We start from the raw sequence: 282,230 nt of genomic DNA, 5'->3' as shown, positions 1-282,230 counted from the left end.
GGCAGGACAGTGTACTCTATGGTTTAACTCCTTCGTGCACTAACTAGATTCAAACATGCTAGAGTTATACGAGGCTAGAAACCTACATGCAGAAGGTCTCAGGTTCAATCCTTGGTCTCTCCAAGGAGGGCTGGTGGGACCCCCTGCCAGAAACTTCAGAGAGCTGTTGTCAGTCAGTGTAGACAATACTACACTAGATGGATAAATGTTCCAACTTGGTATATGGGGACTTCCTATATACTTTACTCCAGTCTCCTTGTAAACGTTTCCTATCTGAGTTTCAAACAAAAGCAAAATAAATTTCTAGTTGCCCTAGAAATCTGAGAAGCAACTTTAACCAATTTCTGCAATAACACACCTTCCTACCTCCAGATTTGAGCTTGCCGCTTTCACCACCTTTAAATGTCATTAAAACCACATAATGCTGCTGCTCTGCGTATGGAATAGCTTCCCTAGGATTGATTTTATTATATTTTCATACAGGGGAAAATAACAACAGTAAAGCTGGAAAGAAAATGAACAAGCAGACTCAGCCTAAGGCCTGACTGTGCCTGGAACAAAGGACCAACAGCAGGCAGCGAGCAGAAGCAAAGCACTGCAACTGCAAAGAGAAAAGGAAGGATTCCTTCACTAGCAGCAACCTAAGAATGCAATCACTTCTTGGCTAACTGCTACCCCCTGCCTGGTACTGCAGAAACCTGCACTCGGATATGATTTCTAGGAAGCAGAGCCAGGCAGGATGTATTACACTTTGGGTCCAGGCAGGATTCAAACCAGGACATCGGTGAGGAAGGAGGGCAACGCCACCAAGCCTGTTATGATTCTAACAGCTATCAAGGCAGCTGTCTGGGGCAAGATCCACATAGCAGGAGTTGGCTTGCCAGCCTGAGTGTTGTTGTCATCAACTCTGCTAGATCTGGTCTGGGTTGGATGGGTGCTTGCAAGCAATCGGGGTCCATTCTCGCATTAAGGGTGCTTGAGAATAGGATAATGGCCAAGGCTGTTGCTTGAATAAGAAAGCATTTTGTCGTGGCTTCAGTAGCTCGTGGGTGGTGTTATTTAGCAAAAATTGGGGTGATGGCTAAGGTGCTTAGTTCTAGTCCAATTCAGACTAGAAGCCAGTGGCCAGCAATATCAAAAGCAACACGATGGCCAGAAACACTAACAATGTGAACAACTTTATGGAATAATTCAAAACATCAAAACTAACAAACTGAAGTCTCTGAAAGTCCTTAAATGAATACAGTGACTACATAATCGCATGAGCACCGTTCCAGAGTATTTTTCATTATATCTATTCAAAAAAAGATTGGTTAATGAAGAAATTACATATCTTTCTACTTCCAAGTGTTGAACTAATTGGCTGATGAAGAATTCAACGAAACAGTAGTTGTTATCTGGAAACACTGTTCAGCAGAGGTTAGAGCTGGACATCAGAACTGGACATTTGCTGATTATACAAAGCTTCACAGCTTGCTCTCCGCTGGGTAAAGTCCAGCACCGTGATTCATTTAAAGACTCCAGTGATTTAAAGACATTTAAAGATCCTCCAGTGATGGCCATACTTGGCCCTCCAGCTTCTTTGGGACTACAACTCCCATCATCCCTAGCTAACAGGACCAGTGGTCAGGGATGATGGGAATTGTAGTCCCAAGACAGCTGGAGGGCTAAGTTTGGCCATCACTGCGCTTACATCCTGGAGCGAGTCAAGTTGGTCTTAATCCCTGCTCCTATTTGCCCTGCCACACCTTCAAGGCAAGGAGGGAGTTGTTCCTGGTTCCTATCCCCTCCAAGCCACATAACTCCGAGTGAGTGGCTCAAGTTCACCAGCAAGGTTATCCAAACCCTTTCCCATGGATCACAGAGCCCTGTGTGCAATCGCTGGACTCACTAATCACCTGAAATGTGCCACACCATTTCCTGTTCCCCATTTCCCTTTCCTGCACACACCTGTAGTACAGTGTGGAGTTGGCAAAAAAAAACTTCCCCAGCTGCAAGCCATTTGCAGCTGAAGAAAAAAAATCCCTACTGGACTTTTATGCCAACCAGCCAATTTCACACTGTATACTAGGTGGGTTGTCTAGGTGCTGTGACAACCTTTGAAGAAGGAGGTGGAAAGGACGGGAGGCCCTTTTATAGCTTCTGCCTTCCTCCACCCCACTGCTGGCAAATGACAGCATCAGGAACCAGAAGTGGCTTCCTGCCCCACTTCCTCTCTCGCCACAAATGGGTTCCTGCTCAGACTCTTTCATAAGCAAGGTAGTAGTGAGTGATAAAAGCAGAGCCTCTCCTGGGAAATAAAGGGGAAGTGCCGTGCTTCCCTGTGATAGGTTATCAGTGGGTTATATTTAGCAGGTGAGGCACACGAACGTGTGAAATTGCCCTGATTTGTGCAGTTTCTCAAAGCGAGAAATCCTAAGGGGAGAAATTTCTTAAGCAGGTAAAACCACGGCTCCTCCAGATATATTTGTTATGACCCAAGGGGATGCAATTTCACTTTCTGAAAACCCAGGAAATGAAAAATGCATATTCCTTACTAATATGTGTCTAGCTATGAGTGATGTCAGCTGAAGGAAGGCTGTAAGAACAGAAGGCAAAGATTAATGGCTGCTCTTATAAATCTGTTGCTTACATTATTGAAAAGATCAAGCCATACCAGGCAAGGAAAAAAGGGTGTGAAATCGTAGAGTCAAAGTTCAGGGCAAGAAATAAAAATGAGCCACGTGAGAGCAGCTGGGGAACTGAACACACATATTGAATGGGGAGGATTTGCACAGTGGAAACTCTTTGAATTCTCAAATATTGCCCTGCTTTGCAAGTGGCTTTTTTAAAAAAATATATGCTTTGGGGGAAGGTTTTAAACACAGTTCTTTAAAGTACATGGCACAGATTGTACTATCAGAGCCTGTACACACAGTGGTGTGTACTTGAGTGGTGAGAGGCTTCATCAGAAACGAACGTGCAGTAGTCAAAATATTGGCTAAAAAGATATTCATACAGAATATCCATCCTGCTTATAAGCCATATAAATATACAGTGGTGCCCCGCAAGACGAATACCTCGCAAGACGAAAAACCTGCTAGACGAAAGGGTTTTCCGTTTTTCGATGCGCTTCGCAAGACGAATTTCCCTATGGGCTTGCTTCGCAAGACGAAAACATCTTGCGAGTCTTGCGATTTTTTTTTCGCTCCCCCCCCCTTTTCTAAGCCGCTAAGCCGCTAATAGCCTTTTAGCCGCTAAGCCGCTAAGCCTTTAATAGCCTCTAAGTCGCTAAACCGCTAATAGCGCTAATCCGCTAAGCCGCTAATAGGGTTGCTTCGCAAGACGAAAAAACCGCTAGACGAAGAACGGATTATTTTCGTCTTGCGAGGCACCACTGTACACAACTTCCACTTCGCTGCATTGAGGAAGAGACTGTACTGAAGATTCAAGTCTAGCAGTTCTGTGAGACTAGTTGCAGATCTACACTCATGGTTTATAACGTTAAGGAATCATTTTCATAACGTAGATGGGCACATTACGTTTTGTTTGTAACGTTAATAATGCGTTATTAAAATGTGGCAACATAGTGTTGCAGAGCGACCAGAAACTGGAAATAGGGAAGCTGCATAATTATGGACAAAACAAAGCAAGGAATGTTTTTAATTTACCTTTCAACTATTATCTTGTACGTGCTTTTAGCTTTCTGTGTTTTATTCCTGCTCCTTTTAATTTTGGAGAGCCGCCTTGATTCCCAGTTCTGGGAGGAAGACGGTATATAAATAAAAATAAAAATAATAGTGATGATGATATTTGATGTCCAGCCAGGGGCTTACAAAGTAATGAAATGCCTGTTCTGGATCTGTGATGACACTGGACAGCACTGAGCACACAGCAACTGGAGGTTGTAAATTCATTAGTGCTCTTTCTAATTATATAATGGGCCTCTTGTCAGAGAAACAATCTTTATTAATGAGGCATCTGTATGGCTTTGCCTCAGGGGGTGTTAAAATGTGACAAGTTGGCTACATGCAGCATGCCAGCTTGTTAGGACTAAAAACTTTTTTTACAAAGCTCATAAGAAGAAGTCGCAAAAAACATGTTTATGATCCAACCTTGATTACACTGGCATTTATGGGGGGTACAATAGGATCCCTATGACCTGTCACAAACTGCTGCTGCTGTTGTATGAATACTAATATCACAACAAATGCTCATTCTAGAGGTATTGGTTCAGGGAGGAGGAAATAGGCATCCTTCACCTTTCCCAACCTTAGGTGTCCACATGTTGTTGGACTACAACTCCCATCATCCCTAGCTGGCAGCACCAATAGTCAGGGATGTTGGGAGTTGTAGTCCGACAACATCTGGGAACCCAAGTTTGAGAAAGGCTGCACTAGCACATCACCTGAGGGCTGACAAATGTGCGCACCTGCTCTTCTCTGTCTTCTAATGTTTAATAATGCAAAATACACAATGTTTTGCCATTGTGTTCTGAATCTTACCACCCCTGAAACCAGAAGTGGCTCATCTAATAATTTCGTTATCAAGAAACGCATATGGAGCAATTTTAAAAGAATTGTTTTAGAATTTGATTTTAAAGATTATAATGTCAGATTATATCGCTCAAGATGACAGGAGCTTTACCAATGAAGATTTCTAACTCCTTAATGGAGAATGCTACTTAAAAAAACACACACACACAAAAAAACCCACCCTCTACCGAAGACTGTTAGGCACAGTCTCCATCAATCTCTACTGATTAAAATGATAGACTTTGTAAGCAATAGTCCATTAAATGAGTTCAGTGTGGGGAAAGTTGGAAATCAATGCATTTTAAAAGATTAGGGAGATCACAAGTTGGAAAAAAGAGCCATCCTTTGCTTTCTATGTCCCAACAAGAAATCAAGAAAAGCAGCTACTGTTTAGTCCAAGAGGGCAATCAATGACATTTCCGATGCAGCAACAATCAACTTGCAAAATGACAACACTAAAAGAGAAGAGAAAACAACTTTCTTGGTGCTTTTAATGGTCAAACTGGTTGGAAGATGGAGCAAGCAAACACAAAACTCTTTGAAAGCGTTCCATGTTCCCTGGTGCTAAGTTAATTGCATACAGAGCCATTCTAAATATAAGAAATCAGCAGGAGGTATGTTGGCTTAAATTAAGATGGCTTAAATTCAGCAGGGATAAATTCACATTAAATAGTGAATAGTTTTCATGAGAATTTAAGAAAAAAAAGGAAACCAGCAGAAATGCTGCCAAAATATAGAGAACTGAATTTAAGATTGGAAAAGCAAGAAACTGAGAGAACCAAAATTGACAGATTCTTTCATCCCCACCCAGGACATAACTTTTCCAAGTATGTGTTCCACCACTGAGCTTGTGGCCTCCTTGTGGCCATGAACAACTCAGAACATTTTATTGTGTGAAAACAAGATGGCGCCCATCTCCCCTATGTTTTGCAGGGAAGAACTCGAATCATTTTTTCGCCCATCGGAGCTGAGCAGAAGAGAGACTGCCCATCTCTGCTTAGCAACCATTTGTTGTTGTTTAGTCGTTTAGTCGTGTCCGACTCTTCGTGACCCCATGGACCAGAGCACGCCAGGCACTCCTGTCTTCCACTGCCTCCCACAGTTTGGTCAAACTCATGCTGGTAGCTTCAAGAACACTGTCCAACCATCTCGTCCTCTGTCGTCCCCTTCTCCTTGTGCCCTCCATCTTTCCCAACATCAGGGTCTTTTCCAGGGAGTCTTCTCTTCTCATGAGGTGGCCAAAGTATTGGAGCCTCAGCTTCAGGATCTGTCCTTCCAGTGGGCACTCAGGGCTGATTTCCTTCAGAAGATAGGTTTGATCTTCTTGCAGTCCATGGGACTCTCAAGAGACTCCTCCACCACCATAATTCAAAAGCATCAATTTTTCGGCGATCAGCCTTCTTTATGGTCCAGCTCTCACTTCCATACATCACTACTGGGAAAACCATGGCTTTAACTATATGGACCTTTGTTGGCAAGGTGATGTCTCTGCTTTTTTAGCAACCATTAGCATGTCTTAAAGAAGCCCTGGCAGCCTTGAAGAGCGCCTTCTTATGTTCTGTTTTCTTGGCAAATCAAGTTTGGCAGCTCCGTGGCTTTGAGAAGGTATTACATTTCATGCCTGCAGCTATGGAATGAAAGCGCAAATTTACTGAGGGGTTATGCCATCGCACCATGCTGAATGGCACCCCTCCTAGTTCATCACGGCTCTCGTAGGTCTGTTCTGCGCAGATGAGCCTAGAACTGGCTTTGAAGTGTGAGATTGAAAATGCATGCCCTGACACCAGTAATTAATGATGGGTTTATAATATTTGCAAACGACAGGATATTACGGAGGGGAAACGCCGAGATGGTGGTGGAGAATGATATTGCTGAACAGCTACGGTAATTAATGGAATACTTTTAGAAAGATATAGCCCCTGGTTCAGCATTGATGAATAACCTGTCAGATCCCAAGTTGTCTTCAAACGAAATGTGACAACGCAAGCTGAGTTTTAGCTCTGAATCCATCGCCGGGATTTCATACTAAAGTTACTCCCTTGTAAAACACAATAGGCAAGTGAAGGTTTTCATGCTTAGATTGCAGTCTTCTTAAGAAAAGAAAAGAAAAGTGTGTGCGTCTAGAAAGAAACAGCTTCAGTTCATGTACAGTTTTAAGCCAAACCATGACTTAGTGTGAACATGTGAGCAAGTGGGGAGCACGGGTGGAGGAGAGAAGGGGAAATCCCATTGCACAAATAGAAGTCATTCTGCTCATACAATTATTTGTTGAATGCCACCCACAGTTTGCAAGATATCCCTTCTGATGTCACAGGTTACGTTGGGGCACAATGCTTGTATCGTGCACAATTGCCAGTGAAGTACGCATTTGTATTGCTTGTCCAATCCAGCTAGACTTGCTCAGAAAATGTGCAATATGGTACATGAACAGCATGATGGGGAGTGGGAAAGTAATGTGGTATCATGTGACATCAGTGCGCGCTCTCTCTCTCTCTCTCACACACACACACACACACACACACCCCAATCATACACTCAGCCAACCAGTGACTTAATAATAATAATAATAATAATAATAATAATAATAATAATAATAATAATTTATTATTTATACCCCACCCATCTGGCTGGGCCTCCCCAGCCACTCTGGGCGGCTTCCAAAAAAATATTAAAATACTGTGATACATCAAACATTAAAAGCTTCCCTAAACAGGGCTGCCTTCAGATGTCTTCTAATGGTCTGGTAGTTGTTGTTCTCTTTGACATCTGTTGGGAGGGCGTTCCACAGGGAGGGCGCCACTACTGAGAAGGCGCTCTGCCTGGTTCCCTGTAACTTGGCTTCTCGCAGTGAGGGAACTGCCAGAAGGCCCTCGGTGCTGGACCTCAGCGTCCGGGTAGAACGATGGGGGTGGAGACGCTCCTTCAGATATACTGGACCTAGGCCATTTGGGGCTTTAAAGGTCAGCACCAACACTTTGAATTGTGCTCAGAAACGTACTGGGAGCCAATGTAGGTCTTTCAAGACCAGTGTTATATGGTCTCGGCGGCCGCTCCCAGTCACCAGTCACATGTTCTCTATTACACTCTTCCATAATTTCCATCATCTACCAAATGGTATCCAAGCAGAACATTGTGATCAGCCTAGAGACCATAGATACACCTTATTTTCTCAGAAACAACCACTGCTTATGGGCTGGTTTTTTTAAAAAAAAAATCCTAGCTCCATGGACTCCTATTTAAAATGTGTCTGAGCAAAGAATTAGCTTCTGTCTGTACCATGAACAGTTGAGCAAAAGAGGAAATTTCAGCAAAGAAATAACCCAGCATTGTTTACATCTGAGGAAGACTAGTTTCATGGACCACACCCTTGGCAGGTTGGCAAAGGCTGGTATAAACCATTTAACATGATTTCCCTCACTGCCGCCTACAGGTATTGATCACCTGACAGTCTGCAGTCTCCAAATGCCTCATCATCGAGTTACATTCCTTAGTGATAACAGCAACAGTGAGCTAGGTGTTAATTTTGTGTCACTGTTCATCTTTAATCTGTCCGAATCGTGCACGCACAAGATTACTCATGCAAACACCTTGTCATAAGGCACACTTGAGCAGCACAAGTGACTTCATTTAATTCTTCAAAATTCGTTCTCCAAATGAGACACTTAATGCCCCACTGTGTGTCTCCTGGTTCTGCTGTGTTCTTGGCGACGGAACATCCCACTCAGACTTTCCCCACATGCTGAGGAAACTCTTAAAGCTTCAGCACACAGGTCTCTTAACTGGCTGCACAGATGAATTGGAGGAGAAAGCTACTAGCCATGATGACTCGACTCCACAGCTGAAGGTTGTAATGCTTGGATCCTTGCTTCCCCATGGATCCTTGCTTCCCCATGGAGCAATAAAGGAACATGCTGGTTATAAAAATCCTTAGATCTTTTATCCCTAGATCTGTCCAGACCTTCTTCTCCCATGAGTACACATACCACCCAAGAGAGGGACTGAAAAGATGTTGCTACCCCTACCCCACCCTCAGTGCCAATTTTCTCACTGGCCATGTTCCCAGCTGGATGTGAATTTGGTGATACGGTGGTGATAGGGGCTTGGGAGATGCAGGCACACAGGACTCTCCCTCTGTGCGCATGCAAGCACATCTTCATGCTAACTGCAAGCACGTCAAACACCGGGGACAGGTGTGCCGACCTGACTAAAATATTGTGGGGGCAGGTAAACCCCATCCTGCACAATCGATCACAAGATACCCCATTTGAATGGCCATGGACATCAACTTTGGGGGGCCTGGCCCCCTCAAATATTACATTGTGGGGGCAGAAGGGATCTCGGCCCCTAGGAGTTGGCTCCTAGGACTGGGGGCATGGCTGGAGAATGTGTGGGGATGGGAATAACAGGGTGATCATGTACCCTCCCTTGTGTGTCTGCAATACACAAGCAAAGGATGGTTTCAGCCAGGGATGGTGAACTTCAGGTTCAAATGCTGTCCTCCAGGTCTCTCGGTCTGGCTCACAGGGCACTGTCCTTCAAAGACCATGTTCCCATTCTGTAGGGCCTACCCCTCGACAAAGTCTATGCTCTGTTAGAGGGATTTTGACTAGCTCGAATGTCTCCTGCCTGCCTGGTTGGAGAGATGTGTCTGTGTTGTGGATGAATACGGATGCCTCTGACATTTGGATAGCTAGAATGTAGCCGGATGTGCAATATTAAGAGTCATACATGTTGCCCACCCACTTTTGCCTCTGTCCCTGCCCATCACTGGCATATGGTCCCTGAAAAGTTTGCCCACAATGCAGGACAGCCCTTCCCATTTTGATGTCTGAGCTGAAATGGAAAGGTCCCACCCCACATGGCTGCCCGCCCCCCTGCTTACTGGGGTTACATGGCTGCAGCAGCAGCTTCTGGGTTCTGATGATAACCCCACCATCACTACCACCACCACAGGAGAAGTGGTAATGGCTTCTCCTCACTTCTTTGGCAGCAGTGGGCACAGGAAGTGCCCGTGGCGGCACCAGAGCACTGAGGAGAAGCAGTGACAGTGGTAAGATTTCGCAGGGCTCTCGCCAGAACTTGCCACTACTGCTTTTCTTTGATTCTCTGGTGGTGGCATGTGGGGGTCTGCTGCCCCTTCGGGATTCCACTGCCCAAGGCAGATGCTTCAGTCAGCATAAAGTGTAAAGCTCTTGTGCTTTCCTTAGCTTAGTATTTCCCAAACTTCGGTCTCCAGCTGGTTTTGGACTACAGTTCCCATCACCCCTGACAGCTGACCCTGCTAACTAGGGATGATGGAAGTTGTAGACCATAGAGAGATTCCAAGGCAAGAAGGGGAACACTCTGACAAAACATCCACCACCACCTCATCCCTCTGTGTAGAAAGAGTCTTTAGTTCCCATTTGTCAGTAACTACCTGAATGAGTACTAGCTTCCAGCAGTGAGCTCTATAGCCCTTCCAACAAGGCTGAACTGAAACAGATCTAGAATAAGTTCTGAAAACTAAGCTTGGGGACAAGTCATCAGACAATTTTGCTTCCCTGATTAATTCCCATGCGGGAGCTTGCAACTTGAGCTCTCCCTTCTCCTTCTTTCCACTTTTTTTTTATGCATTCCCAATCTGACTTTTTTCCTCTCAGCACACTGGAACAGAGTTTAAAGTGGGTTAACCATGTTGCACCAATCCTGAGGGTATGCGCAACAGTTAAAGAGTAACCACTTAATTAAAAGTCAATTAAGAGTTCCCATAGCATTGAAGGAAAACAAATGAATATAATGGTGCTCCTAAGTGAGAGGGAAAAAGGTTAAAGTAATTGTTTCTGCTGATAGGGCTCTTTCAAGCTTCAGCTAAGTGCTGTGGGTAACAGGAGACATGGCAAAGTTGGAATTAAAAGGATGGTTCAGTGCTCACTTCCAATCAAACCAGAAGGGTGAGAAGTCTTTGCGCTAGAGGAATAGTCTCATTCATGCTGCTCAGTCATCTAACCAAAAGGGCTGTGTGATAAATTCAATTCTGTTTGCATTTACAGCCAAATCTACCAAATTTGCACTTTCTGAAACACTCTGAGGACTAAAACCCAGCCATCCTTTGAAATTCGCAACTCTCTGAATTTTGTAATGAGTTCTCCAATCAAAGAATGTTCACAAAAATGTATATTTTACAGGGGACATGCATAAAAACGAATGTATTTGGGTAAATATCATACAAAACCACCTTATATTAGATGAAATATTTCCATTCTACTCTCCTATTTCCATGCTCCAAGGATCATTTCACAACTGTTCCTCTTTCTGCTATCTCTGGCCTGAAGAACTATTTAGTCTGATTTTGCAGCTTCAACCAGCTATCCTTCCATTTCACCATCTTTGAACCACTCCCACTATCCCAAAATGTAGATAGCATCACCACCAATGGCCCCATAGTTGCTGAAAGGAATAATCGGTCTGCTCTAGTGCCTAACTACTCATCTCAGGTTGTTGTAAGCTTGTGCTCAACATCCTAGTTGGATTTTGTGCTGGCCATGTTAAGTTACCCCACTGTTTCCCAGCAAAGCATCCGAGGCATTTGAGAGACAGAACAAATTATGGAATGCAGGTTGGTTGTCAAGGTAGCGGAATATGAAGCAGTGGATCTGTCAAGGGGTTTGAAAATGTATTAAGATGCAGATTGGAAAACAAGATTCTATTTATTTCAGCAATAATGAAATCAGATGCAACACGCTGACATGTTGCAATACCAATTCTGAATTTAGCCTTGATCTGTGTACAACTGGAGTTGTTAGAAAGGCTCTGTCTTAAGAACACGAAAATTGCCTTGCTGGACAGATGAAAGGAAAGATGGCGGCCTTCCTCACACAGACATGATGGCACCTGAAAGCTCAGAAAGAGTTTGGTGATGCAGTGCAATGGAATTCCATCAGGGTGCTCACCTGTAGCCTTCTTCTGATTGGTTGTGGGTACCACTAGCCAGAAAGGGATGGAGTCAGCACTTGGGGGGGGGGAGAGAGCTGTTGGAAAGTGAGAGAGAGGAGAGTTGGGGTTCTTGGAGTTCAGCGGGATAGGAGTGCAGCTCCTGAGCTGTGTTTGTAAGATCCACTCTGAGGAAAAGATATGTAGCCAGAAAAGGAAGTCTCTGAGCTTTGTTGGAAAGACAGTGATTCGTGTCTTTTTCAGAGTATTCATATAATAGTTAACTGGCAATGGCAAGCTGAATTTGAGCAAGAAGTTGAGGTCTACTTGGGTCTCAATTCAGTGAGGAGAGAGGTCTTCTGGAAAGAGGAGAACCCCAAACCAGTTAGGAGGGGTGTGGTGATCCCCTGGGTCAGTTATACTCCTAGAGGAGCCTTATAGAAGGCTGGGGAACTGACAGAAAGTCTCACCTTGTTTAAGGACCCAAGTATTAAGACCTAAGCTGTAACCTCTATACAATTAAGTTTAAGGTACTGAAGTGAACTCATTGAAAAGAAGCTGTTTCTATACTTGCATTCACTGAAAATGGTCCCAGAGCAAAATAAGACAATTACAAAATTACTTGTTTTGCAAAAATAATAAATAGTAAAACATAATACATAATAAACAGAACATTACAATAATTATCATAAAATTACACGAAAACATAAAATAGCAGCAACATTAAAAACAACACCTTATTTCCAAACCCTTCGAAAGCGCCTTTTGTGTGCGCACCAAACGAATTGTTCTGAATGGTGAGTGCTTGAAAAGGTGGCTCTCAGGATAGATCCTAGCATTTGGGAAGATTAAATGAGGTGACCTGGATCCAAGCCATTCAGGGCTTTAAAGATTAAAATCAACACTCCAAATTATGGTGGAAAACCTACTGGTAGCCAATGCAAATGGCGCAAAGTTCTGTATTCAGGTTTCTTGCCTTCTTCCAAGAGGCAGTAAGAAAAAAGGACCACCCCTTGTCCACGCACCATTAGTAATTTTCATGTATTGCCATCCAATCCAATGCCATTGGAAATCTTGATGACTTCCAGTCAGCTTACTTCCACGTGCAGTTTATAGCAATGTCTGGGAATAGCAGGTGAGAGAGTGTTGTTAACGATCAGCCTCCTGCTTGTGGGCTTCCTATGAGCATTTGGTTGTCCACAGTGAGATCAGGATACTGCTCTAGATAGGCTCTCTAGATAGAGAGCCAGTGTGGTGTAGTGGTTAAGAGCAGTGGACTCCTAATCTGGTGAACCGGGTTCGCTTCCCCACTCCTCCACATGCAGCTGCTGGGTGACCTTGGGCTAGTCACACTTCTCTGAAGTCTCTCAGCCTCACTCACCTCACAGAGTGTTTGTTGTGGGGGAGGAAGGGAAAGGAGAATGTTAGCCGCTTTGAGACTCCTTTGGGTAGTGATAAAGCAGGATATCAAATCCAAACTCTTCTTCTTCTTCTTTGGCCTGACCCAGCAGGCTCTGCTAATGTTCTTAAAAACCCCTATGCTCTTAAAAACCCCTATGCATAGGACTGCAACCTTCCTGTGAAACCCTGTGCACGCTTACTAAGAAGTAAGTCTCATTGAGCTCAGTGGGTCTTATTTCTGAGTAAACAGCTTTATTCCTCCTTTTCTTCCCCATAATCTGGAAAGATCTAACCGCACATGAAGGCTTCACTTTGCAATTCTGACAAGAACTCACAGACCAGACTGACAGAAAAGTCAGCATTATCTAAGATTCCCGACCTAACACTGTCAGCCTGGGGGAAATTCGGGTCACAAATGGTTGACAGGATGAGCAGTGGCTTCAAATGTCAAAGTTTTATTTATGTATCTGAATGCGGTACGAACTTCAGCTTCACCACACCCAAATGCACTATTTCTCTCAGAGCAGTTGCTCAGGAAAGCACACGAGAGGGCTGGCAGTCCTACAGAAAGCCTGGTTCCAAACTGTTTAGGAACACCTTTGAAGTTTCATTCATGTAAAGAGGAGATTATGGTGATGATTACAGATCCCATTTTTTTCAAACTGTTAATCACTTTGAGCTGTTTTCATGGAAAGTGGATTCTTAAATTTGGCCATAATGATGATGATGACGCTCACAAGGTGACCTTGGGCCAGTCACTCACCCTCATCCTAACCTATCTCACAGGGCTCATGCGAGGATAAAATAGGGAGAACGATATAGGACACCTTAAGCTCCTTGCAGGAAAGGCAGAATATAAATGCAACAAAATATTATGGTTATGATTATCTGAAGCTCTAACCCACCTTTCACCATATGCACTCAGGGTGGGTTACAATGGTATAAAAACAGTTTAAACAATTTACTATGGGGTGGGTGCTAAAGATCTATATCCCGAGAGCCCAATGGGTCCATGCGATTGCGCTTTCCATTGAAATGAATGGAGAGCACCCCACTAACTCGGAGCCCAATGCACTTGTGGGGTCCTCTGGATCTGGGCACCTTAGTGTAAAATTCTTAAATGCTAAATGCTCTGTTAGAGACACATTCTCTCTCTCTCTCTCTCTCTTTCTCTCTCTCTCTCTCTCTCTCTCTCTCTCTCTTTCATTGCCCACCTGAACAAGGTATGCTGGAGTCAATTCTAGTGCTGCTTAGAAAATGGAGCTATCATGGTTTCTATTCGGTAGAATATGCGTCAGAATAATGCCTGTTAGTTCTGTGCTAATGTGGACTGCCTTTGCATAAAGCCCAGGGAGAGCTTAGCTTTAAGAGGCTCAGATCTATAAAGATCAGACAATGGGAGTGATTAAATTTCCTACCACTTCCAAACTCTGTGGACTGGATGTCAAGAAAACACAGAGCTGAGAGGCAACGGGGGACCCCTTTCTCTTGTACATTATCTTGGCGGCCGTATGAAAGGCAGAAATAGCGGAAGCAAAGATGACTGACATGTTTATACAAACCCGGGAAGCTGAGGGATCAAACCCCCCCACCCTCACCCCCACCCCCACAAAAATGGTTTCACAGCTTCAATCTTTTTGAAAAATCTTATTCCATAAAGAGAAAGTGCTGATAAAACAAGTTTCGCTCAGGGCTCTCCTCCGCAGTCTAAAAGGAGCAACACGATGTAACACCCTTCCTTTCTGTGCAGGGGATGTCATTACAAGGCCTGTAGCTTGACAGTCGCAAATGGACATGTATTGAGAATCACATCGAAAAATAGAAAAACTTCAGGTCATCCAAGGGATGGCTGGAACCTTTGGCCAAAGCACCCATTCCGTTATTAAATACTTGTTATTGGATTTTTATATACAGTCACAAAACCACAATATAACATCTCCCCCAACACCCATAACAGTTATCTAGTTGTACATTAACATGGTAAAAAGGGACCCCTGACCATTAGGTCCAGTCGTGGCCAACTCTGGGGTTGCGGCGCTCATCTCGCTTTATTGGCCGAGGGAGCCGGTGTACAGCTTCCAGGTCATGTGGCCAGCATGACTAAGCTGCTTCTGGCAAACCAGAGCAGCGCACGGAAACGCCGTTTACCTTCCCGCCTATTTATCTACTTGCACTTTGATGTGCTTTCGAACTGCTAGGTTGGCAGGAGCAGGGGCCGAGCAATGGGAGCTCACCCCATCACGGGGATTCGAACCGCCAACCTTCTGCTCAGCAAGTCCTAGACTCTGTGGTTTAACCCACAGCGCCACCCGCATCCCTTAACATGGTTGTTGTTGTTGTTGTTGTTGTTGTTGTTGTTGTTGTTTAGTCATTTAATTGTGTCCGACTCTTCGTGACCCCATGGACCAGAGCACGCCATGGTACTAATAGCCAAAGCTGTCAGGCAGTTAATAGATGATAATGTGGAGAAAGCACTTAAGTTTACAAAGTTCAGTGAAAGGCACAGTTACCTGCAGGAACAAGTGAGGAAGCCTTGTAGCAGCCTCAAAAATCTGTTTGCAAGCTTCCTGAGAATAGGGGGCCTTTACCCAGTATGAGAACACCTGTGAAGCAAAGGAGACTGTTCCATTATATAAAAATATATCTATTGCATGTAGGTTTGTTTGGGGATAAAGTGTTCAGTCTGTAAAAATTGATCTGCCCAGGGATCAAGTGGGAAGGTGGTAGAATTTTCAGATCTTGTAGATTAGGAGTCATCTAGCCCCATGGTATATCTGATCACTAATGTGCTTTGGTAGGCAGATCAAGGTGTGATCTTGGACTAAAGATCAAATGCTATTCTAATGGCATCAAGGGTGCTGTTCTAACATGGTAGTGATCTGATAGGGAATGTTTCAGCTGGAGGGAAAGTGGATGGTGTTTAACCCTCTGTTCATTTAACTGTACTTTTTGCTCCAGCCTCAAACCTCATCTCAAGGGCACCATGTTGGCTCCCCCTGCTGTAAATATTTTCCCCCTTTTTAATTGCCTCCTATGGCTGGGGTCTCTTAACCAACAGCTCACCCCTGCTGCTTCCTTGGCTAACAAAGATGTGTGCACCATTTTATTTGTGACTTGTGATTGTTTTACTGATGATTTGTTAAGCATTCTATATGACTTATACTGTATTTGTGATGTTTCATTATGGTGTTTTTATCTTTTATTTGTAAGCTGCTTTGGGATTTATTTGAATAAAGAGCGGCATAGAAATAAAATCAACCAATCAATTGCCTAATAGAAATATTTTTTTTAGTAAAGCAATCTAATAGCTTAGAACAGTTACATCAGTGACACTTAACTCTTTATGGGTCATGGGCCCCTTTGACAATCTGATGTAAGCTATGGACTTCCTCCACAGAAAAATGTACACAAACCATACAAAGAAAATTCTGCATACAATTTGTTTCATTGTATTTCTGGGGGAGGGAGAGGATTTGAGCTGGTTCATGGACCCTTGAAGTCCATCCATGGATCCCCATGGTCAGTGTTCAAGGCTATTGGAAGGGCACCCTTTATCTAGGGGGTGGGAGTTCCATTATTCAAGAGCATTTCTCCATGGACTTTTAGCTATTCATTAATTTATTTTTGCCTATATTGACAGAACAGATGGAACGGAATGCTTCCTGGCAAAACCAAGTCAACAAATGCACGTCTCCAAAACTTTCTAAGTTCCATATTAGATATGGCAGAGAGTCCCGTCTAAAATATATTTATAATAACCATGCTTCTTATTAGCTGCACAGTGTTCAGTGGTGGGAAGAGCCCACTTCATTCCACCAAAATGGAATCCAAAGAAGGTGCCTCATTAAAAAAGAATTATGCCATCATTTTAAATTGACATAATAGGATTTTAAATGAGTTTGCTACCAACCTCCTTCACTGCCAGAGGACGTGAGACTAAATTAACACTTGCAAAGTGCTGTGAGATCCTGGGAGTCTCAATATTATCTCAGTGCAAAGCATTAATATGATAATTCCCTTATCCTACAAAATTCACCCCTGACTTAACTTCAATAGGTCTACATACCGGTAGGTTAGAGAAATCTGCCAACAACAACCCAAAAGAGGAAAAATGCAATAATGAGCATTACCATTAATTTCCCTTGGAACTTTGGCTGCGTACACAATTTATCAGCTTAAAATGCATTGAGGTCTCTTTTGACGTTTGCTATGTTTTACATTGCAACTGCATGTTGCTGTACACATCAGTGTGGTTTAATGAGCTTCTACCTGTAAGTCACCTGCTCTCTGTCCACACCATTGGGTGGAGAGGGGGCAGGGACATCTTCCCGCTCCAAAAAACCCCTCCTATTCATGAAGCTTCCATCTGTGAATGTAAGACCACCCATTCGTAAGAAAGGTACCTTTCAAAAGTATAGACCTTAGCTTAACTGAGAACTGAATGTGGCCTAAGTTTTCAATTCAGATCAAAGCTGATTTCAGGGGAAACAAAGCAAGCCACAGAACAGTGGCTAATGTTGTCTGTACATAGCTTCAAAAACCAGCAAAGGGAGTGCACAGGATGCAGAGTAAACAGTAGTGTGGACACAGCGTTTCCATTTCAAGCAAAGAACCTTTATAAGCACTTGTTGGACTCCAGTTTCATAAGAACACAAGAGTCCTTCCAGATCAGACCACTGGTCCATCCATTCCTGTATCCTTGTTTCATAACATGCCTCTGAGAAACCTACAAGGTGGGAGCCTTCTTGGGTGGCTGCTCCCCAGCAACCAGCACTTCTATTTCCGGAGCCTAGAGGATGCATATAACCAACATCACTAGCAGCCATTTTCTCCATGAAACTATCTAATCATCTTTTAAAGCCAGCCAAGCATGTTCACTGTCTCAACCTGCTCCCCCCAGGGCATTTAAACCAGGGACAAGTCAAACCTGAGGGTCAGCTGCAAGTTTGAAGGGGGCCTGGGCAAGGTGCCCTCTGTGACATCGGTGGCAACGCTTGACCTTGGTTGCTGGAAATGCTTTGCCTGCCATCTCTGCTTGTCCACAGCAGAGGAGGCAGTGACTAGCAGTGCTATTCTGGGCTCCTAGCCTTGCTTCCACCATCACTGCCAGCGGAGTGGGGCAAAAGCAGCATTGCTCCACCAACTGCAGGCTGTTTTGCAAAGCACCAAATTGGAGTCCAAGCCAAATCTGGTGCTTGGTGCATGCTTCTAATATGTGCTGAGCTGTTTAGAAGTGTGTACCAATAAAGATATTTTCCTTGGGCTAAGAAATTCCCACCATCTCTTGCACTTTAAACACAAACAAAAACCAGTCTGGGTAATGCCCTGAGCCAAATATAATTGCATGCAACTTCCATTTGCATGTCAGGTTCCATTGTGCATGTGCTGTATGCCTTTATTTATTTACATTATTGGTCTACGGCTCTTTATACAACTATATCCCAGGGTGGTTCCAATCCCTGATCATTTGCTGGCTGCAATAGCTCCTGTCAAATCAATAAAGATTCACTCCTAAGTTATATGCATCATAATCTCAATATGAAATGCTGAAATACACAAAAATATGTTCAGTATATGGCTTAAATGTTTATTCAGAAGTCCCACAGCTGTAGGATTTACTCCTTAAGAGAGACTTCCTTCCTTTCGATTATACCTTTCCCTAAGCATATATCCACTGCAGAAAGTTCTGTAATTCTCTCATAATAGCCTATGTCACTGCAGGAATTCTGGCGCTCTCTCTCTCTCTCTCTCTCTCTCTCTCTCTCTCTCTGTGTGTGTGTGTGTGTGTGTGTGTGTGTGTGGTCTGCAACAAAGCAACCTCTGAAATTTCTTTAAAGCTACAGCTCTAAATGTAGACTCTAATAAGTAAATCCCACAGAGTTCAATGGGACCTGCTTCTAAATAAACATGAGGCATTATCCAGCCAAGATTAAGCACTTTTAAATACTGTTGCTGTACATGAGGGGGATTTATTTCATTTCGTTTTGTTTATTTTTACATCCATACACCACCTCCCTGCCTTACAAGTGCTCCCAAGGCAGGCTGCAGTATTAAAATAAATAAATTTGATAATAAAGAACACTCCAGCAACAAAAGCAATAAGGGGGCACAAGCAACAAACAATCAAAATGGTGGCATCAAAACAACAATAAAAATCAGCAACATCAAGGAATGCAGAAGAGTTTAGCTTTCTTATTTGAAAGAGAGAGACAGAGGCCCAGTGTAGTGCAGCCATTTCAGAGTGCTGCTGACCCTGGAGACCAAGTTTCAAATCTCCACTCAGCCAAGAAACTCACCAGGTGACCACAGGAAAGCCACTGTCTCTTAGTCTAACCAACCTCACAGGGTTGATGTGAGGACAAAATGGAGGGAGAGGGAGAACCACCTGAAAGGGGAGGGTATAAATGTGCCAGTTAATGAAACAAATAGATAAGTTTCATCTCCCCAAACTTTCAGGAGATCTTCTTACATTGCGTAGCCTGCATGTGAATTCTTCCCTGATGCAACTTTGAGCGCATATTTGTAGGATAAGCGTCACCTTTTCCCTATACCCAAAGAAAAGCAAAATCAAAATGCAAATTGCTTATTAAAAAAAACAGAGAGAGAGAGAGAGAGAGAGAGAGAGAGAGAGAGAGAGAGAGAGAGAACCTCATTAAGATGCCAACAGCAAAACAGAGGCGGAAGGCAAACCACTCCAGAGAAACAGTCGCGGTTCACGTGTTTGCAGAAATCTGACTGAAATGATGCCATGTTGCTTAGAATATAAATTAATGGCAGTTATTACAATCAAGGGCTGTAGCGTTCAAGAGCCAGTTTTATGATCTGATCAGGTACATTGCAATTTAGGTCTTGCGCTCTCGCCATTGCTGTTTGTCATCCTCCTGCCTCTTCGATGCAAATAGCTTGATCCTGGTGTCCCAGCAGACCCTGTCGCCATCTGCATCTCTTTGCCTGAAATAGCTTTGAAGCTGACAGCCTAAAGAGTGGAACAATTAGGGAGAAATCATAATGGGACATGAGTAAGGATGGAGGGAGGGTGCTCGAAGATGCTCCATTAGTTTCTCCATAAGAGCTATGTTCCATAGTCTATCCTGCCATGCCTCTAATGTTAACTTAGTAGTCAGGGTGTCAACTTGAATAAAATATTGAGGGGGCCTTAGTAAGTACCGCCCTGCATAAATGATCACATGATGCAGTGCACACACACCATTTCCCCCCAATTATTTTTATTATTTTTCCCCAAATATCTTAAACACAACACAGCTTAACAATATTATTCTCCTTTCAATCTATATCTTATCTGAATTAACTTCCCTCCACCCCTCTTCTGGCTTCTCTACATTGCTCTTACTTAAGCGTGATTACTATATATACATTCTATAAATGTCTATAATTCCTTAATAAATTTTTGTATTATACTTTAGACATACATTCCTTATTATATTACAGCATTACATCTTGTGGTCTAACCAAATGTTTACAATAAGCATTACGAGTTTTATTTTGGTCCTGTGAGTGTCTTTATTTATGTACAGTTTTCTCTAAGTATACCATAAATTTGGCCCATTCTTTTTGGAATTTCTCATCGTCCTGTTGTCGGATTCTTCCAGTTAACCTTGCTATTTCCGCATACTCCAATACTTTCTGTTGCCATTCTTCAATTGTCGGAATATCCTTGCACGCACACTATTTGAATGGCAATGTCCATCAACTTTGAGGGGGCCCAGCCCCCTCAAATAATTTATTGAGGGGGCTGAAGACACCTCAGCCCCTAGGAGTTGGCTCCTAGCAGTTTTCCAGTATTGCATTCATTTATTTCTAGCTGCAGACATGAAAAGAATCAGTAGGTCCTTAAGCAGGAAATTCTTATGCTCATCTGTAAACAGATTTAATACAGCTTGCCTTGAATCAGGTTGTATCACCTGTCCTGCAATGAGCGCTCACACCTTCCTTTGTGGGCACCCTTTGCGGAACTGCGCGCAGCACCTCAGCCCATGTGGGACCCACCAGCTGGTTGGGCTGGCCTGCCTCCCTATGCTAGTCATTGGAGGTTCCCACCAAACCTCAATTAGCCAATCAGCACTGCAGGGAGGCGGGGCCAGTTCCTTAAATAGGAGCTGGAGCCAGCAGCAGCTATGCAATCGACTCCGGAGCTTCACCCACCCAACCCTCCCTTTGTTTAATGTTTGCAGGTTAACCATTTTCCTTCCTGTTCAACGGGTGCTGCTACGGTCTTTGGATGGTTGTTGTTGAAGAGCCGGGAAGGAATTTCCCTGCATTGGCATGTTTGGCCTTCCCCATAGCAATTTGTCACAATTTTGGCGGTTTTAGGACTTGGGCGGAATCCTTTAGTCTATCTTCCCTATATGGGGGGGTGAAGTGGTGACTCACCCCCCACGGCAGTGATTCCAGGGTCCCCTCTTAAAGGGGTTTGTATATTGGAGTCACTGGCCATACACTGAAAGGTTGTCAGTGAACTCCCCTGCGTTGCGGGGATATGGGGTGGGAGGCCAGCATACACAAGCGTCTTGCTGTGCACCCTCCCATATCCCATTCACCCTGAGGAGCCCCAATTCCCCCGGCTGGGGGGCTGGGAGGGATTCATGCCCAATGCCTAAGCCAAGGTCTTCCTACATCTGAAAGGTTTAATAAAGTTGTGGCCAATTTTTAATTCCATAACACATTGTCACGAGTCATTATTCCTTCTGGTGGTCTCTCAGGCCGGGAGGGGGGTCTCCGCCTGGACACGCAATAGAAGAAACATCTTCAAATACCATTTCTCGAAATAATGGTACAGGTTTTCAGCCCCACCACATCTGAAAATATGTACCTGACCTCTCCAACAAAAGGACTTCACCTGTGGCATTTCACAGATGTGCCGTGCCATCTGTGAACTGTGTCAACGCTATTTTCATTCTTGTCAACGCTGGTTTAAAAAGGTTTAAAAATAGTTCTGGTGCTAAACAGCTTCCAAGATGGTGCCACAAAAACAAGTTTTAAAGTTGTTTTTAAAAAACCTGAAAGGATGCCCAGAGTAGGCATGAACAGTGAGCTTTCCCAGCCACTTAGTCTCTACAGATTTACCTGAGGAGCCTACATTTCAGAATCCATTTCCTGCCAATTCTTTTGGGACAAACATTTTGCTAGCACCATGCTGCTTGCAGCCACAGTTTGCTCTGACATCCTTGCACCAATAAAACCTGAGGGAGCCCAGGATAGGTGTTCTGAAATGCAGGCATGCTTTCCTCCAAACCGTCTACGCAGCACAAGTCAATGCGAAAAGGACAGTCTCCCCCAGCTCTGTTGGCCCTTTGTATCAGGGAGTGTGTTTGCCAGCTGATATTTCTTCTCTTTTTTTATCAGAGGGTGGAAGGAGGATAAGCCAGAGCGCCAGAGGGACTGAAATCCATTTTAGATAAATGTGTCAAATAATGTAAGTCTTCTTTGCCTCAAAATTAAATCACTATGGAATTATATTTTGAACATTACTCCAAAGGCCTACAAGGCTTTGATATGTTAAATTCTGGGGACAAGCGGTAGATGTTGAAGTTCAATGTGGGAAGGGAATTGTGTGGATAAGAAAAGAAACACGGGGGGGGGGGGGTCTTTATATTCAATATGTATGCCCTAGAGTGGTAGACCATGGTTGAGGCCAGTAGTTATTTGCCTAGCAGGGAAGAGCCACAGCAACAACCTTCCAGTGGCACCACTGCTGTCAGATACCAGAAGGATGTGGTGGCAAAGTCAAGGCTGCGCAGGTACACCAGTTGATCCAATCCAGTACTCCTGCAGGTAGACCCACACAGTCCCCACCTTGCTGCTTCCTGTCCTCTACCCCTGCTGTTAAGCAGCAGTGACACCACTGGTGGGAGGCTATTGCTGCGGTCCACACACACTCCTGGTTAACACTGACAAGGGAAATGACACTGGAGTGAATTCACACTGGAAGGCGTGCACTGCACATTACAGTGGTACCTCAGGTTACAGACGCTTCAGGTTACAGACGCTTCAGGTTACAGACTCCTCCATAACATGAGGCAGGATTAAAAGGCAGAGAAAATGGTTAAACTACATAAGAAATAAGAAAAACCAAAAAGGGATCATTTCATGGTCAGAAATTGGGAGCGGTTTCAAGCAAGCAAGCCCTCCGTTGTTTTGCGTATCTTGAAATAAGGATCTTAGTAAAGAACTTAGAGAATTAACTCATTTTGAGAATTGAACTTTAAAAATAAGGAGCATCTGTTGTCAAAGATTTACAACTTATTTTAAAAATTCAGTATCAAACCTGAGCAAGTAAAGGGATTTAATATTAAGTGGCCACAAAAAATAAAGAAGAATGGAGATTATTTATATTTATATTTATATTTATATTTATATTTATATTTATATTTATATTTATATTTATATTTATAATTAAATAGGTCAATCTGCAGGAAAGAGCACATATGTTTATTGAAACATATCAGTTGTAGGGTTTTGTTTTGTTTTCATTTACTCCTACTTTATTTTTGTAGTCATTTCTAAAAACACAACAGTTTTACAACAGTGTTCCATGCTTCCTGTGTTTGTCACACTGGGTTCCTAACTGCAGAAAGCTGAGGTGTTAATTTACTTAATCAGGGAATGCCATTTATTTACTTGAGCTCTAGGCAGGAAACCTTCATGCACAATAAACTAAAGTAAGGGAAGCTGGTGTAAATCAAGCCGGTATAAATTTACGACAGATCCAAACCCCTTTTAGCAGAGTTGCTGCTGTTGCTCTGCCCTATGCCTGGCAGAGGAAGCAGCCTTTAAAACAGTGTTGCATGCTGGGTTAGCAGGTCATGTGACAGAACTGAATGGACTTAGGATCCAGCCAAAGTCCCTACTCTCTGGTCCTGCCCTCACCATGCTCCCAGAATGCTGAGCCAGAGATCCACTGCCAGTGGCATAGCATGGGGGGCTGTGGCCCCGGGCACATTATTGGAAGGGGGAGCGACCAGGCGCCCGCACAACAGGCTCTCACCAGAGCCTGGCTCCAGTGTGTGAGGGAGCTGCCAAGGCAGTTATCTTGCACCCAGCCGCTGCTCCATTCCCGGATCATGTCGGATCTGGGGGCAGAGTGAAGAAGAGTCAGTAGCAGCTTCACAGCCTCTCTCCTCATTTGGGCTGTGTCGCAGGAGTGTGTCCCCCACTCTGCTTTGGGAGGCAAGCTACAGCCGACTCCCTCCGCACCCCTTGAGGGTACACCCTGTGTGTCCACCCCAGGCAGCAGTTGTGGATGCTCTGCCACTGTCCGCTGCATCCTAAGCAGCTCACCTGGTGGATCTTGCCCCAGGATTGCCCCATTAGCTTCCTTTCCAATCCGCTTGATGCGAAGTTCTTTGTAGCTGAACCTAGAGTGGCCCTGTGTCCTACTTCACAGAGGATGGTCCTCTATTTGAAGGACTGCTTGGTCCAAGTCCATTTTAAAGTTGAAGAACCATCAGAAAGAAGAGCAGGAAAGGTCCTGGAAGTTGCTCATCAACAGCTAGGAGCACCTGAGAGAAAGGCCCGCGTGTACAAGTTGAAGAGGAGAAAAAGCCTCTAAGCTTTTGGCAATTGGTTTGGGGGGGGTAGAAAAAGAAGGACCCCTTCCTTTAAAACAAAAAACAAAAAGTAGGATGGAGAATCATGGCCAACAGGAATTGGGACTGGGAAATATGGAACTGGGTATGAATTACCGAAGACATAACAAGTAAATAATTGTGGACTAATACGCTGTTAAGATGGACTGCAAGAAGATCAAACCTATCCATTCTTAAGGAAATCAGCCCTGAGTGCTCACTGGAAGGACAGATCCTGAAGCTGAGACTCCAATACTTTGGCCACCTCATGAGAAGAGAAGACTCCCTGGAAAAGACCCTGATGTTGGGAAAGATGGAGGGCACAAGGAGAAGGGGACGACAGAGAATGAGATGGTTGGACAGTGTTCTCGAAGCTACCAGCATGAGTTTGACCAAACTGCAGGAGGCAGTGGAAGACAGAAGTGCCTGGCGTGCTCTGGTCCTTGGGGTCATGAAGAGTCAGACACAACTAAACGACTAAACAACAACAACAAGGCTGTTAAGAGTTGTTGGAACCCTTGGAGAGAAATTTATCATACAGTGGTACCTCGGGTTAAGTACTTAATTTGTTCCGGAGGTCCATACTTAACCTGAAACTGTTCTTCACCTGAAGCACCACTTTAGCTAATGGGGCCTCCTGCTGCTGCTGCGCCACCGGAGCACGATTTCTGTTCTCATCCTGAAGCAAAGTTCTTAACCTGAAGCGCTATTTCCGGGTTAGCGGAGTCTGTAACCTGAAGCGTATGTAACCTGAAGCGTATGTAACCTGAGGTACCACTGTATTGGATCAGAGAAAGACTATTTTTTACATTTAGCAATGATAATAATGGAAGAGTTCCTTTTGGACTTTTGGGGTTGAAAAAAGAATGAACGAACTTGAGATACCTGACATTGAAAATTGGGAAAACACTGCTGAGCAGGGGACGACAGAGAATGAGATGGTTGGACAGTGTTCTCGAAGCTACCAGCATGAGTTTGACCAAACTGCGGGAGGCAGTGGAAGACAGGAGTGCCTGGCGTGCTCTGGTCCATGGGGTCACGAAGAGTCGGACACGACTAAACGACTAAACAACAACAATGCTGAAAACTTTCAATAATATGTTGTGTGTGTATACACCCACACCCACACACCCAGGAACACCTGAACAGCAGATGGAGCAGACGCAGAGTTCCACCTCTTCACAGCCTTGTTCCTCACTATGGTGAGATGCATTGTGTTTCTATTTAGAGTGATCGTTTCCAAATATGCATCAACCCCTGTAAATTAGCATATGCATATTGTATATAAATCTGCATCCTCTTTTGCCCTGCTTTTTAGGCAATGTGTTTCCTCCTTCTCCCTCCCCCTCTTGGATGCCCAAGCGCGCCACCCTAACATAAACAGATGTCAGCTTGATAAAAAAAATAATCCCTTTTTTATTATCTGCTGGGACCGACACAGCAACAACTGTCGATTCTTATTTTCTCGGCGTTGCTTCAGCTGCGAGGTGCCTGACAGGTATGCACTTTGTCTTCCTCATTTTTCCTTCTTCCCTGACAGCATCCTATTTGCATAGACACTTGTAGCCGGACGTCGAGGGTGTCCTTAGGAAGATATCCTGTTTAACTCATTTGCTTTGTGCGGCACGCAGCGCAAAAGGTGCCAATTAGAAGGCAGCGGGAGGCTAAGAAGATCCTGTCTGTCAGCTTGGCTGGGAGAGAGAATTTGTTATTAATTATTAAGGCTGCTCTGCCATGAAAGGATTCGCTCACAAAACACCTGTGCCTCAATGAACAGAGCGAAAGGAAAAGATCATGGGAAGGGGGCCAGGAGGAATAAAGAACTTCCTCCAGCATTGAAATGCACTCTTATCTCTCTCTCTCAAGGTCCATTCTCATTAGCCACCTTCTCCTTTGTTCAAGCCCAGGAAGAATGTAAATGGAGCCCTGCTGGGTGAGGCCAAAGCCCATCCACTGTCCAGCATGCCACGTCCCGTTTAAGAGATGCCTCACTGAAGCCTGCCTGCAGGACACGAGGGTCAGGATGCTGTCAGCAGCTCCTGGCTGGTTGCCCAGGAAAGTATAAAGGCAAGGAACACTTTCTTACCGTACTTTTTTATTTCAGTCTTTACCGAGAAAGGCTATAGAACCCAGCCTCTTGGATAATGGCATTGTCCTGAGTGAATCTCCACCCTGTCTCTCCCACGTCTTCACTCGTCACTTCTGTGGGTACCACTAAGTGCCCTCTGTCTTTGAGCTCTTTGCTCTCCTACTTTTAAGGCTCGCCGGGTTCTGGGAGATGGTGATTCTGGAATGCTTTGTAATGACAATGTGCCAGCCAGCTGCTCTGACTCTCCCATGATTTCCCAACTTTCCCCCTTATCTGCCTCTGAGCTATGATCTCCCTCAAACCCCTGTTGTAAACCTATACTGTCTTCTACCTCCCCCTCCCTGGAATCGTCAGGATGGGGAGGCGGTCTCCACCATTCCTCCTCTGCCCAGTCCCTGACAATGAGTGCAACAACTTTTTATTTTTCTTGTTCCTCGGCAACTGGTATTCAGGAGCATGCTGCTAATCCTGGAAGTTACACATAGCCATCATGGCCTAGTAGGTAGTGGAGGTGGTCAAGTATCAGGGATTGCAAATAAAGTAAAATCCAAACTGTGCTAAAGTCCACCTTTCAGAGACTGCCCTGCCTTCATTCCCATCCCACTGTGCTTTGGGTCTTCTGCTCCTAATCCACCAACCTTGATGGTGATCTGTATCTGACCCAGAAGATTCCCCCAGACCTACCAAATTCTGCCCTCCTCTGATTTGCTGGAGCTGTTTGGGGTTTGTCAGCTCTACTCAACCATGCTGCTCACTGCTCAACCATATATAACATTTACGCCCCACTTTCCTTTCAAGACAACTTGAAGCAGAGCTACACCATACATTTACAGCGCATCCAAAGCACATTTAAAGCTAATAATAATAATAATAATAATAACAACAGCAACAACAACAACAATAAATAATTTATTATTTATACCCCGCCCATCTGGCTGAGTCTCCAGCCACTCTGGGCGGCTCCCAATCACATGTTAAAAACAATACAGCATTAAATATTAAAAACTTCCCTAAACAGGGCTGCCTTCAGATGTCTTTTAAAGATAGGATAACTGCTTATTTCCTTCACATCTGAAGGGAGGGTGTTCCACAGGGTGGGCGCCACTACCGAGAAGGCCCTCTGTCTGGTTCCCTGTAACCTCACTTCTCGTAATGAGGGAACCGCCAGAAGGCCCTCGGTGCTGGATCTCAGTGTCCGGGCTGAACGATGGGGGTGGAGATGCTTCTTCAGGTATACAGGACCGAGGCCATTTAGGGCTTTAAAGGTCAGCACCAACACTTTGAATTGTGCTCGGAAACGTACTGGGAGCCAATGCAGATCTCTCAGGACTGGTGTTATGTGGTCCCGGCGGCCACTCCCAGTCACCAGTCTAGCTGCCGCATTCTGGATTAGTTGTAGTTTCCAGGTCACTTTCAAAGGTAGCCCCACGTAGAGTGCATTGCATTCCTCCCAAAGCATATGACTTCCCCCAAAGCATATGAGAAACCGTAATTTGTTAAGGGTGTTGGGAATTGTAGCTCTGTGAGAGGGTGGAAATACAGTTCCTAAAATTCTTTGAGGGGAGCCACGTGCTTCAAATGTATGGTTTTAATCTGAGTTTGGAATGCTTGGTTAAAACCACAGTATGCCGTACCTCTCTCCCATCACCATGAAGTGCTAGCATTAAATGTGCCTCTATTCTCACATTTAAACGTTTTGTGCCAGTGTATCGCTTTTCTGCAATTTTGTAGTAAGCCTGTTCCTCACACCTCCTTTAGCACTTTCTGTATTTATATAACAGCTGTTTATCTGTGAACATTTCATTTGACGAAGCTTAGGGATGGTGCCACAGCAGAAACTGAGAGGGCAAGGGAGGAGACTAGTGGAATCTAAATCCTCATGGGCAGAGCCTGTCAAAACATGGAATCCATTCCATTTTACACACACACAAAACGCACACCCTGTGTAAACTTGCCCTGAATGATTCCAGCCTTGAATAATGTCTGGTATCCATTGACGATTTGCATGTATGAATGGGTAACCACAGTTATAATACTATGCACTTTCATATTGTCTTATATCCCCACAAAAACAAATGCATTTCACTGGAGATGGTTCCCCATTGCAGGGCTGAACCTAAATGCTCTCTCCATTTTTGCCACCTCAGCCACAAGTGATGGTAATAGTGGTGGTTGGGACATTTTGGCATTGGCGGCATGCGTGTGTTGACAGCAGTTACTGAATCTGGGACAAAATTTTGGACCAAAACTCAGCTGCAGCAGAGGTTGTCCATGTGTCTGCTGATTGGTTCTCACCATTTCCCTTGAAATGACACTATGGCCAAATTCGCACCATACTTTTAAAGCACTACAATACCAATCAAAACAGTGATAGTTTCCCCCAAAGAGTTATGGGAGCTGTAGCTGTTATTAGGTGCTGAAAGTTATTAAAGGTAAAGGTAAAGGTCGCAGACGACTCAGGGGTTGCAGCGCTCATCTCTCTCTATAGGCCGAGGGAGCCAGCGTTTTTCCACAGAGAGCTTCCGGGTCATGTGACCAGTATGACTAAGCCGCTTCTTGCGAACCAGAGCAGCACACGGAAATGGCGTTTACCTTCCTGCCAGAGTGGTACCTATTTATCTACTTGCACTTTGACATGCTTTCAAACTGCTAGGTTGGCAGGAGCAGGGACTGAGCAACGGGAGCTCATCCCGTCGTGGGGATTTGAACCGCTGACCTTCTGATCAGCAAGCCCTAGGTTCAGTTGTTTAGACCACACGCTTATTCCACTTGGAGAGCTACAATTCCCAGAGTTGTTTAACAGCTAATCCCTCTTCCCAGAGAACTTCGAGAATTTTAGCTGTTAGTCTTTAAGATACCTCAAGTCGATTTTCTGGTACCTTGTTTCTGGTACCTTTTCAGGAGGGCCCTATTTTGGCAACTGCTCCAGCGCCCAGGGCTACCTTAAGCCAGTCTAGTGCAAAGACTAGTATCATTCTATCCTAATCCGGTTATTATCTGGGAAGGAACGGCAAAGGACAAGGAAAAAATGTATTAATCTAGAGGCAGGCATGTCACCAAGTATTATTCTACCTGTCACCTAAAGCCATTTGCACAGGCCAGTAAATATATGGGATCCACATTGCTAAATGCTTTGCTTGTTTCCCTCTGCTGTGAGTCAGACATCTCTAATACAAATGGCTGAGAGGCTGCCTTAAGCTCTGACACAAACTGCTTCTGCAACACTGTCTTGTGACAATGACCAGGAAATGAATTTCTCTGAAACAGTATTCACTTGCTGTTTGGCTTAAATTTAGGACAGCCGTGCTCTCTGGACAGAATTTAGTGTTCTGCAACTACAGAAAATGCGGTAATAGAATTAGATGGTAGAATTTTGGACTCTACTACTTCAGATTTCAGTGAGGGGAGTTCTTCTTAATGCTGCCCTGAAATTTTTTTAAAAATAGAAGCTTCCCCATAGTTGTCACATCAGGGAGAGGGTGATTCTAAAGGAAGGATGGGGAACCTGTGGCTCTCCAGATTATCTTGCTTCTCTCATCACCCCCAGACCATTCGTTGTGTTGGATGAAACTGATGGGAGTTGGAATCCAACAACACAGTAGCTAAGCTGAGGAACTTTTTCCTGCCAGAAGTACTGATGTCCACCAACTTAGATGGCTTCAAAAAAGAATTGGGAAAATTCATGGAGGATAATGTGATTGATAGCTACTAGTCACAATGGCTATGCTCCACTTCCACAGTTGAAGACATTTTATCTCATTTTGCTTTAGTGATAAAGTAAACAGATATTTTGTTTAAGCACCAGTCTACATGAAAGCTTTGCTCAGACCTTCTGCTGAACAGAAAGTGGTTGGGGCTGTTGGGATTTCATTCCCCCGTTGCAGGATGGATGTGTGATTGTTTTCATCACATGTCTGTGTTGACATTCCATGCTGTTGGAGTCATGAGAACGGAAGTTCAGTTGCACTGTTCCGTTATGTTGTACTTTTGCGTTTCTGCTCTCTCAGAGATGAAGGAGAGAGGAGCCATGATTTCCTTTGTTCTGTTTTGTACACAATAAAGTAGCTTAGAAATCCACACCTCCAATACCTAGCTTCTGCTTAGACTCTGCTATTGTATTGTGTGCATATATCTTCAGATATATGTCACAGAAGCGCATCAGGAAAGAAGAGTAATGAATCATCCCAAGGGTTGCTTGTGGGGGACAATGTAGCTGCCTGGTGTTCTCTAGTTGGTGCAAGAAGCCCAGCGAGGTCTATCTCCATGTACTCAGGCACCAACAGGGACTGGGGGCCAGAGTATTCAGTCGCACTTCCTCCCTTCAAATGGTCAATGAATATATAGAGACCATGAGGAGAAGCTCAGCAGATATTCGACTTTCCCAACCACTAAGGAGCTACTGGAAGCCCATGGTGGTCTGAGTTGCTTAGCTTGATCAGGACAGGAAATAAATGTGGTTGGATTGTCCTGTGTTTTGATGGTAGGGTTGGTGGTTCAGAACCCCTAGTCTGCAGGCCTAATTTGGCCCCGTAGGCCTCCACATTTACTCCATGTGGCCATTTTGGCCAAGCCACGCCCATGTGTGTGACATACCTGATGCCAGGTGCAAGCATGGCTGTGCCCCCAAAAGCATTTACACCTCCTTCTGTGGAAACATGTTGAAGAAAAGATGGAGAATAAATAGTTTTCAACCTTTTTTTCAGATCTAGCTTGGAAATGGTGGGGTGGTAGTTGCCTTCACGCCTTCAAGTCCTTTGTGGGTTTATAAAAGCCATTTCTGGATTCCTAAAAGTACACCTTCTTCCAACAGTTCCTTCCTGAAAACTCATAACAAGTAGGTCATAGCTACAAAGGGGAAAGAAGGAGAAAATTTAGCTTGAGTTCCTGCCTGGAAGTTGTATCAGCAGCCAAATCTTACACTGTTCGTTATAGACCCTCGAGAGTCAAGGTATTTGACCTGCCCCATTTCTACCAATCAGTGGGATTTTCAAAATTTCTAGACTTTAAAATAGTTCTTTACTGTGAAAACACAAAGGGCTGCAAAGGATGAAAGGTCTCCCTGTAGTGTGAACTAACATGCCTGCAGAACCTCAGTAAAGGGAAAAATGTGTTTTGGAAGCAAACAGCTGGGAGAGCAACAGAAGACATGTAGAACTACTTCAGCAGAGACTCTGGGCCGGTAGCCAAATTCCAATTTTAAAATGGGAAGAAGAAGAAGAAAGTACAATAAGTGCAGGTTTGTATATGGTGAGAATGGTCTTCCCTTATATCTTGGAGCTTTCTTTTAAAAGGCTTAAGAGGACAAATGCATGCAGGAAGTCCTTTGGAGAGAAAGGGTAACCCAAATGGTCAAGGTGATACAGCAGCTCCCCTGTGAAGAAGGGTCACAACATTTGGGGCGACATCACCTTGCCAACAAAGGTCCGTATAGTTAAAGCTATGGTTTTCCCAGTAGTGATGTACAGAAGTGAGAGCTGGACCATAAAGAAGGCTGATCGCCGAAGAATTGATGCTTTTGAATTACGGTGCTGGAGGAGACTCTTGAGAGTCCCATGGACTTCAAGAAGATCAAACCTTTCCATTCTGAAGGAAATCAGCCCTGAGTGCTCACTGGAAGGACAGATCCTGAAGCTTATGCTCCAATACTTTGGCCACCTCAGAGAAGAGAAGACTCCCTGGAAAAGACCCTGATGTTGGGAAAGACGGAGGGCACAAGGAGAAGGGGACGACAGAGGACGAGATGGTTGGACAGTGTTCTCGAAGCTACCAGCATGAGTTTGACCAAACTGCGGGAGGCAGTGGAAGACAGGAGTGCCTGGCGTGCTCTGATCCATGGGGTCACGAAGAGTCGGACACAACTAAACGACTAAACAACAACAACAAAAGTATAGAGAATAGGTGAGTAAAGGATGGCATGGTAGAAGGGTATAGATTTATGCATGGCATGGAGAAAAGTGGATAGAGAGAAGTGTTTTTTCCCCTCCCCATTTCAGAACACTAGAAATCACAGTCATCCAATGAAGCAGAATGCTGGAAGATTCAGAACAGGCAAAAGAAAGTGCACAGTTGAACTATGCAATTCAGGAAGGGAGGGCCTCCAACTTGAATTAGACAAATTCCCGGAGGATAAGGCTAGCAGTGGCTACTGGCTACAGTGGCTTGGTTCGACCTCCACTGTCAGAGGCAGTAAGTGTCTTCATTTCCAGAGGAAGAACTGTGAGGGGAGGGAGACTTTGTGCTGTCCACCAGGAAATGGCTTTTTCCACCTGCCTTGCCCCACCCTTCAGACCACGACAGCAGAAGCATCTTGGAAGAGAGAAGAATTTAGGGATTTTAAAATTGATTTTAAATATAAGTTGTGTGCCTTTTTTATCCATGTGATCCTTTTACACGGTTTCATGTAATATGGCATTTTATGCATTGTGACTTGCTGTTATTTTTATCGATTGTAGTTTGGTAGTTATTTATTGTAATTGTTAATAGTGAATTTCTGTTTAGTTATTATTTGCTGATATTTAATTTTATTGTGTGCTATTGAATAGTGAATAGTACTTAGTTTATTTGATATAAGTCGTTTATTTTAGTTGTTTATTTTACCACTGTACACCCAGCTCCAAATATGTGTGCAACAATCATAGGTATGCATATATATCAATCCTAAAGCTACAGTGGTACCTTGGGTTACAGACACTTCAGGTTACAGACTCTACTAACCGAGAAATAGTACCTCGGGTTAAGAACTTTGCTTCAGGATGAGAACAGAAATTGCACGGCAGCAGCAGGAGGCCCCATTAGCTAAAGTGGTACCTCAGTTTAAGAACAGTTTCAGGTTAAGAACGGACCTCCAGAACAAATTAAGTTTTTAACCCGAGATACCACTGTATATTTGTCTTCCATAAACATGGTTTTAAAAGTGAGTCCGTAAGTGACTGTGGAAGCCAATTCTGGATCCCCACGTCCTTCCACAGTGGGGATATAGGTTCCCGGGCAGGAGGTGATCACAGTGAGGGTTTGCCAAGCGTGCCTTCCTCTTAGCACGTTTCACCTTTTTGTCCTGAGATTGAGCGTCTTCAAAGCCGCTCAACAGAACACCTTTGGTAAAGGCTGTTCTCCAATTGGCCAGTGTTTTCCAGTTGTCGGTGTTTATACTACATTTTTTTAGATGTGCCTTGAGGGAGTCTTTGAACTTCTGTGGTTGACCACCAGCATTACACTTACCATTTTTAAATTTGGAATAGTGTAGTTGCTTTGGAAGACGATGGCATCCACACAACATGACCAGTCCAACATGGACCACTTATAAACGCCATCTCCAACTCCTTGAAAGATTCCAGCAACAATGTCTCCGAAAAAATTTACACATCACCTGGGAAGACAGGCGGACTAATGCCAGTGTACTGGAAGAACCGTATAGATCAGGGTGGGTATAGGTGGGTATCAGGGCGCAGATCTACACCCACTCTTGTTCTTAACTACGTTTTCCTTGGATATTACCCAATGGAGCTTAATTCATATCAGCGAAACATCATGTTTCCTCCTATCAACATCTTTTTTGACCCAACGTCTAAATTAAGGGATGTTTTTATTGCCATCTTTAAGGCCCCAGCCCAGCCAAAACCAAAAGCCTCTGATATGATCTGCAATCATCCATCAACGATCTCACAAAGAGCCAATCTGGCTGCTTAAGTGGTACAAAAATATGACTATGGGTTTTTGGCATTTCTCTTTTTTTAAAAAAAAACACACACACACAAATAAACACACATATTTGTCAGGTTAGTGCATGGAATAACTCCTCTGTGGCTGAAAACAGAAGTTTTCAACAGAAACTGCAACTCATCCTTAACTATGCGGATGTGAACATTCTGTTCTAATATGTATGGTAAAAAGTTATAAAATTGGCGGGATTGAACATTTAACTGCCGTAACTGGGTATTAACAGACAATAAACCGCACATCATTTATAGAAAACTCAGCTGGTTATAAATTCCAGGATTTATGGCCATTTTATAGCATCTATAATGAATATGAAGCTGTGATTTTGCATTCAAATTAGGCATGTAAGAAGCCATTCAGATAACTGTTTACTGTTTTCATTAACACTGGGCTTGCATCCCCCATTCACTACTGCTTGGAGATTGCGTTGAGGGACAGCCTGCAACCTTCGCAGACTTCCCTACTTCCTTATAATCCCTCCATCAGTTACCAGATGTTAGTGACAACTAAATCATATCTATAGCACCATCTGCTCTGTTTTTCAGTCCATTGTCCAAATTACAAGGCTCAATGAGGTATGGAAGGAAACATGGCGTCTTTAGGGAGCACTTCAAGAAGAGCTTCAGGGGAAGGCATGAGATGTACCCAACCCTTCCATCACCTCCTAAATGTTCTCTAGCCCACCTTGTGTCTGTGGTTAGCCGCTAGGCAGACTGCAAGATGCAGAGCCAACTGAGGTGGGGCAGGAAGGGTATTTGGCCTTGGGTCTGAAGCTGAAAGGGGACTTCCAATTGGACACTTGCCCTTTTGGGGGCATTTGGTATGTTTTACAACTTGGTCATCAGGCCAAATTGTGACACAATTGTTCAGATTACAGCTGCAAACTTAAACAAATAAGTGATGTGCTTTGGTAAAAGACTTCATTTTGTTTTTCAACTGTTGTCATCAGATGTTTAATATCAAATGTGGCATTGCATAAATATGAGGTTTTATTTGCACAGAGAAAGCCTTTAAATGCTCTTGTTACATAATAAAAGAATAAAATTACACACACACACCGTCTTGGGCCTTATTTTGTTTTTGTGTGCTGCCACTTTTTATTTTTATTATGGAGACTTCTCCATTAAGTGAAATACTAAGCAATTTTTAAATAATAATTAAGAAATCCCACCCCCCCAAATCTCAAAGCTGCACCCTTTCCAATTCCACACACTATTCTGAAATCCATTTAGATGTATGTGAGGCTCCTCCTGGAGACATTTATATCTATCCCTCGTTCTCTGGAATGAGGGAAAACACAAGATGGCTGTGCAACAGATTGCACAAGAAGCAGCTGTTTGCTCAGCAACCTTCCACTAACACAACTGCTGTGTTGGATTCCTTTGTTGAGTAACCTGCAAACTCTGTCCTCCGTTTCTGCAAGGGGTCTTGTGCTAGTAGACAGAGAACATTGCCTACAACCCATAGTTCCTGCCACAGGGCAACTGAAATGCCCTTTCTGCCTACTTCCCCCCCCCCCTTGGCCATGAGCTGCACGGAAAATAGGTCAAGCATTTGTGGCAGGTTGTCATATATCTTGCCAGCAGTGCTCAGGAAACAAGCCCCGTGAACACAAATGGAATAGCTTTGTATTTTCAATGCATCCAGCACGTCTTCCTGGGTACCTAATATTTTCTCTCTCGCTTCACTTTCATTAGGTTCATCCTGGGGTGACTGACAAATCCAGCTCTCAATAAATACAGCAAAAGTGACACAGCTAAAGAGATGCAAGGTTTCTGTAATCAGATAGGTATTTATTCACATAAATCTGAAGGGTGTTAAGCTTTATTATTTCTCAAGCAGCCCCCATGAGAAAATGCACAATGCGGGATTTGGATGACCCATGCATGGTACGTCCTGGTAAGGACCAGAAGTTGCTTTCTGCAGTGAAAATGACTTCCCAGACGATTTCCTGCTTCTGCTGTATAGCGAAGGTCACCATGACATGATACTCTCCATCTCTTGACTGCGCGTTGTTTTAAGCTGTCCTTACATGTTTATATTTCGAACATTACCAACTGTTTGGCTCCTTGAATGGGAATTTTGCATGTCACAATAAATTCCTTTTGCTGCTAATTTGGACAAATCATTTATGGCTCCTTTGGCGGAACAGAACATTTTGTGTGTCCATAAAAGCCCACTTCATTACAAAATTGTCCTCTATGATACATTTGTTGATCATATTTCCTTGGTATTTACCTACAGTCACAGCCCTGTTTTCCTGTAGATTTATCCCAGATTTATCCCAGGAATGGGACACGTTTTGCAGCCCAAGGGCCACTTTCCCTTCTGGATAACTTTTTAAAGGCCACATACCAGTAATGGGTGGGGCCAGAGACAAAAGTGGGTGGATCAATGGGTGTAAATTTTGCCTTTGTGTGATAGGCTAGTTTCTACACACGCTTGCACTCCCCTCTCTATCCCCCATGCGGAAAAGCAAGAGGCATTAGCAGAATTCAAGGCTACATTCCACCTAGGCAAAAACACTTTGGATATAAAGCAAGACCATTAAGGGGTGTGGCCTGGGTTTAGGAGGCGTGGTCTAGAGAATGCCCTGAGAGGCCTGGAGGGCCACAATTGGCCCCCGGGCCCAAGCTTCCCCATCCCTGGATAAAGGGCACCTGCAGATGTTCAGTATTTTGTGGGAGGGATTCAAGGGTATTCTAGGAAATTTAGGTTTGCAGCATCAAAGTAGATTAAGGCACTCTGTCATCCCCGCACAACAAATCCACTTTATAAAAGAAACAGACCTTTAGCTTTCAGGGAAATGATGGGGAAATGCATCAGAAAGTGTTGAGTGGATGAATGATTGATGGGAAGATGTGTAAATGAATGCTCAGTACATTGGAGAATCCCTTAGGTATTCCTGATCTCCCAGTCCTCGCTCTCTCTCTCGCTCTCTCTCTGGGCACTGCAGTATACATTCAATGATGCATGTTAGCAGTTCAGAGTTATTGTTGCATTTAATGATAGGAAGGCAATTTAGCATTATACTAGTCATCACCCAACTCATAGGAAACAGACTTAAGCAATTAAAATGCAATTCCAGGGAGCAATTCCAGTATGTGCAAATACAGGTGCATTGGAATCCCTGTGTTTGCCTTGAAAAGCATTGTGGCTTTCGGCATATTCCGGGCAAATGCATACAAAACCACACCTCACCTCCATTTCCCCCCGTTCTGTGGCTAAGAACCTTACCCTGGATCATGTGAAGGCAGAGACGGTATCTGCAGCCCCTAGCTAGCAGTCTTTTCCCATTCAAGATCTGTGACTACCAATCACAGAATCCCCAGTAGAAAAAGATATTGTACTGGGAATTTGGGGTTGTCCCCTCCTTGCCAACTTTTTCCATACACCAAGGTAAGTTTCCTTGTAGTCAACATTGACCTAGACTAGTTCTGTTAGCAGTTTTGAGATACTGCATGATAAGGTTGCCCAAGTTAATTAACCTCAAGGAGAGAGCCGGCGCAAGCTGACAGAGGTCTAAGGAGAGGTGAAGGAACAGAAGGTTAAAAAGGTTGCTCCCTCCGAGTGGAGAGAACAACCTATTAGGAGCAGCAAGTGGAAGGGAATGAAACCTGGCTGCTGCAAAAGATTACTGTTTCCTCCTGAAAAAAAGCAAACGTAGCTGTGCTGGACTCATAAAAAGAAGGAAAATCCCAGCATCCCTGACTCTGTGTAACATTCATGAGGAAAGTTGGAATGGGAAGAAATTATAAGAATAGGTGCCAACACAATGCCTTCCAGATGTTAAGTACTACAACACCCATCAGCCCAATTAACAGGGATGATAGGTGTTGTAGTTCTGGAAGGTTGATCACTGCTGGGGTCTCAAGCAGAGGTCTTTCTTATCAGCTGCTAACCAATCTAACATGCTAGGGATTGAACTTGAGAATTTTTGCATTCAAATCATGCACTCTTCCACCAAGTTATGGTCCCTCACCCAGTTTGTCTTTTAAGATAGAGGCCACTACTAGGAGACTCCACCAACCACAAGATTTGCCTTGTTAGGAAGCAACCCATTCAGTTATGGGACCATTCTGTGCCTTTACAGTTTAACAATATTCAGGTCTGAATCAGAGCTAGAGTGGTACCTCGGGTTGAGAACTTAATTTGTTCTGGAAGTCTGTTCTTAACCTGAAACTGTTCTTAACCTGAAGCACCACTTTAGCTAATGGGGCCTCCTGCTGCCGCAGCGCAATTTCTGTTCTCATCCTGAAGCAAAGTTCTTAACCCGAGGTAATACAGTGGTACCTCGGGTTACAGACGCTTCAGGTTACAGACTCTGCTAACCCAGAAATAGTACCCCGGGTTAAGAACTTTGCTTCACGTTGAGAACAGAAATCGTGCTCCAGCAGCGCGGTGGCAGCAGGAGGCCCCATTAGCTAAAGTGGTGCTTCAGGTTAAGAACAGTTTCAGGTTAAGTATGGACCTCCAGAACGAATTAAGTACTTAAACCGAGGTACCACTGTATTTCTGGGTTAGTGGAGTCTGTAATCTGAAGCGTATGTAACTCGAGGTACCACTGTATTAAACCTGCAGTTCTGTTTCCTCACACTGATTATGATGGGGAACAGCTATAACTTTACATCCTTTTCACAGAAGTGGATGAAATTTGCAGGCAAAGGAGCCCCTCCAGACTGAATTAAGCTCCCAAATTGCAGGCAGATCAGTCAAGGGGTTTTCTTGCAGGCGGCAATGTGTAGCTGTATTTATTTTTTAAAAGAAAAAGCCTATAACCTTTTTATTTACTGTGAAAATTGGACATAATTTGAAGGCACAGATGTTCCTTCCAAATGGATAAAACCTGCAAACTTTCAGGACAATATGTGCAGTGGTTCCCTCCACAAACTGTAGATTTTATTGTATGGGTAGGTGGGTGTGGGTGGGTACGCACATGTATGTGTGTAGATTGATCAATTGATAGATCGATAGATAGTTGAAGGAAGCAAAGGGCTTGGGCCAATGCTTGGGCCAATGCAAAGGGCTTGGACCTGCTCTCCACCCATTGCTTCCTTCACCCACCTGTATGAACTAACTTCATTTAACATTAAATGTTAAATTCTATAGGAATTTAACATGTAATGTTAAATTCTATAGAATTACATGTTAAATTCTACAGAATTACATGTTAAATTCTATAGAATTACATGTTAAATTCTATAAAAATTTCACTTCCCAGTGCAAGAATATTTAGCTCACACACATCCCCTTTTTGTCACCTACAATTAGCATCAATAATTTTTAGGATGTCATTTCTGCTCAACCTTACTTGGTAGAAACATTCCAGTGATTGCAGTGGGACATGTCTGTAAACATGTCTGAGATTGGGCTGCACAGCAATCTTGATATGAGCATTTTATCTAGGAAATACATTTTCTCCCAATGCTTTCTTCTTCTTCTTCTTCTTCCTCTTCTGTCAAGCACAGTCTTTTCACGCTGAGCTGCCATTGTGATCAAACAGATGGAGATTTGCAAATGATCTTGATGGCCGTTGTATTTTTTTTTATCTTACTGAAATATTTTCTGAAGTATTTTAACCAGCATATGGCAAAGTCACTTTCTATCAAATGAAGGGATGGGGGAAGTGTAGGAAATAAAGAGCCGAAGAACAAAGATGCTCTACCTTCTGCCATTAAAATTAGGATGAGTAATGCTGCTACATATTAAATCAGACTCCTTTACAGCAGCAGAATTTGCTTTGGAGTCACTCTAAAAAAATATGCAAACTTATTAAATGAAAGCATGCATTTAGTTCCTTTTGAGGTCTTCTCTATGCAGCAACTGGGAATATGCATCAGCTATGTCTCCCACTGGCTGCTCCTCTGATGTGGAGTTCTCCCACCTGTCCACCCAACGTGTGAGTGGGTGGAAATATTGCTGGTGGAATCCCCACGGGTGGCAAACAATGGAAGGCCTCAAAATGGGGCTTTCCAGGAGTGGAGAGGGAGTGGGGCTGAGGAAGCTGACTTTGAGTGATGGCATCAGACCCAAATGCTTATGAAACATGGACCACTTATAAACCTCTTCTGTGGAGGTTTTTGGCTCAGAGGATGATCTCCAAACCATCCTAAATAGCTTTGCAGAAGCTTATGAAAAGCTTGGCCTATCACTCAACATCCAAAAAACCAAAGTGCTGCAGCAACAAGTACAAAATAACCCCTCTGCAGCGCCACAAATCCAATTCAGTGGTGTAACATTGGAAAATGTCGATCACTTCTCCTACCTAGGAAGTTATCTTTCCACAAGGGCCAACATTGATGCCAAGGTCCAGTGTCACCTGAGCTTTGCAAGTGCAGCTTTCACCCAATTGAAGTGCAGAGTGTTTGAGGACCAGGACATTCATAGGGAAACCAAAATACTTGTTTACAAAGCTATTGTACTGCCAGCCTTACTATATGCTTGTGAAACATGGACCACTTATAAACTCCATCTCCAACTTCTCAAAAGATTCCAACAAGGGTGTCTCCAAAATTTTTTACACATCACTTGGGAAGACAGGCGAACTAATATCAGTGTACTGGAAGAAGCAAAGATCACCAGTGTTGAAGCAATGATTATTCAACATCAACTTCGTTGGACTGGTCATGTTGTGTGGATGCCTGATTATCATCTTCCAAAGCAACTACTCTATTCCAAACTTAAAAATGGAAAGCGAAATGCTGGTGGTCAACAAAAGAGGTTTAAAGACTGTCTCTAGGCAAATCTTTAAAAATGTAGTATAAACCCAGACAACTGGGAAAGACTGGCCTGCGAGCGCTCCAGTTGGAGAACAGCCTTTACCAAAGGTGTCATGGGCTTTGAAGACGCTCAAACTCAGGATGAAAGGGAGAAACGTGCTAGGAGGAAGGCATGCTTGGCAAATCCACACCGTGATCAACTCCCTCCCAGAAACCAATGTCCCCACTGTGGAAGGACGTGTGGATCCAGAACTAGCCTCCACAGTCACTTATGGACCTACTGTTAAAACCGTGTTTATGGAAGACCATCTTACTCGGCTACTGTGATCAAGGAAGAAGAAGAAGGAGAAGAAGAAGAAGAAGAAGAAGAAGAAGAAGAAGAAGAAGAAGAAGAAGAAGACTGCAATCTGCCTACTCCATGCCCCATTTTTTACCCCAGCCATTATGTGACTGTGGATGAGCAGTGGACCCAACGTGCAATAAAAACCCAGCCAGTTGAATAGGGAAAGTGTGAGGATTTCTCCCTAAGCCTTCTGTTTTATCAGGATGAAAAATCTGTGCCCCAGCATAGGACTGTGTGGGCTCAACTATATTCTCCGGAGTCAACAGTACTTGCCTCGGCAGGTGATGGGGTTGTCTCCAATGCTGTGCATCAGCAGAAAAATGATAATTCCTTTTCAGCTTAGCCTCACTTAAAGAGGATCCACTTCAACAAGGAGCAGACAGGGGTGAAAACTTGATTCCTGTTATAAATCGAAGGATTGTTATTTACAGCATAAATAACTAGAGAAAGAACATAATGGATGAAACCCATCTGAGTTGCAGGGAGGTTTTTTATTATTATTTTGAGCTAAGTAAAAGTGAAATGATGCACTGACTCATTATCAGGAAATATTTCAGTTAATTCAGAGAGATCCCCATTCGGAAGCGACAAGGCCATCTCAAAGGCTGCCATCAGAAGAAAGCAATGGCTCTTTCATGCTTCATTCTTTGCTCCCCATCACAATATGTTCATGTCCAATGGCACTCTTCTTGCTAATCATAAATTTAAAAATGAATTGACTTTTTTAGCTGCACTAATAAAACAGACTTCCTTTCTTATCCTTCATGCAAAATTCCAGGACCATAAACCTACCCGGGGTGCACCTTTCACGATGCAACTTACATATAAGTAGACCTACAAGATATTCCTTCTATGATGCTGCAACAAATTGTCACTTGCACACCATCAACACCACACACACACACACACACACACGACATAAAATGCTCTAGAAACATATTGGATTTTGTGATTGGAGTGTGTTTATTACTCCAGTCAATGTTAGCAAGAGAAGGGTAGGAAAATACCCTGTCATTTTTCCATAGACAATTTCATACTAAAAAAACAAGCTTCCTCCTCCTTCTGCCTCCTCCTCATCTTCATAAATAAGATGGTTATTTCCACTGCACCCTCCATCCATGGTATCTGGCAGCATCAACCAAGGATGGTTGAATCAAACTTTTTCTGGACATTACCCATTTAGCATGTGTTCATCATAGGTCCACTCTGTTCCATTTCTGTAATAAGCTAAAAAAAATTAAAACAAAAACTCCATGAAAATTTGCATTTAAGAGGGACTTCCGGTCGGTGCCAGCGCTTAATGGCGGTCCTACCTCCGAGCTCCGGAGAAGGACTGCTCCGCAAGTTCGGGTCTCACCCGCTACGGCGAGCGGGGGACCCCTAAAATCTCAGGCGCGGAAGCCTGAGAGCAAGGAGACTCGGTGGGCACCTTTGCGCCCCCCGGTACTGTGAAAGAGCCTTTTTAAAGGCTCCGGAGCGGCATCGGGAGTGAGCGCGGTGCTGAGAGTCGCTACCCAGCCTGCGGAGTGAAGCCGCGTCGCCATTAGCGGAGAGCGCCGATTCCTTCCTGAAAAGAAAATCTGGACTGGATTCCCGTGAGTAAGAAGGGAAAAAATTAGGAACCTTTAAAAATTGAAAATTTGGCTGAAAACGGGAGGGCAAAAAATAAGGAAGTCTGCCCCCCCCGGACTGCAGGAATTTAAAGCAACGAAAGACCTCGCTGCAGTTATTAGAGACTTAGTTGCGAACTGTCAAACCTGAGCTGTCAAAAGTATCTCTCCCCTCCAGATTGGCAGGAGAAGGGGGAAAAAAGACAGTCTTGCGAAGATACTTTTAATTTAAAGGGAAACAAAGTTTTTCACTGCTCTGATCCCCGGGACGACCTGCCAGGACTTAACACCGGGAAAACTGTTCTTTAAAACAACTTTGAAGTGGATATAGACTATACCTTAAATGGTGGAAAAATTTTAAGACATTTAAGATTTAAATGGGACTTTGTTACTGATATTGGACTAACCAAATTTAAATTGGAGAAAAAGTTTTACAACTTTAATGGCGGACTTGAGATTTTCTACATCCGGCTTTCTGTCTCTTTGTTGTTTCTAACTTGGAAACTTTTAACTGCTCCCTCTTGAGGGCTAAGAGGGAAAAATTGTAAAGTAACTGACTAATACTGGGATTTTCCATTGCAAGTTTTTCCTGTGAGAACGGCCTTGGGATATGAGTGGCACGGCAGAGGAGATAAGAACCAGATCTAAAGTTAAACTAACACAAAAGAAAAGAGGCTCAATCTCTGGCAACACAGTGCCTCCACCAGACACTGGGACAGCAGCATCAATGGAACCTATGACACAGGCACTGCTTAAAATAAATCAATCCCTTGAGGCCTTAACAAAGCAATCAGCAGAAAATTCAAAGAAATTGACAGAACTTACAGCAAGATTGGATTTGAATACCACATCAGTGGCAACAAATACAGAATCTATAAATAGACTGATTCAGGAATCTTCAGAAACAAGGAAAATTGCAGAGAGTGCAAAATCTGTCGCAGGTGAGACACAGGAAAGACTTGTGCCGATTGAGAAAAAGGTGAATGAGCATGAAGCGGCCCTCTCCTTACTGGAATTACAACGGAAAGAACGAAATCTGAAATTTAGACAGGTTCCAGAGAAAGAAGAGGACAATCTGGCGGAATTTCTCACAGAGGCAATTCTGGAAAACTGGCAAGAAGATCTGGAGGAAGATGAAGTGGGGATAACAACTGCTTTCAGACTTGGTAGAAAGCAAAGCAAGAAGTCAAGGGATTGTCTGATCACCTTTAGAACCAAAGAGGAAAGAGACAAGATACTGAACCTTCATTACCAAAAAGCTTTGGTGATTGGAAACATTCAAGTCCAAATCTTTAAGGACATCCCTAAATACATCTTGGAAGTGAGGACCTTTTATAGAGATCTTGCCAATTTGCTGAGGAAGAACTTCATACCTTTCAGGTGGGAATTCCCACAGGGGTTGTCCTTTAACTACAAAGGGAAGAAAGTAAGAATAAGAACAGTACAGGAGAAAGAGCACTTTTTGGAGAGAAACCTAGAGGACCTACAGAAAGGTACGGTGGATCCGGCAAGAGAAGGGCAAGGATTAACACCAGAAGGAGGAGGGCTAACAGACATTGCAAATCTATCATTTGGACTACCACAACTGCCAACTGAAGAGGAAGAAAAACTTGGAGCAGTCGGAGGATCAAACATCTAACAAACAAAATGTCTCTGCAACTTCTAAGCTGGAATTGCAACGGTTTGAACCATCCCAGAAAAAAACGACAGGTTTTCCACATTTTGAAAAGGGAACAACTGGATCTGATATGTCTACAGGAAACTCACATAACTAGAGCACACAGGAAATTGTTGGTGAACAAAAGACTGGGACAAGAATTTATATCTTCCGATAAAGTAAAAAAGAGAGGAGTAGTGATTTATGCAAAGGAAAAATTGGACCCAAAGTTAAAATTTAAGGATGAAGAAGGAAGATACCTGGCAATTGAAGTACAGATCCAGGGGGAAAAATATTTGATAATTGGAGTATATGCACCAAATGATGGGAAGGCAGAATTTTTTAAGAAGTTGCATGAGACCTTACTAGATTATCTCGACTGCAAAATAATAATGATGGGGGACATGAATGGAGTGGTTTCTACAAACATGGACAAGGCACAAAGACAGACAATATCTAAAGAAGGAAGATTACCAAAGACTTTCTTCGAGATGACGGAAAATATGGACTTGATTGATATTTGGAGAACAAAGAATCCTCTCGAGAGAGAGGGAACTTTTTTCTCGGAATCTAAAATGACATGGACGAGAATCGACCAAATCTGGGTATCTAGTGTGATGGCTACAAAGATTAAAAAAGTAGAAATCTGCCCAAAAACCTGCTCCGACCATAATGCCGTAAAGATGGAAATGAAAATGACAACAACTGGATCCTTTAGATGGAGAATGAATGACTCCCTATTTAGAGATGAACAATTCTGTATAAAGGCCCTAAAGACATTGAAAGATTACTTCGAGATAAATTTGAGAACAGATGTGGAAAAAAGAACAATTTGGGACGCAAGTAAAGCCGTGATGAGAGGCTTCCTGATACAACAGAATTCAATCAAGAGGAAAAAGCAAAATGAAAGGAAAGAAAGAATTTTAGAAAAAATGAAGGAAGGAGAAAAGAAACTGAGGTCAAAACCAAAGTCTCAAGAAATTTTGAGAGAAATAAAATATTATCAGACGCAATATATGGAACTGACAAATCAAGAGATAGAATGGAAAATTAAACAAATGAGACAAAGGACTTTTGAGTCTGCAGATAAGTGTGGGAAGCTCCTTGCATGGCAATTGAAAAAGAGACAAAAATTGAACACAGTTACTTGTTTGGAGATAGAGGGAAAGAATGTTCATAAGCCAAATGAGATAAGTAACTGTTTCCAAAGTTTTTTCAGGAAATTATACACACAAGGGCCAGTAAATGAACAAGAAATAGAAGAATTTCTTAAAAATTATGGACTACCGAAAATTCCAGAACAGGGCAAGTTGATTTTGAATGAGAAAATAACAGAACAGGAAATAGAGGAGGCCATACAAAAGGCACAACAGGGAAAGTCTCCAGGACCAGACGGACTGACGGTTACATATTATAAAGCTTTGAGAGAAGGTCTAGTGCAACCACTAAAAGAAGTTTGCAATGAAATATTGGAGGGGAAAAAGGCACCTGAAACGTGGAAAGAGGCTTTTATCTCACTTATACCAAAGACCGAGACTGAAAAGAACCAGGTTAAGAACTACCGCCCGATATCATTATTAAATGTGGATTACAAAATTTTTGCAGACATTTTAGCAAAAAGACTGAAGAAAGTATTGACAGGTGAGATTCATAAGGATCAATCTGGCTTTCTCCCGGGTAGACACATGTCTGACAATGTGAGGAACATAATAGACATTGTGGAACTGTTGGAAATGAACATTAACAGAAAAGCGGTTTTGATTTTTGTGGACGCGGAGAAAGCCTTTGACAATATTTGTTGGAGTTTTATGAAAAAGAATCTCCAAGGGATGGGGGTAGGCCAAGGTTTTGAAAATGGTATAGGTGCAATTTATTCTGAGCAGAAGGCAAAGCTAATTGTGAACAATGTGGTAACGGAAGAGATAGCCATAGAGAAAGGAACACGACAGGGATGTCCTATTTCCCCCCTACTTTTTATACTAGTTCTGGAGGTTTTGTTAAATATGATTAGAAAGGACCAGTTGGTTAAAGGAATTCAGGTCGGAGTGAAAGAGTATAAATTAAGGGCATTTGCAGATGACCTAGTTTTGACTTTGCAACAGCCAATCACTAGTACAAAAAGAGTTTTAGAACTGATCGAGATATTTGGTCAAGTTGCAGGATTTAAGCTGAACAAACAAAAAACTAAAGTATTGGAAAAAAACCTAACAAATGAAGAAAAAGAGACATTCCAGAATGAAACAGGTTTGGAGATAGCAAAAAAAGTGAAGTACCTGGGGGTGAATTTGACATCGAAAAATGTGAATCTTTTTAAAGACAATTATGATAAATGTTGGACAGAAGTTAAGAAAGATTTAGACATATGGTCAAGGCTGAAACTTTCCTTGTTAGGCAGAATTGCTGTTATCAAAATGAATGTATTGCCTAGAATGTTATTTCTGTTTCAGACATTACAAATAATAGACAAGATGGACTGTTTCAAGAGGTGGCAGAAAGACATATCGAAATTTGTTTGGCAGGGCAAAAAGCCAAGAATAAAATTTAAGACATTAACAGATGCGAAAGATAGAGGGGGTTTTGCCCTGCCGGACTTAAGACTCTACTATGAATCAGCAGCGTTTTGCTGGTTGAAAGATTGGCTGCTCCTCGAGAATACAGACATTTTGGACCTTGAAGGATTTGACAACAGATTTGGTTGGCATGCATATATATGGTATGACAAGGTAAAATTGCATAAAGGTTTTAAGAACCATATGGTGAGGAAAGCTCTGTATAATGTTTGGATTAAGTATAAAGACCTGTTTGAAAGTAAAACCCCCAGGTGGTTGTCACCAATGGAAGCAAAAGAGGTGAAAAAATTGAATATGGGTTCTAATTGGCCTAAATATTGTGAAATTATAGAACAAGATGGTGAAAATGTAAAATTGCAGAGTTTTGAGAAACTGAAATTTAAGGTGAGAGATTGGTTACATTATCGACAGATAAATGAAGTATTTAAACAGGACAGAAAGAAAGGCTTCCAGGTGGAGAAGTCAAAATTAGAAACAGAACTGTTAGAACCCAATACTAAAAATTTGTCAAGAATGTACAACTTGCTGTTGAAATGGAATACTCAAGATGAAATGGTGAAATCTAATATGATTAAATGGGCACAGGACATTGGGCATGACATTGAATTTGCAGACTGGGAGCAGTTATGGACCACTGGTGTTAAATTTACGGCATGCAATGCCTTAAAAGAAAACATTATGAAAATGATCTACAGGTGGTACATGACTCCTGCTAAGTTAGCAAAGATCTATCATTTGCCCAATAACAAGTGTTGGAAGTGCAGTGAAACGGAGGGAACCTTCTATCACCTTTGGTGGACCTGCCCGAAGATTAAGGCTTTCTGGGAAATGATCTATAATGAAATAAAAAAAGTTCTGAAGAGAACGTTTGTTAAAAAACCAGAGGCCTTTCTCTTGGGTATGGTGGGCCAAATGGTGCCAAAGAAGGATAGGACTTTTTTTATGTACGCCACCACAGCAGCAAGAATTCTTTTAGCAAAGTATTGGAAGACGCAAGATTTACCCACGTTGGAAGAATGGCAGACGAAGGTGATCGACTATATGGGACTGGCAGAGATGACTGGCAGAATTCGAGACCGGGGGAAAGAGGCGGTGGATGAAGATTGGAACAAATTTAAAGTTTATCTTAAAAACTGTTGTAATTTGGAAAATTAGGGGCTCAGAGTTATAAGAGATAAAGAACTACAGTTGTATTAATAACTAACTGAAGTTAAATACATGAAATATATTTAAGTTATGATCAGAGGGTTGCTGAAAAATCTTGAAACAAGAATGCAGAAAAGGGGTGGTATGGGGAAGTCATGTTTTTGTTTGTTTATGTCTATGTTTTTGTTTTGTTTATTCTTTATTTATGGAAAACTAATAAAAATTTATTATAAAAAAAAAAAGAAAATTTGCATTTAAATGATATTTACATATTTAACCATATATTTAAATATTTAATCATATATTTAAATATTTAAACATATTTTCTCTCAAAATTAACATATGTAACAAGTACAGCCTTGTACTCAGAAGGAAGTCTTATTGAGGTCAAGGGGACTGATTCCCAGTGCAGTCTTCTGCTACCATCTGAACCACACTTACCTGGGAATAAGTCCTCACAGGACTCACTTCTGAGTCTATAAGGTTAGGGTAGCAAATGTATTTTGATACTTCTTTATTTGAAACTGAGAACTGTGTTAGGAAGTGCAAAAACCCATAGATAACTAAGCACATCAGTTTGGGAGATGCAGCGTGTAGGTCCATTCAGTCATACTGAAAGTCAGAAAGTCTGGATTCCTCAAGCTTCCCCAGTGTCAGTGGCTATGACTGTGAGGCATTCTAAATGTGAGCCCCCACACACTATTTGAAATACTGTTGTAATATTGTGGAGTTATATATCTGCATTGTTCTCACTCTGCTCATCCTACGAGGCCTCTGGGAACAATATTTCAAGGTGCAATTGTCCTTAAGATTTTATGGATTATTTTAACGGACTATCAAATACCAGGCACCAAGACTTTTAACGTAGCTTGAGCAACTTTGCTGAGGATGGCTGCTTCTCCCATTAATGATTAGTCCGTCTCAGGAGAAGATTGTTCCAACATGAGACTGGCTGGCTGATCACTTTATAAAGGGTTGTTTCAATAATCATTTCATGTTGAGCGAGAATAGAGAAGTGAATTCATGCCACTCTTTGATTAATGGAATAACGATGAAATGCTTCATTCCAACAGACAGAACAAAAAGTTCCAGTGATGGAGCCATAAATGTTTTCAAACTAAAGAAAATTCTTCAGCTTATTCCTTTAAAAAAACTGCCTCCCATCCTTGGTCCATGGAGCTCAATGTAGGGCTCTCACAGCAACCCTGAGAGGTAGGGTAGGCTTGGTGTGGAGACCTGACTCTCCACACCAAGATGCGGTGGGTCCTCATCTGAGACATGTTGTCTGCAGATGACACAGCCTTGACAGTTCACTCCAATGAAGGTCTCTACGGAGTCTTATCAACTCTTCTGCCCAAGCCTGAAGGGAATTCAGTCTTAGCATCGGTCTGATGAAGACCAGTATCCTGAATTGGGATGTTGCCAGCACTCCATGTATCAGCATACTCAAGGTGGTAGATGATTTTGCCTACCTGGGCTCCACCATAACCAGCAACCACTCCATCAATGCTGAGATGGGCAAGCATGTTGGCAAGGCAGCTGTGCTGGTCCCGGGGGGTTACCATGTGGCGTGGTCCAAGTCCAGTCCATGGTCAAGGGTGTGGCATGGAGACTGTCCATCAAGGCTGAAGCGGGGTCCTAGGCAAGGAGTCAGGTGTGGTCAGGAACTCTGGCAGACAAGCAGGACAGGGTGCCAGCAGGAACAGGTTACCAACAATGTTGCTCCCGCAACCTGGGACTGGGCGGGCTGGCTTTTATCTGCCCTGAGGCATAGGGCGGTCCCGGTCCACAGGTAGCTCACCTCTCCTGGCCTGGAGGTGAGCACTCCTCCTGCGAGAACTTAGTTCCTTCCGCCTCTCTGCCCTGAGCCTCTGCAGCTCAGGAGAGGCTGGAGGGTTACTGGACCCAGAGGCAACTTCACCTTCCCCTGACGGGGCTGAGAATGGAGCACCTGCAGGCAATGGGTCCTTGGTCACCTCTGGAGCCAGAGCAGATCCAGCTGGTGTCTGCTCCTGAGGATCCAGCACAGGTGAGGGCCCTTCAGGTTCAAACCCCAGCCCCGGCTCAACTGGTCCTGGAGGCAGGGACTCCTGTGCAGGCTGGGATTCCTCAGGTTCAGCCTCTGAATCCGATTCCCAGGCCATCACAGCAGCCAATGGCAATGGCTCACTTCTCCAAAAGGGTATGGGAGAATGTGATGCTTATCAGCCAACACCAAGATGAAGGTCTACCAGGCTTACGTGTTCAGCATGGTAGTGAGACATGGGCAACTTACTCCCACCAAGAGTGATGCCTCAATGCCTTCCACATGCACTGTGTCAGGAAGCTTTAGGGCATCACACAACAGGACAGAGTCTCAAACAAAGATGGGCTTTCCCAAGCCAACATTCCCAGCATGTTCACACTTCTGTATCAGCTATGTCTATGCAGATTTGGTTATGTACACAGATCCCCAAGGACATGCTCTATGGGGAGCTGGCTGCAGGCCAGGCTCGTTGGCAGACCAACTCTGCAAATGTGCTATGAAAGCTGGCGACATTAACCCTGCCATGTGGGAATTCCTTGCAGACAACTGCAATGTCTGGAGACAGACAGTCAGGCTGTGCATCCATAGTAGTGACCAGAGGAGGAATGACCGCTGGGAGGAGCGCAGAGAGATGAAACGCATGGTGCATCTGCAGCAGCACAACCGGACAACTTCGTCTGTCCCAACTGCAACAAAACATGTCTCTCTCATAGAAATCATGTTGCAATAATCCAGCCAACATGTAACTAAGGCATGTTTTACGCCTCGCAATCGGATTTATTCTGGGCTAGTTTGAGGGCCCAGTAACCCTTTGTCAGGTGTGCATACAGGAGCCGGGCCCTGTGACCAATAGGACTCTGCAGCACTGGGGCCTTCCTAAGTTTGTTCTGTAGAGGCAAGGCTGATTGGTAACTCACAGCACCTGGTGGCAAGAGCCGGGAAGGGATATAAGGACAGCATTTCCCCTTCGGCTCTTTACCACAGCAACATGTTTCCTGCCTTGCTGCGTTTGACAACTTCACTCCTTGATCCTCAGACCCTTGGCTTTGTGTCTCCTTCCTTCCTGACCCTCAGACCCTTGGCTTCTTGACTCTCAGCTCTCTGACCCTCGGAATATGGCTTTCTGACTCCTGGCTTCTGGACTCCCGTTCCTGCTCCCACCCTGCCATCTTGCCCCTGGTTCCGACGTCCCCAGCCAGGACTTTGATCGCCCGTGAACTGGACCGTGACACGCTTTAGGTTGGAGTTTCATGAGTGGACTGCTCAGTCTAATTTTGTTCTTCAGAAACCAGTGGGAGGGAGCAATTTGAATTGGGGTTACAGCCCGATAGGAAGGGGGTCCAACCTTTTACTACTACATAGTGCAGCCCTGATACAAATCTCTCCCCCCTCCCCAAGCTGCTGTTAACTTGTACCATGGCCCCAATGCAAATACTCCACCCATAACAGCTGCTTTTTGCATGGCAAATCTGTGTTGGGAGTTCCAGTTATACAACTCCAGGTTATTGGCCACAATACTCAGCTGAGGGACAAACCTGACCATCTCTACAAGTTGTGAGATATACCAGGCAGGAAGAAATGTTGCCAGGTGGTACTCTAACAGCATAGTCTAATGAGCACCGTAAGAACACAGCCCTGTATGAGTCTACTGAGAAGTGAGTTCAAGGGGTCTTCATCCCAGGGATATGTGTACTTATAGGACTGCAGCCTAAATGCAATTTCAACAGTGCAGGACTAGACTAAGTCCAGTTAGGGAAACTTTGGCAAAATCCTACTTTGCTTCACTCTCCCACTGATTCTTATTTCTCAGGGGGAAAGCACACCTGGGTTCCTCTCACGTAGATGAGAATACCGACAGCAAATGTAATTAACCGAACATTTTACACTTCTCTAAACATGAAGCTTCACAAAATAATTTATTTTCTCTCTAGTGCTCTTGTTGGCATTCTATTTTTCCCCCTTTCCCACTTAAAATAGATTTGGATTGCTCTCTTCCATATGTAAATCAGATTTGGATGCCAAGATCTGAGCTCCTACACATGATTGCACTTCACTTTTTCAAGGAGGCCCTCAATCGTTGCATCTCGAGTGATGATGAACGGAAGCGCAGGATCCCCTTTCCCAGAGCTGTATCCCTGAGTGACCTGGGGGAAGGGCTGTAGCTCTGCAGTAGAGCATCAGATTAGCATGCAGATGGAAGCTCTTGGGTTCAATTCCTGGCACCTCCAGGTAGGGCTTGGAATGACTCCTGTCTGGAACCCTGGAGAGCTGCTGCCAGTCAGTGCAAAGCGTGCTGAGCTAGGTGGAACAATGGCCAGACTTGGAGAGAGCCAGTGTGGTGTAGTGGTTAAGAGCGGTGGACTCGTAATCTGGTGAACCAGGTTCGCTTCCCCGCTCCTCCATATGCAGCTGCTGGGTGATCTTGGGCCAGTCACACTTCTCTGAAGTCTCTCAGCCCCACTCACCTCACAGAGTGTTTGTTGTGGGGGAGGAAGGGAAAGGAGAATGTTAGCCGCTTTGAGACTCCTTTGGGTAGTGATAAAGCGGGATATCAAATCCAAACTCCTCCTCCTCTTCCTACCTCATTATTTCTTTTCTAAAGTAGTTATCTGTGAGCTGGTTTAGCCTCATGTCTCCAATTTCACCTCGGCCCCCAAAAGTGCAATCGGGGGATAATAAGATCGTCAAAAGAATCCCTGAAATAACATAGAAGAAGTTCCTCGAGCACTTGAAATGCCCTTTATGAGCGCTAAGGCTACCATCTAGCCAAATGTTAGTACTTGTAAATCCCGCTGATTTTCATAGGACAGATTAAAACCTGATCTGAACTTTCTCAGAGCAATCAATTAGACTTGTACTGTGTAATTTTGAGTGGCTCAGAGAAGTATTACAACCCCAGGAAGAGCTTTCTAACAGTAAGAGCTGTTCGACAGGGAAATGGACTTCCTTGGGAGATGGTAGACTCTCCTTCCTTGGAGGCTTTAAGCAGAGGTTGGATGGCCATCTGCCGTGGATGCTCCCAACTCTACAATTCTATGTTTCTAGTATGTACATTACTTATTCTATTACAGCACTCTTCCCTCTGCCAACAAAGGTCCATATAGTGAAAGCTATGGTTTTCCCAGTAGTGATGTATGGAAGTGAGAGCTGGACCATAAAGAAGGCTGATCGCCGAAGAATTGATGCTTTTGAATTACGGTGCTGGAGGAGACTCTTGAGAGTCCCATGGACTGCAAGAAGATCAAACCTCTCCATTCTTAAGGAAATCAGCCCTGAGTGCTCACTGGAAGGACAGATCCTGAAGCTGAGGCTCCAATACTTTGGCCACCTCATGAGAAGAGAAGACTCCCTGGAAAAGACCCTGATGTTGGGAAAGATGGAGGGCACAAGGAGAAGGGGATGACAGAGGACGAGATGGTTGGACAGTGTTCTCGAAGCTACCAAAATGAGTTTGACTAAACTGCGGGAGGCAGTGGAAGACAGAAGTGCCTGGCATGCTCTGGTCCATGGGGTCACGAAGAGTCGGACACAACTAAACGACTAAACAACAACAACTCTTCACATGTGCATCCATGGAGTCCTTGAATGTAGTTGCTGCCTTGTTAAGCTGAATGAAGTGAGTCAACCCAGGCATGCAATGGAATTCATGTAGATTTCTTTCTCCATTGAAATTCTTGGTCTATACAGCACTTCTGGAGGTAGGGATGCAAACAAGCTTCAAAGCCTCCTTTCTTCAATCTTTGTTCAATGCTGGTTGGCTGCCAGTAAGTTCTGTATGGCAAAACTGGGAATGTCAACTTCATTGCCTTTGTTACTAAGAAGTGTTTCCTCTTCCTTCCCTTCCGAGTGTGGGCAATGAAATGACTGAATTTGCACTCAGTTCCCAGGTAGCCAGATCTGATTGGTTATGCGGTGACATCAAGCAGTCAGTCTGAAAGCAAAGTCCTCTTATTTCCCCCATTCAATATCCCTGTTGCCAATGGAAGAGGGGGAGATCCCATCTTCCCTCCAACCAACAGAGAGAGGAAAAACAACGTATGCCACCCTGAACGCCTTGGTGGGAAATAAATGTAAAAGTATAAACAAACAAATCTCAATCCACACCATTCAATTCAAAGTCTCAGAATAATCTTCAAAGGGGGAAGTACTAATGAAAAGATATTTATGATGTTACTAAAAATCACAGCAGCTTTATAATTTGATTAAGAATGTTTAATATCTCTCTTTATTATATTTGCACTGGCCTGTTGTCACACTGTAGTTTGTGTGGCCACCAGCAGATGGTGCTAGCCCTGCAACTTATAGCAGGCAGTGTCTCCAACTGTTTTTGGACTACAATTCCCATCATCCAATGGTCCTGCTAGCTCAGGATGATGGGAGTTGTAGTTCCCACATAGCTGGAGACCCAAGTTTGGGAAACTGTGACAGAGTAAGAGGAAAGAAGGGTGGAGGCTGAAGGAGGAAAGGAGTCTGAGGCAGAGGAAGGGCAGGTGGCTGAAGAGGCAGTGATTGAGGAGAAGACAGAGAAAATGGAAGGAAGACTGTGGGGGCCATTGCCACTGGCATCATCACCTCTGTCACTCTTATCAGGCTTCGTGGGTGTCTTGGGGAGGTGAGGGGACCAAGCAGGGGCTTCGCCCTTCGTTAATATTAATGATTTATAATTCTACAATTACTTGTGCTCACAGCAACCTTGTGTGAGAGAAGTACTGATGCGCCTGTTTTACAGACAGATAAATCAGTCCAGGGAATATAGACTTGCCAAAGGCCACAAAACAAGATCACAAAAAACAGAATTTGAGCTAAGTGTAATGTATTTGCTAAAAATGAAAATGGGATTTGAAGGAGCATTCACTGTGACTCTTAATGAGACAAAAGGAAATACCTAGAGGCAGTATTCTGTTTCCTTGTTCTATATCTATATCTATATCTATATCTATATCTATATCTATATCTATATCTATATCTATATCTATATCTATATCTATATCTATATCTATATGTCTGTTTGTTTGTTTGTCTGTCTGTCTATCTACACACACACACACACACACACACACAACCAGCTCCCTGTATTGTGGTCAAATATTGGTTTTCTGATGAAAGAAATTCAGGCCTTTTTGCCAAGATTTAAATCACGTTGCAGTTGTGGTTAGTGCCCCACTTTACAAATCACAAAAATCTACACAAGCTAACCTGCAATTCATATTTTAACCCCAGAGAGTTTTTTGGTTCCAGCTTCCAAAAAATTAATGATGCACTCCACATCGATTTCAACAAAAACTTATCTCAGGTGCTTACGGTATCAACTGCAAGAAGCTATTCCTTTGGATCTTCTGATAAACAAATAAAGAACCGTAATGGTTTATTACCTCACTCTCGTTCTTCTGCCGGAGTATACCCTGAGCGACTAGACATTCCATGAAATGCATTTACTGTTTTATGGACTACCAGATAATCCTGGGAGCCAAATATACTCCAGGTGCAACTTGAGATAGAATCCATGCAAAAATAACACATTCCTTTCCAGTAATTTCCCACAGCTTTTATAAGTGTAGATCTTTACCCCCACAAATGCTGTTTTGTGAGCTTCGCAATAATGTAGGACTCGCTTGCATCTAAAGGCAGCTTTTCATTTTCATTTTTTAAAAATCAAAATACAGTTCCTCTAGCAAGAATGGTTGTTAACATGCCAGAGCATAAATAATCACCTCAGCGCTTGGAGTATACCACACTTGATTATATGCCTCTCCTGCTCCAATAAGGCCATTTCCCCCTTTTATTTTCTTTCTTTCTCGTAAAGCTTTGTATTGGCTTTCTCTGATTGTGTACCACCACCTCTCATCTCTTTGAGGAGTCCTGGAAGATTGAAGCATGTCCTTATTGTGGAAGGTGCTAGGCAGGAGATTCCCCTCAGGATTAAATAAAATTGGATAACGAGAGAGACGAGGAAATAGGGATGGCAATTATGCAGCAGAGTCGAAGTCGTTTGCATTTCAACCAGCTTTTCAAATACCGTGTGTTTTTTTTGCTGGACCTTTTCCACTTGCCAATATGTGAAATGCAAATGTGTCTCAAAGCTTACCTGACCTGGAGTGAAATCTGTGCCAGCTGCCGTAGGAAGATACAGAATTGGGGCCTTCACACTTGGCTGCTCCCTGCTGTACAGCTTGCCCAGAAAAGCTGAAGTTCCTGTGCCCAGGAAGTCCCTTTCTTCACAGATGCAAATCGTTTGCAGAAGCGTTACTTCACTTGAGTCCCCGGGGAATTCCACAGAAAGTGAAAAGTCAGGCGAATTTGCCGACTCCTTTGATGTAAAAGTGTTTCTTTGTTTTACTCTAGTTTATTCATAGACCTGTCAACACCCCGTTCATCAAGGGCATGTAGCAGAATGCAATATGCTAAGCAAAACGTACCATTCAACCAATTCTACTATTGAAACATCCCTCCGTTATCACGCACCAAGGAAGGGACATAGCTTAACAGTAGGTATCTACTTTGCCTGCAGACGCCCACAGGTTCAACACATGACATCTCCAAGTATGAGCTTACCTGTGTATTTGGACATAAACCAAATATTACAAAAGTGCCGCAAGGAGTTTCCTTTTCTGCCATACTCCCCATCTATTAATGTAGTATCAGCCCGGACACTGAGGTCCAGCACCAAGGGCCTTCTGGCAGTTCCCTCATTACGAGAAGTGAGGTTACAGGGAACCAGACAGAGGGCCTTCTTGGTAGTGGCTCCCGCCCTGTGGAATGCCCTCCCATCAGATGTCAAGGAAATAAGCAGCTATCCTATTTTTAAAAGACATCTGAAGGCAGCCCTGTTTAGGGAAGTTTTTAATACTTAATGCTGTATCGATTGGGAGCCACCCAGAGTGGCTGGGGAAACTCAGCCAGATGGACGGGGTATAAATAATAAATTAATAATAAATTAATATTAATAATATTGTTAAAATATATATATTCTTTAAAATATGATCTCATGTTGAATTTTCATTGAAGCTCTTACCTGGCAGCCAGTTTTACTTCTTGTTGCTTAAGTTTGCACATGACATATATTTTTTGTTCTTTTCAGTCATTTGTTTGTATTTTCTTCGAATATTGTCTGCATGGCTGCTTTCTTTTAAATATTTTTAAATTCAGTAAAAGCCTTTTAAAGGTTTTTCTGACCCCCCCCCCCAAAAAAAAACAACAACAACCTTTCACTTGTCGTTTTAAAATAAATAAATAATTTTTTGCCCATGGCCATATTTTCATTTTGCCTATATCCAGTGCTATTTTTCAAGAAAATGGGGTGCCAGAACTCACCATGAGCATCCCTCTCTTTCCTCTTTCTCTTTGAATGGCAATGGGACTCACCTGAGAGGTGTTGGAACTGGGTTCTGGTGAGTTCCGACTGAAAACAAGCCCTCCTTATAGCAATTTTAATAATTAGGACACACCCACTTTCACATGAGGCGCCCTGAGGTCAATGTGGCCCTCGGCTTGAAAACGTTTGCTATGCCCCAGTTTACCAATTATGCTGTTGTGCTGCATGAGATAAGCAAAACAAAATCACTAGCTCAATCCCTGGCACAACAGGAAGCATCAGAGGTGGGATGGCTTACCTGTGGCACTCCAGATGTTGTTGATTTCAACTCCCATCATCCTTCAGCACCCACTATGCTGGCAGGAGTATAACAATATCAGGAGGGCCACAGTTTAGCCACCCATGTCCTACAGAACCAATGCGCAACTAGCACTAATGGCTACTTTTCCTGCAGCTCACAGTTTTTCGAGTCCAACCCCTAATGACTTTGGAGCTCATCCACTTACATAAAGTCTCTACACAAAAACATAGTGTGGACCATATTAAGCCTTCATTCAAATGGTGTACAATCTTTATGGAGAAAATGGGCGCAGATGAGTGGCCTAATCATTTAAGTAATGAGAATTTTACACTTATCTAAGGAGATTTATGAGGACAATTATCCTAAGCAGGAGTTTCCAGAATGAGAATTATTAGCAGTAATAATTAACCTGCAACGGGAGGGGGAAAGAGAGACTGATTTCTCAGTGTGTTGGCTTAATCATAATTGAATGAATGACTAAATCTACCATTCTGAATATTTAAAACAAATTTGAACTCATGTTGATGATAATTATGACTAATGGAAAGGGAGGAGAAGAGAAAAATCCACACAACTTTGCACATCTAATGGGTTACTGTCAGGGGTTCAGGAGCAGAGGGACAGGAGAGGGAGGAAGTAGAGACCGAGGGAGAGGAATCTGAGGGAGAAGTCAGCGAGGGTAGCCATCCGAGGTCTCTAAGTCTCTCCAGTGAATCAGAGGATTCACAGAAAGGGGCCCCAGTGGTCAGAGCCAGGGGGTTGCCAGAGGGAACACCCCAGGAAGGAGGGGCCAGAGGGGACTCAGAGAGCAGCAGCTGGAAATCGGGACCAACTTTCCCACCGGAGAGCAGTAAGGGGGAGGAGTCCCAAACATCGGCAGCAGGCAGCCTTCCGTCAGCGGAAGGACATGAGTCAGGGTTAGCCACGCCTGCATCAGAGAGCGAGGTAACGGTCAAAAGGAAGGTCAGGGGCAGCGCGCGCGCGCCAAGTTCAAATGTACAGGAGGGGGGCGCAATGGGCAGTCCGGAGAGAGAGCCGGGTCCCAAAGCCCGCCGGAGAGAAGGGGAGGAGTCCGAAGGGTCCGCTTCCGAGGCATCCCGGAAAGAAGGCACCCAGGGGGGTAGTAGGACCCAGAGGAGGAAGGAGAAACGTAGAAGGTGGAGTAAGGCTAGAGTCTTAAGCTGGTGTACAGGGGGCGGAGACTCAGACGAGGCTTCGCTGGTCTAGGGTTTAGACGTAGAGACGCACGCTAGTGTTTGGAAATGGAAACTAAATGCCAATACAGACTTCTGTACAGTTCTAATGGCTAGCGTTGGTCTTCTGTGAGCTGAGACCGGGAGGCAGTCTCTGACAGTAAGCCTCGTCTCAAGTTACCATCGGTTTTCTTCGCCTCAAGCATCGCTAAGGAAGCGAGGCAGAGAGGGTGGAAGACTGGTGCCTTGCGAGCTCACAAGAGTCAGGCAAGATGACTACAGAACAGAAAATAGCTTCCCTGCAAGAAGCGGTGACGCTACTCAACGCTGAAATAATCGCATCCAGGAAGAGAGAGGAAGAAGCGGCAGCTGCATGCAGAGATCTTCAAGCCAGGTTGGAAGGGCTTGTAAAGCAGGGGATCCCAGCACCCAGGTCCGAGGGGATCGGTTTGGGGAAGAGAGGAGGCAGCATTGTATCTCATTTTGATGGGAATTTGCAGCAGTACCCCAATTTCCGAGCAGATGTGCTGTTTGCGCTGCAGCTGCTGGAAAGAGACTTTAGAGATGAGCGGGGAAAAGTGGGGTTTATTTTGTCTCATTTGCATGGGGACGCGAAATCATGGCTGCGCAACCTGTGGAGAGATAAGGATCCAGCGCTCCAAAGCGCAGATGCGTTCATTAAGGCGATGGACTCCTGTTTCTTATCCAAAATAGACCTGGACATTGCCCGGAGGGACATATTTGGGCTAAGACAAGGGAAAGCCAGCGTAAGGCAGTATCATTCCCGGTTTTTTGCATTGGTCAACGCGCTGAATTGGGATAAGGATTCTCCGCCGGTTAGAGACCTTTTTTGGGAGGGTCTGAATGCACAGATCAAGGATGAGATGGCAAGGGGTGAGAGACCCACCACCACTCAGCAAGTGGTTGAAAGAGCGTTGTCTATTGGGGTGAGGCAGGAAGAACGTCCGTGGAGCAAAGAAGAAGGGCGTTGGGGACGTTCACCAGCGAGAGTGCCCTCCCTCTTGCCCAGAGAGGCAGCGCATGCGCAGTCCACGCCTCCACAGGGAGGGGGCGAGGAGCAGATGGAGATTGGCGGTGCTAGGGCTCACTCAGCTACCAGAGCCTTAACGCCGGGAGCAGTAAAATCGAAGCTGCCTAGAAGGAACAGGAAGTGTTATATATGTGAGAGTGCAGAGCACATGGCGAAAGAGTGTCCCCAGAGGAGTTTCAAGCACACTGCAGCTTCAGTGACAGTATTGGAAACAACTCAGCAGAGAGCACCACAGCAGGGAAACGACCAGGTCTGGCTGGAAGAGGAGGCACTGGGGCCCAGCCAGACGAGTCAGTGAGGAAGTCCCCAGAGATTTTGCAGCCCACAGACCCCCTCCCGCCCAAGCCAGTGGTGCAGCTAACCGCATCGCTTCAGCTGCCCAATGGACTCACCTTAGAAGTGCCTATTACAATTGACTCTGGCAGTAACGCAGACTTTATAGGATTGGAGTTCATTCAACAACACAACGTAGCATTACTGCCAGCCACACTGCCCCTGAAGGTTGTCACGGTGGATGGCAGGGAACTGCTAGGGGGGCAGGTGGTGCAGCAGACGCCGCCTATGGTGATGCAAATTGGGAATCACCGGGAAGTCATCAGTTTCAATGTCACCCAGCTGTCCGACACGCCTATAGTATTAGGCATGAGTTGGCTGCACAGGCACAGCCCAGCATTGGCGTGGTACCAGCGCCACCTGACTTTTGGCTCCTCCTACTGTGCAGAACACTGCATTATACCCAGCCCGGAAGGGGAAGAGGAGGACCCGCAGTTGCAGTTGGGCACGCTGCAAGCAGTACCCCACAAGTATGCGGAGTTTTTGGAGGTATTCTGCGAGAAGGAGGCGGACAAGCTACCCCCTCACAGACCCTATGATTGCAAGATTGACCTCCTGCCGGGGGCGACGCTGCCGACTGGGAAACTGTACTCCATGTCTGAGGATGAACTGCAAGAACTCAGGGAGTTCATAGATCACAATTTGAAGCGTGGGTTCATCCGGGAGTCGAAAGCGGTGGGGGGCAGTCCCGTATTCTTTGTGAAGAAGCGGGATACGCCCCAAAAAAGACTGGTGGTGGACTTCAGAATCTTGAATTCGAAAACCAAGCCCTCAGCTTTCCCCATGCCCAAGATAGACGACTTGCTCGCGACGGTGCGGAAGGGACGCGTTTTCACCAAGCTGGATCTACGTGGCGCGTACAACTTGATTCGCATGCGCGACGGAGACGAGTGGAAGACGGCCATGTTCACGCCACTGGGCACCTACGAATACAGAGTTATGCCCTTCGGATTACAAAATGGCTCTCACACTTTCCAAGCCTTTATGCATCACGTGCTGGCGGGGCTCCTTTACAAGAAGTGCGTATGCTTCCTGGACGACATCCTGATTTTTTCAGAATCGCGAGAGGCGCACGAGAGGGATGTCAGGGAAGTTCTGCAGAGACTGAAGGAGCACAGGCTGTACGCCAAACTGGAGAAGTGCCAGTTCGACGTGACGGAGGTGGATTTCCTGGGCTACAAGTTGTCGGACAAGGGGCTCGCCATGGACAGCGCCAAGGTTCGCGCAGTTTTGGACTGGAAGAGCCCACGCAATCGGAAGGAAGTCCAGCGGTTTGTCGGCTTTGCCAACTTTTACCGCAAGTTCATCAAGGGATTTGCCATGCAGACAGCGGCCATCACCGACACGCTCAGCTCCAAGAAGAAGAAATTCATCTGGACGGAGCAAGCGGAGCAGTCCTTTCAGAAACTCAAGCGTCTCTTCGCGTCCGAAGAGCAGCTGCTGCATGTGAATCCCAGCAGACCCATGAGGGTGGAGACGGACGCCTCAGACAGAGCCGTGGGAGCTGTCCTGTTGCAACAAGACCAGCAGGGGGACTGGAGGCCGTGCGCCTTCTACTCGCGGAAGCTCAGCAAGTCGGAGCAGAATTACACTATCTGGGACAGGGAGTTGCTAGCCATACATGCAGCATTCAAGGCATGGAGGCACTTCCTCATCGGAGCCAGACATACAGTGCAGGTCCACACGGACCACAAGAATCTGGAGTACTGGCGCACGGCTAGGTTCCTCAACCAGAGACACATTAGATGGGCAGAGTTCTTCGCGGACTTCGACTTCAAGATAGAGTACATCCCAGGCGACAACAACGTGATGGCGGATGCATTGTCCAGAAAGCCGCAATACCTGGAGGAGGCGGCACCGTCGGCGGCCAAGCACATTTTCGCACCGGAAGCGTGGGCATGCGCGTCGGCAACCGTGGACCTGGACGCCGTACGTCGCGCGCTGCGGGAAGACCCCTTCGCACGGGCCAAGATGGAGGAGGTGCACAGGGGCACAGCGAGGGCCGACGAGTTCCAGATTCGCGATGGGTTGCTCCTCCACAAGGGAGCACTCTACGTGCCGGGAGATGACCTCCGCGCAAGGGTCCTGCAGCAGCTACACGACGCTCCCACCGCAGGGCACTTTGGCAAAGAAAAGACTGTCGAACTCGTAGCCAGAGACTTTTGGTGGCCCAAGATGCGGGGGGAAGTAGCGGATTACGTCTCGAGATGTGACACCTGCCAAAGGGCCAAGTCAGTTCACAGACCGCCGGCGGGATTGCTGGAACCGCTGCAGACACCGTCTGAACCGTGGGAGAGGGTGGCCCTGGACTTCGTCACGGATCTGCCCAGCTCGAGGGGAAAGACAGCAGTGCTAGTGGTGGTGGACATGTTTACTAAGATGGCACACTTCATTCCGTGTGCGAAGGTAGCCACGGCAGAGCAGACCGCCAAACTGTTCATAGACCACGTGTTCAAGGTCCACGGTCTGCCACGGTCTATTCTTTCCGACCGGGGGCGACAGTTCATCTCGAACTTCTGGCAGAAGCTGATGGGCATTCTGAACGTCAAGGTCAATTTGGCGTCGGCGAGACACCCGCAGACCAACGGACAAGCGGAGAGGGTCAACGCCGTCATGCAGCAGTACCTAAGATGCTACGCCAACCAGCAGCCCACGACATGGGTGGACTACCTGCCGCTCGCCGAGTTCGCTTACAACAATACGAAGCACGTGTCGACGGGGGTGACGCCGTTCTTCGCCAACAACGGGAGGCATCCCAGAACCTTCCCGGGTTTAGAGAGAGTGGGGGAGGGGGAGCCACAGGCAGCGGAAGCCTTAGCGTCAGAGTTGCAGGAAGTCCACGAACAGCTCAGGAGGCAGTTAGAACTAGCAAAGCACGCATACAAGGTGCAGGCCGACAGACACAGAAGAGTTGGGGAAGACATACAGGTGGGTGACTGGGTCTGGCTAGCAGCGCAAGCAGTGCCGACCAGATCATTAGCTAAGAAGAAGCTAGGACATAAGCAGCTAGGACCTTACCAAGTCCAGGCGCAGGTCAATCCAGTGGCCTTCCGGTTGGCTCTTCCGGAGGGTTCCAGAATGCATCCGGTGTTCCATAGATCGGTGCTCACGCCCTACAAAGCACCTCATAGGTTTCAGGAGCCAGACACCGCAGCAGTGAAGGGCCCAGAGTGAGGGGGCCGCCTAGGAAGGGACACATCAATGAGGTCACAGAGATTTTGGACTCCAGATGGGGGGAAGAGGGAGTAGAATATTTCCTAGCCAGAGAGGGTACCCCGGCCAGTGCCAACAGCTGGGTACCGGACTATGCCTTGGAGGAACCGCTGCTCAAAGAGGAGTTTCATGCCCTCTTCCCGCACAGGCCCATGCCAGCAGAGTATTTCGATGACTGGCTTTTCACACCCACTCTTTCAGCCAGCACATTCCTGGGGTTCGACTCGGACGAGGAACAGGCACCAGTCCCCAGCTCTCAGGTGGGTTCGCCACCGGGGTCTGCCTCAGACCACTCGTATTGGTGGGACGATCAACCAGAGGAGCAGTGGCACAGGAAGTGGCTGAGGGGTCCTTGGATGGGACCACCCGAAGAGGGGGAGAGGGGCGAGACGGACATGGACGTGTTGGGGGACAACGTGGGGTTCGAGCATGAAGACAGAGAGATGGAAGCAGAGGAGAGCGACGTTGACGAGTACATGGGGGATGAACTGTATCCGGCAAGCACCCCCGCGACGACGGAGCACCCAGTACCCGCACCGGAAGGAGGGGAGGGGGGAAGGGGGGGCTTCGAGGGGGGATGGATGTCATGGGTTCAGGAGCAGAGGGACAGGAGAGGGAGGAAGTAGAGACCGAGGGAGAGGAATCTGAGGGAGAAGTCAGCGAGGGTAGCCATCCGAGGTCTCTAAGTCTCTCCAGTGAATCAGAGGATTCACAGAAAGGGGCCCCAGTGGTCAGAGCCAGGGGGTTGCCAGAGGGAACACCCCAGGAAGGAGGGGCCAGAGGGGACTCAGAGAGCAGCAGCTGGAAATCGGGACCAACTTTCCCACCGGAGAGCAGTAAGGGGGAGGAGTCCCAAACATCGGCAGCAGGCAGCCTTCCGTCAGCGGAAGGACATGAGTCAGGGTTAGCCACGCCTGCATCAGAGAGCGAGGTAACGGTCAAAAGGAAGGTCAGGGGCAGCGCGCGCGCGCCAAGTTCAAATGTACAGGAGGGGGGCGCAATGGGCAGTCCGGAGAGAGAGCCGGGTCCCAAAGCCCGCCGGAGAGAAGGGGAGGAGTCCGAAGGGTCCGCTTCCGAGGCATCCCAGAAAGAAGGCACCCAGGGGGGTAGTAGGACCCAGAGGAGGAAGGAGAAACGTAGAAGGTGGAGTAAGGCTAGAGTCTTAAGCTGGTGTACAGGGGGCGGAGACTCAGACGAGGCTTCGCTGGTCTAGGGTTTAGACGTAGAGACGCACGCTAGTGTTTGGAAATGGAAACTAAATGCCAATACAGACTTCTGTACAGTTCTAATGGCTAGCGTTGGTCTTCTGTGAGCTGAGACCGGGAGGCAGTCTCTGACAGTTACCTTCCTGGGAAATCTGAGAACAGCAAACTTGAGCATTTGTTATGTGGCAAATCAAGTTGGTAGGGAACGAACGACATCTTGGTATTAGACACAGTACATCCAAACTTTCTTCATTGTTTCTGTTGGATCCGCTCATTAATTTAAATTTAACCCATCCCTATTCCAAAAGCTTCAGGTGAGCAATCCACCCACCACCCCAGCAAAAGAGAACAACATTTCATTCCCTACTCTACTCCAGTTGAACCCTGGTCCCCAAAGGTGAGCCTTAGGTCACTTTCAAAAGGTGCTGAAAATTCACCCTTTTCCATGGGATGGAGCTCCAGAATTTGGTTGGGAAAGGGCAATTAGAGAAGCACTACTCTTTATGATGTTTGAGCCTGACCACACAAGTTATGAGGATGTGACAGTAGTTCTTGAAGATTTTTGTAAAATATACATAGACTGAACTATTTGGTATAGCTGATCATCCTCTCCTTCAGAGGACGGGCCATAGCTCAGTGGTAGGACATTCACTAGGCATGAGAAGGTCTCAGGTTCAATCCCTGGTGTCTCAAGACACGGCTGAAAATGACTCCTGCCTGAAACCCTGGAGAGCTGCTTCTGGTCAATGTAGACAATACTGAGCCAGACAGAAAAATGGTCTGACTCAGTTTCAGAATGCAGGATGTGTGCCCTCATTTAGAATGTTTTCTTTGTGTCACTTGTCTTCTTTCCTCATGAAATACTTTTGCACATGGGTTTATACTCTCTTGGCCTTTTGTAAACAAAAACAAAAGCAAACAAACAGTGCGGTAATCCTCAAATTCCATTGGCACCTTCCAGCTCTGGAGAAGACCCAATCCCATTCAGCTCGCGGTGCCCAAAAACTCCCATGCTGAGAAAATGAAGTATCATCCAACCTTTAAGGCGCAGAGAAAATGACCACAGTGATTGTTTGCTCAAACAAATACAGTAACTGCGTCTGGGAATGTAATTTAACAGCCATGTTCGGACATTTCCTGTCATCCATCAATTACCTGGTCAGCAAGCAGAGCTGTTTTCCCACGGAGAAGGCTTGTTATTACCACACTAAATGGTGCTTCTGCTTGCTTAATGCAGGGGAGACACTGCTGGGCTTCAGAAAGAGAACCAAAAGGAAATATTTCCGCCTTTCCAAAGTGGCAAAGTGAGCATGGAATGTCAATTTCCTTCCTCTTTTCTGATTCACATCCAGTTTCTGAAATATAACCTTCCTTGAACTATAACAAATTGCAAATGGAAGAGATGTATTAGTTCTTCATGAGCCACAGATTTTTCCCCCCTTTCCTTTTCTGTAACACATTTCAAAGGCAGGGCATTAGTCAGTTTTAAAATACCAAATGATAGGATTTCTATGAACTCCCCAGAGCCCACATCAGGCCACTATTTAATTCCTTGCCACGACCTTCCCTTCTGTTCTTGTGTTCACACAAGCTCTGCCCTCTGCCCAAGTCTTCCCAATTACCTTCTTCAGCCTACTGAAGAAATGCATTTTTTTCATGTTATTTCCCTCAAAGCGAGGCATGTTTAGCCTGTCCTAAGTTGCTTGTTTGCTGCTATGGGGAACAAATAAGGCAAATTCGATGGGCGAAAATGCTTCACTGCCCAGAGATCAGATGTGAAAGGTTTTCTTTTTAATGGGGTCCAACTGCTTCTATGTACTCCTCTATAAGTGCATGACTGAGCATCAAAGAGTTTAACTGGTTGCTTCTTTGTGTGGGGGTGGGTGGGTTGGGATTGCACAATAAATACACATCTGTCTCCAATTTGTTGCACACAGCCTGCTTGCTGTGTCTTACAGTTACCCCTTTATTGCAAGGTCACACTTTCGCCGCAAGCAAATCACATTTTCTGGACGCTCCAAGGCCACATGTCACACTTCCTCGGGGTGTTCTGTTCATTGCTCTTCTCACTGCTGTGTGGCTATGTACCAACTGTGATTCATTTGATGATGGATAATATAACCCTACCACCTTAGGAACATTGGAAAGTACCTTATACGGAGTCAGACAGACCATTGGTCCATCTGGGCCATTGCTGTCTACTTTGACTGGTGGTGGCGCTTCAGACAGAGGTCTCTCCCTAAGACACCATGCGCTTGACCACTGAGCTACCTCTTCCCTACTTGCAGCCAGTGCTTTTTTCCTGGGGGGACTTTCCTGGGCTTTTGTGAATCTAAGTCTGGCTTCATTGAGGGACAGTATTTCAATATGGGGTGAAGTGGGGTAAAGTGGGGGCTTTGGGTGTTTGCAACTGTATCTTACTTTTGCATTTCTTTGTAAGCATTTGCTGCCATTTGCCTCCCTTGTTTGAAGCAATTTTATCTCCTACTTCACTGCAAGGCTCAAGCAGATCAGGAATCACGTAATGAGTGAGATTACAGGTGAAACTCAAAAAATTAGAATATTGTGAAAAAGTTCATGTATTTCAGTAATTCAACTTAAAAGGTGAAACTAATATATGAGATAGACTCATGACATGCAAAGCGAGATATGCCAAGCCTTTATTTGTTATAATTGTGATGTTTATGGCGTACAGTTGATGAAAACCCCAAATTAACAATCTCAGAAAATTAGAATATTAAATGAAATCAGCAAAACGAGGACTGCAAATAGAGCAATATTGGACCTCTGAGAAATAGAAGCATGCATATGTACTCAGTACTTGGTTTGGGCCCCTTTTGCATCAATTACTGCCTCAATGCGGTGTGGCATGGATGCTATCAGCCTGTGGCACTACTGAGGTGTTATGGAAGACCAGGAAGCTTCAATAGCAGCCTTCAGCTCTTCTGCATTGCTTGGTCTCATGTCTCTCATCTTTCTCTTGGCAATGCCCCATACATTCTCTATGGGGTTCAGGTCAGGCAGGTTTGCGGGCCAATCAAACACAGTAATCCCATGTCCATTGAACCAGGTTTTGGTACTTTGGCAGTGTGGGCAGGTGCCAAAGTCCTACTGGAAAATGAAATCAGCATCCCCATAAAGTCTGTGGAAGGAAGCATGAAGTGCTCCAAAATCTCCTGGTAGACAGCTACGTTGACCCTGGAATTAATGAAGCACAGTGGACCAACACCAGCTGATGACATGGCTCCCCAAATCTCTTTTCTGATGAGAGCAACTTTTGCATCTCATTTGGAAACCAAGGACCCAGAGTCTGGAGGAAAATGGGGAGGCACACAATGCCAGATGCTTAAAGTCCAATGTGAAGTTTCCACAGTCTGTGTTGATTTGGGGAGATTTCTCTGAATCTTGAGACTTCCCCCCCCCATCCCCTCCATGGATCCTATTGCCAACATTTCCAATTGAATATTATTTCATAGTCTATATTTTGTATCTATCCATAGTATTTGTTACATTACAAGTGAGGTTAAAATCCTGCAAATGCTTTCATCTGCTTACAGTGGTCTCCTAAATAAATTATATTTTTTCCCATTCTTTCTGAAAGTTTTTGTCTTCTTGGTTTCTCGGCTTTCCAGTCAGCTTTGCCATTTCAGCATAGTCTAACAGCTTAGTTTGCCATTCTGGTAGGGCAAAACAGCCAAATTTCAATAAGGGGGAGAATTCCCCTCCTTCCCTGATCACCATAAAACAACAGTCTGTGGTTCCTACTAGTGCCAATCATTGTCCCATTGACTTCTGCATGTAGAGCTTGCCCAAATGAACATAGCTTACTGCATTGCTACCCTTCTGATATTATCCACACCGATATGCCTGTGAAGGGGTAAATATTCATTTTCTAATTACATATACACTGTTTGCTGATGAAGGTTACAGGGAACCAGGCAGAGGGCCTTTACGGAATGCCCTCCCAACAGATGTCAAACAGATAAACAGCTATGTGGTTTTTTAAAGACATCTGAAGGTTGCCCTGGTCAAGGAAGTTTTTAGTGTGTGATGTTGTATTGTGTTTTTATTATTTTTTTGTTGGGAACTACCCAGAGTAGATGGGGCATATAAAATTGTTGTTGTTGTTGTTCCTGCTTTAGTCCCCAGAGCCAGATTATAGATAGCAATCTTCTTCCACAAGATATGCAAGTTTCTCAGTTTTTTAGTTTTAATTCTGACATTTCTGTTGGATGTGGGGGTTTTTGCTTTGATTTTTTTTTTTGCAAGTTGGCAATCATATAGGTGAAAACTTGTCCTAATGTGGATAACAAACATCTCATTTTCTCCTGCAGTCATTCGCTTTTCTGAAAAATAAACCAGCAATAACTAAGTATAAGCTTTTTGTGCACTCAGTGGTTTTTGCCTTCCAGGATTTGGAGATCTAAGAACCATTCAAACATCATGTAACACAGGACTTCCTACCACACCATACTTTATATGATGATACAAATAGAAACTGTATTCAGGGCCAGCCCAAGAGACATTGGCACCTGAGGCGAACCACAAAATGGTGCTCCCCCTCCCTGCCAGGGAAGAAGAGGTGAGTGAAGCTCTACATTAGGAACAAGGATGGAATAATGATTGACATGGGATCTGCTGCTCTTGTGGGTTCTGCCGCCTGAAACATTTGTCTCACCTTACCTAATGGGTCAGCCAACCCCGACTGTATTGCCTGCAAGTTCTTAACCTTTTAGCAGAATCTTAAAATAAATAGCACGTTTCTTTACCTTACACATGTGCAGTTGCTTGGAGGCCCATCTAATCCAGGATCCTATTCTGACAGTAGCCAACCAGATGCCCAGGGGAAACCTACAAGCAAGACTTGAGCACAAGAGAATTCTCCCTTCCTGTGGTTTCCAGCCACTGGTCTTCAGAAGCATTCCTGCATTCGAAAGCTAGTAGGCTTTTGTTGAAAGGCATCCCACAAAATAAGCTTCAACCCAAGCAAGTGACTACATTCACTCTGAGATCTCCTTCCTGTGTCAACCAGAGTTCAACCAAGTATTTGCAAATTAATTTAAGGACCATCCAACTGGTAAAAGATAGGAAAAACTCAGGGTGCTTTTCCACCCTCCAGAAAAATTGCCCCTTCTCCTCATCATAAAAGGTAAAGGTAAAGGATCCCTGACAGTTAAGTCCAGTCATGAACGACTCTGGGGTTGCGGCGCTTATCTCCTTTTACTGGCCAAGGGAGCCGACGTTTGTCCACAGACAGTTTTTCTGGGTCATGTGCCCAGCATGACTAAGCCGCTTCTGATGAACCAGAGCAGCACACGGAAACGCCGTTTACCTTCCCGCCGGAGTGGTACCTATTTATCTACTTGCACTTTTGGCATGCTTTTGAACTGCTAGGTTGGCAGGAGCTGGGACTGAGCAACGGGAGCTCACCCCATCGCGGGGGTTCGAACTGCCAACCTTCCAATCAGCAAGCCCGAGGCTCTGTGGTTTAGACCACAGCGCCATCCACATCTCCATTACTTCTCATCATAACAATATGTTATTATTGAACCAGGCTGTGAGTTGCCTTTGCTATCTCTCCATGCATATGCAGCCACATACCGTTGCATCATCAGTTCCCTCGGACTACAAGCCATTACTATGCATCCCACCACCTTGATGACTATTATGCAAATTTGCTGATGGCTCAGCTGCACAGCCTAGACAAATATTTATCATGCTTAAAGCCTCCCCTTGCAAATGGCAAAGCAGAAGGTAGGGGCCATCTAGTCATTTATCATGATCTGTTAGACTAACTCGCTGCCTTGACATAGGGGAACATCTGGGCCTGCTGTGCTTTGTTGCCACCTTCCCTTGTTGTTCTATAATAAGGAGAGGTGAGACTCGTCTGCTGTCGTTGTCTGTTAATAATCTCACAGCTAATGACTGCCACATTAAGAGAGGCTGCTGTTAAGGTTCTGATGACAGCGATTTCTGCACGGGCCACTTCGATGATTGCATGTTTCCAGCACCGTGAAGAAATGTGTCAAAACAAGTTTCGTTTGCCCAGTATTAAAGAGCTGTGATGTCATGGGCTTGAGCAACAGGCCTAAGAAGAGACGCTGATGGACTTCACCATGCTTGGACCCAGAATCGGATTTTAGGGGCCATGTTTGGAGCTAAGAGCCAGTGGCTTTTGCAAACATTAGCCCCATAAATAATGGTCTTAGGAGCAAACCATTGTATGGGGCTTTTCGGTTTAAATCTCCATCTTCCCAGAAAATCTTCACACTGCTTTACATCAATGTTGTTGTTGTTTAGTCGTTTAGTTGTGTCTGACTCTTTGTGACCCCATGGACCAGAGCACGCCAGGCACTCCTGTCTTCCACTGCCTCCCGCAGTTTGGTCAAGCTCATGTTGGTAGCTTCGAGAACACTGTCCAACCATCTCGTCCTCTGTCGTCCCCTTCTCCTTGTGCCCTCCATCTTTCCCAACATCAGGGTCTTTTCCAGGGAGTCTTCTCTTCTCATGAGGTGGCCAACATATTGGAGCCTCAGCTTCACGATCTGTCCTTCCAGTGAGCACTCAGGGCTGATTTCCTTCAGAATGGATGCTTTTGATCTTCTTGCAGTCCATGGGACTCTCAAGAGTCTCCTCCAGCACCATAATTCAAAAGCATCAATTCTTCAGCGATCAGCCTTCTTGATGGTCCATTACGTCAATGAGACTTACCCTTTCAGGAAACAGACGTGGGCAGTGTGGAGTCAATTGTTCTTATTTCCCAAAAGGGTTTACCAAAGGTGAGATGTGGATATCCCTGTTTTTGTACAATTCTGCCTCTTGCCTTTGAGCACATGGAGTTACCATGTGCTTCCTGTTTTCCTAATGCGTTTAGCATTCCTTGAAATTTGGCTGCAATTTCTCATTCCCCGTTGGTTGCGTAAAGGAAAGGGAAGTAATACTGACATTCCAGAGAAGTGTAATCCAGGCATAAGAGGAGAAGAGATGGGAGATATCTTGGTTCCTTGGAATGCTCACCAGGATTGTAAGGTTTGATTTGGGCCGGGCCAGTATATTGAACATTTATTAATGTATTGTTATGTATTTATTTCATAAAATGTGTATACCACTTTATTATAATAGGAGAAAACCCAACAACCTCAATTCAGTTTTCAAAAAGAATAAAAATATCAGTCAAAAACAGTCCAAAACTACTACAGTGGTGCCTCGCAAGACGAAATTAATTCGTTCCGCGAGTTTTGTCGCCTTGCGATTTTTTTCGTCTTGCGAAGCACGGTGTCGGGAAAGTTTCGGAAAAGCTTCAAAAATCACCAAAGTCTTCAAAAACCTCAAAAAAGGCTACCACACCGCGTTCTATGAGTTGCTCCTCGAAGTCAAGTCGCAACTGTATTAACGGTGTTAAGAAAAAGGAAACAAACTTGCAAGACGTTTCCGTCTTGCAAAGCAAGCCCATAGGGAAAATCGTCTTGCGAAGCAACTCAAAAAACCAAAAACCCTTTCGTCTTGCGAGTTTTTTGTCTTGCGAGGCATTCGTCTTGTGAGGTACCACTGTATTTTAAACATTCAAGAAATAATTAAAATCAACGATAAGCCAAAAGCCAGATTAAAACACATGTCAACATTCTACATTTCTGGATAGGTTCGCCCAGTGCTTTTTTTTTCTTCTTCTAAAAAAATGTTTAGGGGTACTCTCTTTTTCACTCAAGAAAGTCACCATTTTATAGTTCAAATCAGGGGAAATAAATACAGTAAATGGACAAAATGTCAAAGATTCACAAAATGTTTAGGTGTATGCGCACCCCCAGAAAAAAAGCACTGGGATTGCCTAAACAAAAATGTTTTTAGCAGATGTCAAGAATAGTATAGTGAAGGTTCTGGCCTGATATCAATAGGCAGAGCATTCCAAATTTTGGGTGCTGCTGATTCCACAGTTGCTTTAGCTTCTTTTTCCTTGTTCAGGAGAGATAATATGAATGTTTGGGCACGGGAAACAGACATGGCGGCATCAGTCTCTGGTTCCCAACCTACACCTATGTACATGTCTGCAGAGAGTCCACACACAAATGTAAACACACCTAGATCACTCACTATTATTACGGCTACATACAGAGACTCTTCACTAAAGATGGGTGTGTTTGTCAATTTCAGTTTCTCATTTTCCCAATCTTAATTTCATTTCTCCCCACCATTTTCACATCAGGTTGCAATTATTATTTTAAAGCCTTCATGAAAAATGTGTATGCATTTTCATGCGCAGCTCACTGCTGAATGCATGCATCTTTTGTAGAAGCATTTTTGCAAGCAATTCCCCCTGATAGAATGCATTTCTGTGCATTATTTTCACAAATATAAGCATTTTTGTACATACATTTCCCTGATATGATTTGGTACTTGTTTGTGAGTTTTGAAGCATAGCTACACAATCAGAGGAGAGAGAGAGAGAGAGAGAGAGAGAGAGAGAGAGAGAGATGAATGATTTTTGAAAGAAAAAGGAAATATTGAATATGCTGTGATTTTTTAAAACTTAAGTAACTTTTCCCTTTCTTCATTGCCACAAGTTCCAGTCTGGGCTAAACATCTCTGTAAAATTGCTTTGGTAAGAATTTAATTTCCCTGTTCACTAGTTTTATACCATTTAATTAAGGAGCAAATTCTCCATCACAACTTGTCTTAAAGAAAAACATCTCAGCCCAAACCTCTTTCAAGAGTGGGAGGGAATCTCTCTGCAGCTCAAAGAGATGTGTTCCCCTAACTCTCTTGCAGTTTAAGAGAGAAAGAAGAGGGGCAGGAGGAGGTTGCTTCTAACAGTAGCAAGCTGTGAATTTTTAATATATTCATTACCAGGGAGAATTGGGGCATTGTTGAAAAAGTATTTCACAAGCATCTATGTATTTTATGACTGCCTAGTACTACAGTTATTGGGACGCGGGTGGCGCTGTGGGTAAAAGCCTCAGCGCCTACGGCTTGCCGATCGAAAGGTCGGCGGTTCGAATCCCCGCGGCGGGGTGCGCTCCCGTTGCTCGGTCCCAGCGCCTGCCAACCTAGCAGTTCGAAAGCACCCCCGGGTGCAAGTAGATAAATAGGGACCGCTTACCAGCGGGAAGGTAAACGGCGTTCCGTGTGCTGTGCTGGCTCGCCAGATGCAGCTTGTCACGCTGGCCACGTGACCAGGAAGTGTCTGCGGACAGTGCTGGCTCCCGGCCTCTTGAGTGAGATGAGCGCACAACCCTAGAGTCTGGCAAGACTGGCCCGTACGGGCAGGGGTACCTTTACCTTTTTTAGTACTACAGTTGGTGTGTTGCAGAGGTTGGAGTCATGGATTAGGGCTGAGGAGACCCAGGTTTATATACCAGTCTGGCCATGAAAGTCAGAGTATGGCCTTGAGCCAGTCACAATCTCTCAACTTAACCTCCTTGCAAGATTGTTGTGAGTATAAAATGGGCGGGCAGCATATAGACTACATTGATCTCCTTGGAGGGAAGATGGGGTCTAAAATGTAATGAATAAAAGCATCAGCCTCAGGCAGTATAGCCAGTGATCAGGGTAGGTGGGATTTGTGACTTCCGGCACCTCTTTTTCTAGAAAAATAGCACTGATTCTCAGCCAGCTGAAGACCACAGAATCATGGTCCATAGTTAGGATGCTAAGACACTTAGAAGTGAGGCCATGCTAGGGAACTTAGCATTTTTTGTTTAACAACTAGATATTCTGGGGGATGTTAGGAGGGGGAACCCAGATTAGATAACCATATTAACCCATATACCCCCTGAAGTCTGGTACGGGCAAGGATAATGACTGCATAGCTTGACTCTTTGTCCACATTTTCTAAAGGTGTGTGACCATGTGAGCTGGTTTAGCCTCTTTTCAAAGAAGGAGATAATCACCCTGTATGTAAATGCTTTGCATGTTCTTTGGCATGGTAAAAATATAGCACTTATCACAGTAGTGGCCTCGCAAACAGCCTTTAAGTGCTGTTTGCTTAGCTGGAAGCAGATGCCACAGGCTTTGACAAAACAACCCTGCCCCATGGTTTGCAACTCTTAAAGGGCACACCTGGGGCTGCATTAGGAAAAACAGATGGACGAGATGTTATAGCGGCAAGAGCTAATTGGACATCCCACTGGTGGATGCTTGAAGTAATTGGGGGCTTATTGTGACATATGTTTACCTTTTCACTCGTGTTAAAGATATTGTTTTGCTACTCACCATGAAATAAGCTACTGGCCCTGCGGTTTCAGCACCTGCAATTCTTCTTTGAATTTTCTGTACAATGTGGACGTAATAAAAAAACATGCCTTTTCTTCTCAGGGGTGTTTTTTTTTTGCATTGACTCCTCTTTGTGTGTAAATATCCTGACCTTCAGAAAATCGCCGCCATCGTGTGAGCAATTAACCTTCAGCTGAAAATGGCCCCGGTGAGAGTCAACTACTGGAAAATTATTCCAAACACTTTGCTGCACCATGATGGCTTCCACATTTGGAAGCCAAAAAGCAGCCGTGGTCCACTGCAAACCATGGGCTGAGATGCATTCAGTTCTGCGTCTCCCCAGACTGAGCAGCATAATACCGTCAAGAAGCACGACGTTTCGTAACTTTAAAAGGAATGGGGTGGGGGGTGGCCTGCAGGTAAGAAATTGCAAATTGTGAATACATTGGAAAGGTATCTTTGCCTGCATCTGTGCAAGCTCTGGAGCAGAAGTTGGCAACATTTTTTAGCCACAGGCTGGTCCACTCTCCCTCAGACATTGTGGCGGGCCGGAGAAGCGGCGCCTGGGGGGGGGGAGCTGGAAGAAGAGGCAAATGAGGCAAGTAGCCCTCCTTCCCACCCCCCAGCCCCAGCCGCTGCGCTTACCTTCCCAGGGGTTGCCGCCACCACCACCATTGCTGCTGCTTCTCGTAAGTAACCAAACCAAACAAACCCCTGTGTTGCCAAGAGAACGTCAGCAATGTCTAAAGTGACTACAGTGGTACCTCGGGTTACATACGCTTCAGGTTACAGACTCCGCTAACCCAGAAATAGTACCTCAGGCTAAGAACTTTGCTTCAGGATGAGAACAGAAATCGTGCTCTGGCGGCGCGGTGGCAGCAGGAGGCCCCATTAGCTAAAGTGGTGCTTCAGGTTAAGAACAGTTTCAGATTAAGAACAGACCTCCGGAACCAATTAAGTACTTAACCTGAGGTACCACTGTACATTATTACATGAGCACTGTTCCACAGCATTTGATATTTTCATTTACATACATTCATTCAAAATAAGATGGGTTTGTGAGGCAATTCTATATCCTCCCACCACGCTGACGAAGAATTCTACGAAACAGTAGTCAATATCCAGAGTCGCTGTTCAGTGTCGGACATCATATTTGCTGAATACACAAAGCTTCACAGCTTGTCTTTCATCATACAAAGTCTGGTGCCTCGCTTCATTTAAAGACTTTCAGAGACTTTGAGACTAAAGATTTCGTTTTGTACTTGTTATGGTTTGAAGGAATTCTATAAAGATTGTCTATAGCGTATTTACGTGGTCATCTTGTTGCCTAGACATTGCTGAGCTTCTCGTGGGTAGGTGAGCGAGCTCATCCGCTCCGCTCCACTCTCTGGCCCACAGGAGCACCAGGGCAGCGGAGGTGGAGGGAAGATGAGTGGCATGAAAGGGCTGCCTCTGGAGAGGGGCTGCTTAAAATGGCTCTCAGCCAGCTCTGCCCAGCCCCCTTCCTCCTCTAGGCAGGGCAGGGAGAAGCCAGGAAGGAGGGAGGGAAGAGGCGCCGCCGTGGTGTGTGTGTGTGGGGGATGGAATGGTGCAGGAGGGGGAATGGCGCAGCCCGAACGAACAGAATCCCTATGCCAATCCACGGACAGTCTGTGGGCCGGATCCTGAAGGCAATTTGGCCTGATCCAGCCCCGGGCCTTAGTTTGCCGACCCTTGTTCTAGGGATGCTGGAGAATTAGGATGAAAACGGAAGAGGAATTGGAAATTGCCGTGGTTCTTGCGTTCACAATATAATTGTTGTTCTTTTCAAGTCTGCAAACAACACATGATTAATGGCTGGGGCTTTTTCCACATTGTTTTGACTTTCACATTACATTGAAATGAATTCGAATTACGTAAGTTAAGTTAAAAGGTGAGACAGATCGTGAGTGTGGTGTTTGCTCAAACCAAACTGCAGCTCAAGGGAAGCACTTGCTCACTGTCGCAAGTGGAGGTTGTATCGGCAACTGCTGTCTTCTTACATCCTCTAGCCAGAGCTCTTGTCACATTTCACTCAGTGTCACTGTCATGCCATCTTGCTGGTGCCAATCAGAGGCGCCATCTTCTCAAGTTGCGAGGAGCCAGGGAGTGGATCCAAACACCCTCTGAACACCCAGCCCCCTCAAAAAAAAAATAGGGGGGACTGAAACTGCCTCAGCCACTGGGGGTTGGTGTGTATGGTCTTATTTAACAAGTCCATGTTTTGTTTATGCTTCACTCTCCCCAAAATATGAGTTGGGTAGAATATCAGCTCACTCTCACCAACCAGACCCCTTGTACAGTAGCTGGAATCTGCCCTGTCTTTCCTTCATCAAGTTCGATACAAACTCTCACTCCAAGCTATAAATGTGGTTTATTCTGGTTATAAAAACAGCCATGACTTTCAGCTCAGAGTTATGATTCCAGCTTGTTAGATTTAGACACCTCTATAATTAATCAAGGCTTTGGCTACAGCTATATGCATCATGTGTGCATTGCTTTCACTTAGGCCTTAGGAAATTTCTGAGAATATGTTTGCCAGTTTCACAATATGACTTATCTGGAATACAGGGCAATAGGGCTTTTTTAAAACACACACACACACACAAAAACACCCTTCCTTCCTTGCCCTACCCGTCATGAGAATTACTCCTCCCTATATTAAGAAGAAGAAGAGTTTGGATTTGATATCCTGCCTCAAAGCAGCTAACATTCTCCTTTCCCTTCCTCCCCCACAACAAACACTCTGTGAGGTGAGTGGGGCTGAGACTGGCCCAAGGTCACCCAGCAGCTGCATGTGGAGGAGCGGAGACGCGAACCCGGTTCCCCAGATTATGAGACTACCGCTCTTAACCACTACACCACACTGGCTCTCAGAGGCAGCTGCCTTCTCAATACCAATAGCAGCTTTGGATGGGGGGTAGCAGGTTTGTTTTGTTTTTTGAGACTGGTAAAGACAGCACAAGGCATTGTATGGCTATTTTGAATGTATCTTTGATGCTTATGTTCTGTTTTTAAAGAGTTCTGCAAGTAAAAGTTTCAATGATATTTTCATGGGTCTGGACAATGATTTCTTCCAAAAGGAGTCAGTTCTTATGCTTCCAGTTACTTCAGACTGGAATGTTAATATCTGCAATATAGCGGCCTTCCTTTTAGTGGATAAACGACTTGCTAACATTTACAGTACTCTAGTGACCTTCTCAGAAGGATTAGTGAAAGCATCCAAAAGCTAAGAGGAGAGTCGTATTTAAAGGTGGATTTCAAATAGCCACATATTACCTAGATAATTTGCCCTTCTAAAAAGTCTACTGATATTCATATGGGGTGAGCTGCTCATAGCACTGACTTAATGCTGTTTGTGTGTGTGGCTCGCTAATTGAATAATTCACTCAAACGCCAGTGCTGCTCTTAAGAGAGGGATATCAGTAGCAGCTGGAAATATTGCAGTAGCTTTAGCAGTAGATACTTCTGGAGGGATTGAATCTGCCGTATATAAAATAGCAATCTTTGGGTATCTCTCTCGCCCTGATCTAGCCACTGTGATCCATGCGACGGTCACCTCCAGACTGGATTATTGTAACTCGCTCTACGTGGGGCTGCCCTTGAAACTGACCCAGAAACTCCAGCGGGTGCAGAATGCCGCGGCGAGACTCCTTATGGGGTCTTCGCTGCGAGATCACATTCATCCGGTACTATACCAGCTGCACTGGCTCCCGGTGGAGTACAGGATCAGGTTTAAGGTGCTGGTTTTAACATTTAAAGCCCTATACGGCCTAGGACCCTCGTACCTACGGGACCGCCTCTCCTGGTATGCCCCACAGAGAAACCTACGGTCTGCAAATAACAACATCCTCAAGGTCCCAGGCCTCAGAGAGGTTAGGCTGGCCTCAACTAGAGCCAGGGCCTTCTCGGCGGCGGCTCCAATCTGGTGGAATGCTCTGTCACAAGAGACTAGGGCCCTGCGGGACCTGACATCTTTCCGCAGGGCCTGCAAGACAGAGTTGTTCCACCAGGCCTTTGGTCAGGGCGCAGCCTGACTCCCTCCTCTGGCAACCTGCACAGAATTTTGCCTAATCGGTTGCCAACAAATTGATTTTAATTAATTTTTATAATGAAATGTTTTTAGAATGTTTTTAGAATTTGACTGTTTGACTATTTGACTGTTGTTAGCCGCCCTGAGCCCGGCTTCGGCTGGGGAGGGCGGGATATAAATAAAATTTATTATTATTATTATTATTATTATTATTCAAGAATCAGCTCGCTCACTCTTTTTTAAAGAGACCTTGCCCTCTTGGCAGGGCTGCAGCAGGATCAGTTGCCAAAAGAGACATAGCAAGTGAGATTACGGACTTGTCTACACTCGTAGTTTTTAACGCTAAAAATGAGTTTTAAAAGGGCTATGGTAACCATATAGCCATATGACTTTTTAAAAAAAAGTCAATAATGTGTTATTGGGACCCAGGTGGCGCTGTGGGTTAAACCACAGAGCCTAGGACTTGCCCATCAGAAGGTCGGCGGTTCGAATCCCCGCAACAGGGTGAACTCCCGTTGCTCGGTCCCTGCTCCTGCCAACCTAGCAGTTTGAAAGCACATCAAAGTGCAAGTAGATAAATAGGTACCACTCTGGGGGAAGGCCACATGACCTGGAAGCTGTATGCCAGCTCTCTCGGCCAATAAAGCGAGATGAGTGCTGCAACTCCAGAGTCTGTCACGACTGGACCTAATGGTCAGGGGTCCCTTTACTCTTTACCTTTAATGTTTTATTAAAATGTGACACCAGAGGGTGCTGCAGAATTCTCCCTGTCAAATAAATGGGTAGACCTTCAAGGAAGTGAAAGAGAAACAAAAGGCCTTTATGCTTTAGAACGATATCAAAAACATCGTTCTAGGAATGTTTAAAGACTAAGCATAGATCCAGCCTGGGTGTTTTGTTGTTTAACCTCCGACCAGGCAACAGGGATGAAATGAGCATTACCATGCATTGGAGCTGTCCTTGACCAGTCTGACCTTTCTGCCTCTCGCTTACCAGTCCAGGAGGTAGAACTGCCAGTTAGGTACCTCCTCTTGAGCCTCAGTGTTGCTAGTGGTGGGGGGGGGGCAGGGACAAAGCTAGATTTGGTTTGTGAGGTTGTGTCAGGGACTGTGTTGAGGAGGGCTGCACTGAGGAGGAAAGGTGGGAGCCACCCCTCCCCCTGATCCCAAATCTTCCCAGGAGCAGGAGGTCAGTATAGATTTGGTAGAGTGGTTTGCAGAGGGGCATAGTTCAGAAGGCAGAAGCTGGGAAATACTGGATGGGGAACACCTAGGAGAAGAAACACTGGGAGAGTGTTAACAGATTAACAGCTTCACAGTCATTGGACAGCATTCCTCCAGCACCCTCCCCAAGGTCGAGAAGAGCTGAGAAAGTCTCAGAACAGAAAGCGCAGGGGGTACAAGCTCAGATTACAAGACATAGGAGTGACATAGATTAATAGGGACAGAGGGGGTGTAAGCCTTAATTGGGAGCACCGCCATTTCTAGGGAGATGTCTTCTTTTGTCTCTCATTGTGATTATTAAATAATCAAACTGGTATGACATTCCTTTCGTCTGATCTTCTTATTTACTTATTTACTACCACCAGGGAGGAAGCCTATTCCCCAAAGCCTGACAGGTTGCTACTTCTTGGGGGGGGGGGGAGCTCAAGCCTTGTGTTCTTCAGTGTGGTTCCAAGATGGATACCAGACCAGAAACTGTGTAACAGAAACCAAGAGTTGTTGCTCGTCTTACTGGTATAGGCTACATACCATTACACTGCCAGTAACTGGTTCTGGATCCACCTGCTGTTGGTCTTTGACGGAACAAGTAGCCTTGACGCCAAACGCTCTTGAATCCGCTTGTCATTTCCATTTGAGATTCGCTTTTAGGGGATGTTTTTCCCTTTTGCCGGACTGCAAAAATCAGCCACAGGCTAATCTGCTTGGAATGTCAAGGAACCCTGGGCTGACGCCTTGATGTATGAATCGTCTATGCTGATAACTCTCCGCTGGGCTTTGATGAATGCATAAAGAGCTGGCGGACGAGCAGAGGTTTTGATTAACTCTGCCAGCCTGGGCATACTTAAACTTCAGCGCAATTGTGTATTGTCAGCCCGCTTGTCTCTTGTGTGCTGAATTCTCATCTAAGCTCTTAAAAAAAAGAAAAAAAGAAATATCAGTTGGAAAATGCCAGTTTCTCTTTCAGGCTGGCTTTTAAAATGAAGTCTGAATCAGGTATAATTTGCCTGGGTAATATTTTTCTTTCTCTCCAAGTAGCTTTGAAATCAAATTACCTTTAATGTTTATCACCTCTTGTATTCACATTTCCATTAATACAGTTTTCCTAACGAAATGAAAACGTTTCTCTGCCAAGCACATCCTCGTAGAAAACAGATACTTCCTGTACGTAGCTCTGTGTTACAGGGACCAACAAAGGCTGGCGGTTAATTTTCATTATGGGGGGGTGGGGGGAGGTGGTTTGAACATTCTGGATGCCAGTAAAACCAGCCTTTTATTTGAGTTGCATCATAATTAATGAAGGCTTTCAGATCATAGCAATCTGTATTGTTTTAGGGTCTCAACCTCCCTTGCTCTCTCAGATGTAACTCTTGGCTTAAGTTTTCCATTCCAACTTGTAATAGAATCAGAATGGGAAGGGACTTCAAAGGACATCTAGCTCAATCCCTTACCGATGCAGGAAATCCGCTGCTACAGCATCTCTGATTGGCGTCCACCCAGCCTCTGCTTAAAAGCAATGGAAGGTCCACCATCTTCCAAAATAGTTTGTTCCACTGTCAAATAGCATGTGCCACCAGGAACTTCTTTGTAATGTCTAGCCTAAATCCTTTGTCTTGTAGTGTGTGTCGGGATCTCCGCTCGGCCAAACTGATAAAGCTCATTTTCCTCTGGCCGAGTACTTCAGAATCGCCTCCCGACGTGATTAGCAACCTGAGCCTTTGATGAGGCCTCAGGCACATTCCCATCCAGCAGAGAATCCAGCAGCATGAGTGATGAGATTTCTGGCTACATGGCTAAAGAGTTTTATTTCTCGCTACGCAGACAGCAAAGAAAAATACATCTTCTCTCTATGAAAGCAGAGAGCAACTGAACAAAGGAACAGGAAACCACTAACGTCACATCCATCTCCCGTCTCCCGTGAGACTTCCAACAGAATGGAATGTGTGGAATGTAAACAGAGTCTTGTGACTCCAAAGCACTGCTCAGTGGCAAACAGAAACTAACAGTGTGAACCCATGGATTTGAGTCCTACCCTCTGGAACAGAGGTGGAGAAACTTTTCTGGCCAGTGGGCCAGATCCTTATGTCTCCACCCCCGGGGCTTGCTCAATTCCCTGACGCCATAGTGATGTCAGGTGGCACTGCACTTTGAAGCCTCCAACCTGTTGGGACGTCAAAGCCCAGTGCCACCCCTCCACTCACTGTTCTGTCCTTTGGCTTCTGTCTTTGTCCACGCCTCCCTCCTTCCAGATGAACATACGATGATGCTCTGCATTGCGTCGTACCATCGATTCATTTAACTCAGAATTGCACAATCTGTGCAGCAACTCTCCAAGTTTTCAAGTAGAGAGATTCTTCCTAGCTCTGTTACACAAGATTCTATTAACAGAAGATGCCAGGGACTGAGTCTGGAACCTTGTGCATGCAAGGCTCTTCCTGTTCTTCTCCAAATCATTCACTTGCCTTGGGGAACCCTGGGAAATGTAGTTCTGTGAGGGAGGCTGTGGATCTCTAATTGTAACTCAGAATTCTCACTACCTTTACCAAACTGCAGTTCTTTAGAGGAAGCTGTGTCAGTTGAACTGATATGAGGATATGCCCTTAGAGAAGGTGCTTGACAAGCTACTTTCGAAGTTATGCAGAACACCTACGTTTCTCCAGGCTAGAAATATGTATGAATTTCTATATGTGCTTTTTAGACATATGGGTGACACATGGGCTCAATTCAGTGTATTTCTGTAGCACACATTCGGCTCTGAAGTCTCTTGTGAACTACTTTCATACTATCAATGTTTAATGCTGTTGACTCTGAGTGACTGCACTGTGCGAACATCTAAATATTGCAGAGGTTTGCTAGGTTGCATCCTTTTTGTTGACTGAGAAGCTCATTAAGGACATCAGACAATGGATCACGGAATCCACCACGGTTCATCCTACCTGTGGCAATGACAACGGCAAACAGAGACGCAAAGTTCGGGGCTGCACGTTGAAGCGTTTGGAAGATGTCAGGTGAAATTTGTTGCACACCATGTTCTTCATGCCTGGGTGGATCATCTGGTAAAAACCACTTGCATTAACAAATTGCTTTATCGTATGCTATGTTGCTTCTGATTTTATGCTCTGTTAACTCAACTGAAGATTAATTAATACCAGTTGAAGCCATAGACACTTCCTGGAGAAAAGCTGTCTTCATAGCAGCCTCCACTAGAGCACGGGCGTTCAGCTGGCAGACCAAGACCCATAGTGGAAAACTGAGGAAGCAGAACTATGGACTACTTGGACTACTCTACGTGGGGCTACCTTTGAAGGTGACCCGGAAACCGCAATTAATCCAGAATGTGGCAGCTAGACTGGTGACTGGGAGTGGCCGCTGGGACCACATAACACCGGTTCTGAGAGATCTGCATTGGCTCCCAGTACGTTTCCGAGCACAATTCAAAGTGTTGATGCTGACCTTTAAAGCCCTAAATGGCCTCGGTCCTGTATACCTGAAGAAGCGTCTCCACCCCCATCGTTCAGCCCAGACACTGAGATCCAGCGCCGAGGGCCTTCTGGCGGTTCCCTCATTGCGAGAAGTAAGGTTACCGGGAAAACCAGGCAGGGGGCCTTCTCGGTAGTGGCACCTGCCCTGTGGAACCCCCTCCCAGCAGATGTCAAGGCAATAAACAACTATTTTTCTTTTAAAAGACAACTGAAGGCAGCCCTCTTTAGGGAAGTTTTTAATGTCTAATGCTGTATTGTTTTTGAGCGGCTCTGAAGCCGCTCAGAGTGGCTGGGGAAACCCAGCCAGATGGGCGGGGTATAAATAATAAATTATTATTATTATTATTATTATTATTATTATTATTATTATTATTATTATTATTATTATTATTATGGATCAGACTCTTTGTCCAGCTCACCCACCAGTTTCTACTTGTGACTTTCTGCTTCCTTCCTAGGTCACAGGCAGAGGTTTCCTCATCTTCTTCCAGATCTTCCAGGGATTAGACCTGTGTTGTACCACTGAGTTACAGTCCTTCTCTCTACTTGAAGAAACAACTATTTCTTGTTTTCTGGATCTGTACTAAGTATCAATACAGACTCTTGATGATTTGGGATAAACAGGGGTCTAAGGTAGAATATCTGTTCTAATTGCTCGTGTATTTTTCTCAGATGCATTTGCCCAACTTTGATATATTTTACATAAAATACATAAATAAATTTTAAACTGAGTTGCCCCATAATTTTCTTCATTTAAATCTGATTAAATGTGAGTGTCCTCTTTTTTTTCCAACAATTGACCATCTTTTGCTTCCAAAGTGTTTTGTTTTTTTAATATCCAAAATCTATTTCATTTCTAGCAGTCCTCTCAGTGCTGTAGTTAGGATTAACCAGGGTAGAGTTAACCGGTACCATCAAACGAAAGTGTCAAGTACTGTTAGAAGTATTAAAACTACTGTGGAATTAATTACCTTTGTAGAGGACCACAGAGTCGGGTCAATTAGATTGGCCCATGGTAATTAAAGTCTCAGATCTCGCCAGACCATCCTCTACGGGCAGTTCTTGAGAAGCAAAAGTGTCCAGCGTTCAACTCAAGGCCTTCTCTGTGAAACAGTAGGAGCTCATCAGGAAAAGCTGTCAAGATCCTACAGTCAATGTTAATTCCTTGAGTGACCTCCATTCTGGCGTAGGCAATTGCAGAATGTACAGGCTGTTCCATTACTTCTGAATGGCAGCGCAGGTGTCAAGATAAAGCAAAGCCCCTCCCTTTTCTTTACCGCTTCTCGTGCTGAACTTCTGTTTCACTCCTTAACTGCTCCATTTCAAAGGCTTGACAACTTGACAGGAGTATTACAGCAAAACCTCAGCATTACAGCTATCTCAGGAAGGAAAGTGGTTCATAATTTCAAAATGCCTGGAACTCTTGAAAGTTCTCCCATTCAAAGGAGTGAGGGATGAGGCACCAGGCATTCAAACAAGGCTGCATTTAGTGCTATTTCCCTTGGAGGGAAATAGAGGCAAAGGAAGGGGAGAGGGGGTTGCTTTGAAAGTGAAACTGTGGCAGATCTTCCAAGTGTTCCTATTTTCCAGGGACAGTCCCAGATTTACAAAAGCCATGCTGGCTTCTGATTTGACCCCAGATTGTCCTGCTTTTCCTCAGGATGTCCCTAATTTCATCAGGGAAATGTTGGAGGGTATGGCAGGACGTCCCTGTTTCCTCGGAGAAATGCTGTAGAGTATGGAGTTATGTGAGATAAGTAACTATACAACCTTTAGAAATCTGAAGCCAGCCGTGTGTGTGTGTATGTGTGTGTGTGTGTGTGTGTGTGTGTGCATATATATATATATCGGAAGCCACCCAGAGTGGTTGGGGCAACCCAGCCAGATGGACAGGGTATAAATAGTAAAATTATTAATATTATTATTATGGAATAGGACATCCTTATTTTCATCGGATAAATGTTGGAGGATATGCTGTGGCAACAGGGAGAGAAATTGTGGTTGTGATGGGGACAGCGGGGCCCCTCAAACCTGCCATTGACCACTTCCTATTTCCACTGTGCCCAGGACTGCCCATTTGAGAATTCTGTGTCCTTCTTGCATGCACTCATAGCTTTGGGTTAGAACCAGTTGAAATTAAAAGAAGGTTTTATCCAGCAGTAGCCCAGGTGGCTACCCTATATTTCATTTGAAGACTCACTAAGAGCAGAGGTGCAGGATCCCAGACTTAGAGCCCAAGGTCCACACTTACCAGTGTCACTGCTTATAGTCTGCAAAAGAAGCCTCGAGATGAGGGTAAATAAGTAAATAAATAAATAACTTTCAACATTTCTACTATAATTTGGTAATATATCGGCAGGCATATATTGCTTACGAGTGTCTGAATATGTTTGCAGAATTCAGGACCAAAACACGCTTTCAGGCTTGAACAGAATTAGATTCTGCTAAAATGGATTGAGCAACTTGTTTCTGCACATTACATGCTGGGAACTAAGTCTATGTTGCAATAGGCAGGTTGAGACGCACAAGCTCCAATGAGCTATTCAGTATATGAATCTGTCAATGTCAGCCTTAAGTCTTATGTTTAATAAACTATGCAGTATAATGCCTCTCTGTATCTCATCAAACAATGTTAGCCAAGATGAGATGGATGGAGTGACAGCCTACGATCAAATATATTTTTAAAAACCCATGTATTGTTTTCTGCATCCTTGTTTCCTTTTGTCAATTCCCAGTTTATTACTGACACCTCAAAAGGACTCACATATCTAGTTGGCATCTTCATTTCAACTACCAAAATGATCAGCAATTGAAACAGAAAGGTGTTGATGCTGAAATGCCACTGCCAGGCTGACACTTCGCTGAGAATAATCAGGGACAGAGGGGTTTGAAATCCGAGTTGCTGCTCCAAGCTCTCTACTGACACTATGACACCAGCTAGCATTCTGTTCACAGTTGCAAAGTCAGAGGACCCTGAATGCTAAAAATTCATTTGCAAGAAGGGAAGGGAAGATTTTCCGCAAACTGTGCCTGTCAGAGAGACAACCTAAGCTATATCATGTTTCAGGCCCTTGACGCACAATACAAAATACTCAATAACCTTTGGGGAATGCTAGAACATGTTTTAGCCAAGTGAACATATTTTGTAGAAGTTCCATCACAAAAGTCCTGATAGCTTTGAAGGCAATGAGGCCTCTAGAGCTGCGCCAACTTATTCCACACAGGCTAATATTATGCCTTGTTTTTGATCCATGTGCTGCTTTTATGAATCAGGTATGGTGGGGGCTGCTCCTAAGATTATATTCGTTGTTGTTGTTATTTCTATACCACATACCACCCTTCATCCGAAGATCACAGGGCTGTTTACAATATAAAAAACACAAAACACATATCATAATAACATACAAAAACAATAACACCCTCACAGTATTGTTATTTATTACTACTTAGAAGCAGTGAGGCACACTGTTGAGATGGTGCAGTTCTGAGTAAGCTCAGTAGCTGTTCTTCTCCATCTCAAAACTCCTTTGCTGATGCAGGTAAAGGTAAAGGACCCCTGGACAGCTGAGTCCAGTCAAATTCGACCATGGGGTGTGGCGCTCACCTCCACTTTCAAGCCAAGGGAGCTGGTGTTTGTCTGCAGACAGTTTTCCTGGTCACATATGTGGCCAGCAAGACTAAACTGCTTCTGGTGCAATGGGTCACCGTGACGGAAACCAGAGCGCATGGAAATGCGGTTTACCTTCCTGCCACAGTGGTACCTATTTATCTACTTGTACTGGTATGCCTTTGAACTGCTAGGTTGGCAGGAGGTGGGACAAAGCAATGGGAGCTCACTCTGTCGTGTGGATTCAAACTGCTGACCTTATGATTGGCCAAGCCCAAGAGGCTTGGTGGTTTAAACCACTGATGATGCAATAGGTCATTGGAAGAAAATCTAGATCTCTCTGAAATGGCAACCCACAGCCGGCTTTGTTGGGTTAGAGTGCATTCATTATTTTTCATTTCCCCCACCCTCTACCCCAAAGTGAGGCATGTGATGTAAGAAGAATATAGATCTATCATTTTAATCTGGAGCTTATTAACATTCTCCTTAATTTGTGGATTTGTGTTCTAAATGTATTCAGATCCTGACTGGAATTCAGTCCAGTCCAGACATAAGTCTTTCTGCTGCAGGAGTCAGATAAAACAATTAATACACAGCACACGGAAGAATCTGGTTACTCACAAAACACACTCAAACAAAATAGCAACTGAAAAGCTACAAACGTTATTTAATGAGAGATTTATAATAAATATAATTCACGTATATATATTATCAGTAAATATATCAGCATGACCTGTTTTTAAAATTTGTACCTAGACAATTCTAAGGTTTTTATCTTTTGCATGTGCACAAACAAATATCCTCTTTAAAAAAGTGACAGCTCATAAAGATGGAAATGTAGAAGATGGAAAAATAAAGAGATCACAGGAATTTCAAAGACTAAATCTGCTAAAATACTGTAATACACAGCTTGAAATAGAGAGTATTACAACCTTGAGAATATGTAGAGTTGTGTGGATGATGTTTCGTAAACCACATGAGTAAAGAGTTAGTAAAGTTAACGGAAAGACTCTGCAAAGTACTAGTGATGCACAACCTTGATTCGTTTTAATGCCAGGATGCACAAAATGAATGGAGGTTGCACAGCGCATGAATTTAATGGATTATGCATAATGGGCACAATCCACAGAGAAATTCAGGCCCCACTGAAATACATGGGAGTTGTGCAATGACACTACTAGGTTTTCATGTTCAGATTCTGCTTATTTGAATTCAGCTTTTGCAGGAGAACTTCCTGGTGGATTGTGCTACAATGAGTGATGTGTCAATTGACTAAAAAAAAGAAGTATTTTTAAAAAATAAAATTTAAAAATGACCAAGTCTTAAGTTATGCTGTCCGCCCATTGGAATGCAATGTGAGAATTTCTTATGTACAGCTATTTATATAATCTTTGGATTTTTCACATTCTGGTTTTAAATTAACTTTGCAAACAGAGACAATTCTTATATAACAGAGCTCTATCTGGTGGCTAGCAGCAAGAACATTTATAGTCTTCCTTCTTCTTACTGATTTTTCAAAAATAAAGCAGCTCCACACTGGATCCACTGATCTTGGCTGCCTCCACATGGAACATCAATGTTTGTCACCACGCAATCCCTCTCAGCACTGGTGTAAACTGGCAAAGAGATGCATTCATCAGGAGAATAGGACCCATAAGCATTCTGTAAAGAAAGAAAAAACAATCCATTTGAATGCGAAGGCATTAGATGAATTAATCTCATGACGCTCAAGGATGTAAAGGCCAAGTGTGACGAATTCATTTATGTTTAGGTATCAGAAGAGAACTTGAGTAAGAGAGAGCAGAGTAGGAATGGATATGTCAACTGCTGGAAAGCCTTGCTAGCCAAATGCATTCAAGGTCACTACCAATTACCAGGACTCATTTCATACAGGGTTGCGAAATTAGGTAAGAATGCCAGGAACTCAATGAGGCTGACACCTGTGAAATTAGTCTCCACAGTTAGCAAGAGGGTCCTCATGTGTGCACAAGTCTTTGATTTAAGGATGTGCAACCTGAATAATGCAGTGAATTGGGGTGATTCAGGTCATGGTTTCACATTACTGATTAATATGGTGTCTTTAGGTTGATCAAGGGCCCCAAAAGCTTCTGAGCCACTCTGTGGCTTGGGTTTTCCAAAAAGTTAAGCACACAGCATTTTTATTCTATTTTATTTTCTGCGATATATGATCAACCAGACTGGTGAAGCACCCAGAGTCTGAGAAGGGAAGAGGTGGAGGTGTGTGCAAGAGAGATGTTTCATTTTGACCAGGTGTGAGGAACCTTTGGCCTCCTCAGATTTTTGCTGAACTACAAGTCCTGTCATCCCTGGCCACTGGCCACACTTGCTATGCCTTATGGGAGTTGTAGTTCACCAACATCTGGAGGGCCAAAGGTTCCCCACAAGCAGTTTTGACAGACAGGTCTAGTTTAATCACAGAGAATTATTTTCTGAGGCCACTAAATCGGTGATTTAGGGGACAGATGTTAAAGTAAATAAACAGAGCAGGGCGTAAGTAACAGAGTGTGATTATGGGAGCAGCTTGCTTCTTTCCCAGTTATGCTTCTTCCTAAAAAACAATGAAAAATAATAACACTATCTTTTAAAAAATAAATAACACAATTCTATAAAAACAAGCCTTGCTGAATTCAACAGGGATTACAACCAGGTCTACAGCAAAAGAAACAGATTTGATAGGTGTGAACTGTGCCCCAATCATTTTATCCACCCTCTGTTTTCTAGTATGTCCCAGAAATCTGTGTTTCCTTTTCTTCAAGGACAAAGCAACATATATTTTTTCTGCAATAAAATTACCAGTTTATACTTTCATAGTGAAAACCCATGTTTAAGGAAATTAGCATGTAGCACAAATTATTTGAGACTTCCAAATCTGAATTAAATAAAGATTATTACTTTAATTGGAAAGTTGTATGGAGCACAATTCTTCATGTTCAAGGTTTTTAAAATCTAATTCTATGCATTTAAATAATATTTGGGATTTGTTTTTCTTTACATATATGTAATACCAAACAACCCTTGTACACTGTTTATAGAACATTCTGTTTAAAATGTTATTTAAGGGCACATTCAAAACTTCTCACTTTGCTCCTGGTAGCAATTAGGAGTGTGCACCAGCATCAGGATTCCTAACTTCCTACCCCTTGTGGACAGAAGTGGATAAACTGTGCAGGTGTGGTAGCCCGTCTAGAGTAGATTAAGTCAGCCAGAAACATTCCACTGGGTGCCTTTAAATTTGATTTTTAATGGAAATGTGTATAGCTCTCTTTTTCCCCCTAGCAGAATTTGGAGAAATTTGCAGGCATGGTTGTCCAGTGCGAGCTGTAGTTGTTCTCCTTCAAGGGCAACATTACAGTTTCCTTATGAGCAACAGTTAAGGGAGTTGATGGTTAAGGGTATATGGAACAGTTAAGGGTATGCTGAGCCTGGAAAAGAGGAGGTATCTTCAAATATATAAAGGGCTGTCAATGGAAGATGGAGCAAGCTTGTTTTCTCCTGCTCCAGAGGGTGGTACCCAAAACAATGGCTTCAAGTTGCAGGAGATCTGACTAAACACCAGGAAGAACTTTCTGGCAGTAACAACTGTTTGACAGTCTCTCTCGGGGGGTTGTGGACTCTCCTTCCTTGGAAGTTTTTCAGTAGAGGTTGGATGGCCATCTGTCATGGATGCTTTTACTCGAGATTCCTGCATTGCAAGGGATTGGACTAGATGACCCTCGTGGTCCCTTCCAACTCTACAATTCTATGATTCTATCATCACAAATAATATAGGACAGATACTGTAGGTGTGTATGAGAGAGAGTGATAATAAATTATGGTAGACTAAGATTAAGCAATTCACTTTGGCAGAGTCAGAGAGAGGCACACACGCAACTAGGGGCTCACTTGAGTATATGAGAGAAGCAGGCTGAGCTAAAAATAAAATGAAATAACTCAGCTTAATTAAAAAAAAAAGACTCATATACAAAGTCTCAAATCTAGAGGGGGCAGAGGAATGAAACTCTACCAAAAATAAAGTACAGCAAGGTAAAAACGGAATGAACTAGAAACACAAATAATTCCAGCATTAAACTGAAGGGAAGAGGGATAATACTGCACTGTGATAAAACTTTGCACCAATTCCAATGAGAAAAGGATATTAAGAACAGACTGAAAAGGAACATTAATGCACCAACCCTACATACAACTAAGGTGTGTGTGTGTGTGTGTGTGTGTGTGTGTGTGTGTGTGTGGAGAATAGAACTGCATTTAATAAAACTGCACAAAAGTACTCAGACCAAAAAAAAAAAAAGAATGGATTTTTAAAAAAAGAAATTGAAAGTGTGGAGATAGGAAGAAAAGCTCAACCTAGTTCACTGAAAGCTTTTGCTTCTCACAATAAAATAAAATAGCAGTTTATTGCTACCAATTTGAAACAAGCCTTTTTGGAGGCTCTCCTTTGACACGAGGGACCTTGCACAGATTCTGCTGTGGGGAAACCCCCAAAGGCTCTGAGACACTCCCGTTTGACCCACAGTTCATATGAAGCACATCTCCAACAGCAATACACTTTACTGAGATCCAGTAGTGAATGTCGTTGTCCATGTCTTTGTATCAAATGTTCTTTTGATCTGCCCTTGCTCAGGTTTCCCCAGTTGATCTCTCAGAATTGCATTTAGGTGAAGTCTTATGGGATCATAGGAAGATTCTACACATCTCAAAACTGTCTTTGAACCAGTCTTGAAATTGCTTCTACATGTGCGCCAACATTGTTAATGGAAAATAAGATACCTGAAAATCATGACTTCGTTTAAAAAAAATCATATAAAGATTCTTATCAAAGTGTTATATTCAGACTATAAACACAGGAAATACAAACAGCAGCCCAAAAATCTGAGGGTCAAATAAATGCAGCTACGTGTCTCCTTTCCCTCAACTTAAACAAAAAGGGATAACAGTTTTGAGAGCAGAAGGAGGTAGGTGTATGGAAGGGCTGCGCAGTCTATTTCTTTCCAGGACTTTGTCAACTCAAAAGCACCCCAAACATGCTTCCCCCCCTGCAGAAAATATACAAGGTCCTTTTTCCCTGAGAATGAGGAAACAGGTTGGGGTGAAAAAGCAAAAGTGAGGTCTTGAGCAAATGAACTGCCAGAGGGGAAAGAGTAAAATACTCCCTCCCTGTTCCTTACTGCAATATTCAATGCTGTTTTTAATTAAGAAAACACTAGAGGGAAAGAGTCATATGACTGCATATCACACCTAATTTGGTTCAGATTTCAGTTTTATGGGGAAATAAACTGCAGACAATCTGGCAATAATTATTCATCTGAGGTTAATTGGGAGAGTGTGATAAATGGCAGACAATGAACAAAAGTTATTCTTCAGGGCAGTTTTCTTCCCTAAGGATTTATCAACCAGTCATATGAAAAAGTCTGGAGTGCTATACTATATTCATCTAAGAGCTCTGTGATATTCAACAACTATTGATTAGCCAAATACAGTGCTTTTTTTCTAAAAAAAAAAAAAAGTTTAGGGGTACTCTCATTTTTCTACTCATATTAAAATACTGCCCCTCAATGAGGCCAAACTTAGACTCAAAAAATATTTAGGGGTATGTGTACCCCTGCATCCCCACAGGAAAAAAGCACTGGCAAGTATGACTTGCACCTTGACAGACCGCTGTGTATACTTCCAGTTGCTCCTTGATTATTCCAAAGGCTGACACCTATTCTTTGGTTTCAGCCTGCTCTTGTCCGCACAATTGTTTCTGCATCAGTACATAGGGAGGTACCTGTATGACTGAATTGTTTCACTATGTAACGCTAATGCAACTGTGACCATCATGGTCTAGAAAAGCCTTAATATATCTGGCTTATTACATGATAGGAAAATTAGTCATTCATTCTATTCTGAGGGACTCTTCCTAGGGTTGCCATATTTCAACCTTTTGGGGGGAAAGTTGTTGAGCTTTTTATTATTATTATTTGTCAAAGCTGTTGAGCTATTTGTAAGAAAAGTTGCCAAAATCTACACTTCTGACATGGGTTGCCTGGACACTGATTCTGACAGCCATATTCCAGCTAAGCCCAGGAAATTCCGGATGTATGGCAGCCTTATCTTCACTCAATAATTATTTGCATGTTGGAATCAACTTTGCAGATTCTTTGCATGAAATTGTTCAAACAAAAGTTTGTATAAAGCTACAAACAGATCGTAAAAAATAATTGGGAAATTTTACTGAATCAAAGTAAGCTGAATGTGATCCAGGCACATATGAAGCCTTGGGACTAGCTCAATAGGTGAATAGCCACTGAAAAGAACTAATTTAAGGTAACATCAGTGACTTAAAAAAATAGTCATGAAAACTGGCTCTGGTTATGCAATATGGCTTTTGTGGTTAGTCTGGTTAAATGTTCCCAGCTAATATTTGAGGAAATGAAAATTATATTAACCTATACCAGGAATAGAACTCTCTATTTACAGGTCCACACTGCAACAACAAAGGGCGAATGAGCACCATGTGTTCTATGAAAACCTATTTCCTCTTCCCGAGAAGTATAGCTTTAGATAAAAAGAAAATCCACTTTTGAAGATATGAAGAATGGAGCTTATTAAACTGCAAGGAATCTGACCTCTTTTTTTTAAAGCAGGTCAGACGTCATACTGAAAACCTATTACAGCAAAGGAAACCAATTACAGAACTTAAAGTTTAGGACCCTTAATAATGAATTACCTGTGGAATCCAGGCCATGTAACAAGGGAGCACAGAGGACACACTGGGAGAATCATGCTGGTTTTCTGAAAGTCGATTTCCATCAAAACTACAGCCTTCCAGTTGAAGGCCACTGATCTGTCATGGAAACACATAAAATATTCAAATGTGTGTTAGGGATTGAAAATGTGAGTAGTGATCGTGTTATATCTTAGCATTGGCTAAAGCAGTTCTCTGAATGGTTCATGTAGATAACAAAAATCAGCTGGAAATAGTACAGAACAGAGTAGGAAGTGTGATTACAAAGTATGTTCTAGAATAAAGGGCACTTCCTATGTTTTGGATACAATTTTTTATTATTGCTAGAGAAAAAATATCAGTCTATGTCAGTACTTGTGTCAGTGGCAAGTGTCAGGGCACTAGAGTAATGGAAATAGAGTAGCAAGAGCCAAATAAACATTAACAATGTCACATAAAGAGGAGAAAACAAATGCTCAAATAGGCATGGCTTTCCATTGAGAGGTTTGACATTCACTTTCAAAGAACGAATTCAGTTACTGCATGTTTTCTGCAAGTCATTGAAATGTTTGCCACTCTACTATGTGTAGAAATAATGCACAAGGGGAATGAATAAAAGAAATCTTAAATGTATGGGGGGGTCTGTACAAGGTCTGCTGCTCACTTTATTTTTTCTATTGCGCTAACAAATCTGGCACTCTAGAATTCTAGGGGTGATGTGTTTTGAAAGCTTCATTTTAGCAATTAATTACTGAAGCAGCACATACAATTTCTGAAGGAAGTTTCTTATTCCTACATTTAGGGGAAGCTAATTTTTGCTGAAATTAATAATAAAGTAGATTTTATTTTTTTGTCATTGGCATTCCCAGCTCCATGTTTTTTTGAATCAATTTCAATATGATTCTCAAAAGCCATGTATATAATAAAAAATTGTTGCCACTTGCCACTGTTACAGAGCTCAGTTCAATGGAAGTGCTGCACATGCCCCTCAAAACTGTGTATCATTTAGCTTCACACTGAAAGGGAGCACATTTAATAAGAGGACCCTCAAACCTACTATGTCATATTCAAGTAGATTCCAAGTTGTTTGTTCCAAGGATGCTCCCCAGACTGATTGCTGAACATGAGATTTTCCCTGTGACAAATGAACCACCTTAATGCATGCCTAATTAATCCTATGGACTCTGTGTCATGTCAAATGCAGGTAAACACCTCAAATTCAGCTATTAATTATCCTGCGCGAATAATGAGCTATCTCCAGCAAACATGCTGCTCTAATTAAAATAAGCAACCTTGTTTGTATTTCCTTAGAAATCCAAGGTCAATCCCTGTAGCGTACATAGTCTTAAAGCATAATCTTGACTGGTGAAGTCACCTTTTGTGACTGTGGTGGGAAATGTAATTGCTATTACAGTGGTACCTCGGGTTACATACGCTTCAGGTTACATACGCTTCAGGTTACACACTCCACTAAGCCAGACATAGTGCTTCAGGTTAAGAACTTTGCTTCAGGATAAGAACAGAAATCGGGCTCCGGCAGCGTGGCGGCAACAGGAGGCCCCATTAGCTAAAGTGGTGCTTCAGGTTAAGAACAGTTTCAGGTTAAGTACGGACCTCCAGAACGAATTAAGTACTTAACCCGAGGTACCACTGTACTCATGACAGATCATTAACTGCACTTTTTGTTCTTCAGTGTCACCTGTGCTTATCCCAGACACGAATTAAGATGACCTTGCAAATTTAGGTTAAATGTCAGCTGATAAATCAATTCTCTCTCTTCCACCCCCAAGTTGTACAGCTTTTTTGAACCTATCCAGAAGGCGGTCCCATGCCTCTCCTTTTCAAGATACTTTGACACCATGACCTACTGGGGGAAAAGCCTTCTCTCCCCTACCTGAGCTTTAGTTAGCATCACTCCCTTTATCTCTCACTCCTGTATCGCCATGAAGTTGGATAAGGCCAGCCCACAGTATGGAAGGTTGTGGTGGAGATAACTGAAGACATAGAATTGTAGAGTTGGAAGGGACCACAAAGGTCATCCAATCCAACCCTGCAATGCAGGGATCTTTCACCCAATGTGGGGCTCGAACCCACAACCTTGCGATTAAGAGTCTCATGCTTTAGTGGCTGAGCTATCCTCAGAATACAGGGGGAGTTAGTTAATTCTCTGTTCTGAAAAGAAACCCCTTCCCACCCAAATCAGCAGTAAATCTCCAAACCCAGCCACAACAAGGCTCCAGCGGTAACAGTGAAATCTCAGGAAACTGCCTCTTAGTATTCATTCTTCTTAATATTCATTTATGAGACAGGGAGCCACTGTGTCCCAACCCTCTCACTTCTTTCTGCCTTTCATATTTCATGAGTCTTACGCACCTACAGCTCCTGGGAGAGCTGAAAACCAGCTATTTGCATGTGAACTTTTCCTCCTCTTGGTTTATTTAGTATCTTTTTGCTTATGTTGGGTTTAAACATCCACCTCATAATCCCTTATACGGCATGTCTTTTCCTATCTCTGTTGGGAGTTGTTTTGGGCAGGTAAGTCTGCATAATTTTAACCACTAATCATTCTATTCTATTTTCAGTATTTGTGCTTCCATCCATAAGAACTATTTTTTACTCTGTCAACCATTTTGAGTAAATAAACACATTTAAATGTAATACAGTGCTATATTCCCCTGACTTATCTCACTGCAAAACCTCATTGCTTTGTTGGGGGGGGGGGGTGTCCTTGTTGGATCCCCAGGCAAATTTTGTGCCACTAGTCCTTGTATGAGGACTGGTGCCATCCAGGACAAATAATGCAGTAGTTTTGCCTTTACTGCTGGGAGTTGGGAACATGGAATGGCAGATAAGAGGCTATGTCTTCCTGCTGCTACCTTGACTGACTGTATGCACAGGCATACAGAGGACAGAAATGAGGGAGAAAGAAAGAGCTCATCCCTTTTCTTTCCTCCTATGATTCAAAGGAAGGAATGATTTGCAGCACTAATTGAAAAATAAAATACTGTTGTGCCTTAAGTAGCAATGCAGCCTTCATTATCATTATTAGATAAATTTGCTCACACACATCAAGCTTCACTTTATTTCAAACAAATGTGTAAGCTGGCAGATTGCAAAGAATCTCTGATTTTCAGGGTTCAAGTTCTCCCCAGTAGGAACTGAATGATCATTAAGTGTGATCACAACTCAACTGGAAAGCACAGCCATGCTTCTCTTTAGTTTATACAGAGCCAAGAGTCTGTATGGTTTTAATATTTGTGTGTATAAGCAGCACATCTGATGTTTGCAAAGCTTGAAGACATAACTTGGGATATATTTTCTCTAAAGTCTTTATATTCTGTTTTCACTAAATTCATACTACTGCTAAAATGCCATTGGGAAAATCTCTTTATTTTTCATTTCCCAGTGATTTAAAATGATCACAAAAGGCATGTATTTGCATATGGGCATGAGATGTATCAGGGTAGAGTCTCTGTCCAAGTAATTCTAAATGTCATTAAAAAGATATAATAATGTATAAATTGACTCTGAATCAAGAATTCCTCATAGCCTTAATAGGAAGGAATTGTTACCTTAATCATGCCTTGAGGTTATCTGGTGAATTAATTATCCATTTCAGGATTGGAAATCCCTCTGGACCAAGCTGTAAATTTGGTTCAGGTACATGACTAAAGAGCACCTGCACTTCAAATTGTCTTTCAGAGAGGATCCCAAAATTGTTAGGTGACCTTTACAGATACACTTGAAAACCGTATCAGAAGTCTGAATGTCTGAAAAATGCATTTGTAATTGTTGACACTCCGCTCTCAGATTTACAATCTGCAAGTCCTAGCCTTCATTAAGCCACAACAAATGCCTTTGCTCCTGTCAACTGGTCTTTTTCTTAATCAGTTCATTTTTAATCTAAACATCCTCTTGTTATGCATGGCGTGCTGTCCCCCACAACCCCTCCCTGAGGACTCTGCCAGTCCTTGAAGTGTTATTTCTGCCTCAAGGTGATGACTTCTGCCAGGCTTCTATTGGCGCCAGGAGTAACAGTTGCTGAAGTGACAAGCTTTGTTTAGTCATTTAGTCGTGTCCGACTCTTTGTGACCCCATGGACCAGAGCACGCCAGGCACTCCTGTCTTCCACTGCCTCCCGCAGCTTGGTCAAACTCATGCTGGTAGCTTTGAGAACACTGTCCAACCACCTTGTCCTCTGTCGTCCCCTTCTCCTTGTGCCCTCCATCTTTCCCAACATCAGGGTCTTTTCCAGGGAGTCTTCTCTTCTCATGAGGTGGCCAAAGTATTGGAGCCTCAGCTTCACGATCTGTCCTTCCAGTCAGCACTCAGGGCTGATTTCCTTAAGAATGGAGAGGTTTGATCTTCTTGCAGTTCTTGGGACTCTCAAGTGTCTCCTCCAGCACCACAATTCAAAAGCATCAATTCTTCGGCGATCAGCCTTCTTTATGGTCCAGCTCTCACTCCCATACATCACTACTGGGAAAACCATAGCTTCAACTATACGGACCTTTGTTGGCAAGGTAGTGACAAGTGACAAGCTTACATTTCTGCAATACTCACATGTTACAGCCAGCAGTGATCAGTGGGGTGGCACAGGCAGGGCAGCATTGCACACCTGGCTTCCCAATATTGAGCACTGCTGCTGCTAACCGAGAAGGGTGCGGTGTGGGAAGCTCAGTGTGGTGCAACCAATCAGATGTTCCTACTATTGCATTCACACCACATTGAGCTCCCTGTGCCCCATCCCTCCCGCTTTTAGTAAGCAGCAGTGATGCTCAGTGTTGGGAAAACAGATGTGCAACACCATCAAGCTGGTTACTGCTGCCTATAGAAAGCACCATTTACCAGAGAACCACTCTAAGAGGAAAGCATCTTAAAGGAACGGAATTTGGTTTGTGTGCTACAGCAGTGGATTCTAGTAACATTTTCTGTGACCCCCATACTCAGCTTTTTGAATAATTTCTTCTGGAGACCTGCATGTTTGTCTTCCAGAAGTGGTGAAAAATGTTATTGGCTTTTGGTTCCCATAGAAAATAAGAGAGTATCTAGGGTAATTAGGTAACCCATCACATTTGGGGACTGGGTAGGCTATAATTTCAATAGAACAAATGAAAGGACATTTCAATTGGCTTTCATAGAATTTCATGGAAGCTTCAGTGAATGAGAAAAACATGAACATGCAGAATACCTGAACTTGGAGCTTTGCTGCTCGTATCTGACCTTTCCAAGATGCTGTAAATTTTAGGCTGTCTACTGAACAGCTCATCACCCTAGAAGAGAGAAATAAGATGAAAACCTAAATAATGTATTTCACAAGACCATAAGAAACTTAAAATAACAGATTCATCTGCTGAGTAAGGGAGTTGGATTTTTTTTATTAAAAAAAAGGAGCAAGAGAAAATACAGCATTCTGTAAAAGAAAATATTTCTGGCAATGAAAAATAAGATAAAAGTATTTTTTTCAAACAATATTGTTTCAATTTGAATAAGAATTTAAGAGCCTAAAAAAACTACATGGTAATTTCTGAAGAAGCAAAATCTCTTATTTCCTGGACTATGAATTCCTAATTTACATACCTACCGGTATGTTTAAGATAACATTTTCTGCACAAAAACATGTTCTGTCTCCACAAAACATTCCCCCGAGAGCTGTCTTCATGTTCTGGCTCAAAAGAATAGAAATGCTGGGACTTGACCAGAAACCGCTAGCAGAAAATGTGGAAACCTGGCCTATGCACTAATGGAGCTACTGCTGCCAGGCAAGGGAATTCCAACCACAGGCACAAAAGTATCCACATGTTTCTGTTTTAACCAATTACTGATCACCATTGCCTTGACTGGTAAGGGAATGCTTTCAGGGCTGCACTGTCTGAACAATCCTACATATTTTTTGTTGGCTGCATCCCAATATATCATATGACCTTTGGCTTCTTTAGTATAGTCTGTCTTTGCTTCTTGTGTTTCAGCTCTTCTTGTGCCAGTGATGCTCTTCCGCAGTGGTTTTCAACCAGTGTGCCGTGGCACCTAGGGTGCCTTGAATGATGGTCAGGGGCAGCACTGGCCTCTGTCCCTCTTTCTTTCCTTCCCTCCCTCCTCTGATGCCCTCTTGTGTCTCTGCCTCCCAAAGGCTTGCATGGCTGTTTGTTGCAGCAGCCCTGGCTACAAGCTCCCCAAGCGAATGGTGCCTCTGGGGCTGGCCAGTGCATTTCTGATTTTTAGCCATTTTGGGCACACATTTGAAGTAAGCCCCACAGGAATGGAAACAAGACAGCATGGTTCTTCTTGAACTCCCCCCCCCCCTTTTAGATAACCATTTTAGTTTGTAGTGGTTTGCAGACAAGCACATTTATTTATATCATTGGTTTTCAGCCAGTATGCCGTGGCACCTCGGGGTGCCTGAATGGTGGCCAGGGGTGCCGCGGTAAACACTGGCCTCTGTCCCTCTTTCCTTCCCTCCCTCCTCTGATGCCCTCTTGTGTCTCTGCCTCCCAAAGGCTTGCATGGCTGTTTGTTGCAGCAGCCCTGGCTACAAGCTCCCCAGGCAAATGGTCCTCTGGGACTGGCCAGGGGCTGCTTCCCAGGCCCCTGTGGGGCAGTGTGATGAGACACCTCTCTTTGGGGTAAGGGGGGCAGCTCAGAGACCGGGGCGGCAGCTGCAGCTGCCCAGAGGACTCCTAAGAAGGGGGGGGGAGGCTGAGAGAACACTCCACAAAGGAGGGTGTTTGAAAAAGGGTGAGGGGCTGCCAGCTCTGCAGGCAAGGGGTGACATAACTGGGCTCCTGAGCCCCACAGGGGTGCCGCAGAAAGAATGTAATTGGTTAAGGGAACTGTGGACTCAGAAAGGTTGAAAACCTCTGCTCTACCAGATCAAACTAAACAACTATTTGGCCCAGCAACCTGTTTTTCACAGTGGTCAACTACTGCGCAAAGTCTTACTCTCCCAGTACTTTCCCTCTTTAAAATATTCTCTCCCAAAGTGCCTTTTTTTTAAGGGCACTTACTGAATGCGGATGAGTGTCCACATATAGCTAGTACTTAAGAACCAAGCATTATTAAAAGGTTCTTAAAAGATGAGTGCAACATATAGTTAGTACTTAAGAACAAAGCGTTCTTAAAAGTTTATTTACACTTACAGATAAATAGATTTCACTGAAATGAATGGAATTTACTTTCAAGTAAGCCTGGCTAGCTTTGCTGTCCCCACTATGCTGTTGGAACACTCATTTTTCAGGGCTTCTGCTTGAGTAACATCCACTTATTTCAGTTCAGCTGGTTGAGCCAGGAAGTCATGCCAGCATACTCTGGCTGTGCTTGGGAACTGGCCAATAGAGCTGGAGATCTGCTGGATCCTAATTTGCTCATCCTGGCGGGTTTTGAATTTGGGTTGCTCCCTAAAATAACACAGAAGCTGCTGCCAGAAAGAAGTCCTTATTATTGGAGAGAAAGTTGTACTGCGGGTCTGCACAACATCAAGCCAAGGATGCCAAATGCAGGCCTCCAGCAATGTACTGTGGTCCAATGGATGCTTGATATCCCTCCTCCATTCCTTCCCCTGCTTTTACAATGCCAGGAGATCAAGGTTTCTCAACTTATCTTACATGTCATGAGGCTTGGTGGCTAACAAGTTATACATGATTGCTATATTGGTTTTTCACCCATTTATTTAATTTAGGAAATTTATATCCTGTTTTGTTTTTTACCTTTTTAGAAACACTACTCAGGGTGGCCCACATTAATTTTTAATGCAAAATGTATAATATCTTTAACATATATCTGAAAGAGTCCATAAAAGAAGATAAAAACCACAGGTTTCTAATGCAATTAACTAAAAGCTTCTCTAAATAGAAAAAGGTCATAACAAGAGGGCAGGAGAGAGAGAAAGGGGACCAACTGGGCTTCATGCAGAAGAGAATGTTTTTGATTGCTACCGTTCAGTATTTTCCTGGAAAGATAGGCAAACAGGAGGCAATAAAAGGAAAGCAAAGGCGTTAAGAGATTCATAAAACGGCAACCAATTCACTTACCTTGCGGTCTCTTGTCGTAAGGCATTCAGAAATGTGTCAGGGTGGAAGAGTTCTGAGAGGTCGAGGGTATCTGAGAGCAAGATCTGCTTTTCTGCTTTACTCACCCAATTCTACAAAGGTAACAATATTGCACATTAATTGGGGAAAAACACCTAGTTTACTGTTGTAAATGGTCTTGAATCTTGAACACATTCGCCCACCAATCCTCTATACGTTATATGCTTATATATCCCACTGACATCAATGCATATAACCAAGCCCAGGACTGTAGTTTTGGATGCAAATGATAAATGCACTTTGAACTTGATTTTAGTGTGATTGAGGGGCAAGAAAGATGAAGTCGATGCACAACATGACTAGGGATTTTTTTTATTCATATGGCATCTTCAAGCTCAGGGAGCAAAAAATTCATGTTCAATGAGAATGGGGGTGACTTGTTATTCTAATAAATAAATAAATAAATAAATAAATAAATAAATAAATAAATAAATAAATAAATATTTCCCATTCTGGAAAATGTCAGGAGGTAAGTGAATGCTATGGGAAGTCACCCCTTTTACATCAGACTGCAAAAGAAAAGAGACTTAACTTGGATTGTGTTTTCCATTCAAGCAAACATAGTCTCCATATAAAATGCTATTAATCCCCTAAATTGGATCGTTCAATTTATTTATTTTGACATTTATACTTAATCTTTCTATGATAAAATCAAATTCAAGGCAGCTTAAAATGAATATATAAATCACACAAAATTAAAGTGATTGTGAGAACTGTGGACTGCATTTGCTAGGAAAAGACTCTTCCATTTTCTGTTCTCAGAAAGAATCTGCCTATCCTGGTATGTAGGTGAACCCTCAAGTGAAAATTTGGTGCTTGAGAGAGGAGCTTACAATGTAACAGAGTGGTCTGGGAAACTAGAAGGTCCTGATATGTGACAGTTGTTCTAAACAAGAGGAAATTGTGAAGTCTCATTTCTACTTAAAGGGGTGTTACTAATGTCCTAGGGGCAGATTTATGAGTGGGAGAGCCCTGAACTAAGAATGTTTGATGTCATTCGTCTTCTTGTGGAGAGAAACACAGGAACATTGAGCCCGCATCCTTCTAATAGCTATCCTGACTTTTAATGAAGTTAAGCTTTTTAGCTCTAAAATGGCTTATTTGTTCCTGATCTTCTTCAGAGAAGACAGACTGTAGGACTTATGGAATGATAGAGTGGGCTCAGTATGTCATATCTATAAGGTAAAATGAAGTATAAAACTCTTCTAGTAGTATCTGGAAATGATTGTTTCCATGTTGAAACAAAAAAGTAGTTTTATGAAAAGAAGAACAGTCTTGTTTGATGAATGGGACTTATGGGATACAAGCTGTGAACTGGCCCACAAATTCAAATTGGCTGCCTAGGCTTGTCTGTTTTCCCTGTATGTATCCCTTCTTAGTACACAATATGTCACAAAGAACATTAATCTCTTCTCAAATGAATACGCCACTGTATATAACAATATTTACTATGATTCTGAGTAAGCCTTATAGTTACCATACATAAATTAGTTCACAAATTACACTGAATTTTATACACAGCTAATCATAATACATATGCGTCACTAAACATTATAGATAGAAACATAGTACCCCACATAAATTTTGCATGTGAAGTGAAATTTGGTGAATTATGGCAACAATGGTCACAATATATTATGAAATAAAATAGCTGAAGTGCCACATAGCTTTCATAAATACGTATCATTATCACACTCACATATCCTGTAACAGACATTTTCCTTCAGCTCAGCACAATGCACTGGACAATAAGAGGCCCATTAGTTATAATTTTTGGATTTTGAAGTGCAATATTTATCATAAAGTGAAATCCACATATGCCGTGCATCAGAATAAAGAGACCATGAAATTCTCAGTCATAAAATGGAATCTCACAACCAACCAAATTGCAACTAATTCATTTTCTGAAATCTATCCTTATCCAAAATACATTGGATGGGTTCAGAAGTTCAGTGAACAACTGATAGAGAACACATGAGTGTCCTCTGACCTTATATTTTTTGTTGCTTTTTCTTCCAGGACAATATGGATGAACTTCACATTCATGAGATGTTCATGCATCCCACTGTTTCACTGAACAGAGCCATCCATGCTATAGTCATATATCACATGCTCTTAAGGGAAGAGGACCTTTATGCTTCCTTTATGCTTCCTTTATGCTTTGTACTCTTTCATAAAAAACAGCCCTCAAGTCCCCAAAAAATAACTTCTTAACCATCTCTGCGGTTTCTATGCTGAGCAATGCATGTTCTGATCAGCAAAGAAGCACAGAATTCCCTGATGCAGGTAGATGTGCTGCCCATGGCATGCAGCCCTTGCATTGAAGTGTCTCCTCTTCTCATCTAATCACAGCTGGAACATCCTAGGCTAGTCCCATTAGGATATCCTTCTCAATGGCTCACTAGTTGGCTCTGGTCACCTCCATCTTTTGTAGGAGCTGCCTGATTCATGTGACAAAGCGTGGGGAGCCAGCTAGCTTTGTATAAAAAATATATCTATTTTTCAAAAAAATATTGCTAGTTTTATAGCACTGAGTCATCGTTGAAAAAGCCACTGAAACAATAATATCACTAAATAAATTGTAATTTGCTTTTCTGTCAGGGTCAAAATATGTTGCTGTGGTCTTTCCCTCAGACACAGCCATTTAATCAGGTGACCTTTAAATGTGTCACAACACAGATTATGAATGTTCATCCCTGACAATTAAGAGTGATTTGATTTTGTTCCCCTTTTCTGTATTCATTAGTTGTACACTGGGCATCTCTGCATGCTCCTTTCAATGATTTAACAACAGTTCCTTTTATAGCATGGCCATAATTGCAATTCCCCATTAGAAAAACAGCATTTTGTAAATTGTTCAGTATCTAAGTGGTCATGGGAATCATTTTGTAATTTGTTTTTAATAAATTCATTTTAGCAGCGCCTTCAAAAACATTTAATTCAGTTCCTCAAGAAAGTTATGGGCAAGCAGTTATATTCAATAAAATTATAAGAGACTGCAATGTTTGACAATCACATGAAGTCTGAAGTAATCACTCCTAATTTGGTGTTTAATAAAATCTGTGAGCTTGGCTGGGAGATTGATATTTAAATACACAAACTTTTTAACATCACTATATTTTAGTTTAGTGCTGGAATTTTTCTTTTTAAAACATATACTTATTAGACAGTTAAATTCAATGCAGAATTCACTGTGAACTTCCCATTTTAGATTGCATTGAAATGACCAAGAGATTATATAAAAAAGCTAGAGCAAAGGTGTTGAAATTTCCAGTTGAATTATTCCACAGTGCTTTTGTAAATGTCAGAAAATCCACACAGATAGTGCCTGGCCAAGAGGGCAACCAATCAGATGGGAACGACACAACACATTGGTCCACCCATGCGATTTAAGTATTCACATGCATAGTGCTGTGGGATATTATTACAGGAAAGAACTCCAGTGTTACTAGAACTAAAGGAAAATGAGGGATTGGAACTGATCTCAAGTGTAAAGGTAAAGGGACCCCTGACCATTAGGTCCAGTCGTGACTGACTCTGGGGTTGCGGCGCTCATCTCACTTTACTGGCCGAGGGAGCCGGCGTACAGCTTCCGGGTCATGTGGCCAGCATGACTAAGCTGCTTCTGGTGAACCAGAGCAGCGCACGGAAATGCCGTTTACCTTCCTGCCAGAGCGGTACCTATTTATCTACTTGCACCTTGACGTGCTTTAGAACGTGCTAGGTTGGCAGGAGCTGGGACCGAGCAACGGGAGCTCATCCCGTCGCGGGGATTCGAACTGCCAACCTTCTGATTGGCAAGTCCTAGGCTCTGTGGTTTAACCCACAGGGCCACCCGCATCCCTGACCTCAAGTGAGGCAGCAGCTTTTGGAATTGGGAATACATATCCTAGTCCTGGTTCTGAACATAATAAACTAGCCTGTCCTCTCCTGCTAGTGTATTGATTTAGCTACGGCTTAAGCACATACAGAACAGACATGGTGTTGTGACAGGAATCTTATCCATCCTCTTCATGACATAGCTGTACTGCACTAGGGTGCTGGAGGCAGGGTGGGAAGGCAAAACATTTGTAGCATTGTCAGAGAGATTGTTTCCATAGAATTGCTGGTGGAAACTAAGATTTAGTTCTAAAATGCAGGAATTTGTAAGGTATATTGTAAGGTCCTCCTTTTCCAGCTTGAGACTGGTGCTTGCCTTCCTGGACTAGGGGAGGGGCCACTGCATGCTATAGATCTTCTTCCCTCGAGGGGAAAATACTTCTTTCCATTCCAGTTTTGGAATTCTGGGGAACTGCCCAAAAATTCTGAGCCAGCTTTTTGTGGCTCCTTCTATTACATCATTGTCTTGGCTGTAGAGCAGAGAAGGGGCAGGGTCGGCATTAGGCTACAGCAGCTGCTGTATTAGAGTCTTGATATTGTTAAGATTCCTGCTCCGTGATTGCAATCATGAGATTGTTGTCTATCACATGACGGTGTATATTCTCATTCCACAGACAGGGAAGTGACGGAGACAGGATGTTTGTGTTACTGTGTTCCGTGAAGTGGGACTATTGTCCTTTGTTTGCTTTTGCTGTCTGATGCTAGAGAGAGAGGGAGCCATGTTGCAGTGCTCCGTGTATGCTTTATATGTAAATAAAAGTAGATTAGCCCAAATGCTGAGTTGCTGAGGTCTGTCACGCGAACCACCAAGACTCTGAAGATCCCTGAGTGTGCCGATGTCTATTGGCATCGGTCGCTGTGATGTTCGGGCAGAAGAAAGCTTTTGAAGCTCTCGAACAATTGACCAGGAGGGAGAGAACATGCCAGTCGGGCATGTGTCTCTGCCAGGGTCCTACTCGAGTGTAGGACAAGCTCCTGACAGATATTAAGTAAGCTACAGTTTCCTATCCCCGTCCCCACCCGAATAAGTGTTTCTAACTAGGAAGAGGGAAGGATGTACTTAAGAAAAAAAAAACTATAGTCAGAATGTAGGAGGGATCACAGAAGCTTTGTGCCCGAGAGGTGGGGATAATCTGGGTACCCAGGAAGCCTCTCCTCTGCCCCCTCTCCCAGTTGCCCTGTGGAATCAGAAGATTAAATCAGTGTTCAACAAGGAAGAGGCGCTATTCCCAGAAGCAGAGACTGCACTCTGAATGCCAGAGACAGAACACTGTAAATAATTCCCTCGGCGATGCAAATTTGGCTAAAATAACTACCAGAAACTAGCACACACAAAACATTATTGTCACAAAGCTTCCTCAAGGTTTAATAAGGTTTCATGCCTGTGGAGTGGCCTAATGTATCTAATAATCCTTAGCAATATGACAGGCTGAGATGTTAATTTGCTAGTGCATTCTTCATCTCATTACGTGTTCCCAAGGGTAAAGTCATTTTATATGAAAGAATGAAATTAAAACACTCTTTATTATAGAACTTCCTAATGCAATATGCATCACCTACAGACAATTCAAGGGAGCCTATTAAGGAAATGAATTTTGGAGCTGGCAATAATAACCTTTTGACTACAATATCTGTCATGGGATGTGCTAAGGTTGGATCTTCATAGAAGTTCCGAGAACCACTGTCAAGGTATTTTGTAGTACCAAAGGGAATGCTTGCATACAAATTCACCTCAGCTTCTGAATAAGTCAGATTCTTCAGTAAGAATGAAAAATGTTATCTGACTTTCAAAAACCATGACTAGAGTTTTGCGCATTTACTCCACTCCACTTTCATTTGTCTAAATAAAAGCTAAAATGTTTATTCATATTTGTTAGTTTTCTTGGGAAACTATCCACTAAGTATTTAGAATACCCTAGACATGAGTTACTTTTACAAATTAAATTACCTTTAAATGATTTTTTCCTGCCTCAAGCAACCAGAAGAACACAACCCCACACACTGGTGTCCTAGTGCCCACTGAAAAATGGACACCTGCCAAATCATATTCTTCTTATCCTTATAACATCATGCCAGCTTTTGAGTAAGCCATATGAACTTAGTGGAGAGCGAGAGCAAAAAGCCACCTCTTTGTGTTCTGCTTGTGCTACCATGGTGAAATATAAGAATTAGAGTAACTCCCAATCCTAGTGACAGAACACCACCAGCAAACCATCAACACCTGAGAGGGAGAGCATAGCTCATAGGACAGGGCATGGGACTATATCATTCTGGCTTTGTGTAGTGTAAATCACAGAACCATTACAGGACTCCAGGCACAAACACCCAACACAACCCCAACACCATTCCTGAAACTATGGATGCAAGGACAATATATCCATGTAAAAGCTTGGAAACCTTTAGTCACAGGGGTTCATACTACTTCAAGACCAGATTACAGTGGTACCTCCGGTTGCGGATGGGATCTGTTCCGGAGGTCCGGTCGAATCCCAGGGTTTCCACAATCTGAGGACCGCTTCTGCGCATGCGGCGGTAGACCACTTCTGCGTATGCACGTGCAGAGAAACCCGGTCAAATACTTCCAGGTTTGCTGCTTTTGAAGTTTACGTAACCAGAGGGTTATGTTACTGGAGGTACTGAAGTACTGCAATGTGTTCTGTGTGAGGCTTCACTTGTGCTTGATCTGGAAGCTGCAATTAGTGTAGAATACTGCAGCCTGGTTGCTGGCAGGAGTGAGACCATGGCAACGCCTGTGTTCAGAGACCTGTACTGGTTACCAATTTGCTACCAGGTATTATTATTAGTATATAAAGCCCTGAACGACTTGCAACCCGTCTACCTCGACTTGATGATTTGTGGAACTGACACTGTTACAGATGCCCAATAATACTTGTTCCACATTTCAAGAAATAGATCTTTTGGTGTGGCATCACCTACAATTTGGAACTTCCTGCCTATGGACATCAGGCAGGGACCTGTTTTCTTGGCACATGCTCAATTTTTTATGTTCTACAGATGTGTAGAACATATATTTTAATCTGGGTGTTTTTTAAAAAATAAACTTATCACTGATTTTAATTATTATTTGGGTGTTTTAAACACCCAACTATTGTTAACAGTTTGTATTGATAATTTTATTGTTCTATTCTTTTTGTAAACCACTTTGAGGTTTTATACAATCAAGTGTTATATGAATTTAATGACATGCTGCTGTTTTTTAAAAAAGTAAAGTGGGAATTTATGCTACAAGGTATAAACTCTACAAGTCTATGATTCTAGTCAGTTCTATGAAATAGGTTCCACATTTTCCGCTCCCCCGCCTTGCTATATGTGAAAGTGTTATGTAGACAAAACTGTATTTGTGGAACACTCCAATACAAGCTACCTAGAGATTGTCTTTAATAAAAGAAAGGTAGGTATGAATATGAAATATAAATAGAACACACGTGAACTTTACTTTTTATTATTAAAATTCTAAATCTTAGAGAAATATTAAATTGTACCTGGATAGCATGTGCTCGTGCTACAACAGCTCTGAGATATTGCAAAGGATCTTCTGGGCCTTCCCATTTACTCTGCCATGTTACGGGGCACTGAAAGAAGAAGATAATAATTGCAGTCGTTGCTGAGCTTTGTGAGTCACACAAGAACCTAACTGAAGATTAAAATTTGCACTTATCTAAATTAGTTGGCTTTGATTCAAGCTTGCCATATTTACAGAATAAAGATGTATTATGTACAACGAGAATTTAAAAGAAGACCTTACCTTTTGGTTTAGCAAAGCACTTGCTAGTTGTTGTACTTCTGAACTCAACAGCGAGGTTCCTCTGATGACTTTACTGAGAGCAGCGAGAGACAGATGAATACTCTGAACCAAGCGAATGGCATTGAACTGTTCAAGAATAATGAATGACAGGATTGGAGATCCTTGACGCTCAGAAGGAGGGGACACCTTCTGATGAATCAGATTTGAATTCTAAAAGGGGAAAAAATGTTATTCAGTGGGGTGCCACAGGGTATTATTTTGTCCCTAATGCTACCCAAAATATATATGAAGCTGTTGGGACTCGTCACTAGGGGGTTTGGAACAGGGTATCATCAGTGATGCTAAATTCTATTTCTCCATTACACTGGAGTCAGGAGAACCTGTACAAGCCTTGGTCTGGTGCCTGGAATGCATTGCTGGACTGGATAATAAACTGAGCTTGAATCCTGGAAAGATGGGAGAATGTGTGGGTGGGTTGTTCCTGTGTCCAGGAGAACACAGGACTGCCGGTTCTGGATGGGGTGGCACTCTCTCTAAAGGAGCAGGTACACATTGTGAGGGTACTCCTTGGCACATCTCTGTGAGCGGTGTCCAATGTGACCCACGTGGCCAAGAGTGTTTTTTGCCAGCTCTGGCTGGTACGCCATCTGTAACCATTCTTGTAATGTGACAGCCTGACCACAGAAGTGCATGTGCTGGTAACCTCAAGCCTTGATTACCATAACCTGTTTTATGTGTCATGCCTTGTATCTCATCCAAAAGCTTCATCTAGTCAGTGCATTAATGGTCACTGAATAATGCTCCTGTGCATTATGAGCAGACGTTGTTTGTTTTCTGAGACAGGTCAATTATGAAATTTGGTTTTATTCCTAGCTAAAAGCCTACACACACACACACACACACACACACACACACACACACACACACATATATATATCAGGAAGTAAACAATGTTTTAAATAGACTCTAACAAGTGAATTATACATGATGAACCTGAAACTCGTATTTTGGGGAAACATCTGATGCTGTAGTTTAAATGCAGCTAATTAGTGCTTCCTCTTCAATAATCAATGTTCTTAAATCCCCAGAACTCTGCAAATTGCTCAGCTAAAGCCATTAGCAGAAGATTACTTCAGATACAATTTTCTGTTTCCTGATTTCCCCCAAAATCAAGCTTTGAAATCATATTATATGTAATGGAAAAAAAGCTACACAGGCTAAAAGTCTTTACATAAATTATACATTTACAGCATTAAATTTTCTTTTTTGATAATTGTACAATAAGATCACTCATTTTTATCAGCTGGTTTTGAGTTGGTTCTGATGATATGCCAACCTGACGTTTGTTTTAAAAAAGCTATTCACATATGCAAGTGAGTGTGCGCCTCTCTTCCAGCATTCTGGCCAATGCTTGTGATGGCACTGAGACAACTGGCAAGCACTCAGCACTTATGTTTAAATTTTATAAAACTACATTTTATTTAATTAATAAACCCATGGGAAAGCATGTTCAGAGATTTCTTCGTTTGACTCACAAACCATGGAGGCCAAAACATTTATGTATATGGCAAAAGGTTACATTAAAGCAAGCTCTTCTCACATTTTCATTAGAAACAGATTACATATATATGATTTTACCTATCTATTGTTTTAATGTAGCCTAATTTGCATATATATATATATATATATATATGCTTTCGTAGATTTTCACGGGTACAGGAATGCAGGTTTTGGTGTCCTCGGGTATCTTCCCGTGTAAAAGTTGGGGTGTCTAGGCGACGTTTCGACGAGGTCTCACTCGTCATCTTCAGGCTGGTGAATGATACAAACATCCAAAATGCTTGTGTCCTGGACTGGCTGGATGCAAAGGAGTGGTGGGGGCACCAGCTGGGTAACCTGACCCTGGCAACTGCCTCTGACACCTGGCTCCCAGTTGCTGAAGAACAAGAGCTTGAAGGAGGATTCTTTTCAAAGAATATTAAAGCCTTTGAAAAGAATCCTCCTTCAAGCTCTTGTTCTTCAGCAACTGGGAGCCAGGTGTCAGAGGCAGTTGCCAGGGTCAGGTTACCCAGCTGGTGCCCCCACCACTCCTTTGCATCCAGCCAGTCCAGGACACAAGCATTTTGGATGTTTGTATCATTCACCAGCCTGAAGATGACGAGTGAGACCTCGTCGAAACGTCGCCTAGACACCCCAACTTTTACACGGGAAGATACCCGAGGACACCAAAACCTGCATATATATATATATATATATATATATATATATATATATATATATAATACTCTGTGGAAAGAAAGTTACAATTGAACATGCCAAACTATTTCCACAATGGACTAATTCTTGCTATATGCGTACAAGTGTGCTGAACTAAATTTCAGAAGAGCACAGTGGCTGACTTATTTAGATTTTAATTCAATATGTAGAAAAAAGTTATCAATCACATTTACTATATGGTACAGCAGTGACAATACTTTCATTGCCTGTCAGTTTTTACCAAGAAGTTGCTTCAGAAAATGGCCTGACGGCTGCAACTGATTTAGGTGGCTTTTCATGGGCTTCATTTACCACTCTCTTTCCAGTCACCATTGTCAAAAGAAAGGAAAATAAATAGGAAAGCTCCGCCAGAATTTATTTTGACAACGTTAGCACACCACATTATTCTTGTTGTCAGCTGCGCTGTTCCCACATTTATATAGTGAGTTTCTTCACCACCAATCCATATCACTGATAACTACTAGTGGGGAAAAAATCACTACACAATGGCTCACACAGTGGGTCCTACTAGATGGGGTCATGGGGTGGGAAATTCATCATGGTGATGCCAATTATTACATATATTTAGGTGCCAGGCAAAAACATTGTTCTGCCAGGCCTTTGGCGAATTCAATGATCTATGGCCTTTTAAACTATGTACGGGTTATTGTTTTTATTTGTTATTGCGGTATGCATTTTTGTGTTTTTATATTGTAAACTGCCTTGTGATCTTAGGATGAAGGTCTGTATAGAAATGTAATTAATTAGAAATTGTATAGAAATTATAATAATAGTAATAACAGGAGTGCCTGGCGTGCTCTGGTCCATGGGGTCGCGAAGAGTCGGAAACACGACTAAACGACTAAACAACAACAACAAAGTTGTGCACAAGGGTTTGCTGGGGAGTTCCTGCAGTTCAGTGGCACTTAGAATGCCCCTATAAGAATTGCAGCATAAAATCAGAGATTTATATTGCCACACCCCAGTGCCTGTGACTCAGTTGAGAGGTAGAGCTTTTTCTCTGACAGCATGATCAGAGGCAAAGAAAGCGACTGTGTGGTTGCTATGGTGACTAAATTTGTGGACCCTTGAAAAATCCTCACAAACTGTTGCAGAGACTCCTAGTAACAGTATCATGCAAATTACTTTTGTGGGGTATCTCCTGCTCAAAACAGGGAAATAATACTTTTAGAGAAACTTTGTAATGATAAGTGGTTCCACTTTAGTGCAGTACAATGAAAGTAATTTAGTTTATTGACTACAAAACTACACCCCAAGCATTACAAACATATGCATCATCATTATTATTATAATGTTTTTTTAAAAATGGCTATGCTTTGCAGAACTGTTCATTATAATATTTAGTAACAAAAATTCTGTAGTTTAGTAAGCTGTGGAGAGATGTCAAGTTTTCATAATTTTCTTAGTGAAATATATTTTAAATATACATTAATGTGTACTAAAGAGAACTATTAAAATTATTTCAAGTCTGCAATGTTTCCTCACTTAAAAATTAAAGTATTTCAAAATTAATTAATTATAATTTTGAGGGGCACAAACGGCACTTAATGCTGATTAGTATTCTTAACTGAGTAATTTTTAATTCAAAATGACCATCAGAAAGAAATGTGTCTATTAGTTAATCATATTGATTTTAATAAAATATAAAATGCAGTGAGTAATTATGTAGATTAAAAATGGAAAGTGATTCATCCAAAGGAATTTGGAAAGAGGCATCTATATTAAAAAATATTCATAGTTTTTCAGGTATGAAAGTATAATTTTTGGTTGGCAGTTTCTACTAACTGAACCAGGAAGATAATAATTATGGTCCTTACTTGAGCAGATCTGCATACATATCCCACAACTAATGGTTTTCAAAGACGGTTTTGACAGTGCCAACAGTCAACCTGGATGATTTCCAAGCAATGATTGAAAATGTCCAAGCCCAGCACATCAACTCACAACTGAGATATTTGGCTACAACAGATAAAAGCTGCAATGCTGGCTTAAGAAAGGGAGCACCACAATATTTTTTTTTAGGTGTTACCTATATGCATTTACTAAATGTGCAAAGGGGAAGGGGGATCATCTACAGAGGTGTGCTAAAAGCTGGATTCAAGTGGAATCCTGTATGTGCTGGTCAATACTCATGACAGCATTTCCACACACTGATGCTACTGGCTTCATCCAGTATATATTTCCCACTCACAGCAATGACTTAAGGTTGATACTGAAAGGGACATAATTCAAATTTTGGCTTTGGAAGTAACTTCATGTCAGCAGTATAAAACTAACATGTTTCCTTTAGGCCTCTGCCATAGTCATTATTGTCTCCTAAATGTACAGATTTCTCATGCATTCTCACTCCAGTTATCTAATTATTGTACCCATTTTTAAAACAATATACAAAGTATACATGTAGTATTCAAACAGATGATGAAAATCAAAACAAATTTACATAAACTAGTATATATTGCAGAATTTATTTTAGTCAAAATGTAACAAGGAACTGCAGATCCTTTGAATATGCCACAATGGTACAGAAAATAGAATCGACCCATACAGAAAATAAACTTTTTTAAAAAATCTAGTCCTTAGCCAATTATATTGAGCAGTGCTAATTCCGGAGATATGCTCACTACCTGTGAGGTGATATTACTTGTCTCTTGAAAAACTTGTACCAAAAATAGGTCTACCTTACTACAACCTGCAGCCACATTATTTTCTCTTATAGAAAAAAAAATGCATCAGTTGAAAGGAGTCTTTGGTTCCAACAAAATATTATCTGAAATCCATGTTGTGCTGGAATTCCCTTTCTGTGGAATGCCCATCTTTCAAATGAATGATATAGACATTTTACCTAGACTGTTCTATTGAAAGTAACACTGAAAACTTTACCAACAAATGACCCTCTTACCTGATTAAGCTTCTTCCATAGATTGAGGACTGGAGAAAGCTCATTAGACCAGATTTCCCTGTCAAATTTGCAGCCAGCAGTTACAGACCTGCTCAAGATCCGAAGCTGTGAAATTACCTGTGAGATAAAAAGATAATATGACAGTGTGTGAACACTTAGACAATTCTCTAGTAAGGTTATGGGTAAGTCAAATAAACAGAGTTGTCTTCTGGAGGTTGGGGTGGAATCAAGCACTTCAAATCTGACTCAAGGCTGCAGTACCCTAACCAGTTATGCATGTATATTCATGATGGCAATGCAACTATAGCAATCATAAATATGTGCAGGATTAAACCACATATTATTGAAATCCTTGTGATATGGTAGGAGAAGGAAGCAAGCATACATTGTCTTGCTCAGGGGTCGGCAAACTATGGTCCGCGGGCTGGATCTGGCCCAAGTGCCCTCTGGATCCAGCCCGCGAATGGTTCTGCAACCACCGCTTGGATCGGTGCGATCGCCATTTTTTCCCCGGGCGCCATTTTTTTTGCAATCCCCCCCCCCGGACTAAATCTCCCAGCATGCTCTGAGGTTGCTCAGACTTCCGCAATACTGGCCAATCTGAAGCCTTAGCAACCTCAGGCCTCCCCTCCACTGGCCGGTTTGACGCGAGCTGGCGGCCAATGGCAACCCTTCCCGAGACTCGCTGCGCCAATCGGGGCGAGGCGCAGGGCAGGGCGCCTTGTTGACATCTAGCTCTGAGAAGGGAGGAGGAGAAGCGAAGGGGCAGGAAGAAGCGGGAGCAGAGGGCCTGCGAGGAGGGAGGAGGAGGAAGAGGAGGGGGACTCTTCTGTGCTGCTTGGCGGTGGAACATCAGCAGCACGGTCATGGACACCCTGGGGTAGGGGCCCTTCCCGGCGGGGACACTGCAGCCGCTCCCCACAAGCTGAGACCCAGCGCCGGCAGGACACCCCCTCCCCAGCCCAGCCTGCTCCATCTGAACATGGTGAGTAGAGGTATCTCAGCCGCTCTGTCTCTGAGGGAGTGTGCGCATGCGTGCACATGTGGTCCAGCCCGCCACAAGTTCTGAGGGACAGTGAACCGGCCCCTCACAGAAAAAGTTTGCTGACCCCTGGTCTTGCTGCTATCACTATTGAGGCAAAGATGCTGGCATTTGTTTGGGCCTATAGAGAGAGGCAGCTGTAAGAATGCTATGCACACCCCTCATGCGCCTGTCTTGCAATAAGCCTCACTAGAGGCTCTGGTGAAGGGGGGGGGGAATCTTTCCAACAAGGAATATTAAAAAAATAAGCTGCATTTATTAGTTTTAATCTTAGCAAGAAATCATGAATTGTTATGCATTTTTTCCCACAGCAATGCAGTAGCATTGCCCATACTGACATTTATTTATCTTATCAATATTTACAGGCTGCCCTGTAACAGAGCTGTCAGGGTAGCTCCCAAGAAGAAATGAAACAATTTTAAATTCAAGATCAATAAAATAGCGGCATGTTTATTTTCTGTTTACATGTTATTTAAAGTGGTTGTTTCTTCTAAGATTTTAAAACTACAGTGTAGTTCCTGTTTTGCTTGGCCACACAGAACTTTTGAAATAAATAAACATTAATCTTTCTCTAGGGCAAACTATTTAGTTGTTAAATAGTCAGAATTATCCACTTAAAGTCCACCAGTGCATTTTTGATTGATTTTCTAATCTTGAAAAATGTGTGATGATGCACTGTTTCATTTTCTTTGTTTGTCTGATAAATTATGTACTGTTGTTTGGTTCAGTGAAAGCAAATTAAAATAATTTATCAGAGTTGCTAGAACATGAAGCCTCACTAGTTGGTAGTCTGTGGAAGTATTATTTTAACTTTTATAATTGTTGCTATTGATTAATTTGCTAAATATTGAAGAAAACAAATTCAAGCTTTAAAAGGAACATAGACACAAATGGGAATTTTTTTTTTAACATTTCCATTCTCAAACTAGATACAAAAATTTTTGAATTTTGATGGAAATGCATCACTTAACTTATTGGGAATGTTTTGTTCCCTTGAAAATCGAAAATGCAACCTTGCTTTTTCTGAGCAGAAGCAATATTTCTGCTACTAGATAAAAGAGATTTATACTAAGCCATATACCGTATTTTTCCGTGTATAAAACACCCCAGTGTATAAGATAACCCCTAATTTTTGAGCCCAAAATTAAGAAATAAATATTTTAAACATTCCATGTATAAGAAGACCCCAAATTTTAAACTTTAAAAAATGGGGGGAAATATATTCTTATACATGGGAAAATACAGTAATTAGATGCCCCCCTCCTATTCCTCCCAACATATATAGGATTACAAAAAAAATCCTGTCAAATGAGTATATTTTATTGCACTCATATTAGCCGAACTAATCTTTATCTGGTCTCTTAAGAGGAGCAAAATGAAGGTGAAGACTAGTAATTATTTCTTTCATAGGCCAAAACAGAAAAAAGTTTCTCACGCCCTTAGCTGAGTGGTTAACATAACACCAATTTTTTTAAAAAGCTCAGGGTGAATCCTGGAAGTTACACACTGGTTACTTTAATGCTTGTTTCTGGAAAACTGAAAGAGGGGAAAACACTCTAAACCACTATGAACCAATAATGCACTCTGTTTCTAAAGAAAAGAACCCTCAAACAAGCAAAGAAACCACCTTTGTATATAAAAAAAATCTTAGCTTGTGACTGAAGTTCTTGCAATCTAAACAACAATCTAAGTACTAGCGGAAAAAGTGCTGTGGAGTTCAAATGAGAATGCAAAGGGCAAGCTGGAAGCCTGGAAAGCAAACTTGGGGTTAGAAAGGCCAGAAATTGAGGAGGTGCTTGCACACTATTTCTTCTTAAGAAAAGTAGAGCCTTTTCCATGGCACAATGCAATGTTAGTGCTGAAAATCCTCTCTCATCCTGAACTTCATAATACTATGTGGCAGTCCTAACCCACCTGAGTTAAATAATTCTACCTTACATTCTAGTTCATGGGCAGGCAAACTAAGGCCAGGGGCCAGATCCGGCCCAATCGGCTTCTGAATCTGGCCCACGGACAGTCCGGGAATCAGCATGTTTTTACATGAGTAGAATGTGTCCTTTTATTTAAAATGCATCTCTGGGTTATTCTGTGGGGCATAGGAATTTGTTCATTCCCCCCCCCCCCCCAAAAAAAAAAAATATAGTCCGGCCCCCCACAAGGTCTGAGGGACAGTGGACCGGCCCCCTGCTGAATAAGTTTTCTGACCCCTGTTCTTTCCCATCCATTAATGAACTAAGCCACTAGATGCAAAGGTTGATAGGAAAGGCTCTCTATACACATGAATACAGAAAGGGTTGATTTTCATAAGAAATGTACAATTTAAATGATAAAATCTGAACTGGAAAATAATATATGAACTAAAAGTTGCTTTAATTTTTAGTAACTACATGCATATGTTTAAGTTAATTTTTATATATATTAAAAAATTGATTCTGTTCTGTCTGCAATGTAGTTTAGCTACAGATTTCCCCTACTCTATATTAAATATGGCTAAACCATTTGTTTATTTAAGCAAATCTACTCAACAGTTTTAACAAGTCACAGAATGTAAACATACATTAAATTCAAAGATAAGTGACAAAGATGAGTTTTGTACAGCTTCTGCAGAATTATCTCTTCAAAACTCTGTGGCAGACTTTTGTACTAAAGTACAAAATCTTTAATGACTTGATTATTTTTTTCTTATAAAATCAGCCAATAAACCTTCTTCTACATTTTCACCTCCCCATCAATAGGAAAATAAAAAGGCAAGTACTCTACTGCCACCTACCATATTTAGTTACTGTATAATATATGTGACAGAAATGTTATTTCCTCAGATTTTATCACCTCGCTTGAAAATATACTATTTTTTACCATGTTAATGGCAACAGACAGTTTTCAAAATAGGTAGCAGCATCTAAAAATTATGTTATGTGCCCTGAATAAACACTAGCAAAGAAACTCATGAAAGATGACCCTGATTCAATCCAAACACAGAAAAGCTATTTTCAGTCACATGGTCCACTTTTGATGAATGTAAAATGGAACCTATTTTCCAATGCAGTGATTTCCTGCCTCTACTTAACTGCAAGAAAGACTCTTTGGGGAGGTACATATAAACAACTTATTCTTCTCCTAGCCTTTTGCTGGAGCAGGCTGAGGTGTCAAATTATATTTTGCTTCATCTGTACTTTACTGGCTTTCATCGTCTGAAAGAATAGCTTTCTGACAGTAAAGACAGTGGAATGGACGCCCTCGGGAGGTGGTGGAGTCTCTGTCATTAAGCAGAGGTTTGATGTTAATCTGTCATGGGTGCTTTAGCTGAGTTTCCTGCATTGAGGGGGATGGGACTAGATACTCTGGGGATCCCTTCCAACTCCACAATTCTATGACTGTAACTGCTGTGCTTACTAATAAGTATAGGTAAAGGACCCCTGGACACTTAAGTCCAGAATTCAACTATGGGGTGGGGCGCTCATCTCTGTTTCCAGGCCAAGGGAGCCTGGAGGTTTGTCCGCAGACAGCTTTTCCGGGTCATGCGGCCAGCATGACTAAACTGCTTCTGGTGCAACGGGACACCATGACGGAAGCCAGAGCGCATGTTTACCTTCCCATTGCAGCGGTACCTATTTATCTTCTTGCACTGGTATGCTTTTGAATGGCTAGGTTGGCAGGAACTGGGAAAGAGCAACGGGAGGTCACTCCGTTGCATGGATTTGAGCTGCCTACTTTTGATCGGCAAACCCAAGAGGTTCAGTGGTTTAGACCACAGCGCCACCCATCTATATCTATCTATCTATCTATGTGGTGCTGTGGTATATGCTAGCACAGTACTTAGTGTTAAGGATACATCTGTACTGGACAAAATTATGGGTAGGTCCATATTGGAAACCTCAACTTATGCAGCGAGAGGAAGGTTAGATAAGAAGCAATAGTGCACTGTTCTATGTCAGGGCTGGCAGGTTGAAAGCACACTCAAGGTGGTCAACCCTGAAGACAGGCAGCACATGGCAAATGAGTGTAGAGAGTGCAGGGTGAGGCAAAGCAGCTGGTGGACAAACAAGGTCAGAGGATCCGTAGAAGAATCTGAGGATTTTAGGCCAAGGTGAAAACAGAAAACCTTCAGCTCTTGTGCCAGCTGACAAATGGCTTAATCATACTGGTCATGTCAGCTAAGAGGCTGCAGTACTTCCTTCTGGCTACCTTCATTGCCAATGGAAAACACGTACAAGACACCAGTTGCTCGCTAGTTTGGCAAGCTGACACTAATTGTTGTTAACCAGTTCTCCTTGTCAGCAGTTCTACCATGAGAGAACCATATCTGAGGGAGTGTGTAAGAAACTGGCTGGATCAGATCCCTAATTTGCAGTACAAATAATGTTACATGGAAAGAAACCTTCAGTCAACATCCTTCCAGAAAAGAATGCTAAAGACTTAAGCCCTAATGTTAAAATCCTTTGTCTCTTGTAATGTGACACTCCTGAAAATGAATTGTTTGTATTTTGGGAAGCTTCCTGGTGCTTAGTTAGATTTAATGTTTGTATTAAGTTAAGTATTTAAATCGAGGGTTACATGAAATCCAACGTTTTACAAATGTTTAAAAAAAGAAAACTGGGATTCTTTCTGTAAGCCTGCCATGAAATGTGTTTTTAAGTATGAAAAATTAAACTGCATAAGCTTCCTCAGTGCTTACACCAAATGTCATTTACATTTTTTATCATTTATTTACTTATATCACTGAGAACTTGACTAAGGATCTGTTAGCATGAGACAGTACTAAAGATTCGTAACTACAATAATGGCACTCTTTGTCAGGATAGTGAATATTATGAGAACATAGATTGTCTCAGTATCCTTCCAATATGCATTCTAGTCTTGTGCATGTCCAAACTATAATTTATGGCAGTGATTTGCAAGATGAGGTTTTTACTAAGTATCAGAAGTAAAATGTGCAGGCTTTATACTATGTCAAGGAACTGCATCAGCATATTTTTCAAGGGAATTAGGTCTTAAAAGCTTGAATACAAATCACAGGAGACATGCTAGCTTATGCAATTTTAACTTAAGCAAACTAAAAGTGAACCTCTCTGTCACAGTGAAAAACCCATTCATTCTGCCAGCTGTGAATATGAATATCATCAAAGTTCAAAACTATGTGCCACTTGTTTCTGTGAAGAGGCCATGTACTGCATTTTATTAGGAATACAGTCAGTTAGTCTTTATCTGTATATAACCGTAAGTCATTATAAATAAGCCAAAAATGAAAAGAAAAAGGAGACCAACAAGCAAACTGATATACTGTGTGTGAATAAACCAAGGGAGTACATTCATTTGTACTGCCCCAGTTACAAAACACAGGGAGACATAGACCCGGTTTGCACCCCTCCTTGCACCTAAGAAACTTGTCAGACATGCAATGCCACTAGATGTTCCATGGCTAGGTAAAATATTTGAATAGGGCATATGCATGTAAAATACAGCATATGAAGGTCTACAGATCACATTGATATTCTAGATAAGATCCATTATTTGGCCATAAAGTCTGGGCCTACATACAATTGATTTTATACATGAACACTGTTATGAAGCATTACACCCATGACTGAAGGAGGAAAGTTCTGCCAGTTGGGAAGGAGGCAAAGCACTTTCTAGCTCCACCACCATACAATAAAGTGAGGATGAGAGAGTTGCTGCTGGGCATGGATGCTGCTGTGAGAAGCAGAGAAAAAACTCTGCTAAAATTCAGGCTTTCTTCTCTCTCTGTGCAGCAGTGGCAGCAGGTGGGGGGGAGACAAAGGAGAGAAAGGAGCTTATTTCGCCCTTGCAGCCCCGCCCACCCCCCATGACTGCCACAAACTGCTCTCTGAAGTGCCCCCACTCCATTGAACATTGCTGCTGAGACAAGTGATGGAAGGGTGAGATGCTTCAGAGAGCAGTTTGGCAAACTTCTCTCTGAAGTGCCTCCCGCACTCCTTTAAAAGGGGGTGGGATAGCCTGTGAGGGGATAGGCAAATGGGTGGCTTAAGGTATAAAGAGAGGATGGGTTGGCCACGTGTTGGGAAAGGGGGGTTGGCAAAGGGAATGGCAAGGGGAGCAAACAGGGGAGGTTGCCCGTAGTAATAAGGTATATCTGTCTAGATCCAGCAGCAGCAGCAGCAGCAGCAGCAGCAGCAAAAACAGCACTTCCTCAGTATCTGTATAACTTGCAGGCAGAAAAAATGTCCTGGTTCTGTTCAGTCATTTGTTATATGGATTTATTCTGCTTTGCATCTCACTTCTCCAATTTAACTAAGAATGTATAGTAACTTTGTTTGCATGTAACACTGTCAACAGGGACGCGGGTGGCGCTGTGGGTTAAACCACAGAGCCTAGGACTTGCTGATCAGAAGGTCGGCGGTTCGAATCCCCGCGACGGGGTGAGCTCCCGTTGCTCGGTCCCAGCTCCTGCCAACCGAGCAGTTCAAAAGCACGTCAAAGTGCAAGTAGATAAATAGGTACCGCTCCGGCGGAGAGGTAAACGGCTTTTCCGTGTGTTGCTCTGGTTCACCATAAGCGGCTTAGTCATGCTGGCCACATGACCCAGAAGCTGTACGCTGGCTCCCTCGGCCAATAAAGCGAGATGAGCGCCACAACCCCAGAGTCGGTCACGACTGGACCTAATGGTCAGGGGTCCCTTTACCTTCACCTCTTTAACCCTAAGTCAAATCATTTTCAAGCTGCCTCTCTAGTACTGGAAGCTAAACCATGGCTTGCCTTAACATCTGTTTAGCCTCAGTTATGCTGTTTTCTCTTCCAAACAAACCACAAGCAGTAAGCCCAGAACAAACCTTGGTTAATGCTCATTGTTTGTTTGGAGCAAGGCAAACCACAAGCTCTGATTTGGATGTAACACAAAGCCAAAACAATGCTTCACTCTCAATCTTAGGCAGGAGGAGGAGGCTGAAATGGCCAGCATGTTCTCACTATTCACCAACATGTAGCATGCAGGTGGCCCAGAACATTGATGCAACACCAGTACACTGGTAAAACACCACACGCCCTTGACAGAACCCTACATTCAATCCCATCAAGTAATTGTGTTGTGGCAGTGTTTTATGAATGTGCACTGTGCACAGCTACACAAGTGCAAAATATGGCTCTAAAGAAGCTGGATGCGATCACAAATACAATCACATAAAATTGCTTTTGTGGTGTTTTTCAGTTTGTACAAGTGCACATATAAAGAGAAACTCAGAGGAAGGAACTGAAAGCCGAGGGAAGGCGAGCATGCTATGTGCTCTGTATAGTACCATGTACAGAAATCAGAGATTAAAAAATGGTACAATGTAGAATTCCAAATGCATTTGTTCCACTGAGGAAGCAAGTGCAAGTAAATCCAGACTCTAAAATCTAGGATGAAGCCCTCAGTATGAGATTCCCATAAAGTTGACAGTAACGGAGGTAATGAATATACTATTGTGTTTAGGCCACACATACGTAAGCACTGGTTGACTAGGATTCCAAGGTTTTTCTTCTGAGAAAGGCATTGCATAGAAATAAGCAATCTTCTGATAGCTTTCCTCAACAGAGGGAAATCAGCTTTTTAATTACCGTATTTTTCTGTGTATAAGATGCCCTCATTTATAAGACGCCCCCATTTTGGGGGACTCCAAATTAAGAAAACACCCCTTAGCATTACCCGCGTATAAGACAAGCCCCAATTTTAAACCTCATTTTTTTGGTAAAAAAACCTAGTCTTATACACGGAAAAATACGGTACTTTGGATATATATGATTCGGGATAAGAAGATGGTACCATTTCGAGAAACAAACTTCTTAAATCATCATGCACCATTTAGAAAAACAACTGGTTGTTTGGCTAAGATTTTCCCTTTTTCTTTTAGTAATGCTTGTTGTTAAGTATGAACTGGGTCAAGGTGTAGTCCAAGTGGTAAGTGCCATATCTGAAATCTCAGTATCTTTATATCAGAATTTAAACTAACATGGGCTAAGGGCAGGTTTCACTTTTTCATAGTGATTTTTCATTATTATAAAAATGCACACCTTGTTAATCAAAGACTTACAACTACTGTATTATCTGCTGTAAATGGCTGCTGCAACATGATGCAATGTTTCAAGGGCATCGTAAAGTATCTTTATGACAGGAATTTGCAAAGCTGAGGCTCAGAGCCGAGTTCAAAACTCCATATGGCAATAAGATAACTGAGTGTACGATTGAATAATAAAAAGCAAACAGTGCTTTATAAATGATTTCTGTATCCTTCAATTATGTGGACTAGAAGAAAACAGTGTGAATTTCATGGTTCAGGTCACGTTTATGAAAGGGTAATTTGCAGAGATCCTTGCATACAGTGATAATCGTGTCTGTGTGCATTTATATACCAAAGGCACATATGCAGAATGTCACTAACATTGCTTAGACAGAATACTGGAGTTTTCCTTTTGACTGACTATGCCACTCAGTTCGGAAATGCATTCGTGATGCAGTAAGATTTCAAAGGGGATCCCATGACTCTGCAGTATGCTGCATTGTGCTGCAGCGTATATTTGTATTCTGCATCAACGAAGGGCCAGCATGCTTCAACAATGGCTTTCCATGCAGAAAACACATTACAATCGAAATATAAAAAGCTAGAAATAAAAATGATTGTTTAAATGCTTAATTAAAGGATCACCAATATGATCCTTTCTCTTTACTTTTTGTTTAGGATGTAATGTTTAATACAGCAAAATGCATCCTGAAATAACCACCCCTTAATTCAGTTCACCTTTCTTATATGTTAAAGTAATTTATCAGAGGGCTGGATCTCCTGATAAAACAGGGACTTTTCTATTGCTTCTGATATATCTTGTAAAGAGTGATTGTGTACAGTATTTCTTCAGTTAAGTAGCAGTGAATTGGACGCAGACTTTGGTAAGCTGCAAATGGGCTCACAAAGTGAACCAAAGAGTAAGGCTATAACTCCTTTCTTGTCAAAAATGATTTACGGCTATTAATTGTCAATTAATCTTCATTAAATCTCAGAGAAACTCATTACACCTCAGTGTAACTGAGCTCTAACACAGACATTCCAAACATTTTTCACAGAATAAATTTTAAGTACTTGCATTTTCCTGTTCTTTTTGAATCTGAGAACAGTGCACCCAATACCCATCTCTCATGGATCTTTCAGCAGGATACCATGGCTGATGCTATCCAAAAGTCACCAAGATCTAAAACAAAAAAAAAATTCCTTCCAGTAGCACCTTAAAGACCAACTAAGTAGTTCTTGGTATGAGCTTTCGTGTGCATGCACACTTCTTCAGATACACACGAAAGCTCATACCAAGAACTACTTAGTTGGTCTTTAAGGTGCTACTGGAAGGAATTTTTTTTGTTTTGACTATGGCAGATGAACACGGCTACCTATCTGTCACCAAGATCTAGTAAGACCAACAAGGTCACATTTCCCCTCTCACTCTCCCTTTAGATGTCATCTATCAGCGCAACCAAGACAGATTCAGCCCCAAACAGATCTGGAGTGGATCTAGATAGTCACTTTCCTCCAGGAATGCCTTAGATAGTTCTATAGTAAAAGGTAAAGGGACCCCTGACCATTAGGTCCAGTCATCACCGACTCTGGGGTTGCGGCGCTCATCTCGCTTTATTGGCTGAGGGAGCCGGCGTTTGTCTGCAGACAGCTTCCAGGTCATGTGGCCAGCATGACTAAGCCACTTCTGGCGAACCAGAGCAGCACACGGAAACGCCGTTTACCTTCCCGCTGGAGCGGTACCTATTTATCTACTTGCACTTTGTGCTTTCGAACTGCTAGGTTGGCAGGAGCTGGGACCAAGCAACGGGAGCTCACCCCATTGCAGGGATTCGAACTGCCGACCTTCTGATCGGCAAGTCCTAGATCACCTGTGTCCCAGCACTATAGTAAGTTTTGTTTAATCACTGAATTAAATCTGCAGCCATTGTTTTCCATTTCTTTCTGTTACCAGAATCAGAACATTAGAAAATACACCAGATTTAATGGAACTCATGTATGAACAAGGTAAACTGATACACAGCTTTATTATGGCCATCTTTATGGTTTTTCTGGTGAGATGTTAGCTGCAAAAGCGTATCTCAGAAGCTAGCAGATTCTCACCTTCCATTTGCCTGGTGGAGAAGTGAATGCACACCACCAAAAGCAGCACTTTAATTGACTTACCCCAAATAGAAAGACATTAAACAATTGACTGGAGTCTAACATTGCACTCTAATCACTGTTGCAGAACCTTCTTTTGAGTATCTGTGCTGACAAGCAACTCAATGTACAATTAATATTGTTTGCACGCCACCTCAAACTTTGAGCAGTGCATGATTCCAAGGTTCCAGGTGTGAAGGACAGCGAAGACTGGTGTCTTTATGATATATGGCTTATTTACACGCTCACACATATACAACCTGAGCCTATGATGGAGGGGTTCACAGCATTAACACCCCAAGAGGGTTTTGCTTCTTCCATAGTCACAACCTTGGATTCTAGCAAAAATGTGGCAGAGCTCTGGCTCCCATCTGTCCAGCCTGCAAGCTTCTAATTGTCTATCATTAAATAGTTGAACTACTACATGATAATATTTTGTTTTAGGAAAAATTAGCTCAGCACATTTAAGATTTAGAGTTAGATAGTATGTATTGGAAGATGGTTTTTCTAGCTCCAATCCCCTTTTTGTATCCTAAAATAAAGCTGCAATTCCACACACACTCACCTGGTTCTAAGCCCCACTGAACACAGTGAGACTTACTTCTGAGTAGACAGACATATTATTTCACTGTAAAACTGATAACTATTTTCCATTCTCTGGCCATAGATCTGGCTCTGTGTCAATTGTTCTAAGTTTATTCCTTTGTGTGGATCTTCCAATGTAGCTGGACATATTCTAGCTAGTTATACAAACAATTCACATGAGGAATGTCTTGCCTGCTAAGTTTACTGAAAAAAATACTTTAATGTAGCTTGGAAATATTCAATAAAAACTACCTAATATTTGATAGCATATGATTTCATAAGATTCTAGGTAGCTGGAATATCATGAGGAATGAAATACAGAAAGAGGTCTTTATCATCACACTTCCCATTACTGTGATATATCAACATGATATATTCCCCAAATCTATGGCAGAGCGGCTGTCCATGACTCTACTAACAGATAAGATTTCCTCCTCATATGAAGAGAGAAATTCCTTCCATATATAGAGTCCTGGATAAGACAGAAGAAGCAACCAACACCTTCCTTACATTCATAAGATCAGCATGGTCTATACAACACAGGTTCAACACAACTGTTCTGAATATGAAGAGGCGTCAGATCCTTTATCTGAATCTCATCACCTTTGATCAATTATCCCTCTGAATGAATTTTTGTCCTTATTTTTCCCTAAAAAGGGAATGAGCCTGGAATCAATAAATCTCACTATCACAGTGAACCCTGTAAGATTTATTTTTGAACAGATATGATCTTTTTAGCAAGTGAGATTTGACATCTTGATAATAAACAAACAAACAAATGCTTACTAGAGAACTGGTCATTCGTTGAGATGAGCGAGCAATGTTGGCAGGCAAGCCAAAGAAATCAGGTTTATCATCTTCTGGAAGACTTTCAATAACATGACGGTAATCCTATGCAAAAAGGAAAACTGGTATTCAATATGTTAATAAAAAAATATCCGAGCACTCTTATTTTATTGAAAGGAAGAGAAACGTGGGTAATATACTTTGGAAATAAATTTCAGATTTAGATTTCAGTCTTTTGGTTATGTTCTTAGCCAGCTGAGTTCTGAATACACTAAAAAATATATAATTTTGAATGCACCCATAGATATGGTTAATATTATTAATCAATCTAAGTGACTTAATAAGCTTAAACTTGATAATAAAGTAACTACTGTAACAATAAAATCATTAGGGCTGTAATCCTATATACATTTCCTTGGGAGTAAGTTTGAGTGAGCTCAATTCAATTTACTTCTGAGTAAAAATTCTTAGAATAATGTGGTGATTAACAGTAAAACAACAAGAGTTGTTTTTAAAATGCAGCTTATCATATGCTCAAATCAGGAAAAGATGTCCGATGATTACCCACAATCCAAAAAAACAACGAGCCCATTTTTTATAGCTGTACTACTAGTTCTGATAGAATAAGGTAGCTGTAAGTCTCTAAGTCTGAGATTCTCTCAGTTCTGGTCAGCCTTCAGCATGCCAGCAGCCATAATAAAACCAGTCTTTAGTAGGTCTACAATTAAGCAACAAGAAGCATAATCACCTGCCAATTTAATAAAGCCAAAGAAAATTAATATTATTTTAACATCTGATAAGAAGGGACACATACTCACCAATATATTGCAGGAGCTAGGGAGAGTGATGGAATATGGAAATCTGCTCATCTTCTTGCCCCGGAAATTTGAGTCAGCAATGACTCTGGAATTAAAAAACTGTTCCAGGTATGATCTAAGGACTCTCATATCAAAGTAATTATCTATACGACCTCCATAAATAGCATTTTCCAATAAACCATGCACGAATTCCCACTGAAAATCTTTGGCGCCTGTAAATTATTAAATATGAAGCATGTAAAAATATGGCACAATGGCTTGGTTTCGGATTTCATCAATAAAGCAATCTTTAATACAGTGGGCAAATATATTCTGCCATGCAGTGACTCATGTCTATGCAGATGACCTAATGTTTTCGTTTAACTATGACATTACCTCCATTATAGATCCCTAAGGAGCCTTAACCATTCTGGCCTCAGGGACATTAAACAGTCCCTCTTTCCTTATAGCAAATCATAAGTATCCCCAGCAGCTGAGGATACACTCTAGAAAGTGAAATCTATCCTGTGGTACTTCGGTTTATGAACTTAATCCGTTCCGGAAGTCCGTTCTTAAACCAAAACGGTTCTTAAACCGAGGTGTGCTTTCCCTAATGAGGCCTCCCGCCACCGGTGCCCTTCCACCGTTCAGATTCCGTTCTTAGACCGAGGTAAAGTTCTCAAACCAAGACACTATGTCCAGTTTTGCGGAGTTTGTAAACCAAATCGTTCTTAAGCCGGACTCTTCTTAAACTGAGGTACCACTGTATACCAAATAAGAGAATGTAAAGACAATTTCTTGGAGCATATTCCCTCCCCTTCTCCAAAGTGCAGTAGGAATGAGAGACAGCCACTTCAAATGGAGAGTCCTTTTTTTCTCACCTGTTTACCTTCCTTCCCCAGTCTCAACAAAAACCTACTTAAACTTTTTCTGTGTGTGTGTTTAACGTACTGTTGTAGCTCTGCCTAACTTGGCAGCTATCTTTTAAATTTCCAAGTGATCTATTTCCAGATGTGTTGAGAAGAAAAGCGTGACAGAGAAAAATAGTCTGGCTGGGATTTTTGGGAAGTTGTGGGATATGCCCTTTCCCCACACTTTTTGGTGTTTGCATCTTTGCCTGTTTCAGGCTTGAGTTTTGGCATTATAGTTTTTCTTTCTTTCTGGAAGTGAGACTTAAAGTCTTTAGTTTCAAACAACCCACCACCTCATCAACCTGTACGCACTGATAACTTCCTCTGCCCAACCTCCCATAGTGTAACTTCCCACATAATGCGCAAGGTGGAAGCTTAGATTAGCTCCAGAGAAGTTGCTGATTTGGGATGAATTGTACCAACACAGAGGGAACTTGAGCTGCCTGATGCTTCAGTATTTCTTGAAAAAGGAACATCTCTCAAAGCGGGAGTGCCCTGGGCATTATTTTGAGTTATGCTCAGTCTTGGAAACCACTCCCAATGTTATTTTTAGGCTTTAAAATATGTGAAGCAAGAAGAAGAGGTCTCTGAGCATATGGCGGGAGAGAAAAAACTGACAGAGGAGATGCCTGCCTCCCAGAATTCTATGCTCTCCTGCCTTGTCACCAGATGAGATCATACCCAACCAGTGAATGGATTCTGACCGACGCAAATAGTGTTTTACCCTTGTTCCGGAGTAATTTCTATCTTACTGGTTACATGGGTGATGAATGAAAAGTGCTTCCAGGTGAAAGGAAGTGCATGGCACACCAAGATTCATACTGATAGGCATGGTAAACAGGTAAAGGGGCCCCCTGACCATTAGGTCCAGTCGTGGCTGACTCTGGGGTTGTGGCGCTCATCTCGCTTTATTGGCCGAGGGAGCCAGCGTACAGCTTCCGGGTCATGTGGCAGCGTACAGCTTCCGGGTCATGTGGCAGGAAGCGTACAGCTTCCGGGTCATGTGGTAGGTTGGCAGGAGCAGGGACTGAGCAACAGGAGCTCACCCAGTCTCGGGGATTCGAACCGCCGACCTTCTGATCGGCAAGTCCTAGGCTCTGTGGTTTAATCCACAGCGCCACCCGCGTCCCGATAGGCATGGTAAGGAGTTTAAAAATCCCCTATTCATCCACACCCCTCATCTAGCCATCCCCATGCTGTGTTGGGAAGAAGAATCTTCATCACTGAAACACAGTTTTCTGTAGGGTAGCAAAAGGCTGCTCTATTGTCTCCAGCAGCTTGACTTCTGTGTTGGGCAGGGAGGGAAAGAGGTTTCCTCTTTCCACCCAGCATGGACACTCAGAAAAGATACGTGCTATTAAGGTAAGATGGGAAATATGGAGGAGAAATGATTTTGAGAAGATGTGGAAGATATTTGTAGAATTCGTACCGTTAAAACGGAAAGGGCTCAAACCATCGCAAGAGGTGCTGAAATTATGGTAGGCTGGATACTTACAATGGTAAGGTCTTGGGGTGGGGTGCACATTTTTATTTATTTTTATTTATTATTATTGCGTTGTCAAAATAAAAATAAAATCAGGAGATGAAGGGTGGGAAGTCAAGCAGAAACTTTGCATGTTAAAAAGAAATTGTATATGATGATAAATGTTTTGAAATATTTACAGACTTAAATATTTGTATTCAAAGAAGCATCTTGCTGTACTAGATAAAGAGACCTTAGAGGCAACCAGCTGCCTTTTGTAGCTGCAATGGAAAAGGGAAAAACCCACTCAAGGCAGCCAGCTGCTTATTGCTGGCTCTGCTGCAACAGTGGCAAAAAAGCCCCCTGTAGCAGCCAGCTGGACTTCCCATTCCTCTTAAACTAATGGAACAAGTTCTTTGCAAGATTTAAAAGAATTACCGTATTTTCCCATGTGTAAGACAATGTTTTTTGCTAAAAAAAAATAGTCAAAAATTGGGGGTCATCTTACACACGGATGATGAATGCACAAGGGTTTGGGTTTGGGCTCTGGTGCGAGCGGCCAGGTGGTCAGTTTCACTCGTCCAAGCAGCCTGTGCATATCCTCGGAGGTAACAGATTGGAATTGATCCTTTGAAACTTGACCAGACAGGACTCTAAGCACTCTCCCGCCCTGGCCCCACTACCATGGTGGAATCTACCTCTTTCTGAATCTGAGCAACTTTATCTGCAAAAAAACCTTTGCAAAATCATTGCAGGAGATTTTGAGGTCCTCACCAGGCCCCAGTGGTGTAGGTGGTTCCGTTAGATTGTGAACCAAGGAAAAATATGGTAAAAACCAATCCTGTTCAGTCAGAAAGGAATCCAGCAGAATTTACCTCATGCTAAGTGTGAATAAAAGTGCACCCCTGTCACATCCTGCCCCATCAGGCAATGGGGTACCAAACATCCCTGTTGAATCTAGTGAAGCAAAACCTCAAACTTTCTACACTGAGACTGAGCTGGCTTAAGTATCGTGACCTCCTAATCTTTCAGAGAAGCATGTTTTAAATAATTAAACCCTCTAATTAACTTTGTACTGATACGTTTAAATGCATCCTTTTGGACATGATCAAATTTATCTGTCTATTATTTGGCATTTTTCGCAGTTATACATGCAGTTATGTTCACGTGACAAGTCAACCAATATTAGTCTTCATTCAAAGTTATCTGAATAACTACACATTTTTATAAAAATTGCCACATTCTTTTCCAAAGATTTTCTTATAAAGAGAAAATTCATGAATTGTTAATGTAAATATGCTTGTGAACTATTTAAGAATTAGTTTTAAACCACCCTCCGAGGAATGTCTTATTTTGAATTAGGGCAATAAACAATATTTTGGATCAATGCCTTTGCTGCTCCCCAAGTCTTTTCCGCAATTGTTATCCTTCCATTCCTTGTTAAGCTCAAATATCGGAAGCTCACATGGATTTATGGTTTTAGCAAAATGAAGTCAGACAATGAAATCAGAGTTCCCTGAGAACAAGATGACTCACCTTCAAAGAGTCTGTCAATAATGTCATACCCTGCACGAAGATCAGATAAAGAAAATTCATAAAATTTGGTCCAGCCCTGTAAGAGAAAAGGCAGTTTCTATTACTCATTATTAAATGTGCATGGCCATATGATGATAAGAAAATGTTCAAAACTATGTATCATGGAGAAACATAGTAAAAAAAAAAAAAGGAAAAGAAAACAGTACTGAGGCGCCCTAGATCAAAAACGTTCTACAGGTCTGAGTGAATGATTACTGACCAGCAAAGAACTTCCAAAACAGTCTGCTAACTTATAGATTGCCACCACCCAGATTTCTAGGACTGCTAGCTGTCCCAGAAAACACACAAGACACTGAACTTCTATGCCATTCAGGCCCTACATGCAAGGCAATGTTTCTGAGCAATGCAGAGATCCAGAATTCTTAATTAATTTACAATGCTTTTAGCCTGAATTTTGGGAAGAAGAAAAAAAATAATTGAGGAATAATGTTATTTTCAAATGCTTTAAAATTCAAAGGTCTCGGGGGGGAAAAACCCAAGTGTGAGGATCCAAATTAATCACAGGGGCACCACACAAGACAACAAGGGAGGGTTAGCTTTGGCAAGTGAGGAAAGAGTCTTATTTCATTTAAGTCATGGTGACCTCCCAAAGTAAAATAAGAGCAAGTATCAATTTTGTGGGGGGTAAAAAAAAAAACACCCCAAACTTGCCCTGGACAGCTTTCTCAAGGCATAGTTCCAAATCAAACAAATTGTAAGAATTTATGACAGCTGCATGGCCTGCAGGCATTTAAAACAGCTTCTTTCAACCAAAACTCCAGTTTGGGAAAACAAACCCCAGTTACTACATTGTAACAGTTCATTTTAGTACAAGTAAACAGTGGAAGCTAGTGGGGTTTATCGTGGGATCTTCTGTTAGGTGGACATGGAACAACAGCTATTATATGAAACAAGCTGTTTCTTTATAAAGCTTCTCCCATACAATAGAAATAATGTTAGCTTACAAAAAATAAAACTTCACTGAATTCAATTAGATCTACCCACCCACCCCCCTACTTTTTCAGCACTGGTCTTTGTGGTTCAATCTTTATAATAAATAATAATTATTATTTTTTATACCCCGCCCTTCCCAGTTCAGAAAACCGGGCTCAGGGCGGCTAACAACAAATTTAAAACACTTAATTGATTTAAAATCATGAAAGGGAAGGTGCACAATTTATTTTAAAATTAAAAATACATCTGAAATGAAAGGAAACAATTAGTAACCGAAAAACAAGATAAAAACATAAGCAATGAGTAAGACTCATACCTGAGGGATATAATTCCTTCTTTCTTGACATGCAGCATGAAACCAAGCCAGGCTAAAGAGAGCATGGGCTCGGGACAAATTCCCTTTTTTGCTAATTTGCTCTGGACTCCAAGATTCATAAGTTCGCAGTAAGTTCTTTTTCAGGCCTGGAGGTGCCTATGGAAGAAAATAAAGTCTTAGTATAAAAATAGTATCTGCAAGCAGAAGTCGTGCAATAGGGTTTTACTGTTCCTGTCCTCTCCTTCCCGCTACAGTGACACACAGCAGGGGACACAAAGAGTTACAATGGAGATGTTGTTGTTGTTGTTGTTTAGTCGTTTAGTCGTGTCCGACTCTTCGTGACCCCATGGACCAGAGCACGCCAGGCACTCCTGTCTTCCACTGCCTCCCGCAGTTTGGTCAGACTCATGCTGGTAGCTTCGAGAACACTATCCAACCATCTCGTCCTCTGTCGTCCCCTTCTCCTTGTGCCCTCCATCTTTCCCAACATCAGGGTCTTTTCCAGGGAGTCTTCTCTTCTCATGAGGTGGCCAAAGTATTGGAGTCTCAGCTTCAGGATCTGTCCTTCCAGTGAGCACTCAGGGCTGATTTCCTTCAGAATGGAGAAGTTTGATCTTCTTGCACTCCATGGGACTCTCAAGAGTCTCCTCCAACACCATGATTCAAAAGCATCAATTCTTCGGCGATCAGCCTTCTTTATGGTCCAGCTTTCACTTCCATACATAACTACTGGGAAAATAATAACTTTAACTATACAGACCTTCGTTGGCAAGGTGGAAAAACTGAGAGTAGGAACTTTACTGAGGGCCCCCAACTCCCAAAAGAGATTTTTCAAGGGCGGCAGTGAGAAAGAAGGCACAGGAAACCCCAGATTCCCCACTGGACATCTGCTCATATAACTCAGAATACAATCCTATGTGTTGCTTTAGGTGTCAATTTATTTGTTAATTCCCCACTATGTTATATTTTGCTGGTAATTTAATCTTGCCTCATATGTTATCTTCAGACTTGATTGAAGCAAAATAGGAGAAAATTTAGAATGGACTTCAGCAGTCAGCCAAAGACGAAAACCAGGCTGGGGTTGCAGATTATTCAGTTCCTGTAGAAAAGAAATGTATTTATATAAACAAACAAAAATTTAAGCAATACCACTGATGCACACGATTCCTGTCTGAAAACTTTGGGCAATAATTGATATTTTAACACACCAAAAGGTATTAGTGGAAGCACAAGCCTTATTCATCCAAAAATAATTTCAGGTTAATTTTAGTGTTGACTTAAGCAAAGGATATGAAACTATGGTTTGGTCTTGGCTTGTTGTCACAAACTATTGTTTAAAAAAAAATTCCATGAATTTGGATGTTATTGGGAACTGCAGTTATCTTAAAACTCACAGTAAAAGCTTTCAATCTCCTGTCCCATGTAAAACAGGAGAATAGTAGGCAGCATGGAAGCACAAAGTTTGTGCAGACTCATTCACATAGTGGGAAAACAAAGTTTCTGGTTATGTCTGAATTCAGCTTCCAACAGATTCCTCTATTCTTTTGTTGTTTGAGCGCTTGGAGCACAGCAAATTTTTCTAAGCAGCTGAAATATGTCATATTTTTCCTAAGGAAATTTAATGCATAGTATTTCAATGGTTTAGTATTTTAAAAAATAAATAAATTGGGGGGCACCATATTCTTTTCAATGCATAGGGCTTCTGGAGATCTTAATCTGGCCCTGCTGCTGAACATGTATATTCTCTTACCTTTTCTAATATGGGAAGCCATGACACAACCAGATGCAAATTCTTCAAGCAGAGCCATTCTCCATTTCGTGCACATTCTTTTACAGTCTGAATAGCTAGATCAGCTTGGCCCTGGCCCATAGCAACCTGCAAAAGACAATCAAATGTTCTAGTTTATCACAGATATATGGTTTTATGTATCTTTTTTTAATTGGACGATGGGTTTTAGCTGTGATTTATCTCCAATTTTATTTATAGATTGCTTGGAGAGATTTTTAAATAAACAGAATTCCCACACTATGACACTGTGAAAATGCACAATATGGTAAGTTTAGAATTGCTATTGGCAGTTATTTGTGAATCATTTTGGACCACATCATCTCTAGTTAATGGAGACAGATTGCAGCTCTGTTGGTCTCATTTACATTTGTGCTGTGTCTTTATTGTATACAAAATTACTTCAGTGTAAGCTGAAGGGTCCTTCCTCTTCACTTTACATCTTATTTTTATTAGAGGGAAGCAGAACAGCAAGTTAACACAGCTTCCATCAGTCTCTGCGTAGTGTTGTACAACTTTCCATTTGGAAGATCTAGTTTTTAGCAGCCAAATATATTAAAGTAGACTTTCAGAAGAAGATATGACAAACGGGAAAGGATTTCTGGTTCATTCCAGTATATTTATTAATAAAACTTGTATAAAAATAGTGCATTTGCTGGCCCAATTCAAGCTGCTGGTTTTAAAGTGATAAAATATTTAGGGCACAGAGTATCTCACACAACATCTTTGCCCAAATATTCCCACCCACCCCAGCTTTGAGATTTGTTATTGGCGTCATACTAAGGATGACATTATTTGAAAACAGAAAGACTAGCATTCACCAGGACCAGGACCTTTTCAGTAGCTGCCTCAATTGTTGTGGAATGGCCTCCTTCGGGAGACTTGTTTAGCCCCAGATCATGTCTCCTTTCAAGGAAAATCTTTTATAACTCTTGTTTTGTCCTATCGCTGCTTGATTTGTTCTGTTACGGTTTCATTAGTTTTGAAGTTGACTTAAAATTGCTTTATTCGTGGTATCATATTAAATCATATTGTAAACTAATTTGAAAACAGCAAATAGAGGCACCGTATTTTTCGCTCTATAAGACGCACCAGACCACAAGACGCACCTAGTTTTTGGAGGAGAAAAACAAGAAAAAAAATATTCTGAATCTCAGAAGCCAGAACAGCAAGAGGGATCGCTGTGCAGTGAAAGCAGCAATCCCTCTTGCTGTTCTGGCTTCTGGGATAGCTGCGCAGCCTGCATTCGCTCCATAAGATGCACACACATTTCCCCTTACTTTTTAGGAGGCAAAAAGTGAGTCTTATAGAGCAAAAAATACGGTATATAAATCTACTAAATAAGCAAACAGGTCTAGCCATCAATAATATTCATATTTCTTTAAAGGCCTGTGAACGGAGGGGTGGGTCTCTGAGGGCTAAGCTGGTCAGGGGGCCCTGCCAGGGATTAGCCACTTTTTTGTTTCTAACAACACTCCTGGCCCTGGGCATCAGACAAGCTCTGCATGTGCCTGCATGAACCCTTACCAGGCAAATAATTTGTGGGCTTTTTAATGCACCGACATATATGAAACTTACCTGATGGTAGCACTCCCCATTTCTTTCAACACTTGCAAGTTCTTGTAATTCCTGAGACGGATCAGCACCAGGAGAAATAATGATCAAGATAGGTTCAATTTCCAGTGTTTCTTTATACAAGCGTTTCAGATTCAGTGGAGGAGGTGACAACTCTTTGATCCCTAGAAATGGACAAACATATATATATATATAAATTTTAAAATACCAGTAAAGTTGGGAATGCATTCTGAGTAGCTACCTCTTTGCATCAGTGGTTGGAATAGTTTCCCAAGTTCCCGACTTCACTTCAAACAAAACAATAGATCTTTGATCTATAAAATATCCTGTTATACAAAATCACACTGCAAAAATCAGACAGTAAACTATAACAGGGTGGATACTGTCATAGATATTGACCTTCCTTTCTAGTAATATTGAAGCTGGTGATAAAAGTGCCTGTATTGGAAACATATTACTGTAGCTAAAAATACCATAATTCAACTCTTGAGTTCGTATACACGAATACTAGAGCTGAAAAGGAGATACATTTTAGAACTTGAACACTACAAATCACACCACCTCTATTAGTAAAATGAAGAGAGAATGGTAAAAGGTATAATGATATGTTAAAAATGTACACAACCTCCAAGGAAACTCTAACACCAGCAAAAAGCAGTAATAAAAAAGCAAACTCATGCGCAGAACTACTGTGTTACAACTGTCAGGTCATTTGCTTGTCAGTGTTTTAAGAAACTACACCTTCCTGTTTTAGTGTGTCTGATGAGCATTTTTAGGCTTTCCTGAAAAAATCATGGGTAAGCGCACACTTAGATTCTAATGACAGATTGTTACCATGTAGAAAAATGAACAGAAAAGGCGAGAATGAGAATAGCGACAAGAGCTGCCTTTTGTATGAAGGAAAATATAAATAAAGCTGTCGCAAAAATTGGTTCATGGGCAAAAGGGGAAGGGATAGATTCCTAGGAAGAGATCCTGAGCAGACTTCAAATAACATTTTAACAATGTTTAATAACACCAGAAGAAAATCAAGAATATCAATATCAATATATTAATAATACAATAGCAGCAATAAGAAAGAATCATTTACAGGGCAGCAGACATTTAAGGATTAACAGATTGGGGGCAAGGATGAGTAGAGAGTCCAAAAAACAAAGGATCAAGTTTCCTGGTCCCTACCCAATGACAGCACTAGAAATAAAACATTGGCCACGGAGGGATCAAGAATATTTGGAGGAGCCAAACACTTATTTCAAACACAGAAGCTGCTAGAAGATAAGTATGGTTAATTCAGCACATGTAATTCTAGCCATAAGCTTGCATGAGCGCCGGCCAGAGCCAGCAAGGGTGGCTAAGGAATTTGGGGGACAGGAAAGCACATTTTTCGTTTTGCCCCTTTCTCGTGTTCTTCAGCTCAAGTCCCCATGTTCTAATCCTTAACCTTGAGTTTTCCACATGACTCTTCACATCAGAAAGAATCTGGTTCTGCAGTACTATTGAATCAACTCCCCGCTTTCTCATTTTCCCTCCCACAGAGCCACTGCCTGGATTTTAGTTTTCAAAAATGGCTTCACATGTTGCCTCAGCTACTGGATCAGAAAGAAAAACTGTATGCAGCACCTAAATGTGCATATGATTCTCTGCATAGGGATATGCATGTGCTTTGGAATATATAGTACCCATACCAGAATCAAGGTGTAATTGTTTTTTACCTCATGTTGTTCTAAAGAACGATCAACTTACCCAGAGCTTTACATGCAAAAAGGGCCATTGCGCTCTGTAGTCTATCTGGCCTGACAGCTTGGACCACAAGGACCTTGAAACAAATATAGTCACATTAAAATTCCAACGTATTATCAAATACCGGTGTGCATTTTTTGATGTTAGCCGCCCTGAGCCCGGTTCCGGCCAGGAAGGGCAAGATATAAATAAAATTTATGATGATGATTACTACCACATGATTAACACAAGCGCAAGGATTCAAGTTAGCACAGACGGAATTCCCCCCTCTCCTTGCCCTGCACCATCCTCCTGATAGGGGAGGAAAATGTAATACAAAAATCTTTAAAAGAAACTGGGTATGCTTTTTAAAATATGAGCTTTTAAAAAAAACTAGACGAAGTTATTTTCCAGATAAGTTATTGATTTAAATACATCAATAATTCAACAAATAAGAGAAACACAAGTTGTTATATATGTTGTTTAGTCTGTGTTATTTTGAGGTTAAGATTTTTTAAAAAAATTCTTTACTTGTAGGTTCAGATTCTTGGTAATAGGAGGCACTCAATGAAAATAATTGGTGCTTGATTCAGGACAGGTAAGAGCGCAAAAGAGTTAATCTATCAAATTATCTGCCACACGATGTGGTGATGGCAATCGAATTGGATCTTTTTTTAAAAGGATATTGGATCTGCAAATGGGTATTAGTTATGACAACTGTAGTGGAATATTCATGTTCAGAATGTCATTGAATACCAGTTGATGGTGTATGTGGAGGACAGCAGTAAATGATTATTAACATGACTTATCAGTGTTAGTCCTGGAAACATCTGGCTAGTCAACAGTGGGGGTAAAGAGACCTGGACTAGATAAATTTTAGTTTTGATACAGCAGATGTTTTTGCATCATCTCAATTCAATATAAATTCTGCAGTATTTCTAGGCTTGTCAACCAATTAAAGTATGCTTTCTGGGTGATTGACTTTTGAAGTTAAGCAACTAAAATAAACACCAATTGGTGAGCTGTTGTATAGGTGAGATTGAAAAGCATTTAATGGAAAGAGTGCTTTATTTTAATAAAATGAACAGATAATCTTCTTAAGTAGTGCCTGATTTTTTTTTTTAAAAAGTAATTTTAACAGTTCCATCAGCACTGATAACCTTCTCACAGGTGACAGCTCCAATTAAAATCAATTAAAATGGCAGTTTTTAATATGTGACTAATACAGTAATTGCAAACATGCGCTGGATTATGGAGAAAGCTAGAGAGTTCCAGAAAGACATCTACTTCTGCTTCATTGACTATGCAAAAGCCTTTGACTGTGTCGACCACAGCAAACTATGGCAAGTTCTTAAAGAAATGGGAGTGCCTGATCACCTCATCTGTCTCCTGAGAAATCTCTATGTGGGACAAGAAGCTACAGTTAGAACTGGATATGGAACAACTGATTGGTTCAAAATTGGGAAAGGAGTACGACAAGGCTGCATTTTGTCTCCCTGCTTATTTAATTTGTATGCAGAATACATCATGCGAAAGGCTGGGCTGGATGAATCCCAAGCCGGAATTAAGATTGCCGGAAGAAATATCAACAACCTCAGATATGCAGATGACACAACCTTGATGGCAGAAAGTGAGGAGGAATTAAAGAACCTTTTAATGAGGGTGAAAGAGGAGAGCGCAAAATATGGTCTGAAGCTCAACATCAAAAAAAACAAAGATCATGGCCACTGGTCCCATCACCTCCTGGCAAATAGAAGGGGAAGAAATGGAGGCAGTGAGAGATTTTACTTTCTTGGGCTCCATGATCACTGCAGATGGTGACAGCAGCCACGAAATTAAAAGACGCCTGCTTCTTGGGAGAAGGGCAATGACAGGCCTAGACAGCATCTTGAGAAGTAGAGACATCACCTTGCCAACAAAGGTCCGTATAGTTAAAGCCATGGTTTTCCCAGTAGTGATGTATGGAAGTGAGAGCTGGACCATAAAGAAGGCTGATCGCCGAAGAATTGATGCTTTTGAATTATGGTGCTGGAGAAGACTCTTGAGAGTCCCATGGACTGCAAGAAGATCAAACACATCCATTCTTAAGGAAATCAGCCCTGAGTGCTCACTGGAAGGACAGATCGTGAAGCTGAGGCTCCAGTACTTTGGCCACCTCATGAGAAGAGAAGACTCCCTGGAGAAGACCCTGATGCTGGGAAAGATGGAGGGCACAAGGAGAAGGGGGCGACAGAGGACGAGATGGTTGGATAGTGTTTTCGAGGTTACCAGCATGAGTTTGACCAAACTGCGGGAGGTAGTGGAGGACAGAGGTGCCTGGCGTGCTCTGGTCCATGGGGTCACGAAGAGTCGGACACGACTAAACGACTAAACAACAACAAATACAGTAATCTATCAATTCTGTTGCTCAGTCAGTCAATGCTTCCAGTCCTCTCTCTTTACAATATGGCAATCTGATGTAGCTGGTAGAAGCTGACAAAACAGTAGCACTGCAGGGGTAAATGAAACATTGTAGCACCCACTGTAAGAATGTAAGAGGAGCCCTGCTGGATCAGACCAAAGTCCCATCTAGTCCAGCATCTTGTTTTCAGAGTCATCAACCAGGTGGAAAGTCCACAAGCAGGACAAGAGTGCAACAGCACTTCTGCGATTCCCAGAGGCATACTGTCAGAGGCTAAGACCTCTACCTGAGGGATAGTTTTATTCCCCAGAAGATGTAGTAGATAATGAGGCTGCACTGCTTACCTGTCCTCCCTTTGGCCAAATCGCCACGCATACTGAGACAAGAGAGGAGGAGGAGTGAGGCAGAGACACTGAAAACATGCTGGCAAAGCCAATCCAGTCCTCCTGCCCATGCGTTTCCACCATTCTGACCTTACTCCTCCTCTTCTTCTCTAACCAGGTAGGTAGTAGTGACTAGGCTGGAGGGAGGTCAGGTAAGTGATTGTCTGCTACTGCCTGGAAGGTGAGAAGTAACTATGGTAACTTCCTCTTATCAAAGCCCGAAATTTACCTGCACAGATGGGCTAACTCTATACAGAGATTTGCCTAGACAATCAGGAAGAGTGGCCAATCTCCTTCTTATTATAGCCATTTATTTTAAATATATATACAATTGCATTTTAATAAGGCAAGCTGGATCAAAAAGTCAAAAGTAAGGATGGATTGAAAGTTTATAGTCCTTGAAAATATAATTAATTTATTTTACTTCTCGGGCAAGATCCTATCATCTTAATAATAAAAGTAGGCAGGCGGGCAGAGCACAGGCACAAGTGTGTTCTTATTTCCTTAAGTCTCATATCTTAAACCTTTTATTCCTCTCCTCACCATTCCTCCTCTGCCCAGTCCCTGACAGTCAGACAGGAAGGAAAAAAACAGAGAGAGGAGACACTTGCTTCCCAGAATTCTATGCTCTCCTGCCTCACTGGATGAGGTCATACCCAACCAGTGAATGGATTCAGACCTCCAAAATCTATTCTTCAGGTAAGACCAATCATACTTTCTCTTGGTGCCTGGTGTGAAAAACACAAGCTCCGTCTGGCCTTGCTACCTTTCAGACTGGGAAAAATCAATCTGCAGGCTCCAAAACATTCCCACGAGGTCCACTGTTCACATTTTCACAGGCTGATTCTGGCTTAGTAAGGTGTGAGCTTGAAATAACTTTTTAAATAAGATGTTAAGTAATGTCAGTGCATCAAGAGTGGATTTATCAAGAAAATCATTTTTTTAAGGGAATAACAATCAATTGAGGGAATGTTAAAATCGATCAATTAATTTATGGGGAGAATCAATTTCAAATTGGAAAAGGAATCAAGGACAACAACAGACAGAAGAAACCAATGGACACTCACATTCAGAGGAAAAAATAAACTCAAAAGCCCTTAAATAAACCCAAGAAGTACTGGAATAAATACAGGGATAAAGGCACACCACTCACACCCTCATCTAATTCACAAACCACACAAATCACAGACTAAGCAACAACAAAGCAAGGCCAGAAACGCACAAGCATTTGCCCTAGTGCCCACTTGAGAACATAATATTTATTTCCAAAGCACCACGGAAAAATCAGGCTGATGCTAAAAAGGGGTCTCGTGCTATGGAGGCAAACGAGGATAAATGCTTATTGGCAGAGCACTCTGGAAATTGCAGATTTGAAGATATGCAAAGCATAGATGATCTACCAATGATCTATGGATTTCCCCTATAAACATCTAGAGAGCAGTGGCCACACATACACAGTACAACATAGATCTGAACCTACAGCCCTGGTAGCACTTGGCACACTTAACAGTTATACTGTCTTGGGTATTTTTATATTGTTGCTTACTGTGAAGCTTGAATAAGTCTGCTTTGAATGAACTGTGGTCTACAGTGCTAGCCATCAGTAATTCTCTTTGTTTTATTGCTGCTTATTAAAAAAAACCTTCAAGCCATACTAAAATTGCAGATTAAAACACCAAATTTAATTTTGACGAAGTTCCATTGCAAATGGTATTTTAGCAATGACAAACTTCTTGCACTGGTTTCAATGAGACTAAGGATGAGTAGTTTCATTGAACATGGCTGCCACGGCCACGTTTAGCTAGACTGTGGTCTAATATTTAAATAAGGAAATATTAAAGTATACCTGTTGAAAGAGTGAGATTCTGTTTGAAATAATAGACGGAAAATCTTGTTCACACATTGAACTCCGTGAGAAAGTCTGCCACAGAGGTGCATCTTGAAAGCAAACGGTCTGGTACAGGTTTGGAAGAGAGATCTGAAGAACAATTGTGCAAGTTTTATATTTAACAGCAAAAAAAGTAGTGATCTATTTTTAATAGCTGAACAAGGAATAATTTGAATAAACTGTCATATAATTGCAATTGTTGAACAATCCACTCTTTGCAGCCCTTTAACAAGCTACTTAGGAGTAACTTTTTTCATTGATTTCTAAAGAAGTGCACTCATGTGGCTTATAATGTACCCAATGTGTCAAAACAATATGCCAGTTATAAGACCACTGCTAATTTAAGAATGTGGTCCCATTTACATATATTTCTAGTGAAATGAAAGCTATACCCCATGCATAATCTCACAGCATCACCAGTGATGAGGAGCAGAATTGTTCCACTGCTATAGTTTTCCATGGAAAATGTTCCATTTCTAAAAATGCATTGCGTCATAAAATTAACAACTTAGTAAATTTTTACAATACCAGTCAAACTGAAAAGCAGCTCAAAAGTGTGACTAACTTTCCCAGGAAATGCATGCATGCACACACACACACACAGGCACAAATAATGCACAGCAATTTGGTCACCAAAATTGGTATGCTGATTTAGTGCCTTCAACCGTCCCAGCACCTTAATATAAGCACCTTCTGGTGGTTCCCTCACTGCAAGAAGTTAAGTAACAGGGAACCAGGCAGAGGGCCTTCTTGGTAGTCACTCCCGCCCTGCGGAACACCCTCTCATCAGGTGTCAAGGAAATAAACAATTATTTGACTTTTAGAAGACATCTGAAGGCAGCCCTGTATAGGGAAATTTTTAATGTTTTATTGTGTTTTTAATATTTTGATGGGAGCCGCCCAGAGTGGCTGGGGCAACACAGTCAAATGGGCAGCATATTATTATTATTATTCCATATTTGTATATATATTTTCTGCTAAAATATTACTTAATTAATGCAATTCATACTGTTTTGGTAAATTGAGAAATGAGGAAGCAAAACAGGGATGACAGAGAAGACATTCTGAAAAGTCAAGAGTACATATAAACATATATAACTGAACCTCAACAATACTAGATCAATTGCTGCATTATTATCTAGAAAAGGCAGGCCACTCTGCAGAATGAAAATATATTATATGGGTGTGGTTTCAATGCAAGAAAGTGAGTGAAGAATTCATCTTGGAATAGTCAAATTTAAATTAACTAATCCGATCATATTAGCAAACATCAATTTTCTTAGTGTTAAACTGATTTTTGAAGAAAACGTCAAGTGAAATAATACCTTTAGAGTTGCTACCGCCCATGCTCTTTCCTGTTCAATCCAAGAAGGAATCTGGTCTCTTATGCTTTTTTGGGAATCCTTAACAGAACAAGAACAGATTACTGTATTTTGAAAATGTTTCACATATACCAGCAAGTTTTAAGGTATAGCACAGTAAAATTGAAACATTTCAACTTCCACTGGTTTCAAAGGCAGTGTTAGGCACATCTCAACCTTACTTCTTTGAAATCAAAATAATTTGAAAGTGCATATTTGTTATGGAAAGGTGCAGTAGAGAAGAAGACACAATGCTGGAGTTAGAAAAATGCATAATCAATAACAGCTTTTGACCATTGCTTTGACCATTGATCGCTTGTAATGTGCCTCAGAAATATCCACATCTTTCACAACCTGTACTCACACAGCTAAAACTGAAAACAAGTGATGTGAACATACCCTAATCACCCATGTTTTAGAGGTTTTTTTCTCCTTCAATCATTCCTGAGGGGGCAGGATTAGTTCTAATTTCAAAATGATATCTGTGATCTCATGAGTAACACCTACAGTATTTTCTATAGTAGGGATCTCTCCTAATAAAGCTCTTCAACATTGCTATGTCTTATGAAATCACTACAAAAGCAGTCTCCACTTCCTATGATATTTGGAATCTCAGCTTGTCTAGAGTGGTCAGAAGGAGCCACCCATGACAAGAACTTGAACTACTGGTTTTGCCCAATCAGGTACCCGCTTGGGGTTAAAGTCCGAAATTCTCATCAGCACAAAACAGTTAAAAACAAAAAAACCATGTTTTTAAGGTCTGAAGCCTCTGGGCCACGGAGGTGTATGGCATTTGGAAGATATAGTGGACTACTTTTTATGATAAATATCCGTTGTTTCTGAATGTCTGATGTAGATTTTCAATTTCGATGTTCTATATGGGACAAGGACAATAAAGATAATCGTATCGTAAGACTCACGGATTTTCGTAACATGTCTCCAATGATCACACCCGTAAATGTGTCCCATTCCTATAAAACAATGAAAGAAACCCAAGTTAAAATATGCTGAAGCGTAACGTACATAAGTGTAAATTCTGAAAGCCAAAAGGAAATGAGTATTACATTTTCAAAGGGACTTAAGAAATGTAATGCCCCAGTTCGCGTGCAACGCTGAAACATGGAAAAGCCTCAAAAAGCCCAAGTGAAATGTCACACCTCTGCTCTCCTCCTGCAGCATAGACAGGAGGAATACTTCTCCTGAATTTAGTTAAACTATTAAAAGAATCTCAGCTTAGCATTGTGTTTGAAAGTAACCTTGGCAGAAGTCCTGGTCACGTGCAAGGAGTAGTAGTAGGGAGCGTGAAGAATCACTTGTTAAGGCTCATTCCTGGTTTAGTGTTACATGCAAATGTGACAATTATTGGCTAGCAATGACTAAAGCATGTGTTTGAAACCCTGTAAAAGGAAGAGAGTTGTGGAAAGAATTTGAAGTCCAGAGGTGGCAGGCAAGAGAACAGCTAAACCCATCCTACATCCAGCTGATGATTTTTCCTTAGCTACTTTCTGAGATTCCTGGATCAGAAGGTCAGTGTGAAAGAGACTGGTGGCACTGGTGACAGTTCCAGGGAACATTTGAGCTGGAACATCTATAGTACCCATTAGTCAGAGGTAGACTGCTCCTACTAGTGCTGTGAGACTATCTTCTCTCCCAACCAGGGCAGGCCTGGAATCATTGGGAAGATACCCTTCTTGCTAGTCTCAAAATCATCTATTGAGCAAGCTAAGGCCACTGAGACAAGGTCTGCCAGTTTTGTACTGTCTGAACCAGAGAAGTCTACTACACGTGGAATCACAAAGCTTATATTGCAATCTGGAAAAGAAATTATTGAAATGTTTATCTCATCTTTGTTGATGAAAAAAACCTCTGCTGCTCTTTGCTTTCCTTAAGTACGCCTTTAGGAATATCCTGAATAATTTCCCCAAAACACATGGAGGACTACATGTGGTAGCTACATTTGTTTCATATGTTGTTTTATACTTTGAAGCTACAGGTCGATTCTTAGCCATATATTATGTAATCACAAATAACTTCTAAAAGATCTCACACCCATAACACACAGCTGTTCTAGCAAAATGTGGAGAAAGCTAAGGGCTGATAGTGCTAAGGAATCACAAACTCTGCACACCACTATTTCATTTTGTCCTGTGGATCTCTCATATCCTGTGGCAATATTTCATCAGACATTACAACTGCCAGAGGAACATCCACCGGGGACGTTACAAGATGTCCCAGTGTCCTTAGGGAAAGCATTGTATTTGATATGTTTATTTTTTATTTAGCTGGGTAGCTGGAAGATATTCTAGTGCTCATATTTATTTTCTGCTTATCAAATCATTCAAATGTAAAAGGAAGCATTCCTATATCACTTACATTATCTTGAAAAAGCTCAGGATGCATGCCTTTCACAAAATGCAATGCAAACATCAGTTGATCAGCCTACAATAACAAAAAGTTAGATACATTAAGGACAGTATGCTAGGCTACGTTTTCTAGGAATTTAAACCCTATAATTAAGTTTTCACATATGCACAGGAACTAAAGGCAATGTTAATTATAAGATCATATATTATTTTCAGAGAACTGGTAACATACTTTGAGGGGGGAACTAAATGTAGCTCATTTTCTTTTCATCAAGCCAGTTTGGGAGTGTGGTGTGAAGGCTTCAACTTAGGCTTCCTCAACCTCAGCCCTCCAGATGTTTTGAGACTACAGTCCCCATCATCCCTGACCACTGGTCCTGCTAGCTAGGGATCATGGGAGTTGTAGGCCAAAAACATCTGCAGGGCTGAGGTTGAGGAAGCCTGCTTTAACTCTTCGCTCCCACCATGGTCCCAATCAGAACTGCCCCACACACTTCCTATTCATAACGAGGGGAAAGCTACTGATGCCAATAAAAGCTTTCATCCCATTGTGAATAGGAGCTAAGAGTTAAGGCTTAATTCCAATTACAGCATAGTCCTTATCCAGATTACATATTCCCTATGCAGAAAGAAAAAACCCCAAACTATGTGACAATCATGTCTTGTTTAGCTCTTAGTCACTTCTAAGGAATATCTCTGCTGACATGGCAGGGGTGGGATCAGAGCTTTAGGCAGAGAAGCAGCAGTCCCTCTGTTGAATGGGCTTTGGATCTGATGTAACTTTACACTAGCTTAGTTTACACCGGTGTACTTTATGCCAGCTTGTGCATAGGACTGCTCTCTTTATTTCTTAAATCAAGTTTAAGAGAACATGCTATGTGATCACATGTTCCTCTCTCCCCTCTTGTGCAGATATTTTCCCCAACGGCCTTAACAGTGGCTGAGCAGTTACGACAAACTAGAACCATTGGTTAATGCTAACTAAGGTTGCGTTTGATCAGAATCTGAATTGTGCTTCAAATTATTCATTTTTGTGAATAAGATCATATGCCCTATTTTAGTCTGTTACTGTTAACATGGTTACTATGTCTTTAAGTGTGGCATGCAATGATTTTGAAAATGATACGAAAGATGCAAAACAGATCTAATTAATTAATTTTGTAATGCACAAAGGCTTATAACTTTGGCTTGGAAATCTTTTAATATTGAGTGGCTACAGTGTCAGTGCAGTACACAGTCTTACATTACAGCCATATATCAGCTGAAGTGAAAGGGTAATTGAACTAGCTCATTTCTGAACCAAGCAACTACATAAATCCCTAACTACTAATTTATAGTTGTTCAATGAATTCGCTTTCAGAGCTAACCAGCAGCATTTTAAATTCATCTACAGTACCCAGCTGAAACAAAGGGTCAGATGCAGCAATGTTGATGATATAAAGCACCATCATAACAAAAGCAAATGGTAATAATTCATTTTGATATCACAAAATTATATGTTTAACCTTCCATTCATCATCTACTCTTCAGGGGAGATTTTGAAAACAAGAAATCTCTCATATACTGTATATTATGAAGTGCTTGGAATGTGCTATTTCATTCAACTTCTGTGGTAATGCAAAGTCGTATAACATGCTGACAACATATGGAAGACACCAGTCTAACTATTTAGGTTTAGAAAAACTCCAATCTTCCAAAAGCACAGTTATTGTGCAACCCCATTCCGTTCAAGGGGACTAGAACAGAGCACATTGGACTTGGTGCAAAGATGGGGATAATGAACAACAGCAGCCTCCTTAGACAGTCTTAGCTACTGAACCGAAAAGCTTGCTTTCAATTGTTGGGGTAGCTTGAGGGTTTTTTCTGACAGATGCTAATAACGAAAAAATTAATCTAGAAAATAAATAAAAACACATTGAAGACTATATTTAAGTATTAGCTGTCCACCAAAAGAAATCACACCAGCATAAGTGCTGAGCAGCTCCAGAAATTGCTAGACGAACCTAAGCATTTTGACCCATTTAAATCTTGTTTGAAACTGCCTTGGTTGCCCTGATACATGAACTACACTTCAAGAGGCAGGAGAGTGAAGCTCTGTTGCTTCTACTGTATCAATTGTTGGCTTTTGATACTAACAACAATAGTATCCTTCTGGGAAGGTTCTTGCAACTGGGAACTGGATGGCTCTATTGGTTGCATCCTACCCGGAGAGGCTGTTTCAGAGAACGGTAAGAGAGTTGGAGAGTTCTGCCCATGAAATTTATCCTACTTGCTTCTGCAGGGCTCATTCTTGTCCCCGCTACTATTTAACATGTGCATGAAATGACTGAGTGATTTGTCACTTGATAATTTGTTTAAAATATATATATGCATTTTTACAACTTATATATGCATCATACAATATTCATCATTTATCTCATCCTCAGACTTCCCAGTCCATCTCTCCATGGCATTCTAGGTTGTCTTTTGTCAGCTGCATATTTTATTATTCCATCCATTTTCATCTCAAATCTTCCTTTATTTAGTTTTATCTGCTGCTCATATGTTCATTCCTACTTGTAGGTTAAATTGACTATTATACCCTCTAAGATATTCTTCAAAGAACTTCCACTCATCTCTTATCCATGGCTCATCCTTATTTCTTAATTTCACGGTCATAGTTACTAATTCTGTGTATTCTATCAATTTATTCTGCCAAATTTATTTCCATTTTTTTGCATAAAACACTCTAGCTGTGGTGGTCGCATATAAAAAGAGACTGAGTGCCTTTTTCAGGATATCATTACTTGTTATTCGTAACAGAAATGCCTCAGGTCTTTTGGGAAATGGGATCTTAAGTACTGTATTTATTTATTTTTTAATTCTGCATGATGTCACCTGAAAATTTGGTGTGAAATGTAATCAATGTGTGAATTGCTTTAAATATATATATATATTTATAGCTCATCTTTCGGGATACAAATTCTTCCAAAACAGCTTTTAAGTAACATAAAATACCTTAATAAAATCACAGTAAACAATATTAATGCCCTCAGAATCCTTCCCATAGGACAGTTGGCAGCAGATGGTTCAGAGAGGGAGAGGGCAGTTCAGCTCAAAACTGGGGTTATCATCACTTGCCTCTCTCTCCCCCAGAATTATTCCTCTAGACCAGGGGTGGCCAACTCCCAAGAGACTGTGAACTACTCACAGAGTTAAAAACTGGCAGTGATCTACCCCCTTTTGGGGGGTTCACGTCTAAATTGTTGAGGTTTTTTTAGGAAGCCCTGTTTTGCAGGGTTCAAGTCAAAGTTGCAGAGCTTCTTTGGGGGGAGCCGGTGATCTACCAGTGATCACGATCTACCTGTTGGTGGTAGGTAGCCCTGTGGGCAAAGGGCAGTCCAGGTGAAAGAGGCTCTGAGGTTTTATTAACTTGCTTTCCAGCTGGAACAGAACTAGGCATCACCAATGTTATTAGATGTGGGGCCTTCTTTGAAGACAGCTTGGAAAATCCAGTCACTGCTAGGCTGCTAACTGGGACTGCGTATCCAAATTATATCTCATCTGTGTTAAAAGCATAACTGGTTCTTGGTCAATTTCCAAGCTCAGTTCAAAGTATTGGTGTTGTCCAATCTGCCCAATCACTGAAATCATCACCTGAGGCTCTTTCTAGGTTCTGTGCCATCCGAGATAAGGTGAGTAGTGACTGGAGAGAAAGCCTTTTCAACTGTGGCAGTCCCTCTTTGCAATGCTCTTCCCAGGGCAGCTTGCCTGGCAGCTATTAATGGTATTTCAGTGCTAGGCAAAGAGCTTTTCTTTGGTTTCCCAGACTTTGTAGATGTTTTGATCTCTTGTAGGGTTTTATTATGTGCCATTTCCAGTGCTTTTATGAATACATTTTCATGTGTGGTATTGCTTTATTTCCATTAAATAAAATATTATTCTGCATTTCATTGCTGAAGGAACAATTAAAAAAATACATAATAAATATCTCTGAATCAGGGACTGCCTGACTCTTAGCTCTTTCTGAGTCTTGTACACACTACACTAGCTCTACAATATAGCCAATGAAATACATAAAGAAGTATTTAGTTTTATTAAATGAATGATTTGCCTTGCATCATTTGTTATGTATAATCTTTTTCCGGGGGAAAATTTGTTCAATAGAGCTCAATGAAGCCTCTGCATGTGAATACAGACAATCTAAAAACTGTAGATACAACCACTTCACCCTTTTCAAAGTGAGTAATTGGGCAGTCCACTGGAAAAATACGTGCTGTATGGTCTGTTACAAAACAGGTCAATCATTTTTCAGTGCCAGGTAATTCCCTTTCAGTGGGACGTGGGTGGCGCTGTGGTCTAAACCACAGAGCCTAGGACTTACTGATCAGAAGGCAGCAGTTTGAATCGCTGCGACGGGGTGAGCTCCCATTGCTCGGTCCCAGCTCCTGCCAACCTAGCAGTTCGAAAGCACGTCAAAGTGCAAGTAGATAAATAGGTACCGCTCTGGTGGGAAGGTAAACGGCGTTTCCGTGTGCTGCTCTGGTTCACCAGAAGCGGCTTAATCATACTGGCCACATGACCCGGAAGCTGTACGCCAGCTCCGTCGGCCAATAAAGCAAGATGAGTGCCGCAACCCCAGAGTCGGCCACGACTGGACCTAACGGTCAGGGGTCCCTTTACCTTTAATTCCCTTTCAGTCTATAGTGTTGTGTATAAGAAATTACAAAATCATGTGTTCCCTCTGTTCTCAGAAAGGTTATGGTCATGCAAGAAGCATTCCTGTGCAATAATGCTTCTTAGTGAACTAAGCCAATAATGACAACCCACTGCTCATTCACCAAAATGGTTCTCAAATAATAAGGTACCACTTTGTGGTGATACTGTGCTTGAAGCTATCATGTTTGGGACTCTCACCCTTGACATAAGGCAATCTGGAAAAGGAGTTCCTAAGTGATGAATGCAAGATTCTACTAAGACCTGGAGTGGTTCCAGTGTGTATGACGGCTATATCTTCCCACAAATTCAACTACAGTCCAGATGTTTGTTCCTTCCTCATCTGACACAAGACCTGTCGCAATGTTGCCCCAAGGTACCCTTCAGTATGTGTCTGGGGGTACAGCGCAGTGCATTGCGTGCTAATGTGAAGAACTGGTCAAAGATGCATATGTATAAATCAATTGGCTGGGCAGCACAGGATGAGGTGAAAGCAGGTCCTGCCCCTGATCATGGTTTCCAGCTTCCTTCCAGCAAGGGTTTTTTATAGGACAGGTTATATATACCCTTTTCTACTAAGTTCTATTTTGTTAGAAAAGGCAGAGAAAATGGGCTGCATCAGTTCTGGGGTGTCAGAAGGAGCTGATATGTTGCTCAGTACAAGAGTTCCTATATATTACAGCATACAAAGATACCAGGATCCAGTACGACTCAAGAGATTGATGATTTTATGAACTAAGGCAATGTGCCCTTAATAAAAAAGAGTTATCAGTAAAGCCATAAGTGAATCCTGAAAGAACATTGTTTGTTTTGGGTACCATTCCTTTCCTTCTTTTTCCAAATACTGGTGTTTCTGAAGTTAATGGTGTCCCAGTGCTGTAATAAGGCAATAGTCCCAAGGTGAGCAAAAAGGCTGTTTATAAAACAGGAAACTCATTTGTTCTGCCAAACAAGGCAAAAAGATGCTGTGTACAGCTCTCATGAGTAAAAAGCAAATACCTCTTACTAACAAATAAGCAAATTTTAGCATTATTCTGTATCTACTGATCCATATATTCAAGCGCGCCAAGCTATGGCTGCAGTGGGAATATAATTTCACATTCAGTACTGTGAATCAGTGCAGAGGAAAATAAAATCTTACCTTAAACAAACAGCGACAGACGTATTCATATACCATATGTTTTAAGGAGCTGATAAGAGACCTGATTCTTTCCTCTGTATTTCCCAAGTCCTGAAAATAATGGTTAATAATAATAATAATTTATTTGTACTCCACCTATCGGACTGGGTTGCCAGTTAAAATTTTAACTATCACTTTACAGATAAAAACCTGCATCAAAGGACTCAAATATCGCTTTAAGAAAATTTGGTGTGCTATATTGTCAACCTACGGAAATTGTGTATGTATACCAAGCAATAGGCTCCCCCTACAATCAGCAAGATTCAACGTCAGGCTTCCTCAAACTATGCTCTCCAGATGTTTTTGGCCTACAACTCCCATGATCCTTAGCAAGCAGGACCAGTGGGCAGGGATGATGGGGATTGTAGTCTCAAAACATCTGGAGGGCCGAGTTTGAGGAAGCCTGATCTACTTCATTCAGAGAAGTAATTTAAACATGTCAGCACTAATACCGGGCTGAGAGAAGCTTGCCTGGGTATGGCCTACCAGAGAGGAGTACAACCATGACAGATTATATAAACTTTTCAGAACACAATGTACAATTAAAGAAATACTGGAAAAATTTACCTGAACTCTCAAAGTTATTTAGTTGGCAATATGGAGGGCCGTCTTAAGCATATCTGGCACTGTGGTGCAAAGCTCCCTCCAGCGCCTCTCCCCTGGTTTCCCAGAGTTTTTTAGGGAGGACGGCACTGCTGGCGGGGCTGGAGGAGGCGGACAGCGGCTGGAGAGCAGTTCCTCCGGCGGGGAAGAGGTGGAGGCTGGACGCAGCGCCTCCTGGCTCAGCTGGCCGCTTCGTGCTGCGGTGGCCACAGTAGACAGAGGCTCTGGGCGCAGTGCTGCTTCAGCACAGCCCCCGCCTCTTCCCTGGCACCCTCCAGAACTTGGCGCCCTGCGCCACTAGCCTCTATGGGTAAGACGCCCCTGGCAATATGAAGGAGGTTAGTTGGCAATATGAACTAAGCAGACTTTGGAAACTTTTCCATTTGCAATCCTTAAGAATTTTAAGCCTTTATACTACAGTGGTACCTCAGGTTAAGTACTTAATTCATTCCAGAGGTCTGTACTTAACCTGAAACTGTTTTTAACATGAAGCACCACTTTAGCTAATGGGGCCTCCTGTTGCTGCACCTCCACCGGAGCACGATTTCTGGTCTTATCCTGAAGCAAAGTTCTTAACCTGAAACACTATTTCTGGCTTAGCAGAGTCTGTAACCTAAAGCGTATGTAACCTGAAGCGTATGTAACCCGAGGTACCACTGTATTTTAATTGCTCTATTTTACACTAATTCAATGGACCCATCAGGAGGAATTCATCCAAGTAAGCTGTGTCCTTTGATACTCTTTTTTCCTAAAATTGGGAGGTTGGCTCATTGTGCCTGAATCTTATTCTTCCTGCTCAGAGACAGAAATAAAGACTTGCATGCAGAAGCAGATGGTGTGCTGAGTCTGCCCCACTCATCTGACCTTATCCAGCTGAGTCAATGCAGCATACTAGGATGAAGAGGAGGAGAGGAATGGTAGTAGCAAGGCTGGCCCACCACTGTGCAAAGGCATTGGTGGAGTCAACCACGAGCTCCATGCCAACCCCACCACCATCCTGTTCCTCCCCTCCGCCAGCATGGTATGCAGTAGGGACTCAGCTGGATGGAGGTTAGGGGGGTGGCACAGCCCCATTATGTTGTGGTCTGCTGCTTACATGTACATTCTATCGATTTCAGGATTCCTTAGAATCTGGACTTCTGCTTCCTAAATCTAAGAATTGAGATCCTTGTAAAACTGCCCCTTTGTTTCCCTGCCACACCAAAGCATTGCAATAAGCAAGCGGGGCTCGCGAAAGCTCCCATGGGAAGTAGTGGCATGGGTGCAAAACCCTGGATGCTTTTTGTGCTGCACCTGTACTAACAAGCCACAGTTAACGTGCATTAAAGCAAGATAAATACTTGTAAGACTGAATCCAAGACTGCATCTTCAAAGGAACTCGTCGGAGCAAGTGCTTTGCAGAATGTCACTAATGGCAGCTTACATAAAAAAAAAAAAAATTCAGGGGAATTTCAGTCGGAACTGAAAACATAGAAACGCACGAGTTTTGTTGCAATTTGGGTCTTCCTTTGATAGAGTGTTTAACACTTTATCTTCCTAAGATAAAGTGCTCTGAGTAAAAAGGAGTTGAAGTGATTATTGGGAAGGTTGCCCCTTGCTGGTCCCATGCTGCCTCACCATGGCTATTTAACCTTGACTAACTGAAAGATGCATTATGCCTTCACAGTCCTAACTTCATAGTACCCTGGGTCTTCAAAAGTCTCCCCTTACAGCTGCTGTTAACTTTGATTTAATAACATACGAGCAACTTAAAAAAAACCTTTGAAGCATGATTCCCTATTCTGACAAATACAAAAATAATTTGCTTTATTTGCAAATTAGCTACTAACTGGAGATCATGTATTTACATAAAATTCATCTTAATATCCTCATCTGAACTTGCTTTTTAGAATTTGTTATCTTTGCATCCAAGAACCTTTAGAGCTACAGTATTTTATTAAGACATTCTCTGGGAAGATTATGCAGTTCCCATAGGACAGAATTTCTCTTTATTCATACCCTGACAGTACAATGTATGCCACGTAATACTGCCAGTATTAATTTTATGTTCTTATTTAAAATATCCAAAGTACTTAGACATTTTGTGCTACCATTAATAGATTGCTTTCCCTCTTATTTCTTTCCTTTTCCTTTCCAATTTATTTCAAACAGCCCTATTCCTAGGACTTGAGGCAAGTAACAATTTAAAAGCAATACATATATAAAACTCTAAAAATAAATAACACGTTGCCTGCTTCAGAATAATGGCACATACCAGTTCACTTTGTAGGGCCCTTTGAAAAAGTCTTAGGAAAGAAGCCAAGCTAAAGCGGTACATGTTATTAATTTTGGACAAGTCAGAGATAATAAAGTACATCTTGCTGGCACTTTCTGCCAGAGGGAGATAGGCGTCCCTTTCCTAAGAAAAAAGAAGAGTTAGCATTAGAATGCTACCGCCATCTACTGGTCACAAAAAATAAATTCATTTCTAATGAAATACGTAAAGATATATACAGTACAGTAGTCCTGCACATTGTAAGGCATATTATATGATCTCTCATTCTTATATACATTTCAATAAAATTTTGCAAACTTAAAATATATTTCACAAATGCTCAACTGTAGAACTGGGAAAGAAAGCAAGTGATGACGAATCTGCAAGAGAGGAAAAAAACTAAATGGAGATTAACATTGAGCAAGGAGATGGGGGATTTCCAAGAGGGACGCAAACCTATCTGCAAATTCCTGGCAGTTTCAAAAGCCATCTATTATTTGGTATAACTGCCTAGTGTAGAATGATGAACAAGTGAAATGTCCTACTGGCTCCACTACAAACCCTTAGATACATCTAGAATTGTTCCCTCTGGATTTGCATCTGTATATTAAGCCACTGAAGTTCTGAACACTGGGTTTGTGGGTAAAATTTATTCCATAAATCCTCTAGTTTGCATGTCCTACTGAAAATAAGTCTAGGCATGCGTAACTACAATAATAACACATCTCCCCCCTGTTCATCTCTACCTCCTTTCCCTTTCGCATCATCTTGTTGTGTTGAATTTAAAAAGTTAGTCCCTAACATGTGTGCAAATTTGATTTGTGACATATCAGGGAGCCAATCATAGATGTCATATACCTTTAACGGCCTTCACTTCACTAAAGTATACCCAAACTTAAGAGATAAAATTTCAGTCCAAGAACACAAAAATGTCTCTGCTAGCGACTGAAGACATCAGAAAAGGTGTGTTCATTCTACAGGTTGAGAATATCAGTTACATCACCTGACTTGGCACTGGTGAAGGTAGAGAAAACAGTGTCCAGCTTAACATATGAATGAACAAGCCACTGCTTTCAATGGATGAATGAATCACCCTGCTGAACTCTGTCAATGAAATCACAGTGACATAGCAGGGCCAAGCATAATTCTGAGCTGGATGGTGCCCTATATCTCTTCCTTGTGAAATAAAAGATTATTACTAGATATTTGTAATTGAAATAGTTCTACCAAGCAACGTAAGATATACTAGCAGACTGCAGAATTAGGGCCAGGTTTATCAAATAGGAGCTATTATAAAATATTTTACTTAGCAAAAGCGCACCCAAATAAAACAAGTATAAGGAAGCCAAGTTACCTGATCGAGAGAAATCTGAAGTCTATGAAATTCAACAAGTGATTCTTGGATTAGAGCGCTACTTGCTTTTGTCTGATTCAAGGATTCAATCAGATCTTTATTTTCAAGTATATTTCCCTGAGAGGTTGCAAGTGTCTGCAGGGAGGAAAAAGAGTTCAGTTTCCTTATAACTGGGCAATTTTAAGGAAAAGTGAGGTGTATATATGGAATATGTGGCAATACTTTAAAAATTAGAGAGATGCTGATGAAATCTAAGTATGCATTACATTTCTTGAATGCTGGAACCAGGCTACCCTACCCTTCCATCCTAGTCACAGCATTTCATTCACTTATTGCCAATTCACATTAAAATGAATTTGCGTATGCTCCTGAACTCATTTTGAAATTGGATTCTATTAGTTCCACAGCTTTCTCATCATCTCTAAATCTGGGTTTTCACATTAAGTTTGAACAAGCCCTGATAGGGGCTTGAACTGATAGGGTTCAATGAGTAAAATTTCAATGATTTATTGACATATTCCAAGAATATACAAAAATCTGCTGTGATTTTAAATGAGTTATTGACATAGTCAATGAAATGCTTCACTAATGATCAACTAGGTAATTTTTAAAAAGTCATCATGCACAGATATGGATTGTGTTATTAATCCACAGGTAATGAGGCATGTCTGAGAAACTCTACATATAAAGATGAAAAAGGACCTCTACACTTTCAATCTTACACAGCATATAATGTGTTTGCAACTGTATCAGTTATACAGTGGTACCTCGGGTTTCAAACATCTCTGTTGACAAACGTTTTGAAATTCGAACACTGTAAACCAGGAAGTAAATGCTTCCGTTTTCGAACGCACCTTGGAAGCCGAACTTCCGAGGCAGCTTCCTGTTTGAGTTTTCCATATTGAGTTTTGAGACTTCTGTATTGAGTTTTCAGTTTTTGAACGTTTTGGAACGGAACGGATTACGTTTGAAAACCAAGGTACCAATGTAGAAGAATTTTCTGAAGGGAGAAAAAAACTGCTGACCTGAAAGTGTTTTCCATACTTTCCCAAAGAAAAACATTCCAATTTAGCACTCTCTCATTCTAAGCAGGCATAGGGAACATCCAGCCCACAGTCCTAATTAGGTCCATCAGGCCTCCCCTTCTGGCTCACAATACCATTTCAGCCAAGCCATGCCCACCTGCCCTATACCTGATATCTTCAAAAGCCCCTTTGAAAACACTGTCTTGCCCAGGGGCTTCTGAAGACCTGACAATTAGCTGCACAAAACAGTACCTTGACAGGGGCTTCTGGAGACCCCTTATAAGGCAAAAAGGTCACCTGATATCATTGCAACATCAAGTGACTGGCAGGTGGATGGCTCTAGGCCACTTTCTGCTCCATATACAAGCTTGATTCCACATCCCCTTTTCCTTATGCATTGTTCCAAAGCACAGTGCAGCCTTTAGAAGCAACTTTCCAATGTTAAGACTGTTGTTTTTCCTTCCCAACTAACCCCAAGCAAGCAATCCATATTCTATGGCAAGCTGGCCTAAAATAGTTATAGGCATCAGATATTTAAACATATTTCTGGCAGTAACGATCTTCTAAGTCTGTTGTTGTCTTTCATACAGAAACTCCTAAATAAATGCAGCCCATCTACGTTTTACCTCCAAAAGTGATTCTTCAAGTTTTGCTAATTGTATCTTCTTATCTTCTTCCTGCTGTAACAATTTTGTCTTCTGTTCTTCCAAATCTGGTTTTTCATGTTGAATAGTCAAAGCTAGAAGCTGGCAGGCAATTAGTGAGATGTCAGAAGAGAATATCACAAGACGATGGAATTTTCAAGCAATGGTTTATCACAGAAATGAGAGGAATCCTGGAGGTTATCACAGCAGGATTCAACTATAGCTCCTGTCCAAGTTTCTCTTGCTATTTAGTTGAAATCTGCTTCCCTACAATTTTCATTCATTGGTTCCAGTCCTGTTCTCTGGAGCAACAGAGAACAGGTCTATTCTATTTTCCATGTGACAGGCCTTCATGTATTTGAAAACTGCTATGTCTTTCTCTTCTACAGGATAAACATACCAGTTCTTGCAATAGTTTCACATAGGATTGGTTTCCAGCCTAAGAATGAATTTGGTGTTTCATTTTGTTTTTAGCAGTCCAACTGCACAAATGGCTCGTGTTAAGCTTGTGATTCACTACAATTCTATTCTTTATGTACTGCTAGCAATACAGGTCCCCCCATCTTCACTTGTGCATTTATTATAATTTATAGTAAAATACAGGATTTTACATTAATCTCTCTTGAATTTCAACTTGCTGGTTTTGATCCAGTGGTTCAGCCTGTTAATATCCTTTTGTTCTGATTTTCTGATAAAATCAAGATATTTGCTTTTTCAACACTGGTTTGGGTCCAAAAGGTGCTGTTTGAAAGGTATTTCTATATGTTATAATGGACTCTGTGTGTCTTCCTACTTTTGAGCATTAGGAGAAGTCAAATCCACTTGAGTCCATTGCAACACCACAGGATAAAGGCACTTTACTCCCCCAAACTTGCTCCCACTCAATACTATTGATTCCCTTGCCCTTCTCAGATATTGTGCCTATCCTACACTACTCAGAGAGCTCTCCAACCCTGAGGCAGATTTTTGGGTATTGCAGGGGACTACAGTGAGGAAGAGAAGGCACAGAAACTCCTCTGATTTCACCACTCATGGCTCTCCAAATCTAAAACACACTATTCAAGTTTCCAGTGAAAACGAATTGAATGTAATGGTAGCCACTGAAGCTCTGTTGTTTTCTAGATTCATACATGCAAATGTACCAAACACAAAGAGATGTCTGGTTTATAAGTATATTTTGTTTATCATTAACATGAAAAATGTTATTCCGAGACAATGCTTTTCATTCATTGCTTAGCTTATCAGTCACATAAATAAGCAAATTAATATCCATTGTTAGCACCAACAAGAGCACAATAAAATGAATGAGAGAACATTCTAGCACTATTTACTGCTTCTCCACCATTAGTCTACTCTAAACTGACCTTAAATAATTTTGATTTCTTATATGCATTAGACATATTGCCTTGGCCCACAGCCCTGTGGTTGTTCCAACAGGTTTCTATGTGACTGGGGTGCAACACTCATTTTAACAGAAGAAAAAAGGACATTTTATAGGCAGGGGAACTCTATGTGAATCAGAACCCACAAAAATAATTGGATTGTAAAGACTTTAAGCGTAACTTCCTAGTCCACAAAATCCAACTCAGCCCAGTGATTCAGATGGATTCTCACCCCGTTTTTCAGTATTAAGTACAGTAACTTGCACACATTAAACCTTTGCACATTCAGCTTTGAGTGCATGGGGGAAAAAATTAATTAAAAGGGAGTGGAAAGGAGGCAGGGTTCTGGGGAAAATGGCATTGGCAATCCTACTTGCCATTGAACCCCATGTGTTTTTACTCTTCACAATTTTAGCTTTAGGCACAATCTTCAAAATGTAACCCTCATATAAGCTGCATGTTATTGTATACCTTTCTCACAAGATATTTTCTATTATAATGGAACTTTCTAATCTAACCACTTAAGGACATGTTAACTAAAGTGAGAATATTTTTTTCTCTGTGGAGATTGCCAGCTGTGCAAGAGTGCTAAAAGGGATTAACGCACCATGAGGAATGTTGCAGAAAAATAGCCATTCATTGTGTTTTGATCCAAACACTGCCTGGGGCTTCTTTATTACAATCATGTAGGGAGAAACAGCCTAACAACTGAGGGCCACAAGCTGCTCGGCCCTAAACAGAGAATGCCATGCTTATACGGTGGTACCTCGGGTTACATACGCTTCCGGTTACATACGCTTCAGGTTACAGACTCCGCTAACCCAGAAATAGTATTTCGGGTTAAGAACTTTGCTTCAGGATGAGAACAGAAATCGTGCTCCGGCGGCGCGGTGGCAGCAGGAGGCCCCATTAGCTAAAGTGGTGCTTCAGGTTAAGAACCGTTTAGGGTTAAGAACGGGCCTCCAGAACGAATTAAGTACGTAACCAGAGGTACCAATGTATAGGGAAAAAACCCACTAACATACTTCCCTATATCAGAGCACAATGTGTTTTTGGCACTAGCTCAAAATATGTTCATCAACGTAAGCGCTATCATTGTGGTTACAGAACCACCTGTATGTTCTCATTTTCTTCATTACCCATCCCATCTCCTTGTCACAAAACAGTGGTTGACCAAAGTTTAGGTGTGGCCATTTTTCCTTTACAGGTTTTTGTGATACAAGCATTAATACTGTACAAAAGGGCCTCTCAGGGAAAGAAATCAGGATCTTCCACGAGTGGTATAAAGCCCCGTGTCTTCAGGTTAAAATGAAGAGTATCATTCCTGGAGATATGAATGCCTACCTGCCCTCTTAAGCCACTCCGTGTTATTGTAAAGTTAACCTCCGTAACAATGGAAGCTGCATCGGGCGGAATGTCAGGATTTGGGTTTCGGGTTGATAGAAACAGGCGGAATTCTTCGTTATAGTCAATTATTTTATCACCAATTTGTACAACGTATCGAGGACCTGTGGGAAGAAAACATACCAAGATGAACAATTTTTAAAGAAGTGTTACATGCTCAGTATTATCTAATAATTATTATAATAATTAACATAATATCAGCTCCACTGTATTTACAAGAAAGTAAAGTATGCAAGAAAGGGACGCAGGTGGCGCTGTGGGTAAAAGCCTCAGCGCCTAGGGCTTGCCGATCGAAAGGTCGGCGATTCGAATCCCCGCGGCGGGGTGCGCTCCCGCTGCTCGGTCCCAGCGCCTGCCAACCTAGCAGTTCGAAAGCACCCCCGGGTGCAAGTAGATAAATAAGGTAAAGGTAAAGGTACCCCTGCCCGTACGGGCCAGTCTTGACAGACTCTAGGATTGTGCGCCCATCTCACTCAAGAGGCCGGGGGCCAGCGCTGTCCGGAGACACTTCCGGGTCACGTGGCCAGCGTGACATCACTGCTCTGGCGAGCCAGAGCCGCACACGGAAACGCCGTTTACCTTCCCGCTAGTAAGCGGTCCCTATTTATCTACTTGCACCCGGGAGTGCTTTCGAACTGCTAGGTTGGCAGGCGCTAGGACCGAACAACGGGAGCGCACCCCACCGCGGGGATTCGAACCGCCGACCTTTCGATCGGCAAGCCCTAGGCACTGAGGCTTTTACCCACAGCGCCACCCGCGTCCCTTTAAGTAGATAAATAGGGACCGCTTAACAGCGGGAAGGTAAACGGCGTTTCCGTGTGCTGCGCTGGCTCGCCAGATGCAGCTTGTCACGCTGGCCACGTGACCCGGAAGTGACTCCGGACAGCGCTGGCCCCCGGCCTCTTGAGTGAGATGGGCGCACAACCCCAGAGTCTGTCAAGACTGGCCCGTACGGGCAGGGGTACCTTTACCTTTACCTTTAAAGTATGCAAGAAAATGGGCAAATGACCCATTCACTATCAATACCTTCTTGCTATATATTTAGTGGCTGCCTAGTATAACACAGTAGGCTGGACAATCAACCTGTAACCAATTCCCATTACTAATCTACCCAATACGAACCAAAGTATGGTGTACTGATAGACACCATAGTATAAGGCACTATATGTCTTATAACGGAGTACATCTGTGGTATGCTATTGGTAACCTACCACCATATCCTGAACCAGATGCAAAACAGCACAAGTAGTCTTTGTGTACACTGACACAAGAAGATACTGCTTCCTTTCTTGAAAGTAAGTATTCCTGGAACTGATTGGCAATCCAATTATAACAAAAAATAGCAAATAATAATAATCTTAAACTCTGCTTAATTTGACCAACTGAACAAACATGGAATGAATCAGACCCAGGGTGAGTCCTTGCTGTGCTAACTGTGGACCAAAGATGGTCGTAATGAAGTGTCACTTAAGGATAATTGTGCAATTAAGAAAAAATGTCCAGGTGTGAAGAGGTCAGTGTGAACCTTAGTATAATCTATCAGCCGGCAGATTGTTTCAGGTGAAGGACGTGCACTGATTTTACTTATTCACCACATAAATTTCACCTGCTTGTTGTAAAAATGTTGAATCCCAAATAGGATTTGTGGATGCACCAATTCACTGTAAAGTATAAATCATATTTTTATAACAAGCTGTGAAACATTACCAATGCATGATGGTCAAATGCAAAATAATAAAGAACCCATACTCTGTAGCTCATGAAAAAGTGTCCATCTGCAAAGCAGACAGAGGGGAATTCTGCATGGCTGAATTGTTCCTATTTCCTCAGTTAAACAACATCAGAGTTTATTGTTTCATGTCCAGACCTGGGTGAACTAGAAGTCGGGCGAGAATTTTTAGAGATGATATAATTTTTTAAAATATATTTGATTTAAAAAAAAATCCATGTTAAAAAAAAATCCATGCAAACAGCACAGTTACTTTTAAACTGATTTGTTCATTTATCTGACTGAGAAGTGGGCGGGAGGGTGGGAGAGTATTGTATTCCTGCCACAATTAAAGTTGGAAATTTACCTTGTGCAACAAGGTCCTTTCTGAGCAATGGATAAAGCACAGGTTCTACTCCATCCATTTCCTGTATAATGAGAGTTTTCCCAAATCGCACAGCCAGCTCAAGAGCGTTAATGAAGTTGGCATCCTGCACAAATAAAATTTTGCCACCATTGTTTGATCTACTTCAGTATTAACATATTAAGTCGACGATAGGAAAAATAAATAAATGCATCATCAAGACATTTTTCAGATCCAGTCAAGATGTAAACAAAATACAGTGAAACCATTTTTATCAAGGCTGTATTAAAACATAGAGTCCCGGTTTGGAAGCATTGCCAAACGATGGGCTTTTGTGCTCCACATCTCCTCCTCTAGTAACAGAAAAATCTGGTACAGTACTTCGACAAAGCAGCACCTCTGTCACATGCAACATTAGCCACAAAGTGGAGGCGAAGGTGAGCACTGGCCCTTTAAACAGCAGAAGAAGACATTTGGAGCGATATGAATGCCTCTGTCATTTAAATGCCTTTGAACCCAATGAGGAAGAAGTGAAATAGGGAGGCTACAACTCCCACCCCCAAATTGGGAATAAAACACTGCAGATGTAGACAATTCTTTTTCAGATCAGGTATTTGCGTAAGCAGGCTCATCTTTGCAGTATCAGTGGAGGGAAAATTTATAATTTAAAAATGGTATAAGAGAAAAAAGGGATCGCTTTTCCAAAATTAAAGAACCATCTAAAAGATGCAAATAGGACCTGTTGGTTGACGATTTCCAAGCGTGATTCTTTCAAATGAGTTTTCAGCCATTCAGTAGCTCTGGAAGATGGGTCTATCAAAAATGGGCAAACTTTACTCTGTTAAAAAAAAAGGAGGGGGGAGAAATGTGTTTCAATCATGTTTCTGTTTGAAAGAAACTACACAACTATATAATTTGTATGAAAACACCCCATTAATCATCCTAAAAGGAAGTAATGAAAAGCTGAAAATGTTTGCATTGGATACAGCAATCATAGTATATAAAGAAAAAAAGGTATCACAAGAAGGGGGAGGGAAACAGGAAATAAAATTCCATGTGTAACATTTAACATTGCAGTATCCCTTCTTAGATATTCAACTATTACCAGGATTTCAAATGCAGGGAAAGAAATTTTAAATGCTTAATAGTTCACTTGGGGATACTGGGGGAGACATTGTTTTACTTAATTATTTATTAAATTTATATCCCACCCTTCCTCGCAAAGGAGCCCAAGATTTCCTAGATAATCTAATACAGTATTCATGGGATCATGTGTCCACTCTACAGACGACACTGAGTAGAGGCAGAAAATGATCTAAAAGACTGCACAGAGGAGAAAAAGTGACAGACAACCTCATTCTTCACTTGCACCCCCTAGACAGTCAGGTTGTAGCCTTCCCCACTGCACACACTACCTCAGTATGAGAGTAATCATGCTACATAGACAGTGCCTCCAAAAGAATAAAAAAGCAATACAATTTACCTGTAAAATCACAAGGGCATTTTCTATGGACAGATCATCCGAGGGCAACCCTTCACTTTTCCAAATCAATTGCTCACTCTCTGTGCTCAGGAATCGCATAAGATCAAATTCTAACAAACAGAAGACACTTCTTTTAATTCCATTAAATTTGCTAGAACATTTTATGTTTGTACGGCTTCTCACCATTTGGATGAGCATCTAGGGCACGGGTGTCAAACACAAGGTCCGCGGGCCGAATCCGGCCCGCCAGACCTCGTCATGTGGCCCGTGGCATCAAGGGCGAGGAAGCGAGCTTCTCGTCCTTTTTACTGGTCCCGACCCAGATTTTAGGGTCCGCACTCCGGCGGAGGCTTTCTGCCTTTCTAAAAAGTGACCCACGCGAACAGCCTTCCCTGCCTGCTTGCAGGGCTCCAACCGAAGCACCCCGTCGGCGCTGCCTACCGGCCGGTCCCAAAACTTTCGCCAGCCTCGCGGGCCGGGCAAAGAGGCTTTCTGCTTGCTTGGTCCAGTCCAGGGCTCGCTGTGGAGGAGGCGGTCCCGCAAAGCCGAGCTCGGAGCCGGCTGCCTCCGCCCCTCGGAGCCTCCCAGGCGCGGCTGCTCAAGGGGGCGGGTCGCGTGCATGGCAACTTTTGGAGCCCAAGAGAGCCGCGGCGGCTGGCAGCGAGGGCAGGGAGCGAGAGCCGCGCTTGGGATGCCACTCACTCGCTCGCTCGGGCCGCAAGAAGAGGCCACTGCGGCGCTGCAGCTGGCGAGGAGATGGCCGGGGGCGCGGGCGGCGGGGCCAGGGGCTGGCTGGGGGTCACCCTGGTGGGTAGGTAGCGGGGCCGGCAGGCGGGTAAGGGAACGGCGGAGGCGAGTGGAGAGCAGGGACCCGGCACAGGTCCTGCCGCAGGCGGCGCGCCCCGGCTGGGCTAGGAGAGGCGAAGCTGCTGCCGGTTCAGCTGCGCAGAGTGGGGTGGAGGGAGCCGGGCGGACGGGCAGTGTGCCACACCACAAAGCAGGGGCGCCTCCCACCCCGAAGAGGACCGCACCGGCATCTGGGCGGCTGGAGCAAAGTGGGAGCCTGCCAGCAATTTGGCTGCGGGAGCCTGGCTGCGAAACACCGCCCCCCTCCCCACGCCAACACATCGGCTTTCTCCGGGCCGGAGGACTTGGCGGATAGCCCCCTCCCCGGGAGCAACTGCAGCAGCTCGGGGCCCCAGCAGGACATCCTGGCCACCCGCGCCCGCAGTGCCGCTGGGGCTCCCTTGCAAGGAAGAAACTACTGCTGTCCAAACTGCAGCTCCGTATCCTCCAACTCCTGAGTGCGGCGGCAGGGCGGGGGGAGGCAACATTTGCTTCTGCTCTGCTGTGTTGGGACAGGCTCCTGTCTCCTCCTCGTTGGAGTTCCAGTCTGCCTGGAAGCCCATCTCATCATCTTTTTAAAAAATCATTATTATTTCTTCTTCTATTCTTATTTAAAATTGTACTGGAATAGGTATATTGAATAGTGTATAGGTTCAAGACAACACACACCAGTGCCTAAGGAAAAATAACTTTGATAAAGTCCTACAGATACAACCGGCCCTTTGAGGGTGACCAAACTGCTGATGCGGCCCCCGATGAATTTGAGTTTGACACCCCTGATCTAGGGCATATTAAATTGTGGTTACCTCCCCATACGTGTGTGTTATTTCATTAAGGGACCTCATAAATAAATAAATAAATTGATCACTAAGAGCTGGTTGGAGGGACAACCTCTTATATAGAACACATAACTTGCTTTCACTGGATTCTAAAGCACAATTCGCACAAAAGTCAAAACAGATTATCTGTTTCTAAGCAGAGATTATCTGATATTATTTTGTTCAAGATCTATTTGAAGAAGTTTCAGGAGTTCCCCCCCCCCCCTTCTTTCCCTTGATGTAGAGAGGTTCCCTATGACTATGTTTGAGTAAAGGAGTTACAACTCTGGCTTCCGAGGACAACACTACTGACTAATCAATGTTCAATAGCACATAATTATAGCATATAATTCTGATTAATATTTTATTTATTTTCTTATCAAAGATATAGCAATACCTACTTTCCAGATTAGCTGATTTTGTCCATGAATCCAAACTTGCTTTTCTTTGATCTTCAGGCGCAGCAGAAAGATAAGTAATGAATGCAGCAGACAGTTGAGCTCTCATTGGCAGTGTGCTCAATTCATCTGCTATCTCTGAAACCTGAAAATAGATTGCCAACACAATATTGTATTTCTTTGTGTACTTACCGGTAAGTGAATTTTTTTACATGAGTAGAGCAGTCTTATTAAATAATATTATAGCCACACTACTAACTTAGTCAGCCTTGAATAATTTTCAGGGTCACAAGGCAGACAACATGAAGAAATGCATACTGGACCCATTGCACATCTCGTCCACTCCATCTTCACATGCAACGACTTCAGCTTAAATGCCTGTGAAAATACTGCAGGCAAGTATAGGCTAGGCATAGTTTCTTCACTATCATGTGCTAAAGCTTTTATAGAAAGAATTTTTTTTATGTTCTCTAGTGAATCTCCAGGGGACGCGGGTGGCGCTGTGGGTTAAACCACAGAGCCTAGGACTTGCCGATCAGAAGGTTGGCGGTTCAAATCCCCGTGACGGGGTGAGCTCCCGTTGCTCGGTCCCAGCTCCTGCCAACCTAGCAGTTCAAAAGCACGTCAAAGGGCAAGTAGATAAATAGGTACCGCTCTGGCGGGAAGGTAAACGGCGTTACCGTGCGCTGCTCTGGTTCGCCAGAAGCGGCTTAGTCATGCTGGCCACATGACCCGGAAGCTGTACGCTGGCTCCCTCGGCCAATAAAGCGAGATGAGCGCCACAACCCCAGAGTCATCCATGACTGGACCTAATGGTCAGGGGTCCCTTTACCTTTCTTTACCTAATGAATATCCACTGAGCACAGAACATCACTGGGGATTGGGAAAAGCATGGTAGATAACTGTGTGAGCTGAATCTTGTGTTAGACAAGTTCCAAGTAATTGTAAAATGAGAGAACTGTGCTACCAAAACCTTTGAAAATAGCCCCAAAACTGAGGTAAGGCCAAAAAGTAACATCCCAAAGTGGTACCACTGGATACTGTAAATGAAGTAGAGGTCCTTTCTATGGAATAGGTGAACTGGAAAATAAAAGTATGCCTCCCAAAGTCAGTTCAGGGCCTTTAAATAGTTTTTAATACTTAAGGCAATCAAACCTACCATAGAGATGGGCCACAGCCTGTAGTGTCACAACAGAAGGCAATAAATACATTGTTCATGTTGCCTGCTATTGAAGGCACCTATTGCCTTCACTAGAAGAGGGGTGTGTGAAATGAAGCTATGCTTATTCAACAGTAAGGAACCCCAGATTAATTGCTAAGAAACCAAAGTAAGAGGTGAACGCCAAGCAATATGCAACAGTAAAATAATTCCACACAATTACTCTACTGTAGAACGTCATACTGTACAGAATAAAAATAAAAATAATAAAAAAATTGTCCAGTAGCACCTTATAGACCAAGTAAGTATGTTCTAGTATAAGCTTTCGTGTGCCTGCACACTTCTTCAGATACATTATTTTTATTTATTTTTATTTTGGCTGCATCAAACCAACACGGCTATCTACCTGAATCTAGAATACTGTACAGAGATATTTAAGCTTTCTGAAAATAAAACACTGACTTAAGTTTGAAGAAGAAAAGGCATATTTTTATTGAAGCTTTAGCAACCAACCTGTGAGTTCCATCTTTTATGCTCCCTATCAAGTTGTTTGATCAATATTTCTGCAGCTTTCACTGTCTCTTGTGCTTTAGCAACTTCTGCTTCAAGCTTAGCTGCCTCACTTGTTCTGGCCTGGAACCTGTGGACCAACTGAACTGTTAAGACTTAAGGAACAAAAGAATGCATTTCGACATAAAGCCTTTTTTAATTTCAAAAGGATAGCAATGGTCACTTTTTGTAAAACATTTCAAGGCAATTTAACAATGAAAAAACAAGAACGTACATAATAATAATTTAAGTCCAATACAGATACGGACAGGTGGAGAAATTTCCACTTAAAAGGCCTATTGGAATACAAAAGTCTTCAACTGGTGCTGAAAAGATAAAAGATAGGACCTGTCTGGTATGTAACAGCAGAGATTTGAAAGAGTAGGTGCCACTACACTAAATGGCTGATTGCTACATCTTCTGGAGGAATCCTGATGGAATTGTGCCAGCAGGAGGACCTCTTCTATAGATTGCTTTGTTTCGTTAAGATATATATTTGGTGAGATTATCTTTAAGGTATTCTTGTCCCACTCTGTACACAAGTACCAATAGATGGGACATAATTAAAAGTTCTAATGAATTAATTAAAAATGTAAAGTGTTTGGATGAAAAATACATACCTATCTCTTAATTCTGCAACCCTTTCACCAACTGAATTAACCATATCTTCTAGCTTCTTTTTTCTGTCTTCTGTTTTCCTAAGATTACTGAAATATATTAAGAATAATAATTGAGATCCTTACCAATCAACACACACACACACACACACACACACACACACACACACACATGTAGGCACCTTTCAAAGATGGATGTTTCCAATGTTTGGGATCTGTAGCATATGGATTTAACCCTGCTGTGTGGGAATCTCTTGGGCTGCAGATGGCATATGCCACATAGACAAAAAGGAAGGAACCCTCAAGTCCTGGTTTTCTCCACCTGCATCAACCTCTACCTCGGTGGCAATACTAGGCCTGAGAGATCTCAACATGGCAGCAAAACTCCCCAGTGAAGCTAACAGGTGGTTGGCCAGAAAGATGCAGGCAAAGAAGGTGAGACCAAGGCCATGGCAGGACTAGTCACCCAAATTAAGAAAGAATTAGCATAAGACTGGACAAAGGCTTTAGGTCACAGCGGTTCTTAACCTGTGGGTCCCCAGATGTTGTTGGACTACAACTCCCATCATCCCTGAGCTCTGGCCTTGCTAGCTAGGGGTGATGTGAGTTGTAGTTCAACAACATCATTGAGAAAGGCTGCTTTAGGAGAAGACATCTCCCAACCAACTAGCCTCCAATCCACTTCTTCTCCTTCCCCCTCCTCCTTTATTATCTAGGGATCTCAAACCATGCCAGATCACAATAGATCTAATGGGCCCATGACACTATGCAAGCTTACTTGAAAGCATATCTCAGACTGACACTTGCAGCATGCACAGAATTGCAGCCTTGGACTAATGAGATACCTATTATATCTAATTGGATTAATACTTGGTATAGACCAAGTGTAGACAACAACCAGTGCAAAAAGCATGTTTGATTCCAAACTATATTTCATAGGGATGCTGAATTTATTTTTCACACTTGAGTCAAACTCTTCTTCCATCAGATTAGTCCCATGCTTCAAATGTAAAACTAAACTAAACCATGCCTTGATCCCAGGTTAACGCAGCAGGGGGACCAGGGAAAGAGAACTGTGGCTGTGGTCTTCACTTCAGGAACCCAAACATTGGTTTCAAATTACTTTCATATTACTGTCGAGGAATTAAAAGCAACTGTAAAAAAATGTGCATTACTTACGCTTCAAGGCCTGCCTGTTCAGTTTCCAGAGGTTGAATTCGTTCCAGGACATAAGAATATTGAACATTGGCTTTAACCCATGCAGCTAAGGGTGCCGCTGCAGTACTGGCCCTTTTAGCATTCTGAAATATTGAAACATACTCATATTATCGTGTGAAGGCATGCATCCATTTTAACTGTTTAAATACACTTCTATACTGTAAATATAATGCTTCCATCCCCAAACATAAAATAAGCAATACACAATCACTGGAAATTGTATCCTGCATTAAACCAAGAACATGATTAACTTACAAAGCAGCACTGTCATTTCAGTGTATAAAAATAAATAAGTTTATCCCCCCTTTCCCACTGTTTCTGTAATGTTGATGAGTGATTCCAATATGTAATTCATTTAATCAGTATTTATTATTTCATTTTATAGTTCTTTTTTACTAGCTCTTTATTCTGCCTTCCAATGTACTAAACCACAAAAATGTTTACAGCTTCAAACTGTGTTACAATATATTTAAAAATAAATTGAAAATTGAGTAGTCAAGCATAACACTACGGAGTAATTTTATGTGTGTCTTCTGTGAAGTAAGTGTTGCTTAGTTCAATGGAATTTACTCTCAGGGAAGTGCGTATAGGATTGCAATTTGAAGTAGAAGCAGCAAATAACCAGTTGCAAAAGCACACTGTCATAAAATTGTTAAGTGCACAAAGAAATTACCTTTGGATCAAAAGATCCCTTATTTTTAGCTAGAAGTTCTTCCACACTCTCACGGATTTCCTTTGGAATATTTCGAGCATCAAAGGTTGCAATATCTTCCCTCACGCCTCTTTTGGCAAGAAAACTGCAAAATATATTAAATGACTGAATACAAAGGCAGAAATGGGCATATCATAACAGGTGTTGCTATGGTCTTTCTTTGGTATTCAGAACAAAATACATAATCCTTGGAAAAGATATACAACCAAGTTATTTTTCTTAACGATATTTTCCCCCAGCCCCTGGATTTTATTCCTAGGAGAGGTAGGCAAGCAAGCAAGGTGCATAGCTGTCAACTTTTCCCTTTTCTTGCGAAGGATCCTATTCGGAATAAGGGAATTTCCCTTTTAAAAAAGGCAAACGTTGACAGCTATGGCAAGGTGTCAGAGCAGCAGCAGGCAGCATGATGGCAGTTACCTGGTCTCCCAATATCTAATCACTGCTGCTTCCTGGGGGGAGAGGGGGCAGGGAGGTAAGTGTGGTGCAAATGCACCAGCAGGGCCAGTCTAGCACTCCTGCCAATTTGCATTGGACTGACTTCCCAACCCCTCTGTCCCCATAAGCAGCAGCAACTCAGCTGCTGGGAAGTCAGCTAAATGCCACCACCCTACAACACCATCCACTAAGGCATCAGATTCTGCTTGATCTGGACTATTCCCAATCCTGATGACTTGGGTTTCAATATTTTTATTGTGATTTTATTAACGTGTATTCCTTGGCGTCACTTGTAAGCAACCTTGGAAGGATTTCTGTCCTAAGAGGCAGACTATATACAGTGGTACCTCGGGTTAAGTACTTAATTCATTCCGGAGGTCCGTACTTAACCTGAAACTGTTCTTAACCTGAAGCACCACTTTAGCTAATGGGGCCTCCCACTGCCGCCGTGCCGCCGGAGCACGATTTCTGTTCTCATCCTGAAGCAAAGTACTTAACCCGAGGTACTATTTCTGGGTTAGCGGAGTCTGTAACCTGAAGCCTCTGTAACCTGAAGCGTATGTAACCCGAGGTACCACTGTATAATGAAATAAATAAATAAAATCTTCAATTACCTCTTCATGCTCACCCATGATGTATCAAAGATGCCCATCAACCGTAAGACACCCTCTAGTATATCTCTAATTATGTCTGGTGGCATACGCAGGGAGCGGATTTCTGACAAAGATTCTGGTTTGATATTTCCAACGGCTAGCTTAGCTTCATTAACCAGCGGCTAAAACAAGAAAAATAGGGAAATTACCAAAGTTGATTAGTTTTAACAAAACTTTAACTTCACCTTTTTAATTGCAGCTACAATGTCTCAAGAATCTCATAGCTTAATTAAAAGCAGGTGGCAATAAGTGGGAAATATTAATTTAGGTCTTATGGTCACTGTTTATGAAAAATGGATGAGAGGGGATTGGGCAGGGGGTGCAATAATAAGCAATACAGTGGTACCTCGGGTTAAGTACTTAATTTGCTCTGGAGGTCCATTCTTAACCTGAGGTACCACTTTAGCTAATGGGGCCTCCCGCTGCTGCCGCACCGCCAGAGCACGATTTCTGTTCTCATCCTGAAGCATAGTTCTTAACCCAAGGTACTATTTCTGGGTTAGCGGAGTCTGTAACCTGAAGCTTATGTAACCTGAAGCGCATGTAACCTGAGGTACCACTGTACTCCCCTCCTGTCCAATTTTCCCACTGTGACCACTAACAAACCTTTCCACATTCTGCTATGCTCCCAACCCCACCCCTTGGTCCCTTGCTTATTAAGTGTGTTCTTTCCGTTCCTCATTTCACTGCCACAAACATGGCTAGTTTCTTCTCTCCTTGTCGGGTGTGAAGCTGTTGGTTCATGCTGGGGCCAGAATTTGCATAGTCCCACAATATAGCTGAAGGGCTATAAAAAGTACCAAAAAGGAAAATAACTAGACTGGGACTAGAACACTAGAAAATAAGGAGGATGCTAAGAGAAAGCAATATACAATATACAATATCTTTATTGTCATTGTCCCATGAAGAACAATTAAATTGAAAAACTACATAAAACTACATAAAAACTACATAAAACTACTACAGAACTACATAAAACATTCAAAAACCCCTAAAAACTCTGAAACCCCATTTTAAAATACACTATACTATAGAGACCCCTTATGCTGCGTTTAGAGCCAGAATTGCATTTGCGTAGAAACTGTTTCTCAGGCGGCTAGTCCTGGCCTTTATAACCCTATGCCATCTTCCAGAAGGCAGAAGCTGAAAGAAATCATTTCCGAGGTGCGTACTATCCTGCGCTATCTCTCCCGCTTTCTTGTGGCACCTGGCAGCATAGATTTGATCTAAGGTGGGAAGAGTGTACCCAATTATTCTCTCTGCAGTCTTTACAACTCTGGATAGCATTGTTTTTTCCCTGGCCGTTCAGCTCCCAAACCACACACAGAGACCATAAAAAGCAAAGAGGAGGAAGAAGAAAAGATAATGGAAAGGACAAGCAAGGAGTCAATGAGGAGCCACAGCTATGTGCCTTCCAGGCAGAGAACTTAGAACACGTCACATGACAGCAGAGACACCCTCAAAAAGTGATGAGAAGCAACATGATACTAGCTTGAGAGAGGCTTCTTACCCCAATACTCATCTCTTCCTAACTTCCTGCCCCTCCAATCACTCCAAGTCTTGCTGCTCCGTCAGAAAGAAAATAATCTTATTCCCATTAATTTAATGGCCTATCCAGCCATGCCATGGAGATTATCTCCACAGGGACCAAAGTTAGCTTTAAGAAGCTAACATGAAAATAAATGGAGATGCTCTCATCCTTTTGTTTTTACTCTAGCCAACATTCAAAGCCATTATGCACTCAAGCATGTCTTTTTCAGTACTTGTCCCCTTAAAATATACATAACTCATTCTTGATTGCACATCAAGAAAATAATGGAGCACAAATAAAAGCTCCATGAAGCTTCATTATGTTCTTTGTGTTTTATAAACCAGGATCTAAAGCCAATAAAGTTCCATTGTTATTACCTGAACCTCTCTCAGTTCATCCTCAATTATCGTTTTTCTTTCTTCGATTTTTACCACTTCTTGCGCTATTTTTTGTTTTATTTTCTCCATTTCTGATTTCTGTTCACTTGCATCCTATAAAAAAATAGGTATTATCCACAGGAGCTAAGAACATGGGTGTCCCCCCCCCCCCCATTTCTTGGGTTTGAATACTGCACCGCAACATGAGGACTTTTATCCTTTATGGTGATTTTGTACTAGTGCACAGATCACTCTGGTGCATTGATGCAGACACTCACAGGATCAGATAAAAACCCTGCTTCCCCTGGCCTTAAGACTCAACCCAGCCCTTATTATAGCATGCTCTCTCTCTCTCTCTAAATATATATACTGATTGATTGATTGATTGATTGATTGATTGACTGATTGACTGGATTTATATACCGCCCTATACCTGGAGGTCTCCGGGCAGTTCACAGAATAAAATCAAAATATAAAACCTCATATATTTCAAGATAACAGATCTAATATTCAGAACTCCTACAGCCCTAAGAACAATTTTATATTAGACCCAACATGTTAAATCTTGCAATGTTGACAATGGCAAGAAATTTTGCCAACGTTTTTCTCTGCCAATGGTGGCTTCTGCAGAAATCTCTTATCAGTTTCTGCTTCATGCTGTTCTCTTCCTACCACCTTATCTTTATTTTTATTTATTTCCAGATTTCCATGCAGACTTTTCAACAGTAGTGGACATCGAGGTAGAACGACTTCTCAACAACTTATTGGGAGGAAGAGAGCAGACAGGCAGGTCATTGCAGTGCGAACACATCTGTGAAGCCAATCTGGCACTCTTGCCAGTGTGTTTGCACCCTCCCCACCCTTTCCCTTCCTGATAAGAGCAGTAGCTCATCTGTCGGGAGGTTAAGTGAGCAATGCCACCTCAGCATATGTCCACTGCTGTTTTTAGAAGGAAAGCACTCTCAGTGCAGCTTGCATTAAACACTTGTCAAATATACAAGAAAATTAAACCAGCAGTTAAAACACTGCAAAAATCAGCAGAGTACTCCTATGAAATTAAAGGGAGTAATTTACAATCGACATGTTTAAAACCAGCAATATAACCCTTTAAAAAATTCAAAACAGCACCATCATTAAAAGCAGCTCGGAATAAATAGGTTTTCAAGGCTCATTTAAAAGCCAGCACTGAAGGGGCTGCTCCCCTCTCTCCAGAGAATTCACCTTTCTTTACTAACTGCACTCTTTTTCTCCACCTTTCTATGCCTTGTTGATTACTTCATTTAATCTTTTTGAGCATCTTTACCAGAATGCTATCAACTGGACAGTCTCCATTCTCAACCTTCCTGTAATGCGTTTGCAACTTTACGTTTATACACATTACCTGCATAGAAACAGTAATTTCTTGGAGCGCAGCATCAGCTTCACCTTGCTTCATTTTCAGCAATATACTTTGTTCTTCAGCTTTCCTGTTCAATTCATCAACAAGAGCTTTTGCTTCGTTCAGTTTAGCTACTCCAGCCTAATTGACAAGTGGAGAGTGAATAAATGTCATTTAGATAGTAAGAAATATACAGAAACAATACCTCCTTTATTTGGACAAAAAATATCCAAGACAAACAGATTGTTTTGGAAAGATAATGTAAATCTAAAGTAACCTATGTCTTATATACCTGCAAATGGCTTTGCCTTTTTATCAGCTCTGCTCTTTTGCCATTATGGATGGCACGATACATATGCAGGAAAGTCAAGTATCTTCTGGGCGTAGCTCCAAAGGGTTTACATGAGTCATGGATCATCAAAAATGACTTCAGGAACTCAGAATCACCTATGAAACATGTTTAGAAAATCAGCATTTATATGTAGGCAAAGAATATACAAACACAACTATAACAAAAAACCAAATGATTTGAAGCATGGCAGAAAAGGAACTGTTGTTCTCATCTAAAAGGTGTTTCTCCTTCGATGATTTGAAGCTCTCAAGTGGGAATGAGTTCCACCTGGTGCTCAAAGGCAGAACACACAGTATTTTTGAGGGAGTAGGTGGCTCTCTTCTCCCCTCAGGAGCCAGTTCCCTTCAAGTCAAGTAACAGACAAATAACACAATAATGCCTTTTATTTCTTTCAAAATGTCTGTGTTTAACCTGAAAAGCCTGAGGGGTATGGGGTGGTAATGCAGTCAACAGCTTGACAAGGCAAGAAAGAAAAACTTGGGCAATCCTCCTCAAAAGAACCTTGAGGGGACTCAAATAGCCTGGGTTGAGTGAGGTATATTACATCCTCTGTGTCATCAGAGCTGTTCCTCCATGTGCCTCTCATCTGCCAATCAATTGAGGAGAGTAATCCCACCCCCCAGTAGGCCCAGGCTTCTTTTCAACAAGCTGCTGTATAGTGTACAACATAAGCAACCTCAGCCCTGCCTGAGACCTATATGGCAATGGACACTGATAGCAAACAAATGTTAGTACAGTCGTACCTTGGTTGACAAACGCCTTAGCAGTCAAAAGTTTTGGCTCCTGAATGCCGCAAACCCAGGAGTGAGTGTTCCGGTTTGAGAACGTTCTTTTGGAAGCCAAACATCCGGTAGGGCTTCCAGTTGGCTGCAGGAAGCTCCTGCAGCCAATCGGAAGCGACACCTTGGAAGTCAAAAAGACTTCTGGAACCGATTCCGTTCGGCTTCCAAGGTACGACCGTATCCAATTGCTGGTATAATTTGGAACAATGGGTGAAATTGCAGTAAGTGCTTGGGACAGGTCTTGAGCAGCCTATGCCCCACCTGGATTCTGTTTAGATAAAGACCCAGCCACAAGTGGGTGGCTAGAAACAGTGCAAAGCCAAAGGGCCTGCAACCTGACTCGTCTATCGTCCATTTCTCTAACTAAAGTTTGTACATGCAGAGGAAGGTTATAAAGCCACGGCTGAATTCAGCAGCACTTGGCAGGAGTGTGAGGTATTTGCTCAGTTGAAGGTATCAGTGTTGAAGCGGAAAGTTACAAGCATCTTCTTCTTTGACGATCACTGGTAGCCGAGTAAGTTTGTCTTCCATGAACACTGTCTTAACATTAAGTCCCTAAGTGACTGTGGAGGCCATTTCTGGATCCACATGACCTTCCACAGTAGAAGTGGGGATGATTAACACTGATTAATTTCAGTTGGTCAACTCTGAGTAGGATGTAGCTGAATAGACTCATAGGATCTACTCTGGACAGAGGCAGGCAACAAACTGAAACATAAGAGAACTACTTCCTCAAACTATCTGTGTTTCTTGCCTTCAGACACTAGGTTGAACTAGATTCCACTTGAGGATCTTCATCATCCACGGGAGAAGAAAATGTCATCCCAGGCATTTTCTTTTAAAAGTATTAGAGTAAATTTAAAGCTGCTGGTTTTAGTTTCTAGTACTACCCATCTTGACTAGAATTGTGTTTATTATGTATCTTCTGCATATACATTATCTCTGCAGGTCACTTTTCCTACTGAAATTCTACCCAAGGTTGATAAAATCAAATTATACCATTGCTCTACTAATTTTGTATACAATGGGTCATAATTTAATGTCTAAATGTCTTCAATATTTCTTGTTACTTACACAACAGTTTTGAAAGTAATTCTAACTACTTAATGGAATAAGCAAATATCTCACCAGAATTCTTCTTTCTGCGTTCCTTTGATGTTTTAGTTTTTTCTTTTTCATCTGATTCAATAAACAACATTTCAGGTATCTAAAACATGAAGTTTAAGATAAAAACAAATAGTATCACTGGATATTTTTATTGCAAGTAGATATTTACCAAGGAACTATCATTGCATGGGTGCCACCCATTCCAAGCTTAAGAAAGAATCCTGGATGCTCCTAGAGTGGTTAGTTCTAAGAAAATGGAGCTGAGCACAAGGAAAAGGCTTATTAAGGCTGGGACACTTAGAGTAATTGTGCTGTATCTCGAGGTTATACTGCTTCCACGCCTTAGAAGCAGATGCCGAAATGAAGAAGTAGGTGTAGGCATTCATAGTTGTGGGTAAAAGAATGATGAGTGAAACGAGTCTTGAACCATTTAGGATGAAATAAAGACTACATCTACATAGAACAGTAGTCCTCTTGCTCACTCCTAGCCGGTCATTCACAATAACTGCTATCCCTCTACTTCAGTAATTAAATAAAATTACGCAACTTTGAATACAGTGGTACCTCGGGTTAAGAAGTTACTTTGTTCTGGAGGTCCGATCTTACCCTGAAACTGTTCTTAACCTGAGGTACCACTTTAGCTAATGGGGCCTCCCGCTGCCGCCGCGCCGCCACTGTGAGATTTCTGTTCTCATCCTGAAGCAAAGTTCTTAACCCGAGGTACTATTTCTGGGTTAGCGGAGTCTGTAACCTGAAGTGTCTGTAAACTGAAGCGTCTGTAACCCGAGGTACATGAGGTATATGAATACAGAAGCAACAGAAATTAATCCTAGAGGGCATTAAATACGCTGAATGGAACTGTAGTATTTCTCTCTGTGCTTACCTTTTTCATACTGTTTTCAGACCAACTCTCCATCCAGAGGACCTGACATTTCTTATGAAGGGCAGGATTACTTTCGCAATTTATTGTGAAGTTCAGATTAGTAGAATCCATAATCAACACAACATGAAGGTTCTGTTGAATTCCTAAAATGTATACAGTGTATTTGTAAATCATAAACATTGTGTTTAACACTTTACATAACATTTTATATGATATTAGGGGCTGTGCACCCGCTTGCTTCCTTTACATCACAGCCACAAGCTGGAGACAAACAAGATTTGGAACCCACCTCTGGGCTACATGGATTCTGTTTTGAAAAAGTATCCAGTAGGACAGCAATTATTGTGTGTTTGTATAACCTAATGCATATCAAATTTTAGTAATAGAACATTTTTATCATATATACTTGTAAAATTGCCATGTTTCTCCCCAGATTCCTTTGTAATGACTCACATACATACACAAATACATACATACTGTGATTCACTTACTGTAAGTGAAATAGTTAAAAACTGGTCCTGTAAATCCATCTTGTGATGCTTGATCTTTCAGAGGAGACAGGAGTGGCTCTAACTCTTCTATTGTGTACAAGCCAGGAACCTCACCTATTTCAGGAACAGGTTTTTATAAAAATCTAAAATTACTAAAATCATTTTCAGCATTCCGTTTTGTGAACAATTAAATAAATGTTTTATAATTTCTTTACTTGAAAATATTTTAATTCGAACATAAAACCAGATAAAGGAAAATACAATAGTCTTACATTTTTCTCCTTTTTTAGCTGAAATTTTAAAAATTTGACTTGTACAGGAAAAGCCAATACTCTTCCATATCACTATAAAATAAATTTATATAATTTATTTTATGTACTATAAAATTTACTATTTCCTTAAGAAATCCTAACTAGCCTTTTGCTTTAGGATGCAGGCTCCTTAATTCTTCTCTTATGTAAGCCACGATGATGCCAGGAAATGTCCAATTGGTCATGGTTTCCCAGCCACAGTTACCAGAAAACTATGGCAACCAGTTTCTGGAAGAAGCCAAGATCTTAAATCATAGTTCAAAGTTGTTTGAGATTCTGGCTAGTTCTTAACTTAAGAGTAACCACAGTCCATATTGCTTCAGGCAACAATACAAACAACAGTTAATCCACAATGGAAGCAAAAGCTTCCAAAAAACGTGAGGAGGAAGAAGAGAACACAAGCCGGGGCTGGGGGGGATCACATAGATCAATTATTGTAACACTGAACTATTGACAAGTGATATGTTTGAAGGCCATTGTACTTTACAAGACACAACTAGAATTCAGTGCCTATTGAAATTTGCAGCCGCCATCACATCAGGCCCTATTGTAGGCCACTGACCTCTTATTTTAATCTCACCTGACGATAGTAAGCTGTTGATCATCTCAAGAAATGTGGATTGGACAAACTGATAGTCCTCAAGCAACAACACAACATGTTGAGCTTCAATTCCCGCAAGCTGCATCACCTGGAACAATGGAATAGATTGTTTACGGGAAGATATATCAACCTGCTAAATCAGCAGAATTGAAACATCCCTAATAAATTATCTGAAATATTGAAACTAAAGTTCTCAAAATAAGATCTATTTCACACTTCAACCTAGGATTACATAGTATCTATATTTTCATGGTATAAACAAATGCAGCAAGCCACATAATATTTCAACACATAAGCTATAAGCATTTGATCTGAGGCTAAATGCAGTGAGAGGTGGCCTCAACTATTTTACTGCAGTTTTTGGTTTATTTAGTGTTTTTAACATCACAAATCACCAAAGGTTTATTTGACAAGTTATAAAATAATTCAAAATATTTTAAAGAAAACATAAGTTTATGATGTGAAGTTATTGAGACCGTTGATATATTTCTAATGATACTCTCCTCCTCATAGTCAGATATACATCTCAAAATAGAACAGACAAGATTGAGGAAAGAAACAAACAAAACACAAAAGTATGGGAGGAACAGGTAACACTTTTAAAAGGTGAATGGTATTAATCCAGAAATCTTGTCCAAACTAAAGCAGCTAATGGATAAGCAAAAGAAACTGAAAATCCCTGAATTTCTACTCATTTATAAAGACCACTTTAAAATAATTCAAGAAGGTATATATAGCACCATCCAGTTCAGCTTGGCACGTATAAATAGCACACAGCATAATGTTTCAATTCCTATAGACAACAGATTGTCCGATATGGAATCTTTCAATAGTGATTTTCCTTTATTTAAGTTTTTTGAGAAGCAAGTTTGAATAACATAATATATATATATTGTAACTTACATGTTTCAAATCATTTTTGAACTGCTTCATTTCATAGCCTCTGGAAATTTTGGGTGTAATGAGAACAGCTCCATGCATGTGACTAACCAATGAAGTAACAGTTCGACGGCCCACTCCACTTTGGCCTGCTAACAGAAGCGACCCTCCAGGAAAACTCAGTACTCTGTCGATTCTAGATACATAATCAAGGACTTCTGGGAACAGCAAAATTTCTATTTCGTGGTTGTCACGCCCATAGTGAATAATGCCCTGAAGAGAAATAAGTAATAAGTAAACAAATGTAATGGGACGCGGGTGGCGCTGTGGGTTAAAGCCTCAGCGCCTAGGGCTTGCCGATCGAAAGGTCGGCGGTTCGAATCCCCGTGGCGGGGTGCGCTCCCGTTGTTCGGTCCCAGCGCCTGCCAACCTAGCAGTTCGAAAGCACCTCCGGGTGCAAGTAGATAAATAGAGACCGCTTTCTAGCGGGAAGGTAAACGGCGTTTCCGTGTGCTGTGCTGGCTCGCCAGATGCAGCTTGTCACGCTGGCCACGTGACCCGGAAGTGTCTGCGGACCGCGCTGGCCCCCGGCCTATAGAGTGAGATGGGCGCACAACCCTAGAGTCTGTCAAGACTGGCCCGTACGGGCAGGGGTACCTTTACCTTTAAACAAATGTAAATGCAACCATTAAATATAATGATATGCAACAGCAGAGACATAATACTGGTTTGTTCTTGAGATATACTAGCCAAAATGTAGAATTATAAAAATCCACTTTTATTCTAGAGGGATAAAGTTAAAGGGACCCCTGACCGTTAGGTCCAGTCAGGGATGACTTTGGGGTTGTGGCGCTCATCTCACTTTACTGGTCGAGGGAGCCAGCGTACAGCTTCCGGGTCATGTGGCCAGCATGACTAAGCCGTTTTCTGGTGAAGCAGAGCAGCGCACAGAAATGCCGTTTACCTTCCCGCCAGAGTGGTACCTATTTATCTACTTGCACTTTGACGTGCTTTTGAACTGCTAGGTTGGCAGGAGCAGGGACAGAGCAATGGGAGCTCATCCCGTTGCGGGGATTCGAACCACCAACCTTCTGATCGGCAAGCCCTAGGCTCTGTGGTTTAACCCACATGCCACCTGCATCCCTATTCCAGAGGATAGAAGTTGCTTAATTCATTCATAGGCTTCTCACCTCAATTTGTATTGGGGAAAAATGTTTGTACAGCTGGAAAGTTTGGATGAGTGATGAAATCTGGTGGCCTGCTGTGAAATTATCTTGCCAGCTATACAAATGGCTTCTATGTTGTTATTATAATACCAAAGTCGTGTCTAGATCTCCCTGATTAGGAATAGAAGAACAGGTGATTCATTGATTCACACCTGTTCATCACTCAATAAGCAGCAAGAAGATATGAAACCGCTATCACAGACGAAACATCACCATTAGTAGTACATTACATCACCACAAATGGGACCATTAGTCTTATCTGAAAGGTGCTATTGAGTGGGCATTTGGACACCACCAAGTAGGTTGTGTTCCTCCAGTTTCCTAAAGGCAGGGAAAGATTCACACTCTTCAGGAAGCTTTTGGTCAACCCTCTCTTGGCTAAGTGTATAAGACACCTAATACTATGGTATATTATTCACATACAGCAGGAGACAATAATTTACCACAAGAAGTCTGGGCCGCGCCATGGGCATTGTGACAGGTGCGGCGCGGGGCTTCAGCCAGAGTTTGGTGCGCCTGCTGGCCCCGCGCCTGGCACCCGGCTCAGCGCTGCTGGTGGCACGCTCGGGGGCCACGCTGGAGCAGCTGGAGGGTGAGCTGCGCGCCGCCTCCCCAGCGATCTGCATGCACAGCCTGTCCGCCAACCTGGCCTCGGACGACGGGCCACAGTGCGTGGTGCACGCTACCTGGGAACTCCATGGGGACAAGCCGATGGAGCGGCTGCTGCTCATCAACAAAGCCAGTGAGCAGATGGCGCCAAGACGCACTCCTGAGCATGTGCAGAGTACGTTCCTCCTCCAGGTCCGGAGGCAGCTGTGGGACCAGCTTGCAGGGTATTTATATTTTTCAAAATATAGTCCGGTCCCCCACAAGGTCTGAGGGACAGTGGACTGGCCCCCTGATGAAGTTTGCTTGATCCTATGCATATTTACACAGAAGTAAGTCCTACAAGTAAGTTTATGAGGGACAACCTTAGCTGTATAAGATGCTGCCTTTAGCAACTGTTTATAGAATAAGCAGCACTGTGTGTTTTTACAGCAGTTGGGGGACTCTTCAGAGCAAATTTTGGGGTAGTGAGGGTGCTACAAAAAGGAAGAGAGAAGGGGAAGTCGCATTGAGTGAGGGAAAGTCTGTCTGTACAAGTTAGTATTCAGTCCCATATGAATTTCTGAAATACATATATATATAAATATCTTGATCTGTTTTGATATACCTTTTTGATGACATCTTTTAGGTCTGCTGAGTTAAGTTTGCCAAGTGGCCTTCCATGGGATGGCAATGTTTGTCCTGGGGCCATAGTGGTTCCTAGTTCATGACGAGCTCCCCATGTTACATAGAAACTATCTGTGAAAATATAATGAAGGTGGGGTCATATTATATTTTATATAAATTTTATTTCAATGAAATAAATATTGGAAACATGAAAACAAAACCAACCATTTTATTTTATTTTACCTGCCATGTTGTCCAAAATATCTGAACCCCAATCTCCTTGAAAAACTTTCATCAAAATATTATCAAATACATGAAGTTCCTTGGATCCAACAATTTTGTCACGAAAGAGACGGCGGGCTTCATAAGCAACAATTTCCAAAACAGTATCTACCGTGTGTGTTGATGACCCTATGAAGTATAAATTAATAATATACATTATAGAGTTCAACCTCTGAAATTCTGCATTTCAACAGAAAGTCAAAATTAATGCAGCAATATAGGTTACATACCAGAAGGAGACCATCAAGAAGCAAAGGGGGAAATAAAAATCAAGAATGAAAATGAAGGCTTCAAAACTATTCTAATTTCAAAAGTACATGGTAAAACCAGGCTCTCCATTAGCAATACACAAAAACAATACAATGGAACTTGGTAGGATTTTTTATTTAAGCCATTGGCAGGATAGCTGTCCAAGTATAGTTGCTCCTCATCTTAGCAGCAAGTAAGACAGCAAAATGGTGTGACAAATAAAAGATGTATGCTACATGTATGTATATTACAGCTCATACTGTCTCTTTTTCATAATGCGAGGAAAGACTTCAGTAGATGTTGCTGCATATGTCCCTGACTTGTAATTGAGATAAAATAATATCTATTTATCTATCTGTCTCTCTATCTTTAAAATAAAAGCTTTGCCTTTTGCTTATTTAAACTGATGTATCAATCTTTCTGCCAGGGCTATTTGCCACAACTCGCTGTACCAAAAATTCAATGTCAAAAGTTCTGCAGTTTTCCGTATTTTGGTTATCACCCTGCAATAAATGAACAGTGTAAATACTATTGGTTCCTTAGATATTAATTTCTCATTTTGCTCCAATTGAATGGTTAAAAGAGCTACTTCTGGCGTGGAATATAGTTTGATGTTTGCCACGTCTGCAAATAGCAGGTTCTAAAACATGGATACAACGGGACATGGCCACCACATATGCATACGTCACCATACTGACCACAATGTTTACAACCTTTTATACTGTTTGCATTTATTATCTTTGCCAGACATACTGACAATAGTATTGAACCTGAAGCAGCATATGCATCAGAACAGTCTGCAGAGATTAAGAAGCAGCTTGGCAATTTCAACTCCAGCAAAAACTTAACTAGGTGCTTAGTCATAGAGAGTAAGTCAGAGTTACTCACCTCCTGCTAAATCATATCTGAACAATCCTAGAACCCACTGAGTAAGAATGCATGGTGTGAATAGGTAGTGGCTATGGTCATCTACTGTGAATTTTGCTCGAATCTGGAAATATAAATGATGTCAAAACTACCTCTTTTACTACAAGACTAACACTTGTTTTCAACAATATATGTCGTAATTTCCTACAATTTTTCTACAAAATATATGTATATACATTTACATGCCTAGAAGCACAATCGTGCACAAGTTTACTTCCTACAAAATTCAAAATTCAAAATTCAAGTAAGTGTGAACAGGACTATAGAATTGTTTCATTAGTGAATAGCAAAATAATGGTATTCAGGATATAACTCTTAATCTCAGGGTTGAGGGTTTGAGCCCCACATTGCAGGGAGTTGGCCTAAATAACCCTCACAGTCCCTTCCAACTCTATGATTCTATGAGTCTTGCTTCCAGATGTATTGTACACAGTGCAGCTGCATTGCTCTAAAAGACACTGCGGCGTTCAAATATTCACCATTATAAATATGACTACAAAGTTTAAGATCATGAAAACTTGGATACAGGTGAATCTGGTATACATACTGAAACAGTTTGTAAAGCACAGAGGAAGCATAGAATGGGAGACACAATTGAACAGATTCATTTGTGCCACTAGGTATTTTGCTATTTCACCAGGATGTAGAAACTCTAATAAAGGAGACATAAATTCTACACCAAAGTTTATACCGTTTCATTAGAATCCAAATTAAATCATTTGTACCTGCTCATATACTTGAACCATAGATCCTGCCAACTGATGGATTTTCGCCAAAGATCCCCAAGCTGGATGATTCTTTAGGTTCTTGTGTAGAACAGGTTCTAAATATGCACTATAAATTGTTTGCAGCTGATCTCTTTCTGGATAACTAGAAATTGGAATTATAAGTATCAAACTTTCACAGTTATTTTAAATCACTTTGTATTGTTTATTTAGAACTATAACCATCAGTATGGGCCGAACAGACCAAAAATGAAATGAAGTTTGGCTTCTTTGAAGATCTTCATCCAAAAGATTGTTCCAGTAACTGGTTAAAAATGTGAATTTATAAGATCATTACATACAGTGAGCATTTTGCACAAAGGTTCCGTTCCTGGACCCCGTGTACATCGGTGGAGTGTGTATAAGCCCGCCCTGCCCCCGTTATGCCCCCTTCCGGGACCAAAAGGACCTGTATATCTGAAGTCTCACATCAGTTGGATAGGCACAAAATGGTTGCTGCCTGTACTATTTTTCATCCAGTAACCAAAAGATGAGTCAGAACCAGACTGCATTAGCTATGCTTTCAATTAGATTAATGCAGAAATACCTTAATATGGAAGGGACACGGGTGGCGCTGTGGGTTAAACCACAGAGCCTAGGGCTTGCCGATCAGAAGGTCGGCGGTTCGAATCCCTCAACGGGGTGAGCTCCTGTTGCTCGGTCCCTGCTCCTGCCAACCTAGCAGTTCGAAAGCATGTCAAAGTGCAAGTAGATAAATAGGTACCGCTCCGGCGGGAAGGTAAACGGCGTTTCTGTGCACTGCTCTGGTTCGCCAGAAGCGGCTTAGTCATGCTGGCCACATGACCCGGAAGCTGCACACCGGCTCCCTCGGCCAGTAAAGCGAGATGAGTGCCTCAACCCCAGAGCCGTCCACGACTGGACCTAATGGTCAGGGGTCCCTTTACCTTAATATGGATGGTATCCAAGTTTAAGATCATATGACTTTAAGATAACAGGGAGGATTCTACATGTGTGCACCCAAACATTCTTAGAATCTCCCTTCATACTTTCCATGCTGAGAGGCAAGGTATGAAATTGAGCCAGCAGAGGCTTGCATGTGCAACACTGCCTGCTCCCTTCATTAAAGAGTGGACATGTTCACCCCAAATGTCTAAAGAGAACGTATAAATAAAAATTCTATTCTCCATAAGTGTCAAGACTCCCGGGAATTCTCTCCCTTCCCCGGTGGCCGCAAGGAGCAGAGAAGAACACAGTTCTTACTAATGAGTTTATTCAACCATCACGGCAAGAGACAAAGAATGCAGTCTGCCTCCCATTGATAGCATTGCTCCTCCCACCTCCCTTCCTACCAACAGCACTTCCCCTTACGGTGGCCGCCAGGGGCTAATTGTCTCTGAATCCTTTGCTCTTGCACCCTCAATGAATGCTAAGTTCTGGGAGAAGGGGGGGTCAGAAATACTCTCCAGTGATAACATCAGCTGGCTGCTTTGTCTCCCCCCTCCCTTCTCTCAACACCTCTCAACTCTTCTGTTTGCCTGTGTCTGAGCTGTGACCTTCCTCAAACCACTGCTGTAATTCCTCTCCTCTGGAAGCTCCAGGAGAAAGGGGGTCAACCTCTACCGTTCCTCCTCAATCCCTCCCCCTTCAGTCCAGGCCCTGACAATAAGCATACTACTTTTCTGAGGATAATGTATGTTAAGCTATAATTCAGAGAACATAGATGTGTAGAGGAATAAAAAGAGTTCATAAATTCAAAGTCAGCCTAATACATGGAAATATGAAGAATTATCAAGAAGATACTTACTCAATTGCACACAGACGGACAATAGAAGTAAACCTGGAAGTAAGTTTATGCTTTCCCAGTGTTCCCCCAGCAGACATGGAAGCCACAATCTGGATGTTTTCTAACCCCACCCATTCAAGATTTTCATCGTAAAAACCCTGATACGTCAGCACCTTGGGATAAGATAAAATTTACAGAACAGACACATACAATAAGCAGAAAAAATGTTTAATATGTGTAAGAGGCTTTTTCAAAGACTATGCAAATAGCAGTAACTATGACTATGTGGTCTAATAAAGGTTAACTCTATGCGAAATGTATATATGCACACATTTCTTCAAAGACAAATGCTGAATTATGTAAACAAAATCTACTATGGAAAACACATAATTTCCTTAATTCATTAATTCTGAATGTATGAAATTTCTACAGTATATGAAGGTGCACAAGAGGTCGGTAACACTCAAAATGGAAGGCACTTTGGGGAGAACTAGTCACTGGGAAAAGAGGGAAGACATGATCTTATAAGTTGGGAATGCTACAGCAAGCCCACTGTTAGCTGAAGAGACTGCCCAAATCACTACTGATGTTATGAGCCCCATAGAGATATCTAAACAGGGCTGATCAGAGCAAGAGGAAGAATGGGTTGATTGTGAACTGGATCCTGGACAGGAGCCCAGCAACCTGGGAGGCACCGATATAGATGCTGGGAAGGGACCAAGTGGGTTGCCAGTAGAGTCCCGACTCAAGGTCATCGGATGCCCCAATTGCCATAGTAGAGCTGCCTGATGACTCACGACACAAGGTGTAGAATTCCTCCTCATGGTGCATCTGCGAGGTTCATTATGTAGCTTTCATTGAATCTTGAAGATGCACCTCTTTATCTGGGTCTTTGGTACCTTATCTGTATCTACAGACAGAATTCAAACCCACCCTATTCTTTACACTGTAGCTTGCTTTAACTGATTTTAATATTAATATTTTAATTATTGCAACCCCCTGCTGGAACCTTAAGGTGAATGGCTGGTAAGAAATAAAACAACACTAAATGGAAGCAATTTGAAGTGCATATAAATGTAGGTTTTCTTACATGTGACCTGTTTTCCACAATAATTGAACCAAAATGCTGCACTACAAACACTCCTGAACTTGTTATTTAAACCAAACATTGTGCATCATAACTTGTCTTGCTTACTCTTGTCAAGCTGCAAATTTTATTCTGCACCCATGTTTAATGGACTGCGTAATTTCCTATTTGGGGAAAGGACTAATGTCAGAATTACGACCTGAGACGGTAATGAATGAATAGATAGCCATGCAGCGCACCCAGAAGCTCACCCTCCTGAACAATAAGTCTTCTACTGACAGGCACACAAATGTATTCAGAGAAACATGCTTTTAAAAAAATACACAAGGATTTTCAAGAAACAAATATTATACCAGATATTATAGTGCAATTTCGTGAAAACATCAAATGTGACTCAAAGCAGAACAGGAAGTGTGAAGTTCCTTCCTATACTAGAATTCTGAAAGCAACATTTAAACCAAATTCTATTCACCTGCTGCAGGAAAGCCACAAGTGTGCTCGTCCCCCATTTATCCGGTTTGGGCAAATTGATATCCTTTAAGTATAAAACCAGTCTTTCACAATCCTTTGGCCTGTATACGCGCCCAGTATTGGTGCTGATCACCAAGCATGTCTGGCTTAATTTTTGGAGCAGATGTCGAGATGTAGTCTGTGCGCTGCAGTGAACTGTGGCAATTTGAGTGGACCGAAGCTGGGAAAAGGCATAACGAAGCAGCATTCTGGGGGGGAAATGAAAAGATGCAAATACAGCACATTGGGAGAGAAACATCTAAAGTCTGTCTTAGCCATGTGAAATGAACATGCAACAACTAGAAAGCAAAACATTAACCTTGGACAAGTACATGGTTTTCACATGAGTATTCATTACAGCACAGTTAGTAAGATAAACTTTAAAATTGCTCTAATCCTTCAGGCTTCTTTGAATTTTCATTTATTTGTGAGGTTGATTGTTCTTGCACAGCACTTCATTTGGAAGCTCTCATTTCGCTAGCTCACTCCAAATCCCACCCACAACTCACCCTCAAGGCAAAGCTCCAACCACTTCGGACTCCCTGTAGCTCAGCTAGAGTTGGTTCCTTAAATGTGAGGATAAGCACTAGGCTTGCAGAAGCAACATATCGCCTAGGACCTGGGAATAGTTGCCTAGGCACTAGATTGGTGTGCATAGGTATTCAGAGCCATAAAAATGACTGTAGGTGTTCTCTTTGACAATGAAGAGTTAACTATCTGCCGTCTGCATTCCTTTGGCTGGGGAGCATCCCTGACACCATGCGACAGCCTGACGTGAATGGGAAACCCACAGCAACCTGCACATTATATTTTAGGAATATTCTTAGTTAACCTGCAATTCAGAAGGAATGGAGCACAGGGCAGTGATGTCATGGTATAAAGAAACAGAAGAAGGAAATCCACATGCCTGGAGTAGCGGAACAGATCCATCAGAGAACATGTGATTTTCAAGTAATACTGCCATCAACATCATTTTAAGTATTAGTAGGACTGCACTGATATCACAGTTAGTATGAAAATGAAAATCCGTACCCTTTTCCACATCCTTCAGGCCCAACAAGAAGAAATGGCTGCTTACTATGAAAGCCTAGCCAAGGTTTAAAGTAATCCAAGCCTCTTTGCATATCAGGCGTTTGAATGACTGGAAGAGTCTGGATATTGCTGAAATCATCAGCAGTCAGGTTTTCAGGCTTTTTCAGTTGGTATGACATTAGGCGTTCAGTATCTGGATCATAATAGGTGTCCAATGGTTTGTTGGGATTCGGTGGAGACTCACGTGCCCAAGCAAACACCTTTCAAAAATTATATTAAAACATTGTTAAATGTACTCCTAAAAATACCAAATGTAATTGCTATAAAACACATCCTTCACAAACACATCTATTTATTTATTTATTTTGCCAGATTTTATTTAACACTTGATTGAAATAAAACCTCAAAGCAGTTTACAAAGTGAATAAAACAATAAAATTATCAGTAAAAACAGTTAAAAACAAAACATTCTATATCTAGACCATACGTCTGGATATAGAAACTTAGATACAGAAAATAACTGTATCCTCTTTTCATCTAGAAAATTATCTCCCAAGTTTGAACATGTCAGTTCATGCTCAGAACATAAAAAGCATGTTCCCTTCTAATGATTCTAGAGAGTTAGATCTAGACTGGTAGCCACATTTTAGTCCTATTGAAATCAATGGGACTAAAGCATGACTTAGTCTGGATCCAAAACACCAACTCTTCATTCTCCACCACATGTAACATAAGTTTCTGCTACTCAGGGTATTATTTCATTATTATTTTTTAGACTTATTAGTCTCCTTTCTTTTTTTTCTTCGTTTTTTTTAAAAATTCAATGTGACTTTCAACAATAAATATTCACAGTGATGTGGCTAAAATGACTTCACCGCTGTTCTTCTGTCCAAACCCTCTATATAAGTTCTCTTGCTTCTGCCTGAGAGCCAACAATAAAAAGCTTAGCTTCAAAAAAGAGTGTACTAATCTTTTTGTACTGAGACATGCAAAACTTGTACAATGCTTTATCTTCATATGCTATCTAGAAATCACTATACATTTTTCCTCATCACATTGTTATGTAAGAAATTTTGTTGCACTTCACATCTGATGTAGACTATTGGGTTTTGTTTTTGGTGGCACAACTGAGTGCCAATATAAGTTCTTGGCTATTTTTCTTCTTCTTGAGATATATTTTTAATCTTAAACTCTCTCTCTCCCGCTCTTCCCCTCTATGTCTACCCTGAAACTGCTAATGATTAGAATAATTTTGTCTTCCAAATAATACCTCTTTTGTAAATTCCTGCCGTGATTTCATGTTGAGATTTCCACCCAGTCCTCTTATCAGGCTAATTATAAATTGTCCACGTTCAGTGCACTCATGAAGATGAGACAAACCATTCATCACTGTTCCAACCAAACTTGTTTCTACCACGTAGTCATTCTGTAAAATAGAGCATGCAGTAAGATACTTGTAAACTAGCTTGCAACAGCAGGACCAAGTTTTAGTGCAGAAGCCTATTTAAGTAGGGAGGTAAATATTAACAGAAACTTGAGAGTGGCCAAGACAGCACTCAAAAGTACATATACAATCTTAAAACATCAATCTTAAAAAAACAAGATGTCTAGTAGAACATCTATCTTAAGAAGCAACACATAGGTTCTATCTACTATCTTAAAACATTTGCTCTGGTAACTACACAGTGACTATAGTTAATCCTCACATGCTCCACAATCAGCAGAGCAATGGATAAATGATGAGCAAGAAGAAAAGATAGGATGGGACTGACTCACTCCCTCCTTCTGCCTCTCCAGTCTCTCACACCTCAAATGTGTTCTGACCTCAGGGATACCAGACACTTCTTGGCCCAGGAGATCAGGACTGTCCCCTCAAAATAGAGAGAACCATTTTGATATCCCCTTGCCTGTTGAGGCTTTGGTCACAGTGTTATCCATGCAGATGAGCAAGATAGAATACATGTACAGAGAGCCACGTGGGTACTGCTCCAAGCAAGGCAGGAATTGAAATTGGAGTTCAGCAGAGGGGGAGGCTTTAAACAAGAAAATGCTAATATCATTTCCTGCCTTTGAAACAGGAGGAGGAATTAGAACCCACTTAAACAACTCCGACACTCAACTTAGAATTTGTCCATTTAAAATATTTATATACAGTGCTTTTTTTCTAAAAAAAACCAAACATTTATCCTACTCATATTGAAATACTGCCCCTCAATGAGGCCAAACTTAAGACACTGTTTATATATATATTATCACTCACCTGTTTTAGGACCCAGTTTAGAGCTTTCTCAAAATAATCCCCAATCCAGTTTTCAAGATTTTGTCTGCATTCTTCGGGTTGGTTCCTTAGCCAGGATTTTATCAGTGAATTAAGATCAGTATCTTCATCACTAGAATGGGATATACCTCAGATTAAAGCAAGAATATATGTTGCCATAAACCAATACATAAACAAGTATAGGAAGAGCGCACACAGCCTCCTTGCCCAAGCCTACAAACAGGGGCGAACGAAGGATAACCGACACCCAGGGTGGGGCAAACCGCCGGCTGCGCACGCGTTGTGCTGCTACGTACGACGCATGCATGGTGTCACTACATAGGGCGCATGTGTGGCGTCGCTACGTACAGCGCATGCGTGCAACACCGCACACGCGTTGTACGTACCGGTTTGCCGCCAGTGCTGCCCGAGCGCCGAATGGACGGTGACTGGATCCTCTGCTCACGGCTGCCGTGGTGGAGGAGGGATCCTCCGCTTGTGGCTGTAGCAGCGATGGAGGGATCCCACCACCATCCGTACGGCGCTCAAGCAGTGCCAGCATGAAACTGCTATGTACAGCGCATGTGCAGCATCGCTACGTATAGCGCATGCGTGCGACATTGTGCATGCGTGCGACATTGCGCATGCATTGTACGTAGCAGTTTGCCGCCGGCGCCGCTCGAACGCCATACGGACGGTGGCAGGATCCTCTGCTTGTGGCTGCAGCTGCGAACAGAGGATCTTCCACATGCGGCAGCGGCGTGGTGGCTGTTTGCACCGCTGCGCCCGGGGGTGGAGGGGCAAGCACCCCATGGGGTGCCTTGTCACACACACACACACCCAACATGGCACCCAGGGCACACCGCCCCCCTGCCCCCCTTGTGACGCCCTACAAACAAGCCCAGAAGTCTTAGGTTTGCTTTTTGAATTGCAGCTAAATGGTTTACTTAAATAAAATAATCTTCCATGTCATCAGTACTGAAAATTATGTTTGACAGCTGCAGAACAAGCCAAGCTATTAGGAATACTTCAAACTACACCTTCATGTCTTAGCATGTTCCAAAGCTGCTAATTACGATTTCCTGGTTTTGGATGAAATGGAAAACCATAGTTTACTGAAGACTTCCTGGCTTGTTCACTTGCTCATGCAAAGGAAGAACCAAAAAAAACAACTATGTGGCAGCTATGTCTTCTTCATATCTCAGGTTATTAAACCCAACATGGCCAACTAGCTAATTGGTGTTTCTTTGAAGCCCTCTTTGAAGTTGTTAATATGCATAAGAATCCCATTACAGTTGCTGTCAGACCCACAACTCAATTTAAAGGGAACAATATGGAGAGGTCACCAATTCCATGTATGTAGTGAAGCCTGCCAATAACATTTCTGCAAGAGTTTTGTGCTTATAAGAAACACTACCTACCTTCCAAATGAGCAACAAGCAAATGGAAACAATGAAGGCACAATGGAATGAAGCAATGGCTGGTTAAAATAATTTGTGTATTTTAAATTAACTACCTCAAATTTTGTTCAACCTTCCTTAGCATGTATAATCACTGAAAAGCACTCTAATGCACATTTATGTCAAATGTCAAATTACCTTAGGAAGATCATCCCCATTCGAGATATTGTGGCAGGAGAAGCACAACTCAAATCGTGGGTTTCAAAAACAAAGTTCACATTTGGGCCAAACTGAATTCTTTCTCCACTGGGCATAGTAAGTAGACGGTTGTCATCAAGGACAGAATTCAAGGACTCGATCCACTCGGGATCTATGTCACCATCACATATTATCCATGAAGTAACATCTATTTACAAACAGTAACCAAACATTGTATCTCAAACAAGTCACTTTTCAGTAGGAGTTCAAATTAGATTTATTTTAACATTTGCAATTGGAGTGGATACAGGGGACGGCAAGTATAAATTCTGAGGAATTTCAATGTGTGCAACTGCATGTATGAACAAACAACTAGATCAAGCCAGATGAATATGCTCTCTCTAACCACGTGCTCTATATAAATGGCTACAATGCAAACAATTCTTATTGTCACCATAGTCGTTTTCTTATTTACTTAGTGTCTTGTAAGTAAACACACATAGTAACACTACTCCTCTTATGGTGATATCATAAGATTGACCAAACTTAGAATTATAATTCTATACACACTTTAATACGTACAGTGTGTCTTATTTCAGAGTAATCAAGATTAGGATCTAAAAATAAAACTCCTTATTTATGGAAGCCAAGATTTCTAATTCACAGACGTACCTGCTGGTTCACGTACCACTTGTCGAGCACTGTTTGTAAGCACACCATCAGACCATTCTCTGGTGTCCATGTCTATATGACCTAGTAACTGGCGGCGAGGCATTGCTTTGGGATTCATGGTATATTGTTTCACTACTTTGCCAACTTTCCCAAGTGCAGCCCTCAACATTCTCCAGAGGGTTGATTTGCCTGCACCGCTTGGGCCTACAATAACTACCCCCATCCTCTGGCGTAGTTGCTCATACAATTCCAAAACTTTCTTGATCTTTACCAAAAAGAAAAAGAAGAAGGATAAAACACACTTAAATGTTTATAGACGTCATCCCTCAAACAAATAAGGAGCAGATAATAAGACATTTTCAAGTTTTCGTTTACCTTTTAAAAACAAAAAGGAACATCAAGTACTGGTTCCTTTCACTTTTGGGTGAACAAGGCACTTGATATTCTGGATTAACTCATCTCACGACCCAAGGAAAAAAGGAACATGTAACCAAATTATGCCATTTAGTCCAGATCAGATTACTGCTCCCTAATTCTGTCCCATGACCAAGCTTAAGAAAAAAGACTGAGGAATATCCACAGCCATTTAGATAATGACATCTGAGAATAGAACCTTGGTCCCGCATCCTGCCTCCCAGGGGACTGGCACAAGTCAAAGCTCTCTGCCAAGTGAAGCCTAGTTGCTATGTGTATAAAATGCTAGCTATTGGCTACAGCCAAGTGTGCCTTGGATGCCTCATTCATCCCAAACCAGAATGAATCTTCAAAGCCAGGACCCCATGTTCCTGTATCCATTTACAATGGGAGAGGCATCCAATAGTGTTGAATGTGCCCTAGTTAACCCTGATCTCTAGGGTGAGAACAGGATACAGTATGATTCCTCTTTTTTTTCTTCCTTTCTTTTCTTTTTTGCAGGGTTTGCTAAGAAGAAGAAGAAGAAGAAGAAGAAGAAGAAGAAGAAGAAGAAGAAGAAGAGTAGTTTGGATTTGATATCCCGCTTTATCACTACCTGAAGGTGTCTCAAAGTGGCTAACATTCTCCTTTCCCTTCCTCCCCCACAACAAACACTCTGTGAGGTGAATGATGCTGAGAGACTTCAAAGAAGTGTGACTGGTCCAAGGTCACCCAGCAGCTGCATGTGGAGGAGCGGAGACGCGAACCCGGTTCCCCAGATTATGAGTCCACCGCTCTTAACCACTACACCACACTGGCTCACACCACATTGACAGAGGGAAACCATAAGAGAAGAAAAATAGCAGAGAGAGAACAAAGACTCCCCCCCCCCATCTGAATTAAAAGAGGACAGTGTAGGAGGGGGAAAGGAAATGACTGATCAGCAAATAAAAGTGAGTGAGTAAAGATACCTAGTAGTTTGAGACCATGAATACAGTTCTGTCCTGGGCTAAGGCAAGTAACTTTTACGTTGCAAACAACGATCACAGGGTTGTTTGCAACATAAAAACACTAACATAACATAAGAGCAAAAAAAAAAGGAGGAATTAACACCCCCCCCCCAAAAGGAAGGAGTCATCTGACCAAGTCTAGAACACAAAATCAGTTCACCTGTTCAGTTTTGCTGAGAAATGTGAGGAGGTAACTAAAACAACTGGATGCTTCTTTCACACAACTAGATAATAAAATCATTGCTTTTAGTGTCTTTAAATTGCATGGAGGGATTTTGTGTCAAGCAATTCAAATCAGATCAAAAACCGTCCTAAATTATTTTGACTCTAATCTTACAGGTTTGCAAGGGTAAGTGCCACAAGAATCAATGAAGCTTATTAAAATGTAACTTAGTAAAATATTTTTACGTTTGATTTTACATATATACATTTTGCATATATTCATTTACATAATCCGCAAACGTATTTCCAATAACTATGGAATTAAGATTTTTTCCCTTTAGTATTTTTATAACCACAACAGATTCACTATAAGTTTCTTAAGACTTTTAGGCAAAGACCAAACTCAAGGTATTCAGTATCAGTTAGGGTTGTAGCTGATACTTACCTGAGTAGATATAATTTCCAAATTGGCCTCCTCAAAGACTTCTCGTAAAGCATTATTTAGCTCTGCATAATCTACATCCTTGAAATCAATACCAGGAAAGACATCTCTGACTAAAGCATCAAACCGTGCACAATCTGCAAATGTAAGCTTTGACATCGTATTGAGTCGCAGTGCTTGGACTACAATATGGCTTTCATTAACTACATGGGAGAAAAGATAAGAGGATACAATTTAATTTCTTCGTGCTTCAAGATGTAAGAGAAACACACTAGCTGGTGTCTAGCATCACAAGATAATGCAATCCCTACAGATGGTGGATTTGTAATGCCTTAAATTTCACGTGGAAATTCAGTGACAAAAGGATAAGAGCTAGATGATATACTGAGTATGAAAATATTCAGCAGTGTGGTGAAGACATTAATTCTTAGGTTTATGCCACAACTCATAAGAAAGCTATGGTCTTTTTAACAATAAGCTCAACAACTCAGAAAAAATAAACTAATTGTTAATGCAAACCCACTGTGCCAAGCATTGTCTACTGTTTGACAGGACGCCAGATTCAACAAACTTCCTAGTTTTTATATTTCCCTATGACTTCAAAAGACATTAGGATTCCTGCAGCCATGTTACATAATACGCTACTGTGAAGCAGCATCCAACTTTGGCTCTTATTTGAAGTAACTAGGTTCCTAATGGAACTAGGAATCAAGAGTACTGTGGGTATTACCAGCGGTCATTCATACTCCGTGTGAATCTGGCCCCAGCTCTTCCAATGACTGTGGGTCAGTTGCAGGATTCTAATTGTGGGGGGGAAAGATTTTACATCTGCTGACAAATAGATTCCCACAAAAACAGAATGCTTGAATTTGAGAAGTCATATAAAGATATAAAGAAAGACAACGTCCAAGTTTTACCTGTCTCTTTCATTCCATTTTTTTTCAGCTGTCGAAGAAGGTTCCCACACCCCCTCAGAACAGTCTTCAGTGCTCGCAAGCCCCAATCATAATGCTGCTGAGGTGTCAAGAGTTCCCTGATTTTTTAAAAAAAAACAGTCATATTTTAATGCTTTCTCCATGTACAATCATTGATCTACTTCCCTTTAGTACTTGAGAAGAAATCAAAAGCTTTAATAGAGTAACGAAGAGATGCAGAACCAGGGGCTAAGTTAGAAACCAACATTAAACCATGGTTAGTTCAGCTTAACTCCACTGTCAGAGGTGGTATGCTTCTATTATTCCTGTATTGCAGGAGGTTGGACTAGATGAACTCAGGATCCCACTCAACAATTCCATGATTCTATGATTCTGAATGCCAGTTGCTAGAAACCACAGAAGGGGAAGAGTGCTGTTGTGCTCAGATGCTGGTAAGGGCATCCCATAGGTATCTGACTGCACACTGTGAGAACCAGACATTGGATCAGATAGGCCAATGGCCAGGCTCACTAACTGCAGTTCATCTGAAACCATAGTTTGAAACTGGATTATGAATCTCAGCTTGCATTAACTATGGTATATTATTATGTTAAAGCACATAATAATCATAATTTGCTGTGTCACTCTGTGCCTTCTGCCTCAATGGCTACAGAGATTAAAGGGAAGAGCAGCTGGAACACAAAACTAATAGCGTAGCTAAGAGACTTTCACCAGCACTTTCACAAAAAATTATCTCTAATCTCTCTACCCAGCAGTTGGCTCCTTTCTCTGTCCATACCCCTCATTAACAAGAGTCTCCAATCCAATTGCCAGTTATAATTATTACAATAACTTTATAATAGGGGTGGGGAGCCTTTTTGGCTTGTGGGACCAGATTCTTATCTCCCCCCACTGTATGGGTCAACTTTGACAGGTGGTTGAGCCAGCCAATCATCCTAATGACAACAGGTGATTGATTGACAGTTGGGTGGACTGCCCCCCCTTTCAAAGTTGGTCAGCAAGGGTGGGGAAGATAGTTACAGAGCAGGATATAACCTCATTCATCCCCTGATGGGACGCGGGTGTCGCTGTGGGTTAAACCACAGAGCCTAGGACTTGCCGATCAGAAGGTTGGCGGTTCAAATCCCCGCAACGGGGTGAGCTCCCGTTGCTCTGTCCCTGCTCCTGCCAACCTAGCAGTTGAAAAGCACGAAGTGCAAGTAGATAAATAGGTACCACTCTGGCGGGAGGGTAAACGGCGTTTCCGTGTGCTGCTCTGGTTCGCCAGAAGCGGCTTAGTCATGCTGGCCACATGACCCAGAAGCTGTACGCCAGCTCCCTCAGCCAATAAAGCGAGATGAGCACTGCAACCCCAGAGTCGACCACGACTGGACCTAATGGTCAGGGGTCCCTTTACCTTTACCTATCCCCTGATGGGTGTGGAGTTGAGCTATGTGGAGGAGTTCCCTGAATGGAACTGGTATCAGCAGCAAACCTAGCAGGATTTAACACCACCACATCAGTCAATGAGCAGGGAACTACCACATGCAGCTCAACTGAGCTGATCTCACCTATCAGCTGACATCAAGGTGACATCAGTTAATTGACAGGTAGGTGTGGTTTCAAAAGGACGGCCTCCTGAGCCAAACAGGAGCCTCTGACAGAGGTCCCCCACCTCTGCCCTATAAAGTTAGTCAGTATTGCTATGCTTGTATTGGGGAAGGAGATGTAAGTCAGTAACTCCCCTAAAGCCAGTCAGGAAATTGATGCATGGGCTAGCATTGGAACCTGGGTCTTCCAGCTCATAGCACCTACCCTTAATGAATATGCTACACTAGATCAAAAGAAGAACACAAGAATGCTTCACAGCCATGACTCCCTCTACGATTTTTAGTATTCAGGAATAGCAAAGTACCATATGAGCTGATATTATTAAAGAATTAGCATGCATCCCAAAGAGCCAAAGTTTATATTTCCTAAATGGACTGCCTGGAGATAGAATAAAACACCTACCTTGCTAAATTAAAAATATCCACTAATTTTCTTCCCAGAGTTTTTGCATCTTTGAAACCTTCTGAATATAAAATAACTTCTGCAATGAGTTCATTATCAGGCCGAGTCATAGCAACGGGCCTAAAAAGTTGTTTGAGATTGTCGGGCAATTTTTGTCTGCCTCCATAGCCCTTTCCAGCAGGATTCATTGTGATAAAAATTCCAGAGTTGTGATCCATTTCAACCTGACATTTAAAAAATACATTCATGAGGGTCTTATGAAACAATTGTATATCTAATGACTATTTGGCAAAGTGACCATTTCCCCATGTATTCTCATTCCCCATTTGCCAGAAATGGCAAGAAACAGCTCTACCCTTAAGCTATTTCTTCATATCTTCTATTGAAGCACCAGTACCAGCCACTGACCCAAACAGCACATTGTACTAAAGAGGAAGTTGCTCTAATCCACTGGTGCAAAACAAATACATTTTAGACATTTATCTAGTTTTTATGTTCTTTCTCTTTATGAGACTCTTCTAAAGATAATTGTTGACACAAACAAGCTGAAAATTTGAATTACTAAGATCCTTTGAATTATACTAGTTTACAGTTAGGACAATTCTTTGACCTTTACAGTTTTTCTCATGCAAAAAAAAAAAAAGGTTTCATAAGAAATTTAGAAGAAAGAAAAAAGTAAATGGGCTCCAAGGATGATTCTTTCACTCATTAAGATCCTACAGATTAGAGAACATCGCCAAACTCGGCCCTCTAGATGTTTTGGGACTACAACTCCCATCATCCCTAGCTAACAGGACCAGTGGTCAGGGATGATGGGAATTGTAGTCCCAAAACATTTGGAGGGCTGAGTTTGGGGGTGCCTGGATTAAAGTGCCACTGCAAGAGTACAGGAACGGACAAGTTACATAACTCAAAATAAAGAAAATGGCAGAACTGTTGTAAAAGAGGATAAGATACCATACTTTACCTCCTTTCCAAGTAACTCACACACAGGTTGGTGTTTCTTTAAAGCATGTTGAATTGTCTGGATCTGCATAGATACGGCAGACAGAACAGCTTCCTCCAGCCGGTTGAACTCATCAAAACAGCCCCAGGCTCCACATTTCACTAAACCAACAAATATTCGCCCCATAGATTTCACATCAATGCCCTTGAAATAAGAATGTTAGTTAAGATATGGAACCTTCAGTATTCAATTTCCTATTTGAAAAGTTTTAATAAATGTATTGAAGGGGAGAGTAATGGTATTTGAAAAATACATTAGGGCCTATTCAGACATTGCTTCCCTCTCCCACTCCTCATGCATGGGGGGACTAGTTTGCACACAGGTCTTAGTTTTGCATACTTCCTACTCCACTCCTGTTACTAGAAGATAGCACACAAACTAGGAGATTCTGCCTTAATTTAAACATTGGCTCTGTGTTTCTCTTTCACATGCTTACAAGGAATCAGAGATGGCACTCTGCAAAAGGAGCAAAAGGAAACATGAGAGCCCAAGACCCACTCTTGATTTTGTCACACGCAGAGGTCTGCGGCAGTGGCAAATACTGTCTGAACACTGTTATATTTATTAATACAGTAGCATTATAAATTATTGTTAATTCGGGATAATTTTACTTTGCTTTTCACAACCTGACTTCAAAAGGGACTTGCAAAAATACAGCATTAAAAATAAAGCAGCAGTAGTTTATAAAGGCCAAAACCAGGACTTTGAATTGAATATGCTGCCTTACCTCATCACAATTAAAAACTAAAACTTGTCTTCCAAGCAGTCCTCCCAGAGCCTTTACAGATTCTGTCTTGCCAGTTCCTGCTGGACCATAAGGATTCCCTCCGAGGCCCATCTTCATAGCTTGGGTAAGCGTGAGGTAACACTTATCAGTTAATGGCGTGTAAACAAGCTTTGGCAAATTACCCTAATGACATAAAGAAACATATCTTATCACCCAGCACAATAAGATCAAATTTAGAGTTTGGATTTGATATCCTGCTTTATCACTCCCCTTCAGGAGTCTCAAAGCGGCTAACATTCTCCTTTCCCTTCCTCCCCCACAACAAACACTCTGTGAGGTGAGTGGGGCTGAGAGACTTCAGAGAAGTGTGACTGGCCCAAGGTCACCCAGCAGCTGCATGTGGAGGAGCGGGGAAGCAAACCCGGTTCACCAGATTACGAGTCCACCGCTCTTAACCACTACACCACACTGGCTCTTACAATCCTAGCTCAAACGTACAGATGTAAACTAGACAACAGAACAGCAAACTCCAAATAAGTAATAATCTATGCTTGTCAAATATGAGGGAAACCATGCAAATGTGCATAAATCTATATTTCTTGAAGTCGCCCACAAATCTGTTAGCTTGCCATGGAAGGAAGGAAACACACCTTATGTATGCCATATGGCCGGACAGTGCATGATTTAAAAAAGCTAAACAAAAATGGCTATTACAGTTGATGGGGACCATGTTATCAAGAGCAAACACAAATGAAAATAATTATCCATTCATTCTGGGATACAGGAGTCAAGAAGTGTTTCAAGCACTTCAGCTAGTGAGCAAGGATGACTATAGTTTTTGCTCCCCTTAAATAATATGGAATGTGCTATGAAGGAGGGATGGGGAAAGCAGTAGTATTTCTGAATGCAAGAAGAATGCATGATTAGGAGATCCCTGCAATAAATTTTGAAACTGAAATGAGAACAGTACCTGATACTCATAAGTGTACTGGAGTTCAGCATCCACCATTTGAATGTAGCATCTTTGATTCTTTAGATAAAACCTGAGTTGCTTCTTCCAGGCCCAGTCATCATTGCTCTGCACCTGGGCTTCATTTAGCTGCCGCACAGTATCAATGTTATGAATAACATCAAGAATAAGAGCTTTAAGCTTCAGCTCAAGGATCCCAGATTCTGAAGATAAATAATATTATTTCTAGGAGACCATTAAGCAGACCATTAAAAGTTTAAAAGCAATTATATTAGCCTCTTAATTATCTTGCTTTATCCAGTCATTAGCTTCTCGTTTACTCTTACAAATGAAATGTAACAGAAGGGGGGGAATTTAACAATCTCACGCATTGTATACAATGTAATGATTTAACATAAGATGTGATTTTTTAAGGATTTGAATTTAGAAGAGCAAGCAGCTTGCCAAGTGGCTTGTCTTACAGTATTAATTTTTAATAATTTTATTATTTATACCTCGACCATCTGGCTGGGTTTTCCCAGCTACTCTTATGGTATACATTAAATGGTTTACATTACAGTTAGCATTGGAACGTCTAATTCAAATGGATTATTAGAGGATCAAACCTCTCACCCAGCAGATGCCCGGAAGTCATATCCATTATTTTTAACCTAAAATTATTGGTTGTGATAAACGGATGAGATAGTAGTACACCTCTGAACTGAGAACTACCACCCCATCACCAACTTTCCCTTTTAGGACAAAATACTTCCCTTGGGGAAGCGTAAGTACCACCTGAGGACACCTTACATGAACAAGGAATCCTACATCCCGTGACCTGGACTTTGAAGTCAGCAGAGGGGGTCTTTCTGGGTGTTCTAGGCGAATCAAAATGTTAGGATGTGCTGAACTGCGATGGTTTCATAGTTCACTGATGATATTTGGCAATTCATTAATAATGTTAATTGTTCAATTGTAATTTCTCTCTCTAATATATTGTTTTATACTATTTTGGAAGCCACTGTGATACCTTTGCAATATAGAGCAGTCAAAATGCAATACAACACATTAATCACATACAAAACAGTTCTGGATTACAGTCCAAATGGGTAAAGGTAAAGGTAAAGGTACCCCTGCCCGTAGGGGCCAGTCGTGTCCGACTCTGGGGTTGTGCGCCCATCTCGCTTAAGAGGCCGGGGGCCAGCGCTGTCCGGAGACACTTCCGGGTCACGTGGCCAGCGTGACGAAGCTGCTCTGGCGAACCTGCACCAACGCAGCACACAGAAACGCCGTTTACCTTTCCGCTATAAAGCGGTACCTATTTATCTACTTGCACTTAAGGGTGCTTTCGAACTGCTAGGTGGGCAGGAGCTGGGACCGAACAACGGGAGCTCACCCCGCCGCGGGGATTCGAAAATGGGTACAACCATACAAAATTACAGCCGTCATTCCGATTGTACAATTAGGGGGATAAAATTATTAATATAATTAGTAACAGCAAGTGTGCTTCAGTTATGAGAAAATAATTTCAAGCCTGAGGGAAAAAGCCATTGCAATCCTCTTTCATACCTGTATTGCCTGAATCTTCTGTATTAGTGTCTATGCTGGTGTAATGCTCCAATTTAGCCATCAGTTCTAATTCTAACTGTTGCAAATTACCTTCTTTGATTGCACATTCAACATCTTCTGTGAACTGAATTTGTTCAGCTAAACAAATAATCTATTGGGAAAACAATATTCATAAGCAAGAATGGATTTCTATGTATTCAGTGATAGATGCTTCAACAAATCTTACCACATTATTCAGTGTTAAGCAAACTGCAAATCCACACTACTCCTCTGCTAAAACATACTAATAAGCAAAGAGCTCTTCAAGTAGCTGGTTAACAATCTAATGTATGTTTTTTTTAAGAAGCAAATTGCATTGAGTTCAATGGGGCTTAGTTCCAGCTAAAGGGGACTAAGTCATTTTTTTAAAATGTATGGAAATAAAGGGTTGTGTTTATTTGTTTGAAGACAGTAATAATCTGGAGGTTCAAAGAACAGATTGAGCTGCTATGCAACAGCTACAGGCTACAGGCACCATAAGTGACAGGTAAGAGTCACCCATCACTCAGCCTGGAGTAGAGTGACTCAAACAGGCAGCTCTTGGAGCTCACTGCACCATTCACAGAAGCACTGGGAGTTGTTTGCAAAAACCAGGAGACTTCAATCCTGCCTGGGTTCTGGGAACAGAAAGTAGCAATGCAGTAAGTTTATGGTCTTGCCCTTAACTTTTAGGTTTCCATTAAATATTATTTAAAGCCGGTCCAGATGATGCTTCAGTTACTATTGTGCTTCTTCAAAATACAGTGTTCCAACAAACAAACAAAGGTGTTCCCACCTTTACCAGTACCAAAACTGTGCCTGACCTTTAAAGATAAATGAATAAAATCCAATACAACTATCCGCCTGTTAGCTTTAATTCAAAGTGCACAAAAATATTATTTCTTGTCAAGTCAGATATTCCTCCAAATACAGTCTCTCCTTAAACAATTTTAATAACTACCATATTGCAAAAGATGGAAGAAGAACTACCTGTGAGGGGAAAAGTGATGGATCAATTGAACCCTGAGTTCTTTTCCCAGCAGTTACGCAGTCACACAGTAACTGTTTCAATGTTTCTTTCATCACTGAAGAAAGTTTGTTTAGCCACACCTGGCAAATAACATAAAAGGAAACATCACAAATCACACTTACTTCTCCCAGCTTGTGTTATTATTATGTTTGGAGTCTACTTTCTTACCTCAACATCATTTGATAGGAGGATTTTATTTTTTAAAGGTACAAGTTCGCCTTCTAAAGATTTCATTGCAAGAATGTTTTTAAAGTCCTCATCAAAGCTCACACTGTGAATTCCTGTTAATTAACAGCATAATATTCAATTAATGAAGTATAATCTACTCCATGTTATTAGATTACAATAAAGCTTTTATACTACAGTACTGTGTTTCATAAGAGAGGATTCAGTGTCTAAATAAATGTGTTCGTAATTAATGACATAATTTTATTAAAAGGTTCATCATTGTTATATGCATGCATGCATGCATAAATGACAAGACAATTATTATTTTTTAAAAGCAAGACTTCTGAAGAAAGATTTTCATCAGCCTTCTGTGGCTCAGGTGTTATACTTGAAGTATTTTCCAATTTTTCCATATCAACTGCTAAAAAGGAACTTTTTATTATTATTATTTGAAAGTGAAGATGATTGTAACTAAAGGTGCTTTGAAGGCTTCTATTGCCAGGAAACGAAGAATTGACTGCCTGCTGTTCCTAGAGATATGCAGGTTTGTAAACAACATTGTTTTATGCATGAATTGCTTCTCGTGTGGCATCCTGAAGCAACAAAATGACTCAACTTACCAGCAAAAAGCTTCTTCAGGTGAGACTGAATAACTAAAGGATTGGTAGACTGTCCCAAGATTTCTAGAAGATCATCGTCCCCAATAAAATAGAATCTAGGAAATGCAGAGCGCTTTTCCTGTTTCAAAATAGATGAATTCATCCTGATTTTAATGCTAATATCATATTCCTCACTTTCTTACAAATGAAAATAGGCATAGCTCTGTACTTTTAACTTTGCTATCCGTGCACCAAGGTATACTGGCCAAACAGCCCACCCATTCTTATAGATTGCTGCAAGCACCTTTCTGCTTGTTATATGCTGCATTTATTTGATATGGCAATTGCCTCTCCTACACTGAGAGGAATTTGTGTAAATAAAATACCCAAAACAATTTATTTTTAAATAATATATATCTAATAGAACCAGAGGCCATTCCGTGCTGCCTGCTTTTCTGCATGTCCCCCTGCCCCCGACATCCACCAGCCTTGCTCAATCCTTACTGGGCTGTTTGGGTCTTTCGCTTTTGTTTTTTGCCCTTTTAGGTTGCTTCTATTTTTCCCTACTTCCACAATCCTTGGGATGCACAAACACATTCTTTCTTGTTTCTCAGTGACCCTATTCTGACTCCATCTATGTCAGCTCACTATTAGATTAGAAATGTTTACCTCCAAGAATTCATTTAAGGATTTCTGACATCTCTGAAGCTGGTCAAGAATAGTGATCAAGGCATTTCTTATTCCTGCTCGAGCATTCAAGGATGTTATGCGGTTGTCAAGCTTGATATCTAACAATATTGATCTTTTAAAAGAACGGGGGGGGGGGGGAGGGAGTAAAATATGTCATTGTAATGTGAAAGGTCATAGATTAATTCCTAAATTATTACTGCAGTTGCATCCATGTAATAAAACTATTAATTCTGTTCCTGAGTATGAAAACGCATGAGATTAAAATAAGCTTTGCATACTTTTTTGCATTGTTTCATTCTGAAGAATGTTTTGAGGTATTTGGATTGAAAGACATTGTGCAGCATAAAACTGACCTGAAGTCTTCATCGACTCTGTTGAAGCGGGCTTGCTCACGAGGTAAAGCTCCACGCCCAAAAATGGGTTCCAGATAGACCCACTTCCTCTGAATTTGATTTAAATTTTGAAGATACTCATCCAGCTCAGCAAGTTTCTTCTCCCAAACAAAAACTTTATCTTGAAAACCTTTGTAATATGGAGAGTCCTTGAGTGACTGGAGGAGGCAACGATTGTCACCAACCTGGTTGACAATGTCTTTCCAGTCCTTAATCAATTTAATCATCCGGCTCTGGCTGTCTTCATAATCTGTCAATGAAAAGACAGCTCCAATTCCCCACAGCTCAAGCTCACGCAGGGCTTCTCGGATCGTGACTTCGCCATGAGCCCGACTGTTCAAATCCTGTTTTCAGACACAAATCACATTCAAGCAAATGTTTTGACTCTCAATTCTACTACAGCCAAACTTAAAACAAATAGAGATTCAGACAAATGACAAGTCATGAAATATAATTTGTTCATCAATACAAGATTATCTTTTCAAAATCAAACACTATGGAACTATCTACATGTGAATGATGATTTAAGGAACTAAATATAAGGTTCTATGACAAACGCCACCTTTTCATTCACACAACAGCCACTCCCATGAATCTTATGGAAACCACAATGTGGCTCTGAATACCAGTTGCTGAGAATCACAGATGAGCAGAATGCTGCTGCGCTGAAATCCTGCTTGCATGCTTCCTGCAGGCATCTAAACTAGATGGGCCACTAGCCTGATCCAGCAGGATCTTCTTATGTTCACACCGTGAGCCTCCTGTAACAATCTGGGAGAAACACGCTCCTCCACTTCTGTTCTATGCAGCCTAGGACCCACGTACCTACGGGACCTCCTCTCCTGTTATGCCCTGCGGAAGCCTTAAGGTCCACAAATGACATCACTTCGGAGGTCCCAAGTCGCAAGGTGGTTAGATTGGTCTCAACTAGGGCCAGGGCCTTTTCAGTACTGGCCCCGACTTGGTGGAATGCTCTGTCACAAGAGACTAGGGCCCTGCGGGACTTGACATGTTTCCGCAGGGCCTGCAAGACAGAGCTGTTCCGCCTGGCCTTTGGTTTGGACTCAGTCTGACCCTTATGTTTCTGATCTATGGGCTATTATTAAAATGAGGCTGCATTTTAAATTGTATTTTTAACCTGTATTTTAAATTGTTTTTTCCCCTATTATGTTTTTATTGTAATTTTACTGGTGTTAGCCGCCCTGAGCCCAGCTCTGGCCGGGGAGGGCGGGGAATAATAATAATAATAATAATAATAATAATAATAATAATAATAATAATAATTCTATCACTCTCCTTCCACTAACTTAGGTGTCAGGAAATGATCTAAAGGAATCTGAAACCTGCTGCTCATTCTCCAGGCAGCAGTCACTCACACACTCACACAACTAGAAAAACAGTGCCACAAAATAGGAGTGTGTGTGTACACACACACACACACCTGATCCAGGCAAAAGACAGGAAATTGCTGAGCTAGATGGACCAATGGCCTGACTTTGGATGGCTATTTGTCATAGGTGTTTTGGTTGCGATTCCTGCATTGCAAGGGGTTTGAACTAAATGATGCTCGGGATCCATTCCATCTCTACAATTCTAAGATTCTATGATCCAGAGGTAAAGGTTAAGGACCCCTGGATGGTTAAGTCCAGTCAAAGGCGACTATGGGGTTGCGGCACTCATCTCACTTTCAGGCCGAGGGAGCCAACGTTTGTCCACAGACAGCTTTCTAGGTCATAATAATAATAATAATAATTTATTACTTATACCCCGCCCATCTGGCTGAGTTTCCCCAGCCACTCTGGGCGGCTCCTAATCAAGTTAAAAACAGTACAGGTCATGTGGCTGTTTACCTCCCTGCTGCAGCAGTACCAATTTATCTACTTGCACTGGTGTGCTTTTGAACTGCTAGGTTGGCAGGAGCTGGGACAGAGCAACGGGAGCTCACCCTGTTGTAGGGATTCAAACCGCTGACCTTCTGACCGGCAAGGCCAAGAGGCTCAGTGGTTTAGACTACAGCGCCACCTGCGTACCTCTGATCCAGAGAGTGACCCCGAGAATGAACTGTTTCCCAGCTTTGGACACTAGAGGGCAACCTTGATCCACATGCCCTCCATTCAGCACCACAGAAGAACGGAAACTACAAAAATGTTTCAATAGCTCCAGGTAATTTTCTGCTTCACAGTACAACTTTGAAAAGTAATTCTTGCCTTCAGTTCAGCTGCTTTTTCCACGATGACATCAGCCACTTTTAGAAGGTCTCCAAACACCAAGTTCTCTAGACTAGTACCCTTGGGAAGACCAAGAATACGAAAGAGGTCCAGCCAATGATCTGGCGACAGATGTTCTCCTCTAACGTATTTCAAGACAGGAAGTGTCATCTTTGGCAATAAATAAATAAATGTATATGTATGAGTCTTCCTCATTTTAGTATATCCTTGTTACATTCAGACACATAACTAGATTATTCTTCTGAATACGTAACAGTTATATGCATGCAAAGTATTATTAAAATCTAGAAGGAAGCTCAAGATTTATCTAACTTTCTACATGACAGAACAATTCCTTATCTTCCTGGGCTCCTTTTGCGAGAAAGGGTTGGTTAAAAATTAATTAATTAATATGAGATGCCTTCTTCTTGCACAACTATTGAATTTAACCCTCCATAAACACATATACATTTATATATAAAAACACCTCTCATAAATTTTGTACAAAGTATTCCAATCCATCCTTTTTACTTTCTTCCCCTTTTAAATTCAGCACCTTACTTTGTATGTGTCAACCTCTTTCTGCAACTTCACAGTCATTATAGTGTGTTCCTCAATCTTTCTCAGCTTGTCATGCCAGTTCAGTAAGAATTCTTCAAACAAGTAGGTCTTGCTTCTGCAATGGAACACATGTCAAACAAAGTTCACAATGGGTCAACTACTGTTATAACCAAGGAATGCCAGCAGTTCGAGAAAAAGACAGACCTGAATGTAATCCAGTCTTCATTGGCTTTTTCTTGAAAACCTTCATGGAATTGCTCATATAATGCCCAAATTTCTGCACAGCTCTCAATGTCTCTGCGTATTTCATCAGCTAAAGAGAAATCAGGCTCTTCTAACTCAAAGTGACAGCAGTCATTGCTGATGGAAAAGAACATGGCAATGTTAAAATTGTATCCCAGATAAAATTTTACATTCCCCTCTACCCTTAAAGAGCTCAGACTGGGCTAAATGGGGCTTCTGTCCACATGGCTTTAGCAATGCTGAAATATCAGCTGCTCTCAAACCATTAACTGGGCCATTTTATTTTTATTACATAACTAAAGTTCTCTAGGCAGCAATAGTACCCTGGCCAGGTGAACTATATAAGGTTCTGCTAATGTGGATGTTTGCATTGACAAGATATCTTTTACACAAAGCTAAAGAAAATTCAGGACCTTTCCATTCCAAAATGATCATAATTACCACATATATTGCCTTGCTATTTAAGCATTATAAGACACAGAATTGACAATTTCAGGAAATGACACTTTATACATGGTTATATTTTGCTCATTATTGTCTAACTTGCTTTCAAAAATTGTATTTACAAGACTTTATTATTTAATTTATTATTTGTTTATATTTATCAAAACCTTCATCCGTAGATCTCAGGATGGTTCACAACATAAAAATACAAGATAACACAAAATACATAATAACAAATACAAATCACTAACCCCACCACCCCCTCACCTGTCCTAGACACCACTTCTAGGGTAATATTTATATTCATGCATATGGAGAAATAAACATACATTAACTTTTGTTTTGTGTTCTCAAGTTCATCAAACTCAATTTTCTTTTCCTTTATGGTCTCAGCACTCTTCTGAAGCAAATCATGATGACCTGTTTCGATTACGTCATCCTTGGGTTTTAACTGGTCCCAGCGAGCTTTAAACTTCTCCAGCTCTTGAAAGTATGTATGAATACGTGACATCACGTTACTTTTCATCACTTCAATCTAAAGAACAAAGAGTGAGGTTTAAAATGAAAATCTTACTACTTTCCTTGGAAAGCTTATACTAAAAGCAGACAGATGCTATCAGTCTGCCTAATAGTGCATTACAGACATATTAGAGTAGCTATTATTCAAACTAGCACTGCCGTATTTTATATTTCATAGAAAAGGAATTATGTAGATACACTTGTCACAGAGCCAACTCACGACAGTAAAATGTGGATTTGGTGGCAAAATCACATTTGGTGCTGTGCAGTGGGTCACGTGGTACTCAAAGAACATGTTATTGAAGCATCTGTGTTCACAGCTATAGGCTTTTATTAATAATATTTTTAGATTGTCTGATGTAAAGTCAACCTCTGGACATATTTTTCTGCCATGTAAAAAAAACAGGGGGGTCCCAAACAACATTCCCTCCCCACTTCCTCTATTCAGCTGTCCTTGCTCCAAAATCCTGTTGCAAAACGTGTTGAGCAGTCCAGAACACTCTACAGTGGTACATTGGTTGTGGAATGGCTTGGCTCCCAAACGCCGCAAACCCAAAAGTAAGTGTTCTGGTTTGCGAACGTTTTTTGGAAGCCGAACATCCGATGCAGTTTCTGTGGCTTCCAATTGGCTGCAGGAGCTTCCTGCACTCAATCAGAAGCCATGCCTTGGTTTTCGAACAGTTCCAGGAGTCAAACAGACCAGCGGCGTAGCGTGGGTTGTCAGCACCCGGGGCAGGGCAAGTAATTTACGCCCCCTAACCCGTGGATTTGCGCCCCTTAACCTGAGGATTTGCGCCCCCTAACCCGTGGATTTGCCCTAACCCCAGATGTTGTGCCCGGTGCAGCCGGCACCCCCTGCACCCCCCACGCTACGCCACTGAAACAGACTCCCGGAATAGATTATGTTTGACAACTAAGATACCACAGTACTGGCAAAAGCATTATGGCCCTCTAAACCAAAGTTACACTGTCAGAGGGGTCGGGAACTGAAGGCCTGAGGACCAAATACAGACCTCCAGGCCTCTCTATCTGGCCCCTGCAACTCTCTCTACAGCTCTGCTTCACATGCAGAGCACTTTTGCCTGGCTTGAACGTGTCCTTGAATGTTATACCAGTTGCTGGGAATCACAGATTGGAAAAACGTTGTGCCCAGTTTGCCGGCTTCCCACAGGCATCTGGTTGGCTACTGTGGAAACAGGATGCTAGACTAGATCATAGCTGCCAACTTTTCCCTTTTCTTATGAGGAATCCTATTCGGAATAAGGGAATTTCCCTTTAAAAAAGGGGAACGTTGACAGCTATGGACTAGATGGGCCGCTGGCCTGATCCAGCAGGCTATTCTGTTAACAACTCTTGCTTGATGAAGACTAGGGGGGCGGTGCAGGAAATAGTCTAATGTACACAGGTAAAATTTACACGTGTTGCTCTCCCCACTTTTGCCTCCAATCCCTGCCCACTATTGGCATGTGGCCCCCAGAAAGTTGCCCCCAAGGAAATAATGCCCTCAAGCTGAAAAACATTCCCATCCCTACAGAATCACCTGACAGAATCAAAAGAGGTTCATGCACAACTGAAAAAAGTAAGTCAAAGGGGGGAACGTTTACAATTCACTCCAAATTACCTGCTCTCTTATCATAAGCTGATGACTTTCCATCATTAATTCAAATTTATCCCACGTAGCTCTCAGGTTGCCAATTGTTTCAATGCCCCCACCAGCCACAGTTCGCAGAAGTTTGTTTTTACCTTCTGCTTCTTGAAAGAGACGGAAGATCTAAACAAAGAGGGTTTTTTAATGAGTAAAATTGTCAACGCCAACGTATTTGTTTATGCCTGTAAATGCTACAACATTAACCTTTGTTTTAGATTTATTCAAACTGCAATAAACTGCCCCCAACAGTTTTCCAAGTTTCTTTAGTTTTCTTTATATTGAGCAAGACTTTGGGTACAATTGTCATTCAGACACAGATATGGCAGCTTAAGTCTCTCACTCTGGCTGAACAGGGCATCAGTTAGCTGATCCTGGTGGATCTCAGGTCAGTGTAGGTCCTGAAAAGGCGAAGGCTCCAGGTGAGTGATGGGAAAGGGACAGGAATGGGGGGGGTGCCTTATACTAGGTGCTAAACCAATTCGCCCCTTCATGGATTACTGCCTTGCCGTGGCGAAGGGGCTTGAATAACTCAGAGAAGCTATGAACTATGCCGAGCAGGGCACCCAAGATGGACAGGTCATAGTGGAGAGTTTTGACCAAACGTGATCCACCTGGAGCAGGAACCGGCAAGCCACTCCAGTATCCCTGCCAAGAAAACTCCATGGACAAAGACAACAGGCATATAAAAGTTATGACGCTGGAAGATGAGCCCCTCAGGTCGGAAGGCGTCCAACAAGCTACCAGCATGAGTTTGACCAAACTGCGGGAGGCAGTGGAAGACAGGAGTGCCTGGCGTGCTCTGGTCCATGGGGTCACGAAGAGTCGGACACGACTAAACAATAACAAAACCAATTCAGCTTGGTAACATGATCTGGCAAGCTGGCATAAGTTCCACCAGCAAAAAGGGTGCTGTTAAGTCAAACCACACAATGAAATCAATGGAGTGGCCCTCATAAAACAGGCCCAGGCTCACCCAGCAGTCCCACTCCCCACACAAATGGCACTGCGAAAACACCACTCTTTTTAAACCACAAACAAGCACAGAAAAAAACTCTCAGCATGAAGGCAGAAGTAAAAACTGGTAGGGGCTGGCTAGGTGACAGCAGAAATCTCTTATTCAACTTAAATCCTACATGCAAGCACTAGATGGCGCTCACCCCACCTGAGATACTCATTCACTCAAAGGACAATAGACCTGTAATCACATCCCATATCCCCTACTGGGCCAGGCACCTCCATTTGGTCAGGGAACAAGAGCCTGATGTTTGCGTCCTTGACCAAGCAGAGCATGGAGAACTGTACAGGGATATGAAAGACAGCTCTCCCATTCACCATAACCACTTGGCATGTTGAACACTCATATGCAATACCAGGAGAGGGTCTGCTGTATTCTACAATGACCCCCTCTGTGCAGGGGAGACTTGGTAGTACAGAAAAAAATTACCTCTTCTTTTTTGTCTTTTAGGTTTTTATATTTTAAATTATCTTCTGTTATTTCATCTACAGTTTGGGGCCTTGCTATCAAGGTTTTCATGGCATCATTGAGAAATGAAGAAATATCATGTAGATGACCTAAACAAAGGAAAATAGAAAACGAAAGTTTTGGTTTAACACAACACAAATGGTACAGCAGGGGAAAGTCTTTTCTTTCTTTCCTCCCACAAGGAAAACAGCATAAGCAACCGGACAAAAGCATCGTACTGGATTTTAACAGTTTTTAAAAATTGGGGCTGTAACTAGACATAATGCACAGCCCTTAATAACAGTACAACCCAAAACAGTTTAATTGGTGAAATATCACTTAAGAATGCTTAGTCCCACTGCAGTTAATATTACTTACTGATTAGCAAAAGATGGATGTGAGATAAGACTGTTTAATATACAAAATCATCGCTCTTATTATGAAAGGTTATTATGGATGATGCAGCCAAGTGCACAAATGTTACTTTTCAAAAGCCAGGCCAGCACGCCCACCAGAGTCACTATATGTCACAACATATCTGATAACTAAAATAATGCTATGCAAGGTAACTGTTTTTCACAGAGGGAGCAGGAGTGAACAATTTATTGCTATTTTCTAAAACTTTAGCAAGAACGTTTCTCTCTTTTGAGCATTACCTTGTATGGACTTTCTCAAAGACATCACGAGAACATCATACAACTTCTGGATAAGATCATCAATCATAGACTTCACAGGGTTGCAATTCACTATTATGCAATCGACCTTCATAGTGCTTCAAGAATGAAGACAACCAATGATATAATAATATAGATTACAGAGTTTAAAATAAACTTTAAACTGTACAGATTTGAAATATGGTCCATTTGTAACAACAAACCATGGACTGTCATTATAAGCATGAGCCTGAACAAACCTTTGACTCTTCTCCCACACCTCCACCATCTCTTTCACATTCAAGAAGAGATTACTGAAAGCTTCTCGCATTGCTTATGAATAAATATGGTTTAATAGCTTGGTTTATTAATTAACCACAATTAGAAGAAACTAAAGTCTCTCATATTTGACTATAACAAGAAACTAGTTTATTTGAAAGCTCTTCTCATGCATGAGGGCAAAGGAGTGCAGAACATGCAAATTCAAATTCAGGGGAATGAGTGCTGATAACATTCATGTGGATCCCCAAGTTGTTCAGCTTTTTGGGACACCAGAAGGCTGCCCCACATTGCTCTACATCAGACACTCCAATCATTCCAATTATGGTTTAACTCTCTTTAGAGAGGTTTTGACTAGACTGACCTGGCATTAGCTTCTCTGATTTTCAATTTATCATGAGACTCAGTTCAAGATTCTGGTTTTAATCACTATAGCCCTAAACATCCTGTGACTAAATTATCTCAATAAGTATTTCCCTGCATGAGTATGCCTAATAACTTTGATCTGTTCCATGTCCACTCACGCTATAAATTACCCCAAATGAGATTCCTCCACCTCCCAGTTTCCACTGACAGATTATTCAGGCATAAAATGAATTTGCTCATACAGTCCATGCTATCAAAACTAACACATGCAGGAACTTATTACTCATTTATAGTTCTTCCAGGGTACAATACCTTGGAAGGCGCTCCACTTCTTTTCCTCGCACTTTTAAAGCTTTGAAATTTTTTTCCCAGTCCTGTTCATTGAAAAGATGATTCTCCACCAGAGCTTCCATATCGACTTGTCCAATTATAACCCACTCCTTTGCCGTAGCATCCATATTTTTATAACAGAGAAGATGAAAGGTCCTTTGTGTAAGATACTCAACATATTTTTAAAAACAAAATGCTAATTTTCTAAACAGGCAAACAAAGCATGACTCAAATGACTCTGATGAAGTCGGTTCTTACCTAGAATCATAGAATCATAGAGTTGGAATAGACCACAAGGGCCATCGAGTCCAACCCCCTGCCAAGCAGGAAACACCATCAGAGCACTCCTGACATATGGTTGTCAAGCCTCTGCTTAAAGACCTCCAAAGAAGGAGACTCCACCACACTCCTTGGCAGCAAATTCCACTGTCGAACAGCTCTTACTGTCAGGAAGTTCTTCCTAATGTTTAGGTGGAATCTTCTTTCTTGTAGTTTGGATCCATTGCTCCGTGTCCGCTTCTCTGGAGCAGCAGAAAACAGCCTTTCTCCCTCCTCTATGTGACATCCTTTTATATATTTGAACATGGCTATCATGTCACCCCTTAACCTCCTCTTCTCCAGGCTAAACATGCCCAGCTCCCTTAGCAGTTCCTCATAAGGCATCGTTTCCAGGCCTTTGACCATTTTGGTTGCCCTCCTCTGGACAAGTTCCAGTTTGTCAGTGTCCTTCTTGAACTGTGGTGCCCAGAACTGGACACAGTACTCCAGGTGAGGTCTGGCCAGAGCAGAATACAGTGGCCCTATTACTTCCCTTATACTATACAGTATATTCTGCTCTTTACCCTTATTCTGCTCTATACAGACCAGAATACAGAGCAGAATACAGTGGCACTATTACTTCCCTTCCACTATTACTTCCCCTTTACCTACATGAACCCTTGACATCATAAATCAAAGCACAATCCCATCTTTTCATATCAGAAACTGTAGGTATACACTCCCTGCAGTTTCACTGTCCATGATGGCATCTCATGCTAGATAGAGGAGGTACACTGTTTATTTAAATGGCCACGCATTCACGGGGCCAAAAAAATGAGAACGAACTGCAGGATTCCAAAGGCCTCTGTGTTTGCAAGTCTCAGATCACTATCCTACCATCTATCTGGACTTTTCAGAAATCTTACAGCCTGTCTACACACACAGTGTATACTTAAAGCCACCTCTGGTGAATTAATCATTTTAAACACAATAGCTGAGATTCATATGTTCCAGCTGTTTCTTAAGCTGCTGGTCATGAAACAATGTCCACATTCCCACAGCTTCTTTTCAAATTCCTCCTCCAAAACTCTACACTTAAGGTCAGACAGCTAATCCAAAAGAAAATTCTGAAAGAACTCTAGTTCACAAGTGCTGACATTCAAATGAAGCTCATAACAGAAGTTCCTTTATACACCATATTTGCACTGCTTCAGCCAAATCTGACTGGTTAGCATGTCCTAGCCACACTTAAGAACCTCCTACTAAACATTTGTTGAATATTTGTGGGCAATCCATCTCTAATAATCATAAAATTTGAACAGCAATTGTTATATTTCATATTTGATATATAGAACAAAAGGCTGCAGTTCTAAGCAAATTTACAAATAACTCCCATTGATCTTAGTGGAACTTACAGTGGTACCTCAGGTTACATAGGCTTCAGGTTATATACGCTTCAGGTTACAGACTCCGCTAACCCAGAAATAGTACCTCGGGTTAAGAACTTTGCTTCAGGATGAGAACAAAAATTGTGTTCCGGCAGCGCGGCAGCAGCGGAAGGCCCCATTAGCTAAAGTGCTGCTACAGGTTAAGAACAATTTCAGGTTAAGAACGGACCTCCAGAATGAATTAAGTACATAACCCGAGGTGTTGTTGTTTAGTCATTTAGTCGTGTCCGACTCTTCGTGACCCCATGGACCAGAGCACGCCAGCACGAGGTACCACTGTATATTTGAGTAAGTAAGTTCAAGCAAATAGCAGATGTACATCAATTAGAATGCAGCAGCCATGTGCTAGGAAGACACAGCCAATCAGCACACTCTAGTGCATGCCCTTAAGAGATGCATTTCTAATCTATATACCTTACATGTTTATTGCAAGCAATATAAATACATGACCTGCAACAAATGCGATTGCAACATGAAGTGAAGAAGCACTCAGGTGCTTGACTAAGCAGAATGGAATATAAATGAAGGTTAAGCTGCTTCTAAGCCCATGTTTAAAAGCCCTTGAAGCAAATGCAACTATCTCTGCACCTTAAATGGGTCCGCAACTTCTGCCAATCTTCGGAACAAGTCTTCCGCTTTACTGAAAGTGGTGAGAAATCCACTTGCGTTTCTTTCAGTCATGACAGCAAAAATGCACTCCTCATCGGTTTCACTCACGCCCCTAAATTGGTTTGGAATAGATATGAATCTCTTCATTTCTCTATAATATCTTGCTCGTACTTCTTCAAAAGGAGGTTTAAACTGTATTCTTCCTTGTCTGAAAAAAATGTTTTTAAAATACATTAGCGATTAGAATCACATACCATGGACCAGCCAGGTTGCAATTACTATATTAGCAGGTATGGAAATGTACGTATTGTTGTTGATTTTGCTAACTGAAAGAAATAAACTTACTTGTAAGTTAGATCAATGTTTATTTCCGGTAAATTTTCATTGAGTGCTTCCAAGCCCATTTGATACTGATGCTCCAGAGCTTTATACAATTGATGGTTCCAGTGCAGCCTCCACGCTTTCATGTCACGTGCAAGGAAACCCTATCATTTGACAATATTCGAAATCAGTCAACGGTTAAGAGGTCCTAACCATAGAAGCAGGTCACCATGAGAACTAATTGACTCAGAAGACTGCCTAGAAACCACCTTCCTTCTCAAGAAAAGATTATCCCGGCAACTAAGAGGATTTGGTATCTATGGTATATCTTACAGTACAGCAGAGAGTTGAACTAATCCCTCTGGCTTATCTAGTTTTTGAATCTTCCCAGGAACAGTAAGGAAAGTTATGTGTGATAATGCCTTGGTTCAGGCCAGTCAGTGAGTCGCAAAGCGAGCAGGATCCTCAACAAGGAACCTAGTCTATTTCCAAATGTATCCATATTCTTGATGAACTGACAGCTTTTAACAAACATTTTGTACAAAAAGTTCCGCACGTTCACCTATAAATACACGTGTATTTATTTTTACTTAAATAGTACTGGCAGTTAAGTAACAATGCAACCATGCCTGGGACTCAAGGTTGGAAAACACCCCTCGGAGTTCCTGCAAGCCATCTTTCCAGCGCTGCTGTTGCCGAAGCAGATCTATGTTCATGAGGCCAACAACCTATCAAGAAGAATTCAAAACGTACTAAATGTGGCCATCAATCAAGTGGAAGGAAATGATAAAGCAAATTAATATATGCCAGTCAAGCATACCTTTTCTGTGAAATTAGTATGCCACTTCCTTAATTTTCTGTTTTCAGTAGCAAGCCGTTCTGCTGCAATTTGGAGCTTCTTGATATATGCTTCAAGCTCTTTAGGGTTATCCCATGTTATCTGTCCCTCTGCTTTCGAATGCTATCAAAGAAAGGAAGCGCATGCAAATATTTACTTGTTTGTTCATAAAAGGGAGCACTGCCAATGCTCAAGGCAAATAAAATTACTCTCAATTGAGTTCCTGTTAGTTGCTGCTAGAAAAACATTCCCTGTCCTCTCATGTGCCAATGCAATTGCTGCTCCACAGAGAAATAAGAGGAGAAACAGACACAGGGGATTATCATTTTTACCATGAAATTGTAACTGGGCTATCTGCACAGACGATGATCAAAGCTGTGTAAGTATAATACTGCTGTAGTCTGGCTATACACATGACATACTTGAATGAAAACATGAAACTGACAAGTTTCCCCCTTTACCACTGCAATTCTGCTACAGTTTCAAAGCTTTATGAATTGCACTAACAACCACCATATCAATGTCACTGTTCTGCCTTGACACTGTAGTAGGAGCCATTTATAGTTTCAACTCTAGGGCTCCATAATAGATGGATAGCATATATGAACATGCAGTTATGGAGGGAAGGGGCATATAATCGATATTAAAATATCACCAAGCATGTCAACTCCAAAGGAGTTTTAAAACACCAGGACAACAATGGGTAAATGTGAATAGGATTGCAGTCCCAGTAAAGAAAGCAGACATGACTGGAAACTGAGTAAGATCTCCACTAACAGAAGCTTAAATATTTGTAGTGACTGACACAGAGCAAGGAAGGGTAAATCCATTTTAGGATAACTTGCTCCAGTGAAGGAGAATTGCTGCTCAAGTCCACTTTCCCTAACAATGGCTTTCAGAGGAAAACAAACTGGTGTAAATACGTATGTTTCAAACGACATGATTACTACAACAAAGGCATTTATTTCCTCCTCTACTTCTTCTGAAATTTCATGCAAACCATCAATACCCATGGACAAGAAGAGATGTAATCAGACACACTGAACAATAACAGACAGCACAGGAAATATACAAAACAGGAAATATACAAGACAGCTTCCGTGAATAATAAAATATTGAAACAATAAAAATTATATTACTTTAATTATCTGTTCAAATGCTAAAGCAGACTGTAGCATCATTGGCTTCTGACTTGGAATCATCTGCTGATCAATACTGTTGTAAAAATGTGCTACCTATAAAAACAAAGCATATGAAGTCTGTTATCCATAAGCACCATGTCTAAATTTAAATGTATTTTTCTCTATTCTTTAGAATATTGTTTCCATTTCATTTAAACAGAAAAGCAACTCATAGTGCAAGCATATGCATGTTTAACCACAGGTTAAGTCATACTGTATTCAAGGGGGCTTGCTCCAAGGTAAGTGTGCACAAGATTGCAACATCAATCTAATAACTTGAAACACCATGAGACTCAGATACAATGGCCACATATATATCCACTTCTTTATTGCTTCTACCATATCTAAACTAGATAAATATTTACAGCTAATACTCTACAATAAGTGCTTGAAATGTTAGCCTCAATCACAAGACACCAGCATACATTCTGCCACTATTTATTACTAAGCCACTTGCCTTGCATATAAAAATCAGTCAGACAATCCTCAAAATTGTCTGTGTCCATATGCTCTGACTTTTTAATTTATTTACTTGCACTAGGGAGAGTCAAATCACTTGAGTCCATTATAACATTACACAGAATGGTTTGGGCACAAGAGGGCAGCATAACCCATTACACCATGTGTTCATCACCTTCGGAGAAAAGATGTTTTCAAACTTTCTATCTCCATGGTGCTCTCTTTCATCCATCCTCTCTGCGTCTTTCACATTCTTCTTCCTACTATAACAACTTCCTTCTCTTATCCCCTTCCTCTTTGTCCTCACTTCATTTTTATTTATTTTTAAATATTAACTTTTATCTCTCAAATTTCCTTCAGTACCTAGAATCATAGAATCATAGAATCATAGAGTTGGAAGAGACCACAAGGGCCATCGAGTCCAACCCCCTGCCAAGCAGGAAACACCATCAGAGCACTCCTGACATATGGTTGTCAAGCCTCTGCTTAAAGACCTCCAAAGCAGGAGACTCCACCACACTCCTTGGCAGCAAATTCCACTGTCGAACAGCTCTTACTGTCAGGAAGTTCTTCCTAATGTTTAGGTGGAATCTTCTTTCTTGTAGTTTGGATCCATTGCTCCGTGTCCGCTTCTCTGGAGCAGCAGAAAACAGCCTTTCTCCCTCCTCTATGTGACATCCTTTTATATATTTGAACATGGCTATCATATCACCCCTTAACCTCCTCTTCTCCAGGCTAAACATGCCCAGCTCCCTTAGCCGTTCCTCATAAGGCATCGTTTCCAGGCCTTTGACCATTTTGGTTGCCCTCCTCTGGACACGTTCCAGTTTGTCAGTGTCCTTCTTGAACTGTGGTGCCCAGAACTGGACACAGTACTCCAGGTGAGGTCTGACCAGAGCAGAATACAGTGGCACTATTACTTCCCTTGATCTAGATGCTATACTCCTATTGATGAGGCCCAGAATTGCATTGGCTTTTTTAGCTGCTGCGTCACATTGTTGGCTCATGTCAAGTTTGTGGTCAACCAAGACTCCTAGATCCTTTTCACATGTACTGCTCTCAAGCCAGGTGTCCCCCATCTTGTATTTGTGCCTCTCATTTTTTTTGCCCAAGTGCAATACTTTACATTTCTCCCTGTTAAAATTCATCTTGTTTGTTTTGGCCCAGTTCTCTAATCTGTCAAGGTCGTTTTGAAGTGTGATCCTGTCCTCTGGGGTGTTAGCCACCCCTCCCAGTTTGGTGTCATCTGCAAATTTGATCAGGATGCCCTTGAGTCCATCATCCAAGTCGTTGATAAAGATGTTGAATAAGACCGGGCCCAAGACAGAACCCTGTGGCACCCCACTAGTCACTCTTCTCCAGGATGAAGAGGAACCATTGATGAGCACCCTTTGGGTTCGGTCAGTCAGCCAGTTACAAATCCACTGAGTGGTAGCATAGTCAAGACCGCATTTTACCAGCTTCTTTACAAGAATATCATGGGGCACCTTGTCAAATGCCTTGCTGAAATCAAGGTAGACTACATCCACTGCATTCCCTTCATCTACCAGGCTTGTAATTCTGTCAAAAAACGAGATCAGGTTAGTCTGACATGACTTATTTTTCAGAAATCCATGCTGACTATTGGTGATCACAGCATTCCTTTCTAGGTGCTCACCGACTGTTTGCTTAATGATCTGCTCCAGAATCTTCCCTGGTATTGATGTCAGACTGACTGGGCGGTAATTATTTGGGTCCTCTCTTTTCCCCTTTTTGAAAATAGGGACAACATTTGCCCTCCTCCAGTCTGCCGGGACTTCGCCTGTTCTCCAGGAATTCTCAAAGATGACTGCCAGTGGTTCTGAAATCACATCTGCCAGTTCTTTTAATACTCTTGGATGCAGTTCATCTGGCCCTGGAGACTTGAATACATCTAGACTAGCCAAGTATTCTTGTACTATCTCCTTAGTTATTCTGGGTTGTGTTTCCTCTGCTGAATCATTTGCTCCAAATTCTTCAGGTCGGGCATTGTTTTCTTTATCGGAGAAGACTGAGGCAAAGAAAGCATTGAGGAGTTCAGCCCTTTCTGTGTCCCCTGTTTGCATTTCACCATCTTCTCCTCTGAGTGACCCCACGGTTTCTTTGTTCTTCCTTTTGCTACGAACATACCCATAAAAGCCTTTTTTGTTGCTTTTAACCTCTCTAGCAAGCCTGAGTTCATTTTGTGCTTTAGCTTTTCTGACTTTGTGTCTACACGTGCTGGCTATTTGTTTGAATTCCTCTTTGGTGGTTTCCCCCCTTTTCCATTTTTTGTACACATCCTTTTTTAATCTTAACTCAGTTAAAAGTTCTTTAGATAGCCACCCTGGCTTCTTTAGGCACCTTCCATGTTTCCGTCTCATTGGTATTGCCTGAAGTTGTGCTTTTACTATCTCCCTCTTAACAAACTCCCAGCCATCTTGAACTCCCTTTCCTTTTAGTATTACTGTCCATGGGATCTCACCCAGCACTTCCCTAAGCTTTATGAAGTCGGCTTTCTTAAAGTCGAGAAATTGAGTCCTAGTATGCTTGGCTGCTCCTTTCCGCAGTATAGTAAACTTCAGAAGAGCATGATCACTCGCGCCTAATGATCCTTTCACTTCTACCCCACTAACCAGGTCATCAACATTGGTTAGGACCAGATCTAAAATGGCTGTTCCTCTTGTTGCTTCTCCCACTTTCTGGACAATGAAGTTGTCTGCAAGGGCAGTGAGGAATCTGTTTGACCGTATGCTCTTGGCTGAGTTTGACATCCAACAAATATCAGGGTAATTGAAGTCCCCCATTACTACTATCTCCCTTCCTTTTGCATGCTTGGCCATCTGTTCCAGGAAGGCATCATCTATGTCCTCCGTTTGGCTTGGGGATCTATAGTAAACTCCCACAATGAGGTCACTGTTATTCTTCTCTCCCTTAATTTTCACCCAAATGCTCTCACTTTGGCTTTGAGGTTCTAAATCTTGGATCTCTTCACAGGTATACACATCCCTGACATATAACGCCACTCCTCCTCCTTTCTTGTCTGGTCTGTTTCTTTGAAATAGATTGTATCCCTCCATTATTACATTCCAATCGTGGGATTTATCCCACCAGGTTTCAGTGATTCCTATTATGTCATATTTAGTTTGCTGTACCAGGAGCTCAAGCTCATCTTGTTTATTTCCCATGCTTTGTGCATTAGTGTACAGACATTGAAGTCCATTAATCATTCCCCCGTGTCTCTTATTTAAGGATTTTTTCCTCCCACCACTAGGTCTGCATGCTCTTTGCTCCATTCGGTCTATGACATTTGGATGATCATCTTCATCAATTGATATCGACTCCTACCTTCAGGAGCACTGTCTCCCTCCCCCACATTAGTCAGTTTAAAGCCCTCCTGATGAGGTTTCTGAGATTTTTTGCAAAAACATTCCTCCCAACCGTTGTGAGGTGCAGCCCATCGCTTGCCAGAAGTCCATCTTCAAGAAACTGCATTCCGTGATCTAAGAATCCAAACCGTTCCTGTTTACACCATTTGCGAAGCCAGTTGTTCACTTCCACTATTTTTCCCTCTCTCCCTGGGCCACGTCGTTCAACTGGGAGGACAGATGAGATGACAATTTGTGCATTTAATTGCTTCAATTTCCTGCCCAGAGCCTCGTAATCTCTTTTGATCTTCTGGAGGCTATTGCTTGCAGTGTCATTGGTTCCCACATGAACCAAGAGGAAGGGGTATTTGTCAGTGGGTTTTATGATTCCTTGCAGTCGTTCAGTTACATCTTGGATCTTAGCCCCGGGGAGACAGCACACTTCCCGAGACATCTTGTCAGGCCCACAGATCACTGCTTCTGTTCCCCTCAGTAGGGAATCCCCTATCACCACCACACGCCTCCTCTTAGGTCTGGTCGGGGTTCTTCTGTGAGCTGTCCGTTCCAAGGTCGCCTGGACATTCCCTGAGGACTGCCTTTGCTGCTCGTCTTCATATACCTGATCGACTGTAATGAGGGAGAGATCCTCAAATGGAGTCTGCTCTTCGTCTTCCATGGTAGGGGAAAGGACCTCAAAGCGATTGCATATTTCTAAACAATCAGAGCAAACCCTGGGCCTCCTACTTCTTTGAGTCACGTTTCTCCATATATCTGGCTCCTGTGTTGGTGAACTAGCCACCTTCTCAGGGGAGTCCCCTGTCTCTTCCTTGGTGGAGACGGTGTGCTCTGGTCCTTTCTCTGAAGAAGAGAGACCATTCCCCTGCAATCTTCCCCATCCCCCAACCACATTTACTCAGTTCCATCTTTTCTCCCCACCCACCTTGCCACACACAAACACACACACATACACTCTTGCCCAAAACCAGGATGTTCTGACAGACAGCAGATAGCTGTTGCTGCAGAATTAGTCAACAGAAGACCAGGCGGGTAAAAGGGAGCACTGGTTTGTGTGACAGGAGCAGAAGGCACAGCAGAAATCCCAGGCTCTTGTCCTGTTCCTCAGTCAGTCCATCCATCCTTTTTTTTTTTTTTTTGCCCTCTACCTCCACTTCCCATTATTTCTCTCAGACTTCATTTCTCCATCATCTGTTTACTGTCTTTCTTTTCTTCTCATCCCTCCAAATTTCTATGCTACAGCCTCACTCTCTAACCACCTCCCGCACATGACTATGTACTTAGCATTCAGGGAATCAAAAGGCTGCAGCACTACCAGCGGGAAGGGCAGGCAACAGAGGATGCAGTGAGCACTGAGGACCACCATTTGACAAATATTACTGTAATTTACATCTGGTACAGAGAAATAAACGGCACATCTACGTTTGGGTGCAAAGTTTAGTTCAAACTCCACCATACCCTTTGATTCGGTTTCAGAACTAGATACAATTTTAACACCTTTTCGGGGCTGAACTTACTCCCTACTCTGTACTCTCATAAAATATATTGTAACAGAAGCAGACACTCAAGGTAAATTTATCATGAGCCCCATCCTAGATAGAACCAATCCATTCAGATTGACAGTGCTCAGTAGAGTCAGAACTTCTAGCTCGTGGTGTCATACCTGCTTGAGAATAACTGCTTGTTTGCAGAATTTTTGTGCTGTGCTTGAAGTTTGCTGTATTTTGGCAGGAATAACAAAGCCAAGCGCAGACAGCTGACGCACTTCTCTTAGGAGCACCACCAAGCGATCCGAATAATGTATTTTTAATGCTCCATCAGAGTGATCAAGTTCCATAACAGGACTGCTGGCCTGTAAGCTAAACCAAAACATTTCCATTACTAGACATTATTTTTCAGTAGCAATATAGCCTGCACTATAAACTGGAATGTAGGGGCTGAACTGGCTATCACCTATGGCAGCTGTTTCCATTCTAAGCCACAGCTATAATAAAGGCATAAAATATACTGTACAAGCCAAACATTTTTACCGCTGCTACCTCCTGTTCTGGTTGGAAGGATTAAGAATGTGCCGCAGTCGTGGTTTCCTTATTTCACATGGGCACTTGAGAACGCAGGCAGCTATTCTGCTTCCTGGCTTTTTGGCAGCCCTTTATGGATGTCCAGCTACTCTGCCTACATCACCACCCCCACCTTATTTCTCTCTACCATGCAACAAAGCAACTAGGATCCCAACCCTCTCATGTTGAGCAGGGTTACCACGCATAGAAGAAGCAGTGAAGCCTCTCCTCCTTTGTGGATCTCACCTAGCGTCTCTGCAACTGCCATCTGTTAACCCTCCCCTTCATGAGGAGCTGGTGGTAGAGGCAGTCAGGTGAGTTAGAATGAATTTATGTGAGAACTTGCACTTCCTCTCACTACTCAGAGCACTGTGAAAGAGGCAGCCCGTAATGAGGAAAGCAGTGAAAGCAGCTACAGCTTTTTCAGTGGAAGCAATGGAATGCATCCACTCATCATTTGTGTTTCACACACATTTCTACTGAAGGAGGCTCACCCCTCTCCTCAATGAAGTAACAGAAGCCACACTGCTTTTTTGCTCCTTTCTTTGCTAGGCAGATTCAAGGTAGTGCAAGTTTCCCTCAGTTCAATGTCCCCTACAATAAGCTATTGGAGTGAAGGTCTTCAAACTCTGCCTCATGGCAGAGGAGGGTCTATGAGCAAAACAGATGGAGTCATTGCACTGTTCTCAATGCTGAGCAACATTGCCATTCCACCGTTAAGCCATTACTTCCTACTCTACAACTTAACAGCTCATTTCAGAAGAAGAACCTCATGCAAGAAGCACAAGAAGTGAGAAACAAGAAGCAAAATTAGTTTGCACGGACACCCACAACAGTTGTAAATCGTTCTGTAAATGTTCTACCGTCATGATCTGGGTTCTTTAGTCCTCTAGAGAGATGCTTTAGATATTTTTTTTAAAATGCACTGCTTGACTCAAACCTTATCCTACTAAAATGCTTAACTACAGGTTCTAGAGTTGCTCTTTGAATCATAGAATTGTAGATTTTAAAGGGACCCTGAGGGCATTTTTTTTTACACTTACCAAAGACCAGACTTGGGGTTTGACAACCCTGCCTGAATGTCCCTGGACCAATAATCAAATTGTTCCTGTTCGTATACTTTAAAATGTTCTAGAAGATCATCTGCAGTTCGTCGGAAATTGTGAAATCCAGACAGGTCTGAAAGAAGGGCCTCTGCGATCTTAATGGCATCATCTACCTGAAACGTTCAAAGATTGGAAGTTTAGCGTGTAGTTTAGCATGTAGACAATGATTTATTATTCAGAATATCAGACTACAGACTGCCTAAAACTGCTCAAACTATCAGGTTCCCTTACACTTGTGGAGAGCATTTTCTCTCACAGAGCACAATCTAGATTGTGTCCTATATGAGTCTTGAAATAATGCAGCCACCACTGGAGTACCTAGTCATTTTCAGTAAGAGGGTCACACCGACCCATGGTCAACCCTCCAGGAGACGAATGTCACAATGTAAAAGTCAGTGTAGCCAATTTTTAAAAGTGTACATATTTTGTGAATCGATGGGTCACAAAAAAGGGGGGTATCACAGAATCACAGCAAGGGACTCACAGGAGTGGTTAGTATATAAATATATATAGAAAGATCTTTTCTTAATAAAAAAGTGGATGAATATTGAAGGGCCACAATAAATAATTTTTGGTACTACTGTATCTCAGCAGGGTACCTAGAGAAGCAAGCAGTAAAAATAAATACATATTTTTTAAAAGGGGGCTTTGGCATTAGTTTATTGTACTGAGGAACCCACAACAGCAGTTTTTAAAAAAGAACAAAATAACCTATTTGGGCCCTCCTGACCATACAATAACCTGTAGATGCCATTTGATGGGGGTGTGGTGGAGAGCCTATTCCATTATGGAATACTCTCCCTGTTACTTGGATTAACAGGGATCAAGATGGCAGCAACTATGGAGTGTTTTGGATGACTATTTAAGATATATATATATATTCAGGTATTTCACGATCCTTGGTACTGGCTCTTTGATTCTCTGGTTACAGTGGTGATATTTAGTGCCAAATACTGAGTCGAATTGGGTATTTTTGTGTTTTTATGATATTGTGAACTTCTATGAATTTATTTAATCTGCTTAATTATTTTAATTGGTACCTTTAATTCTAGCTGGCGCACCCAAACAATATTATTGACAACTTCAGAAAGGTTTTTGCCAGCAAGTGGTCCTGATGCTTCACCAGGAGTACCATGGCATCGTGCCTCAAAATCTGTTTGATAATCTGTATAACAGTAAAAAGCAAATTGTTAGTGAATATTACTGACAGCTTTAGAATCACTGAACTTCTTCTCCTTGTGCCCAGCTTAAAAAGGCTTGAGTTTGACTAACATTCTGAAAAAGTTCTATACTGGTACGTCCTTGTTTCTGCTGAATTTGTTAAACTGCAAGATTTAAGTATGAATATGCATTCCTTCCATAAAATTTCAAGACTGATTTTCTCACCACGTGATCTTTCACTCATAACCTTTTTAATCTACTCTTCATCTCCAAGCAGACATCAGTGTGGGATACATCATGAAACATGCAATTAGATTTATCCCAATTGAAAAACAAACAGGATACATTAATGAAGTGAACAACCAAACCTTACACTATTTTAATGCATATTTTCAAAAGTAACAATTGTATTTCTTACCTTTGACCGAGTCCTGTAGTTTCGCCAACAAAGTTTCTCTTTCTAAAATCAATTCTTTGCTAATGCTTGGGCGTCTTACTAACTCCTTGTATTTCTGAAATGCTTGAAGAAGCTAGAAATATACATTAAAAAAAAATGCTACTAAACCAAATGCAATGGATCATCATGGACTGGTGTCCATTAACTATTATCTTTTTAATTGGTAGTGGAGACCATAACCCATGACTGATCTGGAGGCTTCCCACCCAACACCCAGAGAATGGTGAACACACCCAACATAGCAGCTTGACTTTTCAATACATACTTCAGCTTTGTAGCTGATTAGTGAGCCCCTATATAAAACCAGGGAATGGTTTATCTAGAGCAGGGGTGATGTATGTGCAGCCCACATGCAGCCTGTGAATTCACTTCCAATGGCCTGGCAGCCCTCCCAGAACCAGTTCTTGTCCTCACTTACTTGCAAAGGCTTCTCTTCTCCCTCTCAAGTGGCACCAAGCACAGACAGGAACATGCCTTCCTGTATGCTAAGACCTAGCAAGTGCACTGTCCCAGGGGGCAGGAGAGGTGCCTTTGTAAATAAGGGAGGGGATCTGCTCTTCATCACAGAGCTGGGCTGGGAGCAAAAGTCCCTCTCCTCCTATCCCAGCAGTACAAGGAGAAAATATTGCCTCTTGATTGTCAGGTATCTGTTTGTGTGTAAAGGTAAAGGTAAAGGGACCCCTGACCATTAGGTCCAGTTGTGGCCGAATCTGGGGTTGCGGCGCTCATCTCGCTTTATTGGCCGAGGGAGCCGGCATACAGCTTCCAGGTCATGTGGCCAGCGAACCAGAGCAGCACACGGAAACGCCGTTTACCTTCCCGCCGGAGCGGTACCTATTTATCTATTTGCATTTTGACATGCTTTCGAACTGCTAAGTTGGCAGGAGCAGGGACCGAGCAACGGGAGCTCACCCCGTCGTGGGGATTCAAACCGCCGACCTTCTGATCGGCAAGTCCTAGGCTCTGTGGTTTAACCCACAGTGCCACCCGCGTCCCCTCTGTTTGTGTGTACAGGCATGCATATATGTTTGCTGTGCTTCCCCACTACTGCCATGCAGCACGCAAGAGAGGTGGCTGACTTTCAATGTGGCCCACAAGGCAAAAAAGGTCAGCCGCCACCCCCTAATCCAGAAGCTTGAAGCATCCATTATTTCTAGCAGGTATTTCTTTAAATGCCTAGTTATGCCATTTTATTTTTTGTTTTTTAAAATACCTGTTGTGGACTGTCTTGAATTTCTGAAATAAATGTTTTCAATTTGCTTGCTATTTTTTGTTCTGCTGGAGAAATAATCCTTTCATATTGACATACTGCTGCTTTCCACAAAGGCTAGGGAAAAAGAACACCCATTTAGTTGGGGAAATTTTCATCAAAACTATCAAATACAAGCAAAAGGGGGTGGAACAATAAGATGCAAGTGTTAATACCTCTGTATAAGGATTATAGTGCACAGGATTCAAACCAGCAAAGGGCTCAAAGACCTGGGCAAGGTGCAGTGCTTGCTGTTCACCAGTTGGCAAAAAATATGTAAGTTTCTCATGAAGCGTTCTAATAGTTAGCACCTATACAAGAAAAGGAATGTTTTAGCTATATATATGAACCCCTCACCTGCAACAGGTTATCAACTAACAAAACTGCATGCAACAAATCCTAGAGGCAATAAAAGAGCATTTTAAAACATTCTCTTAAAAATTATCAACAAAGCATTCAATCTAGTGAAAATTACATTAACCCATTATCATATTAACGTTTAGATTTGTGATCATATCTATAATTAGAATAATTTATTATAATTAATGTTGCGTTATTTGAAGTGATAAATACAACATACCACTGAGGCCAAGAGTAAACCTCTACTCAATATTAACAGACCTCAATTGTACCTTATAGAATTATGCCCAAGATTTTCTCCATTGCATGCATGCCACGTTAATATTAATGGGAATTCCATAAGAGAAGTCTCAATATTAATTTTGACAAAAAATAAACCATATGAAGCTCCTTTATACTTACCAGATCATTGATGCTATTAACCCAAAACTGTCTATTTTGACCAACAGCAGCTTGGTCTCACAGCCACACTAAGAGATCCAATAAGCGTCCATGATTATCTCCCTTACTTGCTTAAATATTGCAACAGTGCTGGAAAGGATTAACTTTTCCCTCCTCACAGCACCACCTTATTTTATTGATGAAAATCACCCCAAATATGAAGTTTCTACTTCCCCCTTTAGAGAAACTCAAACATGGAAAGGGTTTAAAAAAGTGTTTCTCCCCACCCCCACCCTTCAGCATCAGGGTTCGTCTGAATAAGATCCCCTGCAGCAGCTTTTTGCAAAAATAGAGATGCAACTCACGGATCTCCATCATTCATCAAGTTGCTTGACCCTCAAACATATGTCTTTATTAGATGCCTGGAACTGAACTTTGCTCTATCACTGAGCTCTGGGCCCTCCCCAATAGAATGGATTATGTTTAAAAGCTTCAACTCTTCCCCCTCACCCTAAAAGAGAAAAATGAAGCAAACTGATACCTCTTCAAGTCGTTTACCAAGTTTCCCTAGCATTTCAGGAACGTATTTCTCATCTTGCCATACATGTGGGGTATAACGCTGCCACAGCTGCCCAGTGAGGTGATCGCAGGCTGCTACCCATTGCTCACAGATCATGATGCCAGCCTTCAGATTTTCTTTCACAATGTGGAAGGAATCTTCCCATAGATTTAACGTTCCTAGCTTCTTCTGAACAAATCTTCCAAGAGAGCCAGCTGAAATCACATACAGATAGTACAAAATTACTTAAAAGCACTGTACCTTCTCTAGCTGAAAGAAATGTTCCCCATCACTACTTTAGACCTTTCTTCTTAACATACTAGACAGGTGTAATAATTCAGCTCAGAACATGGCACCTTTATGCTGTCAGTATCAAGCAGCTATCACAAAAAATTAAATACCACTGAGTCAAATACTTTGTATAATTGGATGTAATATGCAGCCTCCATCAGTCAAGGGACAACACAGATACTTTACTTAATAATTGACTACCAGTACAAGATTATCTAAAAACTACCCCACCCCAAAGTCCAACCCAATCAATGTTGCCCCCACTAAACTGGCAAACGTGCCATGGCTGGATTTCCCTATAATTATGTTTACTACTTTATCTTTTTTAAAACTTTCAACAGAAATATTTGTTCCAAATCTGCGTTCACCAACACAGTGAAGAAGATTGTACGGGCAGAGCAATACCACAAAAGGTACAGAGATAATAGTCGCCAATCCATGTTGCAGACTAGAATTGTATCTTAGCTGGATTTTGACTTGACATGAGGAGCATCAAGCATCATTACAGTTTGTTCAATGACTTGGGCTGAAGGGTCAACTAGAGATGTCTTTATCTGATTCAGGGGCACATCTAGGCAGACCCAAATAAGATTTACCTCGAAAGCTCTGAGCAGCAGCCATGTCAGCACACAGGTTATATGTAGAGGAGCCAGTAAGATCCTTGTAAGGGTTGAGGAATAATGCTAACCCCCAGATTCTCACATTACATTGGCTCAGCGGACTATGGGTATGTTCACACAGAACTGCCAAATACCCAGTATCCTCATTTAATAAATTGGATTCCCTAAAAGGCACAGAGCATCTGTGTCCAGTCCATGCAGATCTGCAACATACTGGAGACAAATTGGAATCTCATACTGTGCAGAATACATGAGGAAGAAGAGTGACGTGGGTTCAGATAATTTTACTCCGTATTACCCTCCCTTTTCAGGCACTTCTCCACACACTTCTATTGAAGCATATAAGTACTAAAACAAAATGCTAGAAATTTGTCAAAGAGCAACAACCTATATCTGTTCATCACAATTGAGTTTCTCTACAAACAACTTTACCTATGACATCCAAAAGATTTTGCATGCGTGGCTGAGGAAAAGGTTCATGTTCCGGCTGTCTCCATACATCATCTACAGTATCCCGTGTAGTCTCGACTAAATCCACAACTTCAAATAAAGATAAGCTGTCCAAATTGTAATAATCCTAGAGATACAATGCATATTTTAAAAAACATAACTTTCTACCTAAAGAACAGGGCTACAATCTACACGGGACTTAACCTATGAATATTTTAATGAAAATACTGTGTAAAAAATTTGACTGCAAATGCTTTGGGATTTTGCCATTTTGATTGTTAATTTTTGTGGTATTTACTCACTACTTAACGCCAGCCTTTGCCATCCTAGTGCCCTCCAGATACTGCTGGACCATAACTCCCATCAGCTCCAGCCAACCCAATGGCTGGGGCTGACCAGAGTTGTAGTCGATCAACATGTGGAGGTCATTAGATTAGTGAAAGCTGACTTGCATCTTTGAAGGTATGACACACAGTGAAATCCTAATACAACAAGAACTGACAACCCTGCTCGTTTTTGTGAAAATATTGTTTTATATACAGTTACATGCAAATGTATTTTATTTTCTTGAAATTATTTCTAGCCCATTTTTTCAAATGCATTGTCTGAAGCAGCTTACATTAAGAAACAATGGCAACTAGTGACTGGCAGTGAAGGAAGAAGTGGCAGAAGAAGAGGGGATCCCAATGCCCTTACCAGATAGTACTGCAAGATAGCAACAGCTGCATAGCTTTGTCTGGTCATTTATGAGCTGTGTGCTGGCAATGCTAACCTAGCATGTCCATGCCTCTGTTTCACAACATTTCAGGTAAGGCATCAGGAGCCCCTCCTGCACAGATGCTGCTTATCAATGGTAACCACTTTCCTTCCAGCATGCCACTTCACCAGCCACCACATCTCACAAACAGAGCTCAATCAACCAAAGGTTTATGAATGAATGCACATTCTCAACTATCTCAGGGATGTCACTGGGTGCCACAGGGCATAAGCTGTCCCACATTATTCCTAAATATTTGAAATGGAGCCAGATAACAACAAGCTCAAACATTTGAGAGTACCTGCTGATTTCTGTAGAGAGCAAAAACATTCAAATGGGAAAATTCCTAATGGGCAGAGTACCTAATCCTTCGAACCAATCTTTGCAGTTTCAAGAAATCACTGAACTATGCTTCCAAGCAAAGACTGCACTCCAGTGAGGCCAAATCCCTGAGGTTGCAAAGAGGGTTTCAATCTGTCACAAGCTGGGAATAGTAATCAAGCATGCATGTGGAGCTGTTGGCTGCGACTATTGTGCTAGACTGGGGTAGGTTTTATATAGAACATCACTGAATAAATAAAAGTTACACACATATGCAATTGCTTCAAACAATTCTTTAAAATGTGAGGCTCTCTCCTTGCTAGATGACTTGCTTCCACGTTGAGCACGCTCTGTCCAGAACTGAAACTCGTCATTTGGACAAAGTATTGCTGTAAAAAAAGAAACAAATCCGGCAAATACAACATTCAGAGTTGTGTCTATTAATGTATATGAAACAGACTGAAGATATGCTACAGGATTTAATCAACTTCTGTTAAATCTCAGTAAATTTATACTCCGCAATGCAGTTCAGCATTGAATTAAAATATATTCATATGGAAATATACAATGTGAAGAATGACTCAGAATTAACTAGCATTGAAGCCTTACATCATAATTCTCAATTTGCTTATTTCAAAGTCTAGGGAACTTTGATATCCAGGGAATACATTTACAAGTGACACTTGGAATGGCAGGTTGCTGTATCACACAAATTACAGATTCATTTCTAATTTACATTCCACTGTCTGTAAATAAGTGCCTCGTGTATTTTTTTATTTTTAAAAAAACCTAAAGCCCCACTCTTCATTGGTACTGATACCAGGGCAGGGTATAACATTAAAAAAGTTCTAGACAACCATAAATATTTTTTAAAACCTTGAAAACATTAGCAAACAACAGTAACTAAAAACAACTAAACAGAGTCAAAACACATACCTTGAACATCATCTTCCCGGTATTTGGCTCCTGCATAAGCAGGATCTGTTCTCCTCAGAACAGAACCTAAACCAGCCTCTAACTCTCGTAAAAGATTCTGAAGCTTGGGATCAAATTCTCTACTCCATTTCTCATCCTGCAATAAGAATTTCAGGTGACAAAAATTTCACACTAAAACCATCCCTTATCCAACACCTCCCTCAACCCTTTCCTCTTCCACTCCATCCTGATCTCCGTTAATAAGTTGCCTTCTCTGTGGTCCTCACCTGATTCCATGTACTCTCTTTTACCCATCCCAACTCATAGTTGCTGTCTGCCCTACAATTATCCCTCCTCTTCACCACACCCGCTCTCCCTTCTGTTGTTTCCCTCCAAACTCTTTTGAGCATTCCCACTGGCTACATACTATGGGGCCATAGCTCTGTGGTAGAGTCCAGGCTTTACATTCAAAAGATTTGGGTTTTCTGGACAGGGCTGGGTAAGATTCAAAAGCTGAAAGCCACAGTCAGTGAGTTTAGCTATGGGATGGAAACCTGAGGCTCTCCAGATGTTGTCAAACTCCAATTCCATCAGCCGAAAAAAGTATGGCCAATGGTTAGGAATGATGGGAGCTGTAATCCAACAACATCTGGAGGGCTGCAGGTCCCCCTACCCTTGGTACAGGCCATACTGAGCTACATAGATCAACCATCTGACACAGTATTAAGCAGTCCCCTATACTCCTTTGTTTCTCTAACTTCACTTTCCATTCCCTCCAATATAGCTTCTGTATCCTGCACTGAAACCATCTTTTGAAAAATAATTGATGACCTCCTCACTGCCCAGTTCTCTCTCTCTCTCTCTCTCTCTTTCTCTCTGCTGTCCTTGATACATGTTTGGTCTCTTACCTTTTCTTGGCTACCTCTATACCCTAAGTCTCAGTGATTCTTCCAATGATTCTCTTTCTACCTAATTGTTCATGTTTCCATAATGTGAAACTCTTCTTCTGCTTTCCCTCTGCTGAAGTCCCCCAGGATTTTATTCTGCTTTTCTCACTACACACTCTTCAGAGGTGAGCTCATAAAATTGCATGGCTTTCTGTACCACATATACACATCAACCAGTTCAACCTGTCTACCCCAGACCTTTCTCTCATCATCTCCCTGCCTCTATGACACTTCTATTTGGATGCTACATTGTCATCTCAAGCTCAAGACTAAACTTCTAATCTTCCCTCAAGTCCCCTTCTTCTTGAGTATTTTAATTTAATTTAACAATATCACCATGCTGAACAGGTAAAAGCTCCCTCCTTTGTTCCCCTTATTTGTTGCAAGGTTGCACCACTTTCCTCTTTACAACACTGCAAAAATATGGCCTTGTCCTCTACCTATGCAGGAAAAACTATGGTTTATGCCCTAGTTGTATCTTGCTTTAATGAATGCACCCTTGTCCTCTCTGATCTTCGACCATCTCATCTTGGTCCTATCAGCTCTACCTTGTCCACTCCCAAAAAAAAACACAAACTTCTTGTCCTAGCATAAAAACTCTCCATGATCTTGTGGTGGAGCTGGAGGGTTTGTAAAGGTCCTGGGGCAGAACTTTACTGGCCCTTAGGAGTGGAGGAATGGGAGAGACAAGCTCTCTTGCAAACATCCATCCTGTCGGGGGATAAGGCATCACCCAGAGCACTGTTCTGTACATTACTCAAGAGTTTCCAAGCCACTCTTCTGTTCCTCTTGCTATGTCAGGGAAGAAGTAAACTAGATGCTGACTTCACATTATGTGCAAAGCAGCACTCATGGTTTGATTTCCTCAAACCAACCAGAGTCAGGAGGTCAAGAACAAACCTTGGATTCCTAAATGTGGTTTGTTTAAAGGAAATAAAGCACAAGCATTGGTTTGCACATAAAGCCAGCCTCTGATTTGTTTCATTCCCAGTGTGGCAGGAGTAGTGGATGAGATATTCAGGAACATCAACACATTCACATTAAAGCATTTTAAAACCCCCACTATGGTTTAATGTGAAGTGTGAACCAGACCATAGTAAAATAGCAGCAAACAAACAAACAAACAAACCTGCATGTGTATTGAAATAAGTTGAATATTGCATTACTCACCCTCAACAATACAGGTGCAAATACCTGCCGTACTGCCTGATAAAGCATGTTTATAGGAGAATCTAGCATAGATGATACAAGAATATTGCTATGAAGGTTCTCTTCTGTGATTACATCTGGTCGTAGTTTGAAAAATACCAGCATTCTGTCTTCTGAACTGCCAGCTTCAACCTATACAATCAAGAAACACAAATATTCATATAGTCTAAAGAAGAAACCTTATTAACCAAAGTGGTAGTATTTATAAACCACTAAAATTAAAGTGCATGTAAATTAAAAGTATAGTGATGTGCTTCTTGCTCGTACTCTATATCAGCGGTTCCCAAAGTTTAGTCGCAGAGCACTTTTCTGGAGGGAAATTTGTCACAGAGCATTACTGTTGCTCTTATGCCAAAGGCACGTATGTGCATTGTTCTTTCTAATCTCTTCACAGAGCACTGGAGATGCTTCACAGAGCACAGTTTGGGAACCACTGCTCTACATTATATACAAGAATCATGAGTATGTTCCCTAAGCGTTTTGTACAGCATATGGTTTATCCCGGGGAAGACTCGCTTCAGGTTTGTGACTTGCTTTTTTGTTTTGCTAAAATCCCAATAGTTTTCCAATGGTTTGGAATGTATAAACCATGAATGCTTGAGATCACTTATTAATTAAACTGCAGCTGATTTGTGTCAATGCAGCTACCAGTACTTTATACCAGGGAAGATTACTTGTCTACCTAGCCCAGTCTCCAGAGGTTTAAGCAGAGGTCTTTCCCATGATCTGCAATCGGCTATTTTTTCCTCCTTTTAAAAAAAACAAAGGTGCAAGTCTTTTTGCTTAAGAATTTGGCTTGTTTTGCTGGATCTGACCATCTAGTTCAGCATTCTTTATAAGAATTCCAACGAACAGTATGCAACAGGTGATCCACCTGAAGGTAGCCGTGGCCAACTTCCTTCTGTCCACCTCAGCTTAAGGTAAAGTAAGATAAAGGTACCCCTGCCCGTACGGGTCAGTCTTGACAGACTCTAGGGTTGTGCGCTCATCTCACTCTAGAGCAGTGTTTCCCAACCGGTGTTCCGCGGCACACGAGTGTGCCGTGAGACGTTGCCTCGTGTGCCGCGAGATGCCTGGAGGGAGGCGGGCGAGTCGGGCGGCGAGAGGCGGGGCGGCGGCGGCGAGGAGAGGCCGCGCCTCCTGCTGTTGCCTGGCGCTCCTCCTCGCAGCCGGAAGCGCTGCCTGGGCGCCTCCGCGCGACTCTGCCTCGCTGGGTTTGGTCTCCCAGCAGAGACGGGTCACACGCGCCCCTCCCTCCCTCCCTCAGCCTGCGCGGAGGGAAAGCCAGAGAGAGGCATCGCTCCTGCGCGGCGGGAGAGGGAGCAGCCGGAGCGATGCCCCAAACGAACGCATGGGACCGGAGGGGAAATCCTCTCCGAGGCGGATTGAGCGCAGCTGAGAGAAGCCTTTCGAGGAGCTGCCGTGTCCCCTGGAAACCCCCTTCCCAGCTCTGCCTCAGCCGCCGCCGCCTCAGTTGCCGCCGTCCCTCAGTCCCTCGCTCTGCTGCCTCCTCCCACCCCCAAAGCTTGGAGGTTCCCCAGCAAGGGGGAGGGAAAAAACTTTCACTTTTGTGCGTCCCTCCCGGCGTGACGCTGCGCGCTGACGTCACGGGGCGGGGCTTTAATGGTGGTGTGCCGCGAGATTTTTTTTCAGTAAACAGGTGTGCCGTTGCCCAAAAACATTTGGGAAACACTGCTCTAGAGGCCGGGAGCCAGCGCTGTCCACAGACACTTCCGGGTCACGTGGCCAGCGTGACGAAGCTACTCTGGTGAGCCAGAGCTGCACACGGAAACGCCGTTTACCTTCCCGCTAGTAAGCGGTCCCTATTTATCTACTTGCACCCGGGGGTGCTTTCGAACTGCTAGGTTGGCAGGCGCTGGGACCGAGCAGCGGGAGCGCACCCCGCAGCGGGGATTCAAACCGCCGACCATGCGATCGGCAAGTTCTAGGCGCTGAGGTTTTACCCACAGCGCCACCTGCGTCCCATCCACCTCAGCTTATACGTACGCAATAAAAACAGTGGAAACAGATTAAAATAAGTGTACAGTCTAAGCACTGCAGCACTACAGTCTAAGCTCCATTAATTTCAGGGGAATTTGTAGGCCTCCTATAAAATCCTAAATGAGAATGCACACGGCCTCAGTCTATCTATCAACAAAGGATGAGCACTTGCTCAGGCAGAGTTCTGCGCACCCATTTCTCTAGTCTGTTAAGTAACTGGATCATACATCACATACTGTGGTATACTCGGATGTTTTGTTTTATTGCTGTGATCTAATCTCTCTCTTATATTACTGCAGTGCATTACATGTGGGGCTGCCTTTGATGAAAGTCCAGAAACTACAGCTAGTGCAAAATTCAGCAACCAGATTATTGATAGGAATCAGAAAGCCTGAGTGTATTACATCAATTCCGGCCTGACTCCGCCAGTTTCCAGGTTCAATTCAGCTGAAAAAGTAGTAAGGGAGGAAAAACTTCCTCTGACAAATTTCCACTTGTCAGTCATCCGCCCAGCTGTTATAAAAGCACAGGAGCCCTGGCAGGGCAGAGTGGCAGACTTGTAAGAGGCATACCAGATAGTATCTCAGCATTCAAGTGCCTAGAAGCCTGGATTCACAAGGGGATCCTCAAAACATGCAAACATGCTACAAAGCTGCAATCCTCCTCCTCACCCTCAGTTCCCAGGATGCCAAAGAATCATAGAATTGCAGAGGGGGAAGGGACCACAAGGTTTCTGCATTGCCCAACAACCCTCAGATTTAAGACTCTTGTGCTCTACCAACTGCACTATCCCTGCTGTATAGCAGGCTGCAGTCTTAACAGTGCAATCCTAGGAAGCCGAAGCTACATTTGGCCGGGGGGGTTGCCCCAGATGAAGCCTCCAGAGGGACACCATTGGGGCTCCCAGCCTGTGTGTGTGTGTGTGTGTGTGTGTACGCAAATGTGCCAAACTGGGTGTCTGGCCCGGCTGAAATAAAGCCTCGTTTCGTTCCTGGCTTGTTTCTTGGGAGCAAACCCAACTTTTTCAAGCCATCTGCCCCAAGCGCCGGTGCGATCCTAAACTCGGGGGGTGATCCCCCTTGGATTCCACGGGGCTCCCCGTCGTGGCTCGACTTGCGTTGCTCGGAGCCGCAGCTTCTCAGGAAGGAAGGCAAGCCCCGTACCCTGTTGGAGACCACGATCTGGTGGTCCTCCGAGTGCTGCACGCACAGCAGGAACTCGTTGCCGTCGTCCAAGAAGTTGGCCAGCTCGGGGCCGCCCGAGAGCGGGGCGAGGCTGGCGGACGACGACAGACCGAAGTAGTTGGCGGCCGTGGCCGAAATGAAGATCTTCCTCTTGTCTCCATCGCCGTCCCCGTCCAGAGGCATGGCGGCCGGCAGAAGCGCGGGAGGCTCGGGGAACCTGGGAGGAGGAGAGCTCTTCAGACGGGCATCACGTTGGGGACTCGACCCGGGATCTGGTGAAAGAGACGGGGGGGGCGATTTTCCAGGCCTCGTTAGGATTGCCTCACGATACGAAACAAAAGTGGGCAGTGAAGGCTATTTAAGTAATATTCATAATAAAAGCTGCCCTGAAACCGGTGTCGAAGGGGGCCCGACAAGGCATACCAAGCAGGGAGCGGTTCGCTGAGAGGCGGGGAGGTGGGGTGGGTGGGCGATAGAGCTGCTACTACACGGCCCAGCCTCAAGAGACAGGAGAGAAGCCGGGCTGGGAGGCCAGGCGGCGATGCGAGGCCCGGTTGCTATGGTAACGCGGGGGCAAAAATGGCGGCCGCCAACCCCCGAGGAAGCCGTCTGCGCGTGTGCGCGCGCCTTCCCAGGCCAGAGCAAGCGACGGCCGCTTTCCAGAACGCGAGATCGGCAATCGCCAGGCAGGTTCTGCGCGCCACGTGAAATATGAAAGCAAGCGGGGCTCGGATCGCCCAGGGCTAGTGTAGCGAGACTCCCGTTTGCTACTCCGGAAACAGCCCGAGGGAACTGCTGGGTTGTAGTTGGTTTTTATTTATTTATGTTAAACAACAGTTTAACTGAATGGATTGTTTTCTCTTTAAAAGTTTTTTGAAAAACAAACAATTGTACAGTACTGCGAGTTTGCATCATTGAATGAGTAACCAACATGCTGTTTCCTGAACAACATAAACTCTTTGGGCAACTTAAGTTGCAATTTGTTAACTCGCAGAGGTTGATGAATGGCAGGCAGCCAGGATGAAGCACACGACCCTCTCTCCGCTTATGGAGAGGACCATCACTGATTGTTATACTGTGGTGAAGCCCCGAATGCTGCCTAATCATATTGGGAGTCTAGTTGGTGGTAGCCCCGAAAGTGGCCTTTTCAGGTGCAAGGCAGAGCTGGGCTGGCTCAGGAGCCACCGGATTGTGAGGCCGGGGTGGACTTTAGCGATGCGGCGCCCTGAGCGAGGACAAAATTTGCCCCCGCCAAAAAAAATATTTTTTATTTTCACAGTACTGTACTGTAAATCCTTTTGTAATTTGCTTTTTACACGAATATTCTTCCTATTGCTATTTTGTACCGCCTGGGCTCGGCACACTGTATGTGGGGGAACTAACCGCAGGACCCTCAATCCGGCGCTGCTAAGGCTAAGGGCAAAAAAGAAAACAAGCCACCCCACACCTCACTTTCCACCTTGACCAGCAGGAGCCGGCTGGGCTTCAGATGCTGCTTCCCCGTAGAGACCTTGGGGCAGAGTGAAGCTTGCCTACAGCAAGCTTATTATTTATAACATAAGCCCGCCTTTGCCAGCCACTTTGGACTACAACTCCCATCAGCCCCCGTCCCCCAGGCAGGCTTATGGGAGTTGTAGTCCAAAGGACCAGATAGTGGGCTACAGCTCGCTTCCCCAGATGCGATGCCCTGACGCATTTCCTTGGGGTGCAACACCCCCTCCCCTTGACCTCCACTGGGCTTGCTCCTGAGTAAACATGCCTGCGGCTAACGGTGCTGCTTAACTAAGGGGGGGGGGGCTCGAGTCCTTAAAAAAAAAACACACGCGCGCGCGCAATTTTATTTTTAAAAAAAAGTAACGGGAGAGGGGAGCTGGGCGAAGCGCACGCTTATTGTCGGCTCACAACGCCCCGCTGTCCCCTCAGCGGCCTTGAGGCGGGCTACGTCACGACCTTTCCCCCCCGGGCGGGGCGGGGCCAGCGTGTTGGCTCCGCCCCCGTCTATTAGCTCCGCCCGGCGACGGGGGCAGGCTGGACGTGCCTTCGCTGCGAGGAGCGCGCGCGCGCGCGTTCGAGGCGCGCCTCTGTCACTTCCTGCTCCCGCCTCTCCGGGGCGGCGCGGCGCGTCTCCTCCTCCTCCTCCTCTTCCGCTCTTTACCGGCGTTGCCGCCGCCGCCGCCGCTTCTCCCTCAGGAAAGCTCTTTCTTTCGCTCCCCCCCCCCCATATTCCCCCCATCCCACACCTGAATCTACTAGGCGCGGCGGCGGCGGTGGCGACGAGCTGAGGGGAAGGAAGGCAAGAGCCGCGACGGCACCGGCAGCTTCTCCGCCGCCTCCTCCGCCTCCTCCTCCTCCTCCTCAGCCGCGAGGGAAGGAAGAGGCGGCGGCTCCCTCCCACTTTCCGAGGGGGCCCGCGGCCCTCCGCCTCCGCGCCCCCGTCCGGGGCGAACCGAGGGAGATGCCCGTGAAGAAGAAGCGCAAATCCTCGGGGCAGGCGGGGGACGAGACGGGCCTCAAGAAGTGCAAAATCAGCAGGTACCAACAGCCACCGCGGCGGCGGACGGGCCCAGCTCCGGGGGGGGGGGGGAACGAGCGGCTTCCCTTTCCCCCTCCTCACCCGTTGCCTTGGTGACACAAGGCGGGAGAGGGTCTTTTGTGATACCAGGAAGGCAGCCTTTAGCGAGGGGGGTTCCCCTCCCATCTTGCATTTGCACCCAGAGCTGCCATCTTAAATATTTGGGGGGGGGCAGGTAAGCCCCTTCCCACATAAATCACACGATGAGGCACATGAATGCTATTGGAATGGCAATGGCCTACAATTTGGGGTGGCGTTCCCCTCAAATATTTTAGGGGGGGGGGGGCTGAAGGGACCTCGAGTCCCTAGTTGGCTACTATGTTTGCACCTCACCTTTTCTGACACATAGGCCAGGTTGTACCCTATCCTTGCGCCAAGTGAAGCTTCCATAACTTATTGCAGGTTATGCATATCCTTTCATTTTTCACCCTTATATCTCTGCCCCGCCCTGAGCAAAACTTGGTATGTTTCTTGGGGCACCTTCACATACACACATGCACGCGCACACACGCACACACTCCTTCCCGTGTGTACCACTGAAGCAGTGTTGCGAACGTGCAGCTGTAGCTCTTCTATCAAGCAATGCATAATGCTGCAGTAGGCCTTTGTCAAATAGTTGCGCCTGCTTGTCTTGCGGCGCTGGTTCTGAACAGAAACACCAACAGCCTTTCTTTGCACCACCAGCCAGGCCCTATCTCATGAATGGACTTGATTCACTTTGTGTCCCCAGCCTGTAGATCTTGAATTGGCATTGCCTCATCGGAAGCCAGCTAATGCAGAGTCAGGCCATTCCCTCATGTAGCTTAGTATTGTCTACCAAGACCGGCAGCAGATCTCCATGGTTTTGAATGGGCATTTCCCAACCTTGTTCAATGACGCCAGTGGTTTAATGTGGGACGTTATGTGTGCAAAATATGTGCTGTAGCTCTCCCTCTCTAAGCTCTTGCCAAGCTGTGTCATAACTGGGTCATGTTGTGCTGGTTTATGATGCCAGACTTTGACAGCATCTCTAAAGAAAGGAGGTTCCCCACCTACTATTTCCAACTTCCTCCATGCAGCAGAATGAATCGCATAATGCTTTTATAGTGGTCTGTTCATGTTTATATAGTATTTTCAGAGTAACAGGATAGGTCTCTGCTCCAAGGTGCATACGTTCACTTCTCCTGTGAGGCCATTTCCCTGTGACAGAAATGCCTGTGTGCTTTATCTGTCCAGAGATAATCAACTCAATCCCTAAAGTTCTATCTACTTATCCTCTGCATGTCACATATGCTAATTCTATACAGCAGAAAGATGCAACCACCACTGCAGGAGCGCAGTCTGACTTCCAAAGACCTCCCATTTGGCTTCCACCATAGCATCTATACCAAGGTCTTACCCATCTCTATTATATATCTCAACCGTTTTCTCTAATGTAAACTAAGATACAGGGAAACAGTTCTTCAAATTACCCTCCAGAGTTATTTATCAGCACCCTTAACAAGCTGTAGTTCCCAGGATTCTCCATTACTGCTGAAGTAGTATACAAGTGCTCTGAAATTGTGGTGTATATGTGACCTCCAAGGAAGCGCTTAATGCAACCTTTATTGCTACCTTATTTTGCATGCTACTCTTATTTGAACAGTAGCAGTCAGTTGGGCAACATGGACAGGGCAGAGCAGTGTTGGTCATGTGCCTTCCCAACACCAGTGATTGCTGCTGGTCCCTGAGATGAGTGGGAAGCACAGCACAGTGTGGGTATGCTTGCAGGAGCACTGGATTGGCTTCACAGCATGCTGAGCTCCCTAGGCCTCTTCCTCTCAGGAACTGGCAATGATACTCAGTTCTGGGAATGCACATGAACAACCCTACCCTCCCTGCACCACCCCATCAACCTGTACTGTATTTTGCACTGCTTTGAGAAACCTTGATTTAGTGGCTTTTGTGTCAGACAAAGAGCAACTATTTGTTCCATAAATTAGGGTAACAATTCTGCTTATGCTACCAAACTCTAGATAGTCTCATATATCTAGTATAAAGTCTGTCTGGGTGTTAGGCCATTAGTTTCTCATGGCCATGTCCTACACATTGGAAAATCATGTTTTGTTTTATGTGTGGTAAGAAACTGTGTTCCCTACAAAGAGATACCGTATTTTTCGGACTATTGGACGCACCGGTCCATAGGACGCACCTAGATTTGGGGGGGGAAATAAAGGAGCCATGCCGAAGCTGCGCGCAGCTTTGGCATCGCTCTGGGAGCTTGCGGGGCTGGGGGAGGAGGAAGCCTTCCGCCAGCCTCCAAACCATGTCGGGAGACAGCGGGATGGCGCGCTGCGCCTCTCCCGCTGTCCCCCGAGTTTGCGGGGCTGGGCCAGCCTTCTAACCAAGTCGGAGGACAGCGGGAAGGGCGCGCTGCGCCCCTGCCGCTGTCTCCCGAGTTTGCGGGGCTGGCGACGGGGAGGAGCAGGCTTCTCCCCCCGCCAGCCTTCTAGACAAGTCGGGGGACAGCGGGAAAGGCGCGCTGCGCCTCTCCCGCTGTCCCCCGAGTTTGCGGGGCTGGCAACGGGGAGGAGCAGGCTTCTCCCCCCGCCAGCCTTCTAGCCAAGTCGGGGGACAGCGGGAAGGGCGCGCTGCGCCTCTCCCGCTGTCCCCCGAGCTTGTGGGGCTGGCGGTGGGGCTCTCCTGAGGCTTGCTTCTCTCACCCCCAGCCTCCAGATCAGGTCGGGGAATAGCGGGATGGCGGAGCACCGCCATCCCGCTATTCCCCGACCTGATCTGGAAGTTGTGGGGCTGGGGGGGGGGAGAAGCAGGCTTGCTCCTCCCACCCCCAGCCTCCAGATCAGGTCGGGGAATAGCGGGATGGCGGAGCGCCGCCATCCCGCTATTCCACGACCTGATCTGGAGGTTGTGGGGCTGGGGGGGGGAGAAGCAGGCTTGCTTCTCCCACCCCCAGCCTCCAGATCAGGTCGGGGAATAGCGGGATGGCGGAGCGCCGCCATCCCGCTATTCCCCGACCTGATCTGGAGGTTGTGGGGCTGGGGGGGGGGGAGAAGCAGGCTTGCTCCTCCCACCCCCAGCCTCCAGATCAGGTCGGGGAATAGCGGGATGGCGGAGCGCCGCCATCCCGCTATTCCCCGACCTGATCTGGAGGTTGTGGGGCTGGGGGGGGGGAGAAGCAGGCTTGCTTCTCCCACCCCCAGCCTCCAGATCAGGTCGGGGAATAGCGGGATGGCGGAGCGCCGCCATCCCACTATTCCCCGACCTGATCTGGAGGTTGTGGGGCTGGGGGGGGGGAGAAGCAGGCTTGCTCCTCCCACCCCCAGCCTCCAGATCAGGTCGGGGAATAGCGGGATGGCGGAGCGCCGCCATCCCGCTATTTCCCGACCTGATCTGGAGGTTGTGGGGCTGGGGGGGGGGAGAAGCAGGCTTGCTCCTCCCACCCCCAGCCTCCAGATCAGGTCGGGGAATAGCGGGATGGCGGCGCTTCGCCATCCCCCTATCCCCCGAGCTTGTGGGGCTGGGGGGGGAGAAGCAGGCTTGCTTCTCCCCCCGCCAGCCTCCAGATCAGGTCGGGGAATAGCGGGGTGGCGGCTCTGCGCCTCCCCGCTGTCCCCAGCTTTTGGGTGCAGGCTGCTGCCCGCAAGCCTTGCGAGCCCGCGGGACATCCCGCCGGGCTTGCAAGACTTGGGATAGCTTCCTGAAGCCTGGAGAGCGAGAGGGGTCGGTGCGCACGGACCCCTCTCGCTCTCCAGGCTTCAGCAAAAGCCTGCATTCGCACCATAGGACGCACACACATTTCCCCTTCATTTTTGGAGGGGAAAAAGTGCGTCCTATAGTGCGAAAAATACGGTACTTGCCATTAGATTTCTTATTACACATATAGCCAAATGCTTGCACAAATCAGTATCTGTTGCTAAGTGCAAGTTACACCATTGTTCTACATTCAGACTATTGGATTTTAATTTCCTGGTAGCAGTTTTGTTTTTTTTACTAAATATGCACCAATGTAATATAATCAAATATGCTGGTATTGCAGATGGAAGCAGTGGCAGAAATATTCAACCAATCTCCTTTACTGGCATAAAAAGTGCATTATATACATGGATCAGAACACAACACAGTTAATGAAACATGGTAGGAGATACTTTAGGATAAAACTGTCCAGACAACATGAGGTACGAAGATGGCTCTTAGGATCTATGGTGACGTAATTTCATAGGGCCACTCAAAAATCTTGCCACATTCCAGATAGCAGAAATATTTAGAATGATGCATTGAAATACATTTGGGATAGCCAGGTTGCAACTTTCATCTCTTGCCTGCCCCCCAGCTCAGAATATAGATTCAGCCATCCCCTTCACGTTCTGTCATCTGTCTTCCCTTCTAGCTTGCATCAGGACAGATTTCTTAAATAAGAGGAAGGAGAAAATGGTCAATGAGTGGAGTGAGCAGTGGCTGCAGCAGAACAAAATGTCTATAGTTCTTTCAGTGTCCACAGCATTTTAGAGTACAGTGAAGCAAGTCCTTGCCCAGAGGAGCTTACCATCTGACATTCAACGTGAGGGATACTAACAGAGCAGCAGGAGGAAAGTGGAGACAGAGGCAAATAGTGAAGCAATTTGGGGCAGCTTTAGCTACATATGTGTTGGCTGTTAGTGGATGCGTTTCTGACAATCCAGTTACCCAGGTTGCCATTTGTCATGCGCAGAAGTCAACATGATTCTAAAGGCATCTGTGCAGATATCATATGCACAAAATTGGCAACACCATGAATAGTAAATTCTTGCACTTTGCTTTTCTGTACTTGAAGCTATGTTTAATTATCCATTCAGGAACAGAATGGATTAGATGCTTCACTTTAAACATCAAATTGTCAAGTGCTTGTTAGCAGCAACAGTTGAGTGAAGTGCAGCACTGTTACGACTTCCATTAAAATACTCACTTCATGGGGTATGAGTGTTCAGCGGCACCTGGGATTCAGACTTTCAGTTAAACCTGAAACTTTGTTTTCAGATGAAACTGCTAGTCACAGATACCATTATTACATGACATGTAAAAACCATTGACTCTTAGCTGCCATGTACAGTTGAGAAGACATATGTTTTTAAGGCTGAAAACTAGAAAACAAGTCCCTTTGCATTTAGTAGGGCATACAGTCAAGGTAACATAATTAAGATGAAACCATTACAACAATTTTATTCTGTTCCCTGCCTTTAGGATAAGGTTTCAAACTGCCTACAAAAGACTTGAAACATTAAAAACAGCACTCAAGGCACCATAACATAATATAAAGACAGGGATATAAAGTCATCCTGAACTCATTCAGTTGCCAGTCCACCACCAAATGAAACAAGTAACTTGCTTTCCTGAGTGAATGGATAGTAAAAGCTAGAGTCCCCTTCAGGTTGTAACAGATTTCACACAGTTTGAGGTTCTAGTAAGTAGCCAGTCCATTTCCGTGGCCAAAGAACTTCATTATGTCAAATAGGTTAGGTTCAGAACAACAGAGGGTTTAATGTTAGCGATTGCTGAGAATATATTTTGCATAGTTCATCAACATTAATTTACATCTATGATCACTGCTATGTCAGGCCAGAAAGTAATAGAAAATGCTTGTCCGAGGGCAGAGCTTTTTCCTCGATTTCCCATGGATCATTTTGTTTATCCTTTGTTCTACAATTAAACTAGTATTGGTGCCTGTACTTGCAAGCAATGTTGTGCATAACAGTTAGTGGTCATGATAGGGATGCAGATCCCCATATGCTTCAGAAGGCACATCCAGTAGTTTGCCTAGAGGAGATGTACATCAAGATCTGCATCAGTTATAGTTACTTCCAAATCCAGAACTCCTTTGCTCAGCGGTGTATCTGAATGGCAGTGCAGTTTTCAAAGTTTTCTAAGATACTTAGTTATTTTAACTATTAAGTGCACTTTGTGAGGACCTACCGTATTTTTCTCTCTATTACACGCAGATTTTTTCTCCTAAAAAGGAAGGGGAAATGTCTGTGCGTGTTAAGGAGCGAATGTGGGGGGGGTCCCTGGAGCCGATTAGGGGAGCGCAGGAACAAAAATCAGCAAAAATCAAATCGTGCGTTGTGTCGGAGAGGGAAACCTGAAAAGAGGAAGTGGTTGCTTTCCTGCATTCTGCCTCAGGGTCTTACTGCCCACCCTCCTCTGTTTCGTTGCTGTGTTTGCTCAAACGGAACAAAGAGCAGGCAAATCCCCTCCCCTCCAGGCAAGCAGAGGGGAAAGCAGAGGTCTTTCCTTCTAATTCCTCTCCGTGCTCCTCGCAGGCAGCCAGAAAACATGCAGGAGGAGAGAGAGAGCTGGCTTCGGTTTGGGGAAACTTTTGCCTTTCTTTCCTCCCTCCCGTTAAATCCCTCTCCTGCTTTCTTAGCCAGCTGCTTCTCTGCACACCGCTCTCTTGTCCCTTCTGTGTTTTTCCTTCACTCCCCACTTAAAATGTAGTTACAAAGCATGGATCCACATGGATCCTCAGGATCTTTGCATTGGGCCACCCCAAATTCACCATCAGATCACATAGCAGCCTGCCCCCCCAAAATCACACACCCACTGTTGCCTGGGGCTGCAATGGTGCAAAAACGTGGTTAAAAAGCATGGATCCACATGGATCCTCAGGATCTTTGCATTGGGCCACCCCAAATTCACCATCAGATCACATAGCAGCCTGCCCCCCAAAAATCACACACCCACTGTTGCCTGGGGCTGCAGTGGTGCAAAAATGTGGTTAAAAAGCATGGATCCACATGGATCCTCAGGATCTTTGCATTGAGCTACCCCAAATTCACCATCAGATCACATGTCTGTGGCCACAGCATGAAGCACAAAAATGATACATCCACTGTTTCATTCAGAATTTTTTTCCTTGTTTTCCTCCTCTAAAAATGATGTGTGTGTTATGGTCAGGTGCGTGTTATAGAGCGAAAAATACGGTAAATTATTTCTGATTTCAAACATACAGTGCTGCCTAAAACTATAGTTTAAAACAAACTGGTTAATGTGAATGAGCAGCATGTTGGTGCACACTGTTCAAAAGTTCCCATGTTGCTCCTGCTGCTGCCACACCATAAACAAAATAAGCCGGAGTTTGGCTTGTCGTGTCATCCAAACCCCAGCTTGTGATTTCTCTCCAAGCAAGCATTTAACCAAGGTTTGTTCTCGTTCATGGTTTAGTTGGAGAGAAACAAACCCTGAGCCTGAGTTTTGATGACATGACAAGCCAGACTCTGCAGCGGGATAGGAACGAAGCTGGAATCTTTGAGCAGCCTGCATTGTATTGCTGTTTGTTTCTTTGAAATGTGGAATACCTATGTGTTTACTTAAAGACGAAGAAGCAAGGAATACTCTCAATCTGACATTCTGAAACTGTAAACACTCTGAAACTTTTAAAACTCAGCAAGTCATGATCAAACAGTACACATTCATTTTAGGTATACTTTGGGGTGGTTGCTGGTTTTTTTTAAAAAAAAGTGTGCCTGTTTTTAATAACTTGCTATTGGGAATTTTCCCAAGAAGTGATATTTACTGTAGGTTTTTTTTATGTCTTCATAAGCTACTGCAGGTCTCAAGCTTCTAGTAAAGTGATAAGTGGGGAGGAGCATTTTTCAAGCAAGAAGTGCCTGGCTTGGTTTTATGAATATGCAGGTATGAAGCTGGTACATTTCTAAACTCTAGTTTTTGCTTCACTTATTTAGTAATAATTGATAGCTGTTTCTTTCCTCCTCAAAATAACTACGTATTTTTTGGTCTATAAGACTCACTTTTCCCCTCGTGTGCATCTTATGGAGCAAATGCAGGCTGCACAGCTATCCCAGAAGCCAGAACAGCAAGAGGGATCACTGCTTTCACTGCACAGCGATCCCTCTCGCTGTTCTGGCTTCTGGGATTCAGAATATTTTTTTTCTTGTTTTCCTCCTCCAAAAACTATGGGTTTTGTCTTATGGTCTGGTGAGTCTTATAAAGCGAAAAATACGGTATTTCACTTACACTTACTTAAGCATAATGGGGGGGGGGCATTTGTCCACAGTGTCCAATTTTTTAAAACCGCTTGAAGCTTGCAAGACAGCCTTGCAAACAATTACTGAAGGAATGATTGCTTACCTTAACATTGTTTGCCTGTCTGTCCCTTCTACCCAAAAGTCCATGAGGTTCACTGCTGGCACTTGTCAGTCAACAGTAAAAGGCCATTCTTATCTCAGGCTATGTTTTTGTTTCACTCATAAACATCTACTGACCCTTAAGGAAATACTGAAGCATCAAGAATTTGGATCCTCTTGAGAAGAACACCAGTTTGGGATGATTATATCTCTCTCCAAACTGCAGAATTATGTTTTAATGTGTCTTTGTATGTAAGTGAATGAGAGCCTGTTTTGTGTAATCAGATACGCTGCACTAACCACTTAGCTTGTTTAAACCTCTGTGCTTTCACAGAAAAGGGGTTAATCTGAGGCTGAACTGAAAGCATTGAAGAGAGTCCCTTGAATAATTGCCTCTGTTTGTTCAGAACTGTAAATAGTGGCATGACATTCCCTCAGGCATACTGAGGTGGTTGAAATTTGGCTATCTCACTCCAAACACACAGTGAACTGAGTTGATGAACTGGAGGACATGCTTCTCAGTTAGGACTCTTGGTTCAGGATAGTAGTCCTAAACCAAATATATCCAACAATGTATTGCTTAAATTGGTCTTGTGACATTTGCAGCCGTGTGTTGAGTGGCATTGTTCTAGGTCCAGGGACCCCAGGTGTCTGAACAACTGGGTTAGGGACAATTTATAGTAGATAACTGGCACAAAGGCAGGGAGTGCTTAACCCTTCCTGTGTCTGTTAATATCTCTGAGCCAATCCAAATATGGATGTGCTGCCAAGCATTTTGTCTGATCAGAAGTAAGACTAGTATGATATTTGAATGGCATGTGTTAGCTTGCTTTCTTTTGTTTTGAAGGTGATGATGAAGTGGTAGGGCCAGAAGGAATGGAGAAATTCTGTGAGGACATTGGCGTTGAACCTGAAAATGTAAGTCTTGTCCCTAAAGACCAATATGCTATTTCCTGCAAATCGTTAGACTCAGATTTTCAAGTCTTCCTCCTCCTCCCCAACAAACGTCTTCTTCACTTGCATTGTGCATTAATTTTACTGATGGAAATTGATGTGCTTAACCCCTCCCCATTCACCAGTTCTCCAATACACATGCCTCTTCATCAGATTTCTATGCTGCCTTTCCATAACATGATGTTTAGAGTGACTCACAGTAGCTGTGCAAGCAGCTACAAAATATTGAAGTAGACCAAAAATATTTATAACTATATATGTGTGTGTGTGCGCGCGCGCTGAACACACCAAATTCTTAATAGAAATGGTTGTTTAATAAATAACAATATCTAGGGGTCTGTAATTTTGGCTGGTCTTGGTATCCAAATCAGAGATTGTGGTCACCAGATTTCTCTCCCCTTCCAGTCCAATAAATCCTCCCCGCCACCCTTTCTGTACGAGAGGAAGGTGAGGTGTCTGTTGTTAGTTGAGTGCCTCCATGCATCTACAGCCAAGCCAGCCTTCTACCAGCCTTTCCTATAGGAAAAGCCAGGAAGGAGCAGACCAGCTTGGGTGCTCAGAGGAGTGTTACACCAGACAGCTCCTCAGTGAAGCAGCCAAACAACCCCAGTTTACCTCGCAATCTTGGATCACCCCGTAACTGCTAGGCTGATATATACTGTATTTGCACACCCCTCCACAGCTTCAAATTTTACAAGAAGTCTGGTCACCTGTCTCCTTGTTCACAAGGCAGCTGCACAGTTGCCGTGATGACCAGAAATATTGAGACCTGATATTACAGTAATGTACACCTTTAGTTAACGGTTACTTTGTATCAGAAAACTCAAGAATAGCAATTGGTTTATTTTCTTACATATGAAACTATATATTGCAATAACTACCTAACAAAATGGTTTTGCATTACCTCTACAAACACAGGTTTGGTTACATCTTTGCCAAGATAACGCCACAAAACTTAAGGGGGGAAGTCTTCTGCAGTTGAGCTAATTTTAAATCACATCTTCATTTTTAATCCTTTGGATTTGTATTGCTGTTCAGAGAAAATAAACCAGGTGTTAAATAGATAGTGTTTTTCTTGTAAACATATGTTATTAAATTACTATTGGAGCATCTTTCCAGATGTTGGTCTGAAGCTACTTACATAAAAAATACAAAGTATAATCTGTACAACAAACATAAAACTATAAGAATCCCCCCCAAAACAACCAAGGCAGTCAGACAATTAAAATCAATAGCAAAAAATAGTCAGGATGCAAAACAACAATCATCAATATATTTCTGTCCTGATTGGTCTTCATTAGTACCTGTGGGACAGAACAGCATGCCTGTCAGAAGAGGTATGTCATTAGGACCTTCCAAAAGGCTTGAAGCATAGGAGCCTGCCATAGATCCGCTGGCAGGAAGTTCCAAAACCATGGAACAACCATGGAAAAGGCTCTCTCCCTCATGGCGCCCAACCTTGTTGATGTAGGAAATGAACACATGAGGAGGGTCTCCATTATAGATCTCCAGGTGCAGCAGGCAGAAACAGGTGCAGGCAGTCCATCAGATATCTTGAATTTTAATTTCTCCCTTTTCCCATTCCCATACAGATTATTATGCTAGTTTTAGCCTGGAAACTGGAGGCTGAAAGCATGGGATTTTTTACAAAGGAAGAATGGTTAAAGGGGATGACCTCATTACAGTAAGCTTTTTATATTTGAAATCATCTTCATGCATGGCTGAAAGGGCAAACTTTTTCTACAGAACCTTAGCAAAGAGCACGGCAGATGGAATGTTGGGCACTATTATCAAGAGGGCTTTTGGCTTTGACTGGAAAGGTCCTGTCACTTTCTGGTGCTCCTAACTTAAAGACCACTGAACTTTGTGTTGAACTCTACTTTTAAAAAAATATCAGAAAAGCAAGTACTCCTATGAAGTATTGCTGTGTGATTTATACAGTTGTAAAAAAAAAAAAAATCAACTTGCAGGCTGTTTGATGCATAATAATATTTCTCCTATTTTATCTGGCTGGGGCTGATAGGAGTTATAGTCCAAAACAAATGAAGAGCACCACGTTGAGGAAAGCTGAACGAGAGTAATAATGTCCTCCCCACTGAAGTCCTAGGTCAATTGGTGGTTAGAGCAGGCATCTTTTTGGCAGCCAAGAGGGAAGGAAGCTCACTGCAGCTATTTCTTCACTGGTCAGTGAGGCCAGACAGGGTAGACAGGGTACAACCTTCCAGTATTCCTTGTTCCAAGAATGTCCTTTGAACCTCTATTTGTATATTCTCTGTAGAAACAGCCCTAACCCTGGTAGTTTAAATACTTTTCTACTATTTTGTTAAAAGTGTGCATTGAAAAAGTGTATTTTATATACTTCTGTCTCCTCTCCCCCCAAAAAAGAATGTTTGGCATGTAATTTTTTAATTTTTTATTTTAAGATGTGACTGCACAGAAAAGCTGCAGAGTAAATTTGATTTTTTGCGCTCTCAACTGAATGATATTTCAACATTTAAGAACATCTACAGATATGCCTTCGATTTTGCAAGGGTAAGTGCATCTTCTCCTTATAAAAACATGCAAGGAACTTGCCATTTATATCTGAGTGCTGCCTTTTTTAAAATCTCTTTAGGATAAAGACCAGAGAAGTCTGGATATTGACACTGCAAAATCTATGTTAGCTCTTCTACTTGGAAGAACGTGGCCTCTGTTTTCAGTATTTTACCAATACTTGGAGGTAAGCACACATTTAAAAAAATAAAAGGTGTTGCAAATTTCATTTGCCTTGTGAATAGGTCTACAAAAACACCGTAAATAACAACAAAAACAAAATCTCAGCTGATCTCCAGTTTATGAATGTGTACCTTCTTGGTCTCACTATAGGCAATCCAGTGAGGCAGTTTAAGCCTTTTTTCATTTCCTCTTTGCTTTTGGAATGGGAGACAGTGCCTCTATTTCTATACGCACTCAGTTCCTTAGTTCCATTTCTATACTGACCATCAACCAAATTTCATCTGCTGAGTGGTTATGTCCACCCTACCTTCATATTTCACAAGAAATGTTTGGGTTCCTACATATGTTTCGACCCCTTAGAAACAAAATATTTTATGATTGTTGGAACTACTTTAGAATGGACAAGCAGAATTAGATTTGCATGACATCACCACTAGGTGGGTCTTGTGGATAAGATGTTGGAACTTCCTGTGCTTTCTATATCAACTTCAGCTCCTGTTGCTTATGCATATCAACCCCATTGCCTTTCTGTGCCACATGATGTCATTTGCTACCAGCTGCCCTTTTCCATGTTTGCATGCCTTCCTTTGAGCCTTGCACAACATTGCTCCCCATTCCCAGGCAATAAATCTTCAAGGCGGCTCCTCCACCCCACACCTGCTTCTTCCTCAAACATTTCCTCAGCTACTGTAATAACTTGGCTTGTGCAAAGAAAACTGAACACATTATTGTTCCTAAATGCAACACATTGCGGGCTGAGACCTGATGTCTTATTTTTCTGCAGCAGTCAAAATACAGAGTAATTAACAAAGATCAGTGGTACAATGTGTTAGAATTCAGCAGAACTGTCCATGCAGATCTTAGCAACTATGATGAAGATGGGGCATGTGAGTATTCCCGTTTCAATTAAAATACTCTAAGTGATACTTTAATCCCCACAGATTTATCTCTCAGTCTCAGGCACTGAAATCAGGAAATAAAAATCCGTCTGCCTTTTCTTTGGAGATCCTCTCTAAATAGGCAGAGTTATCCTCTCTGAAGAGCAGGCAGAGGAATCTTTTACCCCCAGTGTAAGCACTAAGCAGTGCTAAGATTGAAGGGAATGTCCCCTGCCTCCTCTTTAAAGGGTAGGATCCTCCCCCCAACCCACCACTGGAGAGCAGGTGAGTGGGAATGCTGCCTTTTACGTTGATCCTTCTGTGCAAATGAAAGGCAGGATTTTCTCTCACTCCCTCCGCAGTACTGCAATGGGTAAGGCTGGAAGTGCTGCATGTGTACATGCATCTCTGCATATTTGTGTGAGAGTGTATGTGTGAGTATATGTGAGGTGGTATATGCCTAGCGAATGTGGGTGCTGCATACGTGAGAGTCGTGTAGTATGTGCACAGATACATTAACCTCCCCACTGCTGAGATGTGGCCCTCAGGGGTGACTGAAACAGGTTAGCCACTCCTGAGCAAGAGCTACATGTTAAGATGATTTAAGACATAATTCTTTCTGTCTTTGTTATGATTCAACTAAAACGCAACATGTTATAACTGGCATTATTTCTTCTGCAGGGCCTGTTCTTCTTGATGAATTTGTGGAGTGGCAAAAGGTTCGCCAAGCATCATAGCAAGAGCAGCTTTGAAGAAGGTGCTGGATCTTGTGATGTTGCAAAAACTGAGTCAAAACCAAGGGTTGCGTTCACATCCTTATGAACTTTAGTCATTTTTTTCCTTTTATTTTTAAAGGAAGCCTTGTTACATGTGAAATGGGCATTGAACCACACCTCTTCTGAGACTGAAAATTGGAGAGTTTCGTCTTAAGTTTCTAGCATTTCAGAACAATAAAGATTCAGATTTGTAACAGTCTTAAAAGTGAAGGATATCCCTTGAATATGACTGTGGTTTCCATGTTCAAAACCAAAACATTGTAGAGTGCATCAGAAGTATCTTGTATGAGTGTTTGAATCCTGGAGATGTGTTTAAAATTGTAGTTGTAAAGGAATCTGATATGGTAGGTCGCTGATGAAATGATTGTTTTTAGGAAGAAATGTTAACGTCGAAGCCTTGGCTGGTGTTTTGCCAACACCCACCATCGCTTGTGCCATAGTTTACAGCTTCATATGGAGACATGGCCTTAAAATATTTTTTTCTGCCGTTCCCAACATTTTGTCTTCTAATGAAACATTCATAATTGTCTTAATTATGAATTAACTTAAAAGGTACTAAAAGGATGGTGATGTCTGTAGCATCTGTAGGACCTTGAAAACATTAAACTTGTGTTTGATTAGAAACTGGCTTAAATATTAAAAAAAAAAAAACCCTAAGAAGGCAGAGCTAGAACTTCAATGAAAACACTGCAGATGATCCTCCTTCCTCTTCATCTCCTAATGTGGGACCTTTGGTTTTATTACCTGATTTCATGTGTCTACTTAGCCTGAACTAAGAAAAGTTGCCGTATCCTCATGTGTTTCATAGCCATTTAGCAAGAACATGAAAAGGCACAGTTGTGTGTGCTGAGTTGCATTGAAAATCAAGGCATGTGCGGAAAGCTGAACTCAGCTATCTCTCTTGTTTATTATTTGAGCACCATCATAACTGCCATAACCTTCAAATTCTACTTCCATATATCTTGAGACAGAGAGATTGGCTGTTTAGTCTGTCAAACAGGAATTCCCAAGGCCTATTTTGTAATAAATAAATGTACGGGGTGAAATGGCAACAAGTTGGCATGGTGAATGTTAAAGAAATCATTTGCATCCCTTCTTCCACTCAGGATGCTATTTCTGTTTACATCATCATCCTTTTAGCATATCTAGGTCAACTTTATTAATTGCCCCCATAGCTTACCCATGCTAGGTGAGACATGGTAGTATTTGGCTCAGGATAATGAGAAATGTGCTGTGTGCACTGTAAGCAGGTTCAGGTAGTACAAGATATCCAGAATGTTTTGTCCAGACAAGATGTTGCTTTGGTGCATTTCCCCCCTTCTGATCATAGAGTCCTTAAGTATCTGTTTTGGGTATTCAATAGAAAAGGGCTATTTCTTTTGCAGCTCTGCCAGCTGTTCAGGTGTATGTGACCCAAGTTAGTCATTGGAATTGTTTTGCGTCATCTTATAGGGATGACCTTACACTGTGTTATTTTGCTTTTCTGTAATTCTGCACAGGAAAAAGGAGATTGGAGTGAGGGGAAGCATCTTAACATTTCAAACTTGCTGCTCTTACTTCATTGCTTGTGTTAATGTGTATGCCATTACATTTTAGATAACCTTGGGAGAGTTCTTAGACTCATATGAACATGGTCTGTACCAGTTTTTTGTTTTTGTATTGACATAGCCACTTATTAATATTTGATGCCATACCATCCTAAGTCTGCAGTCTTAAGCATATTTCACCTGGGAGCGAGTCCCATTGAACTTGGCGGTTCTGGGCTGCAAGTTTGTGCATCAAAAGAACACTGTTGGACAGTACAAGATGGCTATTTGATTACCTCCAGAGTGCGAGTGGGCAGAAGAAAATGCATTATCAGATTAATATCGTGGATATGAAAAATGCTGCAGTGTGTCTAAATGAGACATGAGATGTTTTCTTTAAGAGATTGCTTTTGCAAAGTGCTATTTACTGTTCCAAACCCAAATCCTCGGTAAAATCTTTTTTGGTGTTTCCCAGGACAGGCTATGATTTAGGATGATGTCTTTCCCAAAAGAGGGCAATGCAGCCTTTAAAAGAAGTACAGCCACGAGGGAGGCCTGTCACAGTTGGCACTGGACTGGCCTCTGGTATGGGCACTTTCTCGCGCTCTGATACCGATGGGATGGAGCAGCTTGAAATTGCATCTAGTGATAAGGCACAGGTCGCCACAAGGTCATTCTCTTCCCCTGGTTTTTTGCCATGGTGCTTCCCCTCCAACATGTCCCCATCCTAATTACGTCTTCAGTGATATGCACAATCTCTTGGGGATTAAACCCCGAAGAAAATGGGGCAGACCTCAGAGCAAGCATGCATAGGATTGAACCATCAAGTCATCCTAATTGGCATCCAGTCCTTTGTGTTGTGCTTTAGAAAACCTTTCTCTCAGGTTTTTAAAGTCTCAAGATACGAATCAGGAAAGCGCAACTATGTTTATAATGTAAACAAAACCATCTTTTAATTCAAGTGATTAATTAAAAAAAACTAGCCCAAAGGAGCTGGTATTAACATGGTAAATCGACAGACTGTTGTTTCCACCATTGCCAGTGTCTTTACTTAATGTGAAGGTATCAACTTGCTGTGTATGACTTGTATCTCTGAGGTTTTATCACTATTCTTATAATAAAACCATGTTTCAGGGATTTAGACCTTGTTTCTTGTGAGTGGTTTTTAAAATACCAATATACTATTAAAATGATAATGGGTGTGTGTTACATGTTCAGAGTCACTTCTGCAAGAAGATAGAATTTCGTTGAGAGAAGCTTTTCCATATTGCTTTTTGTTTTTAAAGTAAAGACAGAGAGAAAGAAAAGTATTCAGTGTTCAGTTATCAGACACTAATTAAAACTGGAATACAGTGGTGCCTCGCAAGACGAAATTAATTCGTTCCGCGAGTTTTGTCGTCTTGCGATTTTTTTCGTCTTGCGAAGCACGGTGTCGGAAAAGTTTTGGAAAAGCTTCAAAAATCACCAAAGTCTTCAAAAACCTCAAAAAAGGCTACCACACCGCATGCTATGAGTTGCTCCTCGAAGTCAAGTCGCAACTGTATTAACGGTGTTAAGAAAAAGGAAACAAACTTGCAAGACGTTTCCGTCTTGCGAAGCAAGCCCATAGGGAAAATCGTCTTGCGAAGCAGCTCAAAAAACAAAAAACCCTTTCGTCTTGTGAGTTTTCCGTCTTGCGAGGCATTCGTCTTGCGAGGTACCACTGTACTTCCAAATACTGTGGTAGCATAAGAATGTTTGATTTATAACACAAGAAATTTTTTAACCAAAACTAATTTTACAGGGGGGCTCAACATATGCAAACTTCAGGCCTTTTTAGGGAGGGGAGGGATACAGGTTCTACAGTCAATCATGCATGTTAACTATTGACAGTGGAAAATTATGGGTAAGGTATGGACACTCACGCTGAAGAAAATCTCTCAACCATCAAGGTGATAAATTCTCCATAAATCTTCATAGGTCCCATTTGACTAGATTGGTGAAATCCAATCTAGAGCTTCTATTGGTTTCCTACCAACTTATTTTAGTCAGGTGTTTCTTTTTGTCCATCAAATTTGTAGAGCACCCGAGTCCATGAAATGGACAAGCATGGAGCGGAGTGGGGAGCTTAAGTATTTAAATCCCTGTGAAACAAGCAACTTACAGATACCAGATACCGAGTCTCCAATTGATTTCATCACAGAATAATGGAGTTATTCTCCGTTTCTTTGGTGTGATGGGTTAATTTAGCAAAAGCACTTGTTGCCAACTGTGGAAACGATGGTACCAAACAGAATAGTATTCCCATGAAGATGTTAATAATTACTGACACACAGTGAATGAGTTTGTTGTGGCAAGAACCTGAAGCCATGGTTCAGCTGCCTGAAAGAACTGCATTCATTAGGCTCAATTGTCTTCAATGTTTTATCTTTGAGAGGTCAGTGTTGGGACTGCTTACAAAATGTACCGCACAAATTCAACAAATTCAGGGACACGGCTGATTGACTTTTTGTAAAACCTTTCTCTCTCTTTTTTTTTTTTTTAAAAGGTATGCCGAAATGCAATTTGTATGTGTCTTTAGCTTTCTGGAATGTAGAAGGTAGGAGCTCTAGTGATCTTAAGTCTTGAGACAACTAGAAAGTTTCTGCTATTAGCAAAAACGGAAACGTGCGTCCAGCATTTTATGAACAACTATAAACAAATCTGTAATTTAGGCTTGACTCAATTCCAAGTGCGGTTTTCCATCCCACAAGAAGAAAATCAGTTGCCAATCATAGGTATATATTTACGGGGAGGAGGGTGAAAAGCAGCTCAGAAGTTTTGTCAAGTTATAAAGCCGCACATTTGAGCTTTGATACTGTCGTGTCATTTCTGCCTTTGTTTCTACCACATGTTATGACATAGGATGGATAACTTGATTAGGTGGTTATGATGCATGACCTAGGAAAACTTATTGTGGTTTGTTGAGAAGTTGCTCCGAATTTATGTCAAGATTTTCAAGTTTTCCACAGGATTGTAGACCGAGATTGAAACCAGTGGGATAAAAGTTTCCATTGACTATAAAAATTCCTCATTAAAGACGGTTGTGCATTTTAAATCTAGACTTGCATGCAGATGGTCCCAGTTTCAAACCACAGCATCTCCTGGTGGGGCCGGGAGAGCATCTTGTCTGAAATCCTGAATATCGGCTGCCTGTCAGTGTAGATAGTACTGAACTGGGAGAAACAATTGTCTGACTGATATAAGGCACCTATGTATTCCGCTTTTCCACTACTCTTAATACTTCCTCATGTGAACAAAAGGGTCTTTGTGACCTCTTTCCCTATTTGCATTGTTCCCTCAACAGAGTGAACATCACTCACCTGAACTCACCGCTCACCTGATCCTTCAGCAGTTGCTCTTTAATCTTGTCAAGAGCATCCTTTACCAGTGAATTCTTCCCCTTAGTGCAGGGGTAGGCAACCTAAGGCCCATGGGCCACAAGCGGCCCACAGGGGTTGTTTAACCGGCCCACTAGCCGCCCGCTTGGTGAATCCCTGCACGCTGCAATAAACCGGCACAACATGGCGCAGGGACTCACTTCCGTGGGGCTGGAAATTGCGTCTGCGCAGACGCCAGAAATCACACACACAATCTGGCCCACAGAGGGATCTCCACTGGAGTGAACCGGTGAGGTAAACCTTGCCGACCCCTGCCCTAGTGGATGCTGATCTTATTTCTCTCCTGTAAAGTTGCCAACCGTTTGATATTTTATCAGTCCCATTGGTATTTTTGCCTCAGAGCTGGTACTAAGTATTTTGAGTTGTTAAAAAGCACAGTTGTACCTGTCAGCCTTATGGAGCCTGGCCCACCAAGATTGTCCCTTGCTTGTTCATCTTACATTTATATTCTGCCTCTCTTTTATCACAGTACGCAAGGCAGCTTATGTGTGGTTCCCAGCCAGACATGGAGCAGACCTAGATGAGCTTAGCTTCAGGAAGGTGGTGGCCTTGCACACCTTCAGACCATACCCCAGGATTTATTTATTAATCTATTTCTACCCCCACCTTTCTTCCAAGGTGCTCAATATGACATACACAGGCCCTCCCCACCCTTCGCATCTTATCCTCACAACCCTGTGAGGTGGGTTAGGCTGAGAGATTGTGACTGGCCCATCATGGCTGAGTGGGGATTTGTACCCTGGTCTGCCAGTTCTAGTCCAGCACTCCAACCGCTGCTTGCAATACAGCTTCTGCTTGTCTATTATTGGAAAAGCAAAAATCACCTTATGTCGTATGACAAGCTGCTACCACTAGAGGTCTTCTAGTACTTTGGCAGACTAGACTATTGTATGTGAACATACGCAAAACAAAAACTTAGAAGAATCCAAGGAATCTCAAATAATTGAGGTTATTAGGTTAGGCTGAGAGAGAGTGATTGGCTCAAAGTTACCCAGTAGACTTAGTTGCCCAGCCTGGCCGCTGGTGTCCATTGAGGTTGGTTGGGTGGAAGACAGGGAGTCCAACAGTAGATGGTGCTAGAGCCCCATGATAGGCAGAGCCAACAAGTTCTCATTTGGTCCCCCCACCCAGGGGGAGGAAACTGACAGGCTGCACCACCCCTGCACTGAATGCAAGTCATAAAGCAAGTAGGTGGGGTCTAGTTGAGGGCAGACTGAAGTTGTTGGGGCAGCACCTCATTTTCCCTAATGGGCCAGCCTCCACGAGGCTTGTTCTCACCTGCCTATAATTATGCTGGTTAGGGATTCGTCTGTCAGAAATAGCGTAGCGTCCAGGCAGAATTTGCGATAATCATGAAAATGTCATGGAAAACCCGGACAACCTATGTTGGAAGCTCAACAACTTTAGTGTCTGGATTTTCACTTTTTGAAATATGGCAGCCTTGCTTTAAGTAGGTTTGCCTATGAATGTGAACTGAACTGAATTTCTCCCCCATCCCTGTTATCCTGAATATTGTGACTGCATTGGACAGGTGGGATATACACATCTTGTTAATAATCCTGTCCTGGTTCTGTTTTTTTCTCAACTGCTTTTATTTGCTTTAGTACTGGAACTTCTTTTATGTTGTTGTTGTTTAGTTGTGTCCGACTCTTCGTGACCCCCATGGACCAGAGCACGCCAGGCACACCTGTCTTCCACTGCCTCCTGCAGTTTAGTCAAACTCATGCTGGTAGCTTCAAGAACACTGTCCAACCATATCGACCTCTGTCGTCCCCTTCTCCTTGTGCCCTCCATCTTTCCCAACATCAGGGTCTTTTCCAGGGAGTCTTCTCTTCTCATGAGGTGGCCAAAGTATTGGAGCCTCGGCTTCAGGATCTGTCCTTCCAGTGAGCACTCAGGGCTGATTTGCTTCAGAATGGATAGGTTTGATCTTCTTGCAGTCCATGGGACTCTGAAGAGTCTCCTCCAGCACCATAGTTCAAAAGCATCAATTCTTCGGCGATCAGCCTTCTTTATGGTCCAGCTTTCACTTCCGTACATCACTACTGGGAAAACCATAGCTTTAACTATGCGGACCTTTGTTGGCAAGGTCTTTTATAGTGGAACTTCTTTTATAGTGGAAGTCATAAGCCACCATGTGGGCCCTAAAGAGCCACGCCACGAGGATTAAAACCACAGCAAACCCACCCAGTTCCCATTCTTTAGAATACCATATACGGTCCATAGAAAATAGCTCTCATCTGAGCAGGGTCTTGATTTACAAACGCCCTCCCTCTTTCCTGCTGCCTGTATTTACTAATGTCTCCCTTGGTGAGCTCAGCTTTTTGTTTTGCTTTTTGCTACGCGAGTCGTTTAGTTCGCATCAAGGCACAGCATGGGCTAAGGAGCTGAACAGCCAAAAAAACTGTTCTGAATTCTAGGATGGGACTAGATCAGATCACTTTTCATGCCCCATTGCAGCAGAAGTACCAGGCTGCTGTGAGCTTTCCGCATTAAAACAGTCGCCGCTTTGTGCTTGCCAGATGAGCACAAAGCCACTTGATGTTCCGCCAGCTTCGATGCCGACTCGCAGCTGTCTGCTGCAGAGCTCCCAATAGCATCTCCAAATTTAATTGGAGAAATGTTGCACTGTGCCCAGTGGTTGCCCTGCCCTGTAGGCTTGAGCCAAGAAACACTTGGCACCCCAATTCCACGGAGCTGCAAAAGGATGCTGTCCTATTTTTTTTCTGAATGGGCCTTTCTTTTTAGGTGAAAACAAATGCTGTTTTTATTATGTGTTGTATTACTGGCACTGATTAAGCCCAGATTTTAAAATTGTACTACTGAGGCATTTTCCCTGTTGTGTCAGGGCTGCATCCAAGGCCTCTGCAACTCCTGGTGCTTTTTTATTACTATTGTTAATTTATGATGTTTGTATCCCACCATCCCCCAAGGAGCTCAAGGTGGCTTACATAGTTCTACACACACACACACACATTTTGTCATCACAACAACCCTTTGAGGTAGGTGAGGCTGAGAGTAAGAGCCTGGCCCAAGGTCACCCAGTGGTTGAGTAGGGATTTGAACTCTGGTCTCCCAGATCCTAGTCTGACATTCTAACTGTTAGTTTCTGTTTGCCACTGTGCAGTGCTTTTGGAGTCACAGGACTCTGTTTACATTCCAGGGATTTCAGACTGTTGGAAGTCTCACGGAAGACAGGAGACGGATGTGATGTTACTGGTTTCCTGTTCCTTTGTTGTTCAGTTGCTCTCTGCTTTCACAGAGAGAGGATGTGTTTTCTGTCTGCGTAGTAAGAAATAAAGCATAGCGATGTAGCCATAAATCTCATCACTTCCGTGTGCTGCTTTGATTCTCTGCTGAATAGGAATGTGCCTGAGCCTTATCAGAGGCTCAGGTAATCAATCACGTCGGAGGCGATTCCGGAGGACTCAGACGGAGGAGGATGAGCTTTATCAGCTCGGTCGAGCAGAGATTCTGACACTAACCACTACGCCAACTGGCTTCCCACTCCAGGGGTGCTGCCTATGTGAGAAAGGTGAATGCTGAAACAACCGTCTCATCATTTGGGTTCATTGCAAGACATGCTCAGCCAGCACAGGACAGAATGCAACCCAAGGGGTCTGTTCGTCTATTTAGAAAAGATTTAATCCCAGGAAGATATTTAGCTAATAGGAATGTTGCAAATTTCAATAATTTCAAGAGACCACTTTTATTTTGGCAAAATATACGCCAGCTTATTACTGAGGATCAGTGCCTAATAATAATAGTGTGAAATATGAAAAGCTATCTTTATATATTTCTTAAATTGCAGAATAACAAGCGCTTGCAACTAAAGTCCACTCACTCATGATTCATCATACATTTCCAGCCCTTCCTTTGCAGTTTTCACAAAATTACAGCACCGTGGACTTTTCCTTATTTTTCTTGGGGTGTTTGTACACTTTCAAGGCCAGCTTGCACCACAACATGTGCAGTTAAACAAAGGTATGATCTGGTTCAAAAATTCGGGTTGGGGGAATGAATCCAGATTCCCGCCCCCGTTGGGGGCAGGGAATAAGAAGGAAAAATTGAGTTTCGTTCTTGTAGCCCTATCAGCTAGGTGATTGTAATTGTCAGTGCTGAAAGTGATGACCTTCTGGTGTTGGTAGAAATTCCAGGGTCAATGGCCAAGACCCCAAAAACAGAATTTTGGTTAGAGCGGAGTAGGGAGGTTTGACTTAATTTCCTCAGACAGCAGTTCTCCTTCACCACTATGTGACCAGCTACCTTTGAACAAGATGGCGGTTTCAAAAGCATTGTTTGATGCAGGATCAACTATTAGAAGAGGGGCAAAACATTCCATTTGCTTACAAAGGGGTGAGGAACTTCCAGCTGCTGAGCCACTCCAATTTGTCCACAAGGCCATTTTCCCCAAAACCATATTGACCTGCCAACAGCTGGTGTCCCTGGGTGACACTAGCTGGTGGGGCAGGGTTCATTCGGCCCAGCATACCTGAAGGAGCGTCCCCACCCCCATCGTTCAGCCCGGACACTGAGGTCCAGCTCCAAGGGCTTTCTGGCGGTTCTCTCACTGTGAGAGGTGTGGTTACAGGGAAGCAGGCAGAGGGCCTTCTCGATGGTGGCACCCGCCCTGTGGAATGCCCTCCCATCAGATGTCAAGGAAATTAACAACTACTTGACTTTTCGAAGACATCTGAAGACAACCCTGTTTAGGGAAGTTTTTAATGTTGGATGTTTTATCGTGTTTTTAATATTCTGTTGGGAGTCGCCCAGAGTGGCTGAGGAGACCCAAGACAGATGGGCAGGGTAGAATTAATTAATTAATTGATTGATTGATTGATTGATTGATTGATTTCTGCCTTGTGCTTCCCTGCAGGAAATGCACTGGAGAAGCAGAACCCTGCACAGAGCAGGCTTGAACCCTCTGCTCATCAACTGGTGAGTGGAGAGTTCAATCCTGCAGGATGCTGCTTCAGTAGCATGCTTACTGCCAGGAGGTAGAGGTCTGTATCAGGGCATTCCTGGCAGAAAACATGCTGGCGAAGCAGCACCTTGATATTTTACGAGAGAGTGGTATATAACTACTTTTATGCATAAATCTTCAGGAATGCACAATGCAAGGCTCATCGGCTGATTGTAGCCCCTTCCCTGATTATTCGTGGCTCCTGGAAGAATTCCAAATGCCCAGTTTTGGCAGGCTGATTTCACCTTGTTGTGGGGAAATCTGTGCTATCACACACAGGCACATCCACAGAAAGAGAGAGGTGGCAAAGTATCTGTATCAGCCTTGCATAGGATGTCCACTTAAAGGTAAAGGGACCCCTGACCATTAGGTCCAGTCGTAGCCGACTCTGGGGTTGCGGCACTCATCTCGCTTTATTGACCGAGGGAGCCGGCGTACAGCTTCCGGGTCATGTGGCCATCTGGCGAACCAGAGCAGCGCACAGAAATGCCGTTTACCTTCCCACTGGAGCAGTACCTATTTATCTACTTGCACTTTGACGTGCTTTTGAACTGCTAGGTTGGCAGAAGCAGGGATCGAGCAACGGGAGCTCACCCCAATTCGAACCGCTGACCTTCTGATCGGCAAGTCCCAGGCTCTCTGTTTTAACCCACAGCACCACCTGCGTCCCGGGAGACCAGAGTTCAAATCCCAGCTCAGCCACAATGAAGCTCTCTAGGTGAACCATGGGTGAGGCACAGTATCTCCGCCCAATCTACCTTGCAGGGTTGTTGTAAAGATAAAATGAGGCAGAAGAGAACCATGTGCACCTTGAGCTTCTTGGAGGAAAGATGGGGCATAAATTCAGCAAGATAAACAAACAAAATCAGAGTCATCTTGGAGACCGTTTCAATAAAAGTGAAGCGCTTAATCCGAAAGGTGCAGATACGAATATTGCACTTGGACTGAAATACAGACACTGCTAGCTGTAATGAGATTTAAGAAAGTGCTTGTGGGGCATGCAACAAAATGTTGGAGTGCGCAGTGCTCCTGGTCAGAATTCCAGCAAACCTGTTTCATTCTCCCTCTCTCCCCAGCCAGGTTTTCCATTCCTTATCCCAGGCCAGCCTGAGGCCAAGAACAAGATGGCGTCACCGCCATTCCTTGTACACAAGCCAACTAGGCTAGCAGCTGAGTCTTACTTTAATACTGGTGAGTGAATTGTCAATACCCTCCAACATTCCTCTGATGGAAAATAGGGACTTTTCTCACTCCCCCCCCCCCAAATGACCCTCACTGACTGTCCATTTTTCTCCCTTTCCCCCTGCAGAGCACTTCCTGACAGAAGAAGGATGAGAACTACCACTGCTACCCCAAGAAGACACAGCACACATACCCTCCACCGTCCTGAGAAAAAGCCCTAATCCCTATTTTATTTTAATTTTTACTTTGGTAGATTTACAAAAAGAAAAACCCATACCAAAAAATAAATTTTAGAACGGGGCAAGATTAGACGTGGATGCACAAAGCACCTCAATGACCCCCACCCTGTGCAAAATAACTCACTGAGCCATAGGTGGCTTCAAGGTCTTGCTCAATTATTTGCTGTTTATCATTCCAGGACATGTTGAAACCCTTTGGATTTATTTGACTACACTCTCCAAATTCTTGCTTAGGCTGGCTCTGGTCCCCCTCCCCTTTTCCTCCCCCCTTTTTTGCTGGGGTTGTAAGATAATCTCAGGCTGCCAGCTCACCCTTACCCTCTAAACATGGGGTTGACATTCCTAGAAACTCGACTTTGCCAGGAATGGCAACCACAAAAATTGTCGCTGTCAGTACTTTACAGTCAGGAAAGGCAAACCACACATTTCTGTCCCTCTCCAAGTGGGAAGCGGAAAGGGTAGGCCTAGGCCATCTCGACCAAGAGGTGACTTGGTTTCTGTGTCACGCTGCAGGTGGGGAGAAAGACATTGCCCACAGGAAATAACTGATTTCCCAGTTGCCAGGAAAGAGTGAATAGAGCATAGCTTCTTAGCTGGATCACAGAACTAAGAGTTTTTCAAGCAAGGCACACAAATGATTGGGGCATTTTGTGTACAAGTCCCCCCAAATCAAACAATGGGACCTGTGAGAGGCTCGGGCGGAAAAATTGAGAACCTTTCAAATGGCGTTCCTCTGTTTGAAGGGTTGTCCAGTCCATAAGAACACAAGAAGATCCCTTTTGGATTAGGCCAAAGGCCCATCTTGTCCAACACCCTGTTCTCACAGCGGCCAGCCAGATGCCTGTGCAGGAGCCCAGGCCATTTTCAAGATGAAGAACCAAAAAATGGGAGAGCAGAGGCCTGGATGTTGCCCGTCAGCACCTAGACAGCAGGCAGAGGAGGCACATGGGTTAGGTCACATGGTCACAGCCTTCTTCACAAGGGCAAGATTTCTCTTTATTAAATCATCACCATTCTTTCCAGATTTGTGCCTATACTTTAGCATATGCACACTTTAGCTGTGTCCTCTTTTTCAGTGATGCTTTGCCTGTTTCTCTTCTCTTCTCTTCTCATCCCTTTTGCAATGGGTTAAGTGGTTCGGTCCCAGCTCCTGCCCACCTAGCAGTTCAAAAGCACATCAAGTGCAAGTAGATAAATGGGTATCGCTCTGACGGGAAGGTAAACGGCATTTCCGTGTGCTGCTCTGGTTCGCCAGACACGGCTTAGTCATGCTGGCCACATGACCTGGAAGCTATACACCGGCTCCCTCAGCCTATAGAGCGAGATGAGCGTTGCAACCCCAGAGTCGTCTGCGACTGGACCTAATGGTCAGGGGTACCTTTACCTTTACTCCCAGGTCCTATTCTGCCTCTCTAACCACTACACCACCCTGCCTCTCTCAACATTTTACGGGATGATTATATCGCTCCCCCTTCTATGGCCAATGCTGTAAACACATTTTATTTTACTTGCGTAGAAATGTATGTTCTGAGTGGTGTTCCGCTTCCTCTATGCGGCATTGCAATAATATTATTTGTGTTTGTGGTTTTTGCTCCGGTTCTTATTTTCGTTCGGTGGCATTTCATGGCGGCTTGCCAATGTTGTCTCCGAAACATGAATGTGACTATTAGCCTGAGGTCACCATGAATTGAAGATGAGCCAGCCGTGCAGAAAGAAGATATCTGGGGGATATTTTGTGCGTGTTTATGTTATTATTTCCAACGTCTGGCAAAAATGCAGAGTCAGAAAATATTCCCTGCTGGGAATTTCCAGTGCAGGGAAAAAGACTCCAGTCTTTCTACATCTATAGGAGAGATGCCGGCCAACTCCTATGCAGCAGAACTGACTGGGTTTGACTGGGTGTCAGCTGACTCCCAGATGGCATTGTGGTTTTTGTATACAGAGAGAGGCAAGTTCCCACACATTTGCTCCTGGTCAGATTAGGCAGCAATTTAAGAGCTGCTGTAACATGTCAGTTGGTATTAACAAGCATGGCAGGCGCCACTTTCTACCTAGGGATGTGGGTAGATCAATTCTATTCACATCTGAAGGCAAACTTACCTTATTAGTAAAATGAGAAATATGTTGAGGCCCTGGCAGCATACCTCTATTTTTTCTCGCCTCAAGAAACACAAGAAGGGCCTTTACTCTAGCCAGAAGCTTGGCCTTGCCTTCGCCGGTTTTGGAAGGAACATTTGGAAAAGTCCTGTATGCTCAGAGACTTTGCACTTGCCCATTAGTGGAAATAGGAAGCCCCAAGAATTTATTTTTTAGATGTCCCTTTTATGATGAAATACGCAGAGATACCATTGACCCTCAGCTGGAGAGGCTTGCTAACCTTTCGGATAAGTCTAAACTCAATTTTCTCCTCTTAGGCAAAGACCTCAAGACGACCTGGATGGTTGCCAGATTCTGCGCGCAGATTTGCAGGCGCAGACCACTCCCTGAAACAAATTATTTCACTAGGAAAACAGTCAAAGTCGGCCTACATGGTGGCAGGGCCAATTTGTATGGTAGCCCAAATTTTAGGTCTGAGATAAACATATGCGTTTATCTCAAATTTTAATCTTTAAGCTGTTGTTGTACAATGTTTTAAATGTATATTTTATTCTTGTGAAAGCTGTCCCAGTTGTGGTTTTCGAGCTGGTCTTTGACCATAATAAAATTATGAAATTACCTAATTAGTACTTTCCGAAACAATAGGTGAAGCAAAACACAACCATCCTTTGACATTCATCTGAATTGTGCAACGCAGTTCTGCAGCAAAGTAATGTCTACGAAAAGGCATACACTAAAGTAAGGTGTGCATAAAAGAGCACATAGTTGTGAACATACTATAACAAGTGCTTATATTGGAGAAAACTGATTTGAAAAACATGTGTATTGGGCTATAATTGGATACAAGATATTGTACCTTAAGAGAAATTTGCACTGAAATGAATTTTCACAAACCAATGTGAAAATGTGGAGAGCTGAACTGAAAACTGGAAGAAAGGGAAACTGGAAGAAGCTGAAATTGGCACATGTGCCCACCCTTGTCTGAAACATAGGTGAAAAGTATTCTTTCCCCTTTCCTTCTCCTTCTGAAATATACCAGCAACACATCAAAGGACAGGAGTTTTTTAACCTCACACCAGGGCAGTGTTAAAAACTGGGATAGAAAAACTAGGAGCCAAATAGCTTCTGGTTGTGGGTGCCAAAACAGAATGTCTAGGCTCCACGGGGGGGGGGGGGTCGGTGACACTTTTTATTTATTATTTTGATATGCATGACCTAATATGCATATCACATAAATCACACATAGTTAATATCACATTTTTTAAAGCAGAAATTGTTAATACAAGTTTAATTTGGTGTTGACAATAAAAATCTTGGTACCATACTTCAGTTTTCAAAACACTCTTTATTGTTGAACTCCTTAACATGTTGTCTGTCCTTAAGATTTTCTCTGAGGCTTCAAAGCACATACATTTCAGTAATCCTTCAGTGTCAGCCAGGCGCACAAAAATGGCATCCAGACTTTTGCAGGTGCTTGCAAATGGAGAATCTTTAGGGGCAAAATGCGTCTGATTCCCTGCTAATTTTGAACCCTGCACCGGGGATACTTGAGGAATTTGTAAATTGAGATGGGAACTGACCTGACTCATCCCTCCCAGACTAATGAGTGGATTGGAATGTAATTATCCTTCAGATTTTGCACATTTTGCAATTTTATTTATTCATTGGAATTTAAACATTCCAGAGTTGTCCTCTCCTACCAGTATGAGTGGTAAGAAGAGCCCAGCATAAATAGCAGCAGAGGCAATAAGGAGACAGGTACGCATTCTATTTAAAGGCTGTGGTGTAACAGTAGACAAGCCACTGCCCCACAAAGCAGCCTTTCAGGAAGAAACGAAAACAGCTGAGGCTTGGCATTCAGCTCTTACTCAGAGCATGACCTTGTTCCTTGACCATCCTAGCCTTCTCGACATAGGTGATGGTGTGTGACCTACATAGGCCATCTCTGCTGGGAAGCAGTGATTTTTATCAGCTACGCTTGCCACAGACCAGAGATGGCCGGCTGGTGATCCCTGAAGCCAGACTTGACCCCTGAAGCAATGATTCTGATTGATGGGATAGAGAGGTTGGTGAGAGGTTTATGGGCATCCTATGCAGCTTATTAAAATGAGATTATGGGACGCAGGTGGCACTGTGGGTTAAACCACAGAGCCTAGGGCTTGCCGATCAGAAGGTCGGTGGTTCGAATCCCCGCGAGGGGGTGAGCTCCCGTTGCTCGGTCCCTGCTGCTGCCAACCTAGCAGTTCGAAAGCATGTCAAAGTGCAAGTAGATAAATAGGTACCGCTCTGGCGGGAATGTAAACGGCGTTTCTGTACGCTGCTCTGGTTTGCCAGAAGCGGCTTAGTCATGCTGGCCACATGACCCGGAAGCTGTACGCCAGCTCCCTCGGCCTGTAAAGCAAGATGAGTGCTGCAACCCCAGAGTGGTCACCAACTGGGCCTAACAGTCAGGGGTCCTTTACCTTTAAGACGAGTTTGATTAGAGCTGCTTGGCTTGCTTGATGAGGCCAGGAGGAAGCTGCCTTAATAGTTCATTGGTTCACTGGGCTCAGTCACAGAGGCAACTTCAGGGTAGTGTGAATGGTTCAGCCACACTGGACGCTGGTGCTGCAGAGGGCGACACAATAATGAGGTAGAATGGAGCGAGAGAGGCACCCCCCCCCCAAATAAGAATTTTAGCATCACACAGGGTGCTCCTGAAATTTGAAAGCCCAAAGTCTGCCACTGTCAGTGGTCTGCAGAAAACTACCTTAGGGAGGTACACACACTATAGTCTTTCAACAGCAAGAATGGCTGGAGGGCTGAGGCCATTTCCACAACCCATCAGCCATCATAATTTGCCACCTGAAGCAGCTGCCTCCCTCTGTCTAATGGTAGGGCCAGCTGTGACAAAATGTTTGCCTCCATAAGTTTGGGGAACAAATATCACAACTGGAGAAAGATATGTTGGAATTTAATGTAAAAGTGCTGGCTAAAATGTATAAAATATTATTGGAATGGGGGACAAAGGATGAACAAGTAAAATCCTCAATGATACATTGGGCAATAGATATTGGTCATAATATCAACATGGAAGCTTGGGAATGATTGTGGAATAATTGATTCAAATTTTACAGCATGTTATGGACTAAGAAAAATTATATGAAAATGATATATCAATGGTATCTAACACCAAGCAATTTGGCAAAAATGTATAAATCTAAATCAAGTAAGTGTTGGAAATGTAAAGAGAAAGAAGGGTCTTTTTATCATATGTGGTGGTCTTGTAGTAAGGATAAAACTTACTGGGAAATGATATATAACAAACTGAAAAGGATGTTTAAAATAAAGTTTGTAAAAACAAAACAAAACCAGAAGCTTTTCTTTTGGGAATTACAGGGACAGAATTACCTAAATTGTATAGAAACTTATTCATGTATGCAACTACAGTGGCAAGAATGTTGCTTGCCCAAAAATGGAAAGAAGAAGAAATCCCAGCAAAGGAAGAATGGATACAAAAACTTATGAAATATGCAGAAATGGCGAAACTTAGTGGAAAAATAAGACATCAAGATAACAAACTTTTTATAAAATATTTACTGAGAAATTGTAAACAGATAAGAATATTGGCAGGATTATTGTAATAACCAGCAGTTACGTAAGAGTATATATATTTAAAGTAGATGAATAAATGAACAAATTAAGTTGTTAAAATGACTGTAAAATTATTGAAATGTATAAACTTGAAAATCATAAAGCGTGTTCTCCTTCATGGAGAGCACGTGTTGCGGTGGGGGCCGCCAGGACACTCCAAAGTTGGGGGGCGGGCTAATTGATCGTTGGCCACTGATGCGATTGGGGCTTCCCTTGTTGTTGGGAAGAAGTTAATGTTGCCATTTATTGATTGACAGCCAGAAATAGTAAAACTCCTTGCACGAGGCTAGGGGGCTTCCTCTTTTCGCACGTGCATCGGATTGCCCGTCCCTCCCTCCCTAGAATAGGGTTGTTCGCTTTGACCTTGCTATGCCTGTCATGGGGTCGTCTGCTTTGGAGCGGGGGCCTGGTAGGAATTTTGTCCATCTGGCTGATTGGCTGGGGCCATTTGGTTTTTGCCTACTGTGTAGCAAAACTTGTAAGGTTCGCGGTTAGGCATTGGTTTATGGTTTGGTTGGTTGAGGGGCATGGATTGGCTGTGCCTGCCCCTCTAATGCTGCTGCTGCAGGGGATTCCGTTAAAGGAATTGGGAGCTAACTATTGCTTGTCCACTCTGTCAAGGGGGCTCGGGCCATAGCAATGAGCTCCTGGTTGCATTTGGGGTGAGGGCAGGTTCCCTGCTCTGCGTAACCCCCAAGTGTATTCCCCCATTCTGACTTTCGCATCGTGCGGAATGTCAGTCTGTCCCCCATGGTGGGGGCAGATAGTTGAAACCAATGCCTACGCAACCACTCACAAATTTGTATTTTAATAAAGTTGTGACCAAAATTATGCCAAAAATCTTAAACAAAAATTTCTCTGTGATGTGTGAGTTATTGGGGTGGACCTGGGGACCTCGACATGCAATTATTATTTTTTTAAGACAAAATGTTTGCATCTATTTTGGGATGGGGCAGGTTGGTGCAATGGGGCAGCATTAAATGGCTACTCTCCCAACACACCAGGTTGGGGCGCGGGTGGTACAGGGTGGTTTTGGTTCAGTTCAAAAGTTTTGGTTTTGGTGCCATCAGTGAGTTATTTTTAGCTGTGGAAAGCCCAGTGGTGAATCACAGATAAATGACCACGTGGGAGAGGTATCTCGCACACTTCTTTCCCCCCTCAGGGGAATATTAGAAGAGGGAGTTTCAGGTTCCATTGGACTTCCTGTTGTTTGACAAGATTAGCCGAGCATGGTCTGACTTGATTCAAGATCTTACATGACTCAGGTTTCCTTGTAGTGCTGCCTTATCAGTTCGCAAGAGATTAGATGTAATGAACGCCAGGTCAGCATAAGTGAAAACAAAATAATGGCCGTGGTGCTGAACTGGGTACCTCACAAAGCTTTGGTTTTAGGTCTTGGTAGCAGTTTCTTTGGGAAGGAAATCATATTTTAATTTGTTTGAAAGATTTTTACAACATGATTTAGAAAAAAAATAACTATTAGGGTGGCATATAGAGTTGAAACAAAACAAAACAATGATTTAAAACGGAAAGCAGTGCAAAAGCAAAAGCACAAAAATACAATGTTAAATTGAAAGCAGCGTTAAAACCAATTGGCATAACATGCTGGATGTCGGGCGAGATACAAGCTCCTCTTTATCTTGCACTAGGGTGACATCAAGGGACACGGGTGGCACTGTGGGTTAAACCACAGAGCCTAGGACTTGCCGATCAGAAGGTCGGCGGTTCGAATCCCCGTGACAGGGTGAGCTCCCGTTGCTCGGTCCCTGCTCCTGCCAACCTAGCAGTTCGAAAGCACGCCAAAGTGCAAGTAGATAAATAGGTACCGCTGCGGCAGGAAAGTAAACGGTGTTTCCGTGCGCTGCTCTGGTTCGCCAGAAGCGGCTTAGTCATGCTGGTCACATGACCTGGAAGTTGTACGCCGGCTCCCTCAGCCAATAAAGCGAAATGAGCGCCAAAACCCCAGAGTCGGCCACAACTGGACCTAATGGTCAGGGGTCCCTTTACCTTAACCTTTAGGGTGACATCAGAATTGGTGCCAGGTGAGCATCTCTGGGGTGGGCAATCCATAAATGGGATGCTGTGGCTGAAAGCGTTCTCTCTCCAGTCACCTGATTTCTTTTTTTTTTTTGGGGGGGGGGAGAATCCAGATTAGAGCCTCTGGATGAACAGAGTGTTTGGCAGGACCAGTCCAGTCAAGAGGCAAGGTGAGGTGGCTGCCTCAGGCGGCAGAATCCACCAGGGCAACAGATCCTAATGTCCATATTTCTTTCCCCCCTTGTTCCTAATGTCGATCTTCCTTTGCCCCTTCTTCCTGGTAGGAAGGGGGATGCCATTTTGGGTTTAACCCACTGCACCACCCAAAATGTTTTGGGCCATCCCTGGTGTTTGGGTTAGGCTTATGCAATAGATCATGGGTAGGCAAACTAAGGTCCAGGGGCCGGATCTGGCCCAATTGCCTTCTAAATCCAGCCTGTGGATGGTCCAGGAATCAGCATGAGTAGAATGTGTCCTTTTATTTAAAAAGCATCTTTGGGTTATTTGTGGGGCATAGGAATTTGTTCATTTCCCCCCTTCAAAATATACTCCGGCCCCCCACAAGGTCTGAGGGACAGTGGACCAGCCCCCTGCTGAAAAAGTTTGCTGACCCCTGCAATAGATCATGGAGATCTAATGTTGCATGTTTGGGAAGTGCTTGTGGTTGATGGTTGTATGGACAATTTTATATAAGACATGTAGCTTGATTCATCTCTTATCTGCAAGCAAACAGCACATTCTTTTTCCAGGTCTAGGCATTATATCACATTGTTTAACAAAAAAACCCATGCCTGTGGTTAAGAGATTATTGTTCAAGCCCGTTGCTGACACTACAGCAAGATACTTTTGCAAGACTAAACTTCAAGGAAAATATCTTACCTTAGGTGCATGTAGTTTTTGTGACATTTTTAAACGTCATGTCCATTTTGACTTAGGGAGATTTAACTACTCAATTTCAGGCCTTTTCTCTCACCAGGTTATGAGTTGCCCACACAAATGGGAATCGTTTATTGTAAAAAATAGTTTCACAAAGCACTCTAAGAAGTTCATCATCTGTCCTAAACCCAGATTCAAACTGTCCTCTTTGCTATCTCATCACTCAACCATACACCTGGATGGGGCAAGGCAAATCCATTCGCCTCCTAAACAGTAAAGGATTTGTTGTACCATACTGCATAGCAATAAATCACATAAAGATGGTCGCAATCCTAATATGTCTTTCTTGGCATATATGTTCTGTCAAGAAATAGCAACAAATGAGTCAAAAAGCTAAGACGTACAGAGATTTCTCCTAACCTGAAATCTGTCTCGAATTCAGCTTTGTTGTAGTATTATAAGAGGGCATCAAAACATTCCCCTTGTGCTTTGTGAATGGCAGTCATGCCAAGCTTCTCTCAGTTTTTCGTTTTTCCAACCTACATTTCCGCATCAACTTGCACTATTTTTTAAAAACTCCATATTAAAATTCAGCAGCATTTTAGTGGATATTTCTCCTTATACTCTTTTAAAAATGCAATTCCCCCTAGCATGCACGTTTTTGCAAGCAATCTCCCCTAATATAATGCCTTAATGTATGCATTTTGTGCCCCTTATTTGGTTGGGGAACTGCACCCCAAAATTCAAAGGGTGAATTTCAAAGGATAGCTGTGTTTCGGTTCACACCTTGTTTCAGGAACTGTGCATAAGGCCGTTTCACATTAAAATGTGAACTGAACCGGATTTCTCCTCTATCCCAAATAACTGGAAGATTAAAGGATGTGGTTTCTTTAATCTGCAGTCATGTGTGAACTGCAGTAAAACGAAATGACCATTTTGCCATCAGCGCTTTCAAAACCAGAATATAACAAGCCACCCAAATGTGGTTTCTCTGCCATGGCAGTGCATCATGTTCACACCATTGCAGCACAGCACCGTGTTACTCATGATTGTGTGGCTAATGTGGAGCTCAGATCTCTCCCTGGATCTTTGGCAATACACATCTGTCCCAGACTTCTTTAACCTAAGGCTGACCAGTCTTCTTCCTTTCTTCCAACTTTGCATCATGACCATCTGCTTTGAAGTATCAACTCTGCTTTTTCTCTCTCTCAGCAAGACAGTCATTTTCAGAAGTTCTTAGAGCAGCTGCAGGGACACTACCCCAGGGCCTACCCAGGACACTAACCTAAGTCCCGGGGGCCAGATGCGTCCCAATCGTCTTCTCAAGCCGGCCTGCGGACGGTCCGGGAATCAGCGTGTTTTTACATGAGTAGAATGTGTGCTTTTATTTAAAATCCATCTCTGGGTTATTTGTGGGGCATAGGAATTTGTTCATCCCCCCCCCCCAAAAAAAATATATAGCCTGGCCCACCTCATGGTCTGAGGGACGGTGGACCGGCCCACAGCTGAAAAAGGTTGCTAACCCCTGGCCTAGACATATACAAAGAAGGTGTCTTCCATTGTATTTTCTCCAACCTGATACCAGAAATGGTTCCCCTCTTATAACCTGCATAGAATCATGGAATTGTAGACTTGGAAGGGACCTTGCAATGCAGGAATCTCAGCTAAAGCATCAATGACAGATGGCCACCCAAACTTTGCTTGAAAACCTCCAAGGAAGTCCACAAGCGAGACTGTTTTACTGTTGCACAGCTCTTCACGTCAGAATGTTCTTCATAATATTTAGTCAGAATCTCCTTTCTTGTACCTTGGACCCATGAATTCAAGTTCTACAACCTACTGAGGAAGTCCATTCCACTGTTGGACAGCTCTTACTGTCAAAACATTCTTCCTGATGTTTAGCTGGCATCACCCTTCTTGTAACTTGGAGCCATTGGTTTGAGTCCTACCCCTTCAGAGGAGGAGAAAACAAGCTTGTTCCCTCTTTCATGGGATAGCCCTTGAGATATCCAAAGATGGCTCTCCTATCTCCTCCCAGTCTCCTCTTTTCCAGGCTAATCATAGCCAACTCCTCCAACTGTTCATCAATACATCATTTCTAAATGCCAGTTTCAATCAACTCAAATGTGGTACAGGTGATAGTTCCTTGTGGGAATTTTGTAATTACTTTTTGGATCTGACTTTTTTCTTTTAATAACTAGCACTAATACAGCAACTTAGGATTTCCCTCCTTTCCACCATCCTCTCACGGACCTCTTTTGGAGACAAAACATTGAGTAGTGCCCAGTGATTTGCTTTCCCTCCGGAAAAATGCTCTCCTCCCCCTTCTCTCAGATATTTCCCATCAATCCAGCTGACCGCATACATGTTCCAAATACTACAGCTGCATCAATATTTTGCTTACCCAGATTTTGGGAACTTCCAGTTTTTTGTAATGTAAGATGTGTGGCTTTCTTTTTCACCCAGGGTAATGTTAACCGGTTTAGAAAGACCCAGTGTGTAGTATACGGACAAGAAATATACTTAATGCGTACTGAAGCTCCATCTCTGAGTTCCAACAGACATGATCCAAAAAAAGCATTGATATGTGGGTTGACCCCAAAACAGCCTTAGGTTAGGCTAGCCTATTCACTTAACACATCACTAAAAAGAAGAAGACGAACTGCATTAAAATTTCATATGGTAACTTATATGTATAAATGCAAGTTTAGAAATAATGACTACAGATTAAATGGAAATGAAATAGATCTCACCATAGTAGGGAACGCAAGAAGTGGTCAACCAGCTGCCTGTGGGAAACCAAGGAGCAGAACATGAGCACAAGGGCACCCTCTCTTCCCATGGTTTTCAACAAGTGGTATTCAGAAGCGGGATGTTGGTGGCGCTGTGGTCTAAACCACGGAGACTATTGGGCTTGCTGATCGGTGGTTCAAATCCGAGCTCCCGTTGCTCTGTCCCAGCTCCTGCCAACCTAGCGGTTTGAAAGCATGCCAGTGCAAGTAGATAAATAGGTACCTCTGCGGCGGGCAGGTAAACAGTGTTTCTGTGCACTCTGGTTTCTGTCACGGTGTCCTGTTGCACCAGAAGTGGTTTAGTCATGCTGGCCACATGACCCAGAAAGCTGTCTGTGGACAAACGCCAGCTCCCTTGGCCTGAAAGCGAGATGTGTGCTGCAACCCCATAGTTGCCTTTGACTGGACTTAACCGTCCAGGCATCCATTACCTTTACCTATTCAGAAGCATTGCTGACTCCTCCTGTGAAGGTAGAGTCATCATGCAACAAACATCATGCATCATTGATGCAACAAAAAACAGCATAAAATACAGTATAAAACATGAATAACAATAAATTCAGAATTAAAAAAATCAATTTAGGGGGGAAATCCATCCAATAAACATTAGATGATCACCAGGGCTATCTGGCTAAATTAGTCCTACTTGGGCCAGCGAGGAGACCAAGGGAGAATTAGCTGTGGGATCCCAGAGCGGGTAATCTTCATAAAAAGGGGAGAGGGAGGGAAGGAAGGGGAATAAAAGATCAGGCTAAGTTCAAATTGAAAGCCAGGCGGAATAGCTCTGTCTTACAGGCCCCGTGGAAGGAAGTTAAATCCTGCAGGGCCCTGGTCTCATGGGACAGAGCATTCCACCAGGTCGGAGCCATCACTGAGAAGTCCCTGGCTCTTGTGGAGGATAATCTGACTTCCTTAGGGCCCGGGACCTCTAAGCTATGCTTATTCATGGACCTTAAGGTCCTCTGCGGGGCATACCAGGAGAGGTGGTAGCCATTAATGGCCTTTCCCACGAATTTGTCTAATCCTTCTTGGAGAACTTTAACGTTATACTGGACTTAAATTCATGGGAAGACTGTCCTCTGTAAAGCAAGACACACGGCCACCCTAGCTTAGGTAAACGAGCGATATAGGCCATCTTGGTATGCAATTGCAGCGTGACTACTTGCACCAAAAGTACATAAAAACGGATGAAGAATTGCTTTGCATATATACAGCACAGTAGTCCAAATGGTTGGGAGCAATGCTTCCTACTTTGCCACCTGAGGCAAAGCAGAAAGATTCTACCCTGTTGCCACCGCCCCACCACTGAAGCCTCCCTTACCTGGGTCATATGGTGGCACCCACAAAGCGACAACGGTGGCGGCGTGTTCCAGTGAGATCTTGCAGGAGCTCATGAAGCTCTTAGGAGGCCTCCTGGAGCACACAAGCTTTCATGAGATTTTGGTGAGATCTCTCAGGAGAGCCAGTGTGGTGTAGTGGTTAAGAGCAATGGACTTGTAATCTGGTGAACCGGGTTCGCTTCCCCACTCCTCCACATGCAGCTGCTGGGTGACCTTGGGCCACTCACACTTCTTTGAAGTCGCTCAGCCCCACTCACCTCACAGAGTGTTTGTTGTGGGGGAGGAAGGGAAAGGAGAATGTTAGCCACTTTGAGACTTGTTCAGGTAGTGATAAAGCGGGATATCAAATCCAAACCAAACTCTCCTCCTCCTCCTCCTCCTCCTTCTCCTCCTCCTCCTCTGGCAGTGGCAGGCCGGGACACCCACTGGGTTTCTGCACCTGAGGCGATTGCTGCCTCATGGGCCGGCCAGCCCTGAAAATGGTGCCGTGTCCAGTTGTTTATTTGCGTGCAGACTTGCTCTTTGGCAATGTTTAAACAAACTGGGATAACCCTGAGGCTCTTAATCTTAGGGTTGGGGGTTCAAGTCCCATGTTGGGCAAAAGATTCCTGCATTGCAGAGGGCTGGACTCGATGCCCCTCATTGTCCCTTCCAACGCTTCAATTCTATGATTCATGGGGACTGCCTTGAGCAGGTTGCCTGACTGCACTTACAGAAACAATTCCACAGCAATACCCCAAAAATGCAGTACAAAACCCGCACAGAGATTGCGATCGGAGACAGGAAAATGACACTCCTTCTGAAACCTGCAGCCTGATACAACTACTTCCCATTAGCTTACGGAAAGGCGGACCCTACCAAAGGTTAATGTAGTGTAATGAATAAATATAAACACCTATGACTCAGGCAAATGTGGAGTGATAAAAGAGGGAGTGAGCGCACAACCAATCTGTAAATCTCCTATATTGTCCAAATTCCTTCCCTCTGCAAACACATGGAGGGGAAATTCATGATTTGATGGGTGATTTCCCTGTATAACTGCTATACGTAATGCTGAACGAAACTAGAAGATTAGCCCGTTGATTAATTCTATTCCCCTTCCATTGTTTTTGCTCTTTTGGCACGGCTTGATATAAGGCTGTTATTATCCAAAAAGTTGGTTGAAGTTTAACCACTACTGTTTCCTGTCTGACTATGGTTTTGTCAACAGTCTGGATGTATAGTGGGCAGCAAAATACTCAGTGACTAAATGGGGAATAATGGACAAAGTCCGGAAGTAATAAAAACAATCTTGATGTAATATACACAGACCAACAAGTTCAGCCTGTGATAGGGAATCTTAATTCTCAAAAGAATATCATTGAACAGAAGTGACTATTTTCACTGCATTGGAAGTTTTGTATGCATAAAAGGCCACACACACACAAAGTATTATGAGAAGAAGCATTAAATTTGCTTCATCTTCTGACTTATAGTCAAAACAACATTTTTACAGGTTTTTTCATTTAGTTTATTTATTAATTTCACTTTTGCATTCGTTTTCGTTGTTTAGTCGTGTCCGACTCTTCGTGACCCCATGGACCAGAACACGCCCGGCACTCCTCTCTTCCACTGCCTCCCGCAGTTTCGTCAAACCAATGCCAGTAGCTTCGAGAACACTCTCCAACCATCTCATCCTCTGTCATCCCCTTCTCCTGGTGCCCTCAATCTTTCCTAACATCAGGGTCTTTTCCAGGGAGTCTTCTCTTCTCATGAGGTGGCCAAAGTATTGGAGCCTCAGCTTCAGGATCTGTCCTTCCAGTGAGCACTCAGGGCTGATTTCCTTCAGAATGGAGAGGTTTGATCTTCTTGCAGTCCATGGGACTCTCAAGAGTCTCCTCCAGCACCATAATTCAAAAGCATCAATTCTTCGGCGAT

General features: G+C 42.7%; 2 protein-coding genes across 2 annotated transcripts; one reads left to right on the top strand and one right to left on the bottom strand.

Moving 5' to 3' along the window:
• Positions 1 to 88,103: 88,103 nt before the first annotated feature.
• DYNC2H1 (dynein cytoplasmic 2 heavy chain 1) lies at positions 88,104 to 240,776 on the bottom strand. The gene is made up of 89 exons (XM_028726169.2): positions 240,198 to 240,776; positions 236,995 to 237,165; positions 234,899 to 235,034; positions 234,233 to 234,351; positions 232,867 to 233,011; positions 231,506 to 231,738; positions 230,400 to 230,534; positions 230,188 to 230,301; positions 228,936 to 229,047; positions 228,397 to 228,521; positions 227,294 to 227,469; positions 225,854 to 226,049; positions 220,310 to 220,405; positions 219,153 to 219,293; positions 218,962 to 219,060; positions 218,357 to 218,496; positions 217,991 to 218,219; positions 215,679 to 215,806; positions 214,725 to 214,840; positions 214,051 to 214,178; positions 212,580 to 212,729; positions 210,769 to 210,974; positions 209,957 to 210,112; positions 209,753 to 209,867; positions 209,192 to 209,362; positions 206,946 to 207,328; positions 206,572 to 206,704; positions 205,924 to 206,041; positions 205,304 to 205,416; positions 205,096 to 205,215; positions 204,088 to 204,238; positions 202,540 to 202,742; positions 201,570 to 201,752; positions 200,804 to 200,986; positions 199,837 to 200,060; positions 197,827 to 197,942; positions 196,913 to 197,112; positions 194,903 to 195,167; positions 194,231 to 194,438; positions 192,636 to 192,765; positions 191,646 to 191,801; positions 190,376 to 190,635; positions 189,306 to 189,552; positions 187,768 to 187,919; positions 185,964 to 186,108; positions 185,200 to 185,302; positions 184,024 to 184,191; positions 183,782 to 183,912; positions 181,367 to 181,615; positions 180,443 to 180,551; positions 179,552 to 179,665; positions 179,061 to 179,203; positions 178,199 to 178,277; positions 176,229 to 176,383; positions 175,940 to 176,077; positions 174,559 to 174,672; positions 172,612 to 172,772; positions 171,524 to 171,647; positions 170,812 to 170,933; positions 169,636 to 169,722; positions 168,980 to 169,106; positions 167,311 to 167,452; positions 165,246 to 165,355; positions 164,502 to 164,600; positions 163,766 to 163,889; positions 161,631 to 161,794; positions 158,887 to 159,006; positions 157,236 to 157,370; positions 155,882 to 156,025; positions 152,986 to 153,075; positions 147,160 to 147,225; positions 145,707 to 145,757; positions 144,751 to 144,828; positions 143,384 to 143,515; positions 138,778 to 138,850; positions 137,038 to 137,198; positions 135,424 to 135,549; positions 134,662 to 134,772; positions 133,674 to 133,829; positions 132,365 to 132,440; positions 128,477 to 128,688; positions 127,659 to 127,763; positions 115,092 to 115,208; positions 109,916 to 110,125; positions 109,653 to 109,742; positions 102,214 to 102,323; positions 99,378 to 99,459; positions 94,190 to 94,306; positions 88,104 to 89,121 (listed from the first exon to the last, which is right to left on the bottom strand). The coding sequence occupies exons 1-89, from the start codon at positions 240,399 to 240,401 to the stop codon at positions 88,963 to 88,965; spliced, it is 12,915 nt and encodes a 4,304-aa protein (XP_028582002.2). The 5' UTR covers positions 240,402 to 240,776; the 3' UTR covers positions 88,104 to 88,962.
• A 1,537-nt stretch (positions 240,777 to 242,313) lies between these two features.
• On the top strand, positions 242,314 to 258,876 carry DCUN1D5 (defective in cullin neddylation 1 domain containing 5). The gene is made up of 8 exons (XM_028726167.2): positions 242,314 to 242,750; positions 250,343 to 250,434; positions 251,734 to 251,804; positions 253,433 to 253,524; positions 254,264 to 254,372; positions 254,455 to 254,559; positions 255,340 to 255,442; positions 256,115 to 258,876. Exons 1-8 carry the CDS (start codon positions 242,674 to 242,676, stop codon positions 256,168 to 256,170), a joined length of 705 nt encoding a protein of 234 aa, XP_028582000.1. The 5' UTR covers positions 242,314 to 242,673; the 3' UTR covers positions 256,171 to 258,876.
• The last annotated feature ends 23,354 nt before the right edge of the window (positions 258,877 to 282,230 follow it).

This window comes from Podarcis muralis, chromosome 4, assembly GCF_964188315.1.
Source record: "Podarcis muralis chromosome 4, rPodMur119.hap1.1, whole genome shotgun sequence".
NCBI classification, from domain to species: Eukaryota; Metazoa; Chordata; class Lepidosauria; order Squamata; family Lacertidae; genus Podarcis; species Podarcis muralis.
This window is presented reverse-complemented; position numbering and strand designations above follow the sequence as displayed.

What these genes read in the sequence shown, in the direction of transcription:
- DYNC2H1 (XM_028726169.2), bottom strand. Translation starts at nt 240,401, where the DNA reads ATGCCTCTGGACGGGGACGGCGATGGAGACAAGAGGAAGATCTTCATT. An exon ending in ACTACAGGACTCGGTCAAAG is followed by an intron (nt 228,522 to 228,935) that starts GTAAGAAATACA and finishes ACTGTTATACAG; the next exon opens with ATTATCAAACAGATTTTGAG. An exon ending in GAAGTGGAGCGCCTTCCAAG is followed by an intron (nt 214,841 to 215,678) that starts GTATTGTACCCT and finishes TCATTCTTGAAG; the next exon opens with CACTATGAAGGTCGATTGCA.
- DCUN1D5 (XM_028726167.2), top strand. Translation starts at nt 242,674, where the DNA reads ATGCCCGTGAAGAAGAAGCGCAAATCCTCGGGGCAGGCGGGGGACGAG. An exon ending in AAGGGGATGACCTCATTACA is followed by an intron (nt 253,525 to 254,263) that starts GTAAGCTTTTTA and finishes TTTTATTTTAAG; the next exon opens with ATGTGACTGCACAGAAAAGC. An exon ending in CTATGATGAAGATGGGGCAT is followed by an intron (nt 255,443 to 256,114) that starts GTGAGTATTCCC and finishes TTTCTTCTGCAG; the next exon opens with GGCCTGTTCTTCTTGATGAA.